The sequence below is a fragment of the Salmo salar genome, chromosome 02 (assembly GCF_965601325.2).
Source record: "Salmo salar chromosome 02, fSalSal1, whole genome shotgun sequence".
Taxonomy (NCBI): domain Eukaryota; kingdom Metazoa; phylum Chordata; class Actinopteri; order Salmoniformes; family Salmonidae; genus Salmo; species Salmo salar.
This window is the reverse complement of record NC_138292.1, coordinates 22032724-22319568: the sequence shown is the minus strand read 5'-3', so window position 1 is coordinate 22319568 and position 286845 is coordinate 22032724. Positions and strand designations below refer to the sequence as shown.

Sequence of the window (286845 nt, the reverse complement as noted above, 5' to 3'; positions counted from 1 at the left end):
CTCTGCTACCAGTGACTGGAACGAATTGCAAAAATCGCTGAAGCTGGAGACTTATATTGCCCTCACCAACTTTAAACATCAGCTATCTGAGCAGCTAACCGATCGCTGCAGCTGTACGTAGTCCAACTGTAAATAGCCCACCCAATCTACCTACCTCATCCCCATACTGTTTTTATTTACTTTTCTGCTCTTTTGCACACCAGTATCTCTTCTTGCACATCATCATCTGCTCATTTATCAATCCAATGTTAATCTGCTAAATTGTAATTCTTTGCTACTATGGCCTACTTATTGCCTACCTCCTCATGCCTTTTGCACACACTGTATATATACTTTTTTTTCTACTGTGTCATTGACTTGTTTATTGTGTTATTGGCTTGTTTATTGTTTATTCCATGTTATTCCATGTGTAACTCTGTGTTGTTGTCTGTGTCACACTGCTTTGCTTAATCTTGGCCAGGTCGCAGTTGTAAATGAGAACTTGTTCTCAACTAGCCTACCTGGTTAAATAAAGGTGGAATAAAATAAAAATAAAAAAATAATAAAGGCAGAACTAGTAAAGGCCCAGTGCACTACTTTTGTGGAAAATGTTTTTCTTATTCTGAATTCTCAGCGGGTGATGCAGTACCCTCAGCACCCCTACTTCCTGCAGCTATGCTGCTATAGTCCATGTGCTCTGAGCAGATATTTAGTGCATGATAATCATGAATGAGATGAGGCCCCTTTAGGATCATCTGGTATGTAAGACTGATTGCTATCTGACTATCTGACAGTATGGTTTATCTAAACAAGTACAAAAATATTTACAAAGCACAAATTAATTAGGGCATATTAAGTGAAACAACATGCAGAATGCCGATAGAAATACTGTAAGAATGTACAATGTGGACTAGCCATCTATTATTCAAGAGGGTGGCATCGTATATTATTCTATGCATTACATTTCTATCTGCAACATTCTGAAAGATGCTCTTAAAATAGCATATCCCCTAGAGTAGACATTGAGCTTGTTCTAGAGGGCTGACTTGAGATGGGCTTTTCATGGTTTCATCTGCAAAACACCTCAACTCCCAAACAACTGGGCATGACCTGATTAAGACATCTGAGCGGTGCCTATCTCAGAAGGACCTTCATCAACAAGCAGATTGACATGTTAGTCTTCCGGGTTCAGGATCAGTCTTGGTTGCCATGGCATCCTTCTACTACATAAACAAGCCGGCAATGAGTATGTACACCTGAAATGGCACTCTATTCCCACTACCAATGGCCAGGACTAGCATTGCACTATGCAGGGAATGTGTTATTTAAAGACACACACACCCTTTCTTTATGTTATACTTTTGTTAAATGATATAAACAGGGAAATATATATTTTTTAAGTGTGTTGTGATAAAAAGGGTTGGCAGATTAATTCCAAACTAACCGAACATGGTTTACATCTTAATCTGTTATGCGGAGTGGAACAGGGGAACCCAAGAGCAGACTCAGATGAGGTATTGATTGAAATACGGGGAAGATGGAGTGCAGGTCAGGTGAAGCTCGGGCGGGTTGCTGGAAACCAGGTACGGCGGCTGAGGCTGGAGCGAGAGGGGTTGAGACAGGGTGAGCAGATCCGGGGGGGAATCCAAGGGAGTAGTAGAGTGGGGAATCCAGGACAGAGTAGCAGGATGACGAGATGTGGGACTGGAGACAGGGACCAGAGTCAGAGCGGACAGAACTGTAGTGGAAAACAGCATCAGGCAAGGAAAACAGGCACAACAGGATAACAGGATCTGAATAGTAACAAATGGCTAGAAACATTGACTGAGCAAAGATTACGATCTGGCAGTGTGGAAGAGGCATGACTGAGTATTTGTAGAGGTCTTGATTATGGAACATGTTGCAGCTGGTGGGGATCTGTTCTGACTCCAGCACACCTGTCTCCACACACACACACACACGCACACACACACACACACAGAGAGAGGGAGAGGGAGAGAGCACTGGGGGAGTGGCGGTAGGTCAAGGAGACAACGGATGAGCACTAGAGGGCGTGGCAGGAGCAGATGTGACATAATCATCAGATTTCCTCATCAACATCATCCCTAAATCAACATTTGACTGGACTGGATCAAATAAAATGAACCCAGTCCCTCTTTTAGGAAATGAAAACGAAATCTAATTTTGCAAGAGCTGTAAATAGATTGGATTCCTGTAGGACTCCTTTAGATTTCCGGAACCCCAGGCTCAGTGAAGTAGAGGAGCTCTAGCTTTTGGTATGGAGTGACTGAAGGGACAAAATGCATACAGTTACACCCAGGCAGAGAGAAATGGGACATACAGATCATACACAGCTAAACCTAAATAACACTAAGTTGTCTTTTCATTAAAGACCCTGAAGAGGGATTAAGAATGACACAATATGCAAGAGTTTACTACGGCAGAGAGGAGGGAAGGGGTTAATTGAGTCAACATGGAACCATAAATGGCAGCATCATGATTTATGAGCCTCTGAGGCTGCTATTGAATCTGATCAGCCTGGCAGGAATAAAGCTCACCCACTGGATCATATGTATCAGCCCATAAGGCACTTGGACTGCTAATATATCTCCATTACTCATGAAACAGCCTACAAATCAGCATCCTGATTTATCAGCCTCTGAGGCTGCTATTAAATCTGATAAAGCGCTGAGGCTGAAAGCTAATCTGATGAGTGTCCTGCAGTTCCGGATTTTCACACAAAATGCTGCTAGTTTTGTCCCAATGCAATGTGTAGATTTCGTGTGTAGACTGTGTCTTGCTTGTGCTATGGCAATATCCGTAACAGACAGATAGCCTTAATATATATATACAGTACCAGTCAAAAGTTTGGACACAACTACTCATTCAAGGGTTTTCTTTATTTTTACTATTTTCTACATTGTAGAGGGCACGACAAACCTTTTCCCCCTTAGGACACTGAAAAGATTTGGCATGGGTCCCCAGATCCTCAAAAATGTCTACAGTTACACCATCGAGAGCATCCTGACCAGTTGCATCACCGCCTTGTACTGCAACTGCTCGGCATCTGACCGTAAGGCGCTACAGAGGGTAGTGCATACGGCCCAGTACATCATTGGGGCCAAGCTTCCTGCAAACCAGGACGTATATAATAGGCGGTGTCAGAGTAAAGCCCATAAAATTGTCAGAGACTCCAGTCACCCAAGTCATAGACTGTTTTCTCTGCTACTGCACGGAAAGCGGTACCGGAGCGCCAAGTCTAGAACCAAACGCCTCCTTAACAGCTTCTACCCCCAAGCCATAGGACTGATGAACAATTAATCAAATGGCCACCGGACTATTATATTGACCCCCCCCCCCCCCCCCCCCCCCCTCCATTTGTTTTTACCACTGCTGCTACTCGCTGTTTATTATCTATGCATAGTCACTTCACCCCTACCTACAGAGGCATGCGAAAGTATTCACCCCCCTTGGCATTTTTCCTATTTTGTTGCCTTACAACCTGGAATTAAAATAGATTTTTGGGGGGTTTGTATCATTTGATTTACACAACATGCCTACCACTTTGAAGATGCAGAATATTTTTTATTGTGAAACAAACAAGAAATATGACAAAAAAAAACAGAAAACTTGAGCGTACATAACTATTCACCCCAAAGTCAATACTTTGTAGAGCCACCTTTTGCAGCAATTACAGCTACAAGTCTCTTGGGGTATGTCTCTAGGAGCTTGGAACATCTAGCCACTGGGAGTTTTGCCCATACTTCAAGGTAAAACTGCTCCAGCTCCTTCAAGTTGGATGGGTTCCGCTGGTGTACAGCAATCTTTAAGTCATACGACAGATTCTCAATTGGATTGAGGTCTGGGATTTGCTAGAACATTCCAAGACATTTAAATGTTTCCCCTTAAACCACTCGAGTGTTGCTTTAGCAATATGCTTAGGGTCATTGTCCTGCTGGAAGGTGAACCTTCATCCCAGTTTCAAATCTCTGGAAGACTGAAACAGGGTTCCCTCAAGAATTTCCATGTATTTAGCAACATCCATCATTCCTTCAATTCTGACCAGTTTCCCAGTCCCTGCAGATGAAAAACATCCCCACCGCATGATGCTGCCACCACCGTGCTTCACTGTGGGGATGGTGTTCTCAGAGTGATGAGAGGTGTTGGGTTAGTGCCAGACATAGCGTTTTCCTTGATGGCCAAAAAGTTCAATTTTAGTCTCATCTGACCAGAGTACCTTTTTCCATATGTTTGAAGAGTCTCCCACATGCCTTTTGGCGAACACCAAACGTGTTTGCAAATTTTTTTCTTTAAGCAATGGCTTTTTTCTGGGCACTCATCCATAAAGCCCAGCTCTGTGGAGTGTACGGCTTAAAGTGGTCCTATGGACAGTTACTCCATCTCCTCTGTAGAGCTTTGCAGCTCCTTCATGTTTATCTTTGGTCTCTTTGTTGCCTCTCTGATTAATGCCCTCCTTGCCTGGTCCGTGAGTTTTGGTGTGCGACCCTCTCTTGGCAGGTTTGTTGTGGTGCCATATTCTTTCCATTTTTTAATAATGGATTTAATGGTGCTCCGTGGGATGTTCAAAGTTTCAGATATTTTTTTATAATCCATCCCTAATCTGTACTTCCCCACAACTTTGTCCCTGACCTGTTTGGAGAGCTCCTTGGTCTTCATGGTGCCGCTTGCATGGTGGTGCCCCTTGCTTAGTAAAGTTGCAGACTCTGGGGCCTTTCAGAACAGGTGTATATATAATGAGATCATGTGACAGATCATGTGACACTTAGATTGCACACAGGTGGACTTTATTTAACTAATTATGTGACTTCTGAAGGTAATTGGTTGCACCAGATATTATTTAGGGGCTTCATAGCAAAGGGAGTGAATACATATGCACGCACCACTTTTCCGTTTTTTTTTTTTTTTTGAATTTTTTTAAAACAAGTCATTTTTTTCATTTCACTTCACCAATTTGGACTATTTTGTGTATGTCCATGTTAAGGGAATGTTCTATTCCAATCATGCATTTAATCTTTAACCAATTCCCCTAGGTTTGTAAGACCCTGGGTTCACTAATAATTGGGCAAAGTCTCAGATTTTATAAAAATGGTTCAAAGAACTTTATTCATGAGGGCTCTCAAGTCAAAAATGAGGACTCAGTCCTTTTATAATACACACATACATTCCTATCTTTAGACCACTCCCTTCTCAAACAGCCAGTACTTTTCCACTAACCACAAAGAACCATAAAAGTTGCCACATTCTTCAAGGCTTTCACCTCCCCTCCCCCGTTGGGACCCTCTTGGTTTGAAACCCTCTAATGATTTTCTATTATCTACTCTACAACTTCACTCTGTTTACATCCCTACTAAAGAATATAACATCATAGTATTACAATACTAACAGATCTACCCACATCCTGGTTTTATCTTCTCCTAATTATCAAACATTTCACCCTATTCTACAATTTCAGAGTGGAACACTTAAGTCATTATTCTAACCCATACAAATTATTCTAACAATCCACCCTTTGACTAAATTCTACACTCTGATACTTCAATTTTTATTAGAAAATAAAATCATACCAAATCAACCCATTAAATGTATATACATCATCTACTCATCGATGGCTGTTTACTACTACTTCCAATCCTAACTCTTCTGTTCAGGATTATCATCATGATCTTCATTGAATAAACAGTCTCTAAACATTGAAAATAGTCTCATTAAGTTCCGGCTCCTCAGGATTGAATGTATCAACGGTGTCCATCAGGTCTGGATCTGTATATCGTTCATTCAATTGGTCAGACTCTGTGATGGGCCCATACCTCACCATCTGCTGAGTCACTGCATTCTCCAACGCCTTACTCACCAAACCTCGGACACAGGGAATAAAACAACAACCACATAATACCAGCATACCCATACAAACCATAGCAGCCCCCACAATAGTAGCTACTATGGTTTTCCATTTGCCAAACATTTCATCAAACCACCCTGTCTCAGATGTATTAACCCCAGAGTTCTCAGCCCATTCTTCACTTAGTGCGGTCAACCCAGCCAAGGCTCTAGTTACAGTCCCCTCTTGTGATGTATTATTTGGAATAAAAGTACATCAATGACCCCCCACCATTCTACAAACCCCGCCCTTCTCTTCCAATTCAAGAGCCAACCTATTTTACCAAGTCATGAGGGAGGTGGCAGATAATTGGTCAGAGATTCCCTTCACTGCATCGCTAGTCTGATTTACAAATCTTTGTTGATTATAATAGATATAGTTTATCCAATCCACATTCTTATTTATTGTAACCCGCCAAAAGAAAGCATTTGTGAACCCTCCTCTAGGGATCCCTATGGAATCCATACATATGGGCTACCCTCATCTAGGACCAGACTTCTTTTATTTCTTACTATTTTACTCATCACTGGCCGTTGATGACTAATCCTCCCTGGTTGAATCAATAACAACGGGGCACAAGTACCTACCCACCCTTTTGGTACCATCTGCCTTATGCGTCCTTGGTCAGTACATGCTCACCATACATCAGTTATAGGTGCTGTGAGGTTCAGAATTTTCTCCTGTACTTCCGAATCTAAGTCTGTCACATTCACTACTGTCTTACATCCATTAAAATCTCCCAAATCTCTACTGCCATTCCTGTGTCTATAACACTGATACTCTCCAGGAGTTAGAGTGAACTGAGGTGGATTGGCAGCGCTCTTTAATCTGGCCAACCCCATCCCTGTACAGTTGACCTCTTCCTGATTAGATCCTAAGTCTAACACACAAGAGAGCATCGTCTGTGGCATTGGAACAGTCAACATAGTTGGTCGCCCAGTAGAACATGCATAACAATTAGTTTGGCCCAGAGCCCTGGCCGTGTAATTCATCCATCTTAACCAGAGATTTTCATCTGGTATTCCTTCTATCTCCCCTTGGTTCCTTTCTTGGAGAAGGAAATCCTTCACATCAGGTAGACTAGTGGAACCAAAGGATTTTCCACCTGAATTATCAATTCCTAATAACGGATTTACTACTGTGTATTTCACTGTAGTGTCTGTCAACTTAAATGATATGCAGATATCCTTGCCATACTCATCAGCGCATGCCATATACTTCATTTGCATGTCATTCCTAGTCCCATTTTGTATAGTTACTACTATTCCCAACATACATGAGGGAATATCTTTATTCTGTTCAACACCCCACGTGCACTCCATTTGCAGATATACGTCTCATATTCCCTGCCCCATGTGTGTTTAAACACCTGTGACCAGGAATACATGGACATAGTTGGTTAAAACCTGTTGGGGCTAGGGGTCAGTATTTGCACAGCCGGATAAAAAACGTACCCGATTTAATCTGGTTACTACTCCTGCCCAGTAACTAGAATATGCATATAATTGTTTGATTTGGATAGAAAACACCCTAAAGTTTCTAAAACTGTTTGAATGGTGTCTGTGAGTATAACAGAACTCATTTGGCAGGCCAAAACCTGAGAAGATTCCAAACAGGAAGCGCTCTCTCTGACCATTTCTTGGCCTTCTTGATCATCTCTAACCAAAACAGGGGATCTCTGGCATGACATGACATTTTCTAACGCTCCCATAGGCTCTCAGAAGGTGCCAGAAAGCTGAATGGTGGCTTTGCAAGCCCTGGCTGAAAAACATTAGCGCATTTTGTAAGTGGTCGATCTGAGAACAATGAGACTGGAGGCGTGTGCCCGAGCCGACACCATGTTTACTTTCTCTCTCTTTGAACGAAAACAACCACTCCCGGTCGGAATATTAACGCTTTTTTACGAGAAAAATAGCATAAAAATTGATTTTAAACAGCGGTTGACATGCTTCGAAGTACGGTAATGGAATATTTAGAATTTTTTTGTCACGAAACACGTCGGGCGTGTCACCCTTCATTACCCATCGGATAGTGTCTTGAACGCACGAACAAAACGCCGCTATTTGGATATAACTATGGATTATTTTGAACCAAACCAACATTTGTTATTGAAGTAGAAGTCCTGGGAGTGCATTCTGACGAAGACAGCAAAGGTAATCAAACTTTTCTAATAGTAAATTGGAGTTTGGTGAGTACCACACTTGGTGGGTGTCAAAATAGCTAGCCTGTGACGGCCGGGCTATCTACTCAGAATATTGCAAAATGTGCTTTCACCGAAAAGCTATTTTAAATTCGGACATAGCGAGTGCATAAAGGAGTTCTGTATCTATAATTCTTAAAATAATTGTTATGTTTTTTGTGAACGTTTATCGTGAGTAATTTAGTAAATTCACCGGAAGTGTTCGGTGGGAATGCTAGTCACATGCTAGTCACATGCTAATGTAAAAAGCTGGTTTTTGATATAAATATGAACTTGATTGAACAAAACATGCATGTATTGTATAACATAATGTCCTAGGATTGTCATCTGATGAAGATCATCAAAGGTTAGTGCTGCATTTAGCTGTGGTTTGGGTTTATGTGACATTATATGCTAGCTTGAAAAATGGGTGTCTCATTATTTCTGGCTGGGTACTCTGCTGACATAATCTAATGTTTTGCTTTCGTTGTAAAGCCTTTTTGAAATCGGACAGTGTGGTTAGATTAACGAGAGTCTTGTCTTTAAAATGGTGTAAAATAGTCATATGTTTGAGAAATTGAAGTAATAGCATTTCTAAGGTATTTGAATATCGCGCCACGGGATTACACTGGCTGTTGAGTAGGTGGGATGCAAGCGTCCCACCTAGCCCATAGAGGTTAACAAAGTTAACCATTTTCACATTTCAGTGTCGAAAACATCTTTCAAGCTGTCAGGCATTCCCTTGACAGCAAGAGCCTCTCGGTGGATGCTGCAGTGTATCCAAGTGGCGTCGGGAGCAACTGTTTGCATGCGTGTTACCACTCCACTATGTCTCCCTGTCATGGCTTTTGCGGCATCAGTACAGATACCAACACATCTTGACCACCAAAGTACATTTGATGTCACAAAGCTGTCCAGTACTTTAAAAATATAATCTCCTGTTGTCCTGGTTTCCAGTGGTTTGCACAAGAGGATGCCTTCCTTAATTGACCCACCATAAACGTAACGGACATATACCAGGAGCTGTGCCAGGCCTGCCACGTCTGTTGACTCATCCAGCTGTAACGCATAAAATTCACTGGCTTGTAATTGTTTCAAAACATCTCCTATCATGTCACTGATGTGTCGTGAAACAGTGTTGTTTGATGGAGGCATTGTCTGTATAGTTTTTTTGTCCCTTTCCCCCAGCATTGTCCCAGCGATATCCGCGCAAGCAGGAAGAATTAAGTCCTCCACAACAGTATGGGGCTTGCCTGTCCTAGTCACTCGGTAGCTCACCATATAAGACGCTTTTTTTTACTTTTAATCCTCCTTAGTGATGTCACAAATAATAATTTTTCAGGACCTTTCATGGATTTTCACATATGTTGACATTTGTTTGGTGCTGGAGATAATGAATAGAAGACTGAACAGTGGAGGAATTGCCCTTTAAAAGAGAGACGTGCTTTAAAATATTCAACTAGGACGTTACAAAAATATTACATTGTTAAAAGAGAGAAGTGTCCCACCTAGCCCATAGAGGTTAACACAGGTATAAGGGGGTGTTGCTGTCAGTTATCTCCTTATAATAATGTCCCCTCCCGTTAGTCATATTTAGTACCCTCATCTTAAATCTCGTGTTTTGTCCTTCTCTAACCCCTATTTTATAAGTTACTTTTCATTGCCTGTCCTTATTTTGAGTAGTTTGTTTTTTGCTTCTTAACAATGGTAAAGATTCCGTACGATTTATGCCGACTGGTGATGGATCTGGATGTATCAAAAATATTATTAGTACTATGATGCAGCTTAGGGTCCCACATTTTCCCAAAAATCGCCAACCCCCTCCTGCCTGTAGCCTATCTGCCTGGAACCACCCCATACTCACACTCTAGGAGCACACACAGTGATGACAGGTCGGGTTAGGGAATCTTCGTTAAGGAGGTAACCCCCGAACCCTATTGGTAATCGGTTCTTCTTCTAACTCTGTGTGTGATCAGTAGTGCTCGTATGTGTTCCTACCTTCTTGCAGTGGGTAAGGTGGACCCAAGTGGCTCTCTCAGCTATTCTAACGGCAAAGGCAGTGGTTAACAGAACCTGGTAGGGTCCTTCCCAATGGGGCTGTTTCCAGTCTTTTTGTTTCAAAGATTGGATCCACACCCAGTCTCCAGGCTGTATTGCGTGGGTCACCTTCTTCTGTAATTCACCTGTTGGACACAAAATCTTGGACATACGGGTATGGTTAACAAACAGTCTTCATGTGTTCTGCTAGTATATCCTCAACTTCTATGTCTGCCTGTTCTAATCTCCCTAACTCTGGCATTCTATAGGCTCTACCTGATTAGCTAAATTGTATTCCATTATTTAAAGAAATAGATCCTAGTAAACCAACTCTAGGGATTATATCTTGACCTATTATTTTAGCTACCATAATCATGTCCACCAAGTAAGTTGGGAATGCTTCTACCCATGTACTATTCTTATCTATTATTGCTAACCCCACTTCTTTCCCTCACTTTGGAATAGGTTATAAAATATATCAATGAAGTCCATTTCCAATTGTTGGAATGTGGTGCTCTTTCTCTACCTTGATGATTATTCTATGCACAAATAATACACCTTGAACAATTTTTCTTTTTTAAAAATTATTTGTTATCCCGTATGCTACGAAATGTTTCCAAATTATTTCCATCATCCCCCCTGTTGATACATGGCTCTGCCCATGTATCAACATTGCTGCATACCTAAACAGAGACTTCGGTAATATAGGTAAATTACCCTGATACCAAATACCATCCTTATTCACCGCTCCTAGTTTTTCCCATTTAGAAATCTCCTTTACTGGTGCTCTAGACTGACTATCTTTTAGTAGGGTTTTGTCTATGTTCACTTCCTCTTTCAAATATTGCTGTGTAGGTGTATGTGGTTTAACCTGTCTGGGCTAGGGGCAGTATTTTCACGGCCGTATAAAAAACATACCCGATTTAAACTGGTTACTACTCTTTCCTAGAAATGAGAATATGCATATAATTAGTAGTTTTGGATAGAAAACACTCTGAAGTTTCTAAAACTGTTTGAATGGTGTCTGTGAGTATAACAGATCTCATATGGCAGGCAAAAACCTGAGAAAATTCCAAGCAGGATGTGGCCTGTCTGACAATTTGTAGTTCTTCTTTCTAGTCCCTTTCGAAACTACAGTATCTCTGGGGTTACGTTGCACTTTCTAAGGCTTCCATTGGCTTTCTAAAGCCTTCAGAAAGCGGATTGAGGCATCTCCTGTCTCTGGGCAGAGTATGGTAGCTCAGTTTGTCAGTGGTCTGCCTGGTGACTAAGAGACTGGATATGCTGTTTTTTATTTTCCTCTTTGAATGCAAACACTATTGTCCGGTTGGAATATTATCGCTATTTTACGAGAAAAATACCATAAAAATTGATTTTAAACAGCGTTTGACATGCTTCTAAGTATGGTAAAGGAACATTTAGAATTTTTTGTCTCGAAATGCGCTCACGCGTGAACAATACGGAGGTATTTGGACATAACTATGGATTATTTGGAACAAAAACAACATTTCTTGTGGAAGTAGCAGTCTTGGGAGTGCATTCTGACGAAGATCAGCAAAGGTAATACAATTTTTCTAATAGTAATTCTGAGTTTAATGAGCCCCGAAGTTGGCGGGTGTCAAAATAGCTAGCCGTGATGGCTGAGCTATGTACTCAGAATATTGCAAAATGTGCTTTCACCGAAAAGCTATTTTAAAATCGGACATAGCGAGTGCATAAAGGAGTTCTGTATCTATAATTCTTAAAATAATTGTTATGTATTTTGTCAACATTTATGGTGAGTAATTTAGTAAATTCACCGGAAGTTTGCGGTCGGAATGCATGTTCTGAACATCACATGCCAATGTAAAAAGCTGTTTTTGGATATAAATATGAACTTGATTGAACAAAACATGTATGTATTGTATAACATAATGTCCTAGGAGTGTCATCTGATGAAGATCATCAAAGGTTAGTGCTTCATTTAGCTGTGTTTTGGGTTTATGTGACATATATGCTTGCTTTGAAAATGGCTGTGTGATTATTTGTGGCTATGTACTCTCCTAACATAATCTAATGTTTTGCTTTCGCTGTAAAGTCTTTTTGAAATCGGACAATGTGGTTAGATTAACGAGAGTCTTGTCTTTAAAATGGTGTAAAATAGTTGTATGTTTGAAAAATTGAAATGATTGCATTTTTGAGGTTTTGTATTTCGCGCCACATTCTTCCACTGGCTGTTGAATAGAGTGAGACAGTGACGTGCCACCTAGCCCATAGAAGTTAAAGCCTGTCTTTTTATTTTCTTCATCTGCCTTTCTGTTGCCATTGCTAATTTTATCTGTCTCTTTAACCTCACACTTACAAATAGCTAACTTTTCTGGTAAAAGTACAGCATCTAATAGGTTCAAAATCAACTGAGCATGTGTAATAGGTTTACCAGAAGTGGTTACCATTCCTCTTGTGGCAGAATTCCCAACTGGGGCTGCTCTCTTTGCCAAAACCTTGGAGAATTGCATTATGCATCACTTTCTCTAATTACACCCCCCTGTACCAAGTCTTCAAAGGTGGGAGTAATCTTTTTTATGGCCTCGGATTTCTGTGGGGGTGACAACCACATTCAACAGAATCCTTCAACAGGTTATCTAGACATAACCTGGAGTTCAGGATTGGAATGCATGCCTGCTCTCCCGACATCTCATGTTTCATAACCAATGGAGCAGACAGTCTTTCCACTGTCGGATGTCCGAAAGCTAAACAACCAAAATCTTTTCCTCAATAGTTCTTACTACTTCAGGCTTAAAATATATCCTAAATACTTAACCTCTCTGGGGCAGGCGGGACGAATTCGTCCCACCTACGTAACAGCCAGTTGAATCCTGTGGCGCGATTTTCAAAACCTTTGAAATGCTATTACTTCAATTTCTCAAACATATGACTATTTTACAGCTATTTAACCTCTATGGGACCGGCGGGACGAATTCGTCCCACCTACGTAACAGCCACTGCCAGCCTGTGGCGCGATTTTCAAAACCTTAAAAATCCTATTACTTCAATTTCTCAAACATATGACTATTTTACAGCCATTTAAAGATAAGACTCTCGTTAATCTAACCACACTGTCCGATTTCAAAAAGGCTTTACAACGAAAGCAAAACATTAGATTATGTCAGCAGAGTACCAAGCCAGAAATAATCAGACACCCATTTTTCAAGCCAGCATATAATGTCACCAAAACCCAGAAGACAGCTAAATGCAGCACTCACCTTTGATGATCTTCATCAGATGACAACCCTAGGACATTATGTTATACAATACATGCATGTTTTGTTCAATCAAGTTCATATTTATATCAAAAACCAGCTTTTTACATTAGCATGTGACGTTCAGAACTAGCATACCCCCCGCAAACTTCCGGGGAATTCGCTAACATTTTACTAAATTACTCACGATAAACGTTCACAAAAAGCATAACAATTATTTTAAGAATTATAGATACAGACCTCCTCTATGCACTCGATATGTCCGATTTTAAAATAGCTTTTTGGTGAAAGCACATTTTGCAATATTCTAAGTACATAGCCCAGGCATCACGGGCTCGCTATTTAGACACCCGGCAAGTTTAGCACTCACCATAATCATATTTACTATTATAAAAATGTCATTACCTTTTGTTGTCTTCGTCAGAATACACACCCAGGACAGCTACTTCAATAACAAATGTTGGTTTGGTCCAAAATAATCCATCGTTATATCCGAATAGCGGCGTTTTGTTCGTGCGTTCCAGACACTATCCGAAATAGTAAAGAAGTGTCGTGCGCTTGGCGCAATTCCTGACAATAAAATTCAAAGTATTCCATTACCGTACATCGAAGCATGTCAACCGCTGTTTAAAATCAATTTTTACGTCATTTTTCTCGTAGAAAAGCGATAATATTCCGACAGGGAATCTCCTTTTCGGCAAACAGAGGAAAAAATCCCAAAGGCGGGGGCGGTCGGGGTCACGCGCATAAGCTAGTGTCTCTTGATGGGCCACTTGAGAAAGGCGATAATGTGTTTCAGCCTGGGGCTGGAATGACGACATTCTGTTTTTTCCCGGGCTCTGAGAGCCTATGGAAGACGTGGGAAGTGTCACGTTAGAGCAGAGATCCTTAGTAAATGATAGAGATGGAAAACAAGTTCAACAAATGGTCAGACAGGCCACTTCCTGTAAAGGAATCTCTCAGGTTTTGACCTGCCATTTGAGTTCTGTTATACTCACAGACACCATTCAAACAGTTTTAGAAAATTTAGGGTGTTTTCTATCCATATGTAATAAGTATATGCATATTCTAGTTACTGAGTAGGAGTGGTAACCAGATTAAATCGGGTATGTTTTTTATCCAGCCGTGTCAATGCTGCCCCCTAGCCCTAACAGGTTAAAGACAAGACTCTCGTTAACCACTATGGGCTAGGTGGCAAGCGTCCCACCCGTGGTGCACTCCATCAACAGCAGGTGCATTTCAAGAGCGGCAAATTTGAAACCAAATAAATGTCAAAATTCAAATTTTTCAAACATACAACTATCTTACATCCTTTGAAAGATAAACATCTCCTTAATCTAACCACGTTGTCCGATTTCAAAAAGGTTTTACGGCGAAAGCATAAAGTTAGATTATGTTAGGAGAGTACATTGACAATAGCTGTGTGTAATGTTTTGTCAATTCAAAGACAGGCGTCACCAAAACCATAAAACCAGCTAAAATGATGCACTAACCTTTTACAATCTCCATCAGATGACACTCCTAGGACATTATGTTAGACAATGCATGCATTTTTAGTTCTATCAAGTTCATATTTATATCCAAAAACAGCGTTTTACTATGGCATTGATGTTGAGGAAATCGTTTCCCTCCAATAACCGGCAGTCAAGTCAGCACCACAAATTAAATAATTAAAATTAGAAAACATTGGTAAAATATTATATTGTCATTTAAAGAATTATAGATTTACATCTCTTGAACGCAATCAACTTGCCAGATTTAAAAATAACCTTACTGGGAAATCACACTTTGCAATAATCTGAGCACTGCGCCCAGAAAAATACGCGTTGCGATACAGACTAGCCGCCATGTTGGGGAGATCTAAAATCGAAAATACTATGTAAATAATCCATTACCTTTGATTCTCTTCATCAGATGTCACTTCCAGGTATCACAGGTCCATAACGAATGTAGTTTTGTTCAAAAAAGCTCATCATTTATGTCCAAAAATCTCCGTCTTGTTAGCACATGATCTAAGCCCGCCGGACTTCACTTCATGAACGAGGGGAAAAAATATATTTACGTTCGTTCAAACATGTCAAACGTTGTATAGCATAAATCATTAGGGCCTTTTTTAACCAGAACATGAATAATATTCAAGGTGGACGAATGCATTCTCTTTTATAACGTATTGGAACGAGGGTACCCAACATGAACTCGCGCGCCAGAGTCTAATCGGCCATCACCGTTCCATGGCTCTTGTTCGGTCAGATCTCACAGTAAAAGACTCAAAACACTTTGTAAAGGCTGGTGACATCTAGTGGAAGCAATAGGAAGTGCCAAAATATTCCTCAGCCCCTGTGTTTTTCAATGGCATAGGTTTAAAGGTAATACAACACATCAGGTATCCACTTCCTGTCAGAAAATGTCTCAGGTTTTTGCCTGCCAAATGAGTTCTGTTATACTCACAGACACCATTCAAACAGTTTTAGAAACTTTAGGGTGTTTTCTATCCATATATAATAAGTATATGCATATTCTAGTTACTGGGTAGAATTAGTAACCAGATTAAATCGGGTACATTTTTTTATCCAGCCGTGCAAATACTGCCCCCTAGCCCTAACAGGTTAATCTAACCACACTGTCCGATTTCAAAAAGGCTTTACAACGAAAGCAAAACATTAGATTATGTCAGCAGAGTACCCAGCCAGAAATAATCAGACACCCATTTTTCAAGCTAGCATATAATGTCACAAAAAACAAAACCACAGCTAAATGAAGCACTAACCTTTGATGATCTTCATCAGATGACACTCCTAGGACATTATGTTATACAATACATGCATGTTTTGTTCAATCAAGTTCATATTTATATCAAAAAACAGCTTTTTACATTAGCATGTGACTAGCATTCCCACCGAACACTTCCGGTGAATTTACTAAATTACTCACGATAAACGTTCACAAAAAACATAACAATTATTATAAGAATTATAGATACAGAACTCCTTTATGCAATCGCGGTGTCCGATTTTAAAATAGCTTTTCGGTGAAAGCACATTTTGCAATATTCTGAGTAGATAGCCCGGCCATCACAGGCTAGCTATTTTGACACCCACCAAGTTTGGTACTCACCAAACTCAGATTTACTATAAGAAAAATTTGATTACCTTTGCTGTTCTTCGTCAGAATGCACTCCCAGGACTTCTACTTCAATAACAAATATTGGTTTGGTTCCAAATAATCCATAGTTATATCCAAATAGCGGCGTTTTGTTCGTGCGTTCAAGACACTATCCGAAGGGTAACGAAGGGTGATGTGCCCGGCGCGTATCGTGACAAAAAAATTCTAAATATTCCATTACCGTACTTCGAAGCATGTCAAACGCTGTTTAAAATCAATTTTTATGCGATTTTTCTCGTAAAAACGCGTTAATATTCTGACCGGGAGTTGTTGTTTTCGTTCAAAGACAGAGAAAGTAAAATGGACTCTTCACGTGCATGCGCGCACCTGTCTCATTGTTCTCAGATCGACCACTTACCAAATGCGCTACTGTTTTTCAGCCAGAGACTGGAGAGTCATCATTCAACATTCTGGCGCCGTCTGAGAGCCTATGGGAGCCTTAGAAAATGTCACGTTACAGCAGAGATCCTTTGTTTTGGAAAGAGATGACAAAGAAGGCCAAGAAATGGTCAGAGAGGGCGCTTCCTGTTTGGAATCTTCTCAGGTTTTGGCCTGCCATATGAGTTCTGTTATACTCACAGACACCATTCAAACAGTTTTAGAAGCTTTAGAGTGTTTTCTATCCAAATCAATTAATTATATGCATATTCTCATTTCTGGGCAAGAGTAGTAACCAGATTAAATCGGGTTCGTTTTTTATCCGGCCGTGCAAATACTGCCCCCTAGCCCCAACAGGTTAAGAGTGTGCTCCTAATCTCAGCTCGTTACCTGTATAAAAGACACCTGGGAGCCAGAAATCTTTCTGATTGAGAGGGGGTCAAATACTTATTTCCCTCATTAAAATGCAAATCAATTTATAAAATTTTTGACATGCATTTTTCTGGTTATTTTTGTTTTTATTCTGTCTCTCACTGTTCAAATAACCAACCACTAAAACTATAGACTGATCCTTTCTTTATCAGTGGGGAAACTTACAAAATCAGCAGGGGATCAAATACTTTTTTCCCCCACTGTATATCAATTTCACAGCCTTGTTGTGTTCAATTTCTTACACTGCCGTCTCATGTGCTTAAATTACAAATATGTCTAAGAGCTTTAAACTTAAATTATCAGTTATACAAATTTCCTTCAAATCAGTATCACAAATGACCTTAAATTCCCCATCCAAATGGCCCTCTCATGAAGCTGATCAGACCACAAAGGAAAGCCATGATAGAGGTCAAAAGTCATACCACCCTTTCAACAATGTGTTTCTTACTTTTTTAGACAAATTAAAGAAAAACCGTCAAACATTATCTACACGTTGTATCCCAGGTTCCCAGAACATTCCCTTATCAAAAGAATTCACATGTTTAATTAAACTCCAAAAATAAAATTCTAAAATTCCATGTGTGTATACCCCTTTAAGATATCGTGGCTCTAGGAAACATTCCAAAGAGAAATAATGAAGCATTCATTTTCCCAGAGGAAAAAAAACACAACCATTTGGTCAGCAATCATTATACTACACTGATTCAGAAACCCAAAAGTTGACTACAAACAAAACCTAATAATAATTCCACTGTACTCCCTCCAATCATTAGTTTTAAAATTCCTCAATGGTTATGTGTACTTAATTGAACATGCGCTACCATTGGATACAATACTGTACTTCGAATCTATGAAACTCCCCTATTTAACCTACTACTTGACTAGTTTGACCCAAGCTTGCTTTACAACATTTAAACCCCTTCAGTCTATCTGCAAACAGGCTCTCAAAGTGTTTGATAGGAATACTCTGCCATTAGACACACACAACTGTGATTAAGGTGCACTGTCCCTGTAAAAAATAAAATTAACTCAACCGGTAATCCACTTTACTGACCTGACATTGTTCCACGTAACGGAAACAGATTGTAATATTAGAATACATTAACTTCCTGTTTAATTAACTTCCTGTTTAATTGGTGTTACTAAACAATTTAACCTAGAATCAATAACCAGAAACTATCACAAAACTTTTACGATTCAACTATCCAGACCTGAATTGCTTACAGCCAATATATAGCCCAGCGCGCATAACCGTCTTCTTTTTTACCAAAATATAACCCCTACTCAACCAACGTTCTGCCTTACCTCTATCGTAAGATTAAAACATATGTTACAACTTTCTCCTCTCTTTCGGCTTCACACTTATGAAATGTCCAAGACTTTAAAAGTACCATGTAAATCGCCAAATTTATAAAATACTTCATTCAACTGTTTTAGAATAAAAAAACACATTTCGGTGGGTACAACTCTATCGCAATCACCTATCCGCTCATTATTATAATTAATTAGATTCAGGTAACTGTCTCTTCTTTGATTCAGATACTTAAAAACAACTCCATTCCCTTTATTTCATTTCAGCCGACCATTTAGGCAACGTACTACATTGAATTCGCCTCACTATTATTTTGAATGAATTAGTCCTTCAATTTAAACTAAACAAGCTATCAAAACGTTCGGTTTATATCTTAAACAAACACTAACAACCGTATCGTTCCAGGCAAAACATACCAATAGTTGAATGACAATAAGTAACTCAAATTTTAATCCACTGGTGCATAGGCCGGGAAATGAACCCTGGCCTCCTGCACGGCAGGTGTGAATTCTACCTCTGAACCACCAATGCTAATGCTTAGGGTTGCAATTTTGGTGGTTGTGTCCTACTCGGTCACAATGTTTACAGGGAGCCTTACACTCCCGGGCGAAATGTCCTGTCTTATTGCAATTGAAACACTTTCTATCGTCTGGTTCTATCCATTTTCTACTCTCCCTGTTTCCCCCTTTCTCTTTAAAATCTTTCCTGCTCTTTCCTGCAATGTCAAATATTCTGCTCCTGTCTGTTCTTTCTTACTTTTCTTTTCCCTGAAGCCTCCGTTATGCTTATCTACGATTATCTCGAGAGTTACTATCAGATGCTCTCCTTCTTTCTGTTCTTGCCTTCCTTCTCTCGGAGGTGCCTTACAGTCCCGTGAGATATGTTCCTTTTTATTACATCTTGAACACGGCCCCTTACACTCCCACGCAAAATGTCCTGTTTTATCGCAATTATAACACCTCCTATTATCAGACCCTGTCCATTTTCTGCCTTCTCTGTCTGGTCCACTTCCCTTAAAGCCTCCCTTTTTCTGACCTACAACTTCCCCAAGAGTATCTATTAGGTACTCGGCTCCTTTCAAGTCTCTCTTACTTTTCTTCTCCCTTTCATTCTGTTCATGGTGAATTGCATACCTCTTTACTTCGGCCAATGTATCTGTTCCCCACCCAACCAGAGTCTTTTTTATTGCTTGGCAATTTTCAGGTCTCATACCACTCAAGAAAGCTATTTTTAGCTGTTGGCGATATGGCCCATCTCCTCCTCTCCCAGGGCCAGGTTGGATCAGTCCACTATTTGTATTAAACACGTCCCTCAATCTTTCCAAATATTGACTAACTGTCTCACTGTCCCCCTGTCCACATTCCTGGATTTAAAAAAAATCAGCATACCTGTGATAATAATCCCTAAGATTATTGCATAGTTGATTGAGTTTATCCTGATAATTTCCGTCTGCAGTCCACTGCGGAACAACTCTGTCCCCCTGTCCTGGGGTCCAGTCTCCCTTCACGGCTACCCAATCTTTTCCCACTATCTGTCTAACTGCTCGTTCCAGCTCCCCGGTATTTAGTTTAAAACTTTCGGTCAATCCTTCCATGTCCCCCTAAACCCCTCTATTTCTGTCTTTGGGTGTACTATTCCCTCTACAGCACTTACAGCACTTACTACATCTCTCTTACGGGTCCTTTGTCTTTTCTCACCTCCATCCTTTTCGGCTATCTCTCCTAGAGTGGCCATTAGATACTCTTGGCTACTTCATTCTTCTTTCTTGACGACTTCCTTTTTCTCAGATTCCATATATCTCTCGTCCCCGGTTAATTCCGGGACCTCTTTGGAGGTTTTACTACCTATTATTAGTTAACCCTTCCCATTTTAGTAAAAGTATTTGATCCCCTGCTGATTTTGTACACTTGCACACTGACAAAGAAATGATCAGTCTATAATTTTAATGGTAGGTTTATTTGAACAGTGAGAGACAGAATAACAACAAAAAAATCCAGAAAAACACGTCAAAAATGTTATAAATTGATTTGCATTTTAATGAGGGAAATAAGTATTTGACCACCTCTCAATCAGAAAGATTTCTGGCTCCCAGGTGTCTTTTATACAGGTAACGAGCTGAGACTAGGAGCACACTCTTAAAGGGAGTGCTCCTAATCTTAGTTTGTTACCTGTATAAAAGACACCTGTCCACAGAAGCAATCAATCAATCAGATTCCAAACTCTCCACCATGGCCAAGACCAAAGAGCTCTCCAAGGATGTCAGGGACAAGATTGTAGACCTACACAAGGCTGGAATGGGCTACAAGACCATCGCCAAGCAAGGTGACAACAGTTGGTGGGATTATTCGCAAATGGAAGAAACACAAAAGAACTGTCAATCTCCCTTGGCCTGGGGCTCCATGCAAGATCTCACCTCATGGAGTTGCAATGATCATGAGAACGGTGAGGAATCAGCCCAGAACTACACGGGTGGATCTTGTCAAGGCAGCTGGGACCATAGTCACCAAGAAAACAATTGGTAACACACTACGCCGTGAAGGACTGAAATCCTGCAGCACCCGCAAGGTCCCCCTGCTCAAGAAAGCACATATACATGCACGTCTGAAGTTTGACAACTGGGTGAAAGTGTTGTGGTCAGATGAGACCAAAATGGAGCTCTTTGGAATCAATTCAACTCGCCGTGTTTGGAGGAGGAGGAATGCTGCCTATGACCCTAAGAACACCATCTCCACCGTCAAACATGGAGGTGTAAACATTATGCTTTGGGGGTGTTTTTCTGCTAAGGGGACAGGACCACTTCACCGCATCAAAGGGACGATGGACGGGGCCGTGTACCGTCAGATCTTGGGTGAGAACCTCCTTCCCTCAGCCAGGGCACTGAAAATGGGTCGTGGATGGGTATTGCAGCATGACAATGACCCAAAACACACAGCCAAGGCAACAAAGGAGTGGCTCAAGAAGAAGCACATTAAGGTCCTGGAGTGGCCTAGCCAGTCTCCAGACCTTAATCCCATAGAAAATCTGTGGAGGGAGCTGAAGGTTCGAGTTGCCAAACGTCAGCCTCGAAACCTTAATGACTTGGAGAAAATCTGCAAAGAGGAGTGGGACAAAATCCCTCCTGAGATGTGTGCAAACCTGGTGTCCAACTACAAGAAACGTCTGACCTCTGTGATTGCCAACAAGGGTTTTGCCACCAAGTACTAAGTCATGTTTTGCAGAGGGGTCAAATACTTATTTCCCTCATTAAAATGCAAATAATTTTATAACATTCTTGACATGTGTTTTTCTGGAGTTTTTTGTTGTTATTCTGTCTCTCACTGTTCAAATAAACCTACCATTAAAATTAGAGACTGATCATTTCTTTGTCAGTGGGCAAATGTACAAAATCAGCAGGGGATCAAATATTTTTTTCCCTCACTGTATATGAGATCCGGCTCGAAGGACCAATTGTTAAGGGAATTGGTTAAAGATACATTTAATCTTTAACCAATTCCCCTAGGTTTGTAAGACCCTGGGTTCACTAATAATTGGGCAAAGTCTCAGATTTTATAAAAAAGGTTCAAAGATCTTTATTCATGAGGGCTCTCAAGTCAAAAATGAGGACTCAGTCCTTTTATAATACACACATACATTCCTATCTTTAGACCACTCCCTTCTCAAACAACCAGTACTTTTCCACTAACCACAAAGAACCATAAAAGTTGTCACATTCTTCAAGGCTTTCACCTCCCCTCCCCCGTTGGGACCCTCTTGATTTTAAACCCTCTAATGATTTTCTATTATCTACTCTACAACTTCACTCTGTTTACATCCCTACTAAAGAATATAACATCATAGTATTACAATACTAACAGATCTACCCACATCCTGGTTTTATCTTCTCCTAATTATCAAACATTTCACCCTATCCTACAATTTCAGAGTGGAACACTTAAGTCATTATTCTAACCCATACAAATTATTCTAACAGTCCATTACATGAAATCCAAATAAAAATCTATTTAAATTGCAGATTGTAATGCAACAAAATAGGAAAAATGGCAAGGGGGATGAATACTTTTGCAAGGCACTGTACATGTTCAAATTACTTCTAACCTGTACTCCCGCACACTCACCCGGTACCCCCTGCATATAGCCTCATTATTGTTATGCTATTGTGTTACTTTTTATAATTTTTTACTTTAGTTTATTTGGTAAATATTTTCTTAACTCTTCTTGAACTGCACTGTTAGTTAAGGTCTTGTAAGTAAGCATTTCACGGTAAGGTCTACACTTGTTGTATTCGGCGCTTGTGACAAATAATGTTAGATTTTTTGAGAATAAGAGACTTGCTTGGGCCAAGAAACACAAGCAATGGACACTAGACTGATGGAAATCTGTCATTTGGTCTGATGAGTCCAAATTTGAGATTATTGGTTCCAACCGCTGTGTCTTTGTGAGACACAGAGTCGGTGAACGGATGATCTCCGCATGTGTGGTTCCCACTGTGAAGCATGGAGGAGGAGGTGTGATGGTGTGGGGGTGCTTTGCTGGTGACACTGTCAGTGATTTATTTAGAATTCAAGGCACACTTAACCAGTATGGCTACCACAGATTTCTGCAGTGATACACCATCCCGTCTTGTTGGCGTTTAGTGGGACTAACATTTGTTTTCAACAGGACAATGACCCAAAACACACCTCCAGGCTGTGTAAGGGCTATTTGACCAAGGAGAGGGATGGAATGCTGCATCAGATGACCTGGCCTCCACAATCACCCGACCTCAACCCAATTGAGATGGTTTGGGATGAGTTGGACCGCAGAGTGAAGGAAAAACAGCCAACAAGTGCTCAGCATATGTTGGAACGCCTTCAAGAGTGTTGGAAAAGCATTCCAGGTGAAGCTGGATGAGAGAATGCCAAGAGTGTGCAAAGCTGTCATCAAGGCAAAGGGTGGCTACTTTGAAGAATCTCAAATCTCAAATATATTTTGATTTGTTTAATGCTTTTTTGGTTACTACATGATTCCATATGTGTTATTTCATAGTTTTGATGTCTTCACTATTATTGTACAATGTAAAAAAATAATAAAGTAAAGAAAAACCCTTGAATCAGTAGGTGGGTCCAAACTTTTGAATGGTACTGTATGTTTTTGGAATGTTCGTTCAAATCACCTCATATTTTTTATTTTAGCTGTTCAGAAATATGAGGTAGAGACAGATGCCTGCTATATTACCTTTCATCCTCTCGGCATCAGCTTTCTGGCGCTGTTTTGAATGTGACTCGATGGTTCATTGTTCCTTGCATGCGATTGCTCTGGTGTTGGGCAGACCCATTGCCAGGATAAGGGGGTAGTTGAAATCATCAAGAGGGCAACATTTTTGGGGGCTCTTGCATTGAAATGATATTGAATTGTGCTTGTATCACGCTATACCACAATAAACAAAGTTAAAATTATGAGACTGAGATCATTGAGTGCTTTTGAAGTGACAGTGAGGTTGGCGTAAAATCTGTAGTCTATCTCAGCGAACAGAACAAAACAGAGGTACGAAGTAGTAGGCATAGTAAACTAAATATCAGATCAATAAAGGCATGACCTAATCTACTAAACAAAAATATAAACACAACATGTAAGGTGTTAGTCCCATGTTTCATGAGCTGAAATAAAAGGTCTCAGAAATTTTCCAAATGCACAAAATACTTACTTTTCTCAACTTTTGATCACAAATTTCTTTACATCCCTGTAAGTGAGCATTTCTCCTTTGCCAAGATAATCCATCAACCTGGCAGGTGTGGCATATCAAGAAGCTGATTGAACAGCATTATCATTATACAGGTGCACCTTGTGTTGGGGACAATAAAAGGCCACTCTAAAATGTGCAGTTTTGTCACACAACACAATGCTGGCAAATTTTGAGAGAGCGTGCAACTGGCATGCTGACAGCAGGAATGTCCACCAGAGCTGTTGCCAGATAATTTAATATTAATTTCTCTACCATGTCGTTTTCGAGAATTTGGCAGTATATCCGACCGGCCTCACAACCGCAGACCACGTGTACCCACGTCAGCCCAGGACCTCCATATCCGGCTTCTTCACCTGCATTATCATCTGAGACCAGCCACCTGGACAGCTGATGATACTGAGGAGTATTTCTGTCATAAAATAAAGCCCTTTTGTAGGGAAAAACTCATTCTGATTGGCTGGACCTGACTTCCCAGTGGTTGGGCCTGGCTCCAAAGTGGGTGAACCTATGCCCTCCCAGGCCCACCCATGGCTGTGCCCCTGCCCAGTCATGTGAAATCCATGGATTAGAGCCTAATGAATTGATTTCAGTTGACTGATTTCCTTATATGAAGTGGAACTCGACTTTTCTGAACACTTGCAGCCTCATTGATGCTCTGTGGAACTTCCTGAGTAATCGATCATTCCATTCTCTCCAAAACATTTTGTAAGATCCCCCTCAAATATGAATTGGATTAGTTAAGCTTTCATTCGGTGTAGCATGCTTCTTCTCTGCTGACTGAACACGTTTCTCTAAGTGGAAAATTAGTTCTCGCACTTAGCTTCCTCAGTGACAATCCCACTAATAAGCCCTATGATTTCATTTAGAATAATGTGTGATGTGTATGTGGCATTGTGGGGTGTAGTGCTAAACACCTTGGCAAGTTCCTTGTCTTTTCAGAGAGTATATTCCATCATAGATAGAAAAAAGTCCACTGCCACCCTCCCCTCTTGACTCTATTGTGTCCAATGTCCCCCCTCAGTGGTTGCTGGTTTGAAACAAGGAACTCAATAAATGTCAACAATCGCCGACACTTACATGTGATTTCTTGCCAGCTGCACATCATTAACAAGTGTTGACACCTGAGTACCCATACCCAAACTAAGTTTTCTTTCCACAGTACAGTGCATTTCAAATGCTCTTCGCGTTATGCATGCCTAGCGAATCCATTAGTATCAATAGCATGCTTCCAGTTAGAATACCTAGATTTGGTGAGGGCCTTGTCTGCATTAACATTGGACCCAACACAGAACTTTGGACATGGGATTTTTTTTTTTTTGCATCTGCAGTAACCAAGTATTCCAGACACTCTCTTCCTATGAACCAGTTACTATTAAACAAATGTTTTTGGACAGAAAACCTACAGCTAGGGTAGGATTCTAGGCTAACCTGAGCTGGCTCCTCTGTTCCAAGATCGTCAGGAACAGTCAGAGGTGTAATGGGCTGCGGAGCCATTATCCTGGCGGAACTTGTGAAAGAGGGGGAAGGCTCTGCACGCGGAGCTAGCTGGAGCTCGGCAGCATCATCGCTGCTGGGCTTGGCGGCGGCCTCTGTGGTTTGATGCTGCTGCTGCTCATTGCGCTCCTTCGGCTTTGTTTGGATACTTTGGCGGAGCCAATGTTTGATATCCATCGTGACAGTGGGAGATTAGTTGGTTTGAGCTAGCTAAATAGGCTACGGCTAATAACACTAACACTTTTTACAGATAGCTAAGAAGCTAACTAAACTATGTATTGGTGTGAGGCAGAGTTGAGTGATGCAGCTTCAATGGTAAACTTGTCCCCACCCATATAAATCAAAATAAAATATTACAGGAGGAGGCGAATCACGTTATTCACTTAGCCTACCACAGATGAGAAGCGTTTTTTCCGGTATGGTCTTGGCGGCATACAGCCTGGGAGACGAGCTGCCGGTTAGGCGCTGTTCAGGGCTTAAATGCCAGACGAGCCATCAGCTCTGAGTCGATGAGTTCAGTAAATACTGTAATGTGTGGACCAGTGGCGCAACAATATTTTTGTTTTTGCGCTTGACTGAATCTGGGGGACGACGTGCTCGGGAATGCGTGCGGATCGCGAGATTGAGAACAAACAGCCCCGGTGAATGGAAGCTTTGTGCTGCCCACCGCAAACCCGAGAACAAAAGACTATGGCCACTGAGTTCGGACACAAAAGCACGGTCATGCAGAAATCATGAGACCGGCACAGTGGGTGGTAAAACAACAGTAAGAATGGCCTGCTCATTTTAATCTCGATCAACACTTTCTAATCTTCATTGCCCACCAATTCCCTGTCTGGAACCTGACAAACTCTCCTGCCTAGACTACTGCATAATAATTTGTTTACTAAACATTGCTGTTCGTACCAATTCTGCTTTTTTTAATGTAGCATATTACTTTTATTATCCCTCACAAATGGCCCAAAAAAAGTGTTTATTATGCTTAGCCAACCCACTACCTCTCTAAATTCAGAACTCCTCCAGCAGAACAAAGAGGGAGAAGAACAGAGATAAAGAGAGAGAACTCAGAGAGGACAGGACATACTGTAGTGGCAGTGACAGGTGTGCTGACCTGGAAGATGGATGGATGTCTAGGTACAGAACAGAGGAGCAGGCTGCGTACAGAGAGGGCCTGACCAGGGCTTGTTGGAGCTGGCCGGTGGTGCATTATGGAAGAGGGTAGGGTGAGGGTATGAAGTGAAGAATGTTCTTAATTAGAACAAACGAGGCCTGGACTCTGCCAGAGAGTGGAGGAACACAGTGAATGAAAGGACTAGACACTGTTCTCTCTGCTAGTAATGGACCTGTCAACATACTGCTGCAGTTACAGTGTGTGTGTGTGTGTGTGTGTGTGTGTGTGTGTGATTTCTAAAGAATTTAATGCAGTGTGCTGCTGTTTCATTTTGTGTATGCACTTCTGAAAAACTTCTTACATTGGAGTCATTTAGCAGAAACTTAACCAGAATGACTCACGGTCAGTGCATTCAAATATATTTAGTAGGGTAAAACAACCACATATCACAGTCATTGCGAGTACTCTTCTTCAAAATAGCCGTTATCAGCAGAATCAGTGCAAGGAAGATAAGACAAGTTCAGGTATGAGTGCAAGAAATATAAGGTTGGTGAAGAGTTCTGTTTTCAGTTGTTTTCAAAACTTGGGGAGGGATACTGCTGTTCTGTCTTTCTCTGTCTGCAACTGTGAGTCTTGAGCCAACTTCCTTTTCTGAAACAGGAAACTGTGAAATGAGAACCGGAAGCAGTCACCAAGTGCAGCAGACAGATTCTCAGAAGTGTGATCATACAGTGAGAGCCAACCACTGTGACTTCCATTTGCATCCTCCATCCTGCACGAAACCCTAGACGTCATGCCTATGAAACCCTGCCCATTCTCCAAGATGTCACTGCCTATGAAATCCTGCCCGTTCTCCTAGAAGTCATGCCTATGAAACCCTGCCCGCTCCCATAGAGGTCATGCCTATGTAACCCTGCCCATTCGCCTAGAGGTCATGCCTATGAAACCCTTCCCGTTCTCCTAGAGGTCATGCCTATGTAACCCTGCCCGTTCGCCTAGAGGTCATGCCTATGAAACCCTTCCCGTTCTCCAAGACGTCATGCCTATGAAACCCTGCCCGTTCGCCTAGAGGTCATGCCTATGAAACCCTTCCCGTTCTCCTAGACGTCATGCCTATGAAACCCTGCCCGTTCTCCAAGACGTCATGCCTATGAAACCCTGCCCGTTCTCCTAGATGTCATGCCTATGAAACCCTGCCCGTTCTCCAAGACGTCATGCCTATGAAACCCTGCCCGTTCTCCAAGACGTCATGCCTATGAAACCCTGCCCGTTCTCCTAGATGTCATGCCTATGTAAGAATATTTTAAGATAATACACAATGCAGAGGACGAGAGGACTAAAGGTCAAGAGAGTACTAACAATCATTAGGGAATTATCAATGGAAATAGTTGGTTTTCAGTTCAACATTTGTTTAGAATCTGTGTAGGAATGTCAGTCCTGGACTCATAGCTACGTGTGCCACATTTTCATTGGTCTGAATCGTCTGTACATTGAGTTTAAAATAGAATACTTGTTATTTGGCCATTGGCCCAATTTTACTACAAGGAATTGTAATCGGTCAACCACAGGCTAGGGCTGGGGGTTATAAATTACACCGTGTCGCTTTGTTCTGTGGAGAGAATCACAGGGGAGAATCACTGAGGACAGGGGAGAATGAACATCCATCATCTACCTCCCCACATGATTTATCTCTTTCAATAAACCTATTTTCTTCCCCCTGATTTTCTTTGGGGTCGGTGTTATTAAAGAGTAACATCAACTGCTAACACCTATGAAACCCTGCCCGTTCTCCTCCAAGACATCACTGCCTATGAAATCCTGCATGCCCTCTAAGACATCACTGCCTATGAAACCCTGCATGCCCTCTAAGACATCACTGCCTATGAAACCCTGCCTGTCCTCCTCCAACACATCACTACTTATGAAACATCTATAAAATGAGAGGGATGTAGAGGAGGCACCTTCACTACTGAGAAGGAAAACCCTGCAGAAGAAACAGTTTCAACCATCCATACAAAAGCAGAATGACATGCATTGCTTAAGTCTAGTTTGGAATGTGTTTGCTTTCAGTCCAAAAACAAGTCAATCCTGACAAATACAAAAGGAATTTGGTTGTTTGACAGGGACCCAAAAGTTTGATTACGTGGGATTGACAGACATGACTTTTGTGTAGTCTATCACTCTCTCCCTCCTCTCTGTCACATTCTGTCTGTGGTCTCAGAGCTGTTGCCAGGGAAACCAATCGGCCAACATCTCCACTGGTCACGTGGTCTCGCTAAGCCAATAACATTGCCATGCCAGGGAGCTATGAAAGCCTGCTATAGTCAACAGAGGGAGGGGGAGAGAGAGGTGTGTTACGTGCACTCAGACACACTCCATATCCACCCTACTGATGTGGTCATGATATATGGCACAACAACAAAAAAAAAATAAATCAGCAGACATTCTCACTGATCAGAAAGCTCTTCAAGATTGCCAGTATGAAGAAACTGGTTACTTAGCAGAAATGCATTGAATTGATCCAACACTGCCACCCTGTGTTACAAAGTGGGCATTGCATTGAATTTATTTCTAGTAATGACTACAGCCATCATATGGAGATTAGCTGCTATGGAAGACTTAGAAGCTGCAGAATCAATGTCAGTCTATGCTGTGCACTGAGCCCAATCATAAAATGTATAAGATTGATTGGAATTTCTCAGTCAAAAAAAATTTGCATTCCTAATGACCAACAACTTTTCAATAGACCGACTATCACAGAAACATCATTGTAACTCAAACATGTCCAGCTGAATTAAGTGGTATATCAAAGTAAAAAGAACCCTGTCAAAATAGCGAGAATGGGTTGTATTTTCAACATTCAGTGTCTCTCCTGGCTCAAAGTAGATGAGATTGACCACATCACTCTTGTAAGAAACATACTGTTGAAAATTCTAAATTGTTTGTATCTCACTTACATACAGATGACACAGTACTTACCCCACCAGACATGCCACCAGGGGTCTCTTCACGGTCCCCAAATCCAGAACGCACTCAAGGTAATGCACAGTATTGTATCGAGCGATGGTTGCATGGAACTCACTTCCAACTCGGGTCACTCAGGCAAGCGGCAAAGTTAGTTTAAAAAAACAACAAAGTGAGGCAAAACCTTACAGCCTCTGACCCTGTATGACAGGAATCATAAACTAGATTCAGCCGCGGACCAAATTACAAATAATTTGTAGACTGCAAATTGACCACATAAAAAAGTCAAACGTTGCTTACGTTCATATACAATCATATATATCTCTATTATGTGTGGGAATACTTTGGATTACCAAAATTTAAATCACTGATTTGCTGGTGTGTTTTTAGTCTTTTATGTCCAACAATAAAAAATTAAATAACTTGGGGGTCCAAATAAAATAACCTGCGGGCCTGATTCGGCCCACCAGTTGGAGAACCCTGCCGTATGACCTAAAATCTTGTATGTATATGCTGTGTATATATATGCAGTACAGGACTTTTTTTAGTTGTATTGTTCTTATTTAAAATGTGTTTCTGTTCCTGTATATCAGTGTTATGTATTTTGCCACGTTTTAGGTTTTGTGTGGACCCAGGAAGATTAACTCCTGCAACGGCTAATGGGGATCCTAATAAAATACCAAATGAACCACCACCAGACAGGTTCAAAACAGGTGCGCATTTTTATTAAGTGTTTGTTACATTAGTAACACTGTTAATAACATTTAGAATGGTGTGGTACGAGGTCAACACATGTCCTTAGGCACGCTACAGGGGTCAAAGTTGAAGGTGTGGCTAACAGAATGTCCTGAGGTCAGCCATTTTAGATCTTGCCGGGAAAGCTTCCGGCCTCTATCTGGTCGTCCCACTTGGCGACCTGCAGGAGGAAATGCGCTCTTAAGGTTAAACTGTTAAACAGTGTAACTTACAGTTATAACACGGTAGCTACTGTAGCCTTCATTCTGCCTTCACTTTACACCCATCCCATGCTTTCAGATCTATGAAAAGTGTCTAAGGGTAGGGGGTAGGAATCGACTTCAGACTGGGACCATGGTCAGTTATTGGACTCACAACAGAGTGTATAAACACTTGCAACATAACAGAGTGTATAAACACTTGCAACATAACAGAGGTCCACACTGTATACCAACTACCACTTCAGGTAAGGACATTTGAGACACAGAAGAACAGGTACATTCATAACTGTACCACTCAGTGGACATGTCAGAACAGACTGTTGGCAGAGTTTAGACATGCCGGAACTACTAAAGGCTTCTATGGAATGTGGTGCTCAGACTGTTGGCACATTGTGAATAGTTGAGGCACTGCTAATGTGAGTGAAAGTAGGTTCTAACGTGAGCTGATTAAAGTGATTAATCATCCATCTCTAGGGGAGGTCCAATCATTGCTGACAATACTACACAACCATGGGAAGGCAGTTAGGGGGCATTGTGTGTATGCCCACTCCTTTAGGCTCTGTTTGAATAGTTTGCCACTCTATAGCTCTGCTTAAACTTATAAAGGAGTGCCCGCCCCATACTATGAGCCACAGTGGCAGCATACGTACCCAGCTCATGGGACAGATACTCTTGTAGACCCTCTGGTACCAGTCACAGGGAGCCACATCCTGGCCCTTGTCTGACAAAGCTTTGTTGCACCTGTGGAAGTCTAGAAAGAGAGGGAGGAGAGAGTTAATATTGACAGAATGAAGTGGTAAACATTAAGACAGTTATTACAACTTTTACTGACACTGGTGTTACGTTTCTGAACCTAAAACTCTAATAGCAAACAGCCACCACAAATGAACCCTTATCTGATGTGCTAAACAGTGGGGTCCCGTGTGCCTCAGTCGGTTGAGCACGGGCGCGTGCAACGCCAAGGTTGTGGGTTTGAATCCCACGGGAGACCAGTATGAAACAAAATAAATAAATGTATGCACTCACTACTGTTAGTGTGCTAAATGACTAAAATGTCAATGAAAAAAGGGGAAAAAAAGTACACCGACAGATACATTAGGCTATCCTTACTAAATGAGTGTTGAAGACCGAAAAGATCTGGCATACCCAAGTAGTACCCTTGCCTAACGGACATATCAGTCAGTACAGACAGTTGGCTTATGATGGCGTACCTTGGTGAATAGCTGAGGGACAGCCAACATTCTATCTGGTCTAATGTGAACTGATAGTGATTTAGATCACTCTGTCTGAGGTGCTTCTCATGGGGCTCTTATCAACCAAAGAAGTTGGACATGCATCAATGCTTCGAGAGCAAATACCACCGTTTACAATGCACATCAACTGCAAATCATCAACTGCATGATTCAAAGTGCAGGCAAATGAGTTTAAAATTGGCCTTCAGATAACAATCCTTGTTTTGTTAACCAACCCAGATCTTTATCTTTGTGAACAAAATTGCTGGGAAGGGAACCAAGAGTGTTCAGGGTGGCAGAAGAGCCTGATGGCTAGAAGTATCCTGTCCTTGCACCATTGTGTGTGTGTGTGTGTGTGTGTGTGTGTGTCAGTTGGGAGGTAGAAATGAGCAGTAGACTGCTGGCAGGCGCTGGAGAAAGAGGGGGAGAGGGAGATATAATGTGTGTCAGGTCAGAATACAGAAGTAGTTGATCAGCTAGCTAACTTACCCAGATAGTTCTGAAAGCAGTTGCGGGTCTGGTTGGTGTTGGGGAAGCGTGCGTCGAAGGGAGCCGTCCTGTAGTTCTTTATCTTCTCCTCAATAACGTCAGACATGCTGGCTAGCTGGCGGTCTCACTATGTCAACACTGAAACACATCGATAGGGAGATGAAACTAAACATGAGTTGTACACTAGTCTCACGAGGCCATCCTTCCAAATCGGCTCTCGTTGACTGGCGTGGGCTTCCGAAGCTAACTACACACAGTAGGAAATTATCTTGTTGTCATGATAATAGAATATGGAATGGACTAATTCAGATAGGCCTATTAGCTAGCAAAATACTTATCCATGAAAGCCTGTACAGCTGTCTATTTGACTAGGTCATAGCTAGTGCAATGACAACTCACAACTAGGACAGACAGACCGATAGAAAGCTTGTTTATTTTATTTATTTCATCTTTACTTAACCAGGTAGGCCAGTTGAGAACAAGTTCTCATTTATAACTGCAACCTGGCCAAGACAAAGCAAAGTAATGCAACAAAAACAACAGAGAGTTACACATGGGATAAACAAACGTACAGTCAGTAACACAATAGAAAAATCTATATACAGTGTGTGCAAATGTAGTAAGATTAGGGAGGTAAGGCAATAAATAGGCCATATTGGCAAAATAATTACAATTTAGCATTAACACTGGAGTGATAGATGTGCAGATGATTGTGTGCAAGTAGAGACACCGGGGTGCAAAAGAGCAAATAAAATAAAATAAAGAAGAACAATATGGGGATGAGGTAGTTGGGTGTGCTATTTACAGATGGGCTGTGTACAGGTACAGTGATCGGTAAGCTGCTCTGACAGCTAATGCTTAAAGTTAGAGAGGGAGATAGAAGACTCCAGCTTCAGTGATTTTTGCAATTCGTTCCAGTCAATGGCAGCGGAAAACTGGAAGGAAAGGCGGGCAAAGGAGGAATTGGCTTTGGGGATGACAGGTGAAATATACCTGCTGGAGAGCATGCTACGGGTGGGTGTTGCTATGGTGACCAGTGAGCTGAGATAAGGCGGGGCTTTACCTAGCAAAGACTTATAGATGACCTGGAGCCAGTGGGTTTGGCAACGAATATAGTTGAAGTCGGAAGTTTACATACACTTAGGTTGGAGTCATTAAAACTCGTTTTTCAACCACTCCACAAATGTCTTGTTAACAAACTATAGTTTTGGCAAGTCGGTTAGGACATCTACTTTCTGCATGACAAGTAATTTTTCCAACAATTGTTTACAGATTATTTCACTGTATCACAATTCCAGTGGGTCAGAAGTTTAGATACACTAAGTTGACTGTGCCTTTAAACAGCATGGAAAATTCCAGAAAATTGTATCATGGCTTTAGAAGCTTCTGATAGGCTAATTGACATAATTTGAGTCAATTGGAGGTGTACCTGTGGATGTATTTCAAGGCTTACCTTCAAACTCAGTGCCTCTTTGCTTGACATCATGGGAAAATGAAAATAAATCAGCCAAGACCTCAGAAACAGAATTGTAGACCTCCACAAGTCTGGTTCATCCTTGGGAGCAATTGCCAAACACCTGAAGGTACCACGTTCATCTGTACAAACAATAGTACACAAGTATAAACACCATGGGACCACGCAGCCGTCATACCGCTCAGAAAGGAGCGTTCTGTCTACTAAAGATGAACGTACTTTGGGGCGAAAAGTGCAAATCAATCCCAGAACAACAGCAAAGGACCTTGTGAAGATGCTGGAGGAAACAAGTACCAAAGTATCTATATCCATAGTAAAACGAGTCCAATATCGACATAACCTCAAAGGCTGCTCATCAAGGAAGAAGTCACTTCTCCAAAACTGCCATAAAAAAGCCAGACTACGGTTTGCAACTGCACATGGGGACAAAGATTGTACTTTTTGTCCTCTGGTCTGATGAAACAAAAATAGAACTGTTTGGCCATAATGACCATCGTTATGTTTGGAGGAAAAATGGGGAGGCTTGCAAGCACCACCATGTTGTGGGGGTGCTTTGCTGCAGGAGGGACTGGTGCACTTCACAAAATAGATGGCATCATGGGGCAGGAAAATTATGTGGATATATTAAAGCAACATCTCAAGTCAGGAAGTTAAAGCCTGGTTGCAAATGGGTCTTCCAAATGGACAATGACCCCAAGCATACTGCCAAAGTTGTGGCAAAATGGCTAAGGACAACAAAGGCAAGGTATTGGAGTGGCCATCAAAGCCCTGACCTCTATCCTGTCAAATTTGTGGGTAGAACTAAAAAAGCGTGTGAGCAAGGAGGCGTACAAACCTGACTGAATTTTTACTAGAATTAAATGTCAGGAATTGTGAAAAACTGAGGTTAAATGTATTTGGCTACGGTGTATGTAAACTTCCGACTACAACTGTATGTAGCGAGGGTGGGTCGTATATGGGTTTTGGTGACAAAACGGATGGCACTGTGATAGACTACATCCAATTTGCTGAGTGGAGTGTTGGAGGCTATTTTGTAAACGACATCGCCGAAGTTGTAACCTTAGCTAGCTTGATTTCAGTCATGGAAGGTGACTTATCAATCCTTATTTTCTGGTAATTAACGTTAACAAATAAGTAAAATAATTTAATGGAGATTTCTGACTAGCTAGAAAGTTTAGAAATTACAGCTCACTAACCACATCGAATGAACTAATGTAGCATAGCTTGCTAGCATAGTTGACATAGCTTCAAATGTATTTGTTGGCTTGCTTGCTGGCTAGCTACATTAGCTTAAACTCAGCTAGCTAGCCGGCTGTATATCAAAACAGTGGCACGGCACACGTTATTTCCAAAGAATTGAAATACTTCCACACAAACAAAACAATACCGACCATCAGTATATTAATTGAAAGAGACAAATTCTTATGATTTTCCGGCAGTTTTCCACGACCTACCTTGGACTGTTTCTTGTGTCCTCTCTCACCGGAAGACCGTAACGCAGTGTATGCTGGGATGTTGTGAGTGGACTAGCAAGTGTAATCACCATGGTATGGGAATGAGAATAAAGTCATAGTTTCCCAGGTTTTTATGCATAATTCTTTTCTCTATTGTCTATAAACAATGATTAGAAACACAAATTATGGTAATCACTTTGGGATTTTTAAGCCATATGAAGTGTAATCACTGAATTTAGCATAATTTATTTACACTAAGAAGATCATGTCAAACATGTCAGTGATAGCCTAGTACAGTGTTTCCCAACGCCAGTCTCCCATTACCCCCAACAGCACATTTTCTGCTGTAGCCCCAGACAAAAACACCTGATTCAGTCCCAAATCAAAAGCCTGATCTCCTGCCTCAAATCAACAGGATGATATTCCGTCCCAAATCAATAGCATGACCTCCTGTCCAAACTCAACAGCATGATATCCTGTCCCAAATCAACAGGATGACGTCCTGTCCCAAATCAACAGCCTGACGTCTGTCCCAAATCAACAGGATGGCCAATGCTGTGAGTCATCTATTTTTACCCCTGCCTTTCAACATCTAGAAACCTCTGCAAATCTCTGTCCTCCAGCAGCGTTGTCTTGCTCATAAAAGTTGCTCACACATTTGTAAGCATTGTAGGCTGTGAGAAGAACTTGTTTGTTTTGTTAAAAAAATACAGGGCCCACAGTAGCAGGCCAAAATGGACATTGTGATAAAGCTTTGCCCAGGCTAAAAAAAGATCCCCCGCAACTGTGTCAGTATGTCTAACAATAGTAAAGATAAATGGCTTCTAACTCTTCTCTGTTCCCAAAGAAAAGAGAGAGGAGAACAAGGAAAAGAATACTATGTAGGCCCACACCTGAACTGTGCCAAGTTTAAAGTGTCATTCTTTTAGTTGACAGTTATTCCAACGAAAACCAACAGAGTTGCCTACCTGGAAAAGGGGATGAGCTGTCACCCGTGCGTCAAAAGCAAACATAACAAAGAAACTCCATGACGCAAAGGAGTGTTCACAGGCTGCTGTCACCCGTCCATCCCTGTCTGTGAGCACCTCTCCAAACCAAAGACCTCACTCAGGGTGTCTGGACGAGCTCACTACCTACTCAGTGGAAGTACACTGTGTGGTTTGGCACACTGTCTCATTTCGAAAGGAAGCGTCTAGTTTTTGTTTGTTTTGGTAGTACCTGTAATAGCCTATAATTTCAGTTGCATAGTTTCAATCTTTATTGTACATTTATTAACACATTGTAAGAATGGATGTCTACATACATCCCTTCCACTATATGTTATTATAGTGGAAGGGATGTATGTAGCCTTAGCCAACTGGTTCAGATATTATGATGAATCCAATGTAACTTTCTCTTTCTCCTTTTCTTGCTCCCCCTTGCTCCCTGCCTGTCCTCTCTTTTCCTGTCATCATCTTCCTGTTGTAGACAAGGTCAGAGGTCACAGGTGTCCCTCTTTCTCTGACTTCCTGTCTCACTGTTTCCTTCTTCCTCTTTTCAGCAAAAACCTGCTGCTCAAATTATGTCCTTTCTAGAAAACATTATAGGCCTGTTTCTTGATGCACTACAATGCAATTTCTTGGGCAATCAAAGATCTGAACTCTGGACTACACTTCAAAAGCAACATTCCTGTGGACAACTAGACAAAGGGTATACGTTCTGACTGACTGCTATCATTTTTAAGCTGGGAGCATAAACCTCTTTTCTCTCAGTGGCTGTGTTAAAGTAATTAGTTGTCCAAATTAATCACAGATTCTCACTGCCCCCAACCCCCTCCCCCTCCTCCACCCAATCTTCTCCGTACCCAACCCCAGCGCTCTGAAGCACCCTAATGCCAGAGACAATGGTCTAACGGAATCCGACCGGTGTCCACAAGTGTGCATGTGTGCTTGGGGGAGACAGGGGAATGCTGGATTAACCCCTCCTCTATTCCTAGTCTTATCTCTTTATAGTGTGTATGTACAGTATATACAGTATGTCCAGGGAGGGTACGAGGGGCCAGCAAGTGTGTGCATCACAAAATAATCTCCCAATTTCCTCTCTCTCTCTCTCTCTCTCTCTCTCTCTCTCTCTCTCTCTCTCTCTCTCTCTCTCTCTCTCTCCTCTCTCTCTCTCTCTCTCTCTCAGGATATAGGTGTTGTCCAGCTTGAAGGAAGGAAATTCTGTCACTTAGAACAATGGGCCTGTTTCTCTATCTATAGACCCACAGAGGCAGAGAAAGAGAGAGAAGGAGCCGTTACCACCATTACCTAGAAGACAGACAGAAAACACAAAGAAAAAGAGAGAAAGTGGAGAAAAATATGTTCTGATTTTAAAGAGAGAGACTATATTGATGAAGAGAACGTGTTCAAGAGAAAGAGAGATACCTGTGGCGCAGATAGACGTTTCGAAAATGGAGTTTTTGTCTTGGGGAAAAAGGAAAATACTGAGTTGTTTTTAACCATTTCGTTTTTTTCTGTTGAGAAGGACTAATAAAACACTTATACGAAGAGGGAACTGCAGTCGTTCTCGGTAAGTACTTTCAAATTCGCTTTTATTGTAGAGGGCATATTGTGTTGCATTGGTTCGTTACTTTTCCATTAGATTTTTTAACATTTGAGCTGTCATCCATGATAAGCTAGAGGTCACAATATTGATCCTTTTCCAGCGTAAAATGTTGCTGATATGTTCTTGCTGTTTCTTTTGCCACATTGCATTATAAAAAGTAGAATAAAAAATGAAAATAGATTAGTTGGGTTCAAATTTGAACCGCTCTACTTTCATTTTTCAGTTTGACACATATCATTTTAGAAGGATAGAAGCTGCCCCTAAGCACAGATCTAGTATCAGTTTTCCCTCCCCAAACTCTACATTCCACCGTTACGAGTGAAAACTTCAGACTGACCTTAGGCTGAGGTACAGACATGTAGTGACCTTAAGAGTGGGGATTTCCCTTTCAACATGACAGCTGGATCTGAGGCCTGTACAACACACTTTCTGTTTGGATAAGGAGGAATGACACACATTCAATTTAGAGTACCTTTGTGACAAAGATGTCATTTACAGTGCTGTAACGTAAGAATTTGAGATGATTTGAGCCAAGTGTAACCTATCTACCATTTAATTTTTTTAATATATTTTTTTAACAATGGGGGGAAACAATCACTTCCACAGCCAAATTGCTTTGGTGTGTAGCAATGAACAATTCTACAAGGATCCGGAGGATCTCAAACTATTCATGATGATATCATTATTTGATAAGTTTAGGATTACATACCCCCAGTTGGGTTGTTTGGAGGAAAATGTCAGTCTTCCTCCCCCTGATAATTCAACCTTTGATTTATGTCCAAATAAATCAAGGGCCTGTTTCAGGCCCACATGAATAGAATGTAAAGCAGTATAGTCCACACACATCTTAATTAATTAACTCAAAGATTATGACCATTTGATCTATGTTCTTTGAGTTCTCACATTACACAATACCTTTCTCTCTCGCTCTCTCTTTTGGTTCTCAGATGGATCAGATGGAGGGGACTGACAGTCCTCGCTTCAGGAAGCTCCATTTCCCTGTGGGTCTGTGGATCAACTCTCCCAGGAAACATTTTGCCAAGCTGGGGGGCCGCTGGCCCAGCGCTGCCTCTGTCAAGTCAGTCTCTCTGCTACCTACAGTTGAAGTCGGAAGTTTACATACTCCTTAGCCAAATACATTTAAACTCAGTTTTTCACAATTCCTGACATTTAATCCTAGTAAAAATTCCCTGTCTTAGGTCAGTTAGGATCACCACTTTATTTTAAGAATGTGAAATGTCAGAATAATAGTAGAGAGAATTATTTATTTCAGCTTGTATTTCTTTCATCACATTCCCAGTGGGTCAGAAGTTTACATACACTCAATTAGTATTTGGTAGCATTGCCTTTAAATTGTTTAACTTGGGTCAAACATTTCGGGTAGCCTTCCACAAGCTTACACAATAAGTTGAGTGCATTTTGGCCCATTCCTCCTGACAGAGCTGGTGTAACTGAGTCAGGTTTGTAGGCCTCCTTGCTCGCACACGCTTTTTCAGTTCTGCCCACAAATTTTTGACAAGATTGAGGTCAGGGCTTTGTGATGGCCACTCCAATACCTTGACTTTGTTGTCCTTAAGCCATTTTGCAAGTATGCTTGGGGTCATTGTCTATTTGGAAGACCCATTTGCGACCAAGCTTTAACTTCCTGACTGATGTCTTGAGATGTTGCTTCAATATATCCACATAATTTACCTCCCTCATGATGCCATCTATTTTGTGAAGTGCAACAGTCCCTCTTGCAGCAGAGCACCCCCACAACATGATGCTGCCACCCCCATGCTTCACGGTTGGGATGGTGTTCTTCGGCTTGCAAGCCTCCCCATTTTTCCTCCAAACATAACGATGGTCATTATGGCCAAACAGTTCTATTTTTGTTTCATCAGACCAGAGGACATTTCTCCAAAAAGTACGATCTTTGTCCCCATGTGCAGTTCCAAACCATATTCTGGCTTTTTTATGGTGGTTTTGGAGAAGTGGCTTCTTCCTTGCTGAGTGGTCTTTCAGGTTATGTCTATATAGCACTCATTTTACTGTGGATATAGATACTTTTGTACCTGTTTCCTCCAGCATCTTCACAAGGTCCTTTTTGCACCAAAGTACGTCCATCTCTAGGAGACGTGTCACCTTCCTGAGTGGTATGATGGCTGCGTGGTCCCATGGTGTTTATACTTGTTTACTATTGTTTGTATAGATGAATGTGGTGCCTTCAGGCGTTTGGAAATTGCTCCCAAGGATGACCAGACTTGTGGAGGTCTACAACGTTTTTTCAGAGGGCTTGGCTGATTTCTTTTGATTTTCTCATGATGTCAAGCAAAAAGGCACTCAGTTTGAAGGTAGGCCTTGAAATACATCCACAGGTACACCTCCAATTGACTCAAATGATGTCAATTAGCCTATCAGAAGCTTCTAAAGCCATGATGACATTTTCTGGAATTTTCCAAGCTGTTTAAAGGCACAGTCAACTTCTGACCCACTGGAATTGCCATACAGTGAATTATAAGTGAAATAATCTGTCTGTAAACAATTGTTGGAAAAATTACTTGTGTCATGCACAAAGTAGATGTCCTAACCGACTTGCCAAAACTATAGTTTGTTAACAAGAAATTTGTGGAGTGGTTGAAGAACGAGTTTAAATGACTCCAACCTAAGTGTATGTAATCTTCCGACTTCAACTGTATGTACAGAACCTCAATGTCACTTAGTCCAATGTTGATTCTCAACGATTTTGTTCTAGTTCAGCCCTAACACATCTGACTCAACTAATCAACTTATCACACATCATCCCAGGTCTCTTAACTCCGTTGGTCTTTTCGGTCTGCTGACTCGCTGTTTTTTCAGTTTGTTCTGTATTCAGTTTGTTTATCCTTCAGTCCTCCTCACTATATCTCCAGCCACAGTCAAGTTAAATGTCTGACATGTTTTTGCATACAATAAATGAACCAAGACAACAGCTCGTTATGGACTGATTTGATTGTATGGTCATGTGTCACATGTCATGCAGTGTTCCTTGAATCCTGTGACCATTTTCTAGCAGTTAATATTGTCTATGTTCAGCTCTATCAGCCATAACTCCCAGCTGACATCCCCTACTCCTCCTCTCTCTCTTTCCTTCCCCCTCCTCTCCTTCTCTCTCACTAGGTCCACCACCAGCTCTGACGCAGCGTCCCTCCACGAGACCCCCTCTGCCCCTTCCTCTTCCCTCTCCATCTCCACCCCCTCCCTCGCTCCCCCATCCCCCTCTCCCTCTCCGGCCTTCCTCCGGCCCCGTCCCGCCGGACCCCAGTCCCGCACCAAGCGTCTTTCCCACCTCTTCCTGAGGGGGCGCTCCAACAGTGACCGAGACAAGGCCATAGGGGAGAAGGAGAGGGAGGTGTGGGCCCACTCTGCTGCCCCTTCCTCCCACCACTACCTGCCCCCTGCCTCCTCCACAGCCCCAGGCCTCATCAAGATCTATGGGGATGCTCTGTCTAGTGGGGCTAACTACCGCTCCTTGCTGGCCACCGCCCACTCTACTGCCAAACAGCTCATCGCCCAGGTCATCACCCGCTATACGGAGAGAGAGAGGGAGGAGACGGACAATGCAGGTAAGAGGCAGAAAGAGAGAGAGAGTACAGACCGAGTACAGTACAGGGATTCATGCAAGAGAGGGGTGAAAGTACAGATAAACATGGGATTAGATTATTGTATGATTACCACACAATAACTATTATAGCCAAATGCTTTGGGACTTTCAGTATGTAGCCTATGCCTGTCATGGCAAAAGGACAGAAAATGACGGTAACTGCAGAGAAAGGGCCAGTGGCTTACTGGTATTCATATTCCTTGTTGACACATTTCATTGCACCATGAAGTCAGGCATCTAGCCAGAATTGTTCCAGTAAATAAACCACAGCTGTGAACACTTCAATTGAGCAATAATGTCCATTTTATGCAAGTCATATTCATAGGAAAAATTATTAGCCTGGTCGCCCTGCCTCCTCCTAGCCCTGCAGAAACACAGCCCGGAAGACTTCCTGTTGTGTGATGTCATTGGAAAGCCCATCCAGCAACCGGATGGAGCCGTCCAATGGGAGACAGAGTGTCGTAGGGGTGTGGCTGAATGGGAATGCCCGCTGCTATTGGTGGACATGTGGCGGCCCAAGGATGGGTTTGAACGCCGCTTTGAGATCCAGAGACGGGATGACTACGAAAAAGAGGAGAAGGAGAAAGAGAAGGAGCGAGAGAGGGAAGGAGAGAACCACACAGGTAAAAGGACAATATAGTGTCTCTTGATGACCAGCTCTTGCATCTGGGATTTCCTACAGTCATCCAGTGAAAAGTGTAGTTTCTTTGTTTTTAATGATATGTCTGGTTGTCGTGGTAACAGGTGTACGTTGGAGGAGGAGCCGCATACAGTCGGGGGGCGGGGCTGAGGAGGGTGAGCGAGGTCATCGAGGACGGAACTCGGAACTCAGGAGGAGCATCAGCGACATGAACCTCAGCCTGAGGCGTCGCCAAGGAAACCACGTTGGCAATGACCCCCGTCGCTCCGGAAACCACCCTAACAACAGTGCAGGACTCCAGGACAGGAAGAACATTGTGAGCATGATAGCTCCATTGGAGCACGGAGAGGTGAGGATGAGAGGATGTGTTTCAACACATATTGCAACATGATAGCAACAGGTCAACCCCACCTAATCTCAGCAGTGCAGCAGTCTGACCATAAAGACTCCTCCCTCTGTCTTAGATGATGAGGTCAAAGGTCAGAGACGAGGTGGAGCGGAGGAACAAAGCAGACAAAGCAGTGGAGGAGGAGAAAGACTACTCAGCCTGCGACCTGGAAGTGATGTCACAGAGCCTGATCCTCCCGCCCATGGACCGACCCTACTTCCTGTTGCTGCAGGGCTACGACCAGAGCAAGGTTAGACCTGCGCCTCCCAGATGATCACACACACACACCCTGAACATGACATCATACCTGCATTCCCCTAATCGCCACATACCATCACTGTTTTCAACTTCCCCAGCCTCTCCCATTCAACCCTGAGCACAAAACAGACTCACAGCAACACAATACCTTTGGAGACACACAAAACCCCACTGTGTACATCACTCCATCTCTCACAATGACCTCACACAGGTCTTCATTGTAGCAAACTGTGACACACTTCATACCTTATCTCCTGACCTCCGCACAACTTAAGATCTCCAAGATGTCCCCTTATCATAACCATGGCCTTCGGATGATAACAGACTCCCTTCTCTCTTTCTTTCTTATTTTCTTCTTCCGTTCTCCTCTGTGTGTGTTTTCTGTGTTTTCTACAGGACTTTGTTTTGTACATCATGGCAGGGCACACACACGTTTTTGGGCGGAAGCCAACAATGAGGGAGAGAGAGAAGGACAGAGAAAGGGAGAGGAAGGGGAAGAGGCCTCTGAAGGTGGAAACGTTCCTCTCTGCTCCAGACATGCTGGCCAGGCATCTGTTGGTCAGGAGAGATTCAGCCGTACCCGACGCTCCCTCTGGGCAAGGTAGGTCTGGTCCACAAACAACCCTAGTCCTAAATCCTGGCCCTACCCCTGTGATGTTTGCAGACCTGAACAAACAGAAAAGTGCCTGCAAAATAGGGAGCCTTTTCCATATGTGCTTACATCTATCCAAAGAAGTAACAATTCCTTACTACACGTTGACACCTGATTTTACAGTATTTCCCTGTCCACAATCAACCTCTAGAGATCCTACCACTAGACACTTCTTGATACCCCCTTATATATGGTTAGAAAACTGTCATACCTTTTTATAAGCAGTTTATGAGCAGAACTTCAATTATAGTGTTACTAGTTAATCAACCTATTTTCTCTCTCCCCCCAGCTCTGATGCGTCCCTTCAGAGGAGGAGCTGTCACACACAACGGAGAAGCTCTCTACCGGGAGGCGGTGCTTAAACCTGGGGACGTGATTGGCATAGGAGGTCATTTTCTCTTCCTGTATCGTGACCCCCGCATGACCCCGGCACCTCCGCTGGCATTGGCGCTGCCTTGGCAAGCCGACGTTCCCTCCACCTGCTGCCTCTCGGGATTGGTGGACAGACAGGAAGCGTTGAGGCAGTACCTGGGGTCCACTGAGGCTCTGCTGCGGTTCCAGCCTCGCCACACTGACGCTCTGCTACAGGTGACAGAAGAAAGACCCCTGTGTCTGTTAGTTACACCACTGTGTCTGCTACCTGTCTGCTACAGATTAGAGTAGAGAACTGTGTTATATAAGTGGGGGGGGGGCGGTACCTGAAACTTAAAGTATCTATTGTTACCACATATATTACTTTCTTGGTTGATAACGGGTACATATGAGCTGAAACAGGACTATAAATTAAAGCCACTGTTTCTCACTCTTTCTCCATCAGGAGATAATCTCTAAGAACTCCTCTCCAGACTCAGAGGGCGGGCCTTTAGCCCCAGCCTTTCTCCTGTCAATCATAATTGACCACGCCTCCAAACACCTGGATCCCGCCCTCACGCCTCAGTTGCTGCTGAAAGCAGCCAATCAGATCAAAGGGATTGTTTGGGTGAGTTCATTTGAAAGACTGTGTAGGATCATCTCAGTTGTAATAACGCTAACTAGCCGTAGCTCAGTCAAGACTGACAGAGAAAGATACACACCAGATAAAATAGGATTGTAAAGGACTATAAAGCCAGCCCCAGATTGACACGTCTTTCTCTGAAACCCTGTAGACTGTGAACAGGGATTCAATCAGACAGACAGATGCCTGTCACTTTAGATGAACAGAACAGGGGATGAGCTGATGTCACTTCCTTCTGGAAACTGTGTTGTAATTGTCCTGGTGGCCTGTCCAGACTTTTTAATCCCCCCCCCCCCCCCCCCCCCCAAGCCAAGACGTGTCTCTCCTCTCATGTCCTCTCTTCTCTCTCCAACTCTTTTTACAGGATAACATTAAGGAATTTGGGGATAAGCATCCCACGCAAAAGTAAGATCATTTCTGCTCAACGTCATATTTCAGCTGTTTCCTGTGTTTAGAACTTCCCTTAGGGCTGTATTAGGGGGAATCAAGAGCAGTGATTGTCCAACTTGTGTGTCTAAATAATGTGATGAACATGCAGATACTATTTAGCATTATGCAAGGATTCATGATTAAAATATGTGACGTTTACACAAAGTATAAACTGTATATGATACTGATAATCTAATCTGTACACAAATATCTATTAATATTAATGTTCATTTAGCAGATGTTATCCCAAGCAAATAGCAGTTAACAGATGTAATGAGATGTAGTGGGACCCTGGGTCCCACTTTATTTGGATAGTCTGGATTGTCCATCTGTAGATGCTCTACATATGATCATGTTATCAACAAACTATCTGTTGATAAGTAACTGCATGCTAAGGTTACGGTTAGGGTTAAGTTTAGAATAAGAGCTAGGATAAGGGTTAAGTTGAGGGTTAGGTTAGGTTAGGGTTAGTAGACAGTTTGTTGAAATGTTACTGATAGTCTGTAGAGCATCTGCAGATGGACTATGCAAATAAAGTGTTACTGAACCCCGTCAAAGCATGCTTATTAAAATAGATCAAGGACTTGCTGTAATTCCTTGAGATAGATGAATAGATAGTGACAACAACTTCTATAACGCTGTGTGTGTTCTGTTCTGTTCTGTTCTGTTCTGTCCAGTTCCACAGAGCAGGAGGTTGAACTGAGTGCGCCCAGTGCTCAGAAGCTGTCCTCTGACCTTCGACCTCTGATGTTCTGGATGTCCAATGCCACAGAGCTCCTCAACTTCTTCCAGGTCAAAGTTGAGGCTATGGAGAGAGACTGGGAGTTTGAGGGTGAGATACCTGTGTCATAAGTGTCCGTTTCCTCTTGGTCAATGCAGATCACCATCGATCATCTGCCAAAAAAGCTTCTTTCTACAATAAAAGCATTTTGTAATATTAACCTTGTCTCTCCTTTTGACGTCACATGGCTGTTTTATCTTTGTGTCTTCCTCTTCCTGTGTGACATTCCTGCTATCATCATTTTGCCCCACAGTAGTCAAAACAAGAGTTAGTTTCATCATTGAGAAGTGAAATATATTTTGTATTGTTCTGCAATAACAGTAGTTATATGAAAGTAGTTAGAAGTTAATGCATATATATTTACCCTCAGCTCCTGGTGACCCGGTGTTGTCAGCTGACCTGGACACCTGCTCCGAGGCCCTGGCGCAGCTTGATGACGTGATAATGCACACCTTCCAGCAGTGCGTGTACCACCTCACAAAGGTGAGGGAGGTTGAGTTACCTCACACTCAAGACACAATCAAGTTACTGTACATAATTATATCCTGATCTATACATTAATTAATCTCTCTCTCTGTCGCTCTCTCTGTCAGACGCTGTACTCCCTCCTCCCAGCTCTCCTGGACAACAACCCTTTCTCCAGCCTGGAGAAAGAGAAGGAGAGAGATGAGGCGAGGGAGATGGAGGGGGGTGAGGGTGGTGGAGGGGGGGGGGGAGGGGGATGACGTGTCCTCCCTCCCCCCTACGGTGGCTGGGCTGGTGGAGGTGTACCGCTGCTCCCTGATGCTGTCCCGGGAGGCCTGCCTCTCCCCCCCACTCACCTCCCAAACCTTCGGCTACCTCTTCTTCTTCACCAACACCTCCCTGCTCAACACACTGCTGGAGAGAGGTGAGAGGGCAGGGGTCATACTGGGGCCCAAGGTCAGGGGTTGGTCTGAGGAAGCTGCAGTCATGAGCTAAGTGGGTTCCACATTACACATGCAGAAATTGCTTTACGCTACACAAGCCATTGTTTGTGCACGAACCATTTAGTGTAGAGGTCATAAGGGGATGCGCGCTACCAAGCACAGCGAGACAGAGAATCTGGGTGCGGCTCTGAAATAACTTGTACTTTCCAACCCTGGTTCAGATGTGCACTAACACACACACACACACACACACACACACACACACACACACACACACACACACACACCACACACACACACACACACACACACCCTCTCTTTCTGCCTCTTCTTCCTCTTCTCTCTCTCTTTCTGTCTCCCTCCACCCTCTCTCCCTCCCTCTCTCAGATGGTCTGTTCTCCTGGTCTAGAGCGGTCCAGATCCGTACAAACCTGGACCTGGTTCTGGACTGGCTGCAGGGCGCAGGACTTGGAGATATCGCCTCTGAGTTCCTGAAGAAGCTGTCCGTCACAGTCAATTTCCTGTGCGTCCCTAAGACCCGCCTCATCCAGGTAAAAATAATGCTGGTTTAGCCAGTTAACAATCAGTCGATTTAGCAAGATAATGACCCAAATCAAAACATTCTGGATATAGAATCATGTTTTGGTCTCGTTGTTGTTGTGTTGTTCTTCCTCTAAACCTATTTGACTTATCACACATCCACCCCTAGCCCCTACCTCTAGACACTTCCTGATGCCTTCTCCTAAAGCTGATTGGATCAGATAGGTATAAACTGTATGATAACCGCTCTAGGAAGCCAGATAGACACGTTTTTCCATTAATTTGTTCACACCCATTTAGTTATTTTCAGATATAAGGGGTCATCTAGAGGTGACAAGGGGCTAGGGGTAGATTTTAGATTTGGCATCCTATCTCAGTTGTAGACATTGCTGATATTGTCCACTTTTCCTCCTTCTCTGTTTTGTTGCTCATTGGTTGTTCTCTTGTCTCTCCCCCGCCAGTCATCCTGGGCCAGCCTACAGGAGGACCACGCCTTGCTAAGCCCCACTCAGCTGCACCATCTGCTGACCCATTACAAGCTGGGACCGGCCAGAGCCCCACCGGCCTCCTGGGCCCCTCCCCCTGGGACGGAGCTCAGTGGAGGTGAGACACGAGAGGGGAGGGGTTGGGAGTCCTGGAGGGTCATTATGTAGGAGCTAATGCTGCATTCATAACCAAGTGGGAAGGTTGTATTTACCATATACGACTGGGAAAAAAATCCATGTGAACACTCCTCCAACTAGTAATTACTAGTGGGAAACTCGTCTATCATCCCTAAGCTCCGACTTCTCCCACATGCTGATCTCTGACATCACCTACTAAGGAATAGACTTTGATAACAGCATTTTCGGTAGTTAAATGTAACAACAAAAAATGTATTATAAATAACAATCTATTAATATGGTTTTTGAACACTATAATTTGTTTACAAGCATGATAGCTCTACTTTTAGATTATGGTTAGAAGCCTCTTGGCTAGACCCTAGACCCACTCCAATTTGCATACCGCCCCAACAGATCCACAGATGATGCCGTCTCTATTGCACTCAACACTGCCCTTTCCCACCTGGACAAAAGGAACACCTATGTGAGAATGCTATTCATTGACTACAGCTCAGCGTTCAACACCATAGTGCCCTCAAAGCTCATCAACAAGCTAACGACCCTGGGACTGAACCCCTCCCTCTGCAACTGGATCCTGGACTTCCGGACGGGCCGCCCCCAGGTGGTAAGGGTAGGTAACAACACATCCGCCACGCTGATCCTCAACACAGGGGCCCCTCAGGGGTGCGTGCTCAGCCCCCTCCTGTACTCCCTGTTCACTCATGACTGCTCGGCCAGGCACACCTCCAACACCATCATTAAATTTGCTGATGACACAACAGTGGTAGGCCTGATCACCAACAACAACGAGACAGCCTATAGGGAGGAGGTCAGAGACCTGGCCGTGTGGTGCCAGGACAGCAACCTCTCCCTCAATGTGATCAAGACAAATGAGATGATTGTGGACTACAGGAAAAAGAGGACCGAGCACGCCCCCATTCTCATCGACGGTGCTGCAGTGGAGCAGGTTGAGAGCTTCAAGTTCCTTGGTGTCCACATCACCAACAAACTAACATGATCCAAGCACACCAAGACAGTTGTGAAGAGGGCACGACAAAACCTATTCCCCCTCAGGAGACTGAAAAGATTTGGCATGGGATCCTCAAAAGGTTCTACAGCTGCACCATCGAGAGCATCCTGACTGGTTGCATCACTGCCTGATATGACAACTGCTCGGCCTCAAACCGCAAGGCACTACAGAGGGTAGTGTGAATGGCCCAGTACGTCAATGGGGCCAAGCTTCCTGCCATCCAGGACCTCTATACCAGGCAGTGTCAGAGGAAGGCCCTAAAAATTGTCAAAGACTCCAGCCACCCCATAGTCATAGACTGTTCTCTCTGCTACCACACAGCAAGCGGTACCGGAGCGCCAAGTCTAGGTCCAAGACGCTTCTAAACAGCTTCTACCCTCAAGCCATAAGACTCCTGAACATCTAATCAAATGGCTACCCAGACTATTTGCATTGCCCCCCCCCCCTCTCCACACCACTGCCACTCTGTTGTCATCTATGCATAGTCACTTTAATAACTCTACCTACATGTACATACTACCTCAACTAACCGGTGCCCCCGCACATTGACTCTGTACCGCCTGTATATATTGTTAAACTTATTCTGCTGCTCTTTAATTACTTGTTACTTTTATCTCTTATTCTTATCCATATTTTTTGAAACTGCACTGTTGGTTAGGGGCTCGTAAGTAAGCATTTCACTGTAAGGTCTACACCTGTTGTATTCGGCACATGTGACTAAAATATGATTTGATTTGGTTGATGAAGCTTGTTGGCCATTAGCCAATCGGCGTTTCTCAATGAGTTTAAAGCATGTGAATGCATCTAACTGGTATTTACGACTTCACAACTTCCAACTTGGTTATGAACACAACATTAGATACAACTGCAAACTTGCGATAAGTAGAATGTTCATGTAAATTATGCATTTATGTCAATTACAAAATGTTTGTGATCTCAAGTCAGGATTCAGCCCTTAGACATTCCGAACATTGTAAGTACACATGTATAGAAGGGGTATGATTTCTTCCTAAGAATCTCAGACCACTAAATATCTATTCATGCTTTTCTGTCCAAGACATCTTCGAAAGTTTCCTGGACCACCCCCCTCTTATCCTGCCAAATGAGACACCTCAGCTGGACCTCTCCCAGCCAATCCCCAGCCCCGAGCTACAAAAGGAAGTGACACGCCTGCGCAACTTCCTGTGGGGACTCGACCAGGATGAGCTGCCAGCCAATCAGAGGACCAGGCTGTGAGTGCTGGAAAGTTAATCTCTGGGTAGAAGCTACCCTTAGGCACAGTTCTAGGATCAGTTCACCATCCGCCTTAACCATGAAGGGAGAAAGACACAAAACTGATCCATGTTCAGCATCTAGGGGCAGCCTCATCCATCTCGGGCAACTTTGATATTAACACTATATTGAACCCTCTGTTGTAAGGCAGATGCAATGGATAGGAATGGCAACTGGTGTGAGGAATGGCAACTGGTGTGAGGAATGGCAACTGGTGTGAGGAATGGCAACTGGTGTGAGGAATGGCAACTGTCAAAATAAAGTCATAACACAATGTAATAGTTATCTAACTGTAAGACAATACAACTGTTATTTTACTGTTCTCTAAACACTTTATTTTGTAACTCATTGCCTGAATGCAGTGGTTGCCTGAAAAAGAAAAGTCCTGCAAAATGATGCATAAATTATGGTATGACTATGTTATTATGTAAAAGATATCCCTGTAGGTCAGCTTTATACTGGATGGATGGATGCTCACATATATTCTCATATAAAGAATATAGTAAATGTGTATTGTCACAGAACATTAGATTGTATACCAAAGTAAACACTAACACTATGAAGGAAACTGTTTTACCATGTGTATTTTATTTTCTAACTGACTGTCCTCATATTATAAATAAAATGTTGGTACCCTATGACCTGTCCATAGTGTTTCCTTTGTTATGGCTGTTCTGTCCTTGTTTGTTTTTTTTACTTTGATTGTACCAAACTACTCAACAGCCAGACAGGGTCTGGAAAGGTGAATGTCCCGACTCATTTTGTAGCCGGGGTGCCAGAATGAAAGGACCACAAGATGGCGACGCAGCACTCAGTCAACCCCTAGAATGATGACTCAACAGTTACTAGACTAGGGAATTAGCGGGGGTCCCTGTCAATCAATCCGATTTCCGAAATATCATATTTCCTGTGTGATTAATAGGTTATTCCAACATAGACATAACATACGCACGATGGTGCTTCCATGGCTTAGGAAGCAGATGACGACCACACTCGATGATGCCTGGCTGTGCCAAGGTGAACTGTCTGAGGGGTCAGAGAGAATGACTCCAATGCAGTGGGTAAGATTTTTAATTTCCTTTCTGTGCGGTGATGACACACGCTGAACAGTCTAATCAGTTTGTTCCTTTATTTCATTAATGCGCCATATCCGATAGTTGGTCTCATAAAATGGCCAGTAGCTCGTTTAAGTGAAATTAGTGCTCGGTTTTCGTGGACGGGCAGCAGACGAGTGATGTCAGACCGTGTGGTGTGAGTAACATCTGTTTGTGTGACGGCCTGCGAGCGTCTCATAAACCATGTTACTGTAAGTAACCTAACTATTTGTTGTCACTCGGTAGACTCATGCCGAATTTCTAAATAAACAAAGTAGCCTACTTCCCCATAATAGCCTAGTGAGAGTGGAAAAAGTAGTCTGTCAATTTATCTTTCTTCTTCAGTTTTGGAGCATCCTCAAATTCCCACGACTTAATGAAGTGGTATTTAGCGTAAATCTCAAGAAGTTGTGCGTGATTTTTCCTATAATGCTTTGGCTGGTAGCCAAACCTCTTACTTTCTTCCGGTCAACAACTTTGGCTCAACGCTTTTATGGTAAAAAGCCCGAAAACAGTCCCGTGAGAGAAAGGACTTACATCATCGTCACTGTCTCCAATTCTAACTGGGGTCCTGTCACTGTCTTACTCGACTGTTATCAAAAAACATGCATGCGATGTTATTGCTTCGAGTCAGTTATAGATTGTGAATCATCTCTACGAGGCCCCTGTGGTTAAATTGATCAATAAGTGACTTTGTAATCTCTCTCATTTGAAATTCAATGCGGTGTATGAGTGAGAGTGAGTGAGAATGTGTGTCTGTGTGTGCAAATTTGTACTTTCCAGTAATTTAACCCAGATGTATGGAAAATAGATCTGGAGGGGAGAGTAACCACACTGTGCTGATTGTGTAATATTGTGTCCAGTTTATATGCTCTACAGTTAACCTCTCTGATCCCTGTCTGAGTTTGAATGTGTGTCATGTCTAAGGTTTGGTCATTAGTCTGTGTGTGACACACACTCACACATCCATATATGCACACCGACACACACACATCACACCAGTAGCTACACATTCAGCTGCATTGATATGTGCATACATTCTGTCATATGGATGTAAATAGACATACAGGGAGAACTATCTTCTCTTTCTCCTTTTCTCTCTCTCTTACTCTTTCTCTCTCACTCTCTCTCTCACACACACACACACACACACACACACACACACACACACACACACACACACACACACACCTCTGTCCCCAGGTGCAGAGTTCCACACCTGTTGGAGCGTTTCTCTGTAATTAGCTCAGGACAATTATCATTGGTGGGAGAAGGGGGGCAAGGGAAGGGGGGCGAAGACAATGGACCAGTTATTCTCTCCCTATCATCTCCCTCCTTCCTTCTCTCTCTCTCTTCTGTCGAGTAATGAAAGATTCTTCCCCTCTTCAAAGGGACATGGCTTCCTACATAACAGCTGAGTCAGAAGAGAACAGAATGGATAGAGAGAGAAAAAGAAAGAGAGCTAGAGAGAGGGAGATAGAGAGGGAAGGGAGAGAAGACTAGGCAGACCAATGTAGTAGTAGTGTTGGTACTAGGTCCACAGGGCCACAGTGATTTTCCTTATTGTGAAACGCATCAGAGTCAGTCTCAAGAAGCAGAGAAAGTGTCTGTGTCATGTAGTGTGAACCAGTTTCACGATGTCTATCATTTGAGGTTGGCAGTATTGTGACTCTCACACACTTACAGTAAATGTTACACAGCTCCAGTCTTCAGGGGCCAGTACTGACGCTGATAGCCTCTCAGCTAACACTCCACTTCAATCCTCTGTCATCACTGCTAAGTGTCATATAGAGAATGGACTGTTTTGTATTTGGAGCCCAGGGAAATCCCAGTTGCTGTACATTTGGTGATAGAGGCTGAGGTGAATTGGGTAAGAGGGAGGATTGGTGTTCATGTACTTTCTCAGTAGCTTGGTACAGGAGTTATAGTTCTACCTCTTCTTTCTCAGTAGCTTGGTACAGGAACTAAAGTTCTACCTGTTCTTTCTCAGTAGCTTGGTACAGGAGTTATAGTTCTACCTCTTCTTTCTTAGTAGCTTGGCTTGGTACAAGAGCAATAGTTCTACCTCTTCTTTCTTAGTAGCTTGGTACATGAGTTATAGTTCTACCTGTTCTTCCTCAGTAGCTTGGTACAGGAGCTATAGTTCTACCTGTTCTTTCTCAGTAGCTTGGTACAAAAGCTATAGTTCTACCTCTTCTTTCTTAGTAGTTTGGTACAGGAGCTATAGTTCTACCTGTTCTTTCTCAGTAGCATGGTACAGGAGCTATAGTTCTACCTCTTCTTTCTCAGTAGCTTGGTACAGGAGCTATAGTTCTACCTGTTCTTCCTCAGTAGCTTGGTACAGGAGCTATAGTTCTACCTCTTCTTTCTCAGTAGTTTGGTACATGAGTTATAGTTCTACCTGTTCTTTCTCAGTAGCATGGTACAGGAGCTATAGTTCTACCTCTTCTTTCTCAGTAGCTTGGTACAGGAGCTATAGTTCTACCTGTTCTTCCTCAGTAGCTTGGTACAGGAGCTATAGTTCTACCTCTTCTTTCTCAGTAGCTTGGTACAGGAGCTATAGTTCTACCTCTTCTTTCTCAGTAGCTTGGTACAGGAGTTATAGGTCTACCTCTTCTTTTTAGTAGCTTGGCTTGGTACAAGAGCTATAGTTCTACCTCTTCTTTCTTAGTAGCTTGGTACAAGAGCTATAGTTCTACCTCTTCTATCTCAATAGCTTTGTACAGGAGCTATAGTTCTAACTCTTCTTTCTCAGTAGCTTGGTACAGGAGTTATAGTTCTACCTCTTATTTCTCAGTAGCTTGGTACAGGAGTTATAGTTCTACCTCTTCTATCTCAGTAGCTTGGTACAGGAGCTATAGTTCTACCTCTTCTATCTCAGTAGCTTGGTACAGGAGCTATAGTTCTACCTGTTCTTTCTCAGTAGCTTGGTACAGGAGCTATAGTTCTACCTCTTCTTTCTCAGTAGCTTGGTACAGGAGTTATAGTTCTACCTCTTCTTTCTCAGTAGCTTGGTACAGGAGCTATAGTTCTACCTCTTCTTTCTCAGTAGCTTGGTACAGGAGCTATGTAGTTCGACTACTTCTTTTCCTCCTTACTTATTGTTTGCGCCACATACAAACTTAACGTCTCTGCTCAGGGATTTCTGGCGCTTCGTTTGACAGGCGTTATGTAAACCAGCTGATGCGGTTTAGATAGGTGGGTGTGTGAGTTTTAATAGGCCAGGCTTGTTAAAGTGCTGGAGGAGTGGGCGGTGTTGCTGCTGTGCCACTCCTGAACTTTACTTTTCAAACTCCATTCAAGTGAATTAACCCCTGGGAATCTTTGACAATCAAGACAACTGAGGGGGAGCCAGGGGCATGGGGGAAGAGGATACCTAGTCAGTTGCACAACTGAATGCATTCAACTGAAATGTGTCTTCCACATTTGGCCCAACCTCTCTGATCGACGTCCATGTCATCAGCACCCGGAGACGTTGTTGTTGGGGGTTAACTGCCTTGCTCAAGGGCAGAACGGCAGATTTTGACCTATCGATTACTGGCCGAACGATCTTAACCGCTAGCATACCTGCAGCCCCCACAGGGAGGGAGAGAGACGGTGTGTGTGTATATGTAGGAGTGTGTGCCTTCTCCTTCACATCAGGGCTTTATGTGGCCGTGAAGGCCTTCTCTGGGCCTCTCCATGGGTTGTGACAGCAAGGGGTTCAGTCAGGGGTGCAGGGATAGCCCCCGGGGGTGACCTGAACAACACCCGCTCCTCTTAGAATGAGATGCTAATGTGGTGCAGTCGACTCACCCCCTCTCTACCCCTCACCTCCAATGTACCAAATCAGTGGAAGAGAAACTCAACGAATATCCCTGACACCACACGCACGCACGCACGCACGCGTGCGCACGCGCACACACACACACACACACACACACACACACACACACACACACACACACACACACACACACACACTAATATGGAAAAAAGCCTGTTTGGAACGAATATGAGGGCAAATATTATTCTTCCTGAGCGTAACCACGGTGAGCACCTCTGACCTGGCAGTGAAAGTGCTGAAACAAAAAGCCCAAAGACTTTTTCTGCTCCTTCAAACGAGTGCTACATAAAATAAACACGGCCATCAGATCACCAGTCTGTGAACATGGGGCAGCATCACCCCGCACCGCCTGCCCAGCCTCGTGCTCTATGGGAGTTAAGTGTGGGGTCCGCTCAGTCAACATGACGCAAAATGGAACAAGCCTCCAACAGAAGCCCCCGGGCTGACGGAATAAGGCCCCTGCCCACAGTCCCCAAGCCCCTGAGAAAGGGAGAAAAAGAGAGGAAAGGGTAGAGAGGGAAGACGAGAGGAGAGGTGCCGACATTTTAGGAAAAGACCACCAGGCCCCAGTCTGCAGCACTGACCCCCTCCCCAATACACACACAACCGTCCAGAGAGCCAACAACAGGACAGACAGCCGACAGAGAGAGAGAGCAGGAGAGACAGAGAGAGAGAGAGAGAGAGAGAGAGAAAGCAGGAGAGAGAAAGAGAAAGAGAGAGAGAGAGCAGGAGAGATGGAGAGAGAACAGGGCAGCAGGGTGGTTGGTGGCTGGAGCTGCCTGGGAGACTGTGGGGCTTAGCTGGCTAGCCAGGCTAACAGTGGGCAGCCACACAGCCTGTAGGAGCTGACCTCACAGGGGTTCTTTATAAGCTGTGTGTGTGTGTGTGTGTGTGTGTGTGTGTGTGTGTGTGTGTGTGTGTGTGTGTGTGTGTGTGTGTGTGTGTGTGTGTGTGTGTGTGTGTGGGGAGGAGCTGACGTAACCTGCTGCGTACAGGAGAAAACACATTTGTCCCCTGGGGAGACCTGGGCTTCTCTTCTGACCCTTCTGCCCCAACCATAACCTCAGAGAGATTACACACACACTCACACACATCATTTCACACACACAGAGATTTATACACAAACTAAACCTCCTAGTCCATCTCTAACCTCATACACAGATTCCACTCTCCAAGTACCTCATAGAGGGATTCTGATTCCACACCCTCCGTCCTGTTCTAATCCAATAAACTCTCACATAATACATGGCTTCTGCTTACTGATTATTAGAGGAATCATTCATTGTTGCACCAGATACAACATAGGGGATTGTATATGGCAGTAGGGCAGGCTGCTTTACTGCCACATGACATGATGAACTCAGTGAAATCTGGGCTAAGGCTAGATGTGAGTTTTACTAACACACATATGCATATTGCAAACACACACACACACACACACACACACACACACACACACACACACACACACACACACACACACCACACACCTAACAGCAACACACCCAACGTCAGTTACATACCATGAGGCAGCAGATCACCTTCTATTGCTTCTAGGGTAAATAGTGTATGAAACTCCTCCCTACACCATTTCTCATCCCTATCATCAAATATAGACTACTGTACAGTACATACCATATATAGACTACTGTACGGTACATACCATATATAGACTACTGCACAGTACATACCATATATAGACTACTGTACAGACATTCCATATATAGACTACTGTACAGTACATACCATATATAGACTACTGTACAGTACATGTCATATATAGACTACTGTACAGTACATACCATATATAGACTACTGTACAGTACATACCATATATAGACTACTGTACGGTACATATCATATATATAGACTACTGTACGGTTCATATCATATATAGACTACTGTACAGACATTCCATATATAGACTACTGTACAGTACATACCATATATAGACTACTGTACGGTACATACCATATATCGACTACTGTACAGTACATATGATATATAGACTACTGTACGGTACATATCATATATAGACTACTGTACAGTACATATCATATATAGACTACTGCACAGTACATACCATATATAGACTACTGTACAGTACATACCATATATAGACTACTGTACGGTACATACAATATATAGACTACGGTACATACCATATATAGACTACTGTACAGTACATACCATATATAGACTACTGTACGGTACATACAATATATAGACTACGGTACATACCATATATAGACTACTGTACAGTACATATCATATATAGACTACTGTACGGTACATACCATATATAGACTACTGTACGGTACATATCATATATAGACTACTGTACGGTACATATCATATATATAGACTACTGTACGGTACATACCATATATAAACTACTGTACAGTACATACCATATATAGACTACTATACAGTACATATCATATATAGACTACTGTACAGTACATATCATATATAGACTACTATACAGTACATATCCTATATAGACTACTGTACAGTACATACCATATATAGACTACTATACAGTACATACCATATATAGAGATCATAGATCACAGTCCCCCCACCCACCCTACAGCGTAGTTTCAGGCCTCACCTCGCCGTGCGGTATGTGCTTGCTCACGGATGAAGGCTCCTGGGAGGTGATGTAATCCAAGGGAAACGGGGGGAACTACCCTGGTGGTAAAGTAATTTGATCCCTCCCTGGGCTATTTAGCTGCTGCCTAAAACTATTACTTTCTGCTCTCAGATCAGCCCCAGCATGCACAGAGAGGAGATTAAAGCCTCCTAGCTGCTCCGAGTGCAGCTCAGGACCCAGCGACTCCCAGCGATTAGCCTAATCACGTCATGTGGAGTTGGATGAAGTTGTTCATAGGAAGTGATCCAATGTCAGTTTTGAGTCCCTTCCCTGCTAGGGGGTACTCTGATGTCAGTGCAGACAGAGGGTACAGTGGAGTGAGACAGCACAGGAACTGGACCTACTGACTCACACTGCCCACATTAACAAATACTACCGTACTACACACTGTAGTATCCCTCGATCATGTGTAGTACTTTCTATAGAATGTTATAGTATACTGTAAAATACTATTGTAAATATTCCAGTATTATCCACAAAAAAGACAATGAATACTACATAACAGTCCTCAAAAACACTACAGTTTTTTTAACTATAGTAAATACTACAATATTTAATTTGCATATACCCTGCCCATTCCCCTCCATCCATAAGTGAGAAACCTAAATGCCAAGTATAGACCATATATTGTGTTCCCTACAGGTTATAGAAAAGAGCAGAAGCTCTGAACTATCCATTCAGAACCCAGTCCAAACTACCTACTTACAGGTTTTGGTAAATGTCCTCTTTTAGTATTTCTCCAGTAGGTTTCCTCAAGGAGAAAGCCTCCACCTCTATGTCAAAGATAATAAAACTGAAACACTTTAGTAAATACTATAGTAATGTTCCCAAAAACACTACAGTAAATACTACAGTATACTACAGTCCGCAAAAACACTACAGTAATTACTATAGTATATACTAGAGGTCGACCGATTAATCGGAATGGCCGATTAATTAGGGCCGGTTTCAAGTTTTCATAACAATCGGAAATCGGTATTTTTGGACGCCGACTTGGCCTTTTTTATTTTTTATTTTTTTAGACCTTTATTTAACTAGGCAAGTCAGTTAAGAACACATTCTTATTTTCAATGACGGCCTAGGAACGGTGGGTTAACTGCCTTGTTCAGGGGCAGAATTACAGATTTTTACCTTGTCAGCTCAGGGATTCAATATTGCAACCTTACGGTTAACTAGTCCAACGCTCTAACCACCTGCTTTACATTGCACTCCACGAGGAGCCTGCCTTTTACGCGAATGCAGTAAGAAGCCAAGGTAAGTTGCTAGCTAGCATTAAACTTATCTTATAAAAAACAATCAATCAATCATAATCTCTAGTTAACTACACATGGTTGATGATATTACTAGTTTATCTAGTCTGTCCTGCGTTGCATATAATCGCTTAGGTACACTTTGCACCAACCATAAACATCAATGCCTTTCTTAAGTATATATTTTTAAACCTGCATATTTAGTTAATATTGCCTGCTAACATGAATTTCTTTTAACTAGGGAAAATGTGTCACTTCTCTTGCAAACAGAGTCAGGGTATATGCAGCAGTTTGGGCCACCTGGCTCGTTGCGAACTGTGAAGACTATTTCTTCCTAACAAAGACAGCCGACTTTGCCAAACGGGGGATGATTTAACAAAAGCGCATTTGCGAAAAAAGCGCAATCGTTGCACGACTGTACCTAACCATAAACATCAATGCCTTTCTTAAAATTAATACACAGAAGTATATATTTTTAAACCTGCATATTTAGCTAAAAGAAATCCAGGTTAGCAGGCAATATTAACCAGGTGAAATTGGGTCATTTTGCGTTCATTGCACGCAGTCAGGGTATATGCAACAGTTGGCTCGTTGCCAGGCGGCCCAAACTAATTTGCCAGAATTTTACGTAATTATGACATAACATTGAAGGTTGTGCAATGTAACAGGAATAACGTTTTGTTTTCGAGATGATAGTTTCCAGATTCGACCATATTAATGACCTAAGGCTTGTATTTCTGTGTGTTATTATGTTATAATTAAGTCTATGATTTGATAGAGCAGTCTGACTGAGTGATGGTAGGCAGCAGCAGGCTCGTAAGCGTTCATTCAAAATAGCACTTTCGTGCGTTTTTCCAGCAGCTCTTCGCTATGCATTGCGCTGTTTATGACTTCAAGCCTGTCAACTCCCAAGATTAGGCTGGTGTAACCGACGTGAAATGGCTAGCTAGTTAGCTCTGAGACTTGGAGTAGTTGTTTCCCCTTGCTCTACATGGGTAACGCTGCTTCGAGGGTGGCTGTTGTCGATGTGTTCCTGGTTCGAGCCCAGGTAGGAGCGAGGAGAGGGACGGAAGCTATACTGTTACACTGGCAATACTAAAGTGCCTATAAGAACATCCAATAGTCAAAGGTATATGAAATACAAATCGTATAGAGAGAAATAGTCCTATAATTCCTATAATAACTACAACCTAAAACATCTTACCTGGGAATATTGAAGACTCATGTTAAAAGGAACCACCAGCTTTTATATGTTCTTATGTTCTGAGCAAGGAACTTAAATGTTAGCTTTTTTACATGGCACATATTGCACTTTTACTTTCTTCTCCAACACTTTGTTTTTGCATTATTTAAACCAAATTGAACATGTTTCATTATTTATTTGAGGCTAAATTGATTTTATTGATGTATTATATTAAGTTAAAATAAGTGTTCATTCAGTATTGTTGTAATTGTCATTATTACAACTTTTTTTTTTTATCGGCCGATTAATCGGTATCGGCGTTTTTGGGCCCCAATAATCGGTATCGGTATCGGCGTTGAAAAAGCATAATCGGTTGACCTCTAGTATATACTACAGTATTTATACTATACTAAACTTTAAATACCAGGGTTTGGAACATAAATTATTTTCCAATTGTTCAGTTCCAACAGAAACACATTTTTTTTCTGGTGTTCTGGACAGAAAATAAAGTTCTGATCCCATTCAAACAAAAAAGGTAATGGTTCATATAGTATATTTTTGTCAACAGTGTTTTACATTTTAGCTTATTAATTTACTCCACCAATTAGCACTGATAGAGCAGCTTGCTGCGGAACGGGTTAGAAAGTTGTTGACATGTTTCATTGGTCAGATAGGCCTAAGTGCAGGTGCAAGATGCGACTGTCGCATCTTGCACCTGCACTTAGGTGCGACTTAGGTGCGACTTAGATGCGACTGTCGCATCTTGCACCTGCACTTAGGCCTATCTGACCAATCAAACATGTCAACAACTTTCTAACCCGTTCCGCAGCAAGCTGCTCTATCAGTGCTATATACAGTGCCTTGCGAAAGTATTCGGCCCCCTTGAACTTTTTGACCTTTTGCCACATTTCAGGCTTCAAACATAAAGATATAAAACTGTAATTTTTTGTGAAGAATCAACAACAAGTGGGACACAATCATGAAGTGGAACGAAATTTATTGGATATTTCAAAATGTTTAACAAATAAAAAACGGAAAAATTGGGGGTGCAAAATTATTCAGCCCCCTTAAGTTAATACTTTGTAGCTCCACCTTTTGCTGCGATTACAGCTGTAAGTCGCTTGGGGTATGTCTCTATCAGTTTTGCACATCGAGAGACTGAAATTTTTGCCCATTCCTCCTTGCAAAACAGCTCGAGCTCAGTGAGGTTGGATGGAGAGCGTTTGTGAACTGCAGTTTTCAGTTCTTTCCACAGATTCTCGATTGGATTCAGGTCTGGACTTTGACTTGGCCATTCTAACACCTGGATATGTTTATTTGTGAACCATTCCATTGTAGATTTTGCTTTATGTTTTGGATCATTGTCTTGTTGGACGACAAATCTCCGTCCCAGTCTCAGGTCTTTTGCAGACTCCATCAGGTTTTCTTCCAGAATGGTCCTGTATTTGGCTCCATCCATCTTCCCATCAATTTTAACCATCTTCCCTGCCCCTGCTGAAGAAAAGCAGGCCCAAACCATGATGCTGCCACCACCATGTTTGACAGTGGGGATGGTTGGTTCAGGGTGATGAGCTGTGTTGCTTTTACGCCAAACATAACGTTTTGCATTGTTGCCAAAAAGTTCGATTTTGGTTTCATCTGACCAGAGCACCTTCTTCCACATGTTTGGTGTGTCTCCCAGGTGGCTAGTGGCAAACTTTAAACAACACTTTTTATGGATATCTTTAAGAAATGGCTTTCTTCTTGCCACTCTTCCATAAAGGCCAGATTTGTGCAGTATACGACTGATTGTTGTCCTATGGACAGAGTCTCCCACCTCAGCTGTAGATCTCTGCAGTTCATCCAGAGTGATCATGGGCCTCTTGGCTGCATCTCTGATCAGTCTTCTCCTTGTATGAGCTGAAAGTTTAGAGGGACAGCCGGGTCTTCGTAGATTTGCAGTGGTCTGATACTCCTTCCATTTCAATATTATCGCTTGCACAGTGCTCCTTGGGATGTTTAAAGCTTGGGAAATCTTTTTGTATCCAAATCCGGCTTTAAACTTCTCCACAACAGTATCTCGGACCTGCCGGTGTGTTCCTTGTTCTTCATGATGCTCTCTGCGCTTTAAACGGACCTCTGAGACTATCACAAAGCAGGTGCATTTATACGGAGACTTGATTACACACAGGTGGATTCTATTTATCATCATTAGGTCATTAGGTCATCATTTAGGTCAACATTGGATCATTCAGAGATCCTCACTGAACTTCTGGAGAGAGTTTGCTGCACTGAAAGTAAAGGGGGTGAATAATTTTGCACGGACAATTTTTCAGTTTTTTATTTGTTAAAAAAGTTTGAAATATCCAATAAATTTCGTTCCACTTCATAATTGTGTCCCACTTCTTGTTGATATATATATATATATATACTGTATGTTTATTGTCACATACACTGGATAGGTACAGTGAAATGTGTTGTTTTACAGGGTCAGCCATATTAGTATTAGGGTTAAGTGAGACGGCTGCATCACTACCTGATTTCTTGACCGCAGGAAGCCCAAACAGATATAATATTAGACTAAAACATAATCATTTCAATCATCTGTATATGAGCACGTGTCTCTCTATTCTGCATGATAATACTTGGGAACAGAATTCTTCAATTAAAATCACTTGTCTGAGACCTGATGACTCGTGTAAGCTCCCACAAGCTAACACCGCTTTATCTCAGCGGGGTAAACGCTATCTTGAGTCATACGGGTGACCCAGGCTCGATACCCAGTCGGTCACAAAGAGGGTACAGTGGAGGCAGGTGGGACAGGAGAAAGGGCTTATTGAGTCACACAGAGGTGCTGTCACTCACAGCTAACGACTCACCACTCAGAAATCAGGTAGTGAAGCAGCCGTCTCCTCCTCTTCCTCGTCAATGTCAGACCTGCCCAATCACACACAGATTAGCTGGGTTTGTCCTTCCTGTGTCATACTTCTCTCTCTTCCCCCTGGCTATGGTCTGTCTGTCTGTTGCATTTGTGTCCTACCTCTGTCTCTCTATCGGGTCGTCCTATCCCATCCCTCTATCATTCATCATTCCTCTCTCTTTCTTTGTCACGGTAACGGAATTCTGCTGAGAATCCGATTGTTCACTTAAAATGTATGCCAAACAAAAACCATTGATTTCAAAGTTTAACAAACCATACAACTCTATGAACAAGGACTACCTTTATCAATTTACACAAAACCTTTTACAGATTCAAAGTTTGGTAACAGAATTTTTGTAAAATCTCCCTGTTTTTTATGTGTCCAAGTTTTCCAAAAACTCTGCCAAATATCTTCTCCGAATTAAGATTAGCGATGTCTGCAGAAACAATGGGGTGTCAACTATGACATGACACATTGACTTTGAAAATATCTCTTTTGGTTATTGAACTACAGTAAGTGAAGTGGATTTACACCCGTTAAGAAAATTGCAGTAATGGAATTTAATCGTGGATCCCTGATCTGTACAACACAGAAGTGCATAATTATGGATATGAATGTCATTCTCTTCATGGTGATGTATCCTAAAGGTACTCTAAGGTATACATATGTAATATCCTCCTGGCTATTATTTGAATGACATCTATGTTTCACAAGTTTGGACATCAAAGTACAGCACTTTAGAACTCAGTACAGAACAGTAGAGTTCAGTACAGTACAGTAAAATAGTGTATTGTTCAGTACAGTAGAGTTCAGTACAGTATACTTCAGTACAGTAAAGTAGAGTATACTTCAGTACTGTACTGTACATTATAGTGTACTCATCTCTAGTGTGCTCTACTGTGTACTGTACTGTACTGAAGCATACTGTACTGAACTCTACTGAACTATACTCAACTTTACAGTACTGTGCTGTACTGTGCTGCACTGTACTGTATTGTACTGTGCTCTTCAAACATGTGAAACCAACTGTGGTTTGTGATTAAATTGATTTCCCATTGTAGAGAATTCAATAGCAGAAATTCCATTACCAATTTTTCTGGAAATTCCGCTACCGATTTGGAAATGGTGTTTAGAGATTTGATCACTTAATAATTCATTAACAAAATTGATATCAGTAAAACACTATAACTAATTGATAGGTTACTTACCAGTTACTTCTGTGAACTTTCAATATCCTCCCTCCTCACGAGGGAGAGAAATTCGAAAATGTCTTAAAGATATGTGGGTTTTTGGTAAAGGAATTTCAAGGCACAAGGCAATGTTTCTTAAACTTGCAGAAGAATTTCTACAAAACAAAATAGAAGTGTTGAAATTAGCAGGAGGGGGTCTTCAACATTATTGTGTTTAGATGTATTTCTGATAACTTTTAAGTCTTTTTCTGGTAGATGTTTCCTAAAACCCCTTTTCCATCTGTGTGACCAGAAATCAAAGCCTTTACTTGTTCAACATTTTTGGGATGGAAAATGGTTGAAAAATGTATACAGTACATTCGAAAAGTATTCAGACCCATTTACTTTTTCTACATTTTGTTACATTACAGCCTTAATCTAAAATGTATTAAATAGTTTTTTCCCCCTCATCAATCTACACACAATACCCCATAATGACAAAGCAAAAACTGTTTTTTTGAAATGTTAGCAAGTTTATTACAAATACAAAAACTGAAATGTCACATTTACCTAAGTATTCAGACCCTTTACTCAGTACTTTGTTGAAGCACCTTTGGCAGCGATTAACGAGTCTTCTTGGGTATGATGCTACAAGCTTGGCACACCTGTATTTGGGGAGTTTCTCCCATTCTTCTCTGTAGATCCTCTCAAACTCTGTCAGGTCTCTCCAGAGATGTTCAATCGGGTTCAAGTCCAGGCTCTGGCTGGGCCACTCAAGGACATTCAGAGACTTGTCCTGAAGCCACTCCTGCGTTGTCTTGGCTGTGTGCTTAGGGTCGTTGTCTTGTTGGAAGGTGAACCTTCGTCCCAGTCTGAGGTCCTGAGCGCTCTGGAGCAGGTTTTCATCAAGGATCTCTCTGTACTTTGCTTCGTTCATCTTTCCCTCGATCCTGACTAGTCTCCTAGTCCCTGCTGCTGAAAAACGTCCCCACAGCATGATGCTGCCACCACTATGCTTCACCGTAGGGGTGGTGCCAGATTTGTCTACATACTCCTGTCTCGGAGCTCTACGGACAATTCCTTCAACCCCATGGCATGGTTTTTGCTCTGACATGGGACCTTATATAAACTCAGCAAAAAAGAAATATCCTTTTTTCAGGACCCTGTCTTTCAAAGATAATTTGTAAAAATCCAAATAACTTCAGGGTTTAAAGGGTTTAAACTGTTTCCCATGCTTGTTCAATGAACCATAAACAATTAACGAACATGCACCTGTGGAATGGTCGTTAAGACACTAACAGCTTACAGACGGTAGGCAATTAAGGTCCCAGTTATGAAAACTTAGGATACTAAAGAGGCCTTTCTACTGACTCTGAAAACACCAAAAGAAAGATGCCCAGGGTCCCTGCTCATCTGCGTGATCGTGCCTTAGGCATGCTGCAAGGAGGCATGAGGACTGCAGATGTGGCCAGGGCAAAAAACTGCAATGTCCGTACTGTGAGACGCATAAAACAGCGCTACAGGGAGACAGGACGGACAGCTGATCGTCCTCGCAGTGGCAGACCACGTGTAACAACACCTGCACAGGATCGGTACATCCGAACATCACACCTGCGGGACAGGTACAGGATAGCAACAACAAGGAACGCCAGGAATGCACAATCCCTCCATCAGTGCTCAGACTGTCCTCAATAGGCTGAGAGAGGCTGGACTGAGGGCTTGTAGGCCTGTTGTAAGGCAGGTCCTCACCAGACATCACCGGCAACAACGTCGCCTATAGGCTCAAACCCACCGTCGCTGGACCAGACAGGACTGGCAAAAAGTGCTCTTCACTGACGAGTTGCGGTTTTGTCTCACCAGGGGTGATGGTCGGATTCACGTTTATCGTCGAAGGAATGAGCGTTACACCGAGGCCTGTACTCAGGAGCAGGATCGATTTGGAGGTGGAGGGTCCGTCATGGTCTGGGGCGGTGTGTCACAGCATCATCGGACTGAGCTTGTTGTAATTGCAGGCAATCTCAATGCTGTGCCTTACAGGGAAGACATCCTCCTCCCTCATGCGGTACCCTTCCTGCAGGCTCATCCTGACATGACCCTCCAGCATGACAATGTCACCAGCCATACTGCTTGTTCTGTGTGTGATTTCCTGCAAGACAGGAATGTCAGTGTTCTGCCATGGCCAGCGAAGAGCCCGAATCTCAATCCCATTGAGCACGTCTGGGACCTGTTGAGGGCTAGGGCCATTCCCCCAGAAATGTCCGGGAACTTGCAGGTGCCCTGGTGGAAGAGTGGGGTAACATCTCACCGCAAGAACTGGCAAATCTGGTGCAGTCCATGAGGAGGAGATGCACTGCAGTACTTAATGAAGCTGGTAGCCACACCAGATACTGACTGTTACTTTTGATTTTAACCCCCCCCCCCTTTTGTTCAGGGACACATTATTCAATTTCTGTTAGTCACATGTCTGTGGAACTTGTTCAGTTTATGTCTCAGTTGTTGAATCTTATTATGTTCATACAAATATTTACACATGTTAAGTTTGCTGAAAATAAACGCAGTTGACAGTGAGAGGACGTTTCTTTTTTTGCTGAGTTTAGGTGTGTGCCTTTCCAAATCATGTCCAATCAATTGAATTTACCACATGTGGACTCCAATCAAGTTGTAGAAACATCTCAAGGATGATCAATGGAAACAGAATGCACCTGAGCTCAAATTCGAGTCTCATAGCAAAGGGTCTGAATACTTATATAAATAAGGTTTTTCTGTTTTCGCTTTGTCATTATGGGGTATTGTGTGTAGATTGAGGAAAAATGTTTATTTCATCAATTTTAGAATAATGCTGTAACGTTACAAAGGGGTCTGAATACTTTCCGAATGCACTGTATATGCCTTCATTTCTAAAACAATATAAACTCTCAGTTTTCATTTGACACCCTATTTGACATGCTCCTATGAACTTCCTATGTTGGTGCTCATGGGTAATTTAACATGGAAATGACCTCATTCCATTCTCTTTCCACTGGCGATTGTCAGTCTTTCTGCCATCATTGCGTTATATCTCTCTTTCTAGCTGGTCATCCTGTCGCTTCCCTTCCCTCTCTTATTCATCCTCCCCCCTCTCTCTGTCATCCCTTTCTCTTTCCCCTGGCGATTGTCAGTCTGTCTATTTTCTTTCTGTTGTCCCTTGTTTCACTCTATTCCTGGGGAATTTCCATCTTATCTATGACCAGGGAGCATTCCTGACATTCCAGCCATTCATCCTGGCACTGCAAGGGGTCCAGCCAGATGCAGGGGCGTCACTAATACAAAACAGACAGTGACACAGCCAGGGCCAGCTCGACCTGGCCCCACTAACACCAACACTGACCTTCTCATAGACCCACAGAGAGGGAGATGGAGTAGTGGAGAGAAAGAGAGTTGGGGAGAGAGAGATGGAGAAATAGGGAGTGAGAGAGGGATGGGGAGAGGGAGATGTAGAAATAGGGAGTGAAAGAGAGATGGAGAGAGGGAGATGGAGTAGTGGAGAGAGAACGAGTTGGGGAGAGAGAGAGATGGAGAAAGAGGGAGTGAGAGAGAGATGGGAAGAGGGAGATGGTGAGTCAGGAAGAGATGGAGGTGAGGGATGGAGATAGAGGTATGGAGAAAGAAAATGAGAGAAAGAAAAACAGAAAGCAAGGAAGACAACGAGAGGACAGACAGAGAGGTGGAGACAGACAGAGAGAGTGGGCGGGTGTGTAATCGTAGTGTATGTAAACTGACACAAAAATAGAATGTTGAAGAATAACTTTCATTTCCAGCCCCTGACTCACTGCCTGATATTGTTAAAAGGAGGCCAGTGAAGAGTTTGTTGCTTTTCCGGCAGAAGTTGTGTGTAATTGGGAGCATTAGTGGGGTCAAAGTGCGTGTAAACATTCTCCACTAGAATAGAAGAGTTAAGATGACTGTCATGTCTTACTACTGACTCACTAAACTGATCATGATAAAGGTGGTTAAGTGGCTTCATACAAAACCTAGTGAGTTTCAGTTGTTACTGCACAGGTGAGACAGTGAGAGTTGAGAGAAATGGGGGCAGAGAGGTCAAACACTTACAATGAAAGATGTTTTTCTGGAAGATATCTTTAAACGGAAAGATACCCAATACTCATTATTACTAAGTCTGATAATGATTAATGAGGGGAATGCAGGCGGAATGCACGCTACCCTATTACATCATAGATATTAAGGAAGTAGGAAGTGATTGGACAGGTCAGGGTGTATGTAAACATTGACGTTTTTCTTTACATAGTATCATGTAAGTAGCATATAAATGCAAACTCATATGTTGAGGATTAATATAATCTCTACAAACAAAGATTTACAATTGGGTTTTATGATGAAACATGAAGATAATTCACAGATTCTGCAGTTAATTCACACACAGACAGGAAATAGAAAAATGAACAGGTGAACATGCAGTCATAAAAACTCTAATAAATCCTTGTTATGTGCTGTTGTTATCTGTGTGTGATTTATGATGCTTGGGGTTTACTGGGTTCTATTGTAATGTCCGGTGATGGAAGGGCTGATGTGCGTCAGTGTGGACAGACACCCAGCCAGGCCCTGTCAGATGTGTGGGGAGGAGAGAAGGAGGAGGACAAGGGGGAGGAGAGGTGGAGGAGGAGGGGGAGAAGGAGGAGAGGTGGAGGACGAGGGGGAGAAGGAGGAGAGGTGGAGGACGAGGGGGAGAAGGAGGAGAGGTGGAGGAGGGGTTATAAATGGTTTAAATGGTAGATTACTGAGGTGGTGTGAGCTCTAATTACTCTGTAACAGACGTAAGCGTGTGTGAGTGTGTGTCCACAAAAGGGCATCCTTTTGTGTGTGTGTGGGGGGGGGGGGGGGGGGGTTCACGTTGACACGGTTACTCAGTGGGACAGACTGCGACGTCACAGAATTCCTGTTTCCTTTGTCCGTCTGCCCCCCCCCCCTCCTCCCCCTGGGGTGTTTGTCAGCAACTCTCAGCTTCCGTAGAATAACATCAGACTCAGAGTGTGGCTGACGCAGGGAGCATGGCACAGAGAGCAGAGGTGGTCAGCTCTGTTACACTACACACACACACACACACACTCACACTCACAGACAGAGACGGTGAGGGAAGACTGACAAAGAGAGAGAATGCTCAAGTAAAGTCTCCTGGGTGACTTTGCTACACGCTTAAGAATGTGCTAAAAATAAGATCCCTCACTCACTCTCTCTTTTTATTTTCTCTCTGTCTTTCTCTTTTTGCAAGTAGACCTCCTAGAGTTGCAGTGTGGGGTCACTCTGGGGAGATGGTGTAGCAGCCAGCCAGGCCAGCTGATGAAAATGATCAACTGTTACTGGGCTGCTGAGAATGTTGTGTTGCGTTGTGTTGCGTTGTGTTGTGTTGTGTTGTGTTGTGCTGTGTTGCGTTGCGTTGTGTTGTGTTTTTGTATGTGTCGTTTTTGTTGTTTAGGGCTTCTTGTCTTTACAGATCATTAAGCCTTCAGTAAAAGTATGGCTACTGTCTAGCATGTTACACTATTATTGTATTAAAGGCACACCTGCAGGAGGGGGGAGAGAGAGAGAGAGAGAGAGAGAGAGAGAGAGAGAGAGAGAGAGAGAGAGAGAGAGAGAGGGTAAGATGAAGGTAAGAGAGATACAGAAGAGATGGACAGAGAAGGTAAGATAGATTGGAGAGAGAGAGAGGGATGCAGACAGGACACACACAATGACAGGGGAGGAAAGAATGTTTAGGGCGACTGAGAATGGCGGTGAGAGGAGAGGGAGCTCTGAAACTGGCGTGGCATCCCCAGCGCATTAACACTGGCCCGAGATGGAGAGAGCAAGAGGGAGGGAGACAGCCGGGCAGATGGAAAGAGTGTTTGCACAGTAAAAAGTTCCTTTTTGCGTGGGTTGCCTGCTTCTCCCCTCCCTTCCCCCCATCCTTCCTCCTCTCCCTCTCTGTCTCTGACCTATTGCTTCAACTCAATCATTCATAGATTTCTTCACTTGCAGACGCAAGACAACTTGGAAGGAGTGAGGGAGAAAGAGAGAGAGAGAGAGAGAGAGAGAGAGAGAGAGAGAGAGAGAGAGAGAGAGGGGAACGTGAGTGGGAGAGCAACGCACAGTGAGAGGGAGGGAGGAACGGAGAGGGTTTTCGGCTGGCACTCACAGTCACACACACACGCACACCGTGTTCTGTCACATACCATAGAGTTCGGGTTAATAGAGAACAGATTAAATGTTGTTCATTCCTACTCTCATTTCTCTCCCTCACTCTCTCTTTCATCCCTTCTTCCTTTGCAGAGAGAGAGTCTGTTAGCTGATAGAGGACAACTGTAATAATGATGCTGGTTAATGTCCTCTTCTAATGAGCCAATAAAAGGGAGCAGAGCAGATGCTCCATATCACAACACAACCCAATACAGGACAACACAACACAATACAGGACAACACAACACAATACAGGACAACACAACACAATACAGGACAACACAACACAATACAGGACAACACAACCCAATACAGGACAACACAACACAATACAGGACAACACAACCCAATACAGGACAACACAACCCAATACAGGACAACACAACCCAATACAGGACAACACAACCCAATACAGGACAACACAACACAATACAGGACAACACAACCCAATACAGGACAACACAACACAATACAGGACAACACAACCCAATACAGGACAACACAACACAATACAGGACAACACAACCCAATACAGGACAACACAACCCAATACAGGACAACACAACCCAATACAGGACAACACAACCCAATACAGGACAACACAACACAGGACAACACAACCCAATACAGGACACCACAACCCAATACAGGACAACACAACCCAATACAGGACAACACAACCCAATACAGGACAACACAACACAATACAGGGCAACACAACCCAATACAGGACAACACAACACAGGACAACACAACTCAATACAGGACAACACAACCCAATACAGGACAACACAACCCAATACAGGACAACACAACACAATACAGGACAACACAACCCAATACAGGACAACACAACCCAATACAGGACAACACAACACAGGACAACACAACCCAATACAGGACAACACAACTCAATACAGGACAACACAACCCAATACAGGACAACAAAACACAATACAGGACAACACAACCCAATACAGGACAATACACAACCCAATACAGGACAACAAAACACAATACAGGACAACACAACACAATACAGGACAATACAACACAATACAGGACAACACAACACAATACAGGACAACAAAACACAATACAGGACACCACAACCCAATACAGGACTACACAATACAGGACAACACAACCCAATACAGGAAAACAAAACACAATACAGGACTACACAATACAGGACTACACAATACAGGACAACACAACCCAATACAGGACAACAAAACACAATACAGGACTACACAATACAGGACAACACAACACAATACAGGACAGCACAGGACAATACAGGACAACACAGGACAATCAAGGACAGGACAACACAGGACAACACAATACAGGACAACACAAGACAATCAAGGACAACACAACACAGGACAACACAATACAGGACAACACAACACAATACAGGACAACACAACACAGCACAGGACAACACAACACAAAACAACACAGGACAACATAAGACAACACAACACAGGACAACCCAACACAACACAGGACAACCCAACACAACACAGGACAACCCAACACAGCCATATCTGCATGTAGAAGGCAGAGAGAGACAAATGGAAAGGAAGAGAGCAATTGACATGCATAATTTGAAAATCACATCCGTGGGGAGTTTTCCTAACTAAACTAGCCAAAGGTGACGGGGGTGAATGGGCAGGAGCAGGGGGGTAGGAGGTGGAGGAGGAGAGGGGGGTGAATGGGCGGGAGCAGGGGGGGTAGGAGGTGGAGGAGGAGAGGGGGGTGAATGGGCAGGAGCAGGGGGGTAGGAGGTGGAGGAGGAGAGGGGGGTGAATGGTCGGGAGCAGGGGGGTAGGAGGTGGAGGAGGTGACGGGGGTGAATGGGCGGGAGCAGGGGCGTAGGAAGTGGAGGAGGAGAGGGTGGTGAATGGGCGGGAGCAGGCGGGTAGGAAGTGGAGGAGGAGAGGGTGGTGAATGGGCGGGAGCAGGGGGGGTAGGAGGTGGAGGAGGAGAGGGGGGTGAATGGGCGGGAGCAGGGGGGTAGGAGGTGGAGGAGGAGAGGGGGGTGAATGGGCGGGAGCAGGGGGGGTAGGAGGTGGAGGAGGAGAGGGGGGTGAATGGGCGGGAGCAGGGGGGGTAGGAGGTGGAGGAGGAGAGGGGGATGAATGGGCGGGAGCAGGGGGTAGGAGGTGGAGGAGGAGAGGGGGGTGAATGGGCGGGAGCAGGGGGGGTAGGAGGTGGAGGAGGAGAGGGGGGTGAATGGGCGGGAGCAGGGGGGTAGGAGGTGGAGGAGGAGAGGGGGGTGAATGGGCGGGAGCAGGGGGGGTAGGAGGTGGGGGAGGAGAGGGGGGTGAATGGTCGGGAGCAGGGGGGTGGGAGGTGGAGGAGGAGAGGGTGGTGAATGGGCGGGAGCAGGGGGGGTAGGAGGTGGAGGAGGAGAGGGGGGTGAATGGGCGGGAGCAGGGGGGTAGGAGGTGGAGGAGGAGAGGGGGGTGAATGGGCGGAAGCAGAGGGGTAGGAGGTGGAGGAGGAGAGGGGGTGAATGGGCGGGAGCAGGGGGGTAGGAGGTGGAGGAGGAGAGGGGGGTGAATGGGCGGGAGCAGGGGGGGTAGGAGGTGGAGGAGGAGAGGGGGGTGAATGGGCGGGAGCAGGGGGGTAGGAGGTGGAGGAGGAGAGGGTGGTGAATGGGCGGGAGCAGGGGGGTAGGAGGTGGAGGAGGAGAGGGGGGTGAATGGTCGGGAGCAGGGGGGTAGGAGGTGGAGGAGGAGAGGGTGGTGAATGGGCGGGAGCAGGGGGGGTAGGAGGTGGAGGAGGAGAGGGGGGTGAATGGGCGGGAGCATGGGGGTAGGAGGTGGAGGAGGAGAGGGGGGTGAATGGGCGGGAGCAGGGGGGGTAGGAGGTGGAGGAGGAGAGGGGGGTGAATGGGCGGGAGCAGGGGGGTAGGAGGTGGAGGAGGAGAGGGTGGTGAATGGGTGGGAGCAGGGGGGGTAGGAGGTGGAGGAGGAGAGGGGGGTAAATGGGCGGGAGCAGGGGGGTAAGAAGTGGAGGAGGAGAGGGTGGTGAGTGGGCGGGAGCAGGGGGGTAAGAAGTGGAGGAGGAGAGGGGGGTGAGTGGGCGGGAGCAGGGGGGTAAGAAGTGGAGGAGGAGAGGGTGGTGAATGGGCGGGAGCAGGGGGGTGAGAAGTGGATGAGGAGAGGGTGGTGAATGGGCGGGAGCAGGAGGGTAGGAGGTGGAGGAGGAGAGGGTGGTGAATGGGCGGGAGCAGGGGGGTAAGAAATGGAGGAGGAGAGGGTGGTGAATGGGCGGGAGCAGGGGGTAAGAAGTGGAGGAGGAGGAGAGGGGGGTGAATGGGCGGGAGCAGGGGGTTAGAAATGGAGGAGAAGAGGGGGTGAATGGTCGGGAGCAGGGGGGTAAGAAGTGGAGGAGGAGAGGGGGGTGAATGGGCGGGAGCAGGGGGGGTAGGAGGTGGAGGAGGAGAGGGGGGTGAATGGGCGGGAGCAGGGGGTAGGAAGTGGAGGAGGAGAGGGGGGTGAATGGGCGGGAGCAGGAGGGTAGGAAGTGGAGGAGGAGAGGGGGGTGAATGGGTGGGAGCAGGGGGGTAGGAGGTGGAGGAGGAGAGGGGGGTGAATGGGCGGGAGCAGGGGGGTAAGAAGTGGAGGAGGAGAGGGGGTGAATGGGCGGGAGCAGGGGGGTAGGAGTTGGAGGAGGAGAGGGGGGTGAATGGGCGGGAGCAGGGGGGGTAGGAGGGGGGGGGGGGTGAATTGTTGTATATCTCTTGGACGGAAGACAACAGCACATTAACCGTGATCACTGACTGTGAGAAAGAGAGAGTGAGAGACGCCACTTTATTGCAAAATGACTATCCTCCCCATGTGTCACTAGTTTATTCTCTTTTTCCCAAAAAACATCAACACGCTCACTCGCTCTTTGACGCATGTGGGGAGAGGGGGTAGGGAGGAAATGATGGTGTGTGTAGGGGGGTGGTGAGTTAGGGTTACCACGACAGTTGGTCAGATAGGATGCCCTACTGGAATCATGCACTCTGAGGCAGGAATGGAAGGATGGCGTGAGGGAGGGGATGGAGGGAGGGATGTCTGAGAGGAGTGAGGCGGAGGTTATGGAGAGAGTTAAGGGGTTGTCCATCTACCCAGTCATAGTAGAGTAAACATCAACAGTAATATACTATGTCGGCCTCTCGTCCGTTCCCTTTGAGCGTAAACGCTGTTTATTCTACAGCTTGGTGGAATTCCCTGGAGGAGGAAATGGTGGAGCAACATCAGCATGATGAAATGATTGACTCCCAAAATCACGTTTGCCACTGGAGCTTCCTGTTTTTCCAGCGTTGCGTCATATTCAACATTCCCTCTGTTTACACATCCAAGGCTGTGAGGTAGGCAGGATCAGAGCCTTAACCTTCACCTCCATTACACTACAGTCACTTACAGGAGACATACAGTAACCAATGGTGTCATTTAGAACAGGAGTTTTACACTATATAAACCAATTATAATACCAGAAGGGTTATTTGAACAATACCAACATATTCAAATGTATGTAAATGTAAAAAAGTATGATAAATATTATGAAATTATTGAAATGTGCCCTTATTGTAAACCAGGGATGATCAAGTCCAACTCCCAGCCAATCAGAGCGCATGGATCAAACCCAGCAGACACTCTGACCCATCAAAAGGCTTCATATGACAGTGAGGAAACCATGTAAGAGACAGTCGCGTGCAGAACTACACGGCGCCAGGGTTTGTCAGGGCTACGCAAAGATTGACTAACCCAGTAAAGTTGGACTAAGTGAGTCAGGTTTGTCTGGCCAGGAGGCCAAGGGAAGGCCATGTCACAGGTTCCCTACTCTCACTCTCTGATGTCTTACTAATGTTTCATACACACACGGACACAGTCACAGACATAGGGAGGGCTGTAGTACGCCGTGACACAGTCACAGACATAGGGAGGGCTGTAGTACGCCGTGACACAGTCACAGACATAGGGAGGGCTGTAGTAATCCGTGACACAGTCACAGACATATGGAGGGCTGTAGTAAGCCATGACACAGTCACAGACATATGGAGGGCTGTAGTAAGCCGTGACACAGTCACAGACATAGGGAGGGCTGTAGTAAGCCGTGACACAGTCACAGACATATGGAGGGCTGTAGTAAGCCGCGACACATTCACAGACATACAGTGGGGGAAAAAGTATTTGATCCCCTGCTGATTTTGTACGTTTGCCCAATGACAAAGAAAGGATCAGTCGAGAATTTTAATGGTAGGTTTATTTGAACAGTGAGAGACAGAATAACAACAAAAATATCCAGAAAAACGCATGCCAGAAATGTTATAAATTGATTTGCATTTTAATGAGGGAAATAAGTATTTGACCCCCTCTCAATCAGAAAGATTTCTGGCTCCCGGGTGTCTTTTATACAGGTAACGAGCTGAGATTAGGAGCACACTTTTAAAGGGAGTGCTCCAAACCGCAGCTTGTTACTTGTAAAAAAGGCACCTGTCCACAGAAGCAATCAATCAATCAGATTCCAAACTCTCCACCATGGTCAAGACCAAAGAGCTCTCCAAGGATGTCAAGGCTGGAATGGGCTACAAGACCATCGCCAAGAAGCTTGGTGAGAAGGTGACAACAGTTGGTGCGATTATTTGCAAATGGAAGAAACACAAAAGAACTGTCAATCTCCCTCGGCCTGGGGCTCCATGCAAGATCTCACCTCATGGAGTTGCAATGATCATGAGAACGGTGAGAAATCAGCCCAGAACTACACGGGTGGATCTTGTCAATGATCTCAAGGCAGCTGGGACCATTGTCACCAAGAAAACAATTGGTAACACACTACGCCGTGAAGGACTGAAATCCTGCAGCGCCCGCAAGGTCCCCCTGCTCAATAATACATAGATATGCCCGTCTGAAGTTTGCCAATGAACATCTGAATGACTCAGAGGACAACTGGTGAAAGTGTTGTGGTCAGATGAGACCAAAAGTGAGCTCTTTGACATCAACTCAACTCGCCATGTTTGGAGGAGGAGGAATGCTGCCTATGACCCCAAGAACACCATCTCCACCGTCAAAGATGGAGGTGGAAACATTATGCTTTGGGGGTGTTTTTCTGCTAAGGGGACAGGACAACTTCACCGCATCAAAGGGACGATGGACGGGGCCATGTACCGTCAAATCTTGGGTGAGAACCTCCTTCCCTCAGCCAGGGCATTGAAAATGGGTTGTGGATGGGTATTCCAGCATGACAATGACCCAAAACACACAGCCAAGGCAACAAAGGAGTGGCTCAAGAAAAAGCACATTAAGGTCCTGGAGTGGCCTAGCCAGTCTCCAGACCTTAATCCCAAAGAAAATCTGTGGAGGGAGCTGAAGGTTCGAGTTGCCAAACGTCAGCCTCGAAACCTTAATGAGTTGGAGAAGATCTGCAAAGAGGAGTGGGACAAAATCCCTCCTGAGATGTGTGCAAACCTGGTGGCCAACTACAAGAAACGTCTGACCTCTGTCACAGACATATGGAGGGCTGTAGTAAGCCGTGACACAGTCACAGACATATGGAGGGCTGTAGTAAGCCGTGACACAGTCACAGACATAGAGAGGGCTGTAGTAAGCCGTGACACAGTCACAGACATATGGAGGGCTGTAGTAAGCCGTGACACAGTCACAGACTTATGGAGGGCTGTAGTAAGCCGTGACACAGTCACAGACATAAGGAGGGCTGTAGTACGCCGTGACACAGTCACAGACATATGGAGGGCTGTAGTAAGCCGTGACACAGTCACAGACATAGGGAGGGCTGTAGTACGCCGTGACACAGGTTCCTCTGATGTATAACATTTGAACACACACACACACAGCTGGTATAGACCATGTCACAGGTTCCTCTGATGTATAACATTTTAACACACACACACACACGGCTGGTATAGACCATGTCACAGGTTCCTCTGATGTATAACATTTTAACACACACACACACACGGCTGGTATAGACCATGTCACAGGTTCCTCTGATGTATAACATTTTAACACACACACACACACGGCTGGTATAGACCATGTCACAGGTTCCTCTGATGTATAACATTTTAACACACACACACACGGCTGGTATAGACCATGTCACAGGTTCCTCTGATGTATAACATTTTAACACACACACACACACGGCTGGTATAGACCATGTCACAGGTTCCTCTGATGTATAACATTTTAACACACACACACACACGGCTGGTATAGACCATGTCACAGGTTCCTCTGATGTATAACATTTTAACACACACACACACACGGCTGGTATAGACCATGTCACAGGTTCCTCTGATGTATAACATTTTAACACACACACACACACGGCTGGTATAGACCATGTCACAGGTTTCTCTGATGTATAACATTTTAACACACACACACACACACACACACACACACACACACACACACACACACACACACACACACACACACACACACACACACACACACACACGGCTGGTATAGACCATGTCACAGGTTCCTCTGATGTATAACATTTTAACACACACACACGGCTGGTATAGACCATGTCACAGGTTCCTCTGATGTATAACATTTTAACACACACACACACACACGGCTGGTATAGACCATGTCACAGGTTCCTCTGATGTATAACATTTTAACACACACACACACACGGCTGGTATAGACCATGTCACAGGTTCCTCTGATGTATAACATTTTAACACACACACACACACACACACGGCTGGTATAGACCATGTCACAGGTTCCTCTGATGTATAACATTTTAACACACACACACACACGGCTGGTATAGACCATGTCACAGGTTCCTCTGATGTATAACATTTTAACACACACACACACACACGGCTGGTATAGACCATGTCACAGGTTCCTCTGATGTATAACATTTTAACACACACACACACACACACACGGCTGGTATAGACCATGTCACAGGTTCCACTGATGTATAACATTTTAACACACACACACACACACGGCTGGTATAGACCATGTCACAGGTTCCTCTGATGTATAACATTTTAACACACACACACACGGCTGGTATAGACCATGTCACAGGTTCCTCTGATGTATAACATTTTAACACACACACACACGGCTGGTATAGACCATGTCACAGGTTCCTCTGATGTATAACATTTTAACACACACACACACACGGCTGGTATAGACCATGTCACAGGTTCCTCTGATGTATAACATTTTAACACACACACACACGGCTGGTATAGACCATGTCACAGGTTCCATTCTCTCTGATGTGTTGGAGGTTTAATTCAGTGTCTCTGCTCCTCCTCCTCCGGTGGTTTATACACATTGGTGATGTCATGGGTAGCACACACAAACACACACACACACTTAATATTATTGTACACATATATTCACCACATTCACACCACCAGCCTAATAATTACCCACACACATGCACACACGCTCACACTCACACACACACGCACACACCACACACACACACACACACCCGCCCTCACTACCCCTTCTCCATGGCACAGAGGCCTTCTTTCCCAAAAAATAGCCCCCCATGAGCATACAAACACACACACACACACACACACTGCATACATGTGCACTCCCTCCCTCCCTCCCTCTCTCTCACACACACACACACACACACACACACACACACACACACACACACACACACACAGCATACATGTGCACTCTCACACACACACACACACACACACACACACACACACACACACACACACACACACACACACACACACACACACACACACACACACACACACACACAGAGTGACAGTGTGTATGAGTGATATGAGTGATCACCACAGGCAGATTGTCTAACAGACTCTCAGTGCCTCAGAACCACCCAGGAGACCCCTATCATGGTAGGCAGACGGAGAGAAGGAGAGAGAGGGAACGAGGGAGGGAGAGTGACTAACTTCACTCTTTCTTTTCTTCTTGCCCCAGCTGTGTCTTCAAACAGCCCTTTGATGTGGGAAATTAAAAAGAGCGAGTGTGTCAATATCTCCCTCGGTCCACCACATTCATCCATTTCCTCTCCTCCTCTCCCCTTCTCCTCTCCTCTCTTTTCTTGTCTGCTGTTGACCCAGGAAAAGAGAATACTACTTGTTTCCCACAACACTTCTACCACCCAGCCTCCTCGCCACTATGCCCTCATAAGTGTCAGTGTGTTTATTTGTGTATCCATGTGTGTGTGTGTGGTGTGTGTGTGTGTGTCTGTGTGTAGGCCCATCACTTAACACTTGTACCCACTACCCACATCATTATTAGTGTGTCTGATGTTCTCCCTTGAAGACCCACACCTCCTAAGCATTTTATCCTTTTGTTGGTTTATATGTGGTGTGTGTGTGTGTGTGTGTGTGTGTGGTGTGTGTACTGTTTTAACCCCATCTTATTCCCCCTCCCTGACACTGTGTTACTGGACTAGAGTCCTGTCACTGTTTCTATGCAACACTAGGCCCCTTCTGGACAACACCTCTCTCCTGTCCCGCTCTGTCTCTCACTCTTTCCTTCACCCTGGAGAGGGAGAGAGGGAGAGAAAAAAGAAGGGGGGAAAGTGGAAATAACAGGATGATGTCTCAGGAGTGGCTGTCTGTAAAAAATGAGAGTGGGGGGGAGAGAGGTGTTTTCTCTGTGTATGAACTATGAAGTGGGGAACGTGCCATATGGAGCAGAGTCCTACTGTAAAGCCACAGTCAAAAAGCATTTTTAACACTCAGAGAAACACAATAAACAATGAGAGGGAGAGAGAGAGAGAAAACAAGGTAGATCCACTGTATAAAGGATACAGGACTGGAGATAGGCTGATATAAAATTAAACAATGGCCTTTTTAAACTTCTGCAGTGATAGAGAGAGGGGGGAAGAGATTTGGAGATGGAAAGATAGAAAGAGGTAGATGGACTGATAAATAGGTAGCGGGATGCAACGGAGGAAGTGTAGACTACTGGAGATAGGGACAGGATGGACGAGAGAAAGTGATACAGACTGAAAAAAAGAAGAAAAAACAACGGAACATTTCGAAAAATTTGCTAAGGGAGACAGACAGATCTGGCAGGGAGGGGAGGAGGAAAGAGGGAGCGCGTGTGTTTTTATGAATGAATGTCGGTGACTCAGTCGATGTGTCATACAGCCCAGTCTTTATAAAAGGACGTTTAAAACAAGCCTAAACATTTCACTGCGCGAAAATTTGACTTACACACACTCGCGTCCCTCTCTCTGCACTCATCCGTCTATCCCTCCCTAACCATTTGTCTGAGTGTCTGTCTATCGTTACTATCAGTTCATTACTAGAACTAAACTCAAACTTTAGTGAACAAAAAGTTTGGAGGCATTGTATTTTATTTCTTTATTGGATAGTTCGCCCTCATTCCTCTACTTTTTCATTCATTCATTCATTCTCTCGTTCTTTTCCTTTTCTGCAATCTCTTGCCTCCACTCTTTTCGCGGAGTGTGAAAGCAAGAAGAAACTGGAACACGTGACAATTTCCGGAGTTCGATTTATTTATACATTTTCTTATCTTGTTTTTTTTTACTATTTATTCTAAGTCGTGCATTTATTTATTGTACACGAACAAATATGAAATGTAAGTGCCTGATTATTATTTCAATTGTTTCTTAATTTTCTTATTATTATCATCCTTTCTCTCTAACTTGTCTTGTTTAGTTAAGCCTATGTCTAATATGTTGGCATAATAATATGCCGTCACGATTCTGAGGGCATGATCATTGATTGGGCTATTCCATTTTCAAATGCAATTACTGAGCATGCAAATGTTACTTAATTGCAGCTAAGCATTGCCATGTTCAGTGACCACTGAGTGATCCATTTGTTTCAAGAAGCCTAGACACGGACGTCTTCTACCAGCAGGTGGTTAAAGTTTGAACAAGGAGTGATGCTCTCCTGAGTCCTGGCTTGTGCTTCTCCTGTAATTACACGGGCATTTATCATTTCAGCAGCAATTGGGACTTTCTTTACCTTGTATTTGAACTTGAAAGAGAAGGAATGAATGAGCGTACTGTTACAGAACTGTCTTGGTTTAGGCTATGTAATGTATGTCATCCAACAACTGATGTATACTATTGCAGGTGTGACAATTGGAGGCGTTCATGAAAGTCGATAACTGTGAAGGTGTTGTTATTGTTAACGATATTATGAGTCATAGGATTGAATGATTTCGATAGATTTTCATTTAACCTGTGAAAACATGACACTGCTGGCTTTGTGCAACTCTGAAGGATTCCACTGCCAAGTCTGGGTTTATGTTTACATTATGGTGCAATATCTCTGGAGAGTTGACAGCCGTACCCCGAGGTCATTATCATTATATCGACATGACAGCACTTCTCCGCGGTCATATAAACATAATAATTGCTTCCGTTTCCTCCCACCCTGCAGTGCTTGTCGACTCCTCCTCCTCTCTGCTGCTCTCGCTGCTATTGGCCCAGCTTCCTTTATTTACGTCTGCCGTCCCCGCCCCCTACCGGCGGCCGAACGTCGTGCACGAACTGGATAGATTGGCCAATCAAACGAAGAATCTGAGGCAGATCACAGCAGATTTATTGGTGAGTGGAATGTTACTGTACTCACTTCTGATGTCACGATGGGGAGATTGCTATGCTGATCTGGGTACTGTATTGATTGTGTGGTGGTGATCATGCCATGACCAGTTACCTGAGGCACATGAAAAGAGACTGGCTGAAGTTGTTGTCCAATAGCTCACCTTTATGACCCCTTAATGACTACTATAGTGCCATAGTGATTGCATAGAGCAGTCATAAGAAGCCATGCTCCTTCTGCCTCACTCTCCCTGGCTGACGCAATATCACTCTGGACAGTTGAATTGGACAGTTGCCCTAGATGTTTTATTCTCCTGGCTACGTTAACCTGCTTGTGTTGTGTCAGCCAGTGTATTAAGAGTCCCTTAGCTGTGTGAGAAGGACAGTCAGGGCAAGCGTCAGTAGAGATTTCACTATGTGAGGTCAGCCTTAATCCAGACAGGACCAGCTAGAGGGCCGACTAACTTTGCCTCTAGACACTGATCTCAGGTCAGTTTAGTGTTAATACTAAGGGTTATGATTGGGGGTAGGTACGCTGGTCCTAGATCTGTGCCTATGGACAACTTATACCTGGAGTAGAAAACACACACTCAAAGAGAATAGAAAGTAACTACCGGTAATAGTTATTTCTGGAACTGATTAACTCCGTTTATTAGCTGTGAGGAAATGGAAGGTGGATTGGCACCTGTTGCTTATCTGGTGCTGTTTCCTGAAGTTGTTCTAATCTAGATGCCCAAGTAAAAGCGGCTGGGGAGTTTGTATTGAAATGGAAATGATTGCTGTGTACGTTTGGCCTACAGATGTGCTGGAAGTGTCCTGTAAGCAATGTGTTTGAACAGGTGAACCAGAACATATCCTTATCTTTGGTTATTCATGACCACAAGAGATACTATTTTTATATGATGTAAATCAGAAACCACAGTGCTATAGCAATAGCGTAGTATGGGGGCCAGATGTGAGGAAGTAGCTTTATCAAAGAAGAGTAAAGTAGCTTTATCAAAGAACTCTGCACAGCAACAGCAATATGCTGCTTTGACAAAATGTTGTGTTCGTTTTTCAATGACGTGAAGCATTTCTTTTGGTTTCTTTTCTTCTTGTGCAGAGTTCCACTGAACAGGGGTCAAGGCTAGGGAAAAAAATAGAATTGGATTCAATGGAAAGTCCCCGCAAAAAAGCAATAAAACTGTGTGTGTGTGCATGTGTCTGTGTAATGTTTCTACATGTCTGTTGTGTGTTTTCGTGTGTGTGTCCATGTGTTGTGAGTGTCAGAGTGTGTGTGTATTGAGGGTGCTGTAAATAGTTGTGTAGGTGTGGTGTTTAGTGTTTGGTTTTCGGTCGCCACAGCAAAGTGACCTGATAAAAATCACAGAGATTTATCACATTCCAGTATTTGCATTCAGAAAGATTGTTGGGGGGGTGCAAGGTTCAGTCGCGTGAAGTCATGATGGAGAGAAAGAACGAGAAAGGGAGGATAAGAGAGAGAATTACAGGCTGAAACTGAGCAGATAAAGAGATCAGAGAGAGGTGTATGAGAAGTGGTCACCAGTGTGTGTGTGTGTGTGTGTGTGTGTGTGTGTGTGTGTGTGTGTGTGTGTGTGTGTGTGTGTGTGTGTGCTGTAACAGGGTGTAAGAGAGAAGGTAGAGAGGAAAGCAGAAGGAGAAATAACCCAAAGAGGGGTGAAAGGGATAAGAGGGGTGGGATTGGATTAATTCTGAAAGAAAGACAAAACATTAAGCCACAAACATTAATTTTACAAAATTAATTTGTAAAAGACAGAAGCAAGTGAGTGAGGGAGGGATGAGAGAGAGAAAGAGAGAGAGAGAGAGATGGGAAAACAACAATAATAGCAACAACAATAATAGCAAAACACGATGGTAAAAGCACAATGAGGACAGAACACAATAGCATGAGGAAGCATTAAGTGTACACAACCCATTGTGTACCACCATCCATCATGTTTTCCTAATGCTGTTATGTTTCTCCACTGATTGGTGCTCTGACGCACATGGCATCAGTCACTGTTGTGCTTCACGTCATTTACATTCTCTCATAAATCACTTCTTCACCTGTTAAAGGTCCACAGAGATACAGTAGCCAGTAGCAGTGCCCCCCCCCCCCCCCCCCAGTCTGCTGTGATCTGCCTCCCCCTAGTGGTGGCTGTGAGCAATGCAGACAGACTGAGGATTGTACACACATTACTACACAGCAATACCTCATCTCAGACTTTTTAATAGCTGCGACCCTGGAGTTTCCCTGCAGCTCTGTGTTGTCTATCCCACTCGGAGCTCTCTTAGTCACAGCATATGTTATTCTCCTCCTCTCCCAGTAGAAAACATCCTGTGGTTTCAGGTCACTTGCTCTTATTGTTGACGTTTTTCGGGTTACGATCTGGGTGAACTCTCCCTGACCCGACCACACTTTTCTCAGGGAAAGCTAGGGTCTCTAGTCCTGGCCAGACCAGACAGTCATCTGATCTAGGTGCTGCTGGAGTAATACTTTCCTTATGCTTACGTGACTCTTGTGAGGATGTGCAAATTTGTGAGGATGTAGTTGACTGATGTAGCGTGTTGTTTTGTCCATTTTTCTTACAGAAGGAACATGCGTTCGAGACAGACCCAGAACAGCATAGATTTAAGTCCCTGCCACTAATGAACAACAGGGCCAGTGACATCAACTCCCTTGAGGTAAATGTCTTTTACGTTGTGTGTGTCTATGTCTTTCTGCCTTCCAGATGTGTTCTGTCATGTCCCAGACATTGATACTAAATCTCTCTCTTTCTTCACACCCCCCCTTCTCTCCTCCAGATGAGACCCACTCTCTCTCAGCTCCACGCGGACTTGAAGTCGTTTGAGCACCATTTTGCCTGGTTGAGCAGAGCATCAAGGAAACACCACCACCCTGCTCTCCCTAAACTGGGACAGATGATGTCACTCATCAAGTCTCTCACCAGCATGCTAGAGCATCAGGTAACTGCTCTGTTCAACACTAATACGGCTGATACAGTATGCAGCGTAGTACATTTATATCAATTAGATATTTTATACATTTTATCAGATCGTTCTACTGTTCTTACACTGTGTGATGATCTAATAATGGTATAGCTCTGCAGTTCTTGCACTCAGTTTCAATCATTACATTACATTTAGGCCTGTTGCATCACATTCCTTGGATGGGAGGTACATTAGTCTAGCCTAGCACTTCAGACAGGAAATCTAAACCATCCCTCTCTCTCTCCGTTCTCCTCATAGATGATGAGAGTTGATGCTCAGCGTGTCTCTCCTCCCTCTCCCTCGATGCCGCCGCCACCCCCCTCTCAGTTTGATGTGTTACAGTCTTCCCAGGAGCTGCTGCTACAGTTCAGACTCTTCTGTGACTGGGCCCAACGAGTGTTCTCAGTGCTCAGTACAAAGTCCAAAATGTCTGCAGTACAATGATGATTCCTGAAGTGCTATAGTCTATTGGGATACACAGAATCCACACTGCAACCAAATGGGGATCTACTAGCTTCAACCGGCACTACAAACAATGGTGATTCAAGATAACCACACTACAACCTTGCACTGTTGTCACTGAACCTCCATTCTCATTGTAGCCAATGAGGGAGCTCCATATTCAAACTACAGCCTATGAGGATCCACCATATTCACACTATTACAACCAGTAATGGTCTCCAATATTCATGAACCCGTCACTGCCACCCCATCCTCTCTCTTAAATACCTTGTTCCTGACTGTGTTATTTATGTATTTATTTATTTATTAAGTTATTTATTTGATGTCATTATTTATTTGATTTTGTAACGTATCATTTTTACTTACTTTATTGTTGTGAATTTAATTTCTTGTAGCTTGTCAATACTCCCATTTAGTTCTCTCTCTCCCCCTTCATCCCACCTCCCAAACTAAACAAGGGGACCACACAGTAGCACGTCCCGACTTCTTACAGTCTCTAATGATATGGATTGTATTTTCAACTATTTAACCCGTCTCTCTTTACAAAGAGTAGCCTATTTCCGCCAGTAGATGTAGCAAACATACTTGGCTTGTAGCAAGCATATCTTGGGAGAGCGTACATGTATTTTTCTTACAGTGCTGTACTTTACCTTGTAGATTTAGGGTTACTCATAGAATCTTCTGAACATGTTAAATGTGCCACCTGTTTGGTTTTGTAAACTGTTAAGAAAGAGATTGTTATGAACCATGCCTCAATCAGGACAGCAACCGTTTTTCCATGGGTTTAGTTGCCATTTACAGTCACTGTGTCCCATATTGAAAAATAACAGGTGGTGTATCTAACGCTGCGGTTAAGGTTTATGAGTATGCCCTGTTGCTAAGCACTGATCTAGGACCTGATCTAATCTCTTTGCACAAATTTGTTAGGATTAGCCTTTTGAGTCATCTGATCCTGAATCTGTGCCTTGGTACACATAATGTTTGTGTTTTAGTGACATAAATAAGAAATAAAAAAACACCCCAAGCCTTAAAATACTATGTATTGTGATATTGTGATACTACAGTTCTGCACAGTTGTACATACTTGTACAATAATGTAAATTGTTGTATACAATAAAATTGTCTATTATAGTTTTCTATGATATAAATGTAGAATACTCTGTCAATGCTATCCCTATCGTTTTGTCGCAATATCAATATTATTCTATTCTAGTATTTTATGACAGTATTTACTATTTATTTAAGTTACTTTGGTGGAACTATTTATTTGCGCTGCAGAGGAGCAAGTCTCCTGTTGTTTTTGTACTTTTATACTGTTTCTATTCATATTTACCATTGCTATCATCCATGTTGAAATCATTGTAGTACCATGTGTGAACGCTGTGGAAAACCTTGTGCTTGGGGTCTCCAGCACACAGACTGACTGATTGGCCTAAATGTGAAATGTGTGCCTTGAAAAAAAAAAAATAAAATAAAGAACATGCACAATGAGATGGGCTTTTCATGTTACTTTGTCATATTTTCAATATTAGGTAGGCCTAGACATCATGCTCTTTCTTTTTCTTTCCCTCCCTTATTCACCATCCTCCTGTGTCTCGTCCATCATCACACACTACAGGGCCTTTCCTACATTCTACCAAAAACTGCATTAACCATCAGGCACTGCAGCAAGTTCATAAACCTGTTTCCAATTAACCTATAATAAGATTTTTTATATTTGGGGTTAACATTCAAACAATGTGTGAATTCAAGTACTAAATCACAAATTAGTACAGTATTGTATATTTTTAAACAGATCTAGAGATAAGAGTTGACTGTTGAAACTCTTACCCAATGGCAGTGGTGCATTCGGGGCTAGACCCAGCCTATAGCGATCGTCGTTGTTGGGAGGCGGCAGCGGGTGGGTGACTGCTAGCTAGCTAGTTAGTTTGTGCTCAGGTTTATTGTTAAGGTTGTATGGAGTAGCACTGCGAGTCTCAATCCCTTTTCACAATATCAACAAAAGCATTAACCATGAGTTAATGATACTAGGTGAGTAATTAGTTGCAATATTACTAATACACCATTCCTATCAAACATTATATAGCGAAGAATGCGCACGGACGAAGGCTTATAGATTCGCAGGCCAGTTGCAGAGGAGGCATTGAAGGCGGCATCTGTAACATTTTCTGCTTATAGTTTACATCATAGGGTAGGTAGCATTTGTGTTTTCTGCCTTTTAGCTTGGAGAAACCGATCTTTTTCGCACACGCTCATCAGGAACAGACGCGACATAACAGAAAGACGAGGAGGGAGGGGAGAAATAAGAAGAAGAAGAGGAGAAGGAGGGAGGGATCGGGAGGAGGTGGGATTTAAAGGGATAGGCGGGTCAGTCTTTTGGCCGACATTATTATTTGTAGATGTTTGAATAATTGTAGATGGAGATCAATAGTTAACGTTGCTTTGGTGTTAGTTCCAGGACCTTGTGTCATTGATCAATACTTTGTGTTTTATTTTATTTCACAGTCCTACTCTTAAGAAAGGAGACCACCCACTACATCAGCTCAGCTGTTGTTTCCACACACTGAGGAACAGAGCCACATCAGCTGAAGGAACCTTTCCACCAGCAATGAATGAAACCAGGAAAGAAGAGACACAGCTCCACCAACACTAATACACACCTACATTAATACCAAACATACAACCTGTTATTCCCTAATCCTGTCTTGCCTCAACATGGCAAACTCAGTGGCCACTCTAGTGGTCCAAGCGGAACTATTACCCCCTCAGCCGTCCTCCTCCCTCTCTCCCTTCCCATCGCTGCAGGGATCAGGAGAAGGGGAGGAGGACAGGGAAAGGGGGGAAGAAGCGGATGGGGAGAAAGGGATGGTGGAGGGGGGTGAGGATTTGGTGCTGACCGGGGTAGGGGTGCAGATGGTGACGTCATCGGTCCTGGCTGCACCCCATCTCCAGGAGCACCCTGAGCACCCGTTCCAGTGCCTGGACTGTGGCAAGAGCTTCAAGTGGTCTTCAAGGCTGGCCCACCACCAGCGCAGCCACAACAACGAGAGACCCTACCGCTGTAACCTCTGCCCCAAGGCCTTCAAGGGCTCCTCCGCACTCCTCTACCACCAGAGGTACTGCAGGGAGGGAGACAGAGGGGGAGTGACACAGTGAAAGTTAGCAATAGAAATGCTTGCAGCTTATAACATGCATCTCACTTTATGAAGAGTATTGTTCTCCTTGTGTCCATCTGTTTTCATCTGTTTAGTTCTCTCACAATAATCCAAATGAGGGAAAGGTGACGTGAGCAATATAATGTGAGTCTCTTTAGGGCCGTGGGAAACTAGTGGAATAATCAATACAAGCAGGAATTCTTTCTGTAGCTGGTATGATGTCCTGTAGATCCGTTGAAGGGTCAGGAGGTTGTCTGTTTTCATGTTTGTTTTTTCTGTGCAGATCTCATTCAGGGGAGAAGCCCTATAAGTGTGACGACTGTGACAAAGCTTTCAAACGCTCCTCTCTGCTCCAGGTGAGAAACACTGGCCAGTAGTCGTTCCCCCATTTTGTAGTAAAAATGTCTTCAAACTTTTGTTGAATGTTGAAAAAAAGTTGAATGTTACAGTAGTAAAAGGCTCTTTTTGGTGTTAAGGGACCAGTCACGGACGTCCTCCTCTCTCTTGTGCATGTTTCCAGGTCCATCGTAGCGTCCACACAGGCCTGCGGACCTTCCAGTGCCCCTACTGCCCGCTCACCTTCAAGTGGAGCTCCCACTACCAGTATCACCTGCGCCAGCACACGGGCGAGTGCCCCTACCCCTGCGACAGCTGCCCCAAGGCCTTCAAGAACTCCAGCAGCCTGCGCCGACACAAGAACGTGCACCTGGGTCTGAAACCCTACGTGTGCACCGTGTGTACCAAGGCCTTCACCCAGTCCACCAACCTCAGACAGCACATGAGAATCCACACAGGAGAGAGGCCCTACATCTGTGGAGAGTGTGGACGCAGTTTCACACACTCATCCAATCTGGCCCTGCACCAGAATTCTCAAAGTCACACTGGTGAAGGAAAGGGGGGGGAGACAGGGGGAGGCAACATGGGGGATGAGATACGGGAGGTGATAGTGGGGGAGGACGTGACATCACAAATGTTGACGGACATGGGCTTTGTGAGCCAGGAGGCCACGGTGGGGGTGGGGGTCGGGGAGGTGTTCCTATCGTCAGGTCACCAGACCCTCCTGCCCCATCTCACCCTCACCCCCTCCCAGGGGGGTGTGTGCACATCCAGGGCCATCGGGACAGAAGTGCACGTGAGCACGGAGTCGGGCGCCAGCGTGCTGCTGTACAGCTGTGGCAGCTGTAGTCAGACATTCAGCACACGGACAGAGCTAGAGGACCACCAGGCCATGCACCTGGGCCCCGGGGAGGAGGGGAGCAGCGGGGTGGGGGAGGGGGGAGAGGGAGGGGTGGGGCATCTGCTGGCTGATTTTGAGGAGGTGGTGGAGACGACGGCAGCAGCAGAGAACGGACACACTACGGCTGAACTACTGGGACTGACCGGGGGAGTGGACGGAGGGGTGAGTAGTAGCACTCTGTCTCAGCCTGGGGAGGTTACCCCTACGGCTCTGTTTTAGGGTCACACCAGATTCATCCATTCATGATCAATATTTGGTTTCTTACTCTACCCTCTAGGTCAATATCTCAGCTAATATGACTGCTGTGATGTTGATGCTGTAGTGCAGTGACTCTGGCCTAATAGTGTTTTGTCCCATGTCAGAATATGGGGACTACTCAGGCCCAGTTTGACCTGCTGCAGAGCTTCACAGTGGGGGCTCAGATCCCCACAGACAGCGTGGAGACAGGGGGTAACACCACAGGTCCAGGGACGGGCACAGAGTGTGCCTACTGCGGGAAGAGCTTCAAGACCAGCGGAGGGCTCAACAGACACCTGGCACAGGTACCAATCAGCTGATGGGCTGCACATCCTCACTACTGTGTCATAAGGTCTCTGTCCTGGATGCCAGTCTGTTTCTACGTCGTCTAACTTGTTCCTAGATTCAATCAGTTAAGCATTAACCTGCGATAACTGACAATTGCATAGAGTATCATTGCTTTTGTTTGAGAGCTGTCAAATCCACCTGCAGCTCCCGGCGGTATGCCTTTCACAGACATTACCATTGGATCCAGCCGTATTACAAATTGGAACTCTGGAATGTGTGATGTAATCTACACTTTGACTAGTCTGAACTGATCTACTCCTTGGTGTCAGTAAAGCTGACGTTATCTGATCTATAAATTGTCAGTTTTGATGACCCTCTCTCTTCCCATATCTTCTTCTCTCCCTCTGCTCCCTCTCCAGGTCCACTCCCTCTCTCCCTCCCAGTCTCGCTCCCAGTTCAGCTGCTCTGCATGCGACCGCTCCTTCACCCTCCTCTCTTCCCTGCTCACCCACCAGCACTCCCACACCCCCGAGCAGCGCCTCCTAGCCGAGGCTGAGGCGGAGATCGTCTGCCCCGCGTCCCTGTCCCTTTCCCTGCCCCTGCCCTCCTCCCCCAGCCAGGGGGACCAGCACCAGGACACCCAGGGGGAGATCCACGTCAGCCTGATGGCTGTGACTGAGAAGGGGGACAGGGAGGTGGTCAAGACATCCACCAGAGCAGTGGTCAAGGGCCAGAGGAGAGGAGCAGCTAGTAAGACTGCTGGGGGGAACAACGGTGAGTTAGTCATTTTCTTTTGGCATTTTGATAGAAAATACTTTTAAAGTGAGATACCTTGACAGTAACAGAGCCGAACCTACTGCTGCTCATGAGATTACCTGTAGAATTCATGTGTGAAAAAAAGTCTATATAACATTCTCTCTCTCCCTGTCCCTGTGGGTACGCTACAGAGAGGCCGTACCGTTGCTCTGAGTGTGGGAAGGCCTTCAAGGGCTCGTCGGGTCTGAGGTACCACATGAGGGACCACACAGGAGAGAGACCCTACCGCTGCACAGAGTGTGGCAAGAGCTTCAAGAGGTCCTCACTGCTCTCCATACACCAGAGGGTAAGACGCATGCGTCCATTTCTATCTCACTAAGGCTGCGTTTAGACAGGCAGCCCAATTCTGATCTTTTTTTCACTAATTGGTCTTTTGACCAATCAGATCAGCCTTGAAAAATATCTGATGTGAAAAGATCTGATGTGATTGGTCCAAAGACCAATTAGTGAGAAAAAAAAGGTCAGAATTGGGAGCCTGTCTAAATGCAGCTTATGGCATTTGTCACAATGTGTGGAACAGCGGCACTGCTGCAATATAGCAGTTTATGACCTGCTTTTCTTGTTCAAACTTGAATGTACCTGTACTTTCAGAAGAATCCAGGGCGTATTCAGTTATTTTCTGACTGACCCCCCCTCTCCAGGTGCATACAGGTGTGCGAGCGTTCCAATGCCCCTACTGCCCGCTCACCTTCAAGTGGAGCTCCCACTACCAGTACCACCTGCGCCAGCACACGGGTGAGCGGCCCTATGTGTGTCAGGAGTGTGGCAAGTCCTTCAAAAACAGCAGCTGCCTGAGGAGACACAGTCAGCTCCACTCTGGCCTGCGCCCTCACATCTGTCCCATCTGCTCCAAGTCCTTCTCACAGACCTCCAACCTCAAACAGGTCAGCACAGATAGCTCTGCTATGGCTGATGCTAGGATTCTTATGATATTGTGTACAGTGGCCCCTACACTCCATCTCTCTATATATATACACAGTGCATTCGGAAAGTATTCGGACTCCTTGATTTTTTTCCCCCACATTTTGTCACATTACAGGCTTATTCTAAAATGCATTAAATTACATTTTCCCTCCTCAATCTACACACAATACCCCATAATGACAAAGCAAAAACAGGTTTTTAGACATTTTTGCTAATTTATTAAAAAATAAAATAAATGATATGACATTTACATAAGTATTCGAACCCTTCGCTATGAGATTTGAAATTGAGCTAGGTGCATCCAGTTTCCATTGATCATCTTTGAGATGTTTCTACAACTTGATTGGAGTCCACGTGTGGTAGATTCAATTGATTGGACATGAGTTGGAAAGGCACACAACTGTCTATATAAGGGCCCACAGTTGACAGTGCATGTCAGAGCAAAAGCCAAGCCATAAGGTCGAAGGAATTGCCCATAGAGCCCAAAGACAGGATTGTGTCGAGGCACAGATCTGGGGAAGGGTACCAAAAAATGTCTGCAGCATTGAAGGTCCCCAAGAACACGGTGGCCTCCATCATTCTTAAATGGAAGACGTTTGGAACCACCAAGACTCTTCCTAGAGCTGGCCGCCCGGCCAAACTGAGCAATCGGGGGAGAAGGGCCTTTGTCAGGGAGGTGACCAGGAATCTGATGGTCACTCTGACAGAAGTCCTGAGTTCCTCTGTGGAGATGGAAGAAACCTTCTAGAAGAACAACTATCTCTGCAGCACTCCACCAATCAGGCCTTTATGGTAGACTGGCCAGACGGAAGCCACTCCTCTGTAAAAGGCACATGACAGCCCGCTTGGAGTTTGCCAAAAGGCACCTAAATACTCTCAGGCCATGAGAGACAAGATTCTCTGGTCTGATGAAACCAAGATTGGATGCCAAGCGTCACGTCTGGAGGAAACTAAGCACCATCCCTATGGTGAAGCATGGTGGTGGCAGCATCATGCTGTGGGGATCTTTGGGGATCAGCATCATGCAGCAGGGATCTTTGGGGATCAGCATCATGCAGCAGGGACTGGGAGACTAGTCAGGATCAAGGGAAAGATGAACGGAGCAAAGTACAGAGAGGTCCTTGATGAAAACCTGCTCCAAAGTGCTCAGGACCTCAGACTGGGGTGCAGGTTCACCTTCCAACAGTACAACGACCCTAGGCACACAGCCAAGACAAGGCAGGAGTGGCTTTGGGACAAGTCTTTGAATGTCCTAGCATTCAACCCGGACTTGAACCCAATCTAACATCTATGGAGAGACCTGAAAATAGCTTTGCAGAAACGCTCCCCATCCAACCTGACAGAGCATGAGAGGATCTGCAGAGAAGACTGGGAGAAACTCCCCAAATACAGGAGTGTCAAACTTGTACCGTCATACCCAAGAAGACTCAAAGCTGTATTCGGTGCCAAAGGTGCTTCAACAAAGTACTGAGTAAAGGGTCTGAATTAGAGGTCGACCGATTAATCGGAATGGCTGATTTCAAGTTTTCATAACAATCGGTAATCGGTATTTTTGGCCACCGATTTGCCGAATTATTATTATTATTATTATTATTATTTTAGGTTTAATTTTTAAATTTGTATATTTAAAAAAAAATTACACCTTTATTTAACTAGGCAAGTCAGATTAAGAACACATTCTTATTTTCAATGACGGCCTAGGAACGGGGGTTAACTGCCTTGTTCAGGGGGGATTCGTTTTTGCAACCTTCCGGTTACTAGTCCAAAGCTCTAACCACCTGCCTTACATTGCACTTCACGAGGAGCATGCATGGCAGGCTGACTACCTGTTACGCGAGGGCAGCAAGAAACCAAGGTAAGTTGCTAGCTAGCATTAAACTTATCTTGTAAAAAAACAATCAATCTTAACATAATCACTAGTTAACTACACATGGTTGATGATATTACTAGTTTATCTAACATGTCCTGCGTTGCATATAATCGATGCGGTGCCTGTTAATTTCTCATTGAATCACAGCCTACTTCGACAAACGGGTGTTGATTTAACAAGCGCATTAGCGAAAAAAGCACTGTCGTTGCACCAATGTACTAAACCATAAACATCAATGCATTTCTTTAAAATCAATACACAAGTATATATTTTTAAACCTGTATATTTAGTTAATATTGCCTGCTAACATGAAATTGTGTCACTTCTCTTGCGTTCATTGCACGCAGTCAGGGTATATGCAACAGTTTGGGCCACCTGGCTCGTTGCGAACTAATATACGTAATTATGACATAACATTGAAGGTTGTGCAATGTAACAGGAATATTTAGACTTGGGGATGCCACCCTTTAGATAAAATACAGAACGGTTCCGTATTTCACTGAAAGAAAAAACGAGATGATAGTTTCCGGATTCAACCATATTAATGACCTAAGGCTCGTATTTCTGTGTGTTTATTATATTATAATTAAGTCTATGATTTGATAGAGCAGTCTGACTTAGCGGTGGTAGGCACCAGCAGGCTCGTAAGCATTCATTCAAACAGCACTTTCGTGTGTTTTTCCAGTAGCTCTTCGCTGTGCTTCAAGCATTGCACTGTTTATGACTTCAAGCCTATCAACTATAATTTAATATAATTTTTTGAACGTTCCAACAGGAATCTATTCCAAAAACTCGGAAATCACAAGGTTGCCAAAAAACAACGCATACAAAGTTATACCCACCCCTTCAAGCCTATCAACTCCCAAGATTAGGCTGGTGTAACCGATGTGAAATGTCTAGCTAGTTAGCGTTTCAAATGTCACTCACTCTGAGACTTGGAGTAGTTGTTCCCCTTGCTCTGCATGGGTAACGCTGCTTCGAGGGTGGCTGTTGTCGATGTGTTCCTGGTTCAAGCCCAGGTATGAGCGAGGAGAGGGACGGAAGCTATACTGTTACACTGGCAATACTAAAGTGCCTATAAGAACATCCAATAGTCAAAGGTATATAAAAGACAAATCGTATAGAGAGAGATATTCCTATAATAACTACAACCTAAAACTTCTTACCTGGGAATATTGAAGACTCATGTTAAAAGGAACCACCAGCTTTCATATGTTCCCATGTTCTGAGCAAGGCACTTAAACGTTAGCTTTCTTACATGGCACATATTGCACTTTTACTTTCTTCTCCAACACTTTGTTTTGCATTATTTAAACCAAATTGAACATGTTTCATTATTTATTTGAGGCTAAATTGATTTTATTGATGTATTATATTAAGTTAAAATAAGTGTTCATTCAGTATTGTTGTAATTGTCATTATTACAAATAAAAACAAAAAGAATCGGCCGATTTAATCGGTATCGGCATTTTTTGGTTCTCCAATAATCGGTATCGGCATTTTTTGGTTCTCCAATAATCGGTATCGGCGTTGAAAAATCATAATCGGTCGACCTCTAGTCTGAATACTTACAATTGAAGTCGGAAGTTTACATACTTAGGTTGGAGTCATTAAAACACCTTTTTCAACCACTCCACAAATGTCTTGTTAACAAACTATAGTTTTGGCAAGTTGGTTAGGACATCTACTTTGTGCATGATACAAGTCATTTTTCCAGCAATTGTTTACAGACAGATTATTTCACTTATAATTCACTGTATCACAATTTCAGTCGGTCAGAAGTTTACATACACGAAGTTGACAGTGCCTTTAAACCGCTTGGAAAATTCCCGAAAAGGATGTCATGGCTTTAGAAGCTTCTGATAGGCTAATTGACATCATTTTAATCAATTGGAGGTGTACCTGTAGATGTATTTCAATGCCTACCTTCAAACTCCAGTGCCTCTTTGCTTGACATCATGGGAAAATCAAAATAAATCAGCCAAGACATCAGGGGAAAAAGTTGTAGACCTCCACAAGTCTGGTTCATTCTTGGGAGCAATTTCCAAACGCCTGAAGGTACCACGTTCATCTGTACAAACAATAGTACACAAGTACAAACACCATGGGACCACGCAGCCATCATACCACTCAGGAAGGAGACGCGTTCTGTCTCCAAGAGATGAACGTACAGATGCTGGAGGAAACAAGTACAAAAGTATCTATATCCACAGTAAAATGAGTCCTATATTGACCTAACCTGAAAGGCTGCTCAGCAAGGAAGAAGCCACTGCTCCAAAACCGCCATAAAAAAGCCAGGCTACGGTTTGCAACTGCACATGGGGACAAAGATTGTACTTTTTGGAGAAATGTCTTCTGGTCTGATGAAACAGAAATGGAACTGTTTGGCCATAATGACCATTGTTATGTTTGGAGGAAAAGGGGGAGGCTTGCAAGCCAAAGAACACCATCTCAACCGTGAAGTACGGGGGTGGCAGCATCATGTTGTGGGGGTACTTTGCTGCAGGACGGACTGGTGCAATTCACAAAATAGATGGCATCATGAGGCAGGAATATTATGTGGATATATTGAAGCAACATCTCAAGACATCAGTCAGGAAGTTAAAGCTTGGTCGCAAATGGGTCTTCCAAATGGACAATGACCCCAAGCATACTTCCAAAGTTGTGGCAAAATGGCTTAAGGACAACAAAGCCAAGGTATTGGAGTGGCCATCACAAAGCCCTGACCTCAATCCTATAGAAAATATGTGGGCAGAATGAGCAGAACAGAAAAAGCGTGTGCGAGCAAGGAGGCCTTCAAATCTAACTCAGTTACACCAGCTCTGTCAGGAGGAATGGGCCAAAATTCACCCAACTTATTGTGGGAAGCTTGTGGAAGGCTACCCAAAACGTTTGACCCAAGTTAAACAATTTAAAGGCAATGCTACCAAATACTAATTGAGTGTATGTAAACTTCTGACCCACTGGGAATGTGATGAAAGAAATAAAAGCTGAAATAAATCATTCTCTCTACTATTATTCTTACATTTCACATTCTTAAAATAAAGTGGTGATCCTAACTGACCTAAGACGGGGAATTTGTACTAGGATTAAATGTCAGGAATTGTGAAATACTGATTTTAAATGTATTTGGCTAAGGTGTATGTAAACTTCCGACTTCAACTGTATGTAAAGGTGATATTTCAATTATAGATTTGCACACATTTCCAAAAACCTGTTTTGCTTTGTCATTATGGGGTATTGTATGGAGATTGATAATGGGAAAAAAACCAATTGAATCCATTTTAGAACAAAATGTGGAAAATGTCAAGGGGTCTGAATACTTTCCGAATGCACTGTATCGCTCTGTCACCAACACTTTCTCCTCTCTCTTTATCTTTCTCTCATCCTCCCTACCCTCCTCTCTCTCCAACAGCACGAACGCACCCACTCAGGCGAGCGGCCCTTCCAGTGTGCCCAGTGTCACAAGAGCTTCACCCACTCCTCCAATCTCCAGCTCCACCTGAGAACTCACTCCTCCAGGAAGGACTACAAGTGTCCCTTCTGTGGGAAGGAGTTTGTCATGCAGTCCTACTTGCAGAGGCACATGAGGACCCATGGGAACGGGGCTGTGGCCGGGGACGCTGGGGTGGGGGGGAAGGAGGGGGGCAGGGCAGGTAAAGGGGGTGGAGGGGTGACAACCACCACCACCTTACTAAACCCCATCACCCTAGAGACCACAGGGAACTCTGGGTCTCTGATCGTGTCTCAGCCGGCGCTGGACATTCCCCCCAATACCTCCCAGAACTACTTCATGATCCAGACAGCAAATGGGCTTCAGCTCATTCCCCTGTCTGCCCCCGCCCCCCCCCCCTCCCCCTCCGCCTCCCCCCCAGACACAGTACATCCTCCTACAGTGCCCCTCCACCAATGGGAGCCAGCCCAGCCTGATTCTCGTCCCCACCACAGCGACCAATCCCCAGCCCACCCTGGAGTCCCAGGGCCTCCCATTGGTCCAGACAGTTCTAAACCCTGCCCAAACCCAGATGCAACATTTCCAGACCATATCCCAGCAACAACAGCAGCCCAGGTTCATCATCACCACCAACAACAACAATGTAAACAACCCTCCCGTTGCTAAGACAACAACTCCCTCCCTGAACTCTATGCTGAACAAGCCCATTTTAGGGAAAAGTACCCGGACAGCCAGGTCCAGGAGAGGACGGAAACCCAAAGCCGCTGTAGGTCGGAATAATACCACCTATGTTGCTACGACAACCACCTCTGTCACCATGACAACAGCCCCCGTCAGTCAGTCGGGGGATGTAATACCTGTGTCTAGCTGTAATGTAACTAGTATCACTCCAGCTACTGTTACTGCTGCCAACACTATGACATCATCATTGCCATCGTCTTTACCCGCCAAGTCACAAAGTCCTTTCTCACCACCAACAGCCTCTGTCTCTGTTTCTACCCCCTCCTCCTCTACCTCTGCCACTGTTACCTCAGGACCCCTAAAGGTTGCCACAGTTAACTCCGTTACCATGGTTACCCCGTCCTCCCTGCCCTCTGACCCTGTGACCTGGGTTGGGGAACCCCAAACCGCCCCAGAGTTGGGCGAGTCCACTGAGCAGGACATGAGAGGGGAACAGTATGTCCTCTGCTTCCAGAAAGAAGGAGGGAAGAAGGAAGAGGTAAAGATAGGAGGAGAGGGAGGAGGGTCCTACGTGTTGCAGTTTCAAGGGCAGGGGTCCGGGGAGGGGGGGCAAGGAGGAATGGGCAGAGAGGGGGATGGGGAGTCATACGTGCTGCGCTTTCAGACTGAGGGAGAGAGAGAAGGAGAGAGAGAGGGAGGGAAGGAGAAAGGAGGCCTGGTGTCACTGAACCTGCTGCAGGAATGGGGAGGAGTGAGGGAAGGAGAAAGACGAGTAGGGGAGGATGGTGGCGAGGGAGAGTCCTTTGTGCTTCATTTCCAAACAGAGCCGCAGAGCGAAGAACGAACCACTTCTGACCATGGCTATCCAGAAGGCCCCAGCAACAGCCTGGAACTTTCCTGCCCGCCTCCCCAGGCCTTAATGCCTCTGAATGGGCAGGAGGTGGTGTTTGAGCTGGGGGATGAGAACAAGATGGTGGGCCAGGGGTCTGGAGAGAGTGTGCAGATGATAGCCCTGATCCAAGGTGAAGGGGGTGGGGAGGGAGAAGGGGGCAGTTACAGCGGGGCAGGGGGGGCAGTAGGGGAGGGCAGGGGGCCCATGGAGGGCATCTTTCAGCTGGAGGAAGGAGAGGGGATCGTTATAATTGAGGTTAGCACCAGCAGTCTAAGAGAAGGGATGGACAGAGGGGAAGGAGGAGTAACTGTAGAGAGGAGTGAAGCAAAAGGAGGGAGTGGAATAACTGAGAGGCCTGAAAAAGACAGGAACTCAGCGGAATGCATTGAAATAGAGACTGGAGCGAATGAAGGAGAAAACACAGCTACGAATGGCCCTACACCTAACTCTCAGTTCTCTTAAACCTAAACCAAACAACCACTGTTAGGAAATGTGTGTGAAGGCGTGTGCATGGGTGTGCACACATGAATGTACATATGCGTGCGCGCAATGTGTGTGAGTGTGTTTTTGATGTGGAGGCCTTTTCCAGCTACTGAACTAAAGGAGAGTATGGTCGTTCAGAAAGAGACTATAGAAAGTACTGTAGGAAATAATACCAAGGTGCCAGAAACAGAAGAGTTACATTCACTGACTGTTAATGAAGAGGGACCTCAACAAATGACTTAAGAGTTTCAATTAAACTGTCATGTTGACAGTGTTGATATAAAACACCTAAGAGCTTTTTTTGTGGATGAATAATGGCTATATTGGCTCGGTTTCACAATAAATATTCACACTAGGAAATAGTCATTATTAATAAAGTTGTTACTATTTTTTTAATGAATGTTGATTAATTCACCTTTCTTATTTCGTAAATATAAATATGTCCCTTTATCTAAAGAGGAAGAGAATCTGCTCAGAATAACGGACAATCTCAGTTTATTATGGGAAATAGCGGTTCTCCACGAGTGCGACTGACCACGTTCACGTAGCAGGTTAGTAAATTTTCTGCAGCGCCGGTTCTCGCTATGCAAATGGCGTAGACAGCATTCATGATGACAGTACATGTTATCGTAAAACTACGTAACACTACATTTGCAATAGGTGGCCATGGTGGCCACGCAAGTATTGCGAGTCATTCAATCAAACATAAGAAAAATCGTTTTGAAGGAATAAACACAGCAAATATATAAATCCGTTTCCCTGCATTTGGCGGTGGTCCAACGCTGCAAGTTTGCAAGGTAGGCTATGTAGGTTCGGCTGGGTTGAACGAGAAGATTCGACGTTTATTTAGACATTAAGCATGAATAACCCTTCTCCACTCACCATATAAGGATTTAAAACATGTCAACGGGTTTAAAACAGGTTCAAAATATATGAACACGTTGTGTTTTGATTTGCCTTTTAATTTTCATATTATTGATTTGCGAACTACATTTTATTGTACATATAAGACCAACATTGTTCTAAAGGAGCCTCTTGACCCGTTGTTTGTTGTTGATAAGCCTTGTAGAAGCAGTGTGGCCATGCAATAGACAAATCCTTTCCCGACCCCCTAAAATAATCGCCCGTTTAGCTTGATTTTGGGAGGAAACGGCACTGCACTCACAACTGACACATTGTATCAACCTGTGCCAGTGTGATTTACATTTACATTTTAGTCATTTAGCAGACGCTCTTATCCAGAGCGACTTACAAATTGGTGCATTCACCTATAATATCCAGTGGAACAACCACTTTACAATAGTGCATCTAAATATTTTAAGGGGGGGGGGGGTTAGAAGGATTACCTTATCCTAACCCAGGTATTCCTTGAAGAGGTGGGGTTTCAGGTGTCTCCGGTGATGCATCGGTTGTTACATTTTAGTAACAAACATTATGCTGTTACTTTGTTGCACAATGCAGCCACCTACTGTATCCTTGCATACATAGTCTCTGATAGAGGGATTTCATAGGGGTCTGCCCTCATACTATAATGTCATGTGTTTTCAATGTGTATCTGTCAAATGAAGGCAGTCAATTCAGGAAATAAACAAAAATTACAATCCAATAATTGAAAAAAGGGCATTTATTTTCAATAACTTCTCAATAAACTGAAAAGTAGAAGCAATTTATTTCAAAATTGAGACCGACCCGGGTATATATGTAGGCTACATATACAGTGTTACAGGGATGGATTGCTTTCCTTCTAAGTCATGGCATCAAACCCCAAAATAGCCTGGATCAAATATAACCCACCACATTCCCATCATCTTGAATACGATTTTATACCATTTAGCTACTATGGTAACCGGAATGTAAATACTCCACTGTATATTGTCATTGTAGTGTTGTATGTAATCAAATATGCAAAATTCAACAACATAGTGTATCTGTACAAAGCAATGTATTATGTGACCATGAGATTTTCTATATTTGCAGACCGGTGTGTGTTGCTGTATGAGGTGTGCGTGAGTGAGGGTGTGTGTGCAGTGTGTGTGAAGTCCAGACATGGTAAAGCTGGAGCTAGATCAGGTGGTAATGAGGAGGATGAGGGAGAATGACATCGAGACTGTCAAAGCTATCATCAAGGTGTGTGTTTTATCCTCAAAGTTATGCACACACACACACACACACACACACACACACACACACACACACACACACACACACACACACACACTTCAAGCCTGAGTTATGCTCTGTCTCTACACTCTTAGGTGCTCTAGAACCTTTTTTTTGTAAGAGTACTTTTTCAGATTATCACTCAAACTCACCTTTCTCTCTCTGTCCCCATCCTTTACGTCCCCCCTCTCTTTCTCTCTCTCTCAATCTTTCTCCTCCCCCCTCTCTCTCTCTCCTCTCTCTCTTGCTCTTTCTCCCCCCCTCTCTCTCTCTTCGTCCCTCCCTCTCTTTCTCTCTGTAGGAGGGTTGTCAGGGAACAGAAAACCGTCTGATCCTCCACATCCTGACTCGTCCTGTCTGCCTCCTACTCCTGGCCACCGTCTCTTCTGTCCTCCGCTGCTTCCTTCACTCCTTCATCCTGGCCCTCATCATCCCTGTCTTCCTGCTCATCGTCTACCTCAAGTTCACCATGCCACGCTCCACCGGAGTGCTGGGAACCAGCCGGCCCTACTGGGACTATGTGGGGAGCAGTTACCGAGGGGCGCAGGACGAGACCCTTCCCAACCCCTATAGCAGGATCAGTGGGAAACCCCCACCGGCAAAAGTAGGTTTCCTTTTCTTTGACTTTAGGTACTGTATGTTGTGGATGTTACATGCATTGCTCAGTTTTACTACAGTGTTTTAGTGATTTGGACTTTTCGTGCTTTGGGCCGAGTTGCTGCACAAATAAAGTTGATTATTATCTGTCATTAAAGGGCAAGGCCAGACGGAGGACCAAACCCAAGGCAGAGGACAAGGACAAAGACTCATCTCCTGAGATCGTAGACGTGGAGAGGGAGAAGGCAGCAGGGCAGGTGTGGGTGGCGGACTGTGAGGGGGAGATCGTGGGCTGTGTGTCCAGGGAAGGTGACTGTCGTCTGGGGATGAGGAGGTTCTGCAGGGTGGTGGTGGGCTGCTGGTACTGCCGGGAGGGCCTCGGCAGACTGCTGGTCCAGAGTCTGGAGCAGAGGGAGAGGCAGACGGGGGCTAGGAGGGTCTATGCCCACGTCCCCTACCCTTCTGCAGTAGGAGAGGCCTTCTTCAGGAAGCTGGGCTACAGGCTGCATGGGGAGGTGGGCTACGATGGGGAGAAAGAAGAGGAGGATGAAGAGCAGCCGGAGAGGACATTTCTGGGCTTCCATGTCACCAAGGTGTTTGTCAAAGACCTCAAGTGATGGAGGAGACACAATGGGGAATGAGAAAATAGGGAATGTGGAAAATAAGACTAAGAAGATAGACTAAAGGGAAATAGAGAGAGGAGGAGGAGAGATAGTATCGGGAAATAGAGTGAGGAGGAGGAGAGATACTAAAGGGAAATAGAGAGGAGGAGGAGAGATACTATAGGGAAATAGAGAGGAGGAGGAGAGATACTAAAGGGAAATAGAGAGGAGGAGGAGAGATACTAAAGGGAAATAGGGAGAGGAGGAGGAGAGATACTATAGGGAAATAGAGAGGAGGAGGAGAGATACTAAAGGGAAATAGAGAGAGGAGGAGGAGAGATACTATAGGGAAATAGAGAGGAGGAGGAGAGATACTAAAGGGAAATAGAGAGGAGGAGGAGAGATACTATAGGGAAATAGAGAGAGGAGGAGGAGAGATACTAAAGGGAAATAGAGAGAGGAGGAGGAGAGATACTCTAGGGAAATAGAGAGGAGGAGGAGAGATACTAAAGGGAAATAGAGAGGAGGAGGAGGAGAGATACTAAAGGGAAATAGAGAGAGGAGGAGGAGGAGAGCTACTATAGGGAAATAGAGAGAGGAGGAGGAGGAGAGATACTAAAGGGAAATAGAGAGAGGAGGAGGAGAGATACTCTAGGGAAATAGAGAGAGGAGGAGGAGGAGAGATACTAAAGGGAAATAGAGAGAGGAGGAGGAGGAGGAGAGATACTATAGGGAAATAGAGAGAGGAGGAGGAGGAGAGATACTAAAGGGAAATAGAGAGAGGAGGAGGAGAGATACTCTAGGGAAATAGAGAGAGGAGGAGGAGGAGAGATACTAAAGGGAAATAGAGAGAGGAGGAGGAGGAGAGATACTATAGGGAAATAGAGAGAGGAGGAGGAGAGATACTATAGGGAAATAGAGAGAGGAGGAGGAGAGATACTAAAGGGAAATAGAGAGAGGAGGAGGAGGAGAGATACTAAAGGGAAATAGAGAGAGGAGGAGGAGGAGAGATACTAAAGGGAAATAGAGAGAGGAGGAGGAGGAGAGATACTAAAGGGAAATAGAGAGAGGAGGAGGAGGAGAGATACTAAAGGGAAATAGAGAGAGGAGGAGGAGGAGAGATACTAAAGGGAAATAGAGAGAGGAGGAGGAGGAGAGATACTAAAGGGAAATAGAGAGAGGAGGAGGAGAGATACTATAGGGAAATAGAGAGAGGAGGAGGAGAGATACTATAGGGAAATAGAGAGGAAGAGGAGTGATAGTATAGGGAAATAGAGAGAGGAGGAGGAGAGATACTAAAGGGAAATAGAGAGGAGGAGAGATACTCTAGGGAAATAGAGAGAGGAGGAGGAGGAGAGATACTAAAGGGAAATAGAGAGAGGAGGAGGAGGAGAGATACTATAGGGAAATAGAGAGAGGAAGAGGAGTGATAGTATAGGGAAATAGAGAGAGGAGGAGGAGAGATACTAAAGGGAAATAGAGAGGAGGAGAGATACTAAAGGGAAATAGAGAGAGGAGGAGGAGAGATACTAAAGGGAAATAGAGAGAGGAGGAGGAGAGATACTAAAGGGAAATAGAGAGGAGGAGAGATACTCTAGGGAAATAGAGAGAGGAGGAGGAGGAGAGATACTAAAGGGAAATAGAGAGAGGAGGAGGAGGAGAGATACTATAGGGAAATAGAGAGAGGAAGAGGAGTGATAGTATAGGGAAATAGAGAGAGGAGGAGGAGAGATACTAAAGGGAAATAGAGAGGAGGAGAGATACTAAAGGGAAATAGAGAGAGGAGGAGGAGAGATACTATAGGGAAATAGAGAGAGGAGGAGGAGGAGAGATACTAAAGGGAAATAGAGAGAGGAGGAGGAGAGATACTCTAGGGAAATAGAGGAGGAGGAGGAGGAGAGATACTAAAGGGAAATAGAGAGAGGAGGAGGAGGAGGAGAGATACTAAAGGGAAATAGAGAGAGGAGGAGGAGAGATACTAAAGGGAAATAGAGAGAGGAGGAGGAGGAGAGATACTATAGGGAAATAGAGAGAGGAGGAGGAGGAGAGATACTAAAGGGAAATAGAGAGAGGAGGAGGAGAGATACTCTAGGGAAATAGAGAGAGGAGGAGGAGGAGAGATACTAAAGGGAAATAGAGAGAGGAGGAGGAGAGATACTAAAGGGAAATAGAGAGAGGAGGAGGAGAGATACTAAAGGGAAATAGAGAGGAGGAGAGATACTATAGGGAAATAGAGAGAGGAGGAGGAGAGATACTAAAGGGAAATAGAGAGGAGGAGAGATACTAAAGGGAAATAGAGAGAGGAGGAGGAGAGATACTAAAGGGAAATAGAGAGGAGGAGAGATACTAAAGGGAAATAGAGAGAGGAGGAGGAGGAGGAGAGATACTATAGGGAAATAGAGAGAGGAGGAGGAGTGATACTAAAGGGAAATAGAGAGGAGGAGAGATACTAAAGGGAAATAGAGAGAGGAGGAGGAGAGATACTAAAGGGAAATAGAGAGGAGGAGAGATACTAAAGGGAAATAGAGAGAGGAGGAGGAGGAGGAGAGATACTATAGGGAAATAGAGAGAGGAGGAGGAGAGATACTAAAGGGAAATAGAGAGAGGAGGAGGAGGAGAGCTACTATAGGGAAATAGAGAGAGGAGGAGGAGGAGAGATACTAAAGGGAAATAGAGAGAGGAGGAGGAGAGATACTAAAGGGAAATAGAGAGAGGAGGAGGAGAGATACTAAAGGGAAATAGAGAGAGGAGGAGGAGAGATACTATAGGGAAATAGAGAGAGGAGGAGGAGGAGAGCTACTATAGGGAAATAGAGAGAGGAGGAGGAGGAGAGATACTAAAGGGAAATAGAGAGAGGAGGAGGAGAGATACTATAGGGAAATAGAGAGAGGAGGAGGAGGAGAGCTACTATAGGGAAATAGAGAGAGGAGGAGGAGAGATACTTTAGGGAAATAGAGAGAGGAGGAGGAGAGATACTAAAGGGAAATAGAGAGAGGAGGAGGAGGAGAGATACTAAAGGGAAATAGAGTGAGGAGGAGGAGGAGGAGAGATACTCTAGGGAAATAGAGAGAGGAGGAGGAGGAGAGCTACTATAGGGAAATAGAGAGAGGAGGAGGAGGAGAGATACTAAAGGGAAATAGAGAGAGGAGGAGGAGTGATACTAAAGGGAAATAGAGAGGAGGAGAGATACTAAAGGGAAATAGAGAGGAGGAGGAGAGATACTATAGGGAAATAGAGAGAGGAGGAGGAGGAGAGATACTAAAGGGAAATAGAGAGAGGAGGAGGAGGAGAGATACTAAAGGGAAATAGAGTGAGGAGGAGTAGGAGGAGAGATACTATAGGGAAATAGAGAGAGGAGGAGGAGGAGAGATACTATAGGGAAATAGAGAGAGGAGGAGGAGGAGAGATACTAAAGGGAAATAGAGTGAGGAGGAGGAGGAGGAGAGATACTATAGGGAAATAGAGAGGAGGAGGAGGAGAGATACTAAAGGGAAATAGAGAGAGGAGGAGAGATACTAAAGGGAAATAGAGAGAGGAGGAGGAGAGATACTATAGGGAAATAGAGAGGAGGAGGAGAGATACTAAAGGGAAATAGAGAGGAGGAGGAGAGATACTATAGGGAAATAGAGAGAGGAGGAGGAGGAGAGATACTATAGGGAAATAGAGAGAGGAGGAGGAGGAGAGATACTCTAGGGAAATAGAGAGAGGAGGAGGAGGAGAGATACTAAAGGGAAATAGAGAGAGGAGGAGGAGAGATACTCTAGGGAAATAGAGAGGAGGAGGAGGAGAGATACTAAAGGGAAATAGAGAGAGGAGGAGGAGGAGAGATACTATAGGGAAATAGAGAGAGGAGGAGGAGGAGAGCTACTATAGGGAAATAGAGAGAGGAGGAGGAGGAGAGATACTATAGGGAAATAGAGAGAGAGGAGGAGGAGAGATACTATAGGGAAATAGAGAGAGGAGGAGGAGAGATACTAAAGGGAAATAGAGAGAGGAGGAGGAGGAGAGATACTAAAGGGAAATAGAGTGAGGAGGAGGAGGAGGAGAGATACTCTAGGGAAATAGAGAGAGGAGGAGGAGGAGAGCTACTATAGGGAAATAGAGAGAGGAGGAGGAGGAGAGATACTAAAGGGAAATAGAGAGAGGAGGAGGAGAGATACTATAGGGAAATAGAGAGAGGAGGAGGAGTGATACTAAAGGGAAATAGAGAGGAGGAGAGATACTAAAGGGAAATAGAGAGGAGGAGGAGAGATACTAAAGGGAAATAGAGAGAGGAGGAGGAGAGATACTAAAGGGAAATAGAGAGAGGAGGAGGAGTGATACTAAAGGGAAATAGAGAGGAGGAGAGATACTATAGGGAAATAGAGAGAGGAGGAGGAGAGATACTAAAGGGAAATAGAGAGAGGAGGAGGAGTGATACTAAAGGGAAATAGAGAGGAGGAGAGATACTAAAGGGAAATAGAGAGGAGGAGGAGAGATACTATAGGGAAATAGAGAGAGGAGGAGGAGGAGAGATACTAAAGGGAAATAGAGAGAGGAGGAGGAGGAGAGATACTAAAGGGAAATAGAGTGAGGAGGAGGAGGAGGAGAGATACTATAGGGAAATAGAGAGAGGAGGAGGAGGAGAGATACTATAGGGAAATAGAGGGAGGAGGAGAGATACTAAAGGGAAATAGAGTGAGGAGGAGTAGGAGGAGAGATACTATAGGGAAATAGAGAGGAGGAGGAGGAGAGATACTAAAGGGAAATAGAGAGAGGAGGAGAGATACTATAGGGAAATAGAGAGGAGGAGGAGAGATACTAAAGGGAAATAGAGAGGAGGAGGGGAGATACTAAAGGGAAATAGAGAGAGGAGGAGGAGGAGAGATACTATAGGGAAATAGAGAGAGGAGGAGGAGGAGAGATACTCTAGGGAAATAGAGAGAGGAGGAGGAGGAGAGTTACTAAAGGGAAATAGAGAGAGGAGGAGGAGAGATACTCTAGGGAAATAGAGAGGAGGAGGAGGAGAGATACTAAAGGGAAATAGAGAGAGGAGGAGGAGGAGAGATACTATAGGGAAATAGAGAGAGGAGGAGGAGGAGAGATACTAAAGGGAAATAGAGAGAGGAGGAGGAGAGATACTCTAGGGAAATAGAGAGAGGAGGAGGAGGAGAGATACTAAAGGGAAATAGAGAGAGGAGGAGGAGAGATACTCTAGGGAAATAGAGGAGGAGGAGGAGGAGAGATACTAAAGGGAAATAGAGAGAGGAGGAGGAGGAGGAGAGATACTAAAGGGAAATAGAGAGAGGAGGAGGAGAGATACTAAAGGGAAATAGAGAGAGGAGGAGGAGGAGAGATACTATAGGGAAATAGAGAGAGGAGGAGGAGGAGAGATACTAAAGGGAAATAGAGAGAGGAGGAGGAGAGATACTCTAGGGAAATAGAGAGAGGAGGAGGAGGAGAGATACTAAAGGGAAATAGAGAGAGGAGGAGGAGAGATACTAAAGGGAAATAGAGAGAGGAGGAGGAGAGATACTAAAGGGAAATAGAGAGGAGGAGAGATACTATAGGGAAATAGAGAGAGGAGGAGGAGAGATACTAAAGGGAAATAGAGAGGAGGAGAGATACTAAAGGGAAATAGAGAGAGGAGGAGGAGAGATACTAAAGGGAAATAGAGAGGAGGAGAGATACTAAAGGGAAATAGAGAGAGGAGGAGGAGGAGGAGAGATACTATAGGGAAATAGAGAGAGGAGGAGGAGGAGGAGAGATACTAAAGGGAAATAGAGAGAGGAGGAGGAGAGATACTAAAGGGAAATAGAGAGGAGGAGAGATACTAAAGGGAAATAGAGAGAGGAGGAGGAGGAGGAGAGATACTATAGGGAAATAGAGAGAGGAGGAGGAGTGATACTAAAGGGAAATAGAGAGGAGGAGAGATACTAAAGGGAAATAGAGAGAGGAGGAGGAGAGATACTAAAGGGAAATAGAGAGGAGGAGAGATACTATAGGGAAATAGAGAGGAGGAGGAGAGATACTAAAGGGAAATAGAGAGGAGGAGGGGAGATACTAAAGGGAAATAGAGAGAGGAGGAGGAGGAGAGATACTATAGGGAAATAGAGAGAGGAGGAGGAGGAGAGATACTCTAGGGAAATAGAGAGAGGAGGAGGAGGAGAGTTACTAAAGGGAAATAGAGAGAGGAGGAGGAGAGATACTCTAGGGAAATAGAGAGGAGGAGGAGGAGAGATACTAAAGGGAAATAGAGAGAGGAGGAGGAGGAGAGATACTATAGGGAAATAGAGAGAGGAGGAGGAGGAGAGATACTAAAGGGAAATAGAGAGAGGAGGAGGAGAGATACTCTAGGGAAATAGAGAGAGGAGGAGGAGGAGAGATACTAAAGGGAAATAGAGAGAGGAGGAGGAGAGATACTCTAGGGAAATAGAGGAGGAGGAGGAGGAGAGATACTAAAGGGAAATAGAGAGAGGAGGAGGAGGAGGAGAGATACTAAAGGGAAATAGAGAGAGGAGGAGGAGAGATACTAAAGGGAAATAGAGAGAGGAGGAGGAGGAGAGATACTATAGGGAAATAGAGAGAGGAGGAGGAGGAGAGATACTAAAGGGAAATAGAGAGAGGAGGAGGAGAGATACTCTAGGGAAATAGAGAGAGGAGGAGGAGGAGAGATACTAAAGGGAAATAGAGAGAGGAGGAGGAGAGATACTAAAGGGAAATAGAGAGAGGAGGAGGAGAGATACTAAAGGGAAATAGAGAGGAGGAGAGATACTATAGGGAAATAGAGAGAGGAGGAGGAGAGATACTAAAGGGAAATAGAGAGGAGGAGAGATACTAAAGGGAAATAGAGAGAGGAGGAGGAGAGATACTAAAGGGAAATAGAGAGGAGGAGAGATACTAAAGGGAAATAGAGAGAGGAGGAGGAGGAGGAGAGATACTATAGGGAAATAGAGAGAGGAGGAGGAGGAGGAGAGATACTAAAGGGAAATAGAGAGAGGAGGAGGAGAGATACTAAAGGGAAATAGAGAGGAGGAGAGATACTAAAGGGAAATAGAGAGAGGAGGAGGAGGAGGAGAGATACTATAGGGAAATAGAGAGAGGAGGAGGAGTGATACTAAAGGGAAATAGAGAGGAGGAGAGATACTAAAGGGAAATAGAGAGAGGAGGAGGAGAGATACTAAAGGGAAATAGAGAGGAGGAGAGATACTAAAGGGAAATAGAGAGAGGAGGAGGAGGAGGAGAGATACTATAGGGAAATAGAGAGAGGAGGAGGAGAGATACTAAAGGGAAATAGAGAGAGGAGGAGGAGGAGAGCTACTATAGGGAAATAGAGAGAGGAGGAGGAGGAGAGATACTAAAGGGAAATAGAGAGAGGAGGAGGAGAGATACTAAAGGGAAATAGAGAGAGGAGGAGGAGAGATACTAAAGGGAAATAGAGAGAGGAGGAGGAGAGATACTATAGGGAAATAGAGAGAGGAGGAGGAGGAGAGCTACTATAGGGAAATAGAGAGAGGAGGAGGAGGAGAGATACTAAAGGGAAATAGAGAGAGGAGGAGGAGAGATACTATAGGGAAATAGAGAGAGGAGGAGGAGGAGAGCTACTATAGGGAAATAGAGAGAGGAGGAGGAGAGATACTTTAGGGAAATAGAGAGAGGAGGAGGAGAGATACTAAAGGGAAATAGAGAGAGGAGGAGGAGGAGAGATACTAAAGGGAAATAGAGTGAGGAGGAGGAGGAGGAGAGATACTCTAGGGAAATAGAGAGAGGAGGAGGAGGAGAGCTACTATAGGGAAATAGAGAGAGGAGGAGGAGGAGAGATACTAAAGGGAAATAGAGAGAGGAGGAGGAGGAGGAGAGATACTAAAGGGAAATAGAGAGGAGGAGAGATACTAAAGGGAAATAGAGAGGAGGAGGAGAGATACTATAGGGAAATAGAGAGAGGAGGAGGAGGAGAGATACTAAAGGGAAATAGAGAGAGGAGGAGGAGAGATACTAAAGGGAAATAGAGAGAGGAGGAGGAGTGATACTAAAGGGAAATAGAGAGGAGGAGAGATACTAAAGGGAAATAGAGAGGAGGAGGAGAGATACTATAGGGAAATAGAGAGAGGAGGAGGAGGAGAGATACTAAAGGGAAATAGAGAGAGGAGGAGGAGGAGAGATACTAAAGGGAAATAGAGTGAGGAGGAGTAGGAGGAGAGATACTATAGGGAAATAGAGAGAGGAGGAGGAGGAGAGATACTATAGGGAAATAGAGAGAGGAGGAGGAGGAGAGATACTAAAGGGAAATAGAGTGAGGAGGAGGAGGAGGAGAGATACTATAGGGAAATAGAGAGGAGGAGGAGGAGAGATACTAAAGGGAAATAGAGAGAGGAGGAGAGATACTAAAGGGAAATAGAGAGAGGAGGAGGAGAGATACTATAGGGAAATAGAGAGGAGGAGGAGAGATACTAAAGGGAAATAGAGAGGAGGAGGAGAGATACTATAGGGAAATAGAGAGAGGAGGAGGAGGAGAGATACTATAGGGAAATAGAGAGAGGAGGAGGAGGAGAGATACTCTAGGGAAATAGAGAGAGGAGGAGGAGGAGAGATACTAAAGGGAAATAGAGAGAGGAGGAGGAGAGATACTCTAGGGAAATAGAGAGGAGGAGGAGGAGAGATACTAAAGGGAAATAGAGAGAGGAGGAGGAGGAGAGATACTATAGGGAAATAGAGAGAGGAGGAGGAGGAGAGCTACTATAGGGAAATAGAGAGAGGAGGAGGAGGAGAGATACTATAGGGAAATAGAGAGAGAGGAGGAGGAGAGATACTATAGGGAAATAGAGAGAGGAGGAGGAGAGATACTAAAAGGAAATAGAGAGAGGAGGAGGAGGAGAGATACTAAAGGGAAATAGAGTGAGGAGGAGGAGGAGGAGAGATACTCTAGGGAAATAGAGAGAGGAGGAGGAGGAGAGCTACTATAGGGAAATAGAGAGAGGAGGAGGAGGAGAGATACTAAAGGGAAATAGAGAGAGGAGGAGGAGAGATACTATAGGGAAATAGAGAGAGGAGGAGGAGTGATACTAAAGGGAAATAGAGAGGAGGAGAGATACTAAAGGGAAATAGAGAGGAGGAGGAGAGATACTAAAGGGAAATAGAGAGAGGAGGAGGAGAGATACTAAAGGGAAATAGAGAGAGGAGGAGGAGTGATACTAAAGGGAAATAGAGAGGAGGAGAGATACTATAGGGAAATAGAGAGAGGAGGAGGAGAGATACTAAAGGGAAATAGAGAGAGGAGGAGGAGTGATACTAAAGGGAAATAGAGAGGAGGAGAGATACTAAAGGGAAATAGAGAGGAGGAGGAGAGATACTATAGGGAAATAGAGAGAGGAGGAGGAGGAGAGATACTAAAGGGAAATAGAGAGAGGAGGAGGAGGAGAGATACTAAAGGGAAATAGAGTGAGGAGGAGGAGGAGGAGAGATACTATAGGGAAATAGAGAGAGGAGGAGGAGGAGAGATACTATAGGGAAATAGAGAGAGGAGGAGGAGGAGAGATACTAAAGGGAAATAGAGTGAGGAGGAGGAGGAGGAGAGATACTATAGGGAAATAGAGAGGAGGAGGAGGAGAGATACTAAAGGGAAATAGAGAGAGGAGGAGAGATACTATAGGGAAATAGAGAGGAGGAGGAGAGATACTAAAGGGAAATAGAGAGGAGGAGGGGAGATACTAAAGGGAAATAGAGAGAGGAGGAGGAGGAGAGATACTATAGGGAAATAGAGAGAGGAGGAGGAGGAGAGATACTCTAGGGAAATAGAGAGAGGAGGAGGAGGAGAGTTACTAAAGGGAAATAGAGAGAGGAGGAGGAGAGATACTCTAGGGAAATAGAGAGGAGGAGGAGGAGAGATACTAAAGGGAAATAGAGAGAGGAGGAGGAGGAGAGATACTATAGGGAAATAGAGAGAGGAGGAGGAGGAGAGATACTAAAGGGAAATAGAGAGAGGAGGAGGAGAGATACTAAAGGGAAATAGAGAGAGGAGGAGGAGGAGAGATACTAAAGGGAAATAGAGAGAGGAGGAGGAGGAGAGATACTAAAGGGAAATAGAGAGAGGAGGAGGAGAGATACTCTAGGGAAATAGAGAGAGGAGGAGGAGGAGAGATACTAAAGGGAAATAGAGAGAGGAGGAGGAGGAGAGATACTATAGGGAAATAGAGAGAGGAGGAGGAGAGATACTATAGGGAAATAGAGAGAGGAGGAGGAGGAGGAGAGATACTAAAGGGAAATAGAGAGAGGAGGAGGAGAGATACTATAGGGAAATAGAGAGAGGAGGAGGAGAGATACAGTGAAAAGAGGTGGACTACCGCTCTTATCAATAATGAGGGTAGAGTCTAACTAAAATGTTGGAAGACAATGGACAATCTAGTGAACAGAACCTCACTTAAATGATGTTTTTTCCTCTCCTGATTTGTAGTATGTATTTATTTATGTATTGCTTTTACAATTGTCATTGAGTTCTCATTTGATGTAAAATATACTGTTTATATGTGGCTCTTTATTTGTAAAAATGTATTTTTATAAATAAGTGATTTTGCAAATAAAAGTGTGCGTACGTGGGGCTGTGTGCACACCTGTGTCAGTGAGTATACATTTACTGTGTGTGAGGAAGTATGTGGTTTATGTGAGTCTGCAGAACATCTCTGTTCGCCTTTCTCTCTTTCTCCCCCGTCTTCTGTCTCACTCCTCACCTGCACCTGTGTGTGGCTTTGTATGAGTCTGCAAAACACACAGGCTCTCCTTCATTCATCTCTCTCTCTCTATCCTCATCCCCCCCTTTAATTGCACTTAACATCCTTCCTCACACTGCACACCTGTCACATGGCAGGAGGAAAGTGTCAGCTATATTATCCTTGGTACAGCTTACACACCATGGTATTGGTAGTCAATTATAGCAGTAGTGTAGTGTGCTGTCTGCAGGTGAATGTCAGTTTGTGTGTGGGTGGAAGGGTATGAGTGACACTGCTCTCCAGCCCTGTCTCGGCCTAACCAGAATTAGAGCGTGGTTAGCTAAACGTGTGCTCACCATGCTAACCTCAGACCGTATCATAACTACAGTAACCTGTTTCTTACAGACATACAGTGTTGGAGTGTTGTAAATGAAATAGCTAGCGGTGTGTGTGTGTGGTCTTGGGGGAGGAGTATCTCCCCTAATACAAAGTTTAAGAAAACAGAACCGCCAAAGATTGCATCAACTGTTTAACTTGAACAAATCCTCAGCTCTAAGCCTCTAGGATTCTGGGTAACGTAAAGTGATTTCTCTGCAGTAAAACAATGTGTAATCTTCAGAATAAATACATTACAATGCCACAACTCTTTGTAGTGCTGGGATTACAGTAAAACCCCATTAAAAAAAATCACTCCCACTCACACATTTAGCACTACCCATGGCCATGCACATTAGTGAAGGAAATGTGCAGACAGACAGATGTAATGGTGAGTGTGGGAGTAATTGTTATCCTTGAAACAGTCTTCCCCATTCTTCCCGTTGAGCATGAGGTCATTTTATTATTGAGAGTCATGGTTCTCTCTCTCCATGGCTGCCCTGCCCTGCTGCAGACACCTGTTAGCTGGCCTTCTATAGTCTAACCCATCTGAAACTATTATTGTTGTCAGGAAACAGATGTGAGTTCACGCTACTGGAAAGTAAGCCTGTTTGTGACTGTGGTCATGTGGTTCTGCACGGTGTGTGTGTGTGTGTGTGTGTGTGTGTGTGTGTGTGTGTGTGTGTGTGTGTGTGTGTGTGTGTGTGTGTGTGTGTGTGTGTGTGTGTGTGTGTGTGTGTGTGTGTGTGTGTGTGTGTGTGTGTGTGTATGTGTGTGTGTGTGTGTGGGTGGGGGGGGTTCGGAAAGTATGACTTTGCACATCCTGCTGCCGGTTGGTTCCCCCTGTAACTATGAGTTAAATGCACAGCCATGTCTACCATAACCTACTGTACTCTGACACACACACTGTCTGTTACAGTAGTGCTGTGCACGAGAGGAGGGCCAGTGCACTTGAGTTGATATGTGACTGAAAGGTGACCTCGGTAAACTGTGGTCAAACCATGGAAGATGGTGATGTGTAATCCATATGTCTTACTTAAAACCACACACGCACGCACACGCACGCACACGTTTTCAGGATCATATTTAAAACAGACTGGAGGTTATGAATGGTAACATTCCATAGACACATTCACTTGCACAGTGAATTTTAGGTGCTTTAATAAACATAGTGCAACAAGGTTACTAAGGTTAGTTGCTGTCAACACATAGAGTCACTCTCTCTCTCACACACATACACACACTGACACATACACACACAGAGACATACACACACAGACAGATACATACAGACACATACACACACAGAGACATAAACACACAGACACATACACACACAGAGACATACACAGACAGATACATACAGACACATACACACACAGAGACATACACACACAGACACATACACACACAGAGACATACACACAGACACATACACACACAGAGACATACACACACAGACAGATACACACACAGACACACACACACACAGAGACATACACACCCAGACACATACACACACAGACACACAGAGACAAACATTGCAGATGAGTGTAAATCTTGATGTTGGGGCACCGCACCCCTGGCGGTTGGTACGTAAATGGCAGAGTGTATAAATCTGTTCCAGATGATGTGTATAGATCATAATTATGACACACTCACACAGATGGGCTCCACAAGCCAACCAAACACACACTCACACACACACACAGTACAGATGAGCTCCAAATACACCCACCCTGGGAAACGGTGAATTCCCCAAACCACAGAGTGCATGAGAGGGTGAGGGGAGTGGGAAGTCATGGGAAACAGAGGCACAGGATGCGTGCAGCTGCAGTGAACGGGACCGGGCCGGAGCAAAAACAGACAGAACGATGGCACAGAACAAAGCCGGAGAGAGAGTGAACACACCCTCGTCTATGGAGGAGGATGGATGACAACATCTCATGGTTCAAAGGCTGGTTGGTCTGAGTTATACACAGTGTGGGTAAGGGGAGAGAGCCACACACTGCGGTGGTGGAGCAGAGAGGGAAGCCTGGGGTGAGAGGGGTCACTCACAGCTCCTACGGTTTTTATGATTGACACACTTTGGGAAAACCCAAATATGACACGTGCAAGAACATGCACTCACAAAACCCAAATCAGAGGTATAGGTGTCAGGGCCTCTGGATTAGGGGGGACGCCCATGTCTACCCCAACTCTGGGGCCTGGAAACGGTGACGAGGGGGAGGAGGTAAGGAAAGGAGGGAGGAGTGGAGGGGAACGAGGAAGAGTGGTAAACCCAGTCTGCATCAAGGCGAGAAGGTATCTGGAAGTTTTCATTTTTTATGATCTGGGAAAACCAGAGTGGAGGGTTGGGTGACTGGCTGGGGGAGCGAGCGAAGCGCCTTTGGAAATTTCCACCCATTTGGCTGAGTTTACTGACGTATGTGAGAAAATCAAAAGGTTACAAATCACGTCAAACACTCCTGGACTCATGTGTGGTCACTGTAATTGCTTTGTGTTTCCTGCATTGTGAAACGGATTTGTTTCTTGTGGTCCTCTAATTAGTCATAATCAACTCATGGACTATATCTATGTAGTATAACTATACTGAACAAAAACATAAATGCAACATATAAAGTGTTGGTCCCATGTTTCATGAGCTGAAATAAAAGATCGCAGAAATGTTCCAGAAGCACAAAAAGCTTATTTCTCTCAAATGTTGTGCACAAATTTGTTCACATCCCTGTTAGTGAGCATTTCTCATTTGTTAAAATAATCCATCCGCTTGACAGGTGTGGCATATCAAGAAGCTGATTAAACAGCATGATCATTACACAGGTGGGACAATAAAAAAAAACAGCATGATCATTACACTGGGGACAATAAAAGGCCACTCTAAAATGTTCAGTTTTGTCACACAACATAATGCCACAGATGAAATTGTGGGTTTGCGAAACAAAGAATAACCAAAAACCATCTCAGGGAAGCTCATCTGCGTGCTTGTTGTCCTCACCAAGGTCTTGACCTGACTGCAGTTCGGTGTCGTAACTGACTTCAGTGGGCAAATGCTCACCTTCGATGGCTACTGGCACGCTGGAGAAGTGTGCTCTTCACGGATGAATGCCGGTTTCAACTGTACCGGGCAGATGGCGTTGTGTGGGTGAGCGGTTGGCTGATATCAACGTTGTGAACAGAGACCCATGGTGGCGGTGGGGTTATAGTATGGGCAGGCATAAGCTACGGACAACAAACACAATTGCATTTTATCGATGGCAATTTGAATGCACAGAGATACCGTGATGAGATCCTGAGGCCCATTGTCATCCATTCATCCGCCGCCATCACCTCATGTTTCAGCATGATAATGCACGGCCCCATGTCGCAAGGATCTGTACACAATTCCTGGAAGCTGGAACATGTCCCAGTTCTTCCATGGCCTGCATATTCACCAGACATGTCACCCATTGAGCATGTTTGGGATGCTCTGGATCAACGTATACGACAGCGTGTTCCAGTTCAAGCCAATATCCGCCAATCAACAGCCTGATAAATTCTATGTGAAGGAGATATGTTGCGCTGCATGAGGCAAATGGTGGTCACACCAGATACTGACTGGTTTTCTGATCCACGCCCCTACCTTTATTTTAAGGTATCTGTGACCAACAGATGCATATCTGTATTCCCAGTCATGTGAAATCCATAGATTAGGGCCTAATGAATTTATTTCAATTGACTGATTTACATATATGAACTGTAACTCAGTAAAGTCTTTAAAATTGTTGCATGTTGCGTTTATATTTTTGGTTCAGTTTAGTATTTGTCATAATCAACTCATGGACTATATATATCTAGTATAACTAGTGTTTCTTATCTAGTTTCCCAGTTTGTAGGCCTACATTGTTGTTTGCTGAAGAGCAATGTCCTGTAGTATATTGAATAACAATGTCCTGTAGTATACCGAATAACAATGTCCTGTAGTATACTGAATAACAATGTCCTGTAGTATACTGAATAACAATGTCCTGTAGTATACTGAATAACAATGTCCTGTAGTATATTGAATAACAATATCCTGTAGTATACTGAATAACAATGTCCTGTAGTATACTGAATAACAATGTCCTGTAGTATACTGAATAACAATGTCCTGTAGTATACTGAATAACAATGTCCTGTAGTATACTGAATAACAATGTCCTGTAGTATACTGAATAACAATGTCCTGTAGTATACTGAATAACAATGTCCTGTAGTATACTGAATAACAATGTCCTGTAGTATACTGAATAACAATGTCCTGTAGTATATTGAATAACAATATCCTGTAGTATACTGAATAACAATGTCCTGTAGTATACTGAATAACAATGTCCTGTAGTATATTGAATAACAATATCCTGTAGTATACTGAATAACAATGTCCTGTAGTATACTGAATAACAATGTCCTGTAGTATACTGAATAACAATGTCCTGTAGTATACTGAATAACAATGTCCTGTAGTATACTGAATAACAATGTCCTGTAGTATACTGAATAACAATGTCCTGTAGTATACTGAATAACAATGTCCTGTAGTATACTGAATAACAATGTCCTGTAGTATACTGAATAACAATGTCCTGTAGTATACTGAATAACAATGTCCTGTAGTATACTGTATCTATACGGCCCTGGCCTAGCTTTGGTACTGTTGTCACCCCTCCCCTATTCTTGTTTTGAAAAATCTCTCCATCCAACCAGAGCCACCTCTCTACACAAACTGTTTGACTGAGCGTATAGGTTTATATATATATATATCTACCCTGTCCCCTCCTTCCCTTCCCTCCTCCCCCCACCCTCTCTCACTCATCTCACCACTCACTCTCGCCTGATTGACTGTGTGAGACAAATTAGGCTTCTGAAATGATCAACAAATTTGACAGGTGAGTAAAATGCACATCTGTTTTTTTGTATTCATTGTTTAATGAGTTGAGAAAATGTATATGATATAATATCACATGACGGGATCAACTAATGTATGGTGTAGTACATATTTTAAAGCTAATCACTACCAATTGGTGATTGCTGTCCTATTTATTATTGATGATGCATTATGAAACCACTCCTGTCATCTTTCTCTTATGCAGCACAATCAGAAGTTTCGGTGATGATGACAACAATGTATTGAATAGCTTTCGCTAGTTTCACTGAAAGCTGTCTGATTGAAACTGAGACTGAGAGAACCAGGGCCAGTTTGTTAGACACCAGTTCATTGACAGATGGTTAATCAAACCAGTGGTTTTATGAAAGAAGAAGCGGAAAGTGTTGAGTAGTTAGTGCAGTCCTCATAACCAGAGTATATGGCTTTTCCACACCAGAAGAAATACACTACAGGGGCAGAGAAGGGAAAAGCAATAGTAGTGGCTATAACCATTCACCTTTTCACCATAGGCCTGCCTCAGTTTGTGTATGAAAATAGATTTAACATTCATCTCTAATACTTATTTGAGTGAAAACCTACTTTCTGTGTCTCAGTGTTCTGTTGGCCCAGAAGAAGTTTATCTACCACTATAAGAACATGCGCTGGGCCAAGGGCCGACACGAAACCTACCTGTGCTTCGTGGTCAAGAGGCGGGTGGGACCAAACTCACTCTCCTTCGACTTTGGACACCTGCGCAACCGGTCCGGCTGTCATGTTGAGGTGAGGGAGGGAGGGAGGGAGGGGAAAGTGTAGGGAGAGGAGGGAGGGGAGAGAGTAGGGAAAGGAGAGGAGAGGGAGAGGAGAGGGAGAGGCGAGAGAGGGAGAGGAAGAAACAGACGAAAGGGGTAAAAAACATGCAACAAATTTGATCATCTGTCATTTGCTCCAGTTTCTCTCCCCCTTTCCTTCTTTATATATTTCCCATCTCTTCCATTTTCTTTCTTTCCTTCCCCTGTCTTCATCACTCTCTTTCCCGTCATTCTACTCTCCACTCTCTCTATCCATGCATTACCTCTCCTTTCTCTCTATCTACATCTTCCTCCCTCAATCATTCCCCCCTCTCTCTCTCTCTCTCTCTCTCTCTCTCTCTCTCTCTCTCTCTCTTCCTCAACTACATCCATCACTCTCTCCCTCATTCCTCACCCGTCTACCTTCCTCAACTATCTCCATCACTCTCTCTCCCTCATTCCTCACCTATCTCCATCACTCACTCTCCCTCATTCCTCATCCCTCTCACTTCCTCCCCTATCTCCATCACTATCTCTCCCTCATTCCTCACCCCTCTCCCTTTCTCACACACCTCCATCACGCTCTTTCCTTCCACCCCCCAGTTGCTGTTCCTGCGCCTCCTGGAAGCAGGCGCCCTGTGTCCAGGCCTGTGGGGTTATGGAGCTCCAGACAGTGTGGGACTGTGTTACTCTGTCACCTGGTTCTGTTCCTGGTCCCCCTGCTCAGACTGCTCCTACAGGCTGGCCCAGTTCCTCAGCCAGACCCCCAACCTCCGCCTCAGGATCTACGTCTCCAGGCTCTACTTCTGTGACCCGGAGGACAGCAGTGCTAGAGAGGGTCTCCGCATGCTGCAGAGAGCCGGGGTGCAGATCACTGTCATGAACTATGAAGGTAGAGAGGGTGTGTGTGTGTGTGTGAGTGTGTGGGTGTGTGAGTACGTCTCTCATTATAATTCTGCCTCTTCCCTATAGACTATTTCTACTGTTGGCAGACTTTTGTAGCTTGCAGACAGCGTGTGTTTAAGGCCTGGGACGGACTGCATCAAAACTCTGTTCAACTGGCCAGGAAACTTAACGACATCCTCCAGGTAGGACACACACACACACACACACACGCACACACACTGTACCCTTGAGTTAGTAGGCTAATATTGTTTACTGATTTGTCTTTCAGCCTGGTGAGGCAGAAGATTGGGGAGATGCTTTCGAGCTACTTGGACTGTGATTCACCTCTATCCCTGTCATATACACTGATATGGAGCTATTTATTCTGCTCCTCCCACTGGTGCTACCTGTCAATGTTAAACTGATCACTTTAATCTATCACTGTAAAAGTAAATAATAATAACTGAAGTAGGTCAACTGTACAACTCAATAATGTGTTTATATATTATTTAATCCATGTGATTTACATTTTTACCCTTTGTAGCATTATTACTGTCTTGTAACACATCCATTAAATCATTCCCTCCAACTGTGATTATGAGTGGTTTTGTGTTGACATTATCCTATCCTCTATTTACATTTGACCAGCTCTTTATCTCTCACATAGACAACGATAAACAACAAAATAAAGCTTAGGCTAATTGATTACAATGATCTCTAAACTATCACTGACAATGGTTGATTAATCTGGACGAATGACATTAGAAATGGATGTGAACGCTTCACGTGCGCAAATACACAGTGTATTACGCTCTCGCGCCCGTTAACGTGCACCATCACCACACACCGATTGAATTAAAGTCAAGATGGCGACCGAGGGCGAATACGAGTCGATCCTGTGTGTGAAACCTGACGTTAACGTTTACCGAATCCCGCCGCGGGCATCGAACCGGGGAGTCAGGTAAGAGACCCGGTTCCGTCAGAATCAACCAGTGGCCTTGCCCTGGTCTGACTCCAGCATCCATTGTTTGATACGGCGATATATCAACCTCCCCGTAGGCAAAGCTCTTGTCCCCACATCAAGGCAATGTAAAGTCCATATAAAGGCTATAATGGTCGTCTCTGTTGCCTTTGCAGTACGCAATAGCTTTTTCTAAGGTGGCTTACTAGGCAAATTGGTTGGGGAGGAATAGTCTACCACCAGATGTCAAGGTTGTGCGTAGTGGGATGGATAGGGAGAATACACCTGTCATTATTGTAGTCCACCTGTCGGTATTAGACAATGACACTGAATCCTGTTTTCAGTGCGAAAACGTGACTGTGTCGTGTCCCCGTTTTATAGAATGCGCTTTGACTGCGCTCTTCTTTGGGGCGAATGTTTAATGAAAGGCTATTGCGGATACTACGGTATTTAAAGGTCCAGAGGATTAGGTGAGATTTTTACTCCCTCTGAGGATTATCTGGGCATTTTCTCTGTTGTCGCCTATCCTGTTACTTGCTGAACAGGGTTCGTTAAAGGATCTCTTGTTAACAGTGACTTCAGTCCTGTTAGGGAACCGTCTACGTTTGGCAGTGTGTGTGTGACTATATTGTGTTTACCCATTTGTTCATTGGCTGGTGTTTTAACGTGATCCAGTCTATCTCCATGCTGACTGGACAGCCTCCATACTGTATCTGTCTCCTGGGAGCTGATTGGCTGACCACCAGTAACGTGCCATGACCACACACAAAGCTGAGTCTGTTGTGTGATGTAGTGAGTAATAATAATGAGGGACTATTCCACCCCAGGTCTGGTGAACTGCCAGCCCAGTCACCAGCCCAGTCCCCGGCCCAGTCCCCAGCCCAGTCCCCAGCCCAGTCCCCAGCCCAGTCACCAGCCCAGTCCCCAGCCCAGTCCCCAGCCCAGTCCCCAGCCCAGTCCCCAGCCCAGTCCCCAGCCCAGACACCAGCCCAGTCCCCAGCCCAGTTACCAGCCCAGTCACTCATTTCAGTAGCAAGGTGTAGTGGTTGGTTATCAACAACATGGTCTCCCTCTTTCTCACACACACACACCTATACAGTCAGTCTCATCCCTGATTGGCTGTCTGTGTCTCCCTCAGGGCTGCGGATTGGAAGCTGGACGCCCCTGATTGGACAGGCCGTATGAGAGTGACGGCTCGGGGAAAAGTGGCTTTCATCAAACTGGAGGACAAGATCTCTGGTGAGAGGCCAAATCTTTACAAATTATCATTTTTTGTTCTTGGACATAAAAGACTGTAAAATCACCAGGAAATGCTCAAAGTAATTTTAATGTAGGAAATCTGTTCCCAAGTATTCTCACGCATAAATAGAGAGGCATATGTGATCGTATCCCAATGTAATCAAGTTTTGAAATGATTCTGTTTTTGTCAAATACTATCTGTTTCTTGCGGTCAATTTGCAGTGTGCAAATTATTTATAACTATGTTCTGACCATCCGCTCAAGGAATTTGCCCACTGCTGAATGTAATTGGGGACTCCTGCAATAGCCCCTAGCCCACCTCTAGCCCACCTCTAGGCACTTCTAGTCAGAAGATCATTGTGCCCAATTCCAAATCGTCCCCTGGGAACTTCTTGTTGATCTGAAAGGACCATGTTAACTGTTCCACCTTGCCCTCTGACTCTTGACTAGAACCGTTAGTTATAATGCCTGAGTTATAACTACCCGTCTCTGCAGGGGAGCTGTTTGCACAGGCACCAGTGGACGAGTACCCTGGCATCGCCATAGAAACCGTCAGTGACTCCAGTCGTTACTTTGTGCTTCGGATCCAGGATGAGAGTGGTGGGTTGTTGATCGTCGTCCATTGTCACCATATAGCCAAATTAGAAAGAAGTATCACACACTACTTCCTCACATTTTCTATTGGCAGTTATTATACTGAACAAAAATATATATGCAACATGTAAAGTTTTGTTCCCATGTTTCATGAGCTGAAATAAAAGATCCCAGAGATGTTCCATATGCCCAAAAAGCTTATTTCACAAAATAAAATGTGCACATATTTGTTTACGTCCCTTTTAGTGAGCATTTCTCCTTTGCCAAGATAATCCATCCACCTGACAGGTGTGGCATATCAAGAAGCTGATTAAACAGCATCGTCATTACACAGGTGCATCTAGTGCTGGTGACAATAAATGGCCACTCTAAAATGTTCAGTTTTGTCACAAAACACAATGCCACAGATATCTCAAGTTTTGAGGGAGCATGCAACTGGCATGCTGACTGCAGGAATGTCCACCAGAGCTGTTGCCAGAGAATTGAATGTTTATTTCTCTACTATAAGCCGCCTCCAACATTGTTTTAGAGAATTTGGCAGTACATCCAACCGGCCTCACTACCTCAGACCACGTTTAACCACGCCAGGCCAGGACCTCCATATCTGGCTTCTTCACCTGCCACCCAGACAGCTGATGAAACTGAGAAGTATTTCTGTCTGTATTAAAGCCCTTTTGTGGGGAAAAACATACTCTGATTGGCTGGGCCTGGCTCCCCAGTGGGTGGGCTTGGCTCCCAAGTGGGTGGACCTATGCCCTCCCAGGCCCACCCATGGCTGTGCCCCTGCCCAGTCATGTGAAATCCATAGAATAGGGCCTAATTTATTTAATTAAATTGACTGATTTCCGTATATGAACTGTAACTCAGTAAAATCGTTGAAATTGTTGCATGTTGCGTTCATATTGTTGTTCAGTATAGTATTAGTAGTATACCACAGTAATAACAAAGTATGTTTTGGATCATTTGAGTATGTAGTTTGAAACAGTATTCTACTACAGCATTTGGAGTACACAATCAGTTGTTTCTCACTGTGCTATGTCTCTGTTTTAGGATCAGTGTGTGTACGAAGTGATTTGATTTGTAATTTACATTGGTCTGTTGTTCTTCTCTGACCTCTGTCTCCCAGGTCGCAGTGCGTTCATAGGCATCGGGTTCGGGGACAGAGGAGACTCGTTTGACTTCAACGTGGCGCTGCAGGACCACTTTAAGTGTGTTGCTCTTACAGCTGTCAGCTGTCACAACAGAGATAACACTCTCATTACATTAGCGAACAAGTGCAGATCAGAGCTAGAATGTAGACTTCTAACTGACATGAATTAGTGATAGCCTGTCATCTGTTTCACTCTATAATTCTCAATTCAATTCCAAGGGGCTTTATTGACATGGAAAACATATGTTTATATTCAAATCAAAATCAAATCAAATTTTATTAGTCACATGCGCTGAATACAACAGGTGTAGATCCTACAGTGAAATGCTTACTTACGAGCCCCTAACCAATAATGCAGTTTCCAAAAAATACGGATAAGAATAAGAGATAAAAGCAATTCAAGAGCAGCAATAAAATAACAATAGCAAGACTATATACAGGGTAGCAGTACAGAGTCAATGTGCGGGGGCACCGGTTAGTTGAGGTAGTATGTACATGTAGGTAGAGTTATTAAAGTGACTATGCATAGATAATAACAGAGAGTAGCAGTGGTGTAAAGAAGGGGTGAGAGGGGCACTGCAAATAGTCTGGGTAGCCATTTGATTAGATGTTCAGTAGTCTTATGGCTTGGGGGTAAAAGCTGTTTAGAAGCCTCTTGGACCTAGACTTGGCACTCCGGTACCGCTTGCCGTGCGGTAGCAGAGAGAACAGTCTATGACTAGGGTGGCTGGAGTCTTTGACAATTTTTAGGGCCTTCCTCTGACACCGCCTGGTATAGATGTCCTGGATGGCAGGAAGCTTGGCCCCAGTGATGTACTGGGCTGTTCGCACTACCCTCTGTAGGGCCTTGTGGTCGGAGGCCGAGCAGTTGCCATACCAGGCAATGATGCAACCAGTCAGGATGCCCTCGATGGTGCAGCTGTAGAACCTTTTGACGATCTGGGGACCCATGCCAAATCTTTTCAGTCTCCTGAGGGGGAATAGGTTTTGTCGTGCCCTCTTCACGACTGTCTTGGTGTGCTTGGACCATGTTAGTTTGTTGGTGATGTGGACACCAAGGAACTTGAAGCTCTCAACCTGCTCCACTGCAGCCCCGTCGATGAGAATGTTGGCGTGCTCGGTCCTCCTCTTCCTGTAGTCCACAATCATCTCCTTTGTCTTGCCAATGCAAGTGAAATAAACAATCACAAATTAAAAGTAAACATTATGCACATAACATTTTTCAAAAGAATAAAGATGCTTGAAATGTAATATCTAGCTATAACTCTCTGTCCCTTTTTCCCTCTCATTCTTTCTCTCTATCTGTTTACTGTATATATCTCTTTCTCTCTCTCTCTCTCTCTCTCTCTCTATCTCTCTCTCTCTCTACCTACCTCTGTCTCTCTGTCTCTCTGTCAGGTGGGTGAAACAGGAGCTTGAGATCAGTAAGCAGTCTCAGACTCCAGACAACACTCCTAAACTGGACCTGGGTTTCAAAGAGGGACAGACCATCACTCTCAATATCGGGGTAACTTCCTCAACTCATACCCATAATACTCCTACCATGGTACCATCTGGTTAGTGCCTAACAACTAAAAAACGAACATGCACGCACACGTTGCAAACCCATGCTCTGTTTATAAGCTTTGTCAAGCTATCACTCAAACACCTATTCCTCTCTCCTTCCTTCTCACCCGTCGCCCCTCTTTCTTTCTTTCTTTCTTTCTTTCTTTCTTTCTTTCTTTCTTTCTTTCTTTCTTTCTTTCTTTCTTTCTTTCTTTCTTTCTTTCTTTCTTTCTTTCTTTCTTTCTTTCCATTTCTGTTCCTCTCTCAGCAAGGCAGAAAGAGAGACAAGTCCCGCCCCCAGAGCGCTGGTGGCTTTGGGCTCCTCCCTCCTCCCCCTGGCGGTGGAGGTGCCAAGATAGCCCCTCCCCCTATGTCAAGCTCCTCCAATGACAACGAAGGTTTATTCTCAGGGGGAGACTTATTCTCTGCGGGAAGTGACTCGTTTTCAGGGGGAAGTGACACATTTTCAGGAGGAAACAACACATTCTCAGCAGGAAGTGACATGTTCTCAGGGGGAAGTAACACAGGTAGGTGATTAGCATTTTGGGCCACATTCAGCGACGTGTAATGCTACTGGTTGTTCAGATAGATATGTACTACATGACCAAAAGTATGTGGACACCTGCTCCCTGAACATCTCATTCCAAAATCATGGGCATTAATATGGAGTTGGTCCCCCCTTTGCTGCCATAACAGCCTCCACTCTTTTGGGAAGGCTTTCTGTGAGGACTTGCTTCCATTCAGCCAAAAGACCATTAGTGAGGTCAGGCAGTGATGTTCTGCAATTAGGCCTAGCTCGCAACTGGCGTTCCTATTCATCCCAAAGGTGTTCGATGGGGTTGAGGTCAGGGCTCTGTGCAGGACAGTCAAGTTCTTCCACACCGATCTCAACAAACCATTTCTGCCTGGACCTCGCTTTGTGCACTGTGGCATTGTCATACTGAAACAGGAAAGGGCCTTCCCCAAAATTTTGCCACAAAGTTGGAAGCACAGAATCGTCTAGAATGTCATTGTATGCTGTAACTTTAGGATTTCCCTTAACTTGAACAAAGGGGCCTAGCCTGATCCATGAAAAACAGCCCCAGACCTTTATTCCTCCTCCACCAAACTTGACAGTCGTCACTATGCATTGGGGCAGGTAGCGTTCACCTGTTCATCCGCCAAACCCAGATTCGTTCGTCGGACTGCCAGATGGTGAAGCGTATTTATCACTCTAGAGAATGCATTTCCACTGCTCCAGAGTCCAATGGCGGCAAGCTTTACACCACTCTAGCCAACGCTTGGCATTATGCATAGTGATCTTAGGCTTGTGTGCGGCTGCTCGGCCATGGAAACCTATTTCATGAAGCTCCCGACGAACAGTTCCTGTGCTGACGTTGCTTCCAGAGGCAGTTTGGAAGTTGGTAGTGAGTGTTGCAACAGAGGACAGACAATTTTTACTCGCTACGCTCTTCAGCACTCGCCGGTCACATTCTGTGAGCTTGTGTGGCCTACCACTTCGCGGCTGAGCCGTTGTTGCTCCTAGACGTTTCCACGTTCCACACACAATAACAGCACTTACAGTTGACTGGGGCAGCTCTAGCAGGGAAGAAATTTGACAAAATGACAGTGCCGCGTTGAAAGTCACTGAGCTCTTCAGTAAGGCCATTCTACTGCCAATGTTTGTCTATGGAGATTGCATGGCTGTGTGCTCAATTTCATACACCTGTCAGCAACAGGTGTGAGGTGTGGCTGACATAGCCGAATCCACAAATTTGAAGAGATATTCACATACTTTTGTGTGTGTGTGTGTGTGTGTGTGTGTGTGTGTGTGTGTGTGTGTGTGTGTGTGTGTGTGTGTAATAAAACCAAAAATAAACTCAACATGTAAAGTCTTGGTCCCATGTTTCATGAGCTGAAATACAATATCTCAGAAATTTTACATATGCACAAATAGCTTAGTCTCTCAAATGTTGTGCACAAATTTGTCTACATCCCTGTTAGTGTGCATTTCTCCTTTGCCAAGATACTGTAATCGTACCACCTGACAGGTGTGGCATATCAAGAAGCTGATTAAACAGCATGATCATTACAGAGGTGCACCTTGTGCTGGGAACAATAAAAGGCCACTCTGAAGTGTTCAGTTTTGTCACAAAAAATGCCATAGATGTCTCAAGTTTCGAGGGAGTGTGGAATTGGCATGCTGACTGCAGAAATGTCCACCAGAGCTGTTGCCAGAGAATTGGATGTTAATTTCTCTACCATAAGCCGCCTCCAACGTTGTTTTAGAGAATTTGGCAGTACGTCCAACCGGCCTCACAACCGCAGACCACGCGTAACCACGCCAGCCCAGGACCTCCACATCCGGCTTCATCACCTGCGGGATTGTCTTAGACCAGCCACCCGGACAACTGATGATATTGAGCAGTATTCTGTCTGTCATAAAGCCCTTTTCTGGGGAAAAACTCTGATTGGCTGGGCCTGGCTCCCAAGTGGGTGGGCCTATGTCCTCCCAAGCCCACCTATGGCTGTGCTCCTGGCCTCTCATGTGAAATACATAGATTAGGGCCTCATTTATTTATTTCAATTGACTGATTTCCGTATATGAACTGTAACTCAGTAAAATCATTGAAATTGTTGCATGTTGCGTTTATATTTTTGTTCAGTATAGATCTGCTCTGGCATGTAGATTAGGGATGATGTCAGCTCCTTACAAGACAATTCTATGTGCAACGTTCAGAGCGTTGTGTTCTCCTGAATGTGACCCTGTTCTTATATTGCTGCTTCTGATTCATTTGTTTGTTTATCTTGTTTGATTACCCTAGTAACTGCTTTTTCTGTATAGCGCATTTTGCTACCATTGTTGAAGACTATTTTTACAGTTCCCCAAACCATGCTGTGAATTCATTTGACTGAAGGGAAAAAGTGTATGTTTTATATGCCACTGTGTAATTAGGTTAAGGATTGAATGGGGCCCAGGGTGTTCTTTCTTTTAGTTTTATGAGCTAACCAAGAAAAAAGGCTATTGTCGTTAGAGTATGAATATAGAGAAAGTAGTAGAGGGTGTGTATTGAAGGGTCTGATGTGTGTTGTCTCCATAGAGATCCTATTAAATTTGTTTTCTAATTCCTAATTCTATCGTTGTCTCTCTGTTCTCAGGCTGTTTGTTAGACCTGGACAGCAGTAACTCCAGCTCTGTGGTGCAGCCAATCCCCAACCCTACAGGCGGCTCGGACATGTGGGGAGACTTCTCTGCCCCAGAAAAGTAAGGGGATAATCTTCTCTCTTTCATCCTTTTCTCTCTTCTTTCATTATTCTGTTCCCCACATTAATGCTCTCCTCTTTTTCCCATATTGCAGGTCAGTGTCTTCTCTCGCCAACGATGATGGTTCCACCAACTGGCAGCAGTTCTGAGGCCGTCGCACAATCTCTTTCACTTGACCTTCACCTGACCTTTAACCCCTGAGGAGGACTCCAGAGGAGGACTCCAGCAGAACACTGTATATTATCACCTCAACCTCAGTGTACTCTTTCTCTCTCTCTCTTCCCCCTCTCTTTATTTCTCTCTCTCTTCACCCCTCTCCTGGCTTCCTCTCCTTACCATCCTCTCCCTCCAAAGTTACACTCTCTCCCCCTCTGTCCCCCTCTCCTTGCCCTCCTCTCCCTCTGTCTCTCTATCTATTGCAACAGAGTATTTATTTATTACTGAGGGAAAAGACTGAGGGAAAATCTCTCTAAATGAAAGATGGCACAGAAAGGAATGATGGTGACTCACACTAATATAGTCTTGATAAATAAATACATTAATTAATTTATGTACATAATATATTATTGTAAATGTATATATTGTCAGTAGATTGTAATTCCCATTGTTGTTGTGGTAGTGTTGTAGTTCATTTTCCTTTAGAATCTCCAGTACAACTGGAATTATCGCCTGAAATAACTGATTTACAGGATGCAGTAGTATATGACCAAGTTATCTTATATCTGATCTAAGGTCAGTTTTGCGTTTTCCTCTTAATTGCTAAGGTTAGGCCATGGTGAGTCTGGAGCTGTGCTTTGGAGCAGCTTCTGCTTTGAGTGGACACTGATCTACTGTAAGTTTACACAGCAGTCATGCTGTTTGGCGCCCTTTAGTGGGATATTGTGGTCCTACAACCACAGTCTGACAGGGAGAGTGGTGAGATGCACAGCAGCAGCTGCTGTGGACGTTATCACTGCTGGCTGGGGATGGGCACTTGTCTGGGTCACTTGGCTGCATTGTTTTAACAGGAGGCTGGTGTTAGTTGGTCAATTAACACAGAAATGGAGGGAGAGAGAGGAAGTAAGTGTGCTGATTGAGGGAAGTGATAGCAGAGTGAGGGGATGAAAGGGAAAGATGGGTGGGGTCTGAGGAGGGATGGAGGGTGAGGAAGGGCTTAAACCCATGGGGTGATAGACAGGCCTGATTTAGGCCTTGTGATGTAAACAGTACCTAGGGGTTTCTGGGTAGAGATGACTCATTTAGGTCACGACTTTTGCCCTGCTGGATGAATAGCCCTGTGTGTGTACATACAACTGTCTGTCTGTCCGTCCGTCCGTCCGTCTGTCTGTATTCTATACGTTGTACCCTGGAACTAACATAACTCTGTCAATGCAGTCAGACCATTCCAGTCCTTGTGAGATGCAGTGTTTTACTTTACTGTTGTGTTGTTATTGTGAGAGAAAGGAGGGAGGGATAGAGGAATGGATGGATGGATGGATGGATGGAGGGAGGGATAGAGGGTTGATGGAGGGAGGGGTAAAGGGATGGATGGATGGAGGAATAGAGGGATGGATGGAGGGATAGAGGGAGGGAAGGATGGGTAGATGGAGGGATGATGGAGGGAGGGAGGAAGGGATGTATGATAGGAGGGATAGAGGGATGGATAGATTGAGGGAGGGAGGGATAAAGGGATAGAGGGATGGATGGATAGAGGGAGTGATAGAAGGAGGGATAGATGGAGGGATGGATGATAATGCTGTACAGGACATCATAATATTACAGTAATCCAGTTATGTGGCTTTTGTACTTATCATTGTGTGTCTTTCTCTCATGGACACACACATGGACTCAAACATTTGCATTGACTGATGACATGATGTTGATTAATGAGGTGATAATTGATTGATTTCCTGTGTGAGAACACAGCTAGTGGGAGAACTGGTATGAACTGGTGAGAGTCTGTGTAGACCCTACTCATGTTGGTTTATGTGTTTATTCTTGACATTACAAATACAAAATATATGTGTATGTAAATGTTGATGTATTGAAAATCAAAGCATAAAGATATCAAGTAATGTTGAATCAAGGTTGACTTATTTTCTTTTTATCTACATGAGGAAAAAAACGGAACTACATCAATAAAGCAATCCACACATAAACCAATGAATGACATTTTATTGGGTAGTATTGCACTGCTTCGGTGTTGGATTGTGATAGAGTGCTTTACAGTAAGGTGTCAGTAATGACAGAGTGGATACTTTGTTCTCAGACTGTCTCGACAGTACACAACTACAGGAACTCAACAGCGTTCCATCTGAACAGTATTATACAGCCCGCAACTGCACTGACGTAAACCTCCAGAACATGATCCGTGTCAAATAAAACACAGGTCAAATCTGTGGGGAGTGATTTCTCCCCTGATATTCACAGACAGTTCTAATAAAACACAGGGCCAATAGAAGAACTGAGAAATATGACTCAGACTGTTCTTAACTGGAGTTACGTGGACTGTGTTATATATATATATATATATATATATATGTCGTTTGTTTGTGTGTGTCTGGTTGTGTGTGTGTGTGTGTGTGTGTGGTTGTGTGTGTCTGTGTGGTTGTGTATTAAGGCACAGGCTAGCACCAGGTGTTGAGCAGAGGATTTATGGTGTTTTGGGGTGTTTTTATGGAGACAACCCAGTGTTCTGTCTCCAAGGGTGTCCTCTCTCCTCCTCCTTCTCTCCTTCCTCCCTTCTTCTTCCACCCCTCCTTCTGTCTCTGCCATCTTGGGCCCATCAGGCCTTGTTTTCCCAGGTTTTGGGGTTGCCACGGCGATTGCGACAGCGTTTCTTATTGGTGGTTGACCTCTGGAAGCGTTTGGGCCAGCCGGACCGCTCCCTGCAGAGCTCAGCTGGGATGGAGAGAAGAGAGAGGATGTGTGGGCTCAGATGTCCTAAAGTCAGTAAGTGTTTCATGCACTCTAAGATTGTTATGTTGTTGTAATCCTAACAACGGGTCTAATGAAGGGCTATCAGGTGGACTGTCTTACCCTTCAGGTACTCATCCTGTTGGCAGACAGTTCTAACACAGATCTCCTTGTTGATCACATAGACACGAGGGAGGCTGAGACAAACCAGGAGACAGACATCATTACACTATAATCAGAGCCCAGCTGCTGTCTCTAAAACATGCCTCTCTGTACAGGCTCTCAGGTTGAAACCAATGGACTTTGACTGCATGACCAGGAGGCACTGAGTGTGTCTATGTTTTCCAGTGACAGAGAGCCTGTAGTTGCAGTTTACCTGTAAAGGCAGAGGGAGTGGATGCATCTCTTCATGGGCCGGTGGACAGAGTACATCCTGGTGCAGGGGTACGTCTCTTCCCTACAGTCTAGCACAGAGGAAACACACAACATCCAGATAACTCACACACAATGTTTAGATAACACTGGACACCACTGGTCATCCCTGGCCTAACACTGTTCAGTGATGTTTCTGTTCCACACTGAAGACCTCACTCACCAGGTGGTAGGGTAGAGACAGACCTCACTCACCAGGTGGTAGGGTAGAGACAGACACCTCACTCACCAGGTGGTAGGGTAGAGACAGAAACCTCACTCACCAGATGGTAGGGTAGAGACAGACACCTCACTCACCAGATGGTAGGGTAGAGACAGACCTCACTCACCAGGTGGTAGGGTAGAGACAGACCTCACTCACCAGGTGGTAGGGTAGAGACAGACCTCACTCACCAGGTGGTAGGGTAGAGACAGACCTCACTCACCTGATGGTAGGGTAGAGACAGACACCTCACACACTAGATGCTACGGTAGAGACAGACCTCACTCACCAGGTGGTATGGTAGAGACAGTCCTCACTCACCATGTGGTAGGGTAGAGACAGACATCTCACTCACCAGGTGGTAGGGTAGAGACAGACACCTCACTCACCAGGTGGAAGGGTAGAGACAGACCTCACTCACCAGGTGGTAGGGTAGTGACAGACACCTCACACACTAGATGGTAGGGTAGAGACAGACCTCACTCACCAGGTGGTATGGTAGAGACAGTCCTCACTCAGCAGATGGTAGGGTAGAGACAGACATCTCACTCACCAGGTGGTAGGGTAGAGACAGACACCTCACTCACCAGTTGGAAGGGTAGAGACAGACCTCACTCACCAGGTGGTAGGGTAGAGACAGACCTCACTCACCAGGTGGTAGGGTAGAGACAGACCTCACTCACCAGTTGGAAGGGTAGAGACAGACCTCACTCACCAGGTGGTAGGGTAGAGACAGACCTCACTCACCAGGTGGTAGGGTAGAGACAGACCTCACTCACCAGGTGGTAGGGTAGAGACAGACCTCACTCACCAGGTGGTAGGGTAGAGACAGACCTCACTCACCAGGTGGTAGGGTAGAGACAGTCCTCACTCACCAGGTGGTAGGGTAGAGACAGACCTCACTCACCAGATGGTAGGGTAGAGACAGACCTCACTCACCAGGTGGTAGGGTAGAGACAGACCTCACTCACCAGGTGGTAGGGTAGAGACAGACCTCACTCACCAGGTGGTAGGGTAGAGACAGACACCTTACTCACCAGGTGGTAGGGTAGAGACAGACACCTCACTCACTAGGTGGTAGTGTAGAGACAGACCTCACTCACCAGGTGGTAGGGTAGAGACAGACATCACTCACCAGGTGGTAGGGTCGAGACAGACCTCACTCACCAGGTGGTAGGGTTGAGACAGACCTCACTCACCAGGTGGTAGGGTAGAGACAGACACCTCACTCACCAGGTGGTAGGGTAGAGACAGACACCTCACTCACCAGGTGGTAGGGTAGAGACAGACCTCACTCACCAGGTGGTAGGGTAGAGACAGACACCTCACTCACCAGGTGGTAGGGTAGAGACAGACCTCACTCACCAGGTAGTAGGGTAGAGACAGACACCTCACTCACCAGGTGGTAGGGTAGAGACAGACACCTCACTCACCAGGTGGTAGGGTAGAGACAGACCTCACTCACCAGGTGGTAGGGTAGAGACAGACACCTCACTCACCAGGTGGTAGGGTAGAGACAGACACCTCACTCACCAGGTGGTAGGGTAGAGACAGACCTCACTCACCAGGTGGTAGGGTAGAGACAGTCCTCACTCACCAGGTAGTAGGGTAGAGACAGACACCTCACTCACCAGGTGGTAGGGTAGAGACAGACCTCACTCACCAGGTGGTAGGGTAGAGACAGACCTCACTCACCAGGTAGTAGGGTAGAGACAGACACCTCACTCACCAGGTGGTAGGGTAGAGACAGACACCTCACTCACCAGGTGGTAGGGTAGAGACAGACCTCACTCACCAGGTGGTAGGGTAGAGACAGACCTCACTCACCAGGTGGTAGGGTAGAGACAGACACCTCACTCACCAGGTGGTAGGGTAGAGACAGACCTCACTCACCAGGTGGTAGGGTAGAGACAGACACCTCACTCACCAGGGGGTAGGGTAGAGACAGACCTCACTCACCAGGTGGTATGGTAGAGACAGTCCTCACTCACCAGATGGTAGGGTAGAGACAGACATCTCACTCACCAGGTGGTAGGGTAGAGACAGACACCTCACTCACCAGTTGGAAGGGTAGAGACAGACCTCACTCACCAGGTGGTAGGGTAGAGACAGACCTCACTCACCAGGTGGTAGGGTAGAGACAGACCTCACTCACCAGGTGGTAGGGTAGAGACAGACCTCACTCACCTGATGGTAGGGTAGAGACAGACACCTCACACACTAGATGCTACGGTAGAGACAGACCTCACTCACCAGGTGGTATGGTAGAGACAGTCCTCACTCACCATGTGGTAGGGTAGAGACAGACATCTCACTCACCAGGTGGTAGGGTAGAGACAGACACCTCACTCACCAGGTGGAAGGGTAGAGACAGACCTCACTCACCAGGTGGTAGGGTAGTGACAGACACCTCACACACTAGATGGTAGGGTAGAGACAGACCTCACTCACCAGGTGGTATGGTAGAGACAGTCCTCACTCAGCAGATGGTAGGGTAGAGACAGACATCTCACTCACCAGGTGGTAGGGTAGAGACAGACACCTCACTCACCAGTTGGAAGGGTAGAGACAGACCTCACTCACCAGGTGGTAGGGTAGAGACAGACCTCACTCACCAGGTGGTAGGGTAGAGACAGACCTCACTCACCAGTTGGAAGGGTAGAGACAGACCTCACTCACCAGGTGGTAGGGTAGAGACAGACCTCACTCACCAGGTGGTAGGGTAGAGACAGACCTCACTCACCAGGTGGTAGGGTAGAGACAGACCTCACTCACCAGGTGGTAGGGTAGAGACAGACCTCACTCACCAGGTGGTAGGGTAGAGACAGTCCTCACTCACCAGGTGGTAGGGTAGAGACAGACCTCACTCACCAGATGGTAGGGTAGAGACAGACCTCACTCACCAGGTGGTAGGGTAGAGACAGACCTCACTCACCAGGTGGTAGGGTAGAGACAGACCTCACTCACCAGGTGGTAGGGTACAGACAGACATCTCACTCACCAGGCGGTAGGGTAGAGACAGACCTCACTCACCAGGTAGTAGGGTAGAGACAGACACCTCACTCACCAGGTGGTAGGGTAGAGACAGACACCTCAATCACCAGGTGGTAGGGTAGAGACAGACCTCACTCACCAGGTGGTAGGGTAGAGACAGACACCTCACTCACCAGGTGGTAGGGTAGAGACAGACACCTCACTCACCAGGTGGTAGGGTAGAGACAGACCTCACTCACCAGGTGGTAGGGTAGAGACAGTCCTCACTCACCAGGTAGTAGGGTAGAGACAGACACCTCACTCACCAGGTGGTAGGGTAGAGACAGACCTCACTCACCAGGTGGTAGGGTAGAGACAGACCTCACTCACCAGGTAGTAGGGTAGAGACAGACACCTCACTCACCAGGTGGTAGGGTAGAGACAGACACCTCACTCACCAGGTGGTAGGGTAGAGACAGACCTCACTCACCAGGTGGTAGGGTAGAGACAGACCTCACTCACCAGGTGGTAGGGTAGAGACAGACACCTCACTCACCAGGTGGTAGGGTAGAGACAGACCTCACTCACCAGGTGGTAGGGTAGAGACAGACACCTCACTCACCAGGGGGTAGGGTAGAGACAGACCTCACTCACCAGGTGGTATGGTAGAGACAGTCCTCACTCACCAGATGGTAGGGTAGAGACAGACATCTCACTCACCAGGTGGTAGGGTAGAGACAGACACCTCACTCACCAGTTGGAAGGGTAGAGACAGACCTCACTCACCAGGTGGTAGGGTAGAGACAGACCTCACTCACCAGGTGGTAGGGTAGAGACAGACCTCACTCACCAGGTGGTAGGGTAGAGACAGACCTCACTCACCAGGTGGTAGGGTAGAGACAGACCTCACTCACCAGGTGGTAGGGTAGAGACAGTCCTCACTCACCAGGTGGTAGGGTAGAGACAGACCTCACTCACCAGATGGTAGGGTAGAGACAGACCTCACTCAACAGGAGGTAGGGTAGAGACAGACCTCACTCACCAGGTGGTAGGGTAGAGACAGACCTCACTCACCAGGTGGTAGACTACAGACAGACATCTCACTCACCAGGCGGTAGGGTAGAGACAGACCTCACTCACCAGGCGGTAGGGTAGAGACAGACCTCACTCACCAGGTGGTAGGGTAGAGACAGACCTCACTTACCAGGTGGTAGGGTAGAGACAGTCACCTTACTCACCAGGTGGTAGGGTAGAGACAGACACCTCACTCACTAGGTGGTAGTGTAGAGACAGACCTCACTCACCAGGTGGTAGGGTAGAGACAGACACCTCACTCACCAGGTGGTAGGGTAGAGACAGACACCTCACTCACCAGGTGGTAGGGTAGAGACAGACACCTCACTCACCAGGTGGTAGGGTAGAGACAGACCTCACTCACCAGGTGGTAGGGTAGAGACAGACACCTCACTCACCAGGTGGTAGGGTAGAGACAGACCTCACTCACCAGGTAGTAGGGTAGAGACAGACACCTCACTCACCAGGTGGTAGGGTAGAGACAGACACCTCACTCACCAGGTGGTAGGGTAGAGACAGACCTCACTCACCAGGTGGTAGGGTAGAGACAGACCTCACTCACCAGGTGGTAGGGTAGAGACAGACACCTCACTCACCAGGTGGTAGGGTAGAGACAGACCTCACTCACCAGGTGGTAGGGTAGAGACAGACCTCACTCACCAGGGGGTAGGGTAGAGACAGACCTCACTCACCAGGTGGTATGGTAGAGACAGACCTCACTCACCAGGTGGTAGGGTAGAGACAGACAACTCACTCTCCAGTTGGTAGGGTAGAGACAGACCTCACTCACCAGGTGGTAGGGTAGAGACAGACACCTCACTCACCAGGTGGTAGGGTAGAGACAGACATCACTCACCAGGTGGTAGGGTAGAGACAGACACCTCACTCACCAGGTGGTAGGGTAGAGACAGACACCTCACTCACCAGGTGGTAGGGTAGAGACAGACCTCACTCACCAGGTGGTAGGGTAGAGACAGACCTCACTCACCAGGTAGTAGGGTAGAGACAGACACCTCACTCACCAGGTGGTAGGGTAGAGACAGACACCTCACTCACCAGGTGGTAGGGTAGAGACAGACCTCACTCACCAGGTGGTAGGGTAGAGACAGACCTCACTCACCAGGTGGTAGGGTAGAGACAGACCTCACTCACCAGGTGGTAGGGTAGAGACAGACACCTCACTCACCAGGTGGTAGGGTAGAGACAGACCTCACTCATCAGGAGGTAGGGTCGAGACAGACACCTCACTCACCAGGTGGTAGGGTATAGACAGACACCATACTCACCAGGTGGTAGGGTAGAGACAGACCTCACTCACCAGGTGGTAGGGTAGAGACAGACACCTCACTCACCAGGTGGTAGGGTAGAGACAGACCTCACTCACCAGGTGGTAGGGTAGAGACAGACCTCACTCACCAGGTGGTAGGGTAGAGACACACACCTCACTCACCAGGTGGTAGGGTAGAGACAGACACCTCACTCACCAGGTGGTAGGGTAGAGACAGACACCTCACTCACCAGGTGGTAGGGTAGAGACAGACCTCACTCACCAGGTGGTAGGGTAGAGACAGACCTCACTCACCAGGTGGTAGGGTAGAGACACACACCTCACTCACCAGGTGGTAGGGTAGAGACAGACCTCACTCACCAGGTGGTAGGGTAGAGACAGACCTAACTCACCAGGTGGTATGGTAGAGACAGTCCTCACTCACCATGTGGTAGGGTAGAGACAGACATCTCACTCACCAGGTGGTAGGGTAGAGACAGACACCTCACTCACTAGGTGGAAGGGTAGAGACAGACCTCATTCACCAGGTGGTAGGGTAGAGACAGACACCTCACACACTAGATGGTAGGGTAGAGACAGACCTCACTCACCAGGTGGTATGGTAGAGACAGTCCTCACTCACCAGGTGGTAGGGTAGAGACAGACCTCACTCACCAGGTGGTAGGGTAGAGACAGACCTCACTCACCAGGTGGTAGGGTAGAGACAGACCTCACTCACCAGGTGGTAGGGTAGAGACAGACACCTCACTCACCAGGTGGTAGGGTAGAGACAGACATCTCACTCACCAGGTGGTAGGGTAGAGACATACATCTCACTCACCAGGTGGTAGGGTAGAGACAGACCTCACTCACCAGGTGGTAGGGTAGAGACAGACCTCACTCATCAGGTGGTATGGTAGAGACAGACCTCACTCACCAGGTGGTAGGGTAGAGACAGACCTCACTCACCAGGTGGTAGGGTATAGACAGACCTCACTCACCAGGTGGTAGGGTAGAGACAGACCTCACTCACCAGGTGGTAGGGTAGAGACAGACCTCACTCACCAGGTGGTATGGTAGAGACATACCTCACTCACCAGGTGGTAGGGTAGAGACAGACCTCACTCACCAGGTGGTAGGGTAGAGACAGACCTCACTCACCAGGTGGTAGGGTAGAGACAGACCTCACTCACCAGGTGGTAGGGTTGAGACAGACACCTCACTCACCAGGTGGTAGGGTAGAGACAGACCTCACTCACCAGGTGGTAGGGTGAAGACAGACACCTCAATCACCAGGTGGTAGGTTAGAGACAGACCTCACTCACCAGATGGTAGGGTAGAGACAGACACCTCTCTCACCAGGTGGTAGGGTAGAGACAGACACCTCACTCACCAGGTGGTAGGGTAGAGACAGACCTCACTCACCAGGTGGTAGGGTAGAGACAGACCTCACTCACCAGGTGGTAGGGTAGAGACAGACACCTCACTCACCAGGTGGTAGGGTAGAGACAGACCTCACTCACCAGGTGGTAGGGTAGAGACACACACCTCACTCACCAGGTGGTAGGGTAGAGACAGACCTCACTCACCAGGTGGTAGGGTAGAGACAGACCTAACTCACCAGGTGGTATGGTAGAGACAGTCCTCACTCACCATGTGGTAGGGTAGAGACAGACATCTCACTCACCAGGTGGTAGGGTAGAGACAGACACCTCACTCACTAGGTGGAAGGGTAGAGACAGACCTCATTCACCAGGTGGTAGGGTAGAGACAGACACCTCACACACTAGATGGTAGGGTAGAGACAGACCTCACTCACCAGGTGGTATGGTAGAGACAGTCCTCACTCACCAGGTGGTAGGGTAGAGACAGACCTCACTCACCAGGTGGTAGGGTAGAGACAGACCTCACTCACCAGGTGGTAGGGTAGAGACAGACCTCACTCACCAGGTGGTAGGGTAGAGACAGACACCTCACTCACCAGGTGGTAGGGTAGAGACAGACATCTCACTCACCAGGTGGTAGGGTAGAGACATACATCTCACTCACCAGGTGGTAGGGTAGAGACAGACCTCACTCACCAGGTGGTAGGGTAGAGACAGACCTCACTCATCAGGTGGTATGGTAGAGACAGACCTCACTCACCAGGTGGTAGGGTAGAGACAGACCTCACTCACCAGGTGGTAGGGTATAGACAGACCTCACTCACCAGGTGGTAGGGTAGAGACAGACCTCACTCACCAGGTGGTAGGGTAGAGACAGACCTCACTCACCAGGTGGTATGGTAGAGACAGACCTCACTCACCAAGTGGTAGGGTAGAGACAGACCTCATTCACCAGGTGGTAGGGTAGAGACAGACACCTCACACACTAGATGGTAGGGTAGAGACAGACCTCACTCACCAGGTGGTATGGTAGAGACAGTCCTCACTCACCAGGTGGTAGGGTAGAGACAGACCTCACTCACCAGGTGGTAGGGTAGAGACAGACCTCACTCACCAGGTGGTAGGGTAGAGACAGACCTCACTCACCAGGTGGTAGGGTAGAGACAGACCTCACTCACCAGGTGGTAGGGTTGAGACAGACACCTCACTCACCAGGTGGTAGGGTAGAGACAGACCTCACTCACCAGGTGGTAGGGTGAAGACAGACACCTCAATCACCAGGTGGTAGGTTAGAGACAGACCTCACTCACCAGATGGGTAGGGTAGAGACAGACACCTCTCTCACCAGGTGGTAGGGTAGAGACAGACACCTCACTCACCAGGTGGTAGGGTAGAGACAGACCTCACTCACCTGATGGTAGGGTAGAGACAGACACCTCACACACTAGATGGTACGGTAGAGACAGACCTCACTCACCAGGTGGTATGGTAGAGACAGTCCTCACTCACCATGTGGTAGGGTAGAGACAGACATCTCACTCACCAGGTGGTAGGGTAGAGACAGACACCTCACTCACCAGGTGGAAGGGTAGAGACAGACCTCACTCACCATGTGGTAGGGTAGAGACAGACACCTCACACACTAGATGGTAGGGTAGAGACAGACCTCACTCACCAGGTGGTATGGTAGAGACAGTCCTCACTCACCAGGTGGTAGGGTAGAGACAGACATCTCACTCACCAGGTGGTAGGGTAGAGACAGACACCTCACTCACCAGGTGGAAGGGTAGAGACAGACCTCACTCACCAGGTGGTAGGGTAGAGACAGACCTCACTCACCAGGTGGTATGGTAGAGACAGACCTCACTCACCAGGTGGTAGGGTAGAGACAGACCTCATTCACCAGGTGGTAGGGTAGAGACAGACACCTCACACACTAGATGGTAGGGTAGAGACAGACCTCACTCACCAGGTGGTATGGTAGAGACAGTCCTCACTCACCAGGTGGTAGGGTAGAGACAGACCTCACTCACCAGGTGGTAGGGTAGAGACAGACCTCACTCACCAGGTGGTAGGGTAGAGACAGACCTCACTCACCAGGTGGTAGGGTAGAGACAGACCTCACTCACCAGGTGGTAGGGTTGAGACAGACACCTCACTCACCAGGTGGTAGGGTAGAGACAGACCTCACTCACCAGGTGGTAGGGTGAAGACAGACACCTCAATCACCAGGTGGTAGGTTAGAGACAGACCTCACTCACCAGATGGTAGGGTAGAGACAGACACCTCTCTCACCAGGTGGTAGGGTAGAGACAGACACCTCACTCACCAGGTGGTAGGGTAGAGACAGACCTCACTCACCTGATGGTAGGGTAGAGACAGACACCTCACACACTAGATGGTACGGTAGAGACAGACCTCACTCACCAGGTGGTATGGTAGAGACAGTCCTCACTCACCATGTGGTAGGGTAGAGACAGACATCTCACTCACCAGGTGGTAGGGTAGAGACAGACACCTCACTCACCAGGTGGAAGGGTAGAGACAGACCTCACTCACCATGTGGTAGGGTAGAGACAGACACCTCACACACTAGATGGTAGGGTAGAGACAGACCTCACTCACCAGGTGGTATGGTAGAGACAGTCCTCACTCACCAGGTGGTAGGGTAGAGACAGACATCTCACTCACCAGGTGGTAGGGTAGAGACAGACACCTCACTCACCAGGTGGAAGGGTAGAGACAGACCTCACTCACCAGGTGGTAGGGTAGAGACAGACCTCACTCACCAGGTGGTAGGGTAGAGACAGACCTCACTCACCAGGTGGTAGGGTAGAGACAGACCTCACTCACCAGGTGGTAGGGTAGAGACAGACACCTCACTCACCAGGTGGTAGGGTAGAGACAGACATCTCACTCACCAGGTGGTAGGGTAGAGACATACATCTCACTCACCAGGTGGTAGGGTACAGACAGACCTCACTCACCAGGTGGTAGGGTAGAGACAGACCTCACTCACCAGGTGGTATGGTAGAGACAGACCTCACTCACCAGGTGGTAGGGTAGAGACAGACCTCACTCACCAGGTGGTAGGGTAGAGACAGACCTCACTCATCAGGTGGTAGGGTAGAGACAGACACCTCACTCACCAGGTGGTAGGGTAGAGACAGACACCTCACTCACCAGGTGGTAGGGTAGAGACAGACCTCACTCACCAGGTGGTAGGGTAGAGACAGACCTCACTCACCAGGTGGTAGGGTAGAGACAGACACCTCACTCACCAGGTGGTAGGGTAGAGACAGACCTCACTCATCAGGAGGTAGGGTCGAGACAGACACCTCACTCACCAGGTGGTAGGGTATAGACAGACACCATACTCACCAGGTGGTAGGGTAGAGACAGACCTCACTCACCAGGTGGTAGGGTAGAGACAGACACCTCACTCACCAGGTGGTAGGGTAGAGACAGACCTCACTCACCAGGTGGTAGGGTAGAGACAGACCTCACTCACCAGGTGGTAGGGTAGAGACACACAACTCACTCACCAGGTGGTAGGGTAGAGACAGACCTCACTCACCAGGTGGTAGGGTAGAGACAGACCTAACTCACCAGGTGGTATGGTAGAGACAGTCCTCACTCACCATGTGGTAGGGTAGAGACAGACATCTCACTCACCAGGTGGTAGGGTAGAGACAGACACCTCACTCACTAGGTGGACGGGTAGAGACAGACCTCATTCACCAGGTGGTAGGGTAGAGACAGACACCTCACACACTAGATGGTAGGGTAGAGACAGACCTCACTCACCAGGTGGTATGGTAGAGACAGTCCTCACTCACCAGGTGGTAGGGTAGAGACAGACATCTCACTCACCAGGTGGTAGGGTAGAGACAGACACCTCACTCACCAGGTGGAAGGGTAGAGACAGACCTCACTCACCAGGTGGTAGGGTAGAGACAGACCTCACTCACCAGGTGGTAGGGTAGAGACAGACCTCACTCACCAGGTGGTAGGGTAGAGACAGACCTCACTCACCAGGTGGTAGGGTAGAGACAGACCTCACTCACCAGGTGGTAAGGTAGAGACAGACACCTCACTCACCAGGTGGTAGGGTAGAGACAGACATCTCACTCACCAGGTGGTAGGGTAGAGACATACATCTCACTCACCAGGTGGTAGGGTAGAGACAGACCTCACTCACCAGGTGGTAGGGTAGAGACAGACCTCACTCATCAGGTGTTATGGTAGAGACAGACCTCACTCACCAGGTGGTAGGGTAGAGACAGACCTCACTCACCAGGTGGTAGGGTATAGACAGACCTCACTCACCAGGTGGTAGGGTAGAGACAGACCTCACTCACCAGGTGGTAGGGTAGAGACAGACCTCACTCACCAGGTGGTATGGTAGAGACAGACCTCACTCACCAGGTGGTAGGGTAGAGACAGTCCTCACTCACCAGGTGGTAGGGTAGAGACAGACCTCACTCACCAGGTGGTAGGGTAGAGACAGACATCTCACTCACCAGGTGGTAGGGTAGAGACAGACACCTCACTCACCACTCACCAGGTGGTAGGGTAGAGACAGACCTCACTCACCAGGTGGTAGGGTGAAGACAGACACCTCAATCACCAGGTGGTAGGTTAGAGACAGACCTCACGCACCAGATGGTAGGGTAGAGACAGTCCTCACTCACCAGGTGGTAGGGTAGAGACAGACACCTCACTCACCAGGTGGTAGGGTAGAGACAGACCTCACTCACCTGATGGTAGGGTAGAGACAGACACCTCACACACTAGATGGTACGGTAGAGACAGACCTCACTCACCAGGTGGTATGGTAGAGACAGTCCTCACTCACCATGTGGTAGGGTAGAGACAGACAACTCACTCACCAGGTGGTAGGGTAGAGACAGACCTCACTCACCAGGTGGTAGGGTAGAGACAGACCTCACTCACCAGGTGGTAGTGTAGAGACAGACCTCACTCACCAGGTGGTAGGGTAGAGACAGACACCTCACTCACCAGGTGGTAGGGTAGAGACAGACATCACTCACCAGGTGGTAGGGTAGAGACAGACACCTCACTCACCAGGTGGTAGGGTAGAGACAGACACCTCACTCACCAGGTGCTAGGGTAGAGACAGACCTCACTCACCAGGTGGTAGGGTAGAGACAGACACCTCACTCACCAGGTGGTAGGGTAGAGACAGACACCTCACTCACCAGGTGGTAGGGTAGAGACAGTCCTCACTCACCAGGTGGTAGGGTAGAGACAGACACCTCACTCACCAGGTGATAGGGTAGAGACAGACACCTCACTCACCAGGTGGTAGGGTAGAGACAGACCTCACTCACCAGGTGGTAGGGTAGAGACAGACCTCACTCACCAGGTGGTAGGGTAGAGACAGACCTCACTCACCAGGTGGTAGGGTAGAGACAGACACCTCACTCACCAGGTGGTAGGGTAGAGACAGACCTCACTCATCAGGAGGTAGGGTAGAGACAGACACCTCACTCACCAGGTGGTAGGGTATAGACAGACACCATACTCACCAGGTGGTAGGGTAGAGACAGACCTCACTCACCAGGTGGTAGGGTAGAGACAGACACCTCACTCACCAGGTGGTAGGGTAGAGACAGACACCTCACTCACCAGGTGGTAGGGTAGAGACAGACCTCACTCACCAGGTGGTAGGGTAGAGACAGACCTCACTCACCAGGTGGTAGGGTAGAGACAGTCCTCACTCACCAGGTGGTAGGGTAGAGACAGATCTCACTCACCAGGTGGTAGGGTAGAGACAGACATCTCACTCACCAGGTGGTAGGGTAGAGACAGACACCTCACTCACCAGGTGGTAGGGTAGAGACAGACCTCACTCACCAGGTGGTAGGGTAGAGACAGACACCTCACTCACCAGGTGGTAGGGTAGAGACAGTCCTCACTCACCAGGTGGTAGGGTAGAGACAGACACCTCACTCACCAGTTGATAGGGTAGAGACAGACACCTCACTCACCAGGTGGTAGGGTAGAGACAGACCTCACTCACCAGGTGGTAGGGTAGAGACAGACCTCACTCACCAGGTGGTAGGGTAGAGACAGACCTCACTCACCAGGTGGTAGGGTAGAGCCAGACACCTCACTCACCAGGTGGTAGGGTAGAGACAGACCTCACTCATCAGGAGGTAGGGTAGAGACAGACACCTCACTCACCAGGTGGTAGGGTATAGACAGACACCATACTCACCAGGTGGTAGGGTAGAGACAGACCTCACTCACCAGGTGGTAGGGTAGAGACAGACACCTCACTCACCAGGTGGTAGGGTAGAGACAGACACCTCACTCACCAGGTGGTAGGGTAGAGACAGACCTCACTCACCAGGTGGTAGGGTAGAGACAGACCTCACTCACCAGGTGGTAGGGTAGAGACACACAACTCACTCACCAGGTGGTAGGGTAGAGACAGACCTCACTCACCAGGTGGTAGGGTAGAGACAGACCTAACTCACCAGGTGGTAGGGTAGAGACAGACACCTCACTCACTAGGTGGAAGGGTAGAGACAGATCTCATTCACCAGGTGGTAGGGTAGAGACAGACACCTCACACACTAGATGGTAGGGTAGAGACAGACCTCACTCACCAGGTGGTATGGTAGAGACAGTCCTCACTCACCAGGTGGTAGGGTAGAGACAGACATCTCACTCACCAGGTGGTAGGGTAGAGACAGACACCTCACTCACCAGGTGGAAGGGTAGAGACAGACCTCACTCACCAGGTGGTAGGGTAGAGACAGACCTCACTCACCAGGTGGTAGGGTAGAGACACACACCTCACTCACCAGGTGGTAGGGTAGAGACAGACCTCACTCACCAGGTGGTAGGGTAGAGACAGACCTCACTCACCAGGTGGTAGGGTAGAGACAGACACCTCACTCACCAGGTGGTAGGGTAGAGACAGACATCTCACTCACCAGGTGGTAGGGTAGAGACATACATCTCACTCACCAGGTGGTAGGGTAGAGACAGACCTCACTCACCAGGTGGTAGGGAAGAGACAGACCTCACTCATCAGGTGGTATGGTAGAGACAGATCTCACTCACCAGGTGGTAGGGTAGAGACAGACCTCACTCACCAGGTGGTAGGGTATAGACAGACCTCACTCACCAGGTGGTAGGGTAGAGACAGACCTCACTCACCAGGTGGTAGGGTAGAGACAGACCTCACTCACCAGGTGGTATGGTAGAGACAGACCTCACTCACCAGGTGGTAGGGTAGAGACAGACCTCACTCACCAGGTGGTAGGGTAGAGACAGACCTCACTCACCAGGTGGTAGGGTAGAGACAGACCTCACTCACCAGGTGGTAGGGTTGAGACAGACACCTCACTCACCAGGTGGTAGGGTAGAGACAGACACCTCACTCACCACTCACCAGGTGGTAGGGTAGAGACAGACCTCACTCACCAGGTGGTAGGGTGAAGACAGACACCTCAATCACCAGGTGGTAGGTTAGAGACAGACGTCACGCACCAGATGGTAGGGTAGAGACAGTCCTCACTCACCAGGTGGTAGGGTAGAGACAGACACCTCACTCACCAGGTGGTAGGGTAGAGACAGACCTCACTCACCTGATGGTAGGGTAGAGACAGACACCTCACACACTAGATGGTACGGTAGAGACAGACCTCACTCACCAGGTGGTATGGTAGAGACAGTCCTCACTCACCATGTGGTAGGGTAGAGACAGACAACTCACTCACCAGGTGGTAGGGTAGAGACAGACCTCACTCACCAGGTGGTAGGGTAGAGACAGACCTCACTCACCAGGTGGTAGTGTAGAGACAGACCTCACTCACCAGGTGGTAGGGTAGAGACAGACACCTCACTCACCAGGTGGTAGGGTAGAGACAGACATCACTCACCAGGTGGTAGGGTAGAGACAGACACCTCACTCACCAGGTGGTAGGGTAGAGACAGACACCTCACTCACCAGGTGCTAGGGTAGAGACAGACCTCACTCACCAGGTGGTAGGGTAGAGACAGACACCTCACTCACCAGGTGGTAGGGTAGAGACAGACACCTCACTCACCAGGTGGTAGGGTAGAGACAGTCCTCACTCACCAGGTGGTAGGGTAGAGACAGACACCTCACTCACCAGGTGATAGGGTAGAGACAGACACCTCACTCACCAGGTGGTAGGGTAGAGACAGACCTCACTCACCAGGTGGTAGGGTAGAGACAGACCTCACTCACCAGGTGGTAGGGTAGAGACAGACCTCACTCACCAGGTGGTAGGGTAGAGACAGACACCTCACTCACCAGGTGGTAGGGTAGAGACAGACCTCACTCATCAGGAGGTAGGGTAGAGACAGACACCTCACTCACCAGGTGGTAGGGTATAGACAGACACCATACTCACCAGGTGGTAGGGTAGAGACAGACCTCACTCACCAGGTGGTAGGGTAGAGACAGACACCTCACTCACCAGGTGGTAGGGTAGAGACAGACACCTCACTCACCAGGTGGTAGGGTAGAGACAGACCTCACTCACCAGGTGGTAGGGTAGAGACAGACCTCACTCACCAGGTGGTAGGGTAGAGACAGTCCTCACTCACCAGGTGGTAGGGTAGAGACAGACCTCACTCACCAGGTGGTAGGGTAGAGACAGACATCTCACTCACCAGGTGGTAGGGTAGAGACAGACACCTCACTCACCAGGTGGTAGGGTAGAGACAGACCTCACTCACCAGGTGGTAGGGTAGAGACAGACACCTCACTCACCAGGTGGTAGGGTAGAGACAGTCCTCACTCACCAGGTGGTAGGGTAGAGACAGACACCTCACTCACCAGTTGATAGGGTAGAGACAGACACCTCACTCACCAGGTGGTAGGGTAGAGACAGACCTCACTCACCAGGTGGTAGGGTAGAGACAGACCTCACTCACCAGGTGGTAGGGTAGAGACAGACCTCACTCACCAGGTGGTAGGGTAGAGCCAGACACCTCACTCACCAGGTGGTAGGGTAGAGACAGACCTCACTCATCAGGAGGTAGGGTAGAGACAGACACCTCACTCACCAGGTGGTAGGGTATAGACAGACACCATACTCACCAGGTGGTAGGGTAGAGACAGACCTCACTCACCAGGTGGTAGGGTAGAGACAGACACCTCACTCACCAGGTGGTAGGGTAGAGACAGACACCTCACTCACCAGGTGGTAGGGTAGAGACAGACCTCACTCACCAGGTGGTAGGGTAGAGACAGACCTCACTCACCAGGTGGTAGGGTAGAGACACACAACTCACTCACCAGGTGGTAGGGTAGAGACAGACCTCACTCACCAGGTGGTAGGGTAGAGACAGACCTAACTCACCAGGTGGTAGGGTAGAGACAGACACCTCACTCACTAGGTGGAAGGGTAGAGACAGATCTCATTCACCAGGTGGTAGGGTAGAGACAGACACCTCACACACTAGATGGTAGGGTAGAGACAGACCTCACTCACCAGGTGGTATGGTAGAGACAGTCCTCACTCACCAGGTGGTAGGGTAGAGACAGACATCTCACTCACCAGGTGGTAGGGTAGAGACAGACACCTCACTCACCAGGTGGAAGGGTAGAGACAGACCTCACTCACCAGGTGGTAGGGTAGAGACAGACCTCACTCACCAGGTGGTAGGGTAGAGACACACACCTCACTCACCAGGTGGTAGGGTAGAGACAGACCTCACTCACCAGGTGGTAGGGTAGAGACAGACCTCACTCACCAGGTGGTAGGGTAGAGACAGACACCTCACTCACCAGGTGGTATGGTAGAGACAGATCTCACTCACCAGGTGGTAGGGTAGAGACATACATCTCACTCACCAGGTGGTAGGGTAGAGACAGACCTCACTCACCAGGTGGTAGGGTAGAGACAGACCTCACTCATCAGGTGGTATGGTAGAGACAGATCTCACTCACCAGGTGGTAGGGTAGAGACAGACCTCACTCACCAGGTGGTAGGGTATAGACAGACCTCACTCACCAGGTGGTAGGGTAGAGACAGACCTCACTCACCAGGTGGTAGGGTAGAGACAGACCTCACTCACCAGGTGGTATGGTAGAGACAGACCTCACTCACCAGGTGGTAGGGTAGAGACAGACCTCACTCACCAGGTGGTAGGGTAGAGACAGACCTCACTCACCAGGTGGTAGGGTAGAGACAGACCTCACTCACCAGGTGTTAGGGTTGAGACAGACACCTCACTCACCAGGTGGTAGGGTAGAGACAGACCTCACTCACCAGGTGGTAGGGTGAAGACAGACACCTCAATCACCAGGTGGTAGGTTAGAGACAGACCTCACTCACCAGATGGTAGGGTAGAGACAGACACCTCTCTCACCAGGTGGTAGGGTAGAGACAGACACCTCACTCACCAGGTGGTAGGGTAGAGACAGACCTCACTCACCTGATGGTAGGGTAGAGACAGACACCTCACACACTAGATGGTACGGTAGAGACAGACCTCACTCACCAGGTGGTATGGTAGAGACAGTCCTCACTCACCATGTGGTAGGGTAGAGACAGACATCTCACTCACCAGGTGGTAGGGTAGAGACAGACACCTCACTCACCAGGTGGAAGGGTAGAGACAGACCTCACTCACCATGTGGTAGGGTAGAGACAGACACCTCACACACTAGATGGTAGGGTAGAGACAGACCTCACTCACCAGGTGGTATGGTAGAGACAGTCCTCACTCACCAGGTGGTAGGGTAGAGACAGACATCTCACTCACCAGGTGGTAGGGTAGAGACAGACACCTCACTCACCAGGTGGAAGGGTAGAGACAGACCTCACTCACCAGGTGGTAGGGTAGAGACAGACCTCACTCACCAGGTGGTAGGGTAGAGACAGACCTCACTCACCAGGTGGTAGGGTAGAGACAGACCTCACTCACCAGGTGGTAGGGTAGAGACAGACCTCACTCACCAGGTGGTATGGTAGAGACAGACACCTCACTCACCAGGTGGTAGGGTAGAGACAGACATCTCACTCACCAGGTGGTAGGGTAGAGACATACATCTCACTCACCAGGTGGTAGGGTACAGACAGACCTCACTCACCAGGTGGTAGGGTAGAGACAGTCCTCACTCACCATGTGGTAGGGTAGAGACAGACATCTCACTCACCAGGTGGTAGGGTAGAGACAGACACCTCACTCACCAGGTGGAAGGGTAGAGACAGACCTCACTCACCATGTGGTAGGGTAGAGACAGACACCTCAAACACTAGATGGTAGGGTAGAGACAGACCTCACTCACCAGGTGGTATGGTAGAGACAGTCCTCACTCACCAGGTGGTAGGGTAGAGACAGACATCTCACTGACCAGGTGGTAGGGTAGAGACAGACACCTCACTCACCAGGTGGAAGGGTAGAGACAGACCTCACTCACCAGGTGGTAGGGTAGAGACAGACCTCACTCACCAGGTGGTAGGGTAGAGACAGACCTCACTCACCAGGTGGTAGGGTAGAGACAGACCTCACTCACCAGGTGGTAGGGTAGAGACAGACACCTCACTCACCAGGTGGTAGGGTAGAGACAGACACCTCACTCACCAGGTGGTAGGGTAGAGACAGTCCTCACTCACCAGGTGGTAGGGTAGAGACAGACACCTCACTCACCAGGTGATAGGGTAGAGACAGACACCTCACTCACCAGGTGGTAGGGTAGAGACAGACCTCACTCACCAGGTGGTAGGGTAGAGACAGACCTCACTCACCAGGTGGTAGGGTAGAGACAGACCTCACTCACCAGGTGGTAGGGTAGAGACAGACACCTCACTCACCAGGTGGTAGGGTAGAGACAGACCTCACTCATCAGGAGGTAGGGTAGAGACAGACACCTCACTCACCAGGTGGTAGGGTATAGACAGACACCATACTCACCAGGTGGTAGGGTAGAGACAGACCTCACTCACCAGGTGGTAGGGTAGAGACAGACACCTCACTCACCAGGTGGTAGGGTAGAGACAGACCTCACTCACCAGGTGGTAGGGTAGAGACAGACCTCACTCACCAGGTGGTAGGGTAGAGACAGACCTCACTCACCAGGTGGTAGGGTAGAGACAGACACCTCACTCACCAGGTGGTAGGGTAGAGACAGACCTCACTCATCAGGAGGTAGGGTAGAGACAGACACCTCACTCACCAGGTGGTAGGGTATAGACAGACACCATACTCACCAGGTGGTAGGGTAGAGACAGACCTCACTCACCAGGTGGTAGGGTAGAGACAGACACCTCACTCACCAGGTGATAGGGTAGAGACAGACACCTCACTCACCAGGTGGTAGGGTAGAGACAGACCTCACTCACCAGGTGGTAGGGTAGAGACAGACCTCACTCACCAGGTGGTAGGGTAGAGACAGACCTCACTCACCAGGTGGTAGGGTAGAGACAGACACCTCACTCACCAGGTGGTAGGGTAGAGACAGACCTCACTCATCAGGAGGTAGGGTAGAGACAGACACCTCACTCACCAGGTGGTAGGGTATAGACAGACACCATACTCACCAGGTGGTAGGGTAGAGACAGACCTCACTCACCAGGTGGTAGGGTAGAGACAGACACCTCACTCACCAGGTGGTAGGGTAGAGACAGACACCTCACTCACCAGGTGGTAGGGTAGAGACAGACCTCACTCACCAGGTGGTAGGGTAGAGACAGACCTCACTCACCAGGTGGTAGGGTAGAGACACACACCTCACTCACCAGGTGGTAGGGTAGAGACAGACCTCACTCACCAGGTGGTAGGGTAGAGACAGACCTAACTCACCAGGTGGTATGGTAGAGACAGTCCTCACTCACCATGTGGTAGGGTAGAGACAGACATCTCACTCACCAGGTGGTAGGGTAGAGACAGACACCTCACTCACTAGGTGGAAGGGTAGAGACAGATCTCATTCACCAGGTGGTAGGGTAGAGACAGACACCTCACACACTAGATGGTAGGGTAGAGACAGACCTCACTCACCAGGTGGTATGGTAGAGACAGTCCTCACTCACCAGGTGGTAGGGTAGAGACAGACATCTCACTCACCAGGTGGTAGGGTAGAGACAGACACCTCACTCACCAGGTGGAAGGGTAGAGACAGACCTCACTCACCAGGTGGTAGGGTAGAGACAGACCTCACTCACCAGGTGGTAGGGTAGAGACACACACCTCACTCACCAGGTGGTAGGGTAGAGACAGACCTCACTCACCAGGTGGTAGGGTAGAGACAGACCTAACTCACCAGGTGGTATGGTAGAGACAGTCCTCACTCACCATGTGGTAGGGTAGAGACAGACAACTCACTCACCAGGTGGTAGGGTAGAGACAGACACCTCACTCACTAGGTGGAAGGGTAGAGACAGACCTCATTCACCAGGTGGTAGGGTAGAGACAGACACCTCACACACTAGATGGTAGGGTAGAGACAGACCTCACTCACCAGGTGGTATGGTAGAGACAGTCCTCACTCACCAGGTGGTAGGGTAGAGACAGACATCTCACTCACCAGGTGGTAGGGTAGAGACAGACACCTCACTCACCAGGTGGAAGGGTAGAGACAGACCTCACTCACCAGGTGGTAGGGTAGAGACAGACCTCACTCACCAGGTGGTAGGGTAGAGACAGACCTCACTCACCAGGTGGTAGGGTAGAGACAGACCTCACTCACCAGGTGGTAGGGTAGAGACAGACCTCACTCACCAGGTGGTAGGGTAGAGACAGACACCTCACTCACCAGGTGGTAGGGTAGAGACAGACATCTCACTCACCAGGTGGTAGGGTAGAGACATACATCTCACTCACCAGGTGGTAGGGTAGAGACAGACCTCACTCACCAGGTGGTAGGGTAGAGACAGACCTCACTCATCAGGTGGTATGGTAGAGACAGACCTCACTCACCAGGTGGTAGGGTAGAGACAGACCTCACTCACCAGGTGGTAGGGTATAGACAGACCTCACTCACCAGGTGGTAGGGTAGAGACAGACCTCACTCACCAGGTGGTAGGGTAGAGACAGACCTCACTCACCAGGTGGTATGGTAGAGACAGACCTCACTCACCAGGTGGTAGGGTAGAGACAGACCTCACTCACCAGGTGGTAGGGTAGAGACAGACCTCACTCACCAGGTGGTAGGGTAGAGACAGACCTCACTCACCAGGTGGTAGGGGTTGAGACATACACCTCACTCACCAGGTGGTAGGGTAGAGACAGACACCTCTCTCACCAGGTGGTAGGGTAGAGACAGACACCTCACTCACCAGGTGGTAGGGTAGAGACAGACCTCACTCACCTGATGGTAGGGTAGAGACAGACACCTCACACACTAGATGGTACGGTAGAGACAGACCTCACTCACCAGGTGGTATGGTAGAGACAGTCCTCACTCACCATGTGGTAGGGTAGAGACAGACATCTCACTCACCAGGTGGTAGGGTAGAGACAGACACCTCACTCACCAGGTGGAAGGGTAGAGACAGACCTCACTCACCATGTGGTAGGGTAGAGACAGACACCTCACACACTAGATGGTAGGGTAGAGACAGACCTCACTCACCAGGTGGTATGGTAGAGACAGTCCTCACTCACCAGGTGGTAGGGTAGAGACAGACATCTCACTCACCAGGTGGTAGGGTAGAGACAGACACCTCACTCACCAGGTGGAAGGGTAGAGACAGACCTCACTCACCAGGTGGTAGGGTAGAGACAGACCTCACTCACCAGGTGGTAGGGTAGAGACAGACCTCACTCACCAGGTGGTAGGGTAGAGACAGACCTCACTCACCAGGTGGTAGGGTAGAGACAGACCTCACTCACCAGGTGGTAGGGTAGAGACAGACACCTCACTCACCAGGTGGTAGGGTAGAGACAGACATCTCACTCACCAGGTGGTAGGGTAGAGACATACATCTCACTCACCAGGTGGTAGGGTACAGACAGACCTCACTCACCAGGTGGTAGGGTAGAGACAGTCCTCACTCACCATGTGGTAGGGTAGAGACAGACATCTGACTCACCAGGTGGTAGGGTAGAGACAGACACCTCACTCACCAGGTGGAAGGGTAGAGACAGACCTCACTCACCATGTGGTAGGGTAGAGACAGACACCTCACACACTAGATGGTAGGGTAGAGACAGACCTCACTCACCAGGTGGTATGGTAGAGACAGTCCTCACTCACCAGGTGGTAGGGTAGATACAGACATCTCACTCACCAGGTGGTAGGGTAGAGACAGACACCTCACTCACCAGGTGGAAGGGTAGAGACAGACCTCACTCACCAGGTGGTAGGGTAGAGACAGACCTCACTCACCAGGTGGTAGGGTAGAGACAGACCTCACTCACCAGGTGGTAGGGTAGAGACAGACCTCACTCACCAGGTGGTAGGGTAGAGACAGACCTCACTCACCAGGTGGTATGGTAGAGACAGACACCTCACTCACCAGGTGGTAGGGTAGAGACAGACATCTCACTCACCAGGTGGTAGGGTAGAGACATACATCTCACTCACCAGGTGGTAGGGTACAGACAGACCTCACTCACCAGGTGGTAGGGTAGAGACAGACCTCACTCACCAGGTGGTAGGGTAGAGACAGACCTAACTCACCAGGTGGTATGGTAGAGACAGTCCTCACTCACCATGTGGTAGGGTAGAGACAGACATCTCACTCACCAGGTGGTAGGGTAGAGACAGACACCTCACTCACTAGGTGGAAGGGTAGAGACAGATCTCATTCACCAGGTGGTAGGGTAGAGACAGGCACCTCACACACTAGATGGTAGGGTAGAGACAGACCTCACTCACCAGGTGGTATGGTAGAGACAGTCCTCACTCACCAGGTGGTAGGGTAGAGACAGACATCTCACTCACCAGGTGGTAGGGTAGAGACAGACACCTCACTCACCAGGTGGAAGGGTAGAGACAGACCTCACTCACCAGGTGGTAGGGTAGAGACAGACCTCACTCACCAGGTGGTAGGGTAGAGACACACACCTCACTCACCAGGTGGTAGGGTAGAGACAGACCTCACTCACCAGGTGGTAGGGTAGAGACAGACCTAACTCACCAGGTGGTATGGTAGAGACAGTCCTCACTCACCATGTGGTAGGGTACAGACAGACATCTCACTCACCAGGTGGTAGGGTAGATACAGACACCTCACTCACTAGGTGGAAGGGTAGAGACAGACCTCATTCACCAGGTGGTAGGGTAGAGACAGACACCTCACACACTAGATGGTAGGGTAGAGACAGACCTCACTCACCAGGTGGTATGGTAGAGACAGTCCTCACTCACCAGGTGGTAGGGTAGAGACAGACATCTCACTCACCAGGTGGTAGGGTAGAGACAGACACCTCACTCACCAGGTGGAAGGGTAGAGACAGACCTCACTCACCAGGTGGTAGGGTAGAGACAGACCTCACTCACCAGGTGGTAGGGTAGAGACAGACCTCACTCACCAGGTGGTAGGGTAGAGACAGACCTCACTCACCAGGTGGTAGGGTAGAGACAGACCTCACTCACCAGGTGGTAGGGTAGAGACAGACACCTCACTCACCAGGTGGTAGGGTAGAGACAGACATCTCACTCACCAGGTGGTAGGGTAGAGACATACATCTCACTCACCAGGTGGTAGGGTAGAGACAGACCTCACTCACCAGGTGGTAGGGTAGAGACAGACCTCACTCATCAGGTGGTATGGTAGAGACAGACCTCACTCACCAGGTGGTAGGGTAGAGACAGACCTCACTCACCAGGTGGTAGGGTATAGACAGACCTCACTCACCAGGTGGTAGGGTAGAGACAGACCTCACTCACCAGGTGGTAGGGTAGAGACAGACCTCACTCACCAGGTGGTATGGTAGAGACAGACCTCACTCACCAGGTGGTAGGGTAGAGACAGACCTCACTCACCAGGTGGTAGGGTAGAGACAGACCTCACTCACCAGGTGGTAGGGTAGAGACAGACCTCACTCACCAGGTGGTAGGGTTGAGACAGACACCTCACTCACCAGGTGGTAGGGTAGAGACAGACCTCACTCACCAGGTGGTAGGGTGAAGACAGACACCTCAATCACCAGGTGGTAGGTTAGAGACAGACCTCACTCACCAGATGGTAGGGTAGAGACAGACACCTCTCTCACCAGGTGGTAGGGTAGAGACAGACACCTCACTCACCAGGTGGTAGGGTAGAGACAGACCTCACTCACCTGATGGTAGGGTAGAGACAGACACCTCACACACTAGATGGTACGGTAGAGACAGACCTCACTCACCAGGTGGTATGGTAGAGACAGTCCTCACTCACCATGTGGTAGGGTAGAGACAGACATCTCACTCACCAGGTGGTAGGGTAGAGACAGACACCTCACTCACCAGGTGGAAGGGTAGAGACAGACCTCACTCACCATGTGGTAGGGTAGAGACAGACACCTCACACACTAGATGGTAGGGTAGAGACAGACCTCACTCACCAGGTGGTATGGTAGAGACAGTCCTCACTCACCAGGTGGTAGGGTAGAGACAGACATCTCACTCACCAGGTGGTAGGGTAGAGACAGACACCTCACTCACCAGGTGGAAGGGTAGAGACAGACCTCACTCACCAGGTGGTAGGGTAGAGACAGACCTCACTCACCAGGTGGTAGGGTAGAGACAGACCTCACTCACCAGGTGATAGGGTAGAGACAGACCTCACTCACCAGGTGGTAGGGTAGAGACAGACCTCACTCACCAGGTGGTATGGTAGAGACAGACACCTCACTCACCAGGTGGTAGGGTAGAGACAGACATCTCACTCACCAGGTGGTAGGGTAGAGACATACATCTCACTCACCAGGTGGTAGGGTAGAGACAGACCTCACTCACCAGGTGGTAGGGTAGAGACAGACACCTCACTCACCAGGTGGTAGGGTAGAGACAGACACCTCACTCACCAGGTGGTAGGGTAGAGACAGTCCTCACTCACCAGGTGGTAGGGTAGAGACAGACACCTCACTCACCAGGTGATAGGGTAGAGACAGACACCTCACTCACCAGGTGGTAGGGTAGAGACAGACCTCACTCACCAGGTGGTAGGGTAGAGACAGACCTCACTCACCAGGTGGTAGGGTAGAGACAGACCTCACTCACCAGGTGGTAGGGTAGAGACAGACACCTCACTCACCAGGTGGTAGGGTAGAGACAGACCTCACTCATCAGGAGGTAGGGTAGAGACAGACACCTCACTCACCAGGTGGTAGGGTATAGACAGACACCATACTCACCAGGTGGTAGGGTAGAGACAGACCTCACTCACCAGGTGGTAGGGTAGAGACAGACACCTCACTCACCAGGTGGTAGGGTAGAGACAGACCTCACTCACCAGGTGGTAGGGTAGAGACAGACCTCACTCACCAGGTGGTAGGGTAGAGACAGACCTCACTCACCAGGTGGTAGGGTAGAGACAGACACCTCACTCACCAGGTGGTAGGGTAGAGACAGACCTCACTCATCAGGAGGTAGGGTAGAGACAGACACCTCACTCACCAGGTGGTAGGGTATAGACAGACACCATACTCACCAGGTGGTAGGGTAGAGACAGACCTCACTCACCAGGTGGTAGGGTAGAGACAGACACCTCACTCACCAGGTGATAGGGTAGAGACAGACACCTCACTCACCAGGTGGTAGGGTAGAGACAGACCTCACTCACCAGGTGGTAGGGTAGAGACAGACCTCACTCACCAGGTGGTAGGGTAGAGACAGACCTCACTCACCAGGTGGTAGGGTAGAGACAGACACCTCACTCACCAGGTGGTAGGGTAGAGACAGACCTCACTCATCAGGAGGTAGGGTAGAGACAGACACCTCACTCACCAGGTGGTAGGGTATAGACAGACACCATACTCACCAGGTGGTAGGGTAGAGACAGACCTCACTCACCAGGTGGTAGGGTAGAGACAGACACCTCACTCACCAGGTGGTAGGGTAGAGACAGACACCTCACTCACCAGGTGGTAGGGTAGAGACAGACCTCACTCACCAGGTGGTAGGGTAGAGACAGACCTCACTCACCAGGTGGTAGGGTAGAGACACACACCTCACTCACCAGGTGGTAGGGTAGAGACAGACCTCACTCACCAGGTGGTAGGGTAGAGACAGACCTAACTCACCAGGTGGTATGGTAGAGACAGTCCTCACTCACCATGTGGTAGGGTAGAGACAGACATCTCACTCACCAGGTGGTAGGGTAGAGACAGACACCTCACTCACTAGGTGGAAGGGTAGAGACAGATCTCATTCACCAGGTGGTAGGGTAGAGACAGACACCTCACACACTAGATGGTAGGGTAGAGACAGACCTCACTCACCAGGTGGTATGGTAGAGACAGTCCTCACTCACCAGGTGGTAGGGTAGAGACAGACATCTCACTCACCAGGTGGTAGGGTAGAGACAGACACCTCACTCACCAGGTGGAAGGGTAGAGACAGACCTCACTCACCAGGTGGTAGGGTAGAGACAGACCTCACTCACCAGGTGGTAGGGTAGAGACACACACCTCACTCACCAGGTGGTAGGGTAGAGACAGACCTCACTCACCAGGTGGTAGGGTAGAGACAGACCTAACTCACCAGGTGGTATGGTAGAGACAGTCCTCACTCACCATGTGGTAGGGTAGAGACAGACATCTCACTCACCAGGTGGTAGGGTAGAGACAGACACCTCACTCACTAGGTGGAAGGGTAGAGACAGACCTCATTCACCAGGTGGTAGGGTAGAGACAGACACCTCACACACTAGATGGTAGGGTAGAGACAGACCTCACTCACCAGGTGGTATGGTAGAGACAGTCCTCACTCACCAGGTGGTAGGGTAGAGACAGACATCTCACTCACCAGGTGGTAGGGTAGAGACAGACACCTCACTCACCAGGTGGAAGGGTAGAGACAGACCTCACTCACCAGGTGGTAGGGTAGAGACAGACCTCACTCACCAGGTGGTAGGGTAGAGACAGACCTCACTCATCAGGTGGTATGGTAGAGACAGACCTCACTCACCAGGTGGTAGGGTAGAGACAGACCTCACTCACCAGGTGGTAGGGTATAGACAGACCTCACTCACCAGGTGGTAGGGTAGAGACAGACCTCACTCACCAGGTGGTAGGGTAGAGACAGACCTCACTCACCAGGTGGTATGGTAGAGACAGACCTCACTCACCAGGTGGTAGGGTAGAGACAGACCTCACTCACCAGGTGGTAGGGTAGAGACAGACCTCACTCACCAGGTGGTAGGGTAGAGACAGACCTCACTCACCAGGTGGTAGGGTTGAGACATACACCTCACTCACCAGGTGGTAGGGTAGAGACAGACCTCACTCACCAGGTGGTAGGGTGAAGACAGACACCTCAATCACCAGGTGGTAGGTTAGAGACAGACCTCACTCACCAGATGGTAGGGTAGAGACAGACACCTCTCTCACCAGGTGGTAGGGTAGAGACAGACACCTCACTCACCAGGTGGTAGGGTAGAGACAGACCTCACTCACCTGATGGTAGGGTAGAGACAGACACCTCACACACTAGATGGTACGGTAGAGACAGACCTCACTCACCAGGTGGTATGGTAGAGACAGTCCTCACTCACCATGTGGTAGGGTAGAGACAGACATCTCACTCACCAGGTGGTAGGGTAGAGACAGACACCTCACTCACCAGGTGGAAGGGTAGAGACAGACCTCACTCACCATGTGGTAGGGTAGAGACAGACACCTCACACACTAGATGGTAGGGTAGAGACAGACCTCACTCACCAGGTGGTATGGTAGAGACAGTCCTCACTCACCAGGTGGTAGGGTAGAGACAGACATCTCACTCACCAGGTGGTAGGGTAGAGACAGACACCTCACTCACCAGGTGGAAGGGTAGAGACAGACCTCACTCACCAGGTGGTAGGGTAGAGACAGACCTCACTCACCAGGTGGTAGGGTAGAGACAGACCTCACTCACCAGGTGGTAGGGTAGAGACAGACCTCACTCACCAGGTGGTAGGGTAGAGACAGACCTCACTCACCAGGTGGTAGGGTAGAGACAGACACCTCACTCACCAGGTGGTAGGGTAGAGACAGACATCTCACTCACCAGGTGGTAGGGTAGAGACATACATCTCACTCACCAGGTGGTAGGGTACAGACAGACCTCACTCACCAGGTGGTAGGGTAGAGACAGTCCTCACTCACCATGTGGTAGGGTAGAGACAGACATCTGACTCACCAGGTGGTAGGGTAGAGACAGACACCTCACTCACCAGGTGGAAGGGTAGAGACAGACCTCACTCACCATGTGGTAGGGTAGAGACAGACACCTCACACACTAGATGGTAGGGTAGAGACAGACCTCACTCACCAGGTGGTATGGTAGAGACAGTCCTCACTCACCAGGTGGTAGGGTAGATACAGACATCTCACTCACCAGGTGGTAGGGTAGAGACAGACACCTCACTCACCAGGTGGAAGGGTAGAGACAGACCTCACTCACCAGGTGGTAGGGTAGAGACAGACCTCACTCACCAGGTGGTAGGGTAGAGACAGACCTCACTCACCAGGTGGTAGGGTAGAGACAGACCTCACTCACCAGGTGGTAGGGTAGAGACAGACCTCACTCACCAGGTGGTATGGTAGAGACAGACACCTCACTCACCAGGTGGTAGGGTAGAGACAGACATCTCACTCACCAGGTGGTAGGGTAGAGACATACATCTCACTCACCAGGTGGTAGGGTACAGACAGACCTCACTCACCAGGTGGTAGGGTAGAGACAGACCTCACTCACCAGGTGGTAGGGTAGAGACAGACCTAACTCACCAGGTGGTATGGTAGAGACAGTCCTCACTCACCATGTGGTAGGGTAGAGACAGACATCTCACTCACCAGGTGGTAGGGTAGAGACAGACCTCACTCACTAGGTGGAAGGGTAGAGACAGATCTCATTCACCAGGTGGTAGGGTAGAGACAGGCACCTCACACACTAGATGGTAGGGTAGAGACAGACCTCACTCACCAGGTGGTATGGTAGAGACAGTCCTCACTCACCAGGTGGTAGGGTAGAGACAGACATCTCACTCACCAGGTGGTAGGGTAGAGACAGACACCTCACTCACCAGGTGGAAGGGTAGAGACAGACCTCACTCACCAGGTGGTAGGGTAGAGACAGACCTCACTCACCAGGTGGTAGGGTAGAGACACACACCTCACTCACCAGGTGGTAGGGTAGAGACAGACCTCACTCACCAGGTGGTAGGGTAGAGACAGACCTAACTCACCAGGTGGTATGGTAGAGACAGTCCTCACTCACCATGTGGTAGGGTAGAGACAGACATCTCACTCACCAGGTGGTAGGGTAGATACAGACACCTCACTCACTAGGTGGAAGGGTAGAGACAGACCTCATTCACCAGGTGGTAGGGTAGAGACAGACACCTCACACACTAGATGGTAGGGTAGAGACAGACCTCACTCACCAGGTGGTATGGTAGAGACAGTCCTCACTCACCAGGTGGTAGGGTAGAGACAGACATCTCACTCACCAGGTGGTAGGGTAGAGACAGACACCTCACTCACCAGGTGGAAGGGTAGAGACAGACCTCACTCACCAGGTGGTAGGGTAGAGACAGACCTCACTCACCAGGTGGTAGGGTAGAGACAGACCTCACTCACCAGGTGGTAGGGTAGAGACAGACCTCACTCACCAGGTGGTAGGGTAGAGACAGACCTCACTCACCAGGTGGTAGGGTAGAGACAGACACCTCACTCACCAGGTGGTAGGGTAGAGACAGACATCTCACTCACCAGGTGGTAGGGTAGAGACATACATCTCACTCACCAGGTGGTAGGGTAGAGACAGACCTCACTCACCAGGTGGTAGGGTAGAGACAGACCTCACTCATCAGGTGGTATGGTAGAGACAGACCTCACTCACCAGGTGGTAGGGTAGAGACAGACCTCACTCACCAGGTGGTAGGGTATAGACAGACCTCACTCACCAGGTGGTAGGGTAGAGACAGACCTCACTCACCAGGTGGTAGGGTAGAGACAGACCTCACTCACCAGGTGGTATGGTAGAGACAGACCTCACTCACCAGGTGGTAGGGTAGAGACAGACCTCACTCACCAGGTGGTAGGGTAGAGACAGACCTCACTCACCAGGTGGTAGGGTAGAGACAGACCTCACTCACCAGGTGGTAGGGTTGAGACAGACACCTCATTCACCAGGTGGTACGGTAGAGACAGACCTCACTCACCAGGTGGTAGGGTGAAGACAGACACCTCAATCACCAGGTGGTAGGTTAGAGACAGACCTCACTCACCAGATGGTAGGGTAGAGACAGACACCTCTCTCACCAGGTGGTAGGGTAGAGACAGACACCTCACTCACCAGGTGGTAGGGTAGAGACAGACCTCACTCACCTGATGGTAGGGTAGAGACAGACACCTCACACACTAGATGGTATGGTAGAGACAGACCTCACTCACCAGGTGGTATGGTAGAGACAGTCCTCACTCACCATGTGGTAGGGTAGAGACAGACATCTCACTCACCAGGTGGTAGGGTAGAGACAGACACCTCACTCACCAGGTGGAAGGGTAGAGACAGACCTCACTCACCATGTGGTAGAGTAGAGACAGACACCTCACACACTAGATGGTAGGGTAGAGACAGACCTCACTCACCAGGTGGTATGGTAGAGACAGTCCTCACTCACCAGGTGGTAGGGTAGAGACAGACATCTCACTCACCAGGTGGTAGGGTAGAGACAGACACCTCACTCACCAGGTGGAAGGGTAGAGACAGACCTCACTCACCAGGTGGTAGGGTAGAGACAGACCTCACTCACCAGGTGGTAGGGTAGAGACAGACCTCACTCACCAGGTGATAGGGTAGAGACAGACCTCACTCACCAGGTGGTAGGGTAGAGACAGACCTCACTCACCAGGTGGTATGGTAGAGACAGACACCTCACTCACCAGGTGGTAGGGTAGAGACAGACATCTCACTCACCAGGTGGTAGGGTAGAGACATACATCTCACTCACCAGGTGGTAGGGTACAGACAGACCTCACTCACCAGGTGGTAGGGTAGAGACAGTCCTCACTCACCATGTGGTAGGGTAGAGACAGACATCTCACTCACCAGGTGGTAGGGTAGAGACAGACACCTCACTCACCAGGTGGAAGGGTAGAGACAGACCTCACTCACCATGTGGTAGGGTAGAGACAGACACCTCACACACTAGATGGTAGGGTAGAGACAGACCTCACTCACCAGGTGGTATGGTAGAGACAGTCCTCACTCACCAGGTGGTAGGGTAGAGACAGACATCTCACTCACCAGGTGGTAGGGTAGAGACAGACACCTCACTCACCAGGTGGAAGGGTAGAGACAGACCTCACTCACCAGGTGGTAGGGTAGAGACAGACCTCACTCACCAGGTGGTAGGGTAGAGACAGACCTCACTCACCAGGTGGTAGGGTAGAGACAGACCTCACTCACCAGGTGGTAGGGTAGAGACAGACCTCACTCACCAGGTGGTATGGTAGAGACAGACACCTCACTCACCAGGTGGTAGGGTAGAGACAGACATCTCACTCACCAGGTGGTAGGGTAGAGACATACATCTCACTCACCAGGTGGTAGGGTACAGACAGACCTCACTCACCAGGTGGTAGGGTAGAGACAGACCTCACTCACCAGGTGGTATGGTAGAGACAGACCTCACTCACCAGGTGGTAGGGTAGAGACAGACCTCACTCACCAGGTGGTAGGGTAGAGACAGACCTCACTCATCAGGTGGTAGGGTAGAGACAGACACCTCACTCACCAGGTGGTAGGGTAGAGACAGACACCTCACTCACCAGGTGGTAGGGTAGAGACAGACCTCACTCACCAGGTGGTAGGGTAGAGACAGACCTCACTCACCAGGTGGTAGGGTAGAGACACACGCCTCACTCACCAGGTGGTAGGGTAGAGACAGACCTCACTCACCAGGTGGTAGGGTAGAGACAGACCTAACTCACCAGGTGGTATGGTAGAGACAGTCCTCACTCACCATGTGGTAGGGTAGAGACAGACATCTCACTCACCAGGTGGTAGGGTAGAGACAGACACCTCACACACTAGATGGTAGGGTAGAGACAGACCTCACTCACCAGGTGGTATGGTAGAGACAGTCCTCACTCACCAGGTGGTAGGGTAGAGACAGACATCTCACTCACCAGGTGGTAGGGTAGAGACAGACCTCACTCACCAGGTGGTATGGTAGAGACAGTCCTCACTCACCATGTGGTAGGGTAGAGACAGACATCTCACTCACCAGGTGGTAGGGTAGAGACAGACACCTCACTCACCAGGTGGAAGGGTAGAGACAGACCTCACTCACCATGTGGTAGGGTAGAGACAGACACCTCACACACTAGATGGTAGGGTAGAGACAGACCTCACTCACCAGGTGGTATGGTAGAGACAGTCCTCACTCACCAGGTGGTAGGGTAGAGACAGACATCTCACTCACCAGGTGGTAGGGTAGAGACAGACACCTCACTCACCAGGTGGAAGGGTAGAGACAGACCTCACTCACCAGGTGGTAGGGTAGAGACAGACCTCACTCACCAGGTGGTAGGGTAGAGACAGACCTCACTCACCAGGTGATAGGGTAGAGACAGACCTCACTCACCAGGTGGTAGGGTAGAGACAGACCTCACTCACCAGGTGGTATGGTAGAGACAGACACCTCACTCACCAGGTGGTAGGGTAGAGACAGACATCTCACTCACCAGGTGGTAGGGTAGAGACATACATCTCACTCACCAGGTGGTAGGGTACAGACAGACCTCACTCACCAGGTGGTAGGGTAGAGACAGTCCTCACTCACCATGTGGTAGGGTAGAGACAGACATCTCACTCACCAGGTGGTAGGGTAGAGACAGACACCTCACTCACCAGGTGGAAGGGTAGAGACAGACCTCACTCACCATGTGGTAGGGTAGAGACAGACACCTCACACACTAGATGGTAGGGTAGAGACAGACCTCACTCACCAGGTGGTATGGTAGAGACAGTCCTCACTCACCAGGTGGTAGGGTAGAGACAGACATCTCACTCACCAGGTGGTAGGGTAGAGACAGACACCTCACTCACCAGGTGGAAGGGTAGAGACAGACCTCACTCACCAGGTGGTAGGGTAGAGACAGACCTCACTCACCAGGTGGTAGGGTAGAGACAGACCTCACTCACCAGGTGGTAGGGTAGAGACAGACCTCACTCACCAGGTGGTAGGGTAGAGACAGACCTCACTCACCAGGTGGTATGGTAGAGACAGACACCTCACTCACCAGGTGGTAGGGTAGAGACAGACATCTCACTCACCAGGTGGTAGGGTAGAGACATACATCTCACTCACCAGGTGGTAGGGTACAGACAGACCTCACTCACCAGGTGGTAGGGTAGAGACAGACCTCACTCACCAGGTGGTATGGTAGAGACAGACCTCACTCACCAGGTGGTAGGGTAGAGACAGACCTCACTCACCAGGTGGTAGGGTAGAGACAGACCTCACTCATCAGGTGGTAGGGTAGAGACAGACACCTCACTCACCAGGTGGTAGGGTAGAGACAGACACCTCACTCACCAGGTGGTAGGGTAGAGACAGACCTCACTCACCAGGTGGTAGGGTAGAGACAGACCTCACTCACCAGGTGGTAGGGTAGAGACACACGCCTCACTCACCAGGTGGTAGGGTAGAGACAGACCTCACTCACCAGGTGGTAGGGTAGAGACAGACCTAACTCACCAGGTGGTATGGTAGAGACAGTCCTCACTCACCATGTGGTAGGGTAGAGACAGACATCTCACTCACCAGGTGGTAGGGTAGAGACAGACACCTCACTCACTAGGTGGAAGGGTAGAGACAGACCTCATTCACCAGGTGGTAGGGTAGAGACAGACACCTCACACACTAGATGGTAGGGTAGAGACAGACCTCACTCACCAGGTGGTATGGTAGAGACAGTCCTCACTCACCAGGTGGTAGGGTACAGACAGACATCTCACTCACCAGGTGGTAGGGTAGAGACAGACACCTCACTCACCAGGTGGAAGGGTAGAGACAGACCTCACTCACCAGGTGGTAGGGTAGAGACAGACCTCACTCACCAGGTGGTAGGGTAGAGACAGACCTCACTCACCAGGTGGTAGGGTAGAGACAGACCTCACTCACCAGGTGGTAGGGTAGAGACAGACCTCACTCACCAGGTGGTAGGGTAGAGACAGACACCTCACTCACCAGGTGGTAGGGTAGAGACAGACATCTCACTCACCAGGTGGTAGGGTAGAGACATACATCTCACTCACCAGGTGGTAGGGTAGAGACAGACCTCACTCACCTATGTGGTAGGGTAGAGACAGACCTCACTCATCAGGTGGTATGGTAGAGACAGACCTCACTCACCAGGTGGTAGGGTAGAGACAGACCTCACTCACCAGGTTGTAGGGTATAGACAGACCTCACTCACCAGGTGGTAGGGTAGAGACAGACCTCACTCACCAGGTGGTAGGGTAGAGACAGACCTCACTCACCAGGTGGTATGGTAGAGACAGACCTCACTCACCAGGTGGTAGGTAGAGACAGACCTCACTCACCAGGTGGTAGGGTAGAGACAGACCTCACTCACCAGGTGGTAGGGTAGAGACAGACCTCACTCACCAGATGGTAGGGTAGAGACAGTCCTCACTCACCAGGTGGTAGGGTAGAGACAGACACCTCACTCACCAGGTGGTAGGGTAGAGACAGACCTCACTCACCTGATGGTAGGGTAGAGACAGACACCTCACACACTAGATGGTACGGTAGAGACAGACCTCACTCACCAGGTGGTATGGTAGAGACAGTCCTCACTCACCATGTGGTAGGGTAGAGACAGACATCTCACTCACCAGGTGGTAGGGTAGAGACAGACCTCACTCACCAGGTGGTAGGGTAGAGACAGACCTCACTCACCAGGTGGTAGGGTAGAGACAGACCTCACTCACCAGGTGGTAGGGTAGAGACAGACAACTCACTCACCAGGTGGTAGGGTAGAGACAGACATCACTCACCAGGTGGTAGGGTAGAGACAGACACCTCACTCACCAGGTGGTAGGGTAGAGACAGACACCTCACTCACCAGGTGGTAGGGTAGAGACAGACCTCACTCACCAGGTGGTAGGGTAGAGACAGACCTCACTCACCAGGTGGTAGGGTAGAGACAGACACCTCACTCACCAGGTGGTAGGGTAGAGACAGACACCTCACTCACCAGGTGGTAGGGTAGAGACAGACACCTCACTCACCAGGTGGTAGGGTAGAGACAGACACCTCACTCACCAGGTGATAGGGTAGAGACAGACACCTCACTCACCAGGTGGTAGGGTAGAGACATACCTCACTCACCAGGTGGTAGGGTAGAGACAGACCTCACTCACCAGGTGGTAGGGTAGAGACAGACCTCACTCACCAGGTGGTAGGGTAGAGACAGACACCTCACTCACCAGGTGGTAGGGTAGAGACAGACCTCACTCATCAGGAGGTAGGGTAGAGACAGACACCTCACTCACCAGGTGGTAGGGTATAGACAGACACCATACTCACCAGGTGGTAGAGTAGAGACAGACCTCACTCACCAGGTGGTAGGGTAGAGACAGACACCTCACTCACCAGGTGGTAGGGTAGAGACAGACACCTCACTCACCAGGTGGTAGGGTAGAGACAGACCTCACTCACCAGGTGGTAGGGTAGAGACAGACCTCACTCACCAGGTGGTAGGGTAGAGACAGACACCTCACTCACCAGGTGGTAGGGTAGAGACAGACCTCACTCACCAGGTGGTAGGGTAGAGACAGACCTAACTCACCAGGTGGTATGGTAGAGACAGTCCTCACTCACCATGTGGTAGGGTAGAGACAGACATCTCACTCACCAGGTGGTAGGGTAGAGACAGACACCTCACTCACTAGGTGGAAGGGTAGAGACAGACCTCATTCACCAGGTGGTAGGGTAGAGACAGACACCTCACACACTAGATGGTAGGGTAGAGACAGACCTCACTCACCAGGTGGTATGGTAGAGACAGTCCTCACTCACCAGGTGGTAGGGTAGAGACAGACATCTCACTCACCAGGTGGTAGGGTAGAGACAGACACCTCACTCACCAGGTGGAAGGGTAGAGACAGACCTCACTCACCAGGTGGTAGGGTAGAGACAGACCTCACTCACCAGGTGGTAGGGTAGAGACAGACCTCACTCACCAGGTGGTAGGGTAGAGACAGACCTCACTCACCAGGTGGTAGGGTAGAGACAGACCTCACTCACCAGGTGGTAGGGTAGAGACAGACACCTCACTCACCAGGTGGTAGGGTAGAGACAGACATCTCACTCACCAGGTGGTAGGGTAGAGACATACATCTCACTCACCAGGTGGTAGGGTAAAGACAGACCTCACTCACCAGGTGGTAGGGTAGAGACAGACCTCACTCATCAGGTGGTATGGTAGAGACAGACCTCACTCACCAGGTGGTAGGGTAGAGACAGACCTCACTCACCAGGTGGTAGGGTATAGACAGACCACACTCACCAGGTGGTAGGGTACAGACAGACCTCACTCACCAGGTGGTAGGGTAGAGACAGACCTCACTCACCAGGTGGTATGGTAGAGACAGACCTCACTCACCAGGTGGTAGGGTAGAGACAGACCTCACTCACCAGGTGGTAGGGTAGAGACAGACCTCACTCATCAGGTGGTAGGGTAGAGACAGACACCTCACTCACCAGGTGGTAGGGTAGAGACAGACACCTCACTCACCAGGTGGTAGGGTAGAGACAGACCTCACTCACCAGGTGGTAGGGTAGAGACAGACCTCACTCACCAGGTGGTAGGGTAGAGACACACACCTCACTCACCAGGTGGTAGGGTAGAGACAGACCTCACTCACCAGGTGGTAGGGTAGAGACAGACCTAACTCACCAGGTGGTATGGTAGAGACAGTCCTCACTCACCATGTGGTAGGGTAGAGACAGACATCTCACTCACCAGGTGGTAGGGTAGAGACAGACACCTCACTCACTAGGTGGAAGGGTAGAGACAGACCTCATTCACCAGGTGGTAGGGTAGAGACAGACACCTCACACACTAGATGGTAGGGTAGAGACAGACCTCACTCACCAGGTGGTATGGTAGAGACAGTCCTCACTCACCAGGTGGTAGGGTAGAGACAGACATCTCACTCACCAGGTGGTAGGGTAGAGACAGACACCTCACTCACCAGGTGGAAGGGTAGAGACAGACCTCACTCACCAGGTGGTAGGGTAGAGACAGACCTCACTCACCAGGTGGTAGGGTAGAGACAGACCTCACTCACCAGGTGGTAGGGTAGATACAGACCTCACTCACCAGGTGGTAGGGTAGAGACAGACCTCACTCACCAGGTGGTAGGGTAGAGACAGACACCTCACTCACCAGGTGGTAGGGTAGAGACAGACATCTCACTCACCAGGTGGTAGGGTAGAGACATACATCTCACTCACCAGGTGGTAGGGTAGAGACAGACCTCACTCACCAGGTGGTAGGGTAGAGACAGACCTCACTCATCAGGTGGTAGGGTAGAGACAGACCTCACTCACCAGGTGGTAGGGTAGAGACAGACCTCACTCACCAGGTGGTAGGGTATAGACAGACCTCACTCACCAGGTGGTAGGGTAGAGACAGACCTCACTCACCAGGTGGTAGGGTAGAGACAGACCTCACTCACCAGGTGGTATGGTAGAGATAGACCTCACTCACCAGGTGGTAGGGTAGAGACAGACCTCACTCACCAGGTGGTAGGGTAGAGACAGACCTCACTCACCAGGTGGTAGGGTAGAGACAGACCTCACTCACCAGGTGGTAGGGTTGAGACAGACACCTCACTCACCAGGTGGTAGGGTAGAGACAGACCTCACTCACCAGGTGGTAGGGTGAAGACAGACACCTCAATCACCAGGTGGTAGGTTAGAGACAGACCTCACTCACCAGATGGTAGGGTAGAGACAGTCCTCACTCACCAGGTGGTAGGGTAGAGACAGACACCTCACTCACCAGGTGGTAGGGTAGAGACAGACCTCACTCACCTGATGGTAGGGTAGAGACAGACACCTCACACACTAGATGGTACGGTAGAGACAGACCTCACTCACCAGGTGGTATGGTAGAGACAGTCCTCACTCACCATGTGGTAGGGTAGAGACAGACAACTCACTCACCAGGTGGTAGGGTAGAGACAGACCTCACTCACCAGGTGGTAGGGTAGAGACAGACCTCACTCACCAGGTGGTAGGGTAGAGACAGACCTCACTCACCAGGTGGTAGGGTAGAGACAGACACCTCACTCACCAGGTGGTAGGGTAGAGACAGACATCACTCACCAGGTGGTAGGGTAGAGACAGACACCTCACTCACCAGGTGGTAGGGTAGAGACAGACCTCACTCACCAGGTGGTATGGTAGAGATAGACCTCACTCACCAGGTGGTAGGGTAGAGACAGACCTCACTCACCAGGTGGTAGGGTAGAGACAGACCTCACTCACCAGGTGGTAGGGTAGAGACAGACCTCACTCACCAGGTGGTAGGGTTGAGACAGACACCTCACTCACCAGGTGGTAGGGTAGAGACAGACCTCACTCACCAGGTGGTAGGGTGAAGACAGACACCTCAATCACCAGGTGGTAGGTTAGAGACAGACCTCACTCACCAGATGGTAGGGTAGAGACAGTCCTCACTCACCATGGTGGTAGGGTAGAGACAGACACCTCACTCACCAGGTGGTAGGGTAGAGACAGACCTCACTCACCTGATGGTAGGGTAGAGACAGACACCTCACACACTAGATGGTACGGTAGAGACAGACCTCACTCACCAGGTGGTATGGTAGAGACAGTCCTCACTCACCATGTGGTAGGGTAGAGACAGACAACTCACTCACCAGGTGGTAGGGTAGAGACAGACCTCACTCACCAGGTGGTAGGGTAGAGACAGACCTCACTCACCAGGTGGTAGGGTAGAGACAGACCTCACTCACCAGGTGGTAGGGTAGAGACAGACACCTCACTCACCAGGTGGTAGGGTAGAGACAGACATCACTCACCAGGTGGTAGGGTAGAGACAGACACCTCACTCACCAGGTGGTAGGGTAGAGACAGACACCTCACTCACCAGGTGGTAGGGTAGAGACAGACCTCACTCACCAGGTGGTAGGGTAGAGACAGACCTCACTCACCAGGTGGTAGGATAGAGACAGACACCTCACTCACCAGGTGGAAGGGTAGAGACAGACACCTCACTCACCAGGTGGTAGGGTAGAGACAGTCCTCACTCACCAGGTGGTAGGGTAGAGACAGACACCTCACTCACCAGGTGATAGGGTAGAGACAGACACCTCACTCACCAGGTGGTAGGGTAGAGACAGACCTCACTCACCAGGTGGTAGGGTAGAGACAGACCTCACTCACCAGGTGGTAGGGTAGAGACAGACCTCACTCACCAGGTGGTAGGGTAGAGACAGACACCTCACTCACCAGGTGGTAGGGTAGAGACAGACCTCACTCATCAGGAGGTAGGGTAGAGACAGACACCTCACTCACCAGGTGGTAGGGTATAGACAGACACCATACTCACCAGGTGGTAGGGTAGAGACAGACCTCACTCACCAGGTGGTAGGGTAGAGACAGACACCTCACTCACCAGGTGGTAGGGTAGAGACAGACACCTCACTCACCAGGTGGTAGGGTAGAGACAGACCTCACTCACCAGGTGGTAGGGTAGAGACAGACCTCACTCACCAGGTGGTAGGGTAGAGACACACACCTCACTCACCAGGTGGTAGGGTAGAGACAGACCTCACTCACCAGGTGGTAGGGTAGAGACAGACCTAACTCACCAGGTGGTATGGTAGAGACAGTCCTCACTCACCATGTGGTAGGGTAGAGACAGACATCTCACTCACCAGGTGGTAGGGTAGAGACAGACACCTCACTCACTAGGTGGAAGGGTAGAGACAGACCTCATTCACCAGGTGGTAGGGTAGAGACAGACACCTCACACACTAGATGGTAGGGTAGAGACAGACCTCACTCACCAGGTGGTATGGTAGAGACAGTCCTCACTCACCAGGTGGTAGGGTAGAGACAGACATCTCACTCACCAGGTGGTAGGGTAGAGACAGACACCTCACTCACCAGGTGGAAGGGTAGAGACAGACCTCACTCACCAGGTGGTAGGGTAGAGACAGACCTCACTCACCAGGTGGTAGGGTAGAGACAGACCTCACTCACCAGGTGGTAGGGTAGAGACAGACCTCACTCACCAGGTGGTAGGGTAGAGACAGACCTCACTCACCAGGTGGTAGGGTAGAGACAGACACCTCACTCACCAGGTGGTAGGGTAGAGACAGACATCTCACTCACCAGGTGGTAGGGTAGAGACATACATCTCACTCACCAGGTGGTAGGGTAGAGACAGACCTCACTCACCAGGTGGTAGGGTAGAGACAGACCTCACTCATCAGGTGGTATGGTAGAGACAGACCTCACTCACCAGGTGGTAGGGTAGAGACAGACCTCACTCACCAGGTGGTAGGGTATAGACAGACCACACTCACCAGGTGGTAGGGTAGAGACAGACCTCACTCACCAGGTGGTGGGGTAGAGACAGACCTCACTCACCAGGTGGTATGGTAGAGACAGACCTCACTCACCAGGTGGTAGGGTAGAGACAGACCTCACTCACCAGGTGGTAGGGTAGAGACAGACCTCACTCACCAGGTGGTAGGGTAGAGACAGACCTCACTCACCAGGTGGTAGGGTTGAGACAGACACCTCACTCACCAGGTGGTAGGGTAGAGACAGACCTCACTCACCAGGTGGTATGGTAGAGACAGTCCTCACTCACCATGTGGTAGGGTAGAGACAGACAACTCACTCACCAGGTGGTAGGGTAGAGACAGACCTCACTCACCAGGTGGTAGGGTAGAGACAGACCTCACTCACCAGGTGGTAGGGTAGAGACAGACCTCACTCACCAGGTGGTAGGGTAGAGACAGACACCTCACTCACCAGGTGGTAGGGTAGAGACAGACATCACTCACCAGGTGGTAGGGTAGAGACAGACACCTCACTCACCAGGTGGTAGGGTAGAGACAGACACCTCACTCACCAGGTGGTAGGGTAGAGACAGACCTCACTCACCAGGTGGTAGGGTAGAGACAGACCTCACTCACCAGGTGGTAGGATAGAGACAGACACCTCACTCACCAGGTGGAAGGGTAGAGACAGACACCTCACTCACCAGGTGGTAGGGTAGAGACAGTCCTCACTCACCAGGTGGTAGGGTAGAGACAGACACCTCACTCACCAGGTGATAGGGTAGAGACAGACACCTCACTCACCAGGTGGTAGGGTAGAGACAGACCTCACTCACCAGGTGGTAGGGTAGAGACAGACCTCACTCACCAGGTGGTAGGGTAGAGACAGACCTCACTCACCAGGTGGTAGGGTAGAGACAGACACCTCACTCACCAGGTGGTAGGGTAGAGACAGACCTCACTCATCAGGAGGTAGGGTAGAGACAGACACCTCACTCACCAGGTGGTAGGGTATAGACAGACACCATACTCACCAGGTGGTAGGGTAGAGACAGACCTCACTCACCAGGTGGTAGGGTAGAGACAGACACCTCACTCACCAGGTGGTAGGGTAGAGACAGACACCTCACTCACCAGGTGGTAGGGTAGAGACAGACCTCACTCACCAGGTGGTAGGGTAGAGACAGACCTCACTCACCAGGTGGTAGGGTAGAGACACACACCTCACTCACCAGGTGGTAGGGTAGAGACAGACCTCACTCACCAGGTGGTAGGGTAGAGACAGACCTAACTCACCAGGTGGTATGGTAGAGACAGTCCTCACTCACCATGTGGTAGGGTAGAGACAGACATCTCACTCACCAGGTGGTAGGGTAGAGACAGACACCTCACTCACTAGGTGGAAGGGTAGAGACAGACCTCATTCACCAGGTGGTAGGGTAGAGACAGACACCTCACACACTAGATGGTAGGGTAGAGACAGACCTCACTCACCAGGTGGTATGGTAGAGACAGTCCTCACTCACCAGGTGGTAGGGTAGAGACAGACATCTCACTCACCAGGTGGTAGGGTAGAGACAGACACCTCACTCACCAGGTGGAAGGGTAGAGACAGACCTCACTCACCAGGTGGTAGGGTAGAGACAGACCTCACTCACCAGGTGGTAGGGTAGAGACAGACCTCACTCACCAGGTGGTAGGGTAGAGACAGACCTCACTCACCAGGTGGTAGGGTAGAGACAGACCTCACTCACCAGGTGGTAGGGTAGAGACAGACACCTCACTCACCAGGTGGTAGGGTAGAGACAGACATCTCACTCACCAGGTGGTAGGGTAGAGACATACATCTCACTCACCAGGTGGTAGGGTAGAGACAGACCTCACTCACCAGGTGGTAGGGTAGAGACAGACCTCACTCATCAGGTGGTATGGTAGAGACAGACCTCACTCACCAGGTGGTAGGGTAGAGACAGACCTCACTCACCAGGTGGTAGGGTATAGACAGACCACACTCACCAGGTGGTAGGGTAGAGACAGACCTCACTCACCAGGTGGTGGGGTAGAGACAGACCTCACTCACCAGGTGGTATGGTAGAGACAGACCTCACTCACCAGGTGGTAGGGTAGAGACAGACCTCACTCACCAGGTGGTAGGGTAGAGACAGACCTCACTCACCAGGTGGTAGGGTAGAGACAGACCTCACTCACCAGGTGGTAGGGTTGAGACAGACACCTCACTCACCAGGTGGTAGGGTAGAGACAGACCTCACTCACCAGGTGGTAGGGTGAAGACAGACACCTCAATCACCAGGTGGTAGGTTAGAGACAGAACTCACTCACCAGATGGTAGGGTAGAGACAGACACCTCACTCACCAGGTGGTAGGGTAGAGACAGACACCTCACTCACCAGGTGGTAGGGTAGAGACAGACCTCACTCACCATGTGGTAGGGTAGAGACAGACACCTCACACACTAGATGGTAGGGTAGAGACAGACCTCACTCACTAGATGGTACGGTAGAGACAGACCTCACTCACCAGGTGGTATGGTAGAGACAGTCCTCACTCACCATGTGGTAGGGTAGAGACAGACATCTCACTCACCAGGTGGTAGGGTAGAGACAGACACCTCACTCACCAGGTGGAAGGGTAGAGACAGACCTCACTCACCATGTGGTAGGGTAGAGACAGACACCTCACACACTAGATGGTAGGGTAGAGACAGACCTCACTCACCAGGTGGTATGGTAGAGACAGTCCTCACTCACCAGGTGGTAGGGTAGAGACAGACATCTCACTCACCAGGCAGTAGGGTAGAGACAGACACCTCACTCACCAGGTGGAAGGGTAGAGACAGACCTCACTCACCAGGTGGTAGGGTAGAGACAGACCTCACTCACCAGGTGGTAGGGTAGAGACAGACCTCACTCACCAGGTGGTAGGGTAGAGACAGACCTCACTCACCAGGTGGTAGGGTACAGACAGACCTCACTCACCAGGTGGTAGGGTAGAGACAGACCTCACTCACCAGGTGGTATGGTAGAGACAGTCCTCACTCACCAGGTGGTAGGGTAGAGACAGACACCTCACTCACCAGGTGATAGGGTAGAGACAGACACCTCACTCACCAGGTGGTAGGGTAGAGACAGACCTCACTCACCAGGTGGTAGGGTAGAGACAGACCTCACTCACCAGGTGGTAGGGTAGAGACAGACCTCACTCACCAGGTGGTAGGGTAGAGACAGACACCTCACTCACCAGGTGGTAGGGTAGAGACAGACCTCACTCATCAGGAGGTAGGGTAGAGACAGACACCTCACTCACCAGGTGGTGGGGTATAGACAGACACCATACTCACCAGGTGGTAGGGTAGAGACAGACCTCACTCACCAGGTGGTAGGGTAGAGACAGACACCTCACTCACCAGGTGGTAGGGTAGAGACAGACACCTCACTCACCAGGTGGTAGGGTAGAGACAGACCTCACTCACCAGGTGGTAGGGTAGAGACAGACCTCACTCACCAGGTGGTAGGGTAGAGACACACACCTCACTCACCAGGTGGTAGGGTAGAGACAGACCTCACTCACCAGGTGGTAGGGTAGAGACAGACCTAACTCACCAGGTGGTAGGGTAGAGACAGACACCTCACTCACCAGGTGGTAGGGTAGAGACAGACCTCACTCACCAGGTGGTAGGGTAGAGACAGACACCTCACTCACCAGGTGGTAGGGTAGAGACAGACATCTCACTCACCAGGTGGTAGGGTAGAGACATACATCTCACTCACCAGGTGGTAGGGTACAGACAGACCTCACTCACCAGGTGGTAGGGTAGAGACAGACCTCACTCACCAGGTGGTATGGTAGAGACAGACCTCACTCACCAGGTGGTAGGGTAGAGACAGACCTCACTCACCAGGTGGTAGGGTAGAGACAGACCTCACTCACCAGGTGGTAGGGTAGAGACAGACCTCACTCACCAGGTGGTAGGGTAGAGACAGACCTCACTCACCAGGTGGTATGGTAGAGACAGACCTCACTCACCAGGTGGTAGGGTAGAGACAGACCTCACTCACCAGGTGGTAGGGTAGAGACAGACCTCACTCACCAGGTGGTAGGGTAGAGACAGACCTCACTCACCAGGTGGTAGGGTTGAGACAGACACCTCACTCACCAGGTGGTAGGGTAGAGACAGACCTCACTCACCAGGTGGTAGGGTGAAGAAAGACACCTCAATCACCAGGTGGTAGGTTAGAGACAGACCTCACTCACCAGATGGTAGGGTAGAGACAGACACCTCACTCACCAGGTGGTAGGGTAGAGACAGACACCTCACTCACCAGGTGGTAGGGTAGAGACAGACACCTCACTCACCAGGTGGTAGGGTAGAGACAGACCTCACTCACTAGGGGGTAGGGTAGAGACAGACACCTCACTCACCAGGTGGTAGGGTAGAGACAGACCTCACTCACCAGGTAGTAGGGTAGAGACAGACACCTCACTCACCAGGTGGTAGGGTAGAGACAGACCTCACTCACCAGGTGGTAGGGTAGAGACAGACCTCACTCACCAGGTGGTAGGGTAGAGACAGACACCTCACTCACCAGGTGGAAGGGTAGAGACAGACCTCACTCACCAGGTGGTAGGGTAGAGACAGACCTCACTCACCAGGTGGTAGGGTAGAGACAGACACCTCACTCTCCAGTTGGTAGGGTAGAGACAGACCTCACTCACCAGGTGGTAGGGTAGAGACAGACACCTCACTCACCAGGTGGTAGGGTAGAGACAGACATCACTCACCAGGTGGTAGGGTAGAGACAGACACCTCACTCACCAGGTGGTAGGGTAGAGACAGACACCTCACTCACCAGGTGGTAGGGTAGAGACAGACCTCACTCACCAGGTGGTAGGGTAGAGACAGACCTCACTCACCAGGTGGTAGGGTAGAGACAGACACCTCACTCACCAGGTGGTAGGGTAGAGACAGACACCTCACTCACCAGGTGGTAGGGTAGAGACAGTCCTCACTCACCAGGTGGTAGGGTAGAGACAGACACCTCACTCACCAGGTGGTAGGGTAGAGACAGACCTCACTCACCAGGTGGTAGGGTAGAGACAGACACCTCACTCACCAGGTGGTAGGGTAGAGACAGACCTCACTCACCAGGTGGTAGAGTAGAGACAGACACCTCACTCACCAGGGGGTAGGGTAGAGACAGACCTCACTCACCAGGTGGTATGGTAGAGACAGACCTCACTCACCAGGTGGTAGGGTAGAGACAGACACCTCACTCTCCAGTTGGTAGGGTAGAGACAGACCTCACTCACCAGGTGGTAGGGTAGAGACAGACACCTCACTCACCAGGTGGTAGGGTAGAGACAGACATCACTCACCAGGTGGTAGGGTAGAGACAGACACCTCACTCACCAGGTGGTAGGGTAGAGACAGACACCTCACTCACCAGGTGGTAGGGTAGAGACAGACCTCACTCACCAGGTGGTAGGGTAGAGACAGACCTCACTCACCAGGTGGTAGGGTAGAGACAGACCTCACTCACCAGGTGGTAGGGTAGAGACAGACACCTCACTCACCAGGTGGTAGGGTAGAGACAGACCTCACTCACCAGGTGGTAGGGTAGAGACAGACCTCACTCACCAGGTGGTAGGGTAGAGACAGACCTCACTCACCAGGTGGTAGGGTTGAGACAGACACCTCACTCACCAGGTGGTAGGGTAGAGACAGACCTCACTCACCAGGTGGTAGGGTGAAGAAAGACACCTCAATCACCAGGTGGTAGGTTAGAGACAGACCTCACTCACCAGATGGTAGGGTAGAGACAGACACCTCACTCACCAGGTGGTAGGGTAGAGACAGACACCTCACTCACCAAGTGGTAGGGTAGAGACAGACCTCACTCACCTGATGGTAGGGTAGAGACAGACACCTCACTCACCAGCTGGTAGGGTAGAGACAGACACCTTACTCACCAGGTGGTAGGGTAGAGACAGACACCTCACTCACTAGGTGGTAGTGTAGAGACAGACCTCACTCACCAGGTGGTAGGGTAGAGACAGACATCACTCACCAGGTGGTAGGGTCGAGACAGACCTCACTCACCAGGTGGTAGGGTTGAGACAGACCTCACTCACCAGGTGGTAGGGTAGAGACAGACACCTCACTCACCAGGTGGTAGGGTAGAGACAGACACCTCACTCACCAGGTGGTAGGGTAGAGACAGACCTCACTCACCAGGTGGTAGGGTAGAGACAGACACCTCACTCACCAGGTGGTAGGGTAGAGACAGACCTCACTCACCAGGTAGTAGGGTAGAGACAGACACCTCACTCACCAGGTGGTAGGGTAGAGACAGACCTCACTCACCAGGTGGTAGGGTAGAGACAGACCTCACTCACCAGGTGGTAGGGTAGAGACAGACACCTCACTCACCAGGTGGAAGGGTAGAGACAGACCTCACTCACCAGGTGGTAAAGTAGAGACAGACACCTCACTCACCAGGGGGTAGGGTAGAGACAGACCTCACTCACCAGGTGGTAGGGTAGAGACAGACCTCACTCACCAGGTGGTAGGGTAGAGACAGACACCTCACTCTCCAGTTGGTAGGGTAGAGACAGACCTCACTCACCAGGTGGTAGGGTAGAGACAGACACCTCACTCACCAGGTGGTAGGGTAGAGACAGACATCACTCACCAGGTGGTAGGGTAGAGACAGACACCTCACTCACCAGGTGGTAGGGTAGAGACAGACACCTCACTCACCAGGTGGTAGGGTAGAGACAGACCTCACTCACCAGGTGGTAGGGTAGAGACAGACCTCACTCACCAGGTGGTAGGGTAGAGACAGACACCTCACTCACCAGGTGGTAGGGTAGAGACAGACACCTCACTCACCAGGTGGTAGGGTAGAGACAGTCCTCACTCACCAGGTGGTAGGGTAGAGACAGACACCTCACTCACCAGGTGGTAGGGTAGAGACAGACCTCACTCACCAGGTGGTAGGGTAGAGACAGACACCTCACTCACCAGGTGGTAGGGTAGAGACAGACCTCACTCACCAGGTGGTAGAGTAGAGACAGACACCTCACTCACCAGGGGGTAGGGTAGAGACAGACCTCACTCACCAGGTGGTATGGTAGAGACAGACCTCACTCACCAGGTGGTAGGGTAGAGACAGACACCTCACTCTCCAGTTGGTAGGGTAGAGACAGACCTCACTCACCAGGTGGTAGGGTAGAGACAGACACCTCACTCACCAGGTGGTAGGGTAGAGACAGACATCACTCACCAGGTGGTAGGGTAGAGACAGACACCTCACTCACCAGGTGGTAGGGTAGAGACAGACACCTCACTCACCAGGTGGTAGGGTAGAGACAGACCTCACTCACCAGGTGGTAGGGTAGAGACAGACCTCACTCACCAGGTGGTAGGGTAGAGACAGACACCTCACTCACCAGGTGGTAGGGTAGAGACAGACACCTCACTCACCAGGTGGTAGGGTAGAGACAGTCCTCACTCACCAGGTGGTAGGGTAGAGACAGACACCTCACTCACCAGGTGATAGGGTAGAGACAGACACCTCACTCACCAGGTGGTAGGGTAGAGACAGACCTCACTCACCAGGTGGTAGGGTAGAGACAGACCTCACTCACCAGGTGGTAGGGTAGAGACAGACCTCACTCACCAGGTGGTAGGGTAGAGACAGACACCTCACTCACCAGGTGGTAGGGTAGAGACAGACCTCACTCATCAGGAGGTAGGGTAGAGACAGACACCTCACACACCAGGTGGTAGGGTATAGACAGACACCATACTCACCAGGTGGTAGGGTAGAGACAGACACCTCACTCACCAGGTGGTAGGGTAGAGACAGACCTCACTCACCAGGTGGTAGGGTAGAGACAGACCTCACTCACCAGGTGGTATGGTAGAGACAGACCTCACTCACCAGGTGGTAGGGTAGAGACAGACACCTCACTCACCAGGTGGTAGGGTAGAGACAGACACCTCACTCACCAGGTGGTAGGGTAGAGACAGACCTCACTCACCAGGTGGTATGGTAGAGACAGACCTCACTCACCAGGTGGTAGGGTAGAGACAGACATCTCTCTCACCAGGTGGTAGGGTAGAGACAGACACCTCACTCACCAGGTGGTAGGGTAGAGACAGACCTCACTCACCAGGTGGTAGGGTAGAGACAGACACCTCACTCACCAGGTGGTAGGGTAGAGACAGACACCTCACTCACCAGGTGGTAGGGTAGAGACAGACCTCACTCACCAGGTGGAAGTTTAGAGACAGACACCTCACTCACCAGGTCGTAGGGTAGAGACAGACACCTCACTCACCAGGTGGTAGGGTAGAGACAGACCTCACTCACCAGGTGGTAGGGTAGAGACAGACCTCACTCACCAGGTGGTAGGGTAGAGACACACACCTCACTCACCAGGTGGTAGGGTAGAGACAGACCTCACTCACCAGGTGGTAGGGTAGAGACAGACCTAACACACCAGGTGGTATGGTAGAGACAGACCTCACTCACCAGGTGGTAGGGTACAGACAGACATCTCACTCACCAGGCGGTAGGGTAGAGACAGACCTCACTCACCAGGCGGTAGGGTAGAGACAGACCTCACTCACCAGGTGGTAGGGTAGAGACAGACCTCACTCACCAGGTGGTAGGGTAGAGACAGACACCTCACTCACCAGGTGGAAGGGTAGAGACAGACCTCACTCACCAGGTGGTAAAGTAGAGACAGACACCTCACTCACCAGGGGGTAGGGTAGAGACAGACCTCACTCACCAGGTGGTAGGGTAGAGACAGACCTCACTCACCAGGTGGTAGGGTAGAGACAGACACCTCACTCTCCAGTTGGTAGGGTAGAGACAGACCTCACTCACCAGGTGGTAGGGTAGAGACAGACACCTCACTCACCAGGTGGTAGGGTAGAGACAGACATCACTCACCAGGTGGTAGGGTAGAGACAGACACCTCACTCACCAGGTGGTAGGGTAGAGACAGACACCTCACTCACCAGGTGGTAGGGTAGAGACAGACCTCACTCACCAGGTGGTAGGGTAGAGACAGACCTCACTCACCAGGTGGTAGGGTAGAGACAGACACCTCACTCACCAGGTGGTAGGGTAGAGACAGACACCTCACTCACCAGGTGGTAGGGTAGAGACAGTCCTCACTCACCAGGTGGTAGGGTAGAGACAGACACCTCACTCACCAGGTGGTAGGGTAGAGACAGACCTCACTCACCAGGTGGTAGGGTAGAGACAGACACCTCACTCACCAGGTGGTAGGGTAGAGACAGACCTCACTCACCAGGTGGTAGAGTAGAGACAGACACCTCACTCACCAGGGGGTAGGGTAGAGACAGACCTCACTCACCAGGTGGTATGGTAGAGACAGACCTCACTCACCAGGTGGTAGGGTAGAGACAGACACCTCACTCTCCAGTTGGTAGGGTAGAGACAGACCTCACTCACCAGGTGGTAGGGTAGAGACAGACACCTCACTCACCAGGTGGTAGGGTAGAGACAGACATCACTCACCAGGTGGTAGGGTAGAGACAGACACCTCACTCACCAGGTGGTAGGGTAGAGACAGACACCTCACTCACCAGGTGGTAGGGTAGAGACAGACCTCACTCACCAGGTGGTAGGGTAGAGACAGACCTCACTCACCAGGTGGTAGGGTAGAGACAGACACCTCACTCACCAGGTGGTAGGGTAGAGACAGACACCTCACTCACCAGGTGGTAGGGTAGAGACAGTCCTCACTCACCAGGTGGTAGGGTAGAGACAGACACCTCACTCACCAGGTGATAGGGTAGAGACAGACACCTCACTCACCAGGTGGTAGGGTAGAGACAGACCTCACTCACCAGGTGGTAGGGTAGAGACAGACCTCACTCACCAGGTGGTAGGGTAGAGACAGACCTCACTCACCAGGTGGTAGGGTAGAGACAGACACCTCACTCACCAGGTGGTAGGGTAGAGACAGACCTCACTCATCAGGAGGTAGGGTAGAGACAGACACCTCACACACCAGGTGGTAGGGTATAGACAGACACCATACTCACCAGGTGGTAGGGTAGAGACAGACACCTCACTCACCAGGTGGTAGGGTAGAGACAGACCTCACTCACCAGGTGGTAGGGTAGAGACAGACCTCACTCACCAGGTGGTATGGTAGAGACAGACCTCACTCACCAGGTGGTAGGGTAGAGACAGACACCTCACTCACCAGGTGGTAGGGTAGAGACAGACACCTCACTCACCAGGTGGTAGGGTAGAGACAGACCTCACTCACCAGGTGGTATGGTAGAGACAGACCTCACTCACCAGGTGGTAGGGTAGAGACAGACATCTCACTCACCAGGTGGTAGGGTAGAGACAGACACCTCACTCACCAGGTGGTAGGGTAGAGACAGACCTCACTCACCAGGTGGTAGGGTAGAGACAGACACCTCACTCACCAGGTGGTAGGGTAGAGACAGACACCTCACTCACCAGGTGGTAGGGTAGAGACAGACCTCACTCACCAGGTGGAAGTTTAGAGACAGACACCTCACTCACCAGGTCGTAGGGTAGAGACAGACACCTCACTCACCAGGTGGTAGGGTAGAGACAGACCTCACTCACCAGGTGGTAGGGTAGAGACAGACACCTCACTCACCAGGTGGTAGGGTAGAGACAGACCTCACTCACCAGGTGGTAGGGTAGAGACAGACACCTCACTCACCAGGTGGTAGGGTAGAGACAGACCTCACTCACCAGGTGGTAGGGTAGAGACAGACCTCACTCACCAGGTGGTAGGGTAGAGACAGACACCTCACTCACCAGGTGGTAGGGTAGAGACAGACACCTCACTCACCAGGTGGTAGGGTAGAGACAGTCCTCACTCACCAGGTGGTAGGGTAGAGACAGACACCTCACTCACCAGGTGATAGGGTAGAGACAGACACCTCACTCACCAGGTGGTAGGGTAGAGACAGACCTCACTCACCAGGTGGTAGGGTAGAGACAGACCTCACTCACCAGGTGGTAGGGTAGAGACAGACCTCACTCACCAGGTGGTAGGGTAGAGACAGACACCTCACTCACCAGGTGGTAGGGTAGAGACAGACCTCACTCATCAGGAGGTAGGGTAGAGACAGACACCTCACACACCAGGTGGTAGGGTATAGACAGACACCATACTCACCAGGTGGTAGGGTAGAGACAGACACCTCACTCACCAGGTGGTAGGGTAGAGACAGACCTCACTCACCAGGTGGTAGGGTAGAGACAGACCTCACTCACCAGGTGGTATGGTAGAGACAGACCTCACTCACCAGGTGGTAGGGTAGAGACAGACACCTCACTCACCAGGTGGTAGGGTAGAGACAGACACCTCACTCACCAGGTGGTAGGGTAGAGACAGACCTCACTCACCAGGTGGTATGGTAGAGACAGACCTCACTCACCAGGTGGTAGGGTAGAGACAGACATCTCACTCACCAGGTGGTAGGGTAGAGACAGACACCTCACTCACCAGGTGGTAGGGTAGAGACAGACCTCACTCACCAGGTGGTAGGGTAGAGACAGACACCTCACTCACCAGGTGGTAGGGTAGAGACAGACACCTCACTCACCAGGTGGTAGGGTAGAGACAGACCTCACTCACCAGGTGGAAGTTTAGAGACAGACACCTCACTCACCAGGTCGTAGGGTAGAGACAGACACCTCACTCACCAGGTGGTAGGGTAGAGACAGACCTCACTCACCAGGTGGTAGGGTAGAGACAGACCTCACTCACCAGGTGGTAGGGTAGAGACACACACCTCACTCACCAGGTGGTAGGGTAGAGACAGACCTCACTCACCAGGTGGTAGGGTAGAGACAGACCTAACACACCAGGTGGTATGGTAGAGACAGACCTCACTCACCAGGTGGTAGGGTACAGACAGACATCTCACTCACCAGGCGGTAGGGTAGAGACAGACCTCACTCACCAGGCGGTAGGGTAGAGACAGACCTCACTCACCAGGTGGTAGTGTAGAGACAGACCTCACTCACCAGGTGGTAGGGTAGAGACAGACATCACTCACCAGGTGGTAGGGTAGAGACAGACACCTCACTCACCAGGTGGTAGGGTAGAGACAGACACCTCACTCACCATGTGGTAGGGTAGAGACAGACATCTCACTCACCAGGTGGTAGGGTAGAGACAGACATCTCACTCACTAGGTGGAAGGGTAGAGACAGACACCTCACTCACCAGGTGGTAGGGTAGAGACAGACCTCACTCACCAGGTGGTAGGGTAGAGACAGACCTCACTCACCAGGTGGTAGGGTAGAGACAGACCTCACTCACCAGGTGGTAGGGTAGAGACAGACCTCACTCACCAGGTGGTAGGGTAGAGACAGACACCTCACTCACCAGGTGGTAGGGTAGAGACAGACCTCACTCACCAGGTGGTAGGGTAGAGACAGACCTCACTCATCAGGTGGTATGGTAGAGACAGACCTCACTCACCAGGTGGTAGGGTAGAGACAGACCTCACTCACCAGGTGGTAGGGTATAGACAGACCTCACTCACCAGGTGGTAGGGTAGAGACAGACCTCACTCACCAGGTGGTAGGGTAGAGACAGACCTCACTCACCAGGTGGTATGGTAGAGACAGACCTCACTCACCAGGTGGTAGGGTAGAGACAGACCTCACTCACCAGGTGGTAGGGTAGAGACAGACATCACTCACCAGGTGGTAGGGTCGAGACAGACCTCACTCACCAGGTGGTAGGGTTGAGACAGACCTCACTCACCAGGTGGTAGGGTAGAGACAGACACCTCACTCACCAGGTGGTAGGGTAGAGACAGACACCTCACTCACCAGGTGGTAGGGTAGAGACAGACCTCACTCACCAGGTGGTAGGGTAGAGACAGACACCTCACTCACCAGGTGGTAGGGTAGAGACAGACCTCACTCACCAGGTAGTAGGGTAGAGACAGACACCTCACTCACCAGGTGGTAGGGTAGAGACAGACCTCACTCACCAGGTGGTAGGGTAGAGACAGACCTCACTCACCAGGTGGTAGGGTAGAGACAGACACCTCACTCACCAGGTGGTAGGGTAGAGACAGACCTCACTCACCAGGTGGTAGAGTAGAGACAGACACCTCACTCACCAGGGGGTAGGGTAGAGACAGACCTCACTCACCAGGTGGTAGGGTAGAGACAGACCTCACTCACCAGGTGGTAGGGTAGAGACAGACACCTCACTCTCCAGTTGGTAGGGTAGAGACAGACCTCACTCACCAGTTGGTAGGGTAGAGACAGACACCTCACTCACCAGGTGGTAGGGTAGAGACAGACATCACTCACCAGGTGGTAGGGTAGAGACAGACACCTCACTCACCAGGTGGTAGGGTAGAGACAGACACCTCACTCACCAGGTGGTAGGGTAGAGACAGACCTCACTCACCAGGTGGTAGGGTAGAGACAGACCTCACTCACCAGGTGGTAGGGTAGAGACAGACACCTCACTCACCAGGTGGTAGGGTAGAGACAGACACCTCACTCACCAGGTGGTAGGGTAGAGACAGTCCTCACTCACCAGGTGGTAGGGTAGAGACAGACACCTCACTCACCAGGTGGTAGGGTAGAGACAGACCTCACTCACCAGGTGGTAGGGTAGAGACAGACACCTCACTCACCAGGTGGTAGGGTAGAGACAGACCTCACTCACCAGGTGGTAGAGTAGAGACAGACACCTCACTCACCAGGGGGTAGGGTAGAGACAGACCTCACTCACCAGGTGGTATGGTAGAGACAGACCTCACTCACCAGGTGGTAGGGTAGAGACAGACACCTCACTCTCCAGTTGGTAGGGTAGAGACAGACCTCACTCACCAGGTGGTAGGGTAGAGACAGACACCTCACTCACCAGGTGGTAGGGTAGAGACAGACATCACTCACCAGGTGGTAGGGTAGAGACAGACACCTCACTCACCAGGTGGTAGGGTAGAGACAGACACCTCACTCACCAGGTGGTAGGGTAGAGACAGACCTCACTCACCAGGTGGTAGGGTAGAGACAGACCTCACTCACCAGGTGGTAGGGTAGAGACAGACACCTCACTCACCAGGTGGTAGGGTAGAGACAGACACCTCACTCACCAGGTGGTAGGGTAGAGACAGTCCTCACTCACCAGGTGGTAGGGTAGAGACAGACACCTCACTCACCAGGTGATAGGGTAGAGACAGACACCTCACTCACCAGGTGGTAGGGTAGAGACAGACCTCACTCACCAGGTGGTAGGGTAGAGACAGACCTCACTCACCAGGTGGTAGGGTAGAGACAGACCTCACTCACCAGGTGGTAGGGTAGAGACAGACACCTCACTCACCAGGTGGTAGGGTAGAGACAGACCTCACTCATCAGGAGGTAGGGTAGAGACAGACACCTCACTCACCAGGTGGTAGGGTATAGACAGACACCATACTCACCAGGTGGTAGGGTAGAGACAGACACCTCACTCACCAGGTGGTAGGGTAGAGACAGACCTCACTCACCAGGTGGTAGGGTAGAGACAGACCTCACTCACCAGGTGGTATGGTAGAGACAGACCTCACTCACCAGGTGGTAGGGTAGAGACAGACACCTCACTCACCAGGTGGTAGGGTAGAGACAGACACCTCACTCACCAGGTGGTAGGGTAGAGACAGACCTCACTCACCAGGTGGTATGGTAGAGACAGACCTCACTCACCAGGTGGTAGGGTAGAGACAGACATCTCACTCACCAGGTGGTAGGGTAGAGACAGACCTCACTCACCAGGTGGTAGGGTAGAGACAGACACCTCACTCACCAGGTGGTAGGGTAGAGACAGACACCTCACTCACCAGGTGGTAGGGTAGAGACAGACCTCACTCACCAGGTGGTAGGGTAGAGACAGACACCTCACTCACCAGGTCGTAGGGTAGAGACAGACACCTCACTCACCAGGTGGTAGGGTAGAGACAGACCTCACTCACCAGGTGGTAGGGTAGAGACAGACCTCACTCACCAGGTGGTAGGGTAGAGACACACACCTCACTCACCAGGTGGTAGGGTAGAGACAGACCTCACTCACCAGGTGGTAGGGTAGAGACAGACCTAACACACCAGGTGGTATGGTAGAGACAGACCTCACTCACCAGGTGGTAGGGTACAGACAGACATCTCACTCACCAGGCGGTAGGGTAGAGACAGACCTCACTCACCAGGCGGTAGGGTAGAGACAGACCTCACTCACCAGGTGGTAGTGTAGAGACAGATCTCACTCACCAGGTGGTAGGGTAGAGACAGACATCACTCACCAGGTGGTAGGGTAGAGACAGACACCTCACTCACCAGGTGGTAGGGTAGAGACAGACACCTCACTCACCATGTGGTAGGGTAGAGACAGACATCTCACTCACCAGGTGGTAGGGTAGAGACAGACATCTCACTCACTAGGTGGAAGGGTAGAGACAGACACCTCACTCACCAGGTGGTAGGGTAGAGACAGACCTCACTCACCAGGTGGTAGGGTAGAGACAGACCTCACTCACCAGGTGGTAGGGTAGAGACAGACCTCACTCACCAGGTGGTAGGGTAGAGACAGACCTCACTCACCAGGTGGTAGGGTAGAGACAGACACCTCACTCACCAGGTGGTAGGGTAGAGACAGACCTCACTCACCAGGTGGTAGGGTAGAGACAGACCTCACTCATCAGGTGGTATGGTAGAGACAGACCTCACTCACCAGGTGGTAGGGTAGAGACAGACCTCACTCACCAGGTGGTAGGGTATAGACAGACCTCACTCACCAGGTGGTAGGGTAGAGACAGACCTCACTCACCAGGTGGTATGGTAGAGACAGACCTCACTCACCAGGTGGTAGGGTAGAGACAGACACCTCACTCACCAGGTGGTAGGGTAGAGACAGACCTCACTCACCAGGTGGTAGGGTAGAGACAGACATCTCACTCACCAGGTGGTAGGGTAGAGACAGACCTCACTCACCAGGTGGTAGGGTAGAGACAGACATCTCACTCACCAGGTGGTAGGGTAGAGACAGACACCTCACTCACCAGGTGGTAGGGTAGAGACAGACCTCACTCACCAGGTGGTAGGGTAGAGACAGACCTCACTCACCAGGTGGTAGGGTAGAGACAGACCTCACTCACCAGGTGGTAGGGTAGAGACAGACACCTCACTCACCAGGTGGTAGGGTAGAGACAGACCTCACTCACCAGGTGGTAGGGTAGAGACAGACCTCACTCACCAGGTGGTAGGGTAGAGACAGACCTCACTCATCAGGAGGTAGGGTAGAGACAGACACCTCACTCACCAGGTGGTAGGGTAGAGACAGACATCTCACTCACCAGGTGGTAGGGTAGAGACAGACACCTCACTCACCAGGTGGAAGGGTAGAGACAGACCTCACTCACCAGGTGGTAGGGTAGAGACAGACCTCACTCACCAGGTGGTATTGTAGAGACAGACCTCACTCACCAGGTGGTAGGGTAGAGACAGACATCTCACTCACCAGGTGGTAGGGTAGAGACAGACACCTCACTCACCAGGTGGTAGGGTAGAGACAGACCTCACTCACCAGGTGGTATGGTAGAGACAGACCTCACTCACCAGGTGGTAGGGTAGAGACAGACACCTCACTCACCAGGTGGTAGGGTAGAGACAGACACCTCACTCACCAGGTGGTAGGGTAGAGACAGACCTCACTCACCAGGTGGTAGGGTAGAGACAGACACCTCACTCACCAGGTGGTAGGGTAGAGACAGACACCTCACTCACCAGGTGGTAGGGTAGAGACAGACCTCACTCACCAGGTGGTAGGGTAGAGACAGACACCTCACTCACCAGGTCGTAGGGTAGAGACAGACACCTCACTCACCAGGTGGTAGGGTAGAGACAGACCTCACTCACCAGGTGGTAGGGTAGAGACAGACATCACTCACCAGGTGGTAGGGTAGAGACAGACACCTCACTCACCAGGTGGTAGGGTAGAGACAGACACCTCACTCACCAGGTCGTAGGGTAGAGACAGACACCTCACTCACCAGGTGGTTGGGTAGAGACAGACCTCACTCACCATGTGGTAGGGTAGAGACAGACCTCACTCACCAGGTGGTAGGGTAGAGACACACACCTCACTCACCAGGTGGTAGGGTAGAGACAGACCTCACTCACCAGGTGGTAGGGTAGAGACAGACCTAACTCACCAGGTGGTATGGTAGAGACAGACCTCACTCACCAGGTGGTAGGGTACAGACAGACATCTCACTCACCAGGCGGTAGGGTAGAGACAGACCTCACTCACCAGGCGGTAGGGTAGAGACAGACCTCACTCACCAGGTGGTAGTGTAGAGACAGACCTCACTCACCAGGTGGTAGGGTAGAGACAGACATCACTCACCAGGTGGTAGGGTAGAGACAGACACCTCACTCACCAGGTGGTAGGGTAGAGACAGACCTCACTCACCAGGTGGTAGGGTAGAGACAGACCTCACTCACCAGGTGGTAGGGTAGAGACATACCTCACTCACCAGGTGGTAGGGTAGAGACACACACCTCACTCACCAGGTGGTAGGGTAGAGACAGACCTCACTCACCAGGTGGTAGGGTAGAGACAGACCTAACTCACCAGGTGGTATGGTAGAGACAGTCCTCACTCACCATGTGGTAGGGTAGAGACAGACATCTCACTCACCAGGTGGAAGGGTAGAGACAGACACCTCACTCACCAGGTGGTAGGGTAGAGACAGACCTCACTCACCAGGTGGTAGGGTAGAGACAGACCTCACTCACCAGGTGGTAGGGGAGAGACAGACCTCACTCACCAGGTGGTAGGGTAGAGACAGACACCTCACTCACCAGGTGGTAGGGTAGAGACAGACATCTCACTCACCAGGTGGTAGGGTAGAGACATACATCTCACTCACCAGGTGGTAGGGTAGAGACATACCTCACTCACCAGGTGGTAGGGTAGAGACACACGCCTCACTCACCAGGTGGTAGGGTAGAGACAGACCTCACTCACCAGGTGGTAGGGTAGAGACAGACCTAACTCACCAGGTGGTATGGTAGAGACAGTCCTCACTCACCATGTGGTAGGGTAGAGACAGACATCTCACTCACCAGGTGATAGGGTAGAGACAGACACCTCACTCACTAGGTGGAAGGGTAGAGACAGACACCTCACTCACCAGGTGGTAGGGTAGAGACAGACCTCACTCACCAGGTGGTAGGGTAGAGACAGACCTCACTCACCAGGTGGTAGGGTAGAGACAGACCTCACTCACCAGGTGGTAGGGTAGAGACAGACACCTCACTCACCAGGTGGTAGGGTAGAGACAGACATCTCACTCACCAGGTGGTAGGGTAGAGACATACATCTCACTCACCAGGTGGTAGGGTAGAGACAGACCTCACTCACCAGGTGGTAGGGTAGAGACAGACCTCACTCATCAGGTGGTATGGTAGAGACAGACCTCACTCACCAGGTGGTAGGGTAGAGACAGACCTCACTCACCAGGTGGTAGGGTATAGACAGACCTCACTCACCAGGTGGTAGGGTAGAGACAGACCTCACTCACCAGGTGGTAGGGTAGAGACAGACCTCACTCACCAGGTGGTATGGTAGAGACAGACCTCACTCACCAGGTGGTAGGGTAGAGACAGACCTCACTCACCAGGTGGTAGGGTAGAGACAGACCTCACTCACCAGGTGGTAGGGTAGAGACAGACCTCACTCACCAGGTGGTAGGGTTGAGACAGACACCTCACTCACCAGGTGGTAGGGTAGAGACAGACCTCACTCACCAGGTGGTAGGGTGAAGACAGACACCTCAATCACCAGGTGGTAGGTTAGAGACAGACCTCACTCACCAGATGGTAGGGTAGAGACAGACACCTCACTCACCAAGTGGTAGGGTAGAGACAGACACCTCACTCACCAGGTGGTAGGGTAGAGACAGACCTCACTCACCATGTGGTAGGGTAGAGACAGACACCTCACACACTAGATGGTAGGGTAGAGACAGACCTCACTCACTAGATGGTACGGTAGAGACAGACCTCACTCACCAGGTGGTATGGTAGAGACAGTCCTCACTCACCATGTGGTAGGGTAGAGACAGACATCTCACTCACCAGGTGGTAGGGTAGAGACAGACACCTCACTCACCAGGTGGAAGGGTAGAGACAGACCTCACTCACCATGTGGTAGGGTAGAGACAGACACCTCACACACTAGATGGTAGGGTAGAGACAGACCTCACTCACCAGGTGGTATGGTAGAGACAGTCCTCACTCACCAGGTGGTAGGGTAGAGACAGACATCTCACTCACCAGGTGGTAGGGTAGAGACAGACACCTCACTCACCAGGTGGAAGGGTAGAGACAGACCTCACTCACCAGGTGGTAGGGTAGAGACTGACCTCACTCACCAGGTGGTAGGGTAGAGACAGACCTCACTCACCAGGTGGTAGGGTAGAGACAGACCTCACTCACCAGGTGGTAGGGTAGAGACAGACCTCACTCACCAGGTGGTAGGGTAGAGACAGACACCTCACTCACCAGGTGGTAGGGTAGAGACAGACATCTCACTCACCAGGTGGTAGGGTAGAGACATACATCTCACTCACCAGGTGGTAGGGTACAGACAGACCTCACTCACCAGGTGGTAGGGTAGAGACAGACCTCACTCACCAGGTGGTAGGGTAGAGACAGACCTCACTCACCAGGTGGTAGGGTAGAGACAGACCTCACTCACCAGGTGGTAGGGTAGAGACAGACCTCACTCACCAGGTGGTAGGGTAGAGACAGACCTCACTCACCAGGTGGTAGGGTAGAGACAGACCTCACTCACCAGGTGGTATGGTAGAGACAGACCTCACTCACCAGGTGGTAGGGTAGAGACAGACCTCACTCACCAGGTGGTAGGGTAGAGACAGACCTCACTCACCAGGTGGTAGGGTAGAGACAGACCTCACTCACCAGGTGGTAGGGTTGAGACAGACACCTCACTCACCAGGTGGTAGGGTAGAGGCAGACCTCACTCACCAGGCGGTAGGGTGAAGAAAGACACCTCAATCACCAGGTGGTAGGTTAGAGACAGACCTCACTCACCAGATGGTAGGGTAGAGACAGACACCTCACTCACCAGGTGGTAGGGTAGAGACAGACACCTCACTCACCAGGTGGTAGGGTAGAGACAGGTCTCACTCACCTGATGGTAGGGTAGAGACAGACACCTCACACACTAGATGGTACGGTAGAGACAGACCTCACTCACCAGGTGGTATGGTAGAGACAGTCCTCACTCACCATGTGGTAGGGTAGAGACAGACATCTCACCCACCAGGTGGTAGGGTAGAGACAGACACCTCACTCACCAGGTGGAAGGGTAGAGACAGACCTCACTCACCAGGTGGTAGGGTAGAGACAGACCTCACTCACCAGGTGGTAGGGTAGAGACAGACCTCACTCACCAGGTGGTAGGGTAGAGACAGACCTCACTCACCAGGTGGTAGGGTAGAGACAGACCTCACTCACCAGGTGGTAGGGTAGAGACAGACACCTCACTCACCAGGTGGTAGGGTAGAGACAGACATCTCACTCACCAGGTGGTAGGGTAGAGACATACATCTCACTCACCAGGTGGTAGGGTACAGACAGACCTCACTCACCAGGTGGTAGGGTAGAGACAGACCTCACTCACCAGGTGGTATGGTAGAGACAGACCTCACTCACCAGGTGGTAGGGTAGAGACAGACCTCACTCACCAGGTGGTAGGGTAGAGACAGACCTCACTCACCAGGTGGTAGGGTAGAGACAGACCTCACTCACCAGGTGGTAGGGTAGAGACAGACCTCACTCACCAGGTGGTATGGTAGAGACAGACCTCACTCACCAGGTGGTAGGGTAGAGACAGACCTCACTCACCAGGTGGTAGGGTAGAGACAGACCTCACTCACCAGGTGGTAGGGTAGAGACAGACCTCACTCACCAGGTGGTAGGGTAGAGACAGACCTCACTCACCAGGTGGTAGGGTTGAGACAGACACCTCACTCACCAGGTGGTAGGGTAGAGGCAGACCTCACTCACCAGGCGGTAGGGTGAAGAAAGACACCTCAATCACCAGGTGGTAGGTTAGAGACAGACCTCACTCACCAGATGGTAGGGTAGAGACAGACACCTCACACACTAGATGGTACGGTAGAGACAGACCTCACTCACCAGGTGGTATGGTAGAGACAGTCCTCACTCACCATGTGGTAGGGTAGAGACAGACATCTCACTCACCAGGTGGTAGGGTAGAGACAGACACCTCACTCACCAGGTGGAAGGGTAGAGACAGACCTCACTCACCAGGTGGTAGGGTAGAGACAGACACCTCACACACTAGATGGTAGGGTAGAGACAGACCTCACTCACCAGGTGGTATGGTAGAGACAGTCCTCACTCACCAGATGGTAGGGTAGAGACAGACATCTCACTCACCAGGTGGTAGGGTAGAGACAGACACCTCACTCACCAGTTGGAAGGGTAGAGACAGACCTCACTCACCAGGTGGTAGGGTAGAGACAGACCTCACTCACCAGGTGGTAGGGTAGAGACAGACCTCACTCACCAGGTGGTAGGGTAGAGACAGACCTCACTCACCAGGTGGTAGGGTAGAGACAGACCTCACTCACCAGGTGGTAGGGTAGAGACAGTCCTCACCAAGTGGTAGGGTAGAGACAGACCTCACTCACCAGATGGTAGGGTAGAGACAGACCTCACTCACCAGGTGGTAGGGTAGAGACAGACACCTCACTCACCAGGTGGTAGGGTAGAGACAGACATCACTCACCAGGTGGTAGTGTAGAGACAGACCTCACTCACCAGGTGGTAGGGTAGAGACAGACATCACTCACCAGGTGGTAGGGTCGAGACAGACCTCACTCACCAGGTGGTAGGGTTGAGACAGACCTCACTCACCAGGTGGTAGGGTAGAGACAGACACCTCACTCACCAGGTGGTAGGGTAGAGACAGACACCTCACTCACCAGGTGGTAGGGTAGAGACAGACCTCACTCACCAGATGGTAGGGTAGAGACAGACACCTCACTCACCAGGTGGTAGGGTAGAGACAGACCTCACTCACCAGGTAGTAGGGTAGAGACAGACACCTCACTCACCAGGTGGTAGGGTAGAGACAGACCTCACTCACCAGGTGGTAGGGTAGAGACAGACCTCACTCACCAGGTGGTAGGGTAGAGACAGACACCTCACTCACCAGGTGGTAGGGTAGAGACAGACCTCACTCACCAGGTGGTAGAGTAGAGACAGACACCTCACTCACCAGGGGGTAGGGTAGAGACAGACCTCACTCACCAGGTGGTATGGTAGAGACAGACCTCACTCACCAGGTGGTAGGGTAGAGACAGACACCTCACTCTCCAGTTGGTAGGGTAGAGACAGACCTCACTCACCAGGTGGTAGGGTAGAGACAGACACCTCACTCACCAGGTGGTAGGGTAGAGACAGACATCACTCACCAGGTGGTAGGGTAGAGACAGACACCTCACTCACCAGGTGGTAGGGTAGAGACAGACCTCACTCACCAGGTGGTAGGGTAGAGACAGACACCTCACTCACCAGGTGGTAGGGTAGAGACAGACACCTCACTCACCAGGTGGTAGGGTAGAGACAGTCCTCACTCACCAGGTGGTAGGGTAGAGACAGACACCTCACTCACCAGGTGATAGGGTAGAGACAGACACCTCACTCACCAGGTGGTAGGGTGAAGACAGACACCTCAATCACCAGGTGGTAGGTTAGAGACAGACCTCACTCACCAGATGGTAGGGTAGAGACAGACACCTCACTCACCAAGTGGTAGGGTAGAGACAGACACCTCACTCACCAGGTGGTAGGGTAGAGACAGACCTCACTCACCATGTGGTAGGGTAGAGACAGACACCTCACACACTAGATGGTAGGGTAGAGACAGACCTCACTCACTAGATGGTACGGTAGAGACAGACCTCACTCACCAGGTGGTATGGTAGAGACAGTCCTCACTCACCATGTGGTAGGGTAGAGACAGACATCTCACTCACCAGGTGGTAGGGTAGAGACAGACACCTCACTCACCAGGTGGAAGGGTAGAGACAGACCTCACTCACCATGTGGTAGGGTAGAGACAGACACCTCACACACTAGATGGTAGGGTAGAGACAGACCTCACTCACCAGGTGGTATGGTAGAGACAGTCCTCACTCACCAGGTGGTAGGGTAGAGACAGACATCTCACTCACCAGGTGGTAGGGTAGAGACAGACACCTCACTCACCAGGTGGAAGGGTAGAGACAGACCTCACTCACCAGGTGGTAGGGTAGAGACTGACCTCACTCACCAGGTGGTAGGGTAGAGACAGACCTCACTCACCAGGTGTTAGGGTAGAGACAGACCTCACTCACCAGGTGGTAGGGTAGAGACAGACCTCACTCACCAGGTGGTAGGGTAGAGACAGACACCTCACTCACCAGGTGGTAGGGTAGAGACAGACATCTCACTCACCAGGTGGTAGGGTAGAGACATACATCTCACTCACCAGGTGGTAGGGTACAGACAGACCTCACTCACCAGGTGGTAGGGTAGAGACAGACCTCACTCACCAGGTGGTAGGGTAGAGACAGACCTCACTCACCAGGTGGTAGGGTAGAGACAGACCTCACTCACCAGGTGGTAGGGTAGAGACAGACCTCACTCACCAGGTGGTAGGGTAGAGACAGACCTCACTCACCAGGTGGTAGGGTAGAGACAGACCTCACTCACCAGGTGGTATGGTAGAGACAGACCTCACTCACCAGGTGGTAGGGTAGAGACAGACCTCACTCACCAGGTGGTAGGGTAGAGACAGACCTCACTCACCAGGTGGTAGGGTAGAGACAGACCTCACTCACCAGGTGGTAGGGTTGAGACAGACACCTCACTCACCAGGTGGTAGGGTAGAGGCAGACCTCACTCACCAGGCGGTAGGGTGAAGAAAGACACCTCAATCACCAGGTGGTAGGTTAGAGACAGACCTCACTCACCAGATGGTAGGGTAGAGACAGACACCTCACTCACCAGGTGGTAGGGTAGAGACAGACACCTCACTCACCAGGTGGTAGGGTAGAGACAGACCTCACTCACCTGATGGTAGGGTAGAGACAGACACCTCACACACTAGATGGTACGGTAGAGACAGACCTCACTCACCAGGTGGTATGGTAGAGACAGTCCTCACTCACCATGTGGTAGGGTAGAGACAGACATCTCACCCACCAGGTGGTAGGGTAGAGACAGACACCTCACTCACCAGGTGGAAGGGTAGAGACAGACCTCACTCACCAGGTGGTAGGGTAGAGACAGACCTCACTCACCAGGTGGTAGGGTAGAGACAGACCTCACTCACCAGGTGGTAGGGTAGAGACAGACACCTCACACACTAGATGGTAGGGTAGAGACAGACCTCACTCACCAGGTGGTATGGTAGAGACAGTCCTCACTCACCAGGTGGTAGGGTAGAGACAGACATCTCACTCACCAGGTGGTAGGGTAGAGACAGACACCTCACTCACCAGGTGGAAGGGTAGAGACAGACCTCACTCACCAGGTGGTAGGGTAGAGACTGACCTCACTCACCAGGTGGTAGGGTAGAGACAGACCTCACTCACCAGGTGTTAGGGTAGAGACAGACCTCACTCACCAGGTGGTAGGGTAGAGACAGACCTCACTCACCAGGTGGTAGGGTAGAGACAGACACCTCACTCACCAGGTGGTAGGGTAGAGACAGACATCTCACTCACCAGGTGGTAGGGTAGAGACATACATCTCACTCACCAGGTGGTAGGGTACAGACAGACCTCACTCACCAGGTGGTAGGGTAGAGACAGACCTCACTCACCAGGTGGTAGGGTAGAGACAGACCTCACTCACCAGGTGGTAGGGTAGAGACAGACCTCACTCACCAGGTGGTAGGGTAGAGACAGACCTCACTCACCAGGTGGTAGGGTAGAGACAGACCTCACTCACCAGGTGGTAGGGTAGAGACAGACCTCACTCACCAGGTGGTATGGTAGAGACAGACCTCACTCACCAGGTGGTAGGGTAGAGACAGACCTCACTCACCAGGTGGTAGGGTAGAGACAGACCTCACTCACCAGGTGGTAGGGTAGAGACAGACCTCACTCACCAGGTGGTAGGGTTGAGACAGACACCTCACTCACCAGGTGGTAGGGTAGAGGCAGACCTCACTCACCAGGCGGTAGGGTGAAGAAAGACACCTCAATCACCAGGTGGTAGGTTAGAGACAGACCTCACTCACCAGATGGTAGGGTAGAGACAGACACCTCACTCACCAGGTGGTAGGGTAGAGACAGACACCTCACTCACCAGGTGGTAGGGTAGAGACAGACCTCACTCACCTGATGGTAGGGTAGAGACAGACACCTCACACACTAGATGGTACGGTAGAGACAGACCTCACTCACCAGGTGGTATGGTAGAGACAGTCCTCACTCACCATGTGGTAGGGTAGAGACAGACATCTCACCCACCAGGTGGTAGGGTAGAGACAGACACCTCACTCACCAGGTGGAAGGGTAGAGACAGACCTCACTCACCAGGTGGTAGGGTAGAGACAGACCTCACTCACCAGGTGGTAGGGTAGAGACAGACCTCACTCACCAGGTGGTAGGGTAGAGACAGACCTCACTCACCAGGTGGTAGGGTAGAGACAGACCTCACTCACCAGGTGGTAGGGTAGAGACAGACACCTCACTCACCAGGTGGTAGGGTAGAGACAGACATCTCACTCACCAGGTGGTAGGGTAGAGACATACATCTCACTCACTCAGGTGGTAGTGGTACGAGACAGACCTCACTCACCAGGTGGTAGGGTAGAGACAGACCTCACTCACCAGGTGGTAGGGTAGAGACAGACCTCACTCACCAGGTGGTAGGGTAGAGACAGACCTCACTCACCAGGTGGTAGGGTAGAGACAGACCTCACTCACCAGGTGGTATGGTAGAGACAGACCTCACTCACCAGGTGGTAGGGTAGAGACAGACCTCACTCACCAGGTGGTAGGGTAGAGACAGACCTCACTCACCAGGTGGTAGGGTAGAGACAGACCTCACTCACCAGGTGGTAGGGTTGAGACAGACACCTCACTCACCAGGTGGTAGGGTAGAGGCAGACCTCACTCACCAGGCGGTAGGGTGAAGAAAGACACCTCAATCACCAGGTGGTAGGTTAGAGACAGACCTCACTCACCAGGTGGTATGGTAGAGACAGACCTCACTCACCAGGTGGTAGGGTAGAGACAGACACCTCACTCTCCAGTTGGTAGGGTAGAGACAGACCTCACTCACCAGGTGGTAGGGTAGAGACAGACACCTCACTCACCAGGTGGTAGGGTAGAGACAGACATCACTCACCAGGTGGTAGGGTAGAGACAGACACCTCACTCACCAGGTGGTAGGGTAGAGACAGACACCTCACTCACCAGGTGGTAGGGTAGAGACAGACCTCACTCACCAGGTGGTAGGGTAGAGACAGACCTCACTCACCAGGTGGTAGGGTAGAGACAGACACCTCACTCACCAGGTGGTAGGGTAGAGACAGACACCTCACTCACCAGGTGGTAGGGTAGAGACAGTCTTCACTCACCAGGTGGTAGGGTAGAGACAGACACCTCACTCACCAGGTGATAGGGTAGAGACAGACACCTCACTCACCAGGTGGTAGGGTGAAGACAGACACCTCAATCACCAGGTGGTAGGTTAGAGACAGACCTCACTCACCAGATGGTAGGGTAGAGACAGACACCTCACTCACCAAGTGGTAGGGTAGAGACAGACACCTCACTCACCAGGTGGTAGGGTAGAGACAGACCTCACTCACCATGTGGTAGGGTAGAGACAGACACCTCACACACTAGATGGTAGGGTAGAGACAGACCTCACTCACTAGATGGTACGGTAGAGACAGACCTCACTCACCAGGTGGTATGGTAGAGACAGTCCTCACTCACCATGTGGTAGGGTAGAGACAGACATCTCACTCACCAGGTGGTAGGGTAGAGACAGACACCTCACTCACCAGGTGGAAGGGTAGAGACAGACCTCACTCACCATGTGGTAGGGTAGAGACAGACACCTCACACACTAGATGGTAGGGTAGAGACAGACCTCACTCACCAGGTGGTATGGTAGAGACAGTCCTCACTCACCAGGTGGTAGGGTAGAGACAGACATCTCACTCACCAGGTGGTAGGGTAGAGACAGACACCTCACTCACCAGGTGGAAGGGTAGAGACAGACCTCACTCACCAGGTGGTAGGGTAGAGACTGACCTCACTCACCAGGTGGTAGGGTAGAGACAGACCTCACTCACCAGGTGGTAGGGTAGAGACAGACCTCACTCACCAGGTGGTAGGGTAGAGACAGACCTCACTCACCAGGTGGTAGGGTAGAGACAGACACCTCACTCACCAGGTGGTAGGGTAGAGACAGACATCTCACTCACCAGGTGGTAGGGTAGAGACATACATCTCACTCACCAGGTGGTAGGGTACAGACAGACCTCACTCACCAGGTGGTAGGGTAGAGACAGACCTCACTCACCAGGTGGTAGGGTAGAGACAGACCTCACTCACCAGGTGGTAGGGTAGAGACAGACCTCACTCACCAGGTGGTAGGGTAGAGACAGACCTCACTCACCAGGTGGTAGGGTAGAGACAGACCTCACTCACCAGGTGGTAGGGTAGAGACAGACCTCACTCACCAGGTGGTATGGTAGAGACAGACCTCACTCACCAGGTGGTAGGGTAGAGACAGACCTCACTCACCAGGTGGTAGGGTAGAGACAGACCTCACTCACCAGGTGGTAGGGTAGAGACAGACCTCACTCACCAGGTGGTAGGGTTGAGACAGACACCTCACTCACCAGGTGGTAGGGTAGAGGCAGACCTCACTCACCAGGCGGTAGGGTGAAGAAAGACACCTCAATCACCAGGTGGTAGGTTAGAGACAGACCTCACTCACCAGATGGTAGGGTAGAGACAGACACCTCACTCACCAGGTGGTAGGGTAGAGACAGACACCTCACTCACCAGGTGGTAGGGTAGAGACAGACCTCACTCACCTGATGGTAGGGTAGAGACAGACACCTCACACACTAGATGGTACGGTAGAGACAGACCTCACTCACCAGGTGGTATGGTAGAGACAGTCCTCACTCACCATGTGGTAGGGTAGAGACAGACATCTCACCCACCAGGTGGTAGGGTAGAGACAGACACCTCACTCACCAGGTGGAAGGGTAGAGACAGACCTCACTCACCAGGTGGTAGGGTAGAGACAGACCTCACTCACCAGGTGGTAGGGTAGAGACAGACCTCACTCACCAGGTGGTAGGGTAGAGACAGACCTCACTCACCAGGTGGTAGGGTAGAGACAGACCTCACTCACCAGGTGGTAGGGTAGAGACAGACACCTCACTCACCAGGTGGTAGGGTAGAGACAGACATCTCACTCACCAGGTGGTAGGGTAGAGACATACATCTCACTCACCAGGTGGTAGGGTACAGACAGACCTCACTCACCAGGTGGTAGGGTAGAGACAGACCTCACTCACCAGGTGGTATGGTAGAGACAGACCTCACTCACCAGGTGGTAGGGTAGAGACAGACCTCACTCACCAGGTGGTAGGGTAGAGACAGACCTCACTCACCAGGTGGTAGGGTAGAGACAGACCTCACTCACCAGGTGGTAGGGTAGAGACAGACCTCACTCACCAGGTTGTATGGTAGAGACAGACCTCACTCACCAGGTGGTAGGGTAGAGACAGACCTCACTCACCAGGTGGTAGGGTAGAGACAGACCTCACTCACCAGGTGGTAGGGTAGAGACAGACCTCACTCACCAGGTGGTAGGGTTGAGACAGACACCTCACTCACCAGGTGGTAGGGTAGAGGCAGACCTCACTCACCAGGCGGTAGGGTGAAGAAAGACACCTCAATCACCAGGTGGTAGGTTAGAGACAGACCTCACTCACCAGATGGTAGGGTAGAGACAGACACCTCACACACTAGATGGTACGGTAGAGACAGACCTCACTCACCAGGTGGTATGGTAGAGACAGTCCTCACTCACCATGTGGTAGGGTAGAGACAGACATCTCACTCACCAGGTGGTAGGGTAGAGACAGACACCTCACTCACCAGGTGGAAGGGTAGAGACAGACCTCACTCACCAGGTGGTAGGGTAGAGACAGACACCTCACTCACCAGGTGGTAGGGTAGAGACAGACCTCACTCACCAGGTGGTAGGGTAGAGACAGACCTCACTCACCAGGTGGTAGGGTAGAGACAGACATCTCACTCACCAGGTGGTAGGGTAGAGACAGACCTCACTCACCAGGTGGTAGGGTAGAGACAGACCTCACTCACCAGGTGGTAGGGTAGAGACAGACCTCACTCACCAGGTGGTAGGGTAGAGACAGACCTCACTCACCAGGTGGTAGGGTAGAGACAGACCTCACTCACCAGGTGGTAGGGTAGAGACAGACCTCACTCACCAGGTGGTAGGGTAGAGACAGACCTCACTCACCAGGTGGTAGGGTAGAGACAGACCTCACTCACCAGGTGGTAGGGTAGAGACAGACCTCACTCACCAGGTGGTAGGGTAGAGACAGACTCTCACTCACCAGGTGGTAGGGTAGAGACAGACCTCACTCACCAGGTGGTAGGGTAGAGACAGACACTCACTCACCAGGCGGTAGGGTAGAGACAGACCTCACTCACCAGGCGGTAGGGTAGAGACAGACCTCACTCACCAGGTGGTAGGGTAGAGACAGACCTCACTCACCAGGTGGTAGGGTAGAGACAGACACCTTACTCACCAGGTGGTAGGGTAGAGACAGACACCTCACTCACCAGGTGGTAGGGTAGAGACAGACCTCACTCACCAGGTGGTAGGGTAGAGACAGACATCACTCACCAGGTGGTAGGGTCGAGACAGACCTCACTCACCAGGTGGTAGGGTTGAGACAGACCTCACTCACCAGGTGGTAGGGTAGAGACAGACACCTCACTCACCAGGTGGTAGGGTAGAGACAGACATCACTCACCAGGTGGTAGTGTAGAGACAGACCTCACTCACCAGGTGGTAGGGTAGAGACAGACATCACTCACCAGGTGGTAGGGTCGAGACAGACCTCACTCACCAGGTGGTAGGGTTGAGACAGATCGTCACTCACCAGGTGGTAGGGTAGAGACAGACACCTCACTCACCAGGTGGTAGGGTAGAGACAGACACCTCACTCACCAGGTGGTAGGGTAGAGACAGACCTCACTCACCAGGTGGTAGGGTAGAGACAGACACCTCACTCACCAGGTGGTAGGGTAGAGACAGACCTCACTCACCAGGTGGTAGGGTAGAGACAGACACCTCACTCACCAGGTGGTAGGGTAGAGACAGACCCTCACTCACCAGGTGGTAGGGTAGAGACAGACCTCACTCACCAGGTGGTAGGGTAGAGACAGACACCTCACTCACCAGGTGGTAGGGTAGAGACAGACCTCACTCACCAGGTGGTAGGGTAGAGACAGACACCTCACTCACCAGGTGGTAGGGTAGAGACAGACCTCACTCACCAGGTGGTAGGGTAGAGACAGACCTCACTCACCAGGTGGTAGGGTAGAGACAGACACCTCACTCACCAGGTGGTAGGGTAGAGACAGACCTCACTCACCAGGTGGTAGGGTAGAGACAGACACCTCACTCACCAGGTGGTAGGGTAGAGACAGACATCACTCACCAGGTGGTAGGGTAGAGACAGACACCTCACTCACCAGGTGGTAGGGTAGAGACAGACACCTCACTCACCAGGTGGTAGGGTAGAGACAGACCTCACTCACCAGGTGGTAGGGTAGAGACAGACACCTCACTCACCAGGTGGTAGGGTAGAGACAGACCTCACTCACCAGGTGGTAGGGTAGAGACAGACACCTCACTCACCAGGTGGTAGGGTAGAGACAGACCTCACTCACCAGGTGGTAGGGTAGAGACAGACACCTCACTCACCAGGTGGTAGGGTAGAGACAGACACCTCACTCACCAGGTGGTAGGGTAGAGACAGACCTCACTCACCAGGTGGTAGGGTAGAGACAGACACCTCACTCACCAGGTGGTAGGGTAGAGACAGACCTCACTCACCAGGTGGTAGGGTAGAGACAGACACCTCACTCACCAGGTGGTAGGGTAGAGACAGACCTCACTCACCAGGTGGTAGGGTAGAGACAGACCTCACTCACCAGGTGGTAGGGTAGAGACAGACACCTCACTCACCAGGTGGTAGGGTAGAGACAGACACTCACTCACCAGGTGGTAGGGTAGAGACAGACACCTCACTCACCAGGTGGTAGGGTAGAGACAGACCTCACTCACCAGGTGGTAGGGTAGAGACAGACCTCACTCACCAGGTGGTAGGGTAGAGACAGACACCTCACTCACCAGGTGGTAGGGTAGAGACAGACACCTCACTCACCAGGTGGTAGGGTAGAGACAGACCTCACTCACCAGGTGGTAGGGTAGAGACAGACACTCACTCACCAGGTGGTAGGGTAGAGACAGACACCTCACTCACCAGGTGGTAGGGTAGAGACAGACACCTCACTCACCAGGTGGTAGGGTAGAGACAGACACCTCACTCACCAGGTGGTAGGGTAGAGACAGACACCTCACTCACCAGGTGGTAGGGTAGAGACAGACACCTCACTCACCAGGTGGTAGGGTAGAGACAGACCTCACTCACCAGGTGGTAGGGTAGAGACAGACACCTCACTCACCAGGTGGTAGGGTAGAGACAGACACCTCACTCACCAGGTGGTAGGGTAGAGACAGACCTCACTCACCAGGTGGTAGGGTAGAGACAGACACCTCACTCACCAGGTGGTAGGGTAGAGACAGACCTCACTCACCAGGTGGTAGGGTAGAGACAGACCTCACTCACCAGGTGGTAGGGTAGAGACAGACCTCACTCACCAGGTGGTAGGGTAGAGACAGACACCTCACTCACCAGGTGGTAGGGTAGAGACAGACACCTCACTCACCAGGTGGTAGGGTAGAGACAGACACTCACTCACCAGGTGGTAGGGTAGAGACAGACCTCACTCACCAGGTGGTAGGGTAGAGACAGACACCTCACTCACCAGGTGGTAGGGTAGAGACAGACACCTCACTCACCAGGTGGTAGGGTAGAGACAGACCTCACTCACCAGGTGGTAGGGTAGAGACAGACACCTCACTCACCAGGTGGTAGGGTAGAGACAGACACCTCACTCACCAGGTGGTAGGGTAGAGACAGACCTCACTCACCAGGTGGTAGGGTAGAGACAGACACCTCACTCACCAGGTCGTAGGGTAGAGACAGACACCTCACTCACCAGGTGGTAGGGTAGAGACAGACCTCACTCACCAGGTGGTAGGGTAGAGACAGACCTCACTCACCAGGTGGTAGGGTAGAGACACACACCTCACTCACCAGGTGGTAGGGTAGAGACAGACCTCACTCACCAGGTGGTAGGGTAGAGACAGACCTAACTCACCAGGTGGTATGGTAGAGACAGACCTCACTCACCAGGTGGTAGGGTACAGACAGACATCTCACTCACCAGGCGGTAGGGTAGAGACAGACCTCACTCACCAGGCGGTAGGGTAGAGACAGACCTCACTCACCAGGTGGTAGTGTAGAGACAGACCTCACTCACCAGGTGGTAGGGTAGAGACAGACATCACTCACCAGGTGGTAGGGTAGAGACAGACACCTCACTCACCAGGTGGTAGGGTAGAGACAGACACCTCACTCACCAGGTGGTAGGGTAGAGACAGACCTCACTCACCAGGTGGTAGGGTAGAGACATACCTCACTCACCAGGTGGTAGGGTAGAGACACACACCTCACTCACCAGGTGGTAGGGTAGAGACAGACCTCACTCACCAGGTGGTAGGGTAGAGACAGACCTAACTCACGAGGTGGTATGGTAGAGACAGTCCTCACTCACCATGTGGTAGGGTAGAGACAGACATCTCACTCACCAGGTGGTAGGGTAGAGACAGACACCTCACTCACTAGGTGGAAGGGTAGAGACAGACACCTCACTCACCAGGTGGTTGGGTAGAGACAGACCTCACTCACCAGGTGGTAGGGTAGAGACATACATCTCACTCACCAGGTGGTAGGGTAGAGACAGACCTCACTCACCAGGTGGTAGGGTAGAGACAGACCTCACTCATCAGGTGGTATGGTAGAGACAGACCTCACTCACCAGAGTGTAGGGTAGAGACAGACCTCACTCACCAGGTGGTAGGGTATAGACAGACCTCACTCACCAGGTGGTAGGGTAGAGACAGACCTCACTCACCAGGTGGTAGGGTAGAGACAGACCTCACTCACCAGGTGGTATGGTAGAGACAGACCTCACTCACCAGGTGGTAGGGTAGAGACAGACCTCACTCACCAGGTGGTAGGGTAGAGACAGACCTCACTCACCAGGTGGTAGGGTAGAGACAGACCTCACTCACCAGGTGGTAGGGTTGAGACAGACACCTCACTCACCAGGTGGTAGGGTAGAGACAGACCTCACTCACCAGGTGGTAGGGTGAAGACAGACACCTCAATCACCAGGTGGTAGGTTAGAGACAGACCTCACTCACCAGATGGTAGGGTAGAGACAGACACCTCACTCACCAGGTGGTAGGGTAGAGACAGACACCTCACTCACCAGGTGCTAGGGTAGAGACAGACCTCACTCACCATGTGGTAGGGTAGAGACAGACACCTCACACACTAGATGGTAGGGTAGAGACAGACCTCACTCACTAGATGGTACGGTAGAGACAGACCTCACTCACCAGGTGGTATGGTAGAGACAGTCCTCACTCACCATGTGGTAGGGTAGAGACAGACATCTCACTCACCAGGTGGTAGGGTAGAGACAGACACCTCACTCACCAGGTGGAAGGGTAGAGACAGACCTCACTCACCATGTGGTAGGGTAGAGACAGACACCTCACACACTAGATGGTAGGGTAGAGACAGACATCACTCACCAGGTGGTATGGTAGAGACAGTCCTCACTCACCAGGTGGTAGGGTAGAGACAGACATCTCACTCACCAGGTGGTAGGGTAGAGACAGACACCTCACTCACCAGGTGGAAGGGTAGAGACAGACCTCACTCACCAGGTGGTAGGGTAGAGACAGACCTCACTCACCAGGTGGTAGGGTAGAGACAGACCTCACTCACCAGGTGGTAGGGTAGAGACAGACCTCACTCACCAGGTGGTAGGGTAGAGACAGACACCTCACTCACCAGGTGGTAGGGTAGAGACAGACACCTCACTCACCAGGTGGTAGGGTAGAGACAGACATCTCACTCACCAGGTGGTAGGGTAGAGACATACATCTCACTCACCAGGTGGTAGGGTACAGACAGACCTCACTCACCAGATGGTAGGGTAGAGACAGACCTCACTCACCAGGTGGTATGGTAGAGACAGACCTCACTCACCAGGTGGTAGGGTAGAGACAGACCTCACTCACCAGGTGGTAGGGTAGAGACAGACCTCACTCACCAGGTGGTAGGGTGAAGAAAGACACCTCCATCACCAGGTAGTAGGTTAGAGACAGACCTCACTCACCAGATGGTAGGGTAGAGACAGACACCTCACTCACCAGGTGGTAGGGTAGAGACAGACACCTCACTCACCAGGTGGTAGGGTAGAGACAGACCTCACTCACCTGATGGTAGGGTAGAGACAGACACCTCACACACTAGATGGTACGGTAGAGACAGACCTCACTCACCAGGTGGTATGGTAGAGACAGTCCTCACTCACCATGTGGTAGGGTAGAGACAGACATCTCACTCACCAGGTGGTAGGGTAGAGACAGACACCTCACTCACCAGGTGGAAGGGTAGACACAGACCTCACTCACCAGGTGGTAGGGTAGAGACAGACACCTCACACACTAGATGGTAGGGTAGAGACAGACCTCACTCACCAGGTGGTATGGTAGAGACAGTCCTCACTCACCAGATGGTAGGGTAGAGACAGACATCTCACTCACCAGGTGGTAGGGTAGAGACAGACACCTCACTCACCAGTTGGAAGGGTAGAGACAGACCTCACTCACCAGGTGGTAGGGTAGAGACAGACCTCACTCACCAGGTGGTAGGGTAGAGACAGACCTCACTCACCAGGTGGTAGGGTAGAGACAGACCTCACTCACCAGGTGGTAGGGTAGAGACAGACCTCACTCACCAGGTGGTATGGTAGAGACAGACCTCACTCACCAGGTGGTAGGGTAGAGACAGACCTCACTCACCAGGTGGTAGGGTAGAGACAGACCTCACTCACCAGGTGGTAGGGTAGAGACAGACACCTCACTCACCAGGTGGTAGGGTAGAGACAGACACCTCACTCACCAGGTGGTAGGGTAGAGACAGACATCTCACTCACCAGGTGGTAGGGTAGAGACATACATCTCACTCACCAGGTGGTAGGGTACAGACAGACCTCACTCACCAGATGGTAGGGTAGAGACAGACCTCACTCACCAGGTGGTATGGTAGAGACAGACCTCACTCACCAGGTGGTAGGGTAGAGACAGACCTCACTCACCAGGTGGTAGGGTAGAGACAGACCTCACTCACCAGGTGGTAGGGTGAAGAAAGACACCTCCATCACCAGGTAGTAGGTTAGAGACAGACCTCACTCACCAGATGGTAGGGTAGAGACAGACACCTCACTCACCAGGTGGTAGGGTAGAGACAGACACCTCACTCACCAGGTGGTAGGGTAGAGACAGACCTCACTCACCTGATGGTAGGGTAGAGACAGACACCTCACACACTAGATGGTACGGTAGAGACAGACCTCACTCACCAGGTGGTATGGTAGAGACAGTCCTCACTCACCAGGTGGTAGGGTAGAGACAGACATCTCACTCACCAGGTGGTAGGGTAGAGACAGACACCTCACTCACCAGGTGGAAGGGTAGAGACAGACCTCACTCACCAGGTGGTAGGGTAGAGACAGACCCTCACTCACCAGGTGGTAGGGTAGAGACAGACCTCACTCACCAGGTGGTATGGTAGAGACAGTCCTCACTCACCAGGTGGTAGGGTAGAGACAGACCTCACTCACCAGGTGGTAGGGTAGAGACAGACACCTCACTCACCAGGTGGTAGGGTAGAGACAGACCTCACTCACCAGGTGGTAGGGTAGAGACAGACCTCACTCACCAGGTGGTAGGGTAGAGACAGACCTCACTCACCAGGTGGTAGGGTAGAGACAGACCTCACTCACCAGGTGGTAGGGTAGAGACAGACCTCACTCACCAGGTGGTAGGGTAGAGACAGACCTCACTCACCAGGTGGTAGGGTAGAGACAGACATCTCACTCACCAGGTGGTAGGGTAGAGACAGACCTCACTCACCAGGCGGTAGGGTAGAGACAGACCTCACTCACCAGGTGGTAGGGTAGAGACAGACCTCACTCACCAGGTGGTAGGGTAGAGACAGACACTCACTCACCAGGTGGTAGGGTAGAGACAGACACCTCACTCACCAGGTGGTAGGGTAGAGACAGACACCTCACTCACCAGGTGGTAGGGTAGAGACAGACCTCACTCACCAGGTGGTAGGGTAGAGACAGACCTCACTCACCAGGTGGTAGGGTAGAGACACACACCTCACTCACCAGGTGGTAGGGTAGAGACAGACTTCACTCACCAGGTGGTAGGGTAGAGACAGACCTAACTCACCAGGTGGTATGGTAGAGACAGTCCTCACTCACCATGTGGTAGGGTAGAGACAGACATCTCACTCACCAGATGGTAGGGTAGAGACAGACACCTCACTCACTAGGTGGAAGGGTAGAGACAGACACCTCACTCACCAGGTGGTTGGGTAGAGACAGACCTCACTCACCAGGTGGTAGGGTAGAGACAGACCTCACTCACCAGGTGGTAGGGTAGAGACAGACCTCACTCACCAGGTGGTAGGGTAGAGACAGACCTCACTCACCAGGTGGTAGGGTAGAGACAGACCTCACTCACCAGGTGGTAGGGTAGAGACAGACCTCACTCACCAGGTGGTAGGGTAGAGACAGACCTCACTCACCAGGTGGTAGGGTAGAGACAGACCTCACTCACCAGGTGGTAGGGTAGAGACAGACCTCACTCACCAGGTGGTAGGGTAGAGACAGACCTCACTCACCAGGTGGTATGGTAGAGACAGACCTCACTCACCAGGTGGTAGGGTAGAGACAGACCTCACTCACCAGGTGGTAGGGTAGAGACAGACCTCACTCACCAGGTGGTAGGGTAGAGACAGACCTCACTCACCAGGTGGTAGGGTTGAGACAGACACCTCACTCACCAGGTGGTAGGGTAGAGACAGACCTCACTCACCAGGTGGTAGGGTGAAGACAGACACCTCAATCACCAGGTGGTAGGTTAGAGACAGACCTCACTCACCAGATGGTAGGGTAGAGACAGACACCTCACTCACCAGGTGGTAGGGTAGAGACAGACACCTCACTCACCAGGTGCTAGGGTAGAGACAGACCTCACTCACCATGTGGTAGGGTAGAGACAGACACCTCACACACTAGATGGTAGGGTAGAGACAGACCTCACTCACTAGATGGTACGGTAGAGACAGACCTCACTCACCAGGTGGTATGGTAGAGACAGTCCTCACTCACCATGTGGTAGGGTAGAGACAGACATCTCACTCACCAGGTGGTAGGGTAGAGACAGACACCTCACTCACCAGGTGGAAGGGTAGAGACAGACCTCACTCACCATGTGGTAGGGTAGAGACAGACACCTCACACACTAGATGGTAGGGTAGAGACAGACATCACTCACCAGGTGGTATGGTAGAGACAGTCCTCACTCACCAGGTGGTAGGGTAGAGACAGACATCTCACTCACCAGGTGGTAGGGTAGAGACAGACACCTCACTCACCAGGTGGAAGGGTAGAGACAGACCTCACTCACCAGGTGGTAGGGTAGAGACAGACCTCACTCACCAGGTGGTAGGGTAGAGACAGACCTCACTCACCAGGTGGTAGGGTAGAGACAGACCTCACTCACCAGGTGGTAGGGTAGAGACAGACACCTCACTCACCAGGTGGTAGGGTAGAGACAGACACCTCACTCACCAGGTGGTAGGGTAGAGACAGACATCTCACTCACCAGGTGGTAGGGTAGAGACATACATCTCACTCACCAGGTGGTAGGGTACAGACAGACCTCACTCACCAGATGGTAGGGTAGAGACAGACCTCACTCACCAGGTGGTATGGTAGAGACAGACCTCACTCACCAGGTGGTAGGGTAGAGACAGACCTCACTCACCAGGTGGTAGGGTAGAGACAGACCTCACTCACCAGGTGGTAGGGTGAAGAAAGACACCTCCATCACCAGGTAGTAGGTTAGAGACAGACCTCACTCACCAGATGGTAGGGTAGAGACAGACACCTCACTCACCAGGTGGTAGGGTAGAGACAGACACCTCACTCACCAGGTGGTAGGGTAGAGACAGACCTCACTCACCTGATGGTAGGGTAGAGACAGACACCTCACACACTAGATTGTACGGTAGAGACAGACCTCACTCACCAGGTGGTATGGTAGAGACAGTCCTCACTCACCATGTGGTAGGGTAGAGACAGACATCTCACTCACCAGGTGGTAGGGTAGAGACAGACACCTCACACACTAGATGGTAGGGTAGAGACAGACCTCACTCACCAGGTGGTATGGTAGAGACAGTCCTCACTCACCAGATGGTAGGGTAGAGACAGACATCTCACTCACCAGGTGGTAGGGTAGAGACAGACACCTCACTCACCAGTTGGAAGGGTAGAGACAGACCTCACTCACCAGGTGGTAGGGTAGAGACAGACCTCACTCACCAGGTGGTAGGGTAGAGACAGACCTCACTCACCAGGTGGTAGGGTAGAGACAGACCTCACTCACCAGGTGGTAGGGTAGAGACAGACCTCACTCACCAGGTGGTAGGGTAGAGACAGTCCTCACCAAGTGGTAGGGTAGAGACAGACCTCACTCACCAGATGGTAGGGTAGAGACAGACCTCACTCACCAGGTGGTAGGGTAGAGACAGACCTCACTCACCAGGTGGTAGGGTAGAGACAGACCTCACTCACCAGGTGGTAGGGTACAGACAGACATCTCACTCACCAGGCGGTAGGGTAGAGACAGACCTCACTCACCAGGCGGTAGGGTAGAGACAGACCTCACTCACCAGGTGGTAGGGTAGAGACAGACCTCACTCACCAGGTGGTAGGGTAGAGACAGACACCTTACTCACCAGGTGGTAGGGTAGAGACAGACACCTCACTCACTAGGTGGTAGTGTAGAGACAGACCTCACTCACCAGGTGGTAGGGTAGAGACAGACATCACTCACCAGGTGGTAGGGTCGAGACAGACCTCACTCACCAGGTGGTAGGGTTGAGACAGACCTCACTCACCAGGTGGTAGGGTAGAGACAGACACCTCACTCACCAGGTGGTAGGGTAGAGACAGACACCTCACTCACCAGGTGGTAGGGTAGAGACAGACCTCACTCACCAGGTGGTAGGGTAGAGACAGACACCTCACTCACCAGGTGGTAGGGTAGAGACAGACCTCACTCACCAGGTAGTAGGGTAGAGACAGACACCTCACTCACCAGGTGGTAGGGTAGAGACAGACCTCACTCACCAGGTGGTAGGGTAGAGACAGACCTCACTCACCAGGTGGTAGGGTAGAGACAGACACCTCACTCACCAGGTGGTAGGGTAGAGACAGACCTCACTCACCAGGTGGTAGAGTAGAGACAGAAACCTCACTCACCAGGGGGTAGGGTAGAGACAGACCTCACTCACCAGGTGGTATGGTAGAGACAGACCTCACTCACCAGGTGGTAGGGTAGAGACAGACACCTCACTCTCCAGTTGGTAAGGTAGAGACAGACCTCACTCACCAGGTGGTAGGGTAGAGACAGACACCTCACTCACCAGGTGGTAGGGTAGAGACAGACATCACTCACCAGGTGGTTGTGTAGAGACAGACACCTCACTCACCAGGTGGTAGGGTAGAGACAGACACCTCACTCACCAGGTGGTAGGGTAGAGACAGACCTCACTCACCAGGTGGTAGGGTAGAGACAGACCTCACTCACCAGGTGGTAGGGTAGAGACAGACACCTCACTCACCAGGTGGTAGGGTAGAGACAGACACCTCACTCACCAGGTGGTAGGGTAGAGACAGTCCTCACTCACCAGGTTGTAGGGTAGAGACAGACACCTCACTCACCAGGTGATAGGGTAGAGACAGACACCTCACTCACCAGGTGGTAGGGTAGAGACAGACCTCACTCACCAGGTGGTAGGGTAGAGACAGATCTCACTCACCAGGTGGTAGGGTAGAGACAGACCTCACTCACCAGGTGGTAGGGTAGAGACAGACACCTCACTCACCAGGTGGTAGGGTAGAGACAGACCTCACTCATCAGGAGGTAGGGTAGAGACAGACACCTCACTCACCAGGTGGTAGGGTATAGACAGACACCATACTCACCAGGTGGTAGGGTAGAGACAGACACCTCACTCACCAGGTGGTAGGGTAGAGACAGACCTCACTCACCAGGTGGTAGGGTAGAGACAGACCTCACTCACCAGGTGGTATGGTAGAGACAGACCTCACTCACCAGGTGGTAGGGTAGAGACAGACACCTCACTCACCAGGTGGTAGGGTAGAGACAGACCTCACTCACCAGGTGGTAGGGTAGAGACAGACCTCACTCACCAGGTGGTAGGGTAGAGACACACACCTCACTCACCAGGTTGTAGGGTAGAGACAGACCTCACTCACCAGGTGGTAGGGTAGAGACAGACCTAACTCACCAGGTGGTATGGTAGAGACAGACCTCACTCACCAGGTGGTAGGGTGAAGACAGACATCTCACTCACCAGGCGGTAGGGTAGAGACAGACCTCACTCACCAGGCGGTAGGGTAGAGACAGACCTCACTCACCAGGTGGTAGTGTAGAGACAGACCTCACTCACCAGGTGGTAGGGTAGAGACAGACATCACTCACCAGGTGGTAGGGTAGAGACAGACACCTCACTCACCAGGTGGTAGGGTAGAGACAGACCTCACTCACCAGGTGGTAGGGTAGAGACAGACACCTCACTCACCAGGTGGTAGGGTAGAGACACACCTCACTCACCAGGTGGTAGGGTAGAGACAGACCTCACTCACCAGGTGGTAGGGTAGAGAGAGACACCTCACTCACCAGGTGGTAGGGTAGAGACAGACCTCACTCACCAGGTGGTAGGGTAGAGACAGACCTCACTCATCAGGAGGTAGGTTAGAGACAGACACCTCACTCACCAGGTGGTAGGGTAGAGACAGACACCATACTCACCAGGTGGTAGGGTAGAGACAGACACCTCACTCACCAGGTGGTAGGGTGGAGACAGACCTCACTCACCAGTTGGTAGGGTAGAGACAGACCTCACTCACCAGGTGGTATGGTAGAGACAGACACCTCACTCACCAGGTGGTAGGGTAGAGACCTCACTCACCAGGTGGTAGGGTTGAGACAGACACCTCACTCACCAGGTGGTAGGGTAGAGACAGACCTCACTCACCAGATGGTAGGGTAGAGACAGACACCTCACTCACCAGGTGGTAGGGTAGAGACAGACACCTCACTCACCAGGTGGTAGGGTAGAGACAGACCTCACTCACCTGATGGTAGGGTAGAGACAGACACCTCACACACTAGATGGTACGGTAGAGACAGACCTCACTCACCAGGTGGTATGGTAGAGACAGTCCTCACTCACCATGTGGTAGGGTAGAGACAGACATCTCACTCACCAGGTGGTAGGGTAGAGACAGACACCTCACTCACCAGGTGGTAGGGTATAGACAGACACCATACTCACCAGGTGGTAGGGTAGAGACAGACACCTCACTCACCAGGTGGTAGGGTAGAGACAGACCTCACTCACCAGGTGGTAGGGTAGAGACAGACCTCACTCACCAGGTGGTATGGTAGAGACAGACCTCACTCACCAGGTGGTAGGGTAGAGACAGACACCTCACTCACCAGGTGGTAGGGTAGAGACAGACACCTCACTCACCAGGTGGTAGGGTAGAGACAGACCTCACTCACCAGGTGGTATGGTAGAGACAGACCTCACTCACCAGGTGGTAGGGTAGAGACAGACACCTCACTCACCAGGTGGTAGGGTAGAGACAGACACCTCACTCACCAGGTGGTAGGGTAGAGACAGACCTCACTCACCAGCTGGTAGGGTAGAGACAGACACCTCACTCACCAGGTGGTAGGGTAGAGACAGACACCTCACTCACCAGGTGGTAGGGTAGAGACAGACCTCACTCACCAGGTGGTAGGGTAGAGACAGACACCTCACTCAGCAGGTCGTAGGGTAGAGACAGACACCTCACTCACCAGGTGGTAGGGTAGAGACAGACATTACTCACCAGGTGGTAGGGTAGAGACAGACACCTCACTCACCAGGTGGTAGGGTAGAGACAGACCTCACTCACCAGGTGGTAGGGTAGAGACAGACATCACTCACCAGGTGGTAGGGTAGAGACAGACACCTCACTCACCAGGTGGTAGGGTAGAGACAGACCTCACTCACCAGGTGGTAGGGTAGAGACAGACACCTCACTCACCAGGTGGTAGGGTAGAGACAGTCCTCACTCACCAGGTGGTAGGGTAGAGACAGACCTCACTCACCAGGTGGTAGGGTAGAGACAGACACCTCACTCACCAGGTGGTAGGGTAGAGACAGACCTCACTCACCAGGTGGTAGGGTAGAGACAGACCTCACTCACCAGGTGGTAGGGTAGAGACAGACACCTCACTCACCAGGTGGTAGGGTAGAGACAGACACCTCACTCACCAGGTGGTAGGGTAGAGACAGACCTCACTCACCAGGTGGTAGGGTAGAGACAGACACCTCACTCAGCAGGTCGTAGGGTAGAGACAGACACCTCACTCACCAGGTGGTAGGGTAGAGACAGACATCACTCACCAGGTGGTAGGGTAGAGACAGACACCTCACTCACCAGGTGGTAGGGTAGAGACAGACCTCACTCACCAGGTGGTAGGGTAGAGACAGACCTCACTCACCAGGTGGTAGGGTAGAGACAGACACCTCACTCACCAGGTGGTAGGGTAGAGACAGACCTCACTCACCAGGTGGTAGGGTAGAGACAGACCTCACTCACCAGGTGGTAGGGTAGAGACAGACACCTCACTCACCAGGTGGTAGGGTAGAGACAGACACCTCACTCACCAGGTGGTAGGGTAGAGACAGACACCTCACTCACCAGGTGGTAGGGTAGAGACAGACCTCACTCACCAGGTGGTAGGGTAGAGACAGACCTCACTCACCAGGTGGTAGGGTAGAGACAGACACCTCACTCACCAGGTGGTAGGGTAGAGACAGCTCACTCACCAGGTGGTAGGGTAGAGACAGACCCTCACTCACCAGGTGGTAGGGTAGAGACAGACCTCACTCACCAGGTGGTAGGGTAGAGACAGACACCTCACTCACCAGGTGGTAGGGTAGAGACAGACCTCACTCACCAGGTGGTAGGGTAGAGACAGACCTCACTCACCAGGTGGTAGGGTAGAGACAGACACCTCACTCACCAGGTGGTAGGGTAGAGACAGACCTCACTCACCAGGTGGTAGGGTAGAGACAGACCTCACTCATCAGGAGGTAGGGTAGAGACATGACACCTCACTCACCAGGTGGTAGGGTAGAGACAGACACCATACTCACCAGGTGGTAGGGTAGAGACAGACACCTCACTCACCAGGTGGTAGGGTGGAGACAGACCTCACTCACCAGGTGGTAGGGTAGAGACAGACCTCACTCACCAGGTGGTATGGTAGAGACAGACACCTCACTCACCAGGTGGTAGGGTAGAGACCTCACTCACCAGGTGGTAGGGTTGAGACAGACACCTCACTCACCAGGTGGTAGGGTAGAGACAGACCTCACTCACCAGGTGGTAGGGTAGAGACAGACACCTCACTCACCAGGTGGTAGGGTAGAGACAGACACCTCACTCACCAGGTGGTAGGGTAGAGACAGACCTCACTCACCTGATGGTAGGGTAGAGACAGACACCTCACACACTAGATGGTACGGTAGAGACAGACCTCACTCACCAGGTGGTATGGTAGAGACAGTCCTCACTCACCATGTGGTAGGGTAGAGACAGACATCTCACTCACCAGGTGGTAGGGTAGAGACAGACACCTCACTCACCAGGTGGTAGGGTAGAGACAGACACCATCACTCACCAGGTGGTAGGGTAGAGACAGACATCTCACTCACCAGGTGGTAGGGTAGAGACAGACCTCACTCACCAGGTGGTAGGGTAGAGACAGACCTCACTCACCAGGTGGTATGGTAGAGACAGACCTCACTCACCAGGTGGTAGGGTAGAGACAGACACCTCACTCACCAGGTGGTAGGGTAGAGACAGACACCTCACTCACCAGGTGGTAGGGTAGAGACAGACCTCACTCACCAGGTGGTATGGTAGAGACAGACCTCACTCACCAGGTGGTAGGGTAGAGACAGACACCTCACTCACCAGGTGGTAGGGTAGAGACAGACACCTCACTCACCAGGTGGTAGGGTAGAGACAGACCTCACTCACCAGGTGGTAGGGTAGAGACAGACACCTCACTCACCAGGTGGTAGGGTAGAGACAGACACCTCACTCACCAGGTGGTAGGGTAGAGACAGACCTCACTCCCCAGGTGGTAGGGTAGAGACAGACACCTCACTCAGCAGGTCGTAGGGTAGAGACAGACACCTCACTCACCAGGTGGTAGGGTAGAGACAGACATTACTCACCAGGTGGTAGGGTAGAGACAGACACCTCACTCACCAGGTGGTAGGGTAGAGACAGACCTCACTCACCAGGTGGTAGGGTAGAGACAGACATCACTCACCAGGTGGTAGGGTAGAGACAGACACCTCACTCACCAGGTGGTAGGGTAGAGACAGACCTCACTCACCAGGTGGTAGGGTAGAGACAGACCTCACTCATCAGGAGGTAGGTTAGAGAATGACACCTCACTCACCAGGTGGTAGGGTAGAGACAGACACCATCACTCACCAGGTGGTAGGGTAGAGACAGACACCTCACTCACCAGGTGGTAGGGTGGAGACAGACCTCACTCACCAGGTGGTAGGGTAGAGACAGACCTCACTCACCAGGTGGTATGGTAGAGACATACACCTCACTCACCAGGTGGTAGGGTAGAGACCTCACTCACCAGGTGGTAGGGTAGAGACAGACACCTCACTCACCAGGTGGTAGGGTAGAGACAGACCTCACTCACCAGATGGTAGGGTAGAGACAGACACCTCACTCACCAGGTGGTAGGGTAGAGACAGACACCTCACTCACCAGGTGGTAGGGTAGAGACAGACCTCACTCACCTGATGGTAGGGTAGAGACAGACACCTCACACACTAGATGGTACGGTAGAGACAGACCTCACTCACCAGGTGGTATGGTAGAGACAGTCCTCACTCACCATGTGGTAGGGTAGAGACAGACATCTCACTCACCAGGTGGTAGGGTAGAGACAGACACCTCACTCACCAGGTGGTAGGGTATAGACAGACACCATACTCACCAGGTGGTAGGGTAGAGACAGACACCTCACTCACCAGGTGGTAGGGTAGAGACAGACCTCACTCACCAGGTGGTAGGGTAGAGACAGACCTCACTCACCAGGTGGTATGGTAGAGACAGACCTCACTCACCAGGTGGTAGGGTAGAGACAGACACCTCACTCACCAGGTGGTAGGGTAGAGACAGACACCTCACTCACCAGGTGGTAGGGTAGAGACAGACCTCACTCACCAGGTGGTATGGTAGAGACAGACCTCACTCACCAGGTGGTAGGGTAGAGACAGACACCTCACTCACCAGGTGGTAGGGTAGAGACAGACACCTCACTCACCAGGTGGTAGGGTAGAGACAGACCTCACTCACCAGCTGGTAGGGTAGAGACAGACACCTCACTCACCAGGTGGTAGGGTAGAGACAGACACCTCACTCACCAGGTGGTAGGGTAGAGACAGACCTCACTCACCAGGTGGTAGGGTAGAGACAGACACCTCACTCAGCAGGTCGTAGGGTAGAGACAGACACCTCACTCACCAGGTGGTAGGGTAGAGACAGACATTACTCACCAGGTGGTAGGGTAGAGACAGACACCTCACTCACCAGGTGGTAGGGTAGAGACAGACCTCACTCACCAGGTGGTAGGGTAGAGACAGACATCACTCACCAGGTGGTAGGGCAGAGACAGACACCTCACTCACCAGGTGGTAGGGTAGAGACAGACCTCACTCACCAGGTGGTAGGGTAGAGACAGACACCTCACTCACCAGGTGGTAGGGTAGAGACAGTCCTCACTCACCAGGTGGTAGGGTAGAGACAGACCTCACTCACCAGGTGGTAGGGTAGAGACAGACACCTCACTCACCAGGTGGTAGGGTAGAGACAGACCTCACTCACCAGGTGGTAGGGTAGAGACAGACCTCACTCACCAGGTGGTAGGGTAGAGACAGACACCTCACTCACCAGGTGGTAGGGTAGAGACAGACACCTCACTCACCAGGTGGTAGGGTAGAGACAGACCTCACTCACCAGGTGGTAGGGTAGAGACAGACACCTCACTCAGCAGGTCGTAGGGTAGAGACAGACACCTCACTCACCAGGTGGTAGGGTAGAGACAGACATCACTCACCAGGTGGTAGGGTAGAGACAGACACCTCACTCACCAGGTGGTAGGGTAGAGACAGACCTCACTCACCAGGTGGTAGGGTAGAGACAGACATCACTCACCAGGTGGTAGGGTAGAGACAGACACCTCACTCACCAGGTGGTAGGGTAGAGACAGACCTCACTCACCAGGTGGTAGGGTAGAGACAGACACCTTACTCACCAGGTGGTAGGGTAGAGACAGACACCTCACTCACCAGGTGGTAGGGTAGAGACAGACACCTCACTCACCAGGTGGTAGGGTAGAGACAGACCTCACTCACCAGGTGGTAGGGTAGAGACAGACACCTCACTCAGCAGGTCGTAGGGTAGAGACAGACACCTCACTCACCAGGTGGTAGGGTAGAGACAGACATCACTCACCAGGTGGTAGGGTAGAGACAGACACCTCACTCACCAGGTGGTAGGGTAGAGACAGACCTCACTCACCAGGTGGTAGGGTAGAGACAGACACCTTACTCACCAGGTGGTAGGGTAGAGACAGACACCTCACTCACTAGGTGGTAGTGTAGAGACAGACCTCACTCACCAGGTGGTAGGGTAGAGACAGACATCACTCACCAGGTGGTAGGGTCGAGACAGACCTCACTCACCAGGTGGTAGGGTTGAGACAGACCTCACTCACCAGGTGGTAGGGTAGAGACAGACACCTCACTCACCAGGTGGTAGGGTAGAGACAGACACCTCACTCACCAGGTGGTAGGGTAGAGACAGACCTCACTCACCAGGTGGTAGGGTAGAGACAGACACCTCACTCACCAGGTGGTAGGGTAGAGACAGACCTCACTCACCAGGTAGTAGGGTAGAGACAGACACCTCACTCACCAGGTGGTAGGGTAGAGACAGACCTCACTCACCAGGTGGTAGGGTAGAGACAGACACCTCACTCACCAGGTGGTAGGGTAGAGACAGACACCTCACTCACCAGGTGGTAGGGTAGAGACAGACCTCACTCACCAGGTGGTAGAGTAGAGACAGAAACCTCACTCACCAGGGGGTAGGGTAGAGACAGACCTCACTCACCAGGTGGTATGGTAGAGACAGACCTCACTCACCAGGTGGTAGGGTAGAGACAGACACCTCACTCTCCAGTTGGTAAGGTAGAGACAGATCTCACTCACCAGGTGGTAGGGTAGAGACAGACACCTCACTCACCAGGTGGTAGGGTAGAGACAGACATCACTCACCAGGTGGTTGTGTAGAGACAGACACCTCACTCACCAGGTGGTAGGGTAGAGACAGACACCTCACTCACCAGGTGGTAGGGTAGAGACAGACCTCACTCACCAGGTGGTAGGGTAGAGACAGACCTCACTCACCAGGTGGTAGGGTAGAGACAGACACCTCACTCACCAGGTGGTAGGGTAGAGACAGACACCTCACTCACCAGGTGGTAGGGTAGAGACAGTCCTCACTCACCAGGTTGTAGGGTAGAGACAGACACCTCACTCACCAGGTGATAGGGTAGAGACAGACACCTCACTCACCAGGTGGTAGGGTAGAGACAGACCTCACTCACCAGGTGGTAGGGTAGAGACAGATCTCACTCACCAGGTGGTAGGGTAGAGACAGACCTCACTCACCAGGTGGTAGGGTAGAGACAGACACCTCACTCACCAGGTGGTAGGGTAGAGACAGACCTCACTCATCAGGAGGTAGGGTAGAGACAGACACCTCACTCACCAGGTGGTAGGGTATAGACAGACACCATACTCACCAGGTGGTAGGGTAGAGACAGACACCTCACTCACCAGGTGGTAGGGTAGAGACAGACCTCACTCACCAGGTGGTAGGGTAGAGACAGACCTCACTCACCAGGTGGTATGGTAGAGACAGACCTCACTCACCAGGTGGTAGGGTAGAGACAGACACCTCACTCACCAGGTGGTAGGGTAGAGACAGACCTCACTCACCAGGTGGTAGGGTAGAGACAGACCTCACTCACCAGGTGGTAGGGTAGAGACACACACCTCACTCACCAGGTTGTAGGGTAGAGACAGACCTCACTCACCAGGTGGTAGGGTAGAGACAGACCTAACTCACCAGGTGGTATGGTAGAGACAGACCTCACTCACCAGGTGGTAGGGTACAGACAGACATCTCACTCACCAGGCGGTAGGGTAGAGACAGACCTCACTCACCAGGCGGTAGGGTAGAGACAGACCTCACTCACCAGGTGGTAGTGTAGAGACAGACCTCACTCACCAGGTGGTAGGGTAGAGACAGACATCACTCACCAGGTGGTAGGGTAGAGACAGACACCTCACTCACCAGGTGGTAGGGTAGAGACAGACCTCACTCACCAGGTGGTAGGGTAGAGACAGACACCTCACTCACCAGGTGGTAGGGTAGAGACACACCTCACTCACCAGGTGGTAGGGTAGAGACAGACCTCACTCACCAGGTGGTAGGGTAGAGAGAGACACCTCACTCACCAGGTGGTAGGGTAGAGACAGACCTCACTCACCAGGTGGTAGGGTAGAGACAGACCTCACTCATCAGGAGGTAGGTTAGAGACAGACACCTCACTCACCAGGTGGTAGGGTAGAGACAGACACCATACTCACCAGGTGGTAGGGTAGAGACAGACACCTCACTCACCAGGTGGTAGGGTGGAGACAGACCTCACTCACCAGTTGGTAGGGTAGAGACAGACCTCACTCACCAGGTGGTATGGTAGAGACAGTCCTCACTCACCAGGTGGTAGGGTAGAGACCTCACTCACCAGGTGGTAGGGTTGAGACAGACACCTCACTCACCAGGTGGTAGGGTAGAGACAGACCTCACTCACCAGATGGTAGGGTAGAGACAGACACCTCACTCACCAGGTGGTAGGGTAGAGACAGACACCTCACTCACCAGGTGGTAGGGTAGAGACAGACCTCACTCACCTGATGGTAGGGTAGAGACAGACACCTCACACACTAGATGGTACGGTAGAGACAGACCTCACTCACCAGGTGGTATGGTAGAGACAGTCCTCACTCACCATGTGGTAGGGTAGAGACAGACATCTCACTCACCAGGTGGTAGGGTAGAGACAGACACCTCACTCACCAGGTGGTAGGGTATAGACAGACACCATACTCACCAGGTGGTAGGGTAGAGACAGACACCTCACTCACCAGGTGGTAGGGTAGAGACAGACCTCACTCACCAGGTGGTAGGGTAGAGACAGACCTCACTCACCAGGTGGTATGGTAGAGACAGACCTCACTCACCAGGTGGTAGGGTAGAGACAGACACCTCACTCACCAGGTGGTAGGGTAGAGACAGACACCTCACTCACCAGGTGGTAGGGTAGAGACAGACCTCACTCACCAGGTGGTATGGTAGAGACAGACCTCACTCACCAGGTGGTAGGGTAGAGACAGACACCTCACTCACCAGGTGGTAGGGTAGAGACAGACACCTCACTCACCAGGTGGTAGGGTAGAGACAGACCTCACTCACCAGCTGGTAGGGTAGAGACAGACACCTCACTCACCAGGTGGTAGGGTAGAGACAGACACCTCACTCACCAGGTGGTAGGGTAGAGACAGACCTCACTCACCAGGTGGTAGGGTAGAGACAGACACCTCACTCAGCAGGTCGTAGGGTAGAGACAGACACCTCACTCACCAGGTGGTAGGGTAGAGACAGACATTACTCACCAGGTGGTAGGGTAGAGACAGACACCTCACTCACCAGGTGGTAGGGTAGAGACAGACCTCACTCACCAGGTGGTAGGGTAGAGACAGACATCACTCACCAGGTGGTAGGGTAGAGACAGACACCTCACTCACCAGGTGGTAGGGTAGAGACAGACCTCACTCACCAGGTGGTAGGGTAGAGACAGACACCTCACTCAGCAGGTCGTAGGGTAGAGACAGACACCTCACTCACCAGGTGGTAGGGTAGAGACAGACATTACTCACCAGGTGGTAGGGTAGAGACAGACACCTCACTCACCAGGTGGTAGGGTAGAGACAGACCTCACTCACCAGGTGGTAGGGTAGAGACAGACATCACTCACCAGGTGGTAGGGTAGAGACAGACACCTCACTCACCAGGTGGTAGGGTAGAGACAGACCTCACTCACCAGGTGGTAGGGTAGAGACAGACACCTCACTCACCAGGTGGTAGGGTAGAGACAGTCCTCACTCACCAGGTGGTAGGGTAGAGACAGACCTCACTCACCAGGTGGTAGGGTAGAGACAGACACCTCACTCACCAGGTGGTAGGGTAGAGACAGACCTCACTCACCAGGTAGTAGGGTAGAGACAGACCTCACTCACCAGGTGGTAGGGTAGAGACAGACACCTCACTCACCAGGTGGTAGGGTAGAGACAGACACCTCACTCACCAGGTGGTAGGGTAGAGACAGACCTCACTCACCAGGTGGTATGGTAGAGACAGACCTCACTCACCAGGCGGTAGGGTAGAGACAGACACCTCACTCACCAGGTGGTAGGGTAGAGACAGACACCTCACTCACCAGGTGGTAGGTAGAGACAGACCTCACTCACCAGGTGGTAGGGTAGAGACAGACACCTCACTCACCAGGTGGTAGGGTAGAGACAGACACCTCACTCACCAGGTGGTAGGGTAGAGACAGACCTCAATCACCAGGTGGTAGGGTAGAGACAGACACCTCACTCAGCAGGTCGTAGGGTAGAGACAGACACCTCACTCACCAGGTGGTAGGGTAGAGACAGACATCACTCACCAGGTGGTAGGGTAGAGACAGACACCTCACTCACCAGGTGGTAGGGTAGAGACAGACCTCACTCACCAGGTGGTAGGGTAGAGACAGACATCACTCACCAGGTGGTAGGGTAGAGACAGACACCTCACTCACCAGGTGGTATGGTAGAGACAGACCTCACTCACCAGGTGGTAGGGTAGAGACAGACACCTCACTCACCAGGTGGTAGGGTAGAGACAGACACCTCACTCACCAGGTGGTAGGGTAGAGACAGACCTCACTCACCAGGTGGTAGGGTAGAGACAGACACCTCACTCACCAGGTGGTAGGGTAGAGACAGACACCTCACTCACCAGGTGGTAGGGTAGAGACAGACCTCACTCACCAGGTGGTAGGGTAGAGACAGACACCTCACTCAGCAGGTCGTAGGGTAGAGACAGACCTCACTCACCAGGTGGTAGGGTAGAGACAGACATCACTCACCAGGTGGTAGGGTAGAGACAGACACCTCACTCACCAGGTGGTAGGGTAGAGACAGACCTCACTCACCAGGTGGTAGGGTAGAGACAGACACCTCACTCACCAGGTGGTATGGTAGAGACAGACACCTCACTCACCAGGTGGTAGGGTAGAGACAGACCTCACTCACCAGGTGGTAGGGTAGAGACAGACCTCACTCACCAGGTGGTAGGGTAGAGACAGACCTCACTCACCAGGTGGTATGGAAGAGACAGACCTCACTCACCAGGTGGTAGGGTAGAGACAGACCTCACTCACCAGGTGGTAGGGTAGAGACAGACCTCACTCACCAGGTGGTAGGGTAGAGACAGACCTCACTCACCAGGTGGTAGGGTTGAGACAGACACCTCACTCACCAGGTGGTAGGGTAGAGACAGACCTCACTCACCAGATGGTAGGGTAGAGACAGACACCTCACTCACCAGGTGGTAGGGTAGAGACAGACACCTCACTCACCAGGTGGTAGGGTAGAGACAGACCTCACTCACCTGATGGTAGGGTAGAGACAGACACCTCACACACTAGATGGTACGGTAGAGACAGACCTCACTCACCAGGTGGTATGGTAGAGACAGTCCTCACTCACCATGTGGTAGGGTAGAGACAGACATCTCACTCACCAGGTGGTAGGGTAGAGACAGACACCTCACTCACCAGGTGGTAGGGTATAGACAGACACCATACTCACCAGGTGGTAGGGTAGAGACAGACACCTCACTCACCAGGTGGTAGGGTAGAGACAGATCTCACTCACCAGATGGTAGGGTAGAGACAGACCTCACTCACCAGGTGGTATGGTAGAGACAGACCTCACTCACCAGGTGGTAGGGTAGAGACAGACACCTCACTCACCAGGTGGTAGGGTAGAGACAGACACCTCACTCACCAGGTGGTAGGGTAGAGACAGACCTCACTCACCAGGTGGTATGGTAGAGACAGACCTCACTCACCAGGTGGTAGGGTAGAGACAGACACCTCACTCACCAGGTGGTAGGGTAGAGACAGACACCTCACTCACCAGGTGGTAGGGTAGAGACAGCCCTCACTCACCAGGTGGTAGGGTAGAGACAGACACCTCACTCACCAGGTGGTAGGGTAGAGACAGACACCTCACTCACCAGGTGGTAGGGTAGAGACAGACCTCACTCACCAGGTGGTAGGGTAGAGACAGACACCTCACTCAGCAGGTCGTAGGGTAGAGACAGACACCTCACTCACCAGGTGGTAGGGTAGAGACAGACCTCACTCACCAGGTGGTAGGGTAGAGACAGACCTCACTCACCAGGTGGTAGGGTAGAGACACACACCTCACTCACCAGGTGGTAGGGTAGAGACAGACCTCACTCACCAGGTGGTAGGGTAGAGACAGACCTAACTCACCAGGTGGTATGGTAGAGACAGACCTCACTCACCAGGTGGTAGGGTACAGACTTACATCTCACTCACCAGGCGGTAGGGTAGAGACAGACCTCACTCACCAGGCGGTAGGGTAGAGACAGACCTCACTCACCAGGTGGTAGTGTAGAGACAGACCTCACTCACCAGGTGGTAGGGTAGAGACAGACATCACTCACCAGGTGGTAGGGTAGAGACAGACACCTCACTCACCAGGTGGTAGGGTAGAGACAGACCTCACTCACCAGGTGGTAGGGTAGAGACACACACCTCACTCACCAGGTGGTAGGGTAGAGACACACACCTCACTCACCAGGTGGTAGGGTAGAGACAGACCTCACTCACCAGGTGGTAGGGTAGAGACAGACCTCACTCACCAGGTGGTAGGGTAGAGAGAGACACCTCACTCACCAGGTGGTAGGGTAGAGACAGACCTCACTCACCAGGTAGTAGGGTAGAGACAGACCTCACTCATCAGGAGGTAGGGTAGAGACAGACACCTCACTCACCAGGTGGTAGGGTAGAGACAGACACCATACTCACCAGGTGGTAGGGTAGAGACAGACACCTCACTCACCAGGTGGTAGGGTGGAGACAGACCTCACTCACCAGTTGGAATGGTAGAGACAGACCTCACTCACCAGGTGGTATGGTAGAGACAGACACCTCACTCACCAGGTGGTAGGGTAGAGACAGACACCTCACTCACCAGGTGGTAGGGTAGAGACAGACCTCACTCACCAGGTGGTAGGGTAGAGACAGACACCTCACTCACCAGGTGGTAGGGTAGAGACAGACACCTCACTCACCAGGTAGTAGGGTAGAGACAGACACCTCACTCACGAGGTGGTAGGGTAGAGACAGACCTCACTCACCAGGTGGTAGGGTAGAGACAGACCTCACTCACCAGGTGGTAGTGTAGAGACAGACCTCACTCACCAGGTGGTAGGGTAGAGACAGACACCTCACTCACCAGGTGGTAGGGTAGAGACAGACCTCACTCACCAGGTGGTAGGGTAGAGACAGACACCTCACTCACCAGGTGGTAGGGTAGAGACCTCACTCACCAGATTGTAGGGTAGAGACAGACACCTCACTCACCAGATGGTAGGGTAGAGACAGACACCTCACTTACCAGTTGGTAGGGTCGAGACAGACACCTCACTCACCAGGTGGTAGGGTCGAGACAGACCTCACTCACCAGGTCGTAGGGTAGAGACAGACACTTCACTCACCAGGTGGTAGGGTAGAGACAGACACCTCACTCACAAGGTGGTAGGGTAGAGACAGATCTCACTCACCAGGTGGTAGGGTAGAGACAGACACCTCACTCACCAGGTGGTAGGGTAGAGACAGACACCTCACTCACCAGGTGGTAGGGTAGAGACAGACCTCACTCACCAGGTGGTAGGGTAGAGACAGACACCTCACTCACCAGGTGGTAGGGTAGAGACAGTCCTCACTCACCAGGTGGTAGGGTAGAGACAGACCTCACTCACCAGGTGGTAGTGTAGAGACAGACCTCACTCACCAGGTGGTAGTGTAGAGACAGACCTCACTCACCAGGTGGTAGGGTAGAGACAGACCTCACTCACCAGGTGGTAGGGTAGAGACAGACCTCACTCACCAGGTGGTAGGGTAGAGACAGACACCTCACTCAGCAGGTCGTAGGGTAGAGACAGACACCTCACTCACCAGGTGGTAGGGTAGAGACAGACCTCACTCACCAGGTGGTAGGGTAGAGACAGACCTCACTCACCAGGTGGTAGGGTAGAGACACACACCTCACTCACCAGGTGGTAGGGTAGAGACAGACCTCACTCACCAGGTGGTAGGGTAGAGACAGACCTAACTCACCAGGTGGTATGGTAGAGACAGACCTCACTCACCAGGTGGTAGGGTACAGACTTACATCTCACTCACCAGGCGGTAGGGTAGAGACAGACCTCACTCACCAGGCGGTAGGGTAGAGACAGACCTCACTCACCAGGTGGTAGTGTAGAGACAGACCTCACTCACCAGGTGGTAGGGTAGAGACAGACATCACTCACCAGGTGGTAGGGTAGAGACAGACACCTCACTCACCAGGTGGTAGGGTAGAGACAGACCTCACTCACCAGGTGGTAGGGTAGAGACACACACCTCACTCACCAGGTGGTAGGGTAGAGACACACACCTCACTCACCAGGTGGTAGGGTAGAGACAGACCTCACTCACCAGGTGGTAGGGTAGAGACAGACCTCACTCACCAGGTGGTAGGGTAGAGAGAGACACCTCACTCACCAGGTGGTAGGGTAGAGACAGACCTCACTCACCAGGTAGTAGGGTAGAGACAGACCTCACTCATCAGGAGGTAGGGTAGAGACAGACACCTCACTCACCAGGTGGTAGGGTAGAGACAGACACCATACTCACCAGGTGGTAGGGTAGAGACAGACACCTCACTCACCAGGTGGTAGGGTGGAGACAGACCTCACTCACCAGTTGGAATGGTAGAGACAGACCTCACTCACCAGGTGGTATGGTAGAGACAGACACCTCACTCACCAGGTGGTAGGGTAGAGACAGACACCTCACTCACCAGGTGGTAGGGTAGAGACAGACCTCACTCACCAGGTGGTAGGGTAGAGACAGACACCTCACTCACCAGGTGGTAGGGTAGAGACAGACACCTCACTCACCAGGTAGTAGGGTAGAGACAGACACCTCACTCACGAGGTGGTAGGGTAGAGACAGACCTCACTCACCAGGTGGTAGGGTAGAGACAGACCTCACTCACCAGGTGGTAGTGTAGAGACAGACCTCACTCACCAGGTGGTAGGGTAGAGACAGACACCTCACTCACCAGGTGGTAGGGTAGAGACAGACCTCACTCACCAGGTGGTAGGGTAGAGACAGACACCTCACTCACCAGGTGGTAGGGTAGAGACCTCACTCACCAGATTGTAGGGTAGAGACAGACACCTCACTCACCAGATGGTAGGGTAGAGACAGACACCTCACTTACCAGTTGGTAGGGTCGAGACAGACACCTCACTCACCAGGTGGTAGGGTCGAGACAGACCTCACTCACCAGGTCGTAGGGTAGAGACAGACACTTCACTCACCAGGTGGTAGGGTAGAGACAGACACCTCACTCACAAGGTGGTAGGGTAGAGACAGATCTCACTCACCAGGTGGTAGGGTAGAGACAGACACCTCACTCACCAGGTGGTAGGGTAGAGACAGACACCTCACTCACCAGGTGGTAGGGTAGAGACAGACCTCACTCACCAGGTGGTAGGGTAGAGACAGACACCTCACTCACCAGGTGGTAGGGTAGAGACAGTCCTCACTCACCAGGTGGTAGGGTAGAGACAGACCTCACTCACCAGGTGGTAGTGTAGAGACAGACCTCACTCACCAGGTGGTAGTGTAGAGACAGACCTCACTCACCAGGTGGTAGGGTAGAGACAGACCTCACTCACCAGGTGGTAGGGTAGAGACAGACACCTCACTCAACAGGTGGTAGGGTAGAGACAGACCTCACTCACCAGGTGGTAGGGTAGAGACAGACACCTCACTCACCAGGTGGTAGGGTAGAGACAGACACCTCACTCACCAGGTGGTAGGGTAGAGACAGACCTCACTCACCAGGTGGTAGGGTAGAGACAGACCTCACTTACCAGGTGGTAGGGTAGAGACAGACCTCACTCACCAGGTGGTATGGAAGAGACAGACCTCACTCACCAGGTGGTAGGGTAGAGACAGACCTCACTCACCAGGTGGTAGGGTAGAGACAGACCTCACTCACCAGGTGGTAGGGTAGAGACAGACCTCACTCACCAGGTGGTAGGGTTGAGACAGACACCTCACTCACCAGGTGGTAGGGTAGAGACAGACACCTCACACACTAGATGGTAGGGTAGAGACAGACCTCACTCACCAGGTGGTATGGTAGAGACAGTCCTCACTCACCAGGTGGTAGGGTAGAGACAGACCTCACTCACCAGGTGGTAGGGTAGAGACAGACACCTCACTCACCAGGTGGAAGGGTAGAGACAGACCTCACTCACCAGGTGGTAGGGTAGAGACAGACCTCACTCACCAGGTGGTAGGGTAGAGACAGACCTCACTCACCAGGTGGTAGGGTAGAGACAGACCTCACTCACCAGGTGGTAGGGTACAGACAGACCTCACTCACCAGGTGGTAGGGTAGAGACAGACACCTCACTCACCAGGTGGTAGGGTAGAGACAGACATCTCACTCACCAGGTAGTAGGGTAGAGACATACATCTCACTCACCAGGTGGTAGGGTAGAGACAGACCTCACTCACCAGGTGGTAGGGTAGAGACAGACCTCACTCACCAGGTGGTATGGTAGAGACAGACCTCACTCACCAGGTGGTAGGGTAGAGACAGACCTCACTCACCAGGTGGTAGGGTAGAGACAGACCTCACTCACCAGGTGGTAGGGTAGAGACAGACCTCACTCACCAGGTGGTAGGGTAGAGACAGACCTCACTCACCAGGTGGTATGGTAGAGACAGACCTCACTCACCAGGTGGTAGGGTAGAGACAGACCTCACTCACCAGGGGGTAGGGTAGAGACAGACATCACTCACCAGGTGGTAGGGTAGAGACAGACCTCACTCACCAGGTGGTAGGGTTGAGACAGACACCTCACTCACCAGGTGGTAGGGTAGAGACAGACCTCACTCACCAGGTGGTAGGGTGAAGACAGACACCTCAATCACCAGGTGGTAGGTTAGAGACAGACCTCACTCACCAGATGGTAGGGTAGAGACAGACACCTCACTCACCAGGTGGTAGGGTAGAGACAGACCTCACTCACAAGGTGGTAGTGTAGAGACAGACCTCACTCACCAGGTGGTAGTGTAGAGACAGACCTCACTCACCAGGTGGTAGGGTAGAGACAGACCTCACTCACCAGGTGGTATGGTAGAGACAGACCTCACTCACCAGGTGGTAGGGTAGAGACAGACCTCACTCACCAGGTGGTAGGGTAGAGACAGACCTCACTCACCAGGTGGTAGGGTAGAGACAGACCTCACTCACCAGGTGGTAGGGTTGAGACAGACACCTCACTCACCAGGTGGTAGGGTAGAGACATACCTCACTCACCAGGTGGTAGGGTGAAGAAAGACACCTCAATCACCAGGTGGTAGGTTAGAGACAGACCTCACTCACCAGGTGGTAGGGTAGAGACAGACACCTCACTCAACAGGTGGTAGGGTAGAGACAGACCTCACTCACCAGGTGGTAGGGTAGAGACAGACACCTCACTCACCAGGTGGTAGGGTAGAGACAGACACCTCACTCACCAGGTGGTAGGGTAGAGACAGACCTCACTCACCAGGTGGTAGGGTAGAGACAGACCTCACTTACCAGGTGGTAGGGTAGAGACAGACCTCACTCACCAGGTGGTATGGAAGAGACAGACCTCACTCACCAGGTGGTAGGGTAGAGACAGACCTCACTCACCAGGTGGTAGGGTAGAGACAGACCTCACTCACCAGGTGGTAGGGTAGAGACAGACCTCACTCACCAGGTGGTAGGGTTGAGACAGACACCTCACTCACCAGGTGGTAGGGTAGAGACAGACACCTCACACACTAGATGGTAGGGTAGAGACAGACCTCACTCACCAGGTGGTATGGTAGAGACAGTCCTCACTCACCAGGTGGTAGGGTAGAGACAGACCTCACTCACCAGGTGGTAGGGTAGAGACAGACACCTCACTCACCAGGTGGAAGGGTAGAGACAGACCTCACTCACCAGGTGGTAGGGTAGAGACAGACCTCACTCACCAGGTGGTAGGGTAGAGACAGACCTCACTCACCAGGTGGTAGGGTAGAGACAGACCTCACTCACCAGGTGGTAGGGTACAGACAGACCTCACTCACCAGGTGGTAGGGTAGAGACAGACACCTCACTCACCAGGTGGTAGGGTAGAGACAGACATCTCACTCACCAGGTAGTAGGGTAGAGACATACATCTCACTCACCAGGTGGTAGGGTAGAGACAGACCTCACTCACCAGGTGGTAGGGTAGAGACAGACCTCACTCACCAGGTGGTATGGTAGAGACAGACCTCACTCACCAGGTGGTAGGGTAGAGACAGACCTCACTCACCAGGTGGTAGGGTAGAGACAGACCTCACTCACCAGGTGGTAGGGTAGAGACAGACCTCACTCACCAGGTGGTAGGGTAGAGACAGACCTCACTCACCAGGTGGTATGGTAGAGACAGACCTCACTCACCAGGTGGTAGGGTAGAGACAGACCTCACTCACCAGGGGGTAGGGTAGAGACAGACATCACTCACCAGGTGGTAGGGTAGAGACAGACCTCACTCACCAGGTGGTAGGGTTGAGACAGACACCTCACTCACCAGGTGGTAGGGTAGAGACAGACCTCACTCACCAGGTGGTAGGGTGAAGACAGACACCTCAATCACCAGGTGGTAGGTTAGAGACAGACCTCACTCACCAGATGGTAGGGTAGAGACAGACACCTCACTCACCAGGTGGTAGGGTAGAGACAGACCTCACTCACAAGGTGGTAGTGTAGAGACAGACCTCACTCACCAGGTGGTAGTGTAGAGACAGACCTCACTCACCAGGTGGTAGGGTAGAGACAGACCTCACTCACCAGGTGGTATGGTAGAGACAGACCTCACTCACCAGGTGGTAGGGTAGAGACAGACCTCACTCACCAGGTGGTAGGGTAGAGACAGACCTCACTCACCAGGTGGTAGGGTAGAGACAGACCTCACTCACCAGGTGGTAGGGTTGAGACAGACACCTCACTCACCAGGTGGTAGGGTAGAGACATACCTCACTCACCAGGTGGTAGGGTGAAGAAAGACACCTCAATCACCAGGTGGTAGGGTAGAGACCTCACTCACCAGATTGTAGGGTAGAGACAGACACCTCACTCACCAGATGGTAGGGTAGAGACAGACACCTCACTTACCAGTTGGTAGGGTCGAGACAGACACCTCACTCACCAGGTGGTAGGGTCGAGACAGACCTCACTCACCAGGTCGTAGGGTAGAGACAGACACTTCACTCACCAGGTGGTAGGGTAGAGACAGACACCTCACTCACAAGGTGGTAGGGTAGAGACAGATCTCACTCACCAGGTGGTAGGGTAGAGACAGACACCTCACTCACCAGGTGGTAGGGTAGAGACAGACACCTCACTCACCAGGTGGTAGGGTAGAGACAGACCTCACTCACCAGGTGGTAGGGTAGAGACAGACACCTCACTCACCAGGTGGTAGGGTAGAGACAGTCCTCACTCACCAGGTGGTAGGGTAGAGACAGACCTCACTCACCAGGTGGTAGTGTAGAGACAGACCTCACTCACCAGGTGGTAGTGTAGAGACAGACCTCACTCACCAGGTGGTAGGGTAGAGACAGACCTCACTCACCAGGTGGTAGGGTAGAGACAGACACCTCACTCAACAGGTGGTAGGGTAGAGACAGACCTCACTCACCAGGTGGTAGGGTAGAGACAGACACCTCACTCACCAGGTGGTAGGGTAGAGACAGACACCTCACTCACCAGGTGGTAGGGTAGAGACAGACCTCACTCACCAGGTGGTAGGGTAGAGACAGACCTCACTTACCAGGTGGTAGGGTAGAGACAGACCTCACTCACCAGGTGGTATGGAAGAGACAGACCTCACTCACCAGGTGGTAGGGTAGAGACAGACCTCACTCACCAGGTGGTAGGGTAGAGACAGACCTCACTCACCAGGTGGTAGGGTAGAGACAGACCTCACTCACCAGGTGGTAGGGTTGAGACAGACACCTCACTCACCAGGTGGTAGGGTAGAGACAGACACCTCACACACTAGATGGTAGGGTAGAGACAGACCTCACTCACCAGGTGGTATGGTAGAGACAGTCCTCACTCACCAGGTGGTAGGGTAGAGACAGACCTCACTCACCAGGTGGTAGGGTAGAGACAGACACCTCACTCACCAGGTGGAAGGGTAGAGACAGACCTCACTCACCAGGTGGTAGGGTAGAGACAGACCTCACTCACCAGGTGGTAGGGTAGAGACAGACCTCACTCACCAGGTGGTAGGGTAGAGACAGACCTCACTCACCAGGTGGTAGGGTACAGACAGACCTCACTCACCAGGTGGTAGGGTAGAGACAGACACCTCACTCACCAGGTGGTAGGGTAGAGACAGACATCTCACTCACCAGGTAGTAGGGTAGAGACATACATCTCACTCACCAGGTGGTAGGGTAGAGACAGACCTCACTCACCAGGTGGTAGGGTAGAGACAGACCTCACTCACCAGGTGGTATGGTAGAGACAGACCTCACTCACCAGGTGGTAGGGTAGAGACAGACCTCACTCACCAGGTGGTAGGGTAGAGACAGACCTCACTCACCAGGTGGTAGGGTAGAGACAGACCTCACTCACCAGGTGGTAGGGTAGAGACAGACCTCACTCACCAGGTGGTATGGTAGAGACAGACCTCACTCACCAGGTGGTAGGGTAGAGACAGACCTCACTCACCAGGGGGTAGGGTAGAGACAGACATCACTCACCAGGTGGTAGGGTAGAGACAGACCTCACTCACCAGGTGGTAGGGTTGAGACAGACACCTCACTCACCAGGTGGTAGGGTAGAGACAGACCTCACTCACCAGGTGGTAGGGTGAAGACAGACACCTCAATCACCAGGTGGTAGGTTAGAGACAGACCTCACTCACCAGATGGTAGGGTAGAGACAGACACCTCACTCACCAGGTGGTAGGGTAGAGACAGACCTCACTCACAAGGTGGTAGTGTAGAGACAGACCTCACTCACCAGGTGGTAGTGTAGAGACAGACCTCACTCACCAGGTGGTAGGGTAGAGACAGACCTCACTCACCAGGTGGTATGGTAGAGACAGACCTCACTCACCAGGTGGTAGGGTAGAGACAGACCTCACTCACCAGGTGGTAGGGTAGAGACAGACCTCACTCACCAGGTGGTAGGGTAGAGACAGACCTCACTCACCAGGTGGTAGGGTTGAGACAGACACCTCACTCACCAGGTGGTAGGGTAGAGACATACCTCACTCACCAGGTGGTAGGGTGAAGAAAGACACCTCAATCACCAGGTGGTAGGTTAGAGACAGACCTCACTCACCAGGTGGTAGGGTAGAGACAGACACCTCACTCAACAGGTGGTAGGGTAGAGACAGACCTCACTCACCAGGTGGTAGGGTAGAGACAGACACCTCACTCACCAGGTGGTAGGGTAGAGACAGACACCTCACTCACCAGGTGGTAGGGTAGAGACAGACCTCACTCACCAGGTGGTAGGGTAGAGACAGACCTCACTTACCAGGTGGTAGGGTAGAGACAGACCTCACTCACCAGGTGGTATGGAAGAGACAGACCTCACTCACCAGGTGGTAGGGTAGAGACAGACCTCACTCACCAGGTGGTAGGGTAGAGACAGACCTCACTCACCAGGTGGTAGGGTAGAGACAGACCTCACTCACCAGGTGGTAGGGTTGAGACAGACACCTCACTCACCAGGTGGTAGGGTAGAGACAGACACCTCACACACTAGATGGTAGGGTAGAGACAGACCTCACTCACCAGGTGGTATGGTAGAGACAGTCCTCACTCACCAGGTGGTAGGGTAGAGACAGACCTCACTCACCAGGTGGTAGGGTAGAGACAGACACCTCACTCACCAGGTGGAAGGGTAGAGACAGACCTCACTCACCAGGTGGTAGGGTAGAGACAGACCTCACTCACCAGGTGGTAGGGTAGAGACAGACCTCACTCACCAGGTGGTAGGGTAGAGACAGACCTCACTCACCAGGTGGTAGGGTACAGACAGACCTCACTCACCAGGTGGTAGGGTAGAGACAGACACCTCACTCACCAGGTGGTAGGGTAGAGACAGACATCTCACTCACCAGGTAGTAGGGTAGAGACATACATCTCACTCACCAGGTGGTAGGGTAGAGACAGACCTCACTCACCAGGTGGTAGGGTAGAGACAGACCTCACTCACCAGGTGGTATGGTAGAGACAGACCTCACTCACCAGGTGGTAGGGTAGAGACAGACCTCACTCACCAGGTGGTAGGGTAGAGACAGACCTCACTCACCAGGTGGTAGGGTAGAGACAGACCTCACTCACCAGGTGGTAGGGTAGAGACAGACCTCACTCACCAGGTGGTATGGTAGAGACAGACCTCACTCACCAGGTGGTAGGGTAGAGACAGACCTCACTCACCAGGGGGTAGGGTAGAGACAGACATCACTCACCAGGTGGTAGGGTAGAGACAGACCTCACTCACCAGGTGGTAGGGTTGAGACAGACACCTCACTCACCAGGTGGTAGGGTAGAGACAGACCTCACTCACCAGGTGGTAGGGTGAAGACAGACACCTCAATCACCAGGTGGTAGGTTAGAGACAGACCTCACTCACCAGATGGTAGGGTAGAGACAGACACCTCACTCACCAGGTGGTAGGGTAGAGACAGACCTCACTCACAAGGTGGTAGTGTAGAGACAGACCTCACTCACCAGGTGGTAGTGTAGAGACAGACCTCACTCACCAGGTGGTAGGGTAGAGACAGACCTCACTCACCAGGTGGTATGGTAGAGACAGACCTCACTCACCAGGTGGTAGGGTAGAGACAGACCTCACTCACCAGGTGGTAGGGTAGAGACAGACCTCACTCACCAGGTGGTAGGGTAGAGACAGACCTCACTCACCAGGTGGTAGGGTTGAGACAGACACCTCACTCACCAGGTGGTAGGGTAGAGACATACCTCACTCACCAGGTGGTAGGGTGAAGAAAGACACCTCAATCACCAGGTGGTAGGTTAGAGACAGACCTCACTCACCAGATGGTAGGGTAGAGACAGACACCTCACTCACCAGGTGGTAGGGTAGAGACAGACACCTCACTCACCAGGTGGTAGGGTAGAGACAGACCTCACTCACCTGATGGTAGGGTAGAGACAGACACCTCACACACTAGATGGTACGGTAGAGACACACCTCAATCACCAGGTGGTAGGTTAGAGACAGACCTCACTCACCAGATGGTAGGGTAGAGACAGACACCTCACTCACCAGGTGGTAGGGTAGAGACAGACACCTCACTCACCAGGTGGTAGGGTAGAGACAGACCTCACTCACCTGATGGTAGGGTAGAGACAGACACCTCACACACTAGATGGTACGGTAGAGACAGACCTCACTCACCAGGTGGTATGGTAGAGACAGTCCTCCCTCACCAGGTGGAAGGGTAGAGACAGACCTCACTCACCAGGTGGTAGGGTAGAGACAGACACCTCACACACTAGATGGTAGGGTAGAGACAGACCTCACTCACCAGGTGGTATGGTAGAGACAGTCCTCACTCACCAGATGGTAGGGTAGAGACAGACATCTCACTCACCAGGTGGTAGGGTAGAGACAGACACCTCACTCACCAGTTGGAAGGGTAGAGACAGACCTCACTCACCAGGTGGTAGGGTAGAGACAGACCTCACTCACCAGGTGGTAGGGTAGAGACAGACCTCACTCACCAGGTGGTAGGGTAGAGACAGACCTCACTCACCAGGTGGTAGGGTAGAGACAGACCTCACTCACCAGGTGGTAGGGTAGAGACAGTCCTCACCAAGTGGTAGGGTAGAGACAGACCTCACTCACCAGATGGTAGGGTAGAGACAGACCTCACTCACCAGGTGGTAGGGTAGAGACAGACGTCACTCACCAGGTGGTAGAGTAGAGACAGTTCTCACTCACCAGGTGGTAGGGTACAGACAGACATCTCACTCACCAGGCGGTAGGGTAGAGACAGACCTCACTCACCAGGCGGTAGGGTAGAGACAGACCTCACTCACCAGGTGGTAGGGTAGAGGCAGACCTCACTCACCAGGTGGTAGGGTAGAGACAGACACCTTACTCACCAGGTGGTAGGGTAGAGACAGACACCTCACTCACTAGGTGGTAGTGTAGAGACAGACCTCACTCACCAGGTGGTAGGGTAGAGACAGACATCACTCACCAGGTGGTAGGGTCGAGACAGACCTCACTCACCAGGTGGTAGGGTTGAGACAGACCTCACTCACCAGGTGGTAGGGTAGAGACAGACACCTCACTCACCAGGTGGTAGGGTAGAGACAGACACCTCACTCACCAGGTGGTAGGGTAGAGACAGACACCTCACTCACCAGGTGGTAGGGTAGAGACAGACACCTCACTCACCAGGTGGTAGGGTAGAGACAGACCTCACTCACCAGGTAGTAGGGTAGAGACAGACACCTCACTCACCAGGTGGTAGGGTAGAGACAGACCTCACTCACCAGGTGGTAGGGTAGAGACAGACCTCACTCACCAGGTGGTAGGGTAGAGACAGACACCTCACTCACCAGGTGGTAGGGTAGAGACAGACCTCACTCACCAGGTGGTAGAGTAGAGACAGACACATCACTCACCAGGGGGTAGGGTAGAGACAGACCTCACTCACCAGGTGGTATGGTAGAGACAGACCTCACTCACCAGGTGGTAGGGTAGAGACAGACACCTCACTCTCCAGTTGGTAGGGTAGAGACAGACCTCACTCACTAGGTGGTAGGGTAGAGACAGACCTCACTCACCAGGTGGTAGGGTAGAGACAGTCCTCACCAAGTGGTAGGGTAGAGACAGACCTCACTCACCAGATGGTAGGGTAGAGACAGACCTCACTCACCAGGTGGTAGGGTAGAGACAGACGTCACTCACCAGGTGGTAGGGTAGAGACAGTTCTCACTCACCAGGTGGTAGGGTAGAGACAGACACCTCACTCACCAGGTGGTAGGGTAGAGACAGACACCTCACTCACCAGGTGGTAGGGTAGAGACAGTCCTCACTCACCAGGTGGTAGGGTAGAGACAGACACCTCACTCACCAGGTGATAGGGTAGAGACAGACACCTCACTCACCAGGTGGTAGGGTAGAGACAGACCTCACTCACCAGGTGGTAGGGTAGAGACAGACCTCACTCACCAGGTGGTAGGGTAGAGACAGACCTCACTCACCAGGTGGTAGGGTAGAGACAGACACCTCACTCACCAGGTGGTAGGGTAGAGACAGACCTCACTCATCAGGAGGTAGGGTAGAGACAGACACCTCACTCACCAGGTGGTAGGGTATAGACAGACACCATACTCACCAGGTGGTAGGGTAGAGACAGACACCTCACTCACCAGGTGGTAGGGTAGAGACAGACCTCACTCACCAGGTGGTAGGGTAGAGACAGACCTCACTCACCAGGTGGTATGGTAGAGACAGACCTCACTCACCAGGTGGTAGGGTAGAGACAGACACCTCACTCACCAGGTGGTAGGGTAGAGACAGACACCTCACTCACCAGGTGGTAGGGTAGAGACAGACCTCACTCACCAGGTGGTATGGTAGAGACAGACCTCACTCACCAGGTGGTAGGGTAGAGACAGACACCTCACTCACCAGGTGGTAGGGTAGAGACAGACACCTCACTCACCAGGTGGTAGGGTAGAGACAGACCTCACTCACCAGGTGGTAGTGTAGAGACAGACACCTCACTCACCAGGTGGTAGGGTAGAGACAGACACCTCACTCACCAGGTGGTAGGGTAGAGACAGACCTCACTCACCAGGTGGTAGGGTAGAGACATACACCTCACTCACCAGGTCGTAGGGTAGAGACAGACACCTCACTCACCAGGTGGTAGGGTAGAGACAGACCTCACTCACCAGGTGGTAGGGTAGAGACAGACCTCACTCACCAGGTGGTAGGGTAGAGACACACACCTCACTCACCAGGTGGTAGGGTAGAGACAGACCTCACTCACCAGGTGGTAGGGTAGAGAAAGACCTAACTCACCAGGTGGTATGGTAGAGACAGACCTCACTCACCAGGTGGTAGGGTATAGACAGACATCTCACTCACCAGGCGGTAGGGTAGAGACAGACCTCACTCACCAGGCGGTAGGGTAGAGACAGACCTCACTCACCAGGTGGTAGTCTAGAGACAGACCTCACTCACCAGGTGGTAGGGTAGAGACAGACATCACTCACCAGGTGGTAGGGTAGAGACAGACACCTCACTCACCAGGTGGTAGGGTAGAGACAGACCTCACTCACCAGGTGGTAGGGTAGAGACAGACACGTCACTCACCAGGTGGTAGGGTAGAGACACACACCTCACTCACCAGGTGGTAGGGTAGACCCAGACCTCACTCACCAGGTGGTAGGGTAGAGACAGACCTCACTCACCAGGTGGTAGGGTAGAGACAGACCTCACTCACCAGGAGGTAGGGTAGAGACAGACACCTCACTCACCAGGTGGTAGGGTAGAGACAGACACCATACTCACCAGGTGGTAGGGTAGAGACAGACACCTCACTCACCAGGTGGTAGGGTGGAGACAGACCTCACTCACCAGGTGTTAGGGTAGAGACAGACCTCACTCACCAGGTGGTATGGTAGAGACAGACACCTCACTCACCAGGTGGTAGGGTAGAGACAGACACCTCACTCACCAGGTGGTAGGGTAGAGACAGACCTCACTCACCAGGTGGTAGGGTAGAGACAGACACCTCACTCACCAGGTGGTAGGGTAGAGACAGACACCTCACTCACCAGGTAGTAGGGTAGAGACAGACACCTCACTCACGAGGTGGTAGGGTAGAGACAGACCTCACTCACCAGGTGGTAGGGTAGAGACAGACCTCACTCACCAGGTGGTAGTGTAGAGACAGACCTCACTCACCAGGTGGTAGGGTAGAGACAGACACCTCACTCACCAGGTGGTATGGTAGAGACAGACCTCACTCACCAGGTGGTAGGGTAGAGACAGACACCTCACTCACCAGGTGGTAGGGTAGAGACAGACACCTCACTCACCAGGTGGTAGGGTAGAGACAGACCTCACTCACCAGGTGGTAGGGTAGACACCTCACTTACCAGGTTGTAGGGTCGAGACAGACACCTCACTCACCAGGTGGTAGGGTCGAGACAGACCTCACTCACCAGGTCGTAGGGTAGAGACAGACACCTCACTCACCAGGTGGTAGGGTAGAGACAGACACCTCACTCACCAGGTGGTAGGGTAGAGACAGACACCTCACTCACAAGGTGGTAGGGTAGAGACAGACCTCACTCACCAGGTGGTAGGATAGAGACAGACACCTCACTCACCAGGTGGTAGGGTAGAGACAGACACCTCACTCACCAGGTGGTAGGGTAGAGACAGACCTCACTCACCAGGTGGTAGGGTAGAGACAGACCTCACTCACCAGGTGGTAGGGTAGAGACAGACACCTCACTCACCAGGTGGTAGGGTAGAGACAGACACCTCACTCACCAGGTGGTAGGGTAGAGACAGACACCTCACTCACCAGGTTGTAGGGTAGAGACAGACACCTCACTCACCAGGTGGTAGGGTAGAGACAGACCTCACTCACCAGATGGTAGGGTAGAGACAGACACCTCACTCACCAGGTGGTAGGGTAGAGACAGACCTCACTCACCAGGTGGTAGGGTAGAGACAGACACCTCACTCACCAGGTGGTAGGGTAGAGACAGACACCTCACTCACCAGGTGGTAGGGTAGAGACAGACCTCACTCACCAGGTGGTAGGGTAGAGACAGACCTCACTCACCAGGTGGTAGGGTAGAGACAGACCTCACTCACCAGGTGGTAGGGTAGAGACAGACACCTCACTCACCAGGTGGTAGGGTAGAGACAGACCTCACTCACCAGGTGGTAGTGTAGAGACAGACACCTCACTCACCAGGTGGTAGGGTAGAGACAGACACCTCACTCACCAGGTGGTAGGGTAGAGACAGACCTCACTCACCAGGTGGTAGGGTAGAGACATACACCTCACTCACCAGGTCGTAGGGTAGAGACAGACACCTCACTCACCAGGTGGTAGGGTAGAGACAGACCTCACTCACCAGGTGGTAGGGTAGAGACAGACCTCACTCACCAGGTGGTAGGGTAGAGACACACACCTCACTCACCAGGTGGTAGGGTAGAGACAGACCTCACTCACCAGGTGGTAGGGTAGAGACAGACCTAACTCACCAGGTGGTATGGTAGAGACAGACCTCACTCACCAGGTGGTAGGGTATAGACAGACATCTCACTCACCAGGCGGTAGGGTAGAGACAGACCTCACTCACCAGGCGGTAGGGTAGAGACAGACCTCACTCACCAGGTGGTAGTCTAGAGACAGACCTCACTCACCAGGTGGTAGGGTAGAGACAGACATCACTCACCAGGTGGTAGGGTAGAGACAGACACCTCACTCACCAGGTGGTAGGGTAGAGACAGACCTCACTCACCAGGTGGTAGGGTAGAGACAGACACGTCACTCACCAGGTGGTAGGGTAGAGACACACACCTCACTCACCAGGTGGTAGGGTAGACCCAGACCTCACTCACCAGGTGGTAGGGTAGAGACAGACCTCACTCACCAGGTGGTAGGGTAGAGACAGACCTCACTCATCAGGAGGTAGGGTAGAGACAGACACCTCACTCACCAGGTGGTAGGGTAGAGACAGACACCATACTCACCAGGTGGTAGGGTAGAGACAGACACCTCACTCACCAGGTGGTAGGGTGGAGACAGACCTCACTCACCAGGTGTTAGGGTAGAGACAGACCTCACTCACCAGGTGGTATGGTAGAGACAGACACCTCACTCACCAGGTGGTAGGGTAGAGACAGACACCTCACTCACCAGGTGGTAGGGTAGAGACAGACCTCACTCACCAGGTGGTAGGGTAGAGACAGACACCTCACTCACCAGGTGGTAGGGTAGAGACAGACACCTCACTCACCAGGTAGTAGGGTAGAGACAGACACCTCACTCACAAGGTGGTAGGGTAGAGACAGACCTCACTCACCAGGTGGTAGGGTAGAGACAGACCTCACTCACCAGGTGGTAGTGTAGAGACAGACCTCACTCACCAGGTGGTAGGGTAGAGACAGACACCTCACTCACCAGGTGGTATGGTAGAGACAGACCTCACTCACCAGGTGGTAGGGTAGAGACAGACACCTCACTCACCAGGTGGTAGGGTAGAGACAGACACCTCACTCACCAGGTGGTAGGGTAGAGACAGACCTCACTCACCAGGTGGTAGGGTAGACACCTCACTTACCAGGTTGTAGGGTCGAGACAGACACCTCACTCACCAGGTGGTAGGGTCGAGACAGACCTCACTCACCAGGTCGTAGGGTAGAGACAGACACCTCACTCACCAGGTGGTAGGGTAGAGACAGACACCTCACTCACCAGGTGGTAGGGTAGAGACAGACACCTCACTCACAAGGTGGTAGGGTAGAGACAGACCTCACTCACCAGGTGGTAGGATAGAGACAGACACCTCACTCACCAGGTGGTAGGGTAGAGACAGACACCTCACTCACCAGGTGGTAGGGTAGAGACAGACCTCACTCACCAGGTGGTAGGGTAGAGACAGACCTCACTCACCAGGTGGTAGGGTAGAGACAGACACCTCACTCACCAGGTGGTAGGGTAGAGACAGTCCTCACTCACCAGGTGGTAGGGTAGAGACAGACACCTCACTCACCAGGTGGTAGGGTAGAGACAGACCTCACTCACCAGGTGGTAGGGTAGAGACAGACACCTCACTCACCAGGTGGTAGGGTAGAGACAGACCTCACTCACCAGGTGGTAGGGTAGAGACAGACCTCACTCACCAGGTGGTAGGGTAGAGACAGACCTCACTCACCAGGTGGTAGGGTAGAGACAGACCTCACTCACCAGGTGGTAGGGTAGAGACAGACATCTCACTCACCAGGTGGTAGGGTAGAGACAGACATCTCACTCACCAGGTGGTAGGGTAGAGACAGACCTCACTCACCAGGTGGTAGGGTAGAGACAGACACCTCACTCACCAGGTGGTAGTGTAGAGACAGACACCTCACTCACCAGGTGGTAGGGTAGAGACAGACACCTCACTCACCAGGTGGTAGGGTAGAGACAGACACCTCACTCACCAGGTGGTAGGGTAGAGACAGACACCTCACTCACCAGGTGGTAGGGTAGAGACAGACCTCACTCACCAGGTGGTAGGGTAGAGACAGACACCTCACTCACCAGGTGGTAGGGTAGAGACAGTCCTCACTCACCAGGTGGTAGGGTAGAGACAGACACCTCACTCACCAGGTGGTAGGGTAGAGACAGACCTCACTCACCAGATGGTAGGGTAGAGACAGACACCTCACTCACCAGGTGGTAGGGTAGAGACAGACCTCACTCACCAGGTGGTAGGGTAGAGACAGACACCTCACTCACCAGGTGGTAGGTTAGAGACAGACACCTCACTCACCAGGTGGTAGGGTAGAGACAGACACCTCACTCACCAGGTTGTAGGGTAGAGACAGACACCTCACTCACCAGGTGGTAGGGTAGAGACAGACCTCACTCACCAGATGGTAGGGTAGAGACAGACACCTCACTCACCAGGTGGTAGGGTAGAGACAGACCTCACTCACCAGGTGGTAGGGTAGAGACAGACACCTCACTCACCAGGTGGTAGGGTAGAGACAGACACCTCACTCACCAGGTGGTAGGGTAGAGACAGACCTCACTCACCAGGTGGTAGGGTAGAGACAGACCTCACTCACCAGGTGGTAGGGTAGAGACAGACCTCACTCACCAGGTGGTAGGGTAGAGACAGACCTCACTCACCAGGTGGTAGGGTAGAGACAGACATCTCACTCACCAGGTGGTAGGGTAGAGACAGACCTCACTCACCAGGTGGTAGGGTAGAGACAGACACCTCACTCACCAGGTGGTAGTGTAGAGACAGACACCTCACTCACCAGGTGGTAGGGTAGAGACAGACACCTCACTCACCAGGTGGTAGGGTAGAGACAGACCTCACTCACCAGGTGGTAGGGTAGAGACAGACACCTCACTCACCAGGTGGTAGGGTAGAGACAGACACCTTAGCCTCCTCTTCATTCCAGTCACCTGTGTTGAGTTCCACCTCTACCAGCAGGGAAACAACACAATCAGCATGGGAATGACCTCTTCCCACGGCATGTCTCACAGACAGAGACATATCATGCAACTTAATGTCTGTTGAAATAACGTGTGACCATTGAATAGAGGGCATTATTACCAGCCTGCGGGGCTTGGGCTACAGCTGTGAGGGCTGTGGAACAGAAAACCATGTGAGGGGAGTGTTTTATGCAGTTAAAACAAACAGAGATGGACTCAAACCTAATTGAAGGTGATGATTTGTGTGTTGTGTTTGTCAGGGGTTACCGTGGAAACCGCAGAGGAGCAGGGCGATTGGAAGACTGCCCATCCTTGTAAGAGCTGGATGTTTACGAGCTGAAGGAAACAGGACCCACAAAAGCCCAAAGAGGAAAATAGTTTATATGTTTCAATTCACACAGAGGAACTCTTCAATATCTGGACTTTACATTTCCTCCGTCTTCCTTCTGCTCTCTCTCTGGCCCCACCTCTGCTGTTTCTAATGCAATGTATACTCTTCTCTAAGGCAGTTGTAGTAAATGTGTACCTGATGAAATCCAGGTAAATGAGATAGATACCGAATATGTGCTCTTAATAGTATCAGTGTATGTGCTGTTGATAGTATCAGTATATGTGCTGTTGATAGTATCAGTATATGTGCTGTTGATAGTATCAGTATATGTGCTGTTGATAGTATCAGTATATGTGCTGTTGATAGTATCAGTGTATGTGCTGTTGATAGTATCAGTATATGTTCTGTTGATAGTATCAGTATATGTGCTGTTGATAGTATTAGTATATGTGCTGTTGATAGTCTCAGTATATGTGCTGTTGATAGTATCAGTATATGTGCTGTTGATAGTATCAGTATATGTTCTGTTGATAGTATCAGTATATGTGCTGTTGATAGTATTAGTATATGTGCTGTTGATGTGCTGTTGATAGTCTCAGTATATGTGCTGTTGATAGTATCAGTATTAATCAAGCAGTTGGAATCAGGATGCTGTTTTAATCCTCTCTCTCTCTCTCTCTCACACACACACACACACACACACACACACACACACACACACACACACACACACACACACACACACACACACACACACACACACTCTCTCAGCTCTCTCCCTGCATCATTCCTCTTGTGATGTGTCAGTGTGAGTTTGGAGTCCAAGACATGAGTTCTCACAAAAGAATGTGTTTTTTGTGCCCTATCTGAGCACCCCTCTACTCCTCCTTTCTCATACAGACTCTTTTCATACACTTCTCTTTTCGTAAACCTTATTAAGAATATTCTAAAGCGTCCAAACAGTTTTGTCATTTAATATGTTTAACACCCCATTCCTCCTTTACCAGCATCTTACCCAGGCCCTGAACACGTTCAAATGATTTAACTTGCTTTGACTCATTTATACACTCTTGTATGCCAGGGCACATAGCTTTCTAAAATACATTAGTTCTGAATAACATATTGTCATCCATGAGTTCACAGACAGTATTCTATTAGGATGACTTCATGTAAAGTTAGTTTTTTGCAGTAAAATATAGTTTAGTTTCTCTATACATCTTTTGTATATGTACTTCATGTTATTTATTGTAAACATTCTATATGCAGTACTGCAGTGCTACTAATGTCTTTATAGTCTTCAAAATTAAGAAAAGAACACAATGTTTTCATACTCACAACTTTTCCTGTCGTCCAAAAACGTCCTTTGTTTTGAATATTTTGTTCTCTCTCCTTTCCCCTCCTTCTCTCTCCATCCTCTCCTCCTTCTTCTCCTCCACCCCTTGTCCTCCCCTCTCATTATTATTCTCTTTCTCTCAGACTTTCCTCTCCTCCAATCTGGTAGAGATTCAGGGAGAATTGTTCTAGTCCAGAGTTGGTTTCGTATACACCCAAACAACACAAACTCATTATCAAAAATATATCTGCTGATTTCACAATAACAATCACTAATAGTAAACATCTATCAGCACATTGAACTAGGAACTTACACTTTACAAATACAAACAACTGAAAGAATAATGATCAACACACGATGATAGGTAGAATATTGTGTAATAAATATGAACAATAACAATTAGCCCAGTATGATTTAGAGCAGCTGAAGGAATATGATGGAATGACTGGTACAGGTCTGGCGGACCTTGCGTTGCAGTGATCCCCTTTCTCCACTAGGCGGGGCAGTGTACTTGGTGAGTTTTTTTCCTTTTTATTATGAACACAACAAATACAAAAACAGAAATATACAAACAAGAGTACATAAACATAACAGACGGTATTACATATGAAATACATTTTCAATTTGTCTAAAAGTTTTATGGTGTGTTTTGCTTTTTTGTTTTTACATTTACTGATAATTTCAAAATAATATTTCAATTCTATCTTAAATAATGTGAAGAAGGGTTTGTTCTCTGCCCACTTCGTTTTATGGATAAAGAATCTTCCATGAAAAATAAACAAATGAACAATGAAAGTTAAATCAGGGTCCATATCATTTGGATATAACATAATATCAGAGTCTCTCAGATGAACATTAATAGTCGTTTCTTTTCAAATAAAATCTTCTAACTCACTCCAAAATCTTCTGACATAAGAACAGTCCCAAAATAAATGGTCAAGAGTCTCTGGGTCACAACCACAAATACACATTTGTTATCAATAGCTATTTTAAATCTGTGTATAATAAAGGTCTTTACAGGGTAGATTCTATGAATGAGTTTGTATGCTATATTCACCAGACAACAACAGTGTAGTTGGTGAGTGTGGTCACAGCTCAGAAGTTGCCAATTTTGGTTTTGAAAGAGCAGAAGTGTCTGCAGGCTTTTGTTTCAGCCCAGCTCTAACTGTACACCAACTTATCGTGGTCTAGATTGAATGAGACATGCTAGTGTTGGGCTGGAGTAAAAGCTTGCACGGCCTGTATCACTGTCCAGAGTTGCTTGTAGCTAAAGGTCACACATATTTCTGTATTCATGGGGTTCTTAATCCTGGTCCTGGGGACCCACAGGGGTGCGTATTTTGATCGTACCCAGCACTAACACACAGCTTATCACGCTTGTCAAGGGCTTACGTTAGGTTAGGTAGTTGAATTAGGTGATGGGCTGAAGCAGAAATCTGCTGTGGGACCCGAAGGACCGTGCAGGATTAAGAAACTAGAGTAGACAATTATATTGCTACATCAAAAGGCACTGCAACAAAGATGAGTGAATATCACGACCGAAACTCCTGACCCTTTGTTTGATCCCCTACTTGTGTTGAAAAGAGGGTTTCCATGGGGACCATTAATAGCTTGTATGGGGGAAACCTGAGCGCAGCAGGCTTCCATGAACTTGACCAATATAAATATTGTCACACATACTACCAGAGTCACATACAACAAAACTAAGCTGGCACTCTCTCTCCCTCTCTCCCAAAGTCACTTCAAGAGGGACACACACTCATCATCCCCCTGACATATCGGGGCTACATGGTCTCTGGGGATGAGGGTGGGAGTGAGGAGGAGAGAAGCGCTGGCCTAACAAGGTCAGGCAGGCATGGCTGATGACAGGTTGAGTGATGGAGAGATCATGCCAGGGAACACACCGACCTGCCATTCTGAACACTCTGCTTTCACCCTGAGAAATAGGGAGGGAGGGCATAGTGAGCAAGACCCAGTCAGCAAGACATAGAAAATATTCCAGAGTGAAGGTAGAGTGAAAGTTTAAACAACCTCTTTTATGGATGTTGAAAAAAAAAATAATGTTGCGGCCAAATCAAGGCCGATCCGGCCAGGCCAGATTGGCTCAAAAATCAACATCTGTAGCCGTTAAAATCAAGGAATGGGGGGACTGACCCAATTTTTACGAATGAACTACGTCCATGCATCATGTCGGTGCACACCGGGGAGAGAATGCATAGACAAAGTATAGAGAAGGAGAACTTCAGCATTGAGAGAAAAGTGTGGGAAGAGGGACAGTAAGTGAGATTGTGAGCATAGACAAAGCTTTAGAGGGAGAGGTACAGGGACATATTGGGAGGTAGAGGGACAGTGAATATTTTGGCAGAGAAAGAGAGAGAGAGAGGGAGCAGCAGGGTGGTTGATAGAGGGAGCCCAGGAAGCGTCCATTTTGGTAGTGAGGAGGGAGAGATGCCAGGTCATAAACACTGATAAACCTCCAGACTTGTTTATTGGTTGAAGGCCTTTCTCCCCGCCCCTCTACATGACTGCCCATTCCTGTCTGGTGTATGTTATCTCCACACAACCCCATGTTAATGATGCACTCTGGGATCTTAAGCACAACAAATTTGTATCATATTGCAAAAATTGGATTCTTAACATGTCACACAAATTGCATAAAATGGGATGATATCACACAAATGTGTGGGGTGGCAGGTAGCCTAGTGGTTAGAGTGTTGGACTAACAACCGAAAGGTTGCAAGATCAAATCCCTCAGCTGACAAGATACAAATCTGTTGTTCTGCCCCTGAACAAGGCAGTTAACCTGCTGTCATTGAAAATAAGAATTTGTTCTTAACTGGTAAAAAAAAAAAAAAAAATCATCACATGAACTGGATGACATAGTAAACAAAAAATGGGGACCAGTTTTGGCTTGTGAGCACCACTTTCAAAACAAGTGGCTGAAATTATACAAAAGTTTGAGATTGCATCTTTAACCCTGCAGCACCCTACTCTCCCTCTCTCCACTGTCTTTTTATTCTCTTTTAGTTGTTCTTACCCCCACAGGTTCACACAGGTGTTCCGTATCTATTTGCAACAACACAAACATGGCCTTAACTACACGAGGACACTCACTTGCAGTGTCAATCTTTTGATGATTTGTTCATCACGCTGGGCTGCTGCCAGAGCTGTGCTTTCAGCCTCTTCAACATTGTCATGACTGTCTGTTGCTGGTCCCCTTAGATTAGAAGATCAAAACAATTATTCTGTAGAACAGTGCCATCTTCTGTTCGTATGTTGTATGACCTTGGCTGTACTTCAGTACCTGTTTCTTTTTGTGTCCATGCATTTGTTTCGTCTTTGTACCTCATGTTGTCACCAGGTTGGAGTTCAGATAGGTTTCTTGTCCCTCTGTCATAGTAGAACTTTTGATTTGTTTTCGGTTGTTCTTTGAACTTCCTCACTTTCTCTCTGTCTTTCGTTTTCAGGAGGTTCTCCGTGATGGGTCAGTTGGTCCTCAGTCTGCATCCCATGAGGAGGTGTGCTGGGGAAACCCCCAGTCAAGTGGCAACGTGCGGTATACAAGCAGGCTCCTGTAGAAGTCAGTTCCACTGTCTTTTGCTTTGTACATCCGTCTCTCCACTGTCTGAACAGATTTCTCCACTAGTCCGTTCGATTGTGGGAAGTATGGACTTGATGTAGTGTGGACGAAGTCCCAGTCCTTGCTGAATTGTTTGAACTTTTGCATTAGAGAATTGCGGTCTAGTATCGCTGGAGACTTCACTTGCCACTCTGTGTCTGGAGAATATGGATGTCATACACATTATCTCAGTGTCTGAGGTGGTGGTGTTCAGCCTACAAATCTCTGGATACAGGGAGTAGTAGTCTGTAAGAACAAGGTCATCCATTCCATTAAATCAAATCAAATTTTATTTTTCACATGCGCCGAATACAACAGGTGTAGACCTTACCGTGAAATGCTTACTTACAAGCCCTTAACCAACAATACAGTTCAATAAATAGTGTTAAGAAAATGTTTACTAAATAAACTAAAGTAAAAAATAAAATAAAAAGTAACACAATAAAATAAAAAGAATGAGGCTATATACATGGGTACCGGTACCGAGTCAATTTGATACATTTTTTACTTTTTGAGGATCTGAGGACCCATGCCAAATCTTTTCAGTCTCCTGAGGGGGAATAGGTGTTGTCGTGCCCTCTTCACGACTGTCATGGTGTGTTTGGTCCATGATAGTTTGTTGGTGATGTGGACACCAAGGAACTTGAAACTCTCGACCCGCTCCACTACAGCCCCGTTGATGTTAACGGGGGCCTGTTTGGCTCTGCTTTTCCTGTATTCCATGATCAGCTCCTTTGTCTTGCTCACATTGAGGGAGAGGTTGTTGTCCTAGCACCACACTGCCAGGTCTCTGACATCCTCCCTATAGGCTGTCTCATTGTTGTCGATGATCAGGCCTACCACTGTTGTGTCATCAGCAAACTTAATGATGTCATTGGAGTCGTACTTGGTCACGCAGTCATAGGTGACCAGGGATAGTAGAGAATAGAGAGAATAATAGTAGAGAGAATTATTTATTTCAGATTTGATTTCTTTCATCACATTCCCAGTGGTTCAGAAGTTTGCATACACTCAGTAAGTATTTGGTAGCATTGCCTTTAAATTGTTTAACTTGGGTCAAACGTTTTGGGTAGCCTTCCACAAGCTTCCTACAATAAGTTGGCTGAATTTTGGCCCATTCCTCCTGACAGAGCTGGTGTAACTGAGTCAGGTTTGTAGGCCTCTTTGCTTGCACACGCTTTTTCAGTTATGCCCACAAATCCTCTACAGGATTGGAGGTCGGGGCTTTGTAATGGCCACTCCAATACCTGGCTTTGTTGTCCTTAAGCCATTTTGCCACAATTTTGGAAGTATACTTGGGGTCATTGTCCATTTGGAAGACCCATTTGTGACCAAGCTTTAATTTCCTGACTGATGTCTTGAGACGTTGCTTCAATATATTCACATACTTTTCCTGCCTCATGAGGACATCTATTTTGTGAAGTGCACCAGTCCCTCCTGTAGCAAAGCACCCCCACAACATGATGCTGCCACCTCCGTGCTTCACGGTTGGGATGGTGTTCTTCGGCTTGCAAGCATCCCCCTTTTTCCTCCAAACATAACGATGGTCATTATGGTCAAACAATTCTATTTTTGTTTCATCAGACCAGAGGACATTTCTCCAAAAAGTCAGATATTTGTCCCCATGTGCAGCTGCAAACCGTAGTCTGGCTTTTTTATGGCGGTTTTGGAGCAGTTGCTTCTCCTTGCTGAGCAGCCTTTCAGGTTATGTCAATATAGGACTCGTTTTACTGTGGATATAGATACTTTTGTACTTGTTTCCTCCAGCATCTTCACAAGGTCCTTTGCTGTTGTTCTGGGATTGATTTGCACTTTTTGCACCAAAGTACGTTCATCTCTAGGAGACAGAACACGTCTCCTTTCTGAGAGGTATGACGGCTGCGTAATCCCATGGTGTTTGTACTTGCGCACAATTGTTTGTACAGCTGAACATGGTACCTTCAGGCATTTGGAAATTGCTCACAAGGATGAACCAGACTTGTGGAGGTCTACAATTTATTTTCTGAGGTCTTGGCTGATTTCTTTTGATTTTCCCATGATGTCAAGCAAAATGGCACTGAGTTTGAAGGTAGGCCTTGAAATACATCCACAGGTACCCCTCCAATTGACTCAAATGATGTCAATTAGCCTATCAGAAGCTTCTAAAGCCATCACCTCATTTTCTGGAATTGTCCAAGCTGTTTAAAGGCACAGTCAACTTAGTGTATGCATACCTCTGACCCACTGGAATTGTGATACAGTGAATTATAAATGAAATAAATTGTCTGTAAACAATTGTTGGAAAAATGACTTGTGTCATGGACAAAGTAGATGTCCTAACCGACTTTTTTCCATCCATCTTTTCCATCTGGGTCAGTCTGTCTGCAACCTGTCTCTCTCTCTCGCCGTCTTGTCTCGCTCAGTCTGGTTATCTACTGTATCTTATTTACCCAGTCTGTCTCTCTGTTTAACTTTGTTTGTCTGTCTCTCTGTTTAACTCGGTCTGTCCTCTTGTCTATCTGTCCCTCTGGCTTTGCCCCACCCCCTCTCTGTCCTGTTGTCTCACTGCCCCTCATATCAAACTATCTGTCTTCCTGGCTATGTCCTATTATTTAATCACCTCTCTGTCACGCTCTCTCTCTCTGCCATGCGGACAGCCTCCCACAGATCTACGCCTGGATCAGCATCTTTGTGTTGGCACTCCATTGTCTCCCTGCACCATGTGTTTCCATTTGTCAAACAGAGTGTCCGTGCTCCTGTATGAACTCCCCCCCAACCCTGTCACATGAGCCCTGTCCCCCTGTTTCCTGGGAATAGCGCACCCTAACATCAACAACTGATCCAGCACAACCATTTACAAAGAGAGGGGGTGAGGGGTGTTAAAGACATGCTCTGGTACTTTGGCAAATAAGAAAATATTTTATAGACCTCCCGATTTGGGATGTGTCAATGTGTAGTTCATACATACATAATCTATGAGCAGAATTACTGTTTTACCTCAATTAGCCACAAAATCCCTAGTTTGAACCTGACTGTTTTCTTGAAAAACAGAAATACCAGGTGCATCCTGTTTCCATTGATCATCCTTGAGATGTTTCTACAACTTGATTGGAGTCCACCTGTGGTAAATTCAATTGATTGGACATGATGTGGAAAGGCACACACCTGTGCATGTCAGAGCATAAACCAAGCCATGAGGTCGAAGGGATTGTCTGTAGAGACAAGATTGTGTCGGGGCACAGATCTGGGGAAGGGTTCCAAAAAATGTCTGCAGCATTGAAGGTCCACAGTGGCCTCCATCATTCTTAAATGAGAGAAGTTTGGAACCACCAAGACTCTTCCTAGAGCTGGCCGCCTGGCCATACGGGGGAGAAAGGCGTTGGTGAGGGAGGTGACCAAGAACCCGATGGTCACTCTTACAGAGCTCTAGAGTTCCTCTGTTGAGATGGAGAACCTTCCATAAGGACAACCATCTCTATAGCACTCCACCAATCAGGCCTTTATGGTCGATTGCCCAGACGGAAGCCACTCCTCAGTAAAAGGCACATGACAGCCTGTTTGGAGTTTGCCAAAAGGCATCTAAAGACTCTCAGACCATGACAAACAAGATTCTCTGTTCTGATAAAACCAAGATTGAATTCTTTGGCCTGAATGCCAAGCGTCACGTCTGGAGAAAACCCGGCACCATCCCTACGGTGAAGCATGGTGGTGGCAGCATCATGCTGTGGGGATATTTTTCAGCGGCAAGGACTGGGAGACTAGTCAGGATCAAGGCAAAGATGAACGGAGCAAAGTACAAAGAGATCCTTGATGAAAACCTGCTCCAGAGCGCTCAAGACTACAGACTGGGGCGCAGGTTCACCTTCAAACAGGACAATGACCCTAGGCACACAGCCAAGACAAAGCAGGCTTCTGGACAAGTCACTGAACGTTCTTGAGTGGCCCACCCAGAGCCAGGATTTGAACCCGATCGAACATCTCTGGAGAGACCTGAAAAAAGTTGTGCAGCAACGCTCCCCATCCAACCTGACAGAGCTTGAGAGGATCTGCAGAGAAGAATGGGAGAAACTCCCCAAATACAGGTGTGCCAAGCTTGTAGCATCATACCCAAGACCCAAGGCTGTAATTGCTGATAAAGGTGCTTCAACAAAGTACTGAGTAGAAGGTCTGAATACTTATATAGATGTGATATTTTTTATTAAAGTAGCAAAAATGTCTAAAAATCTGATTTTGCTTTGTCATTATGGGGTATTATGTGTAGATTGATGAGGAAAATGTATTTAGAATAAGGCTGTAATGTAACAAAGGCACTGTAGGATGTCTACATGTTGCATACAGAACTCTAGACTACACCAGCTGTTACTGGCCCAAGTAAGCAGTGACCTGCAGTGACAGAAGGCATTGAAAAGTAAGAGAGAAAGAGATAAAAATTTTTTAACTAGACTGGGGACAAGATGTAATAAGTAAAAAAAATGAGAGGAAACAAAAAAGCATAAGGTAAAGATAAAGGGGGAGAAAGTGCAAGAGAAGAGAGAGTGAGAAGGGGTGCCATGATAGAGAGAAGGGACAAACTGTTGAACAACCACTAGAGTCTAAGTCAGGCTGCCTTGAGAGTTTTGGAGAGGAGGAAAGGTGCAGCGTGAGAAAAGGAGGGAGGAAGAGAGAGAGAGTGTGAGAGAACCGATAGCGGAAGGTCAAACTGTTTGGCCAAATTGTGTTTTAAGGTATGGAGAGGTAGAGTGGTAAAGAGAGAGGAAGCCAGGGAGAGGAGGCAGAGAGTGAGAGATATAGAGAGGGAGGGAGGAAGCCAGGGGAGAGAGGGAGGCAGAGAGGGAGCCAAGGAGAGGGGGAGGCAGAGAGGAATGGAAGTAGAGAGGGGGGAGGGAGGGAGCCAGGGAGAGAGGGAGGCAGAGAGGGAGAGAAGTAGAGAGGGGGAGGGAGGTAGTCAGGGTGGCAGTATAGCCACCAGAGCTGATGATGTATGTGTTATGTAAATAGATGGGCCTGGGGTCTATTTATAAAGTCATCTGGAGTGGCCCTTAGCTGGGGTTAGCACAGACCTCCCTTCCTGACACACACACACACACACACAAATGAACGCACGCACTCATGCACGCTGAGGATTTGTAGTTTTTCTATTTGTGTTAATTGGTATACAATTCAGTCTGCCCACTATCAACCAATAAATGCTGCTACGTAACTGGTAGCATTGGCTTTGCATTCAATTAGGGGTCAAGTCTACATAGGCTACTGACAGGCTAACAGCATGGTATGGTTGGGTCTGTGGGCTATTAGGGTAACATTCAGGGAGGCCATTTTTCTTCTGTTGGTATCATTCTCAGTGACAGAAATGGGACAGGTCCAGAGTTCCTTCTACAGCTAGGAGGTGATCACTTTTGTCACATGCAGTGGTCTGACGTTTTGTGTCTGCTGCAGGGTTTAGTTATTGTACTCAGAGGGACAGTTAAGCAGGTCAAGGTCAAGGGTCAAGGAGGCAGATCTCTCCACAGCAGGTTATTATGTTCGTCAGTTGTTGCTAAGGCAGTGACATAACTTTAAAAGGAGCTTGTCCTGTAGTTGTAGGTGTAGGTGTTAGGGTTAGGGTAGGTGTTAGGGTCAGTTTTTGCTAACATCAGCAGTGTAATGATGGTGCCTGATTGACCTGCTTCTAATGAAACACCCTGATAAGCTCTTATTCCTAACGTGGGTGAAGAGGGCAGATAGGGGCCATATGAGATTGAATACTGAGCTTGGAACAGCCTCCGGGGTATTAGGTATTATTTATTGCTAATGGTAGCCAAGTGTGTGTGTGTGTGTGTGTGTGTGTGTGTGTGTGTGTGTGTGTGTGTGTGTGTGTGTGTGTGTGTGTGTGTGTGTGTGTGTGTGGTGTTTGGGGAGTGGAGGAGGGGTGGAGGAGGGGTGGAGATGTAAAGTTGGATTCAATCCACATCTTTAGTTCCAGTACTGGCTTCATCCTGTCTTAAAGGTCCAATGCAGCTGTTTTTATGTCAATATCAAATAATTTCTGGGTAACAATTCAATACCTTACTGTGATTGTTTTCAATGATCTCAGTGATCACTGTCCAACTGCATTTATTAGCGATACCAAACAGATTAACACTGATCCTCGTATAATCATGAAGAGAAATGTTTTAAATTCCAACAAGCTTTCTTCATGATGTATTACTCTGACTTGTCCTCTATCAGCTACAGTGCCTTGCAAAAGTATTCACCCCCCTTGGCGTTTTTCCTATTTTGTTGTATTACAACCTGTAATTTAAATAGATTTTTATTTGGATTTCATGTAATGGACATGTACAAAATAGTCCAAATTGGTGAAGTGAAATGAATAAAATAACTTGTTTCAAAAAATGTTTAAAAATGTAAAACGGAGAAGTGGTGCGTGCATATGTATTCACCCCCTTTGCTATGAAGCCCCCAAATAAGATCTTACCTTCAGAAGTCACATAATTAGTTAAATTGCACACAGGTGGACTTTATTTGTGACATGATCTTTCACATGATCTCAGTATATATACACCTGTTCTGAAAGGCCCCAGAGTCTGCAACACGACTAAGCAAGAGGCACCACCAAGCAAGCAGCACTATGAAGACCAAGGAGCTCTCCAAACAGGTCAGGGACAAAGTTGTGGAGTACAGCTCAGGTTTGGGTTATAAAAAAATATCAGAAACTTTGAACATCCCACGGAGCACCATTAAATCCATTATAAAAAAAATTAAAAAATATGGCACCAGAACAAACCTGCCAAGAGAGGGCCGCCCACCAAAACACACGGACCAGGCAAGGAGGGCATTAAACAGAGAGGCAACAAAGAGCCCAAAGATAACCCTGAAGGAGCTGCAAAGCTCCACAGCGGAGATTGGAGTATCTGTCCATAGGACCACTTTAAGCCTTACACTCCACAGAGCTGGGCTTTATGGAAGAGTGGCCAGAAAAAGCCATTGCTTAAAAAAAAAAATTTGCAAACACGTTTGGTGTTCACAAAAAAGGCATATGGGAGACTCCTCAAACATATGGAAGAAGGTACTCTGGTCAGATGAGACTAAAATTTAGCTTTTTAGCCATCAAGGAAAACGCTGTCTTTGGCGCAAACCCAACACCTCTCATCACCCCGAGAACACCATACCCACAATGATGCATGGTGGTGGCAGCATCGTGCTGTGGGGATGATTTTCATCGGCAGGGACTGGGAAACTGGTCACAATTGAAGGAATGGTGGATGGCGCTAAATACAGGGAAATTCTTGAGGGAAACCTGTTTCAGTCTTCCAGAGGACTGGACAATGACCCTAAGCATACTGCTAAAGCAACACTCGAGTGGTTTAAGGGGAAACATTTAAATGTTTTGGAATGGCCTAGTCAAATCCCAGACCTCAATCCAATTGAGAATCTGTGGTATGACTTAAAGAATGCTGTACACCAGTGGAACCCATCCAACGGAGCTGGAGCAGTTTTGCCTTGAAGAATGGGCATAAATCCCAGTGGCTAGATGTTCCAAGCTTATAGAGACATACCCCCAGAGAGTTGCAGCTGTAATTGCTGGAAAAGGTGGCTCTACAAAGTATTGACTTTGGGGGGGTGAATAGTTATGCACGCTCAAGTTTTCAGTTTTTTTTTGTTATTTCTTGTTTGTTTCACAATAAAAGTATTTTACATCTTAATAGTGGTAGGCATGTGTAAATCAAATGATACAACCCCCCCCCCCAAAAAAAATATATTTTAATTCAAGGTTGTAAGGCAACAAAATAGGAAAAATTCCAAGGCCTGGGCCAAGGCTGGGTCAAGGATAGAAAAAATTACTCTGTAGCTGATTTGCAGCTTTTCAGGCAATTGGCAAATGGATGCATTTTTGCAAATTAGCCCAGCTAAATCTATCTACTGTCTAAGCTCCATCTCAGACTACTGGTGATCCGTCTACATGTTGGAAAACAGTTAATGCGCTGAAGAGTGGAAATCCCTCTCCTTCCCTGCCTAAGCAAATTGTGTCAGACTCTGGGATCATTACTAAGACAAGTGTGATGTGATGCTTTTAATCATTTTATCCCGGCAGGCTTTTTATTGTAAAAAAATTGTGGTTTAATTGGCCCTGGTCAGCCAGTCAACTGCCTGCCCCTCTCCCCACCTCTAGTTGTCTCAATGGAAGTTCTGGCAACTTCTAATGAATCTTTGTTTTCATTTCAACAACTTTCTACTTTTGATGTGCTAGACACCTTAAGCAAGATTGAAGTAAAAAAACAAATTGGGGTCTGATTTGCTTGATCCTTTCTTGCTGCAGATTTCTGCTCCTCTGATTGCAGAATATTTAATACATTTTTAACCTTCAAATTATTTCTGGTACCATCCCCAGGGTTTGGAAAGGTGGTGGTGACCTGTGTGACTTAAGTAATTATCACCCCACTTCCTAACTCTCTTGCCTAGCACAAATTATAAAATCCTTGGTAAATACTCAACTTAGATCCCTTTTAACTATGAAATGTATTCTAAAATGAACATCAGTCAGGTAGGTTTCGGACCTGGTCATAGCACCATTTTCGCTATTTCTTTGGCTAACTGATGCTCTTAATTGTTTGGATAAGAAGAAACACTGCGGCCCTTTTTATTGATATGTCTAAATCCTTCGACACAATTACTTACTCAGAGGCTTTCATCAATTGGCCTGGACCAGGCTGCGTGTAGCTGGTTTGGAAATGATTTAAAGGACAGAACAGTGTGTATTTACTGGTGGTGTTAAATCAGGTTTTCTGGACGTAACAAAGCGTGTCCCACAGAGATTGATTCTTGGTCCAGTTCTTTTCACTATTTACATGAACAATATTAGTTTATCTGTAAAAAAAAATTAAAGAAATGACTTTCACCTGTATGCAGCTGACACTGTGGTGAATGCTTTTGCCCCCACAGCTGACCAGCCTCTGTCAATGCTTCAATCTGTCTTTATTGCCCTGTAGAAGGCCTTTGTTGTACTGACATTGGTCATTAATGCAGGTAAAACCAAGTATATGTTATTTTCCAAAATGTATCTGATGCATACGTACTTTGGATGGTGCCCACATTGATCGTGTCTCTGCTTATGACTATCTGGGTAACTGGATTGATGAAAAGCTATCGTTCAAAAAGCATGTTGATGAGTTAGTTAAGAAATTCATTATTATTTCAATAATTATTAGGCTTCATCTACAGGAACAGGTCCGGTCTTGTGTTAAATAGCAGAAAACAAATAATCCAGTCAACATTCATTCCGGTTATTGACTATGGCAATATCTAATGAATCCAGCTGCCACTCTATTGAAGCCATTGTACGGCGATAGGTTCAGTACACATCATTGCATTTTGTATCAGAAAGTTGGCTGGCCCTCCTTGAAGTCTCATAGGTCAATGCATAGATGCGGTAAAAAGGTCAATCGAAATCGAACAAAACAATGGAATTACTATGGAATTGTGTGGGGGAAAGGGCCGTGGAAGAAAGATCCCGAATTTCCTCATTGCTCCCCATCAAAATTAGCCTACATTTAGGCTATTGTGTAAATGACATCTCACACTATGTTGGGGTAAAAATCGGAGTATAAAGCTTGTATGGATGCCAACCCCAACACATGTTCATGTCATCGTCACCAATCAACTTCATTACAGTTACAAATGACTTTGACTACCACCACCGATTTCTGTATGCTAGCTACGCTAACCAGCTTATAAGAATAGGAGTTAGCATTTAGCAGTCACTTCTTCTGAACCTGAAAAGGGACTTCTAAATGTTATGCCGCAAAAACAAACAAATATATCCAAATCGGACTTAAGTAACCACATTGTGGGCCTGTTACAATATATAAATCATGACGAATTTGACCAATATCCACTTTGTTAGTTCAGATTTTTTGATTGTGCGCCAATCTGGTCTGCTTTCCATTGACTCCTTTACCGCATCTATTGAGCTCTTTCAGTCTATAAAGCACTCTTGCATTAACTTCTGCCATACCTTACCAACCTTCAGACGTATAAATTACCAGACCCAGACTCAGGGATAGCTAACCTCTTTTTTTGTCCTCTCATGGAAAATGATCTCCAAAAGTCCTTAAAGTTGCCACATTTGGTGCCTCCAAGAAAATTCAGTCGGATGTAAGAGGACCTTTTTTACTGAAGAATGTGTTTGTTGATTGCTTTCGTGTTTTGTGTTTGCTTTTCATGTATTGATGTGTATATAGATATGTATAGTGAAACTGTTGTTTATTGATGTGTATACAGCTATGTATAGTGAAACTGTTGTTTATTGATGTGTATATAGATATGTAAAGTGAAACTGTTGTTTATTGATGCGTATATAGATATGTATAGTGAAACTGTTGTTTATTGATGTGTATACAGATATGTATAGTGAAACTGTTGTTTATTGATGTGTATATAGATATGTACAGTGAAAAAGTTGTTTATTGATGTGTATATAGATATATAAAGTAAAACTGTTGTTTATTGATGCGTATATAGATATGTATAGTGAAACTGTTGTTTATTGTTGTGTTGTTTATTGATGTGTTTGACAGATCATCCTTGTAAATAAGAATTCGTTTTTAATTGACTTACTTGTATAAATAAAGGTGATATTTTAAAAAAATGTAAACAGTCAAAAATAAACAAAAATAGCTTCTTAGCAAAGAGCCATTTCTGGGTGGGGAGGCGACACTGAAAAAGCTGTTATTGGCAGAGAGGTTTAGACTGCACATCAATCAACATTTTTGTAAATGTGACAGATACAACCAGCTAATTGTTAACTGGAGAGCCTTGGCAAGTAGATACAAAAAAAACCACATAAAAATTCTACATTTTTTGGAAAGTATTCCCTTGACTTTTTCCACATTTTGTTACATTACAGCCTTATTCTAAAATGTATTAAATTGTTTGTTTTTCTCATCAATCTACACACAATACCGCATAATGATAAAACAAAAACTGTTTTTTAGAAATTCAAAAAAATGGAACATAAGTATTCATCTACATAAGTATTCAGACCCTTTACTCAGTACTTTGTTGAAGCACCTTTGGCAGCGATTACAGCCTCGAGTCTTCTTGGGTATGACGCCACAAGCTTGGAACACCAGTATTTGGGGAGTTTCTCCCATTCTTCTCTGCAGATCCTCTCAAACTCTGTCAGGTTGGATGGGGAGTGTTGCTGCACAGCAATCTTCAGGTCTCTCCAGAGATGTTCAATCTGGTTCAAGTCCTGGCTCTGGGTGGGCCACTCAAGAACATTCAAAGACTTGTCCCAAAGCCACTCCTGCTTTGTCTTGGCTGTGTGCTTAGGGTCGTTGTCCTGTTAGAAGGTGAATCTTCACCATCGTTTGAGGTCCTGAGCATTCTGGAGCAGGTTTTCATCAAGGATCTCTCTGTACTTTGCCTCGATCCTGACTAGTCTGCCAGTCTCTGCTGCTGAAAAACATCCCCACAACATGATGCTGCCACCATGCTTCACTGTAGGGATGGTGCCGGGTTTCCTCCAGGCGTGACGCTTGGAATTCAGGCCAGAGTTCAATCTTGATTTCATCAGACCAGAGAATCTTGTTTCTCATGGTCTGAGAGTCTTTAGATGCCTTTTGGCAAACTCCAAGTGGGCTGTCATATGCCTTTTACTGAGGAGTGGCTTCCGTCTGGCCACGCTACCATAAAGGCCTGATTAGTGGAGTGCTGTAGAGATGGTTGTCCTTCTGGAAAGTTCTCCCATCTCCACAGAGGAACTCTAGAGCTCTGTCAGAGTGACCATCGGGTTCTTGGTCACCTCCCTGACTAAGGCTCTTCTCCTCCGACTGCTCAGTTTGGCCGGGCAGCCAGCTCTAGGAAGAGTCTTAGTGGTTCCAAATTTCATCCATTTAAGAATTATGAAGGCCACTGTGTTCTTGGGGACCTTTAATTCTGCAGACATTTTTTGGTACTCTTCCCCAGATCTGTGCCTCGACACAATCCTGTCTCTGAGCTCCATGGACAATTCCTTCGGCTCGTGGCTTGATTTTTGCTCTGACATGCACTGTCAACTGTGCCTTTCCAAATCATGTCCAATCAATTACATTTACCACAGATGGACTCCAATAAAGTTGTAGAAACATCTCAAGGATGATCAATGGAAACAGGATGCACCTGAGCTCAATTTCGAGTCTCATAGCAAAGGATGTGAATACTTATGTAAATAAGGTATTTCTGGTTTTGTTTTTTATAGATTTGCCCCAAAACAATTCAACCTGTTTTTGCTTTGTCATTATGGGGTAGTGTGTGTAGATTGCTGAGGATTTTTTTTATTTATTCAATTTTATACTAAGGCTGTAATGTAACAAAATATGGAAAAAGTAAAGGAGTCTGAATACTTTCCTGAAGGCTCTGTAAATGATGTCGACAATGTTCCACAGGGATGCTGGCCCATGTTGACTCCAATGCTTCTCACAGTTGTGTCAAGTAGGCTGGATGACCTTTGGGTGGTAGACCATTCTTGATACACACAGGAAACTATTGAGCTTGAAAAACCCAGCAGCATTGCAGTTCTTGACACACCCAAACCGGTGCGCCTGGCACCTACTACCATAACCCGTTCAAAAGCACTTAAATATTTTGTATTGCCCATTCATCCTCTGAATGGCACACATTCACAATCTATGTCTCAATGTCCAAAGGCTTAAAAATCCTTATTTAACCTGTCTCCTCCCCTTCATACACACTGATTAAAGTGGATTTAACAAGTGGCATCAATAAGGGATCATCTTTCACCTGGATTCACCTGGTCAGTCTATGTCATGGAAAGAGCAGGTGTTCTTAATGTTTTGTATACTCAGTGTATATGTCATGACTTCCGCCGAAGTCGATTCCTCTCCTTGTTCGGGCGGCGCTCAGCGGTCGACGTAGCCGGTCTTCTAGCCATCGCCGATCCACTTTTCGTTTTCCATTGGTTTTGTCTATGTTTCCCACACACCTGGTTTTCATTTCCCAATTACTGGTCATGTATTTAACCCTCTGTTTCCCCATGTCTTTGTGTGTGTTTGTTTATTGTTAAGGTCGGTACGTTTCCGGCTGGTTTGTTCCGGGTGCTGTGTTCACCTGTGTTGTATGGCAACCATTATTGTTCACACAGTGGTTTTGTTACTTTGTGCTATTTTCTATAGTAAAGTGCGTTGTTCACTCATCTCTGCTCTCCTGCGCCTGACTTCATGCACCAGCTACACCCACCGCCTGACAGTATATTATATTTAATAAATTCTAAACATTTTGGATTTTGGTAACCAAACATTCTAAATTAATGGGGGAATATGTTGGGATTAACAGTAACTTCACTGATGAATATATATTTCACGGGGTGTAATGGGCATTGTATAGAGGGGACCAAGGCGCAGCGTGTTGAGTGCTCATATTTAAGTTTAATGAAATGAAACACCTAGACAATGAAACAAAACAATTCTGTCAGGTTACCTAAACAAAACCGAAAACAACTACCCACGAAAACCAAGTGGGAAAAAGGCTGCCTAAGTATGGCTTCCAATCAGAGACAACAATAGACAGCTGCCTCTGATTGGAAACCATACCCGGCCAAAACATAGAACCAAAACACATAGAATGCCCACCCCCTATCACACCCTGACCTAACTAAACAGAGAAAAAACAGCTCTCTTAGGTCAGAGAGTGACACGGGGCATTGATAAACACTGTCAAATTGACACAATTAAATAAATAGTGTGCAAGAATTGGTCAGTGGCAATAGTGGAGAGAGACGTGCCTATAGCGTATCTTCACCACACACCCCTCCCCTTATTCTGGTCTCAACATTTTAAATGATGCTCCAGACACGTTCCTCACACATAAGCAGTAACCGCAGAAACGTTGTCAAAACGTAGGAGCGTTCCCTTCAACTGAAATCATTGGGGTTCAGTATTTCTAACCATCCCCCTTAAAAGCACACACTACCCAAACTAATGGACATGTGACAGCAAGGCAGAATGACTCATTCCAAACGAGCACTGGGTACATGATGCATATTGATTAACATGATATGTTCATTTGGTGAATGTAGATTGGCGGAGAGCCTGGAGAGAGCCTGGAACTAGGTCCTCTAGAAAAAGGACCTAGTTCCCAAGGTGGAATTCCGAGTTGGATGACTATGCAAATAGATTTTTTCCCAGTCGGAGCAGTGGTGTAGTGGTGCCTGGAGAAGTCGGTATACTCTAATATTGCAACAACAAAAAATCAAAACGGCCGCCAGGTGAAGGAAAGGCGCCCTGTGTGAAAAATTCTATGAGAAACAGTGACATACACTCTGAATGACCTAAAATCATGAATCCCATATTGGTCTTTCACAGTCAGGCCAACCCAAGCTGTACTGTTCATATTGGTCTGTCACAGTCATGCCAACCCAAGCTGTACTGTTCATATTGGTCTGTCACAGTCAGGCCAACCCAAGCTGTACTGTTCATATTGGTCTGTCACAGTCAGGCCAACCCAAGCTGTACTGGTCATATTGGTCTTTCACAGTCAGGCCAACCCAAGCTGTACTGGTCATATTGGTCTTTCACAGTCAGGCCAACCCAAGCTGTACTGTTCATATTGGTCTTTCACAGTCAGGCCAACCCAAGCTGTACTGTGCAGAAGGCTAATAGCAGGCCTACTATTGAAACAGATGAACCAAGTGAGAAATTCACAGGTTTCAGAAGTCACACTTTTTTTTCTTCAGAAAAATTGGATGTTCTAAGTCCATAACAATGCTTAAACCACATCAGGAGACCTCTTTTGAGGTCTGGGAAAAATCTCAGAAATGTTGATTTTTAGAGTAGTTACCCTTTAATTCAAGTGTGCAGGCACCTAGCATTATTGTTTGCGGTGTTTCTGTAGCACATGAGATGGAATTTGTAAAATAAATGGCCACTGGATTGACGCAAATAATATAATGGTATCATTCTGCAGTGGGGTAAAGTACTTAGGTAGCAATACTTGAAAGTACTACTTAAGTAGTTTTTTGGGCCACTGTACTTTACTATTTATATTTTTGACAACTTTTACATTTTTTTCACTACATTCTTAAAGAAAAGTATGTACTTTTTACTCCATACATTTTCCCTGACACCAAAAAGTACTCTTTACATTTTCAATGCTTAGCAGAACAGAAAAATGGTCCAATTCACACAGTTATTAAGAGAAGATCGCTGGTCATGCCTACTGCCTCTGATCTGGCAGACTCACTGAACACACATACTTAGTTTTGTTGTTAAAAAAAAGAACAAGTTGCTGCCTGGTTTGCTTGATATAAGGAATTTGAAATTATTTATATACTTTTACTTTTGATACTTAAGTATATTTTAGCAATTACATTTACTTTTGATACTTAAGTATATTTAAAACTAAGTACTTTCAGACTTTTACTCAAGTAGGATTTTACTGGGTGACTTTCACTTTTACTTGAGTCATTTTCTGGTATCTTTACTTTTACTCAAGTATTACAATTGGGTACTTTTTCCACCACCGTCATTCTGACGGGTAGGCTACTTCGTAGCTAGTTAACATTTCATCTACCAGAAGACGGTTAGACCTATCATTAGCATCGCTGTAATTAGTAAACCTGGACGTTTATTTCATATTATGAGGCATGTCTTACCTTGATTCAATCTAGCCTATAGCCAAAATCCCACCACAGAAACGTGGAGGCAACTATTATTATTCTAGCAGCCAAAGGCATTATCCTAATCATCTTAGCAACTCATGATAGTTGTTGCATGTTTAAATCCCCCCTCTTTCTAATGGATATTTCCATATCTGTCAGTGAAACTTCTTGCGTGTGCGGTGCACATTTTAGAACGGTGTTTCCCGCAAAATGCATTTTGGAACATTCACAGGTAGGCCTACTGATGTGTGTACATTGCTGCGCCTAAAATGTGAATAAATAATAGTTTATCAACATAAGCTAAACATTCCGATCTGTTCCATCAGCCCTATTAATTGATACAATGTACAGCTCCACTACACTACTTTCATAAGTATCAGTAGGGATTAGTGCCGCGTTCAAAACTGGGAAATCTGGGGGGAAAAGAACTCCAACTGGGGAAAATCGTTTTGAACGGTCATCTAAGTCGGAATTCCAACTTGGGAATTCGAGCCTCTTTTTGGAGCTCCGACTTTCCGACCTTAAGATCACTGACGTCATTCCCAGTTGTTTTGAACTGGGAAATGTCGGGATGAAAACCTCACACCATCATAAGGAAGACACTCCTCAGAGCGCCACCCATAGGAACAGCAGAGGAGCAGAAAGGACCGTTCGACCTCCAACTTGACCCCGTCCTTATAAATCAAAATCAAATATTACATCACGTTATTCACAGCCTACCACCGAGAAGAGAAGCATTTTTTCCCAGCTTTTTTTATGGAAACTCAAAGGAGTCATGCCTCTCTCGATACCTCCTGTTGTACCGGTACCTCCTGTATACAGCCTCTCTCGATACCTCCTGCTGTACCGGTACCTCCTGTATACAGCCTCTCTCGATACCTCCTGTTGTACCGGTACCTCCTGTATACAACCTCTCTCAATACCTCCTGCTGTACCGGTACCTCCTGTATACAGCCTCTCTCGATACCTCCTGTTGTACCGGTACCTCCTGTATACAGCCTCTCTCGATACCTCCTGTTGTACCTGTACCTCCTGTATACAGCCTCTCTCGATACCTCCTGTTGTACCTGTACCTCCTGTATACAGCCTCTCTCGATACCTCCTGTTGTACCGGTACCTCCTGTATACAGCCTCACTCTATACCTCCTGTTGTACCTGTACCTCTTGTATACAGCCTCTCTCGATACCTCCTGTTGTACCTGTACCTCCTGTATACAGCCTCTCTCGATACCTCCTGCTGTACCGGTACCTCTTGTATACAGCCTCTCTAATGCTATTTTACTGCTGCTTTTTAATTATTTGCTATTTGTATTTTTACTTATCTATTTTTTTACATTTAACACAGATTTTTCTTAAAACCGCACTGTTGGTTTTAAGGGCCTGTAAGTAAGCATTTCACTGTAAGGTCTACACCTGTTGTATTCGGCGCATTAAATAGGATTTGATTTAACCGCCACAGTAGCTTTCCATAGCCCCATACACACTGCGGCGCATTCTGTCTATTGTGCTGACACATATTTTACACATATTTTTTTTGGCGCCAAACTGTCACTCAGTCATTGTAACTTTTTTGCTATTTTTATATAGTGACTTAAAATGAAACTGATTTGGCTAAAGTTTGAACTGAGGGGACTAAGCCCCCTTTAGTGCCCTCGTGGAGCCAGGTACACTTGTGGATAACCTAGTTTTGCTGATTTTTGACAAAATCCCTAGGTAAGCATATTGGAAAATAATTAAAATTAATAATTAAAATTATTTCAAAATAATACAAGAAAAAGTGTATTAGACATACATAGAGAAGCAAGACATGTATATAAATATAAACTGTTTTATTCAGATATTTTTACAATATAAAGTGTGATAGAGTGATCATTATAATACAGCCTGTGTGTTGAAGGAGAACTAATTCATGTTTTCTCTTAAGAGGCTACCTGCCCCTAAGCACACATGCACACTCACGATCATGTTCAAGCATGCACATACACAGGCAGGTATGGCACATGCACGCTCACACACACACACACAATATTCAGTTGCATTACACTGTAGAGAACTATTACAAGGTAAAACATACAGCAATATCAAAATACAGTAGTCTCAATTCCATCAATACAGAGTAAGAAATGTTCAGCAAAATATTCTGAATATCAACCTCTATAAAACAAATATTCTCTTTGAAAATGTACAGTACATCTTAAAAATTCTCGAACCTGTCTAGTATGAAACACTTTATCTCTCCCCTCTTCCCTCCCTCTCCCTCCCTTCCTCCACCGTTCCTGCCTCTCTTATTTTCCTGGCCTCCTTCTCTACCTCCTCTGCTTTCCTCTTCTCCTCTCTCTCCGTTTCCATCAACCAGGGCCCACCCAGGTAGCTGAGGATCTCGTCAGGGCCTCCTCGAAGCCTGGGCTGTGGGTTAAGCAGCTCCCTGAAGAGAGACATCACCAGTGGGCTGAAGCCTTCAAACTGTGGGGCCACAGGGTTCGACTTCTGATTCTTCTCCAGGCTCAGGATATTGTCCTTTTCCCTTTCACCTTCGCACCAAATTACTTCTTCCTCCCCTCTCAGTCCCTCGCTCCTTTCCTCCCTCTCCGCCTCGCGGTCGTACCACTCCTTGTACCTCCGGTAGGCGGGGTCGCTGTGGGTGGTCTCTTCCCAGGGAAAGCATCCCGTCAGCAGGCAGTAGACCAGCACGCCCAGGGACCAGCTGTCTATAGTGGTCTCCACTGTGATCCAAATGTTCTCCTCCTCCTCTCCATCCTCCTCTCTCTGCTCTCTCACTTTCTCAGACTCTTTGGCCTGCTCCACCTCAGGCGTGCAGAAGGGCGAGTCGTACCAGACGGCGCGGACGGTACAGCCAGTGGGGCGGGCCAGGCCAAAGTCACCCAGTTTGACCCAGCGACAGGCGCGGTCACACAGGAAGATGTTCTCTGGTTTGATGTCTCGGTGGACGAAGCCCATGGAGTGGAGGTATGAGACGGCACCACTCAGCTGAGACATCACTCTCTGGACACACTCTTCATCTACACCCACCTGGAGACAGAGAGAGAGATAGAGGGAGAAAGAGAAACAACATTATACTGTATATCATTGTTTCATAGGTCACACAAAAAGCTTTATGTGGGTCACGATGCAAAAATGTTTGGGAACCACTGCTCCATCCTTGTCCCACCCATAGATGCTAAAAGGATCGGGGACAGCAAACACCTTGTCATCTTTCACATTTACAAGTTGGACATTTAGCAGACGCTCTTCTCCAGCGCGACTTACAATTAGTGCATTCATCTGAAGGTACAGTATCTAGGTGAGACAACAACACATCACAATCGTATCAAGGACATTTTCCCTCAACAAAGCACTTACCAGCAAAGTCAGTGCTAGGGTGAAAAGTTATTTAAGATACTCTTCAAAGAGGTAGGGTTTCAGACGTTTTCGAAAAATGGGCATGACTATAGGGGAAAAGTTGTTCCACCATTGGGATGCCAGGACACAGAAGAGCTTTGACTGGGCTGAGCAGGACCTGCCCTCCTGTAGGGGTGGGAGGCCCAAGAGACCAGAGGTGGCAGAATGGAGTGCTCAGGTTGGGATGTAGGGTTTGAACATAGCCTGAAGGTAAGGCGGTGCAGTTCCCCTTGCTGCTCTGTAGGCAAGCACCAGGGTCTTGAAGATGATGCAAGCTTATCATCCACTGTAGGTTACTGGCATAGACCGACACAAACAAAGAGTCACTAGAGGGGATGAGGTGGAGGCTACTGGAGAGACTCCATTGAAGTCTTTATCATGTACTCACTGACAGAGGAAGAGGGCAACTGGGACCAGGGCAATATGGAACAGTAGAGGTGGTGGCAGACAGAGGTCAGACCTCGGCGGAATTGCAATACTGGGTCTGTGTTGTGCACTTAGCTTTAGTGCTTTGACATTGAAATGAAACACCTCTCATGTATGACTGACTCAGAGACTGTAAACAGATGTATGACTGTCTCAGAGACTGTAAACAGATGTATGACTGACTCAGAGACTGTAAACAGATGTATGACTGACTCAGAGACTGTAAACAGATGTATGACTGTCTCAGAGACTGTAAACAGATGTATGACTGACTCAGAGACTGTAAACAGATGTATGACTGACTCAGAGACTGTAAACAGATGTATGACTGACTCAGAGACTGTAAACAGATGTATGACTGACTCAGAGACTGTAAACAGATGTATGACTGACTCAGAGACTAAACAGATGTATAACTGACTCAGAGACTGTAAACAGATGTATGACTGACTCAGAGACTGTAAACAGATGTATGACTCTAACTGACCTCTGACACGATGACACTGTAGAGGTCTCCATAGAGACCAGCCTGCTGGGCGAAGACGTAGTAGCAGGGGGTGGAGAAGAAGATACCCAGGGCCCGGGTGAGAGAGGGATGAGTGCAATAAGAGAGGGAGAGGTTGTATTCACGCAGGAAAGAGAAGAGGGATGTGGACTGGCGGGGGAAGAACTTCAGAGCCATGGGAGTGCCTGATGGAGAGGAGGAGAGGCCCCAGAAATTATTTAGACATTCAAATCAAATGTTGCACCAAAACATCAATAGATCAATTATAGAGTAAATCATGTTGTCATCACTGTGACCACATTGATAACATAAAAACATCCTGGCAGATTTCATATAGCCCCGGGGATGTCTAAATTACTTCCCTATTCCCTGGGGTTTAGATAGAGGAAACCCAATGACTGTTTATGAATGGACAAAGCCATCGATCACGTGACAAAGTTTTTTATTTACGCAAAGATTCACCACGAAGATTGACAATTTTCCATTCACTATCATGGGGATCCCATTTTTTGCTAACAATGCCTGCAGCAATGCAGTCGGCCTTGAACTTCCGGGGTTTCAGGGTTGCGGAGAACTGATAAAAAAAACTAAGAATTTACATTGCCTGCAAAAATATTGTAATCAGATTGTAGATATTTTGAAAAACTAGATGATTACTTCTTGGATTACTTTTCAATTCAGAAAGGATGCTTGCGAAAAAATACATTATGACACCTTTCTGTTTTGTCAATGACATTCAATTCAACATTGAAAAAAGGTGTACGTTTAAGTTTGTTCCACCCAATGAGTGTGACCACAAGTCAGAGACCTCTATGATGACACCAAATACGTTTTATGGATAGTTTTTGTCTTCTTTTGATGCCTCTTTAGGGGAAAGTAATCAGATTACTGAGTTTGGGTAATCCAAAAGTTACTGATTACAATTTTGGACAGGTAACTAGTAACTGTTACGTATAACATTTAGAAAGTAACCCATCCAACCCTGAGGAAACCCCACAGCAACTCTATCCCCAAGAATGTAGTAAAGCACTTCATAGCAGCAACACTCATGCTAACGGTTAAGTTGACACTATTTAAAGACACCTCTACCCTCACGTTGGACAAATAACCGCTCACTGTTCACATGTTTTATCCTCTGAACTGTAACCCCAGGCCCCTTCAGAGCCATATTTCACTAGAACCAGAAATCACATTTCATTTGTCACATGCGCCGAAGAGCAGCAGTAAAAAATAACAATATATACAGGGAGGTGCCGGTACTGTCACAACATCCACAGAAGGGGGCGCCTCTCCTCGGTCGAGCGGCGCTCGGCGGTCGTCGTCGCCGGCCTACTAGCTGCCACGATCTGTGTTTCAGTGTCTATTAGTTATGTCTGGTTTTTGTTTGCACCTGTTTTGTGTTTTGTCATTAGTGGAGGGGTTATTTAGTCTGTCTGTGTTTAGCTAGGATTTTGTGCGGGATTGTTCGTTGTTACGTGTGGTGTTACTTTTATTATCTAGGCATTAGGGTTGCCGGGCTGCGCCCCGTCTGCCTTTTGAACGGAGCTTCTTTTTGTCCATTTTTCTGACTGTTATGCTCCCAGCCGTATGTGAAACTTACCCGTGGATTTATTAAATTAAGATTGTTCCAACGGACCTCAGTCTCCTGCGTTTGACTCACTCCTTAAACTGTTCATTCCGCTCGTGACAGAATCCCGCACCACTTATGGAGTCAGCAGGGACAGGAACATTGTCAATGGAGGAACAAGTCAGCCAACATGCCAGTCTCCTCCAGCGACTGGGCACGGCCATGGACCAGGTGCTGACCCGACTGGAGAGCTGGGAGCGAGTCGCTCCATCACCCCCACCAGGACCAATTCATCGCCCTGCGCCCCTACCGAATCCAACCGAACCCAGTACAAGCGGGATACGGATAATGGCTCCCAGGGAGTTCGATGGGACGGCCGCTGGGTGCAAGGGGTTTTTGCTCCAGTTGGACCTGTACCTGGCGACCGTCCGGCCCTCTTCCTCCGATGAAGAGAGGGTGAGCGTCCTCGTCTCGTGCCTCACGGGTAGAGCCCTGGAATGGGCCAACGCCGTCTGGGAGGGCCCAGACTCAGCAAAGGACAACTACCCAGAGTTCGCTCGCCGCTTCCGGGCGGTATTCGATCATCCCCCGGAGGGCAAGGCGGCGGGCGAGCGATTATTTCATCTGAGGCAGGAGACGAGGAGCGCTCAGGACTTTGCGCTGGAGTTTCGGACTCTAGCCGCCGGATCGGGGTGGAATGAGCGGGCCCTGATTGACCACTACAGGTGTAGTCTACGTGAGGACGTCCGCCGGGAACTGGCTTGCCGGGACCATACCATCACTCTGGACCAGTTGATTGATTTGTCCATCAGGCTGGACAACCTGCTAACTGCCCGGGGACGTTCCGATCGGGGCCTATTCATTCCACCTCCCATCCCTCCTGCTCCAACGCCCATGGAGCTTGGAGGGACCGCTGCTAGGAGGACCGGAGGGGGGGGGGGGCCTCTCCTGCACCCACTGTGGCCGTAGAGGACACACTGCGGACCGGTGCTGGAGAGGTTCTCCCAGGAACTCAGAGGGCAGGCAGAGCACTCCATCGACCCCCCAGGTGAGTCCGCACCAGTCTCACCCAGACCCCCCTGTCGACCACATGTATGTCTCTGTTTTCTTCCCTGGTTTTTCCCCTCACTCCCAGTATAAGGCACTAGTCGATTCAGGCGCAGCTGGGAGTTTCATGGACCGAAGTGTTGCTGATAAGTTAGGGATCCCCCTGGTTAAACTGGACAAACCCTTCCCCGTGCACGCGTTAGATAGTCGACCACTAGGGTCTGGCCAAGTGAGGGAGGAAACAGTGCCACTGGTCATGGTAACGCAGGGGGGTCATGAGGAACGTATCAGCCTGTTCCTTATTGATTCCCCGGCGTTTCCGGTGGTGCTGGGACTTCCCTGGCTAGCCTCTCACAATCCTCTGATTTCGTGGGGGCAGAGGGCTCTTAAGGGGTGGTCGAGGGAGTGCTCAGGTAGGTGTATAGGAGTTTCCATCGGTGCAACCACGGTGGAGAGTCCAGACCAAGTCTCCACTGTACACATTCCCTCTGAATATGCCGATTTGGCTATCGCCTTCAGTAAAATGAAGGCGACTCAATTACCACCCCATCGACAAGGGGATTGTGTGATAAACCTCCAGGCTGGCGCGGCCCTTCCTAAAAGTCACGTGTATCCTCTGTCGCAGGAGGAGACAGTGGCAATGGAGACATACGTCACTGAATCCTTGAGACAGGGATACATTCGGCCATCTAAATCACCCGTCTCCTCGAGTTTCTTTTTTGTGAAGAAGAAGGGGGGAGGCCTGCGCCCGTGCATTGACTATAGAGGTCTAAATTCTATCACAGTGGGGTTCAGTTACCCACTACCTCTCATTGCTACGGCCGTGGAGTCATTTCACGGGGCGCGCTTTTTCACCAAATTAGATCTCAGGAGCGCTTATAACTTGGTGCGTATCCGAGATGGAGACGAGTGGAAGACCGCATTTAGTACCACATCGGGCCATTATGAGTACCTCGTCATGCCATATGGGTTAAAGAATGCTCCCGCTGTCTTCCAATCCTTTGTGGACGAGGTTCTCAGGGACATGCTCGGGCAGGGGGTGGTGGTGTACATTGATGACATCTTGATCTACTCCGCCACTCGCGCCGCGCATGTGGCTCTGGTGCGTAAAGTGCTTGGGCGGCTGCTGGAGCATGACCTATACGTCAAGGCTGAGAAATGTGAGTTCTTCCAACAAGCCGTTTCTTTTCTGGGATATCGCATTTCCACCACAGGGGTGGTGATGGAAGATGACCGCGTTACGGCTATGCGTAATTGGCCGACCCCTACCACTGTGAAGGAGGTGCAGCGGTTCTTGGGGTTCGCCAATTATTACCGGAGGTTTATCCGGGGTTTTGGCCAAGTGGCAGCTCCCATTACCTCACTGATGAAGGGGGGTCCGGTGCAATTGCGGTGGTCGGCAGAGGCGGACAGAGCCTTCCGTCGTCTGAAGGTTCTGTTTACCAACGCTCCGGTGCTGGCGCATCCGGATCCCTCTTTGCCATTCATAGTGGAGTTGGACGCGTCCGAGGCTGGGGTGGGAGCTGTGCTTTCGCAGCGTTCGGGCGCTCCTCCGAAGCTCCGCCCCTGCGCTTTCTTTTCTAAGAAGTTGAGCCCGGCGGAGCGCAACTATGATGTGGGGGACAGGGAGTTGTTAGCCGTGGTCAAGGCTTTGACAGTGTGGAGACATTGGCTTGAGGGGGCACGTCATCCTTTTCTCATCTGGACCGACCACCGTAACCTGGAGTACATCCGGGCAGCGAGGAGACTTAATCCTCGTCAAGCCAGGTGGGCCATGTTCTTTATGAGGTTTCAGTTCACCCTTTCGTACATCCCGGGTTCTCGGAACCGGAAGGCCGACGCACTGTCACATCTCTACGACACCGAGGAGCGGACCATCGATCCCACTCCCATACTCCCTGCGTCCTGTCTGGTGGCGCCGGTGGTGTGGGAGGTGGATGCGGACATCGAGCGGGCGGGTCGGCTCGAATCCACTCCACCTCAATGTCCCGCGGGTCGGAAGTTCGTTCCGCTGGGTGTTCGCGATCGTTTGATCCGATGGGCCCATACTCTACCCTCCTCGGGTCACCCTGGGGTGGAACGGACAGTGCGAGGCCTGAGGGGGAAGTACTGGTGGCCCACCTTGGTAGAGGATGTAACACACTATGTCTCTTCCTGTTCGGTGTGCGCCCAGTGTAAGGCTCCTAGGCACCTGCCTCGAGGGAAATGACAGCCCCTCCCCGTTCCACAACGACCTTGGTCTCACCTCTAGGTGGATTTCCTTACGGATCTCCCGCCATCTCAGGGAAATACTACGATCCTGGTTGTTGTGGATCGGTTCTCGAAGTCCTGCCGTCTGATTCCATTGCCCGGTCTTCCTACGGCCCTACAGACCGCGGAGGCCCTATTCACCCACGTCTTCCGGCACTACGGGGTGCCCGAGGATATCGTATCTGATCGGGGTCCCCAGTTCACGTCCAGGGTGTGGAGGTCGTTTATGGAGAGGCTGGGGGTCTCGGTCAGCCTGACCTCGGGTTTCTACCCTGAGAGTAATGGGCAGGTAGAGCGCATTAACCAGGATGTAGGCAGGTTCCTGCGGTCATATTGCCAGGACCGGCCAGGGGAGTGGGCGCGGTTCGTACCCTGGGCCGAGATGGCCCAGAATTCTCAGCGCCACTCCTCTACTAACCTGTCACCCTTCCAGGTCGTGTTGGGGTATCAGCCGGTCCTGGTGCCATGGCAACAGAGCCAGACAGAGGCTCCTGCGGTGGAGGAATGGGTCCAGCGCTCTAGGGAGACCTGGCAGGCGGTCCAGGAGTGTATAAAGAAGGCTGGAGAACGACACAAAGAGAGCGCTGACCGCCACCGCAGTGAAGCCCCCGTGTTTAACCCGGGGGATAGAGTCTGGCTCTCAACCCGGAACCTGCCCCTCCGCCTGCCCTGCCGGAAGCTGGGTCCGCGATTTGTGGGGCCATTCAAAGTCCTGAGGAGAATAAACGAGGTGTGTTATAGGTTACAACTTCCTACATATTACCGTATTAACCCCTCGTTTCATGTGTCTCTCCTCAGGCCGGTGGTAGCTGGTCCGCTGCAGGACGCTGAGGTGCGGGAGGCCCCCCCGCCCCCCCTGGACATCGGAGGGGCCCCGGCGTACACAGTCCGGGCCATCTTGGACTCCCGACGTCGGGTGGGGGGCCTGCAGTACCTCGTGGACTGGGAGGGGTACGGTCCGGAGGAGAGGTGCTGGGTCCCGGCAAGGGACATTCTGGATCCAGCCATGTTGCGGAATTTCCACAACCTCCGCCCGGATCGCCCAGCGCCTCGCCCTCCGGGTCGTCCTCGAGGCCGGTGTCGGCGCGCTGCGGGACCCGCGCGTCAGGGGAGGGGTACTGTCACAACATCCACAGAAGGGGGCGCCTCTCCTCGGTCGAGCGGCGCTCGGCGGTCGTCGTCGCCGGCCTACTAGCTGCCACCGATCTGTGTTTCAGTGTCTATTAGTTATGTCTGGTTTTTGTTTGCACCTGTTTTGTGTTTTGTCATTAGTGGGGGGGTTATTTAGTCTGTCTGTGTTTAGCTAGGATTTTGTGCGGGATTGTTCGTTGTTACGTGTGGTGTTACTTTTATTATCTAGGCATTAGGGTTGCCGGGCTGCGCCCCGTCTGCCTTTTGAACGGAGCTTCTTTTTGTCCATTTTTCTGACTGTTATGCTCCCAGCCGTATGTGAAACTTACCTGTGGATTTATTAAATTAAGATTGTTCCAACGGACCTCAGTCTCCTGCGTTTGACTCACTCCTTAAACTGTTCATTCCGCTCGTGACAGGTACAGAGTCAATGTGCAGGGGCACCGGTTAGTTGAGGTAGTATGTACATGTAGGTAGAGTTATTAAAGTGACTATGCATAGATGACAACAGAGAGTAGCAGTGGTGTGGAGAGGGGAAAGGGGGGGGGGGGCAATGCAAATAGTCTGGGTAGCCATTTGATTAGATGTTCAGGAGTCTTACGGCTTGGGGGTAGAAGCAGTTTAGAAGCCTCATGGACCTAGACTTGGCGCTCCGGTACCACTTGCCGTGCGGTAGCAGAGAGAACAGTCTATGACTTGGGTGGCCGGAATCTTTGACAATGTTTTACCTTTATAACAAGCCTTTATAGGTGTGTAGTGGACACTAACAAGTTTCAAGTTTTATTAGCCGTATGTACGGGATACACATGGTACATACCGTCTAGCTAAATGCTTACTGCCAGGTTCATTCTCGACAATGCAACAACAATGAGAAATTATAAAAGATAAGAATACTAACATAAAGTAAGTGGCTCAGTAGAACAGAATAAATGTTTTAGCATAAGTATAATACAGGAAGGCATCATTTATAACGCCTGCCCACCCCGTAACTCTCCAGGACCATGGTCAGGGACCACCACAGTGACCTCTGGTGCTTTACTGACCTCTCTTCTTGTGGACGGCCAGCATGACCTTGCCGTAGGATCCCTCTCCCAGCAGCTTGACCATCTGGAAGTGGTCGGAGGTCTCCAGAGTGGACATGGACTGGGCTGAGAGGAAACATAACTCGTCCAGTTCCTGAGCTGCAGCCTGACAGAGAAAACAAGGAAACATGGTCAAATAGGGAGAACATTTTTCTAAGGAGTTGATGTTTCATTGCCAATGTCTTGTTACACTAGCAGGAATTGACTAGGCTTGTAGGCTACCGCGCTGCATGGTGAATAACCAACCAACACTGAAAATGGTCAACGAGCAGTGGGAATAAATACTAAGCACTTTATGACAAATGCAATATAAATACATTTTGATTTATCAATTGAATGATTGATTGATCAACTTGCTGATACATGTATGCTTGGGCAGATATGGTTTAGTGTCACTATAAGATGTACTGTTACAGGATGTCCATTGACCTCGGGGATTACCATAAAATGTACTGTTACAGGATGTCCAGCGACCTCGGGGATTACCATAAAATGTACTGTTACAGGATGTCCAGCGACCTCGGGGATTACCATAAAATGTACTGTTACAGGATGTCCAGCGACCTCGGGGATTACCATAAAATGTACTGTTACAGGATGTCCAGCGACCTCGGGGATTACCATAAAATGTACTGTTACAGGATGTCCAGCGACCTCGGGGATTACCATAAAATGTACTGTTACAGAATGTCCAGCGACCTCGGGGATTACCATAAAATGTACTGTTACAGGATGTCCAGCGACCTCGGGGATTACCATAAAATGTACTGTTACAGGATGTCCAGCGACCTCGGGGATTACCATAAAATGTGAGAAAATTATGAGATGAGAGATCGGATGGATATTACATTGGAGCAACCAGAACATGCTGTATGTACATACCTACTGTCCCCTCAGTCCCCTGTGTCTATCATATCATCAGTATGACCCCCTATATACAGTTGAAGTCGGAAGTTTACATACACCTTAGCCAAATACATTTAAACTCAGTTTTTCACAATTCCTGACGTGAAATGTCAGAATAATAGCAGAGAGAATGATTTATTTCAGCTTTTATTTCTTTCATCACATTCCCAGTGGGTCAGAAATGTAACATACACTCAATTAGTATTTGGTAGCATTGCCTTTAAATTGTTTAACTTGGGTCAAACGTTTCGGGTAGCCTTCCCACAATAAGTTGGGTGAATTTTGGCCCATTCCTCCTGACAGAGCTGATGTAACTGAGTCAGGTTTGCAGGCTTCCTTGCTCGCACATGCTTTTTCAGTTCTGCCCACAAGTTTTCTATGGGATTGAGGTCAGCGCTTTGTGATGGCCACACAAATACCTTGACTTTGTTTTCCTTAAGCCATTTTGCTACAATTTTGGAAGTATGCTTTGGGTCATTGTCCATTTGGAAGACCCATTTGCGACCAAGCTTAACATAATTTCCCTGCCTCATGATGCCATCTATTTTGTGAAGTGCACCAGTCCCTCCTGCAGCAAAGCACCCTCACAACATGACGCTGCCACCCCCTTGCTTCACGGTTGGGATGGTGTTCTTCGGCTTGCAAGCCTCCCCTTTTTTCCTCCAAACATAACGATGGTCATTATGGCCAAACAGTTCTAGTTTTGTTTCATCAGACCAGAGGACATTTCTCCAAAAAGTACAATCTTTGTCCCCATGTGCAGTTGCAAAACGTAGTCTGGCTTTTTTATGGCGGTTTGGAGCAGTGGCTTCTTCCTTGCTGAGCGGCCTTTCAGGTTATGTCGATATAGGACTTGTTTTACTGTGGATATAGCTACTTTTGTACCTGTTTTCTCCAGCATCTTCACAAGGTCTTTTGCTGTTGTTCTGGGATTGATTTGCGCTTTTCCCACCAAAGTACATTAATCTCTAGGAGACAGAACATGTCTCCTTCCTGAGCGGTATGATGGCTGTGTGGTCCAATGGTCCAATTTATACTTGCGCACGTTTGTTTGTACAGATGAACGTGGTACCTTCAGGCGTTTGAAAATTGCTCCCAAAGGAGAACCAAACTTGTGGAGGTCTACAATTGTTTTTCAGAGGTCTTGGCTGATTTCTTTTGATTTTCCCATGATGTCAAGCAAAATGGCACTGAGTTTGAAGGTAGGCCTTGAAATACATCCACAGGTACACCTCCAATTAACTCAAATAATGTCAATTAGCCTATCAGAAGCTTCTAAAGCGATGACATGCTTTTCTGGAATTTTACAAGCTGTTTAAAGGTACAGTCAACTTAGTGTATGTAAACGTCTGACCCACTGGAATTGTGATACAGTGAATTATAAGTGAAATAATCTGTCTGTAAACAATTGTTGGAAAAATTACTTGTGTCATGCACAAAGTAGATGTCCTAACCGACTTGCCAAAACTATAGTTTGTTAACAAGAAATTTGTGGAGTGGTTGAAAAACAAGTTTTAATGACTACAACCGAAGTGTATGTAAACTTCTGTCTTCAACTGTACAGCTGCTGATCTCGTTAAAATAGGATCCCATCCCGCCTATAGTAACACCCCAGCAAATGACTCAGGGATGTAGAGACTGTTTGCGTAACACAGTGGATGAAGCTATAATAACACCATGATATATTTATATGTTCGACCTTGCACATATATTTGTTGCATAATAGAGCATCAAAATGTCAAATATGGGGTGCTTACAAGTGTACAGTGTGAAATGGAAATGTGTTTTTTGCATATCCCACTCACCCTGAGAGAGTGGGATTACGGCCAGGCATCAGCCGTTATTGACGGTGACCCTGGTGCAATTGTTTCGACAGATTTTCCACCTGTCGGATCGGGGATTTGAACTAGCAACCTTTCGTTTACGGCCCACAGCTCTAACTACTGTAATCACTTGAGTTGGGAGTAACATACTTATGGACGTAACTGACAATAGACTTGATTTACTAAGCATTCGCAAAGGTCAGGAGTTTGCACCTGCTACATTACAGAGAGAAATAAAGACAATAATACGGTCCTAGGACAAATGTAAAAAAACAGCAGTTACATGTTTTAAGTTTCACCTGCAAAATCTTCCATCTGATGAAACGCTCAGTTAATCTATCGGCGAGTTGGCTTTGAGTAGGTGGACTTTTATTTTAATGGACTATCTGAACTATCTGTGTCTTGTCACACAACAACGCCAAACATTTGATATGAAGCCAAGAATACGCCAACAGGGTCCAACCAGTCTGAATATGCTGCTGCTGGGCACGCTGGAGAAGACATTTCTAAAATAAATGACAAACTCTATTTCTTGAATTGCACTTTTGGTTAAGGGCTTGTAAGTAAGCATTTCACGGTAAGGTTGTATTTGGCGCATGTGACAAATACATTTTGATTTTTGGGTCAAAGGTCATTATTTTCCTCAACCCAATTTGATCTGAAAGCACTGAAAATATTAACTCCTTTGGATCATAATCAGGAATGGGATCATTTTCATGTCAATTCAGAGAATGAATTGAACGTTGACCAAATTATCTTCAATGAGGACTTTTCAATTGATTGATTGAATTCACTCTTAATTGAAATGAAATTGACCCCCGGCTAGCACTGATCACAATGTCAAATGACGTTTCCCAATTGACACCAATTGGGTAACTTGTTGCTGCAGCAGGTGGAAGACAGTTGCCCCAGGCTCACCCACCTGACATTCACTGTGTCCTTGTATCCTGAGGTGATTATGAATGAATCCCTTATTGGTCAACGAATCCCCCTGTCGATAAGAGCTAGCTGTAATTGAAATACTGGCCTCTATGACAGTATTATGAGCTGTCAGAAGACTATCGCTATTAACTGATTTTAAGACGAGTAAAACCAGTAAAGATATAAACACTGGAAGCTGAAAAGCCTCTCTACTATGTGCTCCTTTCTGGACCTGTGGCCGTGGCAACCACTGACAGCCCCAACTGAACACCCCCATATGAAGACATGTCTATATTACAATGTTACTTCACTATGCAGATAGCAGTGTCAGAGTGATGTTACTGTATTTACAGACCCATAAACATAATGCCGTTGTCCATAGAATGTGACCCCCAAAACAAACTAAATCCAACGCAACATCTGACAGCAGGCTAAATCAAATCAAAAGCAAATCAAAGTTTATTGGTTGCGTAAAGCGTTCAGCAGATGCTATAGTGGGTGCAGTGAAAGGCTTGTATTACTAGCTCCTAACGACGCAGTAAAAATGTCAGACAATACACAAATCATGAATCTACTTGTAAAAACACTGATTCTGTATTTATATGACTATAGTGCAATGTCATATCATCCTCCTGTCGATGTAGTGGGGCGAGGAAGACATTGGCTGTATAAATAAAATCACATAGTTGTCTTTGTGTCTTTATGACTATTTTGCGATGGGATTTCTCTGCAGTTGGTATAGTGGAAATGAAAAAATATGACACACGCCACATTTCATATAATTTGCATAAGGACAACAGCAGCTGAATTTTAAAGAAACGTCCACTTACTGTCATTGTGGAGTTTTTTCAAATGGGAACGTCTGTCTCTGTTCAGCTTATCTGGGTCCTCGTCAGCATCTGAATAGACTTCAACACCCTCCTGACCCTCTGTAGGTCTGCTGTTGGTCTGCTGCTGTTCTGTTCCTAACTATTGTCTTTCACTGGTGATCTACTCTTCAGGAGATCTGTTTTCGCAGCACAAGTGGCTGTTATTGTTACTTTGTCTCTGCAGGTCCATGTGCTGGTAGTTTTATAGCAGACACTGAGGTATATCTACCTTCCTATCCCTCAGGACCTTGGTACTTACCGTGTCTCTCCCTGAGAGACCACCACTCTCTCTCTCCTCCCCTCTCTCTATCCCCCTCCTCCCACTCTCCCGCTCTCCCCCTCCTACCTCCCTCCCTCCCTCTCTCTATGTCCCTAACACACACTCTCTGTCTCCTCCCCTCTCTCTATCCCCCTCCTCCCGCTCTCCCCCTCCTCCCGCTCACCCTCTCTCTCTGTCCCTAACACACACTCTCTCTCTCACTCTAAGTTCCCCCACTTGTTTTTCCAGCAAATATCCATGTACCATAGTTGTAAGGTATTCCAACCCTCTCCCTCTCCCCACGTGTCCTTAGCCCGCTCCCTCTCAGCGTCAATGTTAATGTTCAAAAGTGCCCAATCCGTCAGTCTGTCTGTCTACATTAACCCTGTAACCCATTCGTTGTGTTCCCTCTTACTATCTCTCTCTCTCTCTCTCTCTCTCTCTCTCTCTCTCTCTTACTCCCTCCCTGTCTCTCTCCTCCCATACACAACCACCCCTCCCCATACTCGGTTCTCCTCCCTGTCTTTCTCGCCCTCTCGCTCAGTCTTACTCCGTGAATTCCTTCCACAGTGTTTGGATTCCGTATCTAATCAACAGATGTGGTGGATTAGGATAGTCTGAATGAGCTAACAAGCTGTTTCCACCATCACTGCATCTGATGGAGTTCAGCTTCCAATGACTTCTCCTGCCAATCTGCATGTTGTAGTAAATCCCTATTACCCAACATATCTCTGCTCTCTGATCTCTCCCTCACTCTCTCTCTCCTTCTCTCTCCCTCTCCCTCTCTCTTTCTCTCTCACACACATACACTCCCCCTCTCTCTCTCTCTCTCTCCATCTCTATCTCACACACAGACACTCTCTCTCTCTCCTTCTCTATCTCACACACAGACACTCTCTCTCTCTCCTTCTCTATCTCACACACAGACACTCTCTCTCTCTCCTTCTCTATCTCACACACAGAAACTCTCTCTCTCCATCTCTATCTCACACACAGACACTCTCTCTCTCCTTCTCTATCTCACACATACACTCTCTCTCTCCTTCTCTATCTCACACACAGACACTCTCTCTCTCCATCTCTATCTCACACACAGACACTCTCTCTTTCTCTCTCACACACATACACTCCCTCTCTCTCTTTCTCTCTCTCTCCATCTCTATCTCACACACAGACACACTCTCTCTCTCTCCATCTCTATCTCACACACAGACACTCTCTCTCTCTCCATCTCGATCTCACACACAGACACTCTCTCTCTCCATCTCTATCTCACACACAGACACTCTCTCTCTCCTTCTCTATCTCACACACAGACACTCTCTCTCTCTATCTCACACACAGACACTCTCTCTCTCTCCATCTCGATCTCACACACAGACACTCTCTCTCTCCATCTCTATCTCACACACAGAAACTCTCTCTCTCCTTCTCTATCTCACACACAGACACTCTCTCTCTCCATCTCGATCTCACACACAGACACTCTCTCTCTCCATCTCTATCTCACACACAGACACTCTCTCTCTCCTTCTCTATCTCACACACAGACACTCTCTCTCCATCTCTATCTCACACACAGACACTCTCTCTCTCCTTCTCTATCTCACACACAGACACTCTCTCTCTCCATCTCGATCTCACACACAGACACTCTCTCTCTCCTTCTTTATTTCACATACAGACACTCTCTCTCTCTCTCTCTCTCCTTCTCTATCTCACACACATACACTCTCTCTCGTCTCTCCCTCACTCTCTCTCCTTCTCTGACTCACAAACAGACACTCTCTCTCCTTCTCTATCTCACACACAGACACTATCTCTCTCTCCTCCTCTAATTCACACACAGACACACTCTCTCTCTCCATCTCTATCTCACACACAGACTCTCTCTCTCTCCTTCTCTATTTCACACACAGACACACTCTCTCTCTCCTTCTCTATCTCACACACAGACTCTCTCTCTCTCTCTCTCTCTATCTCACACAGACACTCTCTCCTTCTCTATCTCACACACAGACACTCTCTCTCTCTCTCTCTCTCTCTCTTTCTCTATCTCACACACAGACACTCTCTCTTGCTCTCCTTCTCTCTCTCACACACATACACTCTCTCGTCTCTCCCTCACTCTCTCTCTCTCTCTCTCTCTCCATCTCTATCTCACACACAGACACTCTCTCTCCCTCTCCATCTCACACACATACACTCTCTCCTTCTCTCTCTCACTCTCTCTCCTTCTCTGACTCACACACGTGCACTCTCTCTCCTTCTCTATCTCACACACATACACTCTCTCGTCTCTCCCTCACTCTCTCTCCTTCTCTGACACACACACGTGCACTCTCTCTCCTTCTCTATCTCACACACATACACTCTCTCCTTCTCTATCTCACACACATACACTCTCTCGTCTCTCCCTCCCTCTCTCTCCTTCTCTGACTCACACACGTGCACTCTCTCTCCTTCTCTATCTCACACACATACACTCTCTTTTCTCCCTCACTCTCACTCTCTCTCCTTCTCTCTCTCACACACATACACTCTCTCGTCTCTCCCTCAATCTCACTCTCACTCTCTCTCCTTCTCTATCTCACACACATACACTCTCTCGTCTCTCCCTCACGCTCTCTCTTACACTCTCTCTCTCCCTCTCCTTCTTTCTCTCACACACAAACACTCTCTCTCTTTCTGCCTCCTGCTCTCTCAAGCAGTGAAGTGAAATCAAGTGTTGTGCATCAAAATAAATTTTTAAAACCCATGTCCTCTGAACTCTTAGTCAGCTACAAAGTTTAGACAAGCCTAATGCATTAGTCATCTATTTCTCATCATACAAAACATATATTTTTGGTAAGCTCTCAAAGCTACATTTCTGGCTTTCCCCTTTCTCCCTACTTATCTTCCTCTCCCCTCCACCTTTCTCCCTCTTTTCCTCCCTCCCTCCCTCTAGCCCAAACTGTTTTATGTCCCATCATCTGTGAGTGACAAAGCTAACAGCTGAAACTTTACCTTACCAAACAGCTTAATATCACCGTGCCGTCTACATGCCAACTCCTGTTCCCCGCTTAGTGCCAACGAACTGGGACCTCTTCTACATCTCTCTCCCCCGACACCCTCCTTCTCTTTCTGTCTACTCAGATTTCCCCTGATACTACATACTACTGTACTATTATTGGCGAGGGCTCTCTCTCTCTGTGTGCTGTGTAACTAAAACACAGGCTGTTATAGCAACCACCCATATACACTCAGGTTACTACAGCTGCTGGGTGGCCTGACGGGCGGGGGGGCGTCCGCTCTGTGGGCTCCCCATGCCCCTGCTGTGACAACCGGCCACCACTCGACCAGGAACATGTCTCATCACTACCTATGAATGGACACCCGGCCTACTCTGCTTAAATTTAATTTAATTTAATTTCACATACATTTGAAGTCAGAAGTTTACATACACCTTTGCCAAATACATTTGAACTCAGTGTTTCACAATTCCTGACATTTTATCCTAGTAACAATTCCCTGTCTTAGGTCAGTAAGGATCACCACTTTATTTTAAGAATGTGAAATGTCAGAATAATAGTAGAGAGAATTATATATTTCAGCTTTTAATTCTTTCATCACATTCCCAGTGGGTCAGAAGTTTACATACACTCAATTAGCATTTGGTAGCATTGCCTTTAAATTGTTTAACTTGGGTCAAACGTTTTGGGTAGCCTTTCACAAGCTTCCCACAATAAGTTGGGTGAATTTTGGCCCATTCCTCCTGACAGAGCTGGTGTAACTGAGTCAGGTTTGTAGGCCTCCTTGCTCGCACATGCTT

At 48.4% G+C, this 286845-nt stretch overlaps 9 protein-coding genes and 1 non-coding gene across 12 annotated transcripts; 7 read left to right on the top strand and 3 right to left on the bottom strand.

Moving 5' to 3' along the window:
* Positions 1 to 30611: 30611 nt before the first annotated feature.
* On the bottom strand, positions 30612 to 35614 carry LOC106576860 (cytochrome c oxidase subunit 6B1). Of its 2 annotated transcripts, XM_014154366.3 has the most exons (5): positions 35514 to 35598; positions 34039 to 34181; positions 32586 to 32723; positions 31515 to 31615; positions 30612 to 30824 (listed from the first exon to the last, which is right to left on the bottom strand). In XM_014154366.3, the coding sequence occupies exons 3-5, from the start codon at positions 32689 to 32691 to the stop codon at positions 30771 to 30773; spliced, it is 261 nt and encodes an 86-aa protein (XP_014009841.3). In that variant the 5' UTR covers positions 32692 to 32723; positions 34039 to 34181; positions 35514 to 35598; the 3' UTR covers positions 30612 to 30770. The 2 variants fall into 2 exon arrangements, with proteins under 2 accessions (XP_014009841.3, XP_014009831.3); XM_014154356.3 differs by lacking the exon at positions 34039 to 34181 and having other exon boundaries at positions 35514 to 35614.
* A 2091-nt stretch (positions 35615 to 37705) lies between these two features.
* LOC106576857 (ras-interacting protein 1) lies at positions 37706 to 50853 on the top strand. The gene is given in 17 exon segments (XM_014154341.3): positions 37706 to 38063; positions 39047 to 39177; positions 41238 to 41683; positions 42084 to 42344; positions 42466 to 42710; positions 42826 to 42999; positions 43404 to 43608; positions 43949 to 44247; positions 44477 to 44638; positions 45018 to 45058; positions 45760 to 45914; positions 46234 to 46346; positions 46457 to 46567; positions 46569 to 46752; positions 47159 to 47322; positions 47773 to 47914; positions 50001 to 50853. Coding segments are annotated over 16 exon segments (3012 nt in total). The 5' UTR covers positions 37706 to 38063; the 3' UTR covers positions 50180 to 50853.
* A 7654-nt stretch (positions 50854 to 58507) lies between these two features.
* LOC123739673 (U7 small nuclear RNA) lies at positions 58508 to 58560 on the top strand. Its single transcript, XR_006767851.1, has one exon. It is a non-coding gene; the product is annotated as a U7 small nuclear RNA (small nuclear RNA).
* Positions 58561 to 81251: 22691 nt separating this feature from the next.
* Positions 81252 to 87035, top strand: il11a (interleukin 11a). Its single transcript, XM_045699982.2, has 4 exons — positions 81252 to 82110; positions 84697 to 84789; positions 84910 to 85071; positions 85354 to 87035. The coding sequence occupies exons 1-4, from the start codon at positions 81808 to 81810 to the stop codon at positions 85537 to 85539; spliced, it is 744 nt and encodes a 247-aa protein (XP_045555938.1). The 5' UTR covers positions 81252 to 81807; the 3' UTR covers positions 85540 to 87035.
* Positions 87036 to 87448: 413 nt separating this feature from the next.
* On the top strand, positions 87449 to 99994 carry LOC106575816 (uncharacterized). 2 transcript variants are annotated; one of them, XM_082960797.1, is made up of 10 exons: positions 87468 to 87588; positions 87780 to 87901; positions 88063 to 88673; positions 88996 to 89068; positions 89233 to 90111; positions 90312 to 90491; positions 90894 to 91248; positions 91422 to 91576; positions 91932 to 92174; positions 97500 to 99994. In XM_082960797.1, exons 3-10 carry the CDS (start codon positions 88273 to 88275, stop codon positions 98202 to 98204), a joined length of 2991 nt encoding a protein of 996 aa, XP_082816923.1. In that variant the 5' UTR covers positions 87468 to 87588; positions 87780 to 87901; positions 88063 to 88272; the 3' UTR covers positions 98205 to 99994. The 2 variants fall into 2 exon arrangements, with proteins under 2 accessions (XP_045555935.2, XP_082816923.1); XM_045699979.2 differs by lacking the exon at positions 87780 to 87901 and having other exon boundaries at positions 87449 to 87588.
* Positions 99995 to 100182: 188 nt separating this feature from the next.
* Positions 100183 to 113526, top strand: LOC123728247 (putative N-acetyltransferase 14). Its single transcript, XM_045699981.2, has 4 exons — positions 100183 to 100391; positions 101572 to 101721; positions 102056 to 102358; positions 102510 to 113526. Exons 2-4 carry the CDS (start codon positions 101641 to 101643, stop codon positions 102966 to 102968), a joined length of 843 nt encoding a protein of 280 aa, XP_045555937.1. The 5' UTR covers positions 100183 to 100391; positions 101572 to 101640; the 3' UTR covers positions 102969 to 113526.
* Positions 113527 to 118824: 5298 nt separating this feature from the next.
* aicda (activation induced cytidine deaminase) lies at positions 118825 to 121152 on the top strand. The gene is made up of 5 exons (XM_014154598.3): positions 118825 to 118920; positions 119513 to 119678; positions 120290 to 120578; positions 120659 to 120774; positions 120861 to 121152. Exons 1-5 carry the CDS (start codon positions 118901 to 118903, stop codon positions 120909 to 120911), a joined length of 642 nt encoding a protein of 213 aa, XP_014010073.2. The 5' UTR covers positions 118825 to 118900; the 3' UTR covers positions 120912 to 121152.
* A 252-nt stretch (positions 121153 to 121404) lies between these two features.
* On the top strand, positions 121405 to 131365 carry LOC106576987 (adaptin ear-binding coat-associated protein 1). The gene is made up of 8 exons (XM_045699973.2): positions 121405 to 121532; positions 122671 to 122771; positions 123267 to 123371; positions 124492 to 124573; positions 125914 to 126022; positions 126329 to 126587; positions 129199 to 129304; positions 129399 to 131365. Exons 1-8 carry the CDS (start codon positions 121438 to 121440, stop codon positions 129451 to 129453), a joined length of 912 nt encoding a protein of 303 aa, XP_045555929.1. The 5' UTR covers positions 121405 to 121437; the 3' UTR covers positions 129454 to 131365.
* A 78-nt stretch (positions 131366 to 131443) lies between these two features.
* On the bottom strand, positions 131444 to 247722 carry LOC145860331 (microfibrillar-associated protein 5-like). Its single transcript, XM_082960790.1, has 7 exons — positions 247620 to 247722; positions 246221 to 246289; positions 246075 to 246107; positions 245873 to 245941; positions 132576 to 132663; positions 132323 to 132396; positions 131444 to 132184 (listed from the first exon to the last, which is right to left on the bottom strand). Exons 2-7 carry the CDS (start codon positions 246261 to 246263, stop codon positions 132069 to 132071), a joined length of 423 nt encoding a protein of 140 aa, XP_082816916.1. The 5' UTR covers positions 246264 to 246289; positions 247620 to 247722; the 3' UTR covers positions 131444 to 132068.
* Positions 247723 to 268663: 20941 nt separating this feature from the next.
* On the bottom strand, positions 268664 to 283109 carry LOC106591073 (serine/threonine-protein kinase SBK2). Its single transcript, XM_045699971.2, has 4 exons — positions 282737 to 283109; positions 278218 to 278362; positions 271162 to 271364; positions 268664 to 269879 (listed from the first exon to the last, which is right to left on the bottom strand). Exons 1-4 carry the CDS (start codon positions 282740 to 282742, stop codon positions 269079 to 269081), a joined length of 1155 nt encoding a protein of 384 aa, XP_045555927.1. The 5' UTR covers positions 282743 to 283109; the 3' UTR covers positions 268664 to 269078.
* Positions 283110 to 286845: the final 3736 nt, after the last annotated feature.

Coding starts and splice junctions, on each gene's coding strand:
- LOC106576860 (XM_014154356.3), bottom strand. CDS start 32,691: ATGTCTGACGTTATTGAGGAGAAGATAAAGAACTACAGGACGGCTCCC. Junction 31,616..32,585: donor CTGCTTTCAGAACTATCTGG/GTAAGTTAGCTA, acceptor CTCTCTTTCTAG/ACTTCCACAGGTGCAACAAA. Junction 30,825..31,514: donor GTATCTGTCCCATGAGCTGG/GTACGTATGCTG, acceptor TTCCTCCTGCAG/GTCGCCAAGTGGGACGACCA.
- il11a (XM_045699982.2), top strand. CDS start 81,808: ATGTTTACATTATGGTGCAATATCTCTGGAGAGTTGACAGCCGTACCC. Junction 82,111..84,696: donor AGATCACAGCAGATTTATTG/GTGAGTGGAATG, acceptor TTTTTCTTACAG/AAGGAACATGCGTTCGAGAC. Junction 84,790..84,909: donor GTGACATCAACTCCCTTGAG/GTAAATGTCTTT, acceptor TCTCTCCTCCAG/ATGAGACCCACTCTCTCTCA.
- LOC106575816 (XM_045699979.2), top strand. CDS start 88,273: ATGGCAAACTCAGTGGCCACTCTAGTGGTCCAAGCGGAACTATTACCC. Junction 88,674..88,995: donor GCACTCCTCTACCACCAGAG/GTACTGCAGGGA, acceptor TTTTCTGTGCAG/ATCTCATTCAGGGGAGAAGC. Junction 91,249..91,421: donor GACTGCTGGGGGGAACAACG/GTGAGTTAGTCA, acceptor GGTACGCTACAG/AGAGGCCGTACCGTTGCTCT.
- LOC123728247 (XM_045699981.2), top strand. CDS start 101,641: ATGGTAAAGCTGGAGCTAGATCAGGTGGTAATGAGGAGGATGAGGGAG. Junction 101,722..102,055: donor CTGTCAAAGCTATCATCAAG/GTGTGTGTTTTA, acceptor TTCTCTCTGTAG/GAGGGTTGTCAGGGAACAGA. Junction 102,359..102,509: donor GGAAACCCCCACCGGCAAAA/GTAGGTTTCCTT, acceptor CTGTCATTAAAG/GGCAAGGCCAGACGGAGGAC.
- aicda (XM_014154598.3), top strand. CDS start 118,901: ATGATCAACAAATTTGACAG. Junction 120,579..120,658: donor CACTGTCATGAACTATGAAG/GTAGAGAGGGTG, acceptor TCTTCCCTATAG/ACTATTTCTACTGTTGGCAG. Junction 120,775..120,860: donor AACTTAACGACATCCTCCAG/GTAGGACACACA, acceptor TTTGTCTTTCAG/CCTGGTGAGGCAGAAGATTG.
- LOC106576987 (XM_045699973.2), top strand. CDS start 121,438: ATGGCGACCGAGGGCGAATACGAGTCGATCCTGTGTGTGAAACCTGAC. Junction 121,533..122,670: donor GCATCGAACCGGGGAGTCAG/GTAAGAGACCCG, acceptor TGTCTCCCTCAG/GGCTGCGGATTGGAAGCTGG. Junction 122,772..123,266: donor ACTGGAGGACAAGATCTCTG/GTGAGAGGCCAA, acceptor CCGTCTCTGCAG/GGGAGCTGTTTGCACAGGCA.
- LOC145860331 (XM_082960790.1), bottom strand. CDS start 246,263: ATGGGCAGTCTTCCAATCGCCCTGCTCCTCTGCGGTTTCCACG. Junction 245,942..246,074: donor AGCCCAAGCCCCGCAGGCTG/GTAATAATGCCC, acceptor CCCTGCTGGTAG/AGGTGGAACTCAACACAGGT. Junction 132,185..132,322: donor ACAGGATGAGTACCTGAAGG/GTAAGACAGTCC, acceptor TCTCCATCCCAG/CTGAGCTCTGCAGGGAGCGG.
- LOC106591073 (XM_045699971.2), bottom strand. Junction 271,365..278,217: donor GGCCGTCCACAAGAAGAGAG/GTCAGTAAAGCA, acceptor CCTCTCCATCAG/GCACTCCCATGGCTCTGAAG. Junction 269,880..271,161: donor ACAGTGTCATCGTGTCAGAG/GTCAGTTAGAGT, acceptor CTCTGTCTCCAG/GTGGGTGTAGATGAAGAGTG.